This window comes from Perissodus microlepis, chromosome 16 (assembly GCF_051167445.1).
Source record: "Perissodus microlepis isolate ML-2025 ecotype Zambia chromosome 16, ASM5116744v1, whole genome shotgun sequence".
NCBI lineage: Eukaryota > Metazoa > Chordata > Actinopteri > Cichliformes > Cichlidae > Perissodus > Perissodus microlepis.
This window is the reverse complement of record NC_140476.1, coordinates 6,036,551-6,309,192: the sequence shown is the minus strand read 5'-3', so window position 1 is coordinate 6,309,192 and position 272,642 is coordinate 6,036,551. Positions and strand designations below refer to the sequence as shown.

General features: G+C 41.1%; 5 protein-coding genes across 23 annotated transcripts; 4 read left to right on the top strand and 1 right to left on the bottom strand.

Moving 5' to 3' along the window:
* The first annotated feature begins 2,043 nt into the window (after positions 1-2,043).
* plcd4b (phospholipase C, delta 4b) lies at positions 2,044-20,678 on the top strand. Of its 3 annotated transcripts, XM_084908953.1 has the most exons (17): positions 2,044-2,221; positions 4,556-4,609; positions 4,728-4,886; positions 6,997-7,225; positions 7,419-7,548; positions 7,851-8,082; positions 8,283-8,484; positions 8,750-8,894; positions 10,159-10,311; positions 14,116-14,163; positions 15,142-15,291; positions 16,795-16,957; positions 17,135-17,251; positions 19,012-19,190; positions 19,293-19,425; positions 19,528-19,677; positions 20,041-20,678. In XM_084908953.1, the coding sequence occupies exons 2-17, from the start codon at positions 4,591-4,593 to the stop codon at positions 20,130-20,132; spliced, it is 2,301 nt and encodes a 766-aa protein (XP_084765079.1). In that variant the 5' UTR covers positions 2,044-2,221; positions 4,556-4,590; the 3' UTR covers positions 20,133-20,678. The 3 variants fall into 3 exon arrangements, with proteins under 3 accessions (XP_084765079.1, XP_084765080.1, XP_084765081.1); XM_084908954.1 differs by lacking the exon at positions 14,116-14,163; XM_084908955.1 differs by lacking the exons at positions 2,044-2,221; positions 4,556-4,609 and having other exon boundaries at positions 4,774-4,886; positions 7,113-7,225.
* znf142 (zinc finger protein 142) lies at positions 20,239-35,151 on the bottom strand. Of its 2 annotated transcripts, XM_084908951.1 has the most exons (8): positions 35,037-35,151; positions 33,695-34,183; positions 33,444-33,611; positions 27,242-28,057; positions 26,969-27,146; positions 24,022-26,785; positions 22,712-22,817; positions 20,239-22,289 (listed from the first exon to the last, which is right to left on the bottom strand). In XM_084908951.1, exons 2-8 carry the CDS (start codon positions 34,176-34,178, stop codon positions 21,760-21,762), a joined length of 5,046 nt encoding a protein of 1,681 aa, XP_084765077.1. In that variant the 5' UTR covers positions 34,179-34,183; positions 35,037-35,151; the 3' UTR covers positions 20,239-21,759. The 2 variants fall into 2 exon arrangements, with proteins under 2 accessions (XP_084765077.1, XP_084765078.1); XM_084908952.1 differs by lacking the exon at positions 35,037-35,151 and having other exon boundaries at positions 33,695-34,260.
* Positions 35,152-35,849: 698 nt separating this feature from the next.
* On the top strand, positions 35,850-38,888 carry bcs1l (BCS1 ubiquinol-cytochrome c reductase complex chaperone). Its single transcript, XM_084908957.1, has 7 exons — positions 35,850-36,169; positions 36,260-36,399; positions 36,740-36,934; positions 37,286-37,349; positions 37,440-37,612; positions 37,819-37,936; positions 38,581-38,888. Exons 1-7 carry the CDS (start codon positions 35,850-35,852, stop codon positions 38,831-38,833), a joined length of 1,263 nt encoding a protein of 420 aa, XP_084765083.1. The 3' UTR covers positions 38,834-38,888.
* A 262-nt stretch (positions 38,889-39,150) lies between these two features.
* On the top strand, positions 39,151-52,017 carry cyp27a1.1 (cytochrome P450, family 27, subfamily A, polypeptide 1.1). Its single transcript, XM_084908956.1, has 9 exons — positions 39,151-42,129; positions 42,592-42,773; positions 44,240-44,439; positions 44,593-44,790; positions 48,002-48,165; positions 48,342-48,508; positions 48,821-48,902; positions 49,063-49,263; positions 50,055-52,017. Exons 1-9 carry the CDS (start codon positions 41,833-41,835, stop codon positions 50,169-50,171), a joined length of 1,608 nt encoding a protein of 535 aa, XP_084765082.1. The 5' UTR covers positions 39,151-41,832; the 3' UTR covers positions 50,172-52,017.
* A 3,069-nt stretch (positions 52,018-55,086) lies between these two features.
* tns1b (tensin 1b) lies at positions 55,087-248,691 on the top strand. 16 transcript variants are annotated; one of them, XM_084908943.1, is made up of 34 exons: positions 55,094-55,537; positions 120,384-120,498; positions 137,332-137,369; positions 170,252-170,290; positions 184,915-184,956; positions 192,655-192,704; positions 198,243-198,414; positions 200,601-200,651; positions 200,744-200,866; positions 203,070-203,134; positions 204,431-204,514; positions 205,101-205,213; positions 205,328-205,388; positions 206,504-206,579; positions 209,767-209,896; positions 210,111-210,178; positions 210,933-211,062; positions 226,985-228,472; positions 233,441-233,634; positions 233,734-233,872; positions 235,836-235,931; positions 236,263-236,289; positions 236,591-236,774; positions 236,896-237,938; positions 238,384-238,470; positions 240,482-240,610; positions 240,830-240,922; positions 242,673-242,750; positions 242,931-242,999; positions 243,155-243,181; positions 243,520-243,688; positions 244,956-245,024; positions 245,154-245,183; positions 245,931-248,691. In XM_084908943.1, exons 1-34 carry the CDS (start codon positions 55,439-55,441, stop codon positions 246,067-246,069), a joined length of 5,517 nt encoding a protein of 1,838 aa, XP_084765069.1. In that variant the 5' UTR covers positions 55,094-55,438; the 3' UTR covers positions 246,070-248,691. The 16 variants fall into 16 exon arrangements, with proteins under 16 accessions (XP_084765061.1, XP_084765069.1, XP_084765071.1 ...); XM_084908945.1 differs by having other exon boundaries at positions 55,096-55,537; positions 210,111-210,176; positions 210,937-211,062; XM_084908947.1 differs by lacking the exon at positions 55,094-55,537 and adding an exon at positions 91,583-92,212 and having other exon boundaries at positions 210,111-210,176; positions 210,937-211,053.
* The last annotated feature ends 23,951 nt before the right edge of the window (positions 248,692-272,642 follow it).

Below are 272,642 nucleotides of genomic sequence, written 5' to 3'. Positions count from 1 at the left end.
ATAAATGTTAATAAATGATCAGTTTGAGTATCAGCGTCAAAATGTGTAGCTTAGATGACCAGAAGTTTGGTTGTTGCCGTTGTTTCCACATTTGACTGGAGTCAAAGTTTTGAAGTTTGTTTCTTTTTCTGTCCCTTTATGACTCACCTGAATTCCCTTGAGTGATGAGCTCCATCCAACAGCCCTGCATACTTCACTAATGAGCTTTCATTTCCTTTTACCGGTACATTATCAGATCGTTGCCCCCACAGGTTCCATTAACCTCGACGACTGAGATGGACAGCCTGCATCACCTGGTCTCCATTTCAGAGCGTATCCGGTCCCGCGGGGAGATGTTCCTAAGTATGCACTCTGTGATTTTCTCTGTTTACTGTTCATGAGGTAAAGTAGCTACAGTCATTATAAGTGTGCAGCAGGGTGCAACGGGTACATCAGCTGCACTGCGTCAGGAACAGAGATAAGACGTAGCGCGTTAAGCATTACTGTAATCCGATTACTTTTTCAAGTAACGAGTAACGTAAGGTATTACTGTTGCAAAAAAGTAATTAGATTACTGTTACTTTCTCATAAGCATGCTGCGTTACTGTGTTACTAAACCATGATTTTGTTTGTGAGAGTGTCTCATGACGATGACGTACACGTGTGAAATATCTGTGGTAGCAACAGACGTGTGTAGATCAACAATGGATTGATCTACACACTCTACAAACTCGACTATGCAGAGTTTAAGGCTTGGACGTACTGACATTACTTTGAGTTTGATTCCATAAAAAGTGACAAAAATCTTAGCGTTCACTGTACCGTCTGCGTGGAAAGAAAACTTCTCACTACAGCAAAAAAATTAAACTTCAAATCTGAGCAAGCGCCAAGCACTCTGTCATGGAAATGTGAAATTCACAGAGAAACCCCCAGATTCCCCCACTGACATGACCGCTGCGGCACCGGGCAAACCTCCACCAGCCCCTCTCGTGCTAAACAGGTGAAAATATATTTAAGAGCAACAGGACTTAGTGCTGTTAAATCTTTGATTTTATTTATTTTTTGCTGTGTTTTACTTGCACCTATTTGAAAGAGTGAGTGTAAACATAAAAAATATTTAATTTTATATGCTGGAATATGCAGAAAATAGGTTTAAATGTTAAACAAATTTCTTCTGATCAGAGGATGTTGCATATAATTTAATTTTTGCTTGTTGCAATGTGCCTAAAGTTAAAAGATTAAAACTAATATAACGAGTTTTAAAAATAGACTTTTTCATTTGATTCAGTTTTATATGATGGATTATGCAGAAAAAATAGAACTGGGCTGAAAGTTCTATGGCTTTATAATGTATTCAGGTTGTGCATCATGTTTTTAAAAAGCAACTAAATAATAAGTAACTAATTACTTTTGAAAATAAGTAATCAGTAAAGTAATGGGATTACTTTCTTAGAGAAGTAATCAGTAATTAGTAACTGATTACTATTTCCAAGTAACTTGACCAACACTGGTCAGGAACGGGGAAAGTGGTGTTTTCTATTTATGTGTTGCCGTTTGGGTCCAGTCGAGGGTTATACTCTGTATTATAGCGGGAAATCAAGCCTCTGCATTGTGGCATACTGCCAACATATATGGCATTGGACTTTATCAGTCTTTGCTCAGTCTCTTGTAATTGTAATTATCACCAGACTTAGCCAGAGTCATTGTTTTATCAGGAAAAGAGATCCACATTCTGCCATTATATCTACGGAGAACACACGGCATGTTTTTCTCATTGTTTTACGATTTGGCTTCTTTCCACGTGTGACCTTGTTCCCACTATTGTGTTGCCAGTTATCAGTGCTGATACAGAGACCTGTTAGGCTATCCGAGCATCCACAGTGCGAGAGAAGGACAGAGGGACTGAGGAGAGTGACTCTGAGAAGAGAGGTCTGTGGACGGCAGACGGTGAGGGAGTGGCAGGAAAGGAAGGAAGACTGGTCAGGAGGGGCAGGGCGGTGGAGAGGACGGGGAGGGTAAGGAGTGGTGGTGGAGGTGGGAGTGGAGCAGAGCAGTGACCAGGGAATCAGATTTCCTAGCATTAAGGCTGCAGAAAGGGGAGGGGAGAGGCTGGGCCAGTTTTCCCTTCAGACCCTCTCAGACTTTAAAGGAGTTGAGAGCTGAGCTCAGCTGGACTCTGTGAGTTTCTCTTATCCACCTCTGAAAGTCTGACTTCACATCCCTACTGAGGTTTCTCCTTTAGGTAAGTCTCACTCAGATACTAAATCACTTAAATCCGTTTTTGGATGAGTCATGCTTGTTTTCTTTAGCTCAGCTGGCTGCATGACTTTGCCAAAGTGATGCTTTGTAATGTTTCCTATTTCTGCGTCTACTTCTAATTTACTGTACACGATCCTCCCTCCCCCAGCTACACTTTAGATTTAGATATAGTTTTACTGGACTGGAAAGAGCACTGGCAGTGCTTGTTCACTTAAATCTGTTACAGGGTTGTGTGCAGATGTGTGCAGAGTCCTGGGTAAATATCCCCAAAGCTTCTGGGAACATCGAGCATTATGCATTAAATACTTTTAAATTAAAACTACAAATTAGAGGCATTCACAGAGAATAAAGACAGAAGCTGCTGGCTGTCATGATTGGCCTGTTTGTTCTCAACATATCCCCCTGAGTCATGTCCTTGTGTGCTTGTGTGTCTGCATGTGGTCAGCATACTCCCTGATGAAGTGACTGTGTGTGACTCACAGCGCTCAAAATAAAACATAACATGAGCTAAGCGCAGCTTAAAAGTTTGGATTTTGAAAAAGGGTGTGTTAACCTTTCCGCAGAGGAGGTGGAAGGACTCGGATGGAGCATGAAAATGTCTGCAGTGAAAGCACGAAAGCATACATTAGTCAATTGAGCCAATAGCTTTCGAAAATAAGCTCTGCTTTAATGCTCTTGGATTGAGAAGCAACTGCAAATACATTCCTCGCATCACTTCAAGCATACTGTGGTGAGAGCTTAGATAAACTTGCCCTGAGTGGAGGGGAGGTTTGGGAGAGAGCAGCTATAGCAACTTTGAGATGGATTGTTTTGATGCACATTTATCAGTGAACAGCAGAGATAGAAGGAGAATGTCAGCTTTCATTGACACGCAGCAGCCAGTCTGCAGTGCACATCAATAAACTGACACACTGTGTCAGTTTATCTGCTCAGAATGAGACGCTGAAAGCAGCAGATCATTGCTAAAGGTCAAAGTCCCCCCTAAAATCAAATGTACATGTTTTTCCTGTACTGTGTAGTGCTTTCTCTCCACTTACATGTTTATTTGGTGTGAGTTTCACAGCTTTATATCTATCAGCTGCAAAAATGTCTGCTAAATGTTTCTCACCTCGGTGCGCTCAAAGCATCAAATAAAAAAATACATTCAAAAATTCCTTGTTGTGAATAGTTTCACTGGGGAACTATTTTCTTTCTTCTATCCTGTCCTGTCACTGTATAACAAGCAAGCGCCTCTCCTCTCATCATCAATGGACAGGATCTCCCTCCTGGACAGTGATACCTCTCGTGACTGTGGTTTAGTGGAAAGAAAATACTTCCTCAGTGAAACTTCACACAAGATTTGCATTTTGTTTGTTCTCCTTGGACTAACTGATTCCTAGAAAGAGTAATTGCACTTTTTAAACACCGCCCCACACACACACGCACACACACACACTCTCCTACACCCACAAGATGGACAAACAGCACTATAAGCCAGAGGAACAACCTGTACATTTGATTTTACTATATATTATATTATTGTAAAAACTATGATTACATTATGTAATTTAAATATTAGCAGACATATAGGCACCTATGTTTGCAAAATAGAGATTAATTCCAAGAAACTGTTCAAATTGCACTTCCTTTTCCTATACTGAAACATCAATTATCTTATTATCTGGTGTGTTTAAACCTCTTTAGACCGTCAGATAGGGAAGTTTCAAAACTGCCATCTCCTGTATCGTTACACATTGTTTTTGCTGGAGATAGAGTTGCAGAGAGTCAGTGGAGACCTCCCAGAACAAACTCTTCAGTTTAAAGTAACAGTAAAGATTTTTCCTACCATCAGTGGCTCTGAAGATTCATTGTTTATACATTCACCTAACAGGCAAAAGATTTCTGGTTTGATCTTGGGAGGAGAAATAAATCCCTTTGGGGTTACATCAGGAAGGGCATAAAAATCAGCCAAATCAAACACGCAGAGCTGCTCACTGCGGTGATCCTGCGTGAAAAAGAGACCAGCCAAGAGAAGCCCGGTCTTCTCACCATCCAACACACATCACTGCGTCTGGTTGTTTAACTCAATGCCTGGTCGTTATCCAGCACTGCAGCAGGGAAGTGCTGAGTAAGCTAAAGGAAAGAAGTAAAGTGAGTTTGCGTAATGATAAAAATCAGACCCAGAGAACACCTTCTGAACAAACAAAGATGGATATTATACTGTGATTATTTGCCAGCTATTTAGACAACGGGACTGATTGAACTTTTGCAAAATCGGTTTAGTTTGGATTCAGGGGGAAATATTTGGAAACGCTCACTGACATCTGGTTCTTTTTAGAAACACATTTCCACTGGCATGTGTCGAGGGTAGAGATGGATCCTGAAGGTTCACGTGAGTAAAATTCTATTCGCTCACTCTGCGATGCAGAAGCTCTGACCTTTAAGCTGACTGCTAAATTCACCCCGGCTCTGATAGTGCAGTGTGTGAGAGGTTTGTGATCTTTGTGCAGATATCCAAGATGATCCATACATTCAGGTGATGATGGCTGGGTCGACTCTGAGGAAAGTCAAGTCCCGCTCCTGGAAGAAGAATCGTTATTTTCGCCTTCTGGAGGACGGCTTGACGATCTGGTACAAGTCCAGATGGGCGGGGAGAGGCCACTCCACCTGTAAGTGCAGAAGCACACCTGTGTGTAATAACACGTTAGCTCCTTATTCATTTATTATTCATTTGGTAAATATATCATCAAACTGTATTTTATGTTGTGGGGTTAATGAACCAAAAAGAAAAAGAAAAACAAACAAACAAACAAAAAACTCATAAGAGGCTTTAAAGCATATGTCATTTATTGCACATAAAGCTTATGCTCCTGACCGTGCTCATCTGATGGGAGAAGCTTTGTACTGAGAGGGAGACGGTACTGGAGAGGGCTGTTAAGATTATACCTTCTGCAGCATTATGATGCAGACCATATCTACCCCGCTGGCCCTTTCAGGGTCACATAACCCCCCTTTTTTTCTTTGCATGCTCCTTCACTACAATTTAATTTATTTTAGCATTTCCTCCCGAGAAGAAAAGTTGTTGTTAGGATGGATGTTTTTAGGCTGTTTCTTGTGGACAGATCCAGGATAGCTGTTGCCCCTGTTGCTAGTCTTTATGCTAAGCTAAGCTAACCACATTTAGATTTTTATGTACACATTCAGGCCTATTCTCATTCCACACCCTGAGGCCTAATCACTTAAACTAATGTCACCTGGTAAGTAGGGGTTTTTCTGGATAGAGGAATTTTTTTTTCCTGAAGGCTTGCTAATCATGCCAGCATGCAAAGTCCCAACACAAAGACTCATTCTGAGCTAGAAAGAGCTGCTAGAGCTTCTGTTTTTAAGCTTTCGGGCTCACCTGGCAACTCTGTGGTTAACAACACAAGGGTGTAAATTGTGTAACTCCCCAGGCAAAACCACAGACCTACGGCAATGCAAATGAAAGTTTGTGAGGAGGTAGAGCAGGTCCATCTACTAATTGAAGCTTGTGCAAATGGGTGAATGAGGTATATTATATATATATATTATATAGCTTTGAGTGCCATATAAGAATCAGTCCGTTTGCCATTTAAAGCAGTCCTAATCTTCACAGACTTAGCAGGTTGAGTCTGAGTCTGGAACTATGGACATGCCATACATGAGCATGGTGTTACTGTTCTCATCTAACTGTCAGCAACAAAGCAAATAGGCACATTTCCCAAAGAGACTGTGCTGAGCTTACCTCAGCACAGTGGAGTCCTTTATAAACTGATTACCGACAGAGCCAAGCAGGCTCTAAGCAGGCCTGAGTTTTACTACATAAGAATTGATTAACAGCCATGGTGGTATTTCTTATGGCTTCATTTGGCCTATAGTGACAATGCTGTCTGGACAGCACAATTCAGCCACCGGCCCATCGCATATTGGCCAAATGACAGGTGCGCAGTGGTACTAAGGGCCACATCTGCCCTACAGAAGCTTGCTATAATCTATATCAAGCCCACCTCATGACATTTGGACCACATCTGGGCCAAAACTCATAAGAATACAACTCTGCTCAAAACCTTTTTTTGCATGTCCCAATTTTGCAATTAGAAAAAGAAAACTTCATAATTTATTTGTTCAGATTTTTCTTGCTAAACTCAGCATTTCCTGAGTGGTCATCCACACCCCACAGTCTGACTGCTGTAAACTATGTCAAACCACCTGATGACCTTTAGGCTGCATTTTGTGCACATGACATTTTGCAGCATCATATCTAAACCAGGTTGGGTAATTACTTATAAAAAACAAACAAACTAAGAATAAGCCCCACATCTAAATTAAAGAGCTGTTTCCCCCTGATGGATGATACAGTAGAGATACACCATCTGACCTCCCCAATCCAAGTTTAACCATTCCAGCATTCTTTTGTTTTAAGAAGTATATTTGACAACATATAAACATTAGTTTGTAGGTTTTCTTGCTATAGTGTTCTTGCTAAAACATGAGGGGTTTCCAGCAATGTTTCACAAGCTGGGTCGAAGTGCTTGGGCTCAACTAAAAGTGAGAATATTTGTTATAAAAAAAAGCAAAGTCCCAAGAATTGTCAGTGTGGTGAACATCCGTCTGCTTTAGAAACGAGTTATTGTTTGAAACAGAATGACAGGAACTCAGCTCATCGTAGCTCAAGATCCCAAAACACACCTCAAACATATGAAATGCATCAGTGTAAACCTCAAAACACTGAGCTTCCTCCATGTGATGATCATGTTACAGTCTCGGTGACTGACTTGGAAGCGGTGCGTGAAGGACATCAGTCTGAGGTCCTGCTAAGCATTGCAGAGGAGTTCCCTGCTGAACTCTGCTTCACCTTGGTGTTTCACGGCCGCCAGGGAAATCTGGACCTCGTGGCCGAGTCCCCAGATGAGGCCCAGGCCTGGATCCAGGGTGTGCGCATGCTGATTCACAAAACTCAAACAATGGACGAGAAGGAGAGGCTGGACCAGTATCCTTTAACTGTGGTGTTTATTCTGGTGTTGGCTGATATCAGACACACTGGCAGGCGTCTAAACAAAGCTCCAAGTAGTCTGCTTTTAACCTTTTTTTCTTTCCCTCTGCAGTTAGCAGGACATTTTTGAAGTTTAAAAACATTTACTCAGCTATATGTTAGATCTGCGTTTTCCTCAGCATGTCCTCAGGTGGGTCTGGGACTGGTTTCATAAAGCTGACAAAAACAAAGACGGGAAGATGAACTTCAAAGAAGTGAAGAAGCTGCTGAAGATGATGAATGTAGAGATGAATGAGGACCATGCTCTTCATCTCTTCACGGTAAGAGAAAGGAATCAGCAATTAGCCCCGAGCTCTGACTTCAGCTCCCTTAAAAGACTCGTGAAGGATTCAGAGCTTTTCTCCAGCATTTTTAGACCTGAGATGTTGATGGTGAATTTATTATTAGCTGCTGCAGTGTTCGGGTCAAGGAAGGGATTAGAAATTAATATATCATAGGTACAGCTCAGCTCAGTTTGCTGAACTTACAAAATTACAAAACATTATACAAAAATTATGACTATTAGAAGAAAATAAACTCTAAATATACAACAAGTAAGAGACTTTTTCTTTTTTCTCCTCAGATGGCTGATAAGTCAGAGAGCGGCTCTTTGGAAATCGAGCAGTTTGTCTTTTTCTATAAGATGCTGACGCAGAGGGATGAAGTGTGGAAGGTGTTCCAGGACTACTCTGAAGATGGAGAGAAGCTGATGTTGGAGGAGCTGCAGAGCTTCCTGAGTGTGGAGCAGCACGAGGGAGAGCAGAGCGCTCAGCTCGCCCAGGAGCTCATCGAACGCTACGAGCCGTCTGAGACAGGTAACAAGGTGACACACTGCACCCTCATCTAGAGTATGAAATCATAAGAAAATTGATATAAAAAGGAAGCTAATGTTGACACTCTGCTGTTTGCAGATGGGTTTAATGTCACGCTGAGTGCAAACCACAAAGATGCTTCAAACAAGATTTATTCTTGCTTGATTCTGAAGAAAAGTTTCCCTGTCTTTATCTCTGTGCAGCCAAGAAGCAAGGCGCCATGTCCTTAGATGGCTTCCAGATGTACCTGTGCTCCCAGGAGGGCTCCATATTCAAACCCGAGCATCAGGACCTTTACCAGGACATGAGTCAGCCGCTCAGCCACTACTTCATCTCCTCTTCACACAACACCTACTTACTGGAGGACCAGCTACGGGGACAGAGCAGTTTGGAGGCCTACATTCAGTGAGGGCAACCCAGACACACCACAGACACACACAACTTCATACACTTGTCACAAAGTGGTAAATTAGCTAAATAGACCAAAACAGTTTTTCTGTATTAGGCTGTGAACCTTTTTTATTTTTGTTTATTGTAACCTCTTAATGTGGGAACGTGTTGAACCTGACTCATTGCAGCCCTGTTGGCTGTGTGATGATGACAGGTTAAGAGTTAAAAGAACTGAAACAGAAGAATTCAGACGTTGGCGTGTGTGTGTGTGTGTGTGCAGGGCTCTGAAGAGAGGCTGCCGTTGTGTAGAAGTGGACTGCTGGGACGGCTATGATGGGGATCCTGTTGTGTATCACGGTCACACTTTGACTTCAAAAATCCTCTTTAAGGACGTCATTTCAACGCTTAAAGAATACGCCTTCAGGGTGAGCAGCTTATGAAGCACTGCTTCACCTAACTGTACCTGTTTTTTTATTTATCTCTACTTGTTCTGTCCTTATTGTGCGTCCCTTTGCCCAACTTGACAGACAGCTAACGGTTTCAATGAACATTGGAGGCGGAAGTAAGTTTGAGGCTTTTTACTTCGTCAGTAGTTCAATGATTGATATCCTTTTCTTCCCGTAAAACTAAAAACAAACACAAAGTAAATGTCACAAGATGTCTTTTCCTTTTTACACACACTTCTAGGATATGAACTATACTGTTATATAGTATCTGTAATCAACAGCGACTCAATATTGATCACAAAACAACTTAGCGAGTTTAGCTTCCTCAAAGATAAACATAACAGATTAAATAACTGGTTTCTAAACAAATCTCTGTAATAGAAATGCACCAAATAAACTTGTAAACATGTTGTACATTAATACTCACAAGCAATAACTCTCCAAGGCAGAAACGTTTTAAAGAGCAACAACATATTCTGCAGGCTAACAAGCGACCAGCTTCCTGTTTCCTTTACCCACAGGAACACAGAAAAACCCCACCAAAATAAAAGCTGGTGAGTATTCCCATTATGACCAGCAGAGGGTGCTGAAGAGAACGAATACTATGCATGTCATAACACTACTGTTTTTTTTAGCTTTGCAGCCCACTGATCAATAAGCAATTTCCCACTTAATGTTACTATGCTGTACACAAGCCCCTCTTTGCACAATTTCCAGTGAAACTAAGAGATCAGGTTACTGTGCTCTCCTTATTGTCCAGCACATTTGGGAGTCTTTCCTTCTAATGAAGCCATTAATGAACACTAATTAAATCCCACTAACCCCTAATGTATTTGACTGGGCTGTGCGAACCTCAGTCCAACACAAAAACAATTAGATAAATTCAAAACAGTCTCTGCTGGCAGTAATGGAAACAATGTGTTTATTTCTGCAGATATAATTTACAGGACTGTGTTTGTGTGCCCAGAAAAGTGTAAAGCTCACATTCAGTTAGTAACTTTCCCTGCCGCTGGAATCCAATGTTCTCCTGCTGAGTGACCCACATGGAAAACAACCAGGAATTTCTAATGTGTCTCTGCTTGATCCTGCTCAAACTTTCCTACAGAGCTTCATAGGAAGATGTGATGAGGAATCTGTTTTGGAGGAATGTGGAAACTTATGCTCAACAGTGCAAAGACATTTGCCACTTGGCAAAACAGTCTCTTGTTCATTGTAACTATATTGCATCTTATATGTTTGGTAGGCATCCGAGTTCCCTGTCATCCTGTCGATTGAGAATCACTGCAGTGTGGGACAGCAGACGATCATGGCCCAGTACCTGAGACAGATCCTGGGGGACATGCTGCAGACCACCCTGCTGGATGGACAGGTCCCTCAGCAGCTCCCATCTCCACAGGTCAGAATCTGTCAGTTAAACCATGAGAATGTTTATCATTTAATAGTAGGGATGGGTACCGGTATCGGTTCTGACATAAACGGTAGTAACCAGACCGAAAAGCAGCGCACATTTCGGTGCTTTATTTCGGTGCTTTTTTTTCCTGAGCTGTGATACACTTTAGATTCTAGCCAATCATTTTACGTTTCCGAGGATAGTAGGCGGGTCCAGGTACATACGTTCTTTTAGAGCAGAGCTACAGATTAAAAATGCCCAAGGCGAAGCGGTCAAAAGTCTGGCTGTACTTCACAGCAAAATATGCAAACTCAGCAGCCTGCAACAAGTGCTTTAAGCTGATACTGTGATACTGTCAAAGGAGGTAACACCTCAAATCCGATGAAACACCTGGCGACGCATAGCGTTTTTTTAAAAAGCCGATAGCTTGCTGCGAGACCTCACTCCGTGCACATCTACTGCGGGTGGGTTGCCAGTTATCGGACCCGGAGCAACATCCCCCAAAAACCCGAAGAATAGAGTCCTGGCCCCTAGCCCTGCCAGTGTAGCAGAAATGATGACGGATGATGATGGCAGCAGCAGCCGTTCTTCTCTGCGTGAGTAGCTTAATGTTGTTCGTGTGTAATTTACGTTGAGTAGGCTAACCACGTTATTACATTAATGCATGTAAGGTGAACTATCAAACATCATAGTTACATGCGGCTGTCTTCTTGTTTGATGGCAGATGCTCCCTTCACCCTGGCCAAAAAGGCTAAAATGACCAAAGAAAAAGTGGAAAACAGTTAAACATGAGAGGTTTTTGGACAAAGTTTGTGTTTTTTCCATTGTTTAAGCACTGCTTCCAGCCAAGAATGATACCATATATGCCCCATAGCTGCAGAAAAGGCTAACATTGTTATCTTTTTACAAAAAAAACAGCTGAACATGAGAGGTTTTTGGACAAAGTTGGTGTTCTCCATTCTTTAAGCACCGGTTTGAGCACCGTTTAAGCACCGGCACCGTTTCAAAAGTACCGGTTTGGCACCGGTATCGGATAAAACCTAAATGATACCCATCCCTATTTAATAGTCATATTAAACTCAAGGGTTCAATCGTTCAATCATTTACCAGACACGTAAGAGGATAGTTAAACTCTAACATAGTGACCTCTGAGAAAGGAAAGATAAAAATTTGAGGCCAGATTGAAAGAATGAACAAGTCCAGGAATGCAGGATTTGTTTCAGAAGCAATAGATATCGAATTCAAAGCTCGAGGCTCCAAAATCCTGGACCTAGAACTGAACTGGTAATCTTGCATTTATAAAATGTCAAATACTTCTCTGCTTCTTAGATCACATGGTCACAAGTATTTGCAATAATTCTGTTCCAGCTTCATGTTTTTATCTTTGCAGTCTATCAGAGTAGTTTTGCATGATTCACAGTTCAAAAATAATGCATATGTGTCTAACACTGGGCCTCAGTGCCCTCAGCTCTCAGTTCTTCTGTCTGAAAAAAGGTGGATCACCCCCCCCCCCCATCAACCTCTAAAAAAACCCATAAATTTCCATCCTGCCTTTATCTCCACTCGTACTCAGTATAAAGAACTCAAACATTTTAAGGATCCTGTCATGGTCGTTGTAATATTTGTTTCTTTTGTTATGCTCATTTTGCTGTTTCCCTTCACCATCTACATTCCCTGATCTATGTCTTTTAGTTACTTCTTGTTCCATGTTGAAAGATACTTCTGTCTTGTTCTTGCCTTTGTCATTTCCGCTCCTTTCTCGATTGTCTGTTCTGCTATCATCATTTCCACCTCCCAGCCAGTGCTCTTTTAACATTCAGGCTGTGGTTGAATAATCTGTTTTTCTGAGGAGGGTAGGCTGTGAAGTAATGTGGAAAGTACTGGCATGGCAGCCTTTATAAAAGCTGTCAATAGTCCAAATACTCTCGGAGCAACAGTGCTACTAGGGATGGAAATTCATAAGAATTTAGTGATTCCAATTCCATTATCATTACATTATATCGAAATCACTTTTTGATTCTCATTGGCTCTTCTTTGAGAGTCATCATCGCTATTCACTAAGCAGCATATTAAAGAGATTGTGATCATTTTGTGGAACAAAAATAAATGTCCATATCTATGCTGTGGACTGCTCTAGCATTTTCCTCCTCTGGCACATGAACTAAAATCAGCTGATTGTAGTACAAGTACCCACATAGCAAAATTGGTATGGCCTGGATCTGGCCACACAATGTGCTTACACATGGCCCGCATACCGCAAAGAATGACGGCCCAGATCTGGGTTGCCAGAGGTGGCCCACACATGGACCAGCACAAGGCCAGTTGCAGACACACTGGTGTGCTGGCCAAGAACAGTTTCACCTCTGGCCCCAGATGTCAGCCTAATGTGTACCTTAATCAAGCCATGTAATAACAACATGTGCCAGAACATAACAGTGCAAAAGTAACATGATAAAACTCTGTTCAGACAGTGAATGGACTGACTCTTTTATAGCGCTTTTCTTCTCTCCCTCTCACTCAAAGTGCTCTATACCAGCGGTCCCCAACCCCCGGGCCTCGGACCGGTACCGGTCCGTGAGTCGTTTGGTACCGGGCCGCGAGAGTTGAGGCTCAGGTGTGAAATGTATAGTTTTCAGGGTTTTTATCGGTTTTCAGCGTTATTTTGTTATCGTTTTTATCGTTTACTCGGTTTTCCTTGGTCTTTTCACGTGTGTTATGAATAAATTTTATTTTTTTCGGTACCGGTACTAGTTTTATTTTGTTGTATTTATCCGCGACACCTTAAAGGCCGGTCCATGAAAATGTTGTCGGGCATAAACCGGTCCGTGGCGCAAAAAAGGTTGGGGACCGCTGCTCTATACAACATGCCACATTCACCCAATCACACACTTTCTCTAAACTGAGTGCTTCCTAACCAGAGATGGGCTAATCTGATTACTTTTTTCAAGTAACGAGTAAAGTAAGGGATTACTATTGCAAAAACGGTAATTAGATTACCGTTACTTTCCCGTAGGAACACTGCGTTACTAAAACCGTGATTTTTTTGCGAGAATGTCTCATGACAGTGACGTAAGCGAGTGCGACGTTCGTGACAACAGCTGTGTGCAGATCAACAATGGATCATATATCCCGTGCGGGAGAGAGTATGAGCGTGCAGCGTTTAAAGCGTGGAAGTACTGACCTTACTTTGAGTTTGATTCCATAAAAAGTGACAAAAACATTAGTGTCCGTTGTGCGTGGGAAGAAAACTTCTTTTTACGCCGAAAAAAACCCTAAACAAGCTCCGAGTGCGCAACGAGGTAATGGGAACTTCACAGAGAAACTCGCGGATTCTTCCACTGACCGCTGCGCCACACCTGCACCAGGGTAACCCTCCGCCTGCCCAACTCCTGCTTTACAGGTGAAAAAGAGCAACAGGACCGCTAGTCTTTGACTTTATTTATTTTCTGCTGTGTTTTACTTGCATCTATTTGAAAGACTGAGTGTAAACACAAAAAAATTATTTTATTTTATGTGCTGGAATGTGCAGAAAATAGGTTTAAATGTTAAACTAATTTCTTCAAGTCAGAGAATGGTGCATATAATTGAATTTTTGCTTGATGCATAAAGTTAAAAGATTAAAACGGATAAAACAAGTTAAAAAAAAAGAGACTTTTCCATTTGATTACATTTTGTATGATGGATTATGCAGAAAAAGTAGAATTGGGCTGAAAGATCTATCGCTTTATCACCTTTATCACAGTAATTAGTTACTGATTACTTTTTTCAAGTAACTTGACCAACACTGTTCCTAACTACATTCATACACAGACATGCAGACTGGAGGAGCCAGAGATCGAACCACCAAACTTCCAATCAGTAGGTGACTGCTCTACCTCCTGAGCTTCAGCCACCCAGTGGTAAACATGAGTAAACTCTCACTAGGTTTTGGATAAAGTGTACACTCACAAACCTGTCAAACCTGCATTTGAAACGTTGGCTACCATAACAGTATAGTATTGCAACATGGCATTTGGATCTTCTAACTAAAATAGGAAAATAGGAACATAAATATTGCCATCATTTCAGATTGCACTTGAATTTTGAAGGGAATGGGTGAATGAGGCATGTTGTATACAGTGCTTTGAGTACTCCGGGAGAGTAGAAAAGTGCTATATGAGAATCACTCCATAGCTGAAATCACAGGTTTAAAACCACAAGCATTGCTTCTTTTCTTTCTTTCAGCTGTGACTTTTATATTAAGCTAGCATTTTGCATTTTTAAAGGAAAATTTTCAGTTTTGGTGATTTTTTTTTTTTAAACCTTAACTCGTTTAGCAGTTATGCTAAACTTAGCCGAGAGGAATGAAATGTTTTTGGACAACACCCTGATGATTTAACTGGAGGAAAAACCTGATGACTATTAAAAATTCAGTAACTTTTTAAAGATTAATGGTCAGCCTGTGTCTTATTATCCATCCCACACACAGACTGAAAGTACTTCTATAACTCTTCTCCATTAAAGCACTCAGGACAATCAATGCTAACTTAAAGTAATGGCTGTGAAAAATCCCACTGAGCTTTTAGCCACTTAAAAAGGGGCACATTGATGCATTTACAATAAAGAATATGGAACACCTTTATTAGAAGTGTGTGTATGAAAAAAACTGAAATTTAGTCTTCAGTCACTTTGTCCTTTTTATTGTACCCACATTCTAACGGCAGATCCAAGTGGCATCTATGGATATGGCTGTGTAACTATGTTAAAATAAGATAATCATTTAAACACTTCAATTTAAAGAAAAAGACAGAAGGTGAAGTGGATAAGTGGACATGCTCCCATATGTCTTCATTACAGGAACTGAAGGGCAAGATTTTGCTAAAAGCCAAGAAGATTGGTGGCCTAGAAGAATATGTTGATGAAACCTGTACAGATGAAGTGAGTGATGAGGAAGAGATGGCCAACTGTGATGCTGAGATGGCTTCGACAGAAGATTCACCTGACAAGGTAGATGCATGCAGTAACTACTTTCTCTCTGTGTTTCCATAGTTCATATCAAAGTGGGAATTAAAACAGATAGAGAGCAGAAAAAGGGAACCATATAGATAGTAAGACGAGGCAGGATTGGATGGTGCTTGATAGTAAAGGAAGGCAGGAAACTTGGCTGGGATTCAAGAGACACAGAGGCGAGACAAGAGTTGATGGGAGATAGTGAAAGAGAAACAGGAAAGAGATATTTCAGGCCAATACGAGATGCACTTAAGTGAGACACAACTTCCAGTCTTCTCAGCCTGCACTTTGAAGTGAAGGAACTATATTATCTTCAAAGTAGTGCTTAAGATGTGCTAATTTTTACACTTAAAGTTTACTAATGGGTCAACCTTGGAGGCAGTGAGAGAATAACTGGAATTATTTGTGGCTTAAATAAATCCATTAATCCATAAGAGTCAATGAGAAAGACACCAAAATGTAAGAAATCCTAATCATGTTAATCACATTTTTCAAAGCTGATATATTCTGCTCATAGTTTTAAGAGGGAGTTTTTCTTTCTGACTGTAACCAAGTGCTTGCTCATAGGGAATCGCCTGATTGTTGAGGTTTTCTCTCTGTTATTGTAGGGTCTTTACAATATAAAGCATCTTGAGGCAACTGTTGTTCTGATGTGGTGCTATATAAATCGAATAAAATTTCTAGCTCTTTGTTCCTATTTTAGACTCTACAGTCCATCAACTGTCACAAGCATATTGTTTTTGTTCCTTTCCCTTGAAGCCACAAGGAGGTTAGAGCCTTTATTCTGATTGGCTGCCCCTCCTGAGATGATCATTTTAGAAATATCTTGCCTCTCTCTCTGACATCACAAAGGCCAAGAATAGAAAAAAACTATGTGAAACCAAGTCACAGAGTTTACTTACACACACTGAAACAGTGTCCATGTTTAACACGAGCATCCGCATACACATGTTAGATAATAAGAAAAAGCAGTTTATTATTCTGTATCCTCCTGGTCATATAGATGAAAAGCTGGTAAAGAAACGAAACGTAGCTAAACCTATACTCTACATATACTACATATACAACTAAAATAATGTCAAAATAGGGCTGTAAATAAATAGTAGTTAGCCAGTAATTTGTCCAATACCCTCGTGAAATTGAAAAGACTTTATGAAAAGTCTGGGTGTAAATGCAATAAACACTGGACCTACCACATAGAGTCACAAATGCCATGTCTTAAATAAAAATGTATATTTATTTTAAATAAAATTGAAAATTCTTCAGTTTTTAGGCAACCACTTTTTTCTGGCAAACACAAATGGATATTAAATAAATAATTAATATACTTACTGTACTGATTCAAATGCACTAGACTGACTGATAAATATTACATATTACAGATATTAAGGTTAGCTGAATGCAAAAGGTTAGGGGGTCACCTTTAATTACCTGGCATGTTTGAATGTTTAAAGTGATGTTTTGAGCTTTGTTGACTGATTATATATTTTTATGCTGCAGAAGTCTAAAGCAAAATCCAAAATGTCCAGGGAGCTGTCAGACCTGGTGGTTTACTGCAAGAGCGTGCACTTTGACGGCTTTGAGCACGCCCGTTCACACGCCAAATGCTACGAGATCTCCTCATTCTCTGAATCCAAGGCCAAGAAGCTCGCTAAGGAAGCAGGTAGACGAAGGAGTAGTATATTCCTCAGATAATAAATGAGCTGTTAAATGATTGTGACGTGTCATACATGTGTATTACAATATTTGAAACTGTATCTGACTTAAAGGTGGAGAAGTAGGTAGAGTTATCTATGCTGTAGAAATCTATAGCATTTGTTCTCTTCAAACATTTCCTCAGGGACGGACTTTGTGCAGTACAACACACGGCAGCTGAGCAGGACGTACCCCAGCGGCCTCAGGACAGACTCATCCAATTACAACCCCCAGGACATGTGGAGCGTGGGCTGTCAGATAGGTGAGGACAAGCTCTCCCTCTGCTGGTGTAAAATCTGAAATCACCGCCAGTGCAAAACCGGTGTACCGGTGTATCCATTAGGGTTAAGTACGACCTCCTTATTTTACACAGTGTAAGAACGCCTGAATGATATTGATCAGAAATGCTGTTACAAAAAAGCAGTAGCATTATCTGGGTTTTTCTTCCTGTAGGCGAGTATAATATTTGCTAGTCACAATATGTGTGATGTTTTTTTGGTTCAGTGCATCCTGAAAATTGCATTACTGATAGTTTAGAAGTCCAAACAAGAGGAAAGTTTTTGCACTGGTGTCAGCACACGTACTAAAAGTAATTGGTAGGGAGTCATTTCTGTAATGCTTGACCATTCTGTCAAATATTCAGGTTATGTTATTTGTATCTGCAGGTGGATTTGGTAAATGAGTACTAGTTATATATATTTCAAATTTCTGCCAGATGAAAAACTTTGGCTTCCTCGTCACAGTTTCAGGGTTTTCTTTTATCATGCTGGAAATGATGTGTTTAAGGTCTTGATGTATTGTTGAGTTTGAGGCGTGGCGTCTGTCATGCATCCGTCCTATAGTACTCGTCAGAATTTAATCAAAGTTGGATACACACACTGATCACTAATGGGTCTTCAACTAAACTATATTCAAGGTCAGCATCACATTTGTCGTTCTACCGGCAGTAATGTGTGAATTGTGATGAATGGTGAATCGGATGAGCTCGCACATTACCGATGTTCTGGTATTTAAGTTGTTGAATTCTTGTTTTTTGGGGGGAGCTTCAGTTATTATGAGTTCTTCATTTTTTCTTCTTGTGTTTTTAGTTTCTGCTGTGTTTCCCTCTTTTAACATTTGTTATTTAACAAATAAATCTACACTCATCACACGAGCCAACACCTTGACGAACAGGGTCATAGTTCACATGTGGCATGTTTATATATTATCAGGTGTGGAAAGAGAAAACATAATTAACAATGACATATCCTCCTGAGAACCGAAGAGAGAGTACCTTTCAGTTGAACTTTTTTGCGATTTCCTGCCCCTTTGGAGCTAAAGGAAGCCACCCAATCACATGACACATCATTGGAAAGGTCATCCTCTATTGAGCACATCAGGATTGAGTAGGCTAGCTCAAATAAGTCCAACGATATAGACCAAAAACAAATGTAAATTACATAGGACATAAATGAATAGGCTGGTTCTCAGGAGGATATACAGCATGAGTTGTTCTTGTGAATTTGTTCACAAATTCCACTGTATCTTCTGCTAAAGGAAGTAACAAAGGGAAGGACTGGAGTATCTTGCAGCATGTGACACTCGAGGCTATGGAGAGGACCAACACACAGAGACCGACACGCTTTTATGGCAGTTCAATTAGAATCTTTTCTTTCCACTTCATTGTTTGCACACACACTGCTTTTACAGCTCATGCATTTATTATTGTGTAATATTATATTAGGAAGTAATTATCCTTGTGGACATCCTCAGTGCCACCCCATGTTTATTTTTAGATGGGTTAGAGCTAAGAGCTGGGTATCTAACATCATCAAGGTGGCTAAAGAGGCTTGACAGGACAGATGGTTCCTGTCACAAGTGCTCACACTGATGGTATCTGCTTAGGATGAAAGCTCGTCTCCTGTAGCCCTTTTCACATTAACTCTGACAGCTCTACAGACTCTGGGAAATTATCCTAGGTTGCCATTCAGTAAAAAAAAAAAAAAAAAGTTAATCAAATTATTGTCTGCCTCTTTCCCAAAGTGGCTTTGAATTTCCAGACAGCCGGTCTGGAAATGGATCTAAATGATGGGTTGTTCAGGCAGAATGGCTGCTGTGGCTACGTCATAAAGCCCGACTTCATGAGAGATGGGAACACTCAGTTCAGTCCAGATAAACCTGAGGAGCGGGAAGGGTACAAACCACTCCGCCTATCCATACAGGTACAGAGCTCTATGAAAATCTGTTTATTTTACCTCCAGTGTGGAAATCTGAGATGTGGTGTGAGAGGTAAAGTACGCTAAAATGGTTTGCATCTTTATCAGGTGATCAGCGGGCAACAACTGCCAAAGGTGAACCAGAAAGAAGGCTCTATTGTTGACCCGCTGGTGCGAGTGGAGATCTACGGAGTACCACAGGACCAGGCAAAGGATGAGACCAGCCACATTAACAACAATGGTGACTGAGTATTCAACACTTAGACCACTCAGTGGACAAATTTTGGGTATAAAGTCGATCCCAGTTGGTTATATTCACTCCTCTGCTGCCCTCCTCCTGCAGGGTTTAACCCCGTGTGGAATGAAACTCTAGATTTCACCATCCACACCCCTGAGCTGGCGCTGGTTTGCTTTGTGGTGGAAGACTATGACAAAGCATCAAGGAACGACTTCATTGGACAGTACACTCTGCCCTTCATGTGCATCCAACCAGGTGAGCAGAGCATGGAGAGCTCCAGTGTTACCTCTTAGTACAAGAAGACTGCATCACACAAACTAACTAGCCTCGCTCTCCTCATGATATTTCAAACCTTTTGGGGTGTCCCAGGCCATGGGTGATGTCATCATCAACAATAAGCCTGTAAAACTGTAAAAAATAGTCCAAAGTTTAAGCCCTCCTTCTTTGCATTTCATATTTTCCGAAACCACTCAATGCATTGGATTCTTGGTAAGCAGATTCTGGCCCCCACGCCGTGTAATGGACACTGTTGGGCTTTTTGTCTCTAATATTCGGAAGCTCTTTTTCTAGCATTAAAAAGTGCCTTGAGACTTGTTTTGAAATTCTTCTTTTTTCCAGGATATCGTCACATACATCTGCTGTCTAAGGATGGAACAGCTATCCCGCCCTCATCGCTCTTTGTTAACATCAGCATTTCTGAGCTCACATGAAGAACAACGAGAAACCAGATGTGGTCACAAGGACGACATGGAGCAGTACTTCGATCTGCCAACGCTACATAAGACTGTCAAAATGAACCACATGGAACAGATCATCTCAGAAATCAGCATTATTTAATTTGAGTTTTCAACAGTGACAAAGTGGAGTGCATCTCTTTTAAACCAATCTATAATTTTTAACCACGGAATAAGATAAACTAGGCCATGCAGTACTATTTATTTAGGGTTTTAAGTCCAATATATGCAACTTTACATTCCAGAAATTGTAAAAAATATTTTAAATGATGGATGTGAAAGTAAGACAAAAGACTGCAGCATGTAGAGAATGTCAAAATATCTGTAACAGTACTGAAAGGTTAGATGTGGGGAAAAAAGACAAATCTCAGTATTAAAAATCCAGAAATATACTCACAACTTTGCATGAATGACTTATTTCTAATGAATGAATGAATGTTCTACAAGGCCATGTTGTGTATAATGTAAATATGTCTTTGTATGTAATTTTCTGAGTGGTTAAAAACCTGTGCGTGAAATTCAGTTGTTCAGAAACATTTGTGGCTTGTTAATTTTTTTCCCAACCTTGTTTCTAGAAATTTGGGGAACGTCTTAAAATGTAAATTAAACAGAACACAAACACTTGCAAACAGTTGTTTATCCATCCCAGCTGGGACAGGGCGAGAGGTGGGGAACACCCCGGACAGGTTGGCAGTCTGTCACAGGGCTAACACAGAGAGACAGACAACCATTCACACATATGACCTATTCAGAGTCAGCTGTTATCCCAACATACATGTCCTTCAACTCCAGAGTACCCGGAAAGAACTGACATAGGAACCTGAAGTGGATTCAAATTCAGGAGCTAAGTATAAGAAACCCAGCATTTAACATAAAATTGTAATAAGTCAACATGTCGAAACAGAATTTAAAAAAGATTATCTATGCATGCAAAATATTTCAGAGCTAATGGTACAAATGAAAAACGTGTTTAAAAGAAAAAAGGCCAACATCAGCCTGTCCCGTTTAAAAGAAATGCATTTATTGCATTTTTTTTTTGCAATCACCCTGTACGTCTGTGCCAGCACATTTTTCATATTTTTCTATCATTTTCATTAAGCTGCTCTATGCTCGCTCATCCATCCTTATCTCATCCAAAGCAAACCGCAAAAAGCACTCTCTCTCTCTCCTTCATCAGCAGCAGCTTTATTCCTCAGTTGCTTTTTGCTTATTAAGCTAAGAGTTCCTAGCAGTCCTGTTTTCAGCCTTGGCTTCATGAGTTTGTTTTTAAGGAATCTTGGTTTTCTTCTTCTTTTGTTTATTTTTTCCAGGACTTCCATTTCTCTTAGTGTTGAAGTTTTGTAAACAATGTATTTTGCATTATTAAGAGTTTCTGGATTGGCAGCACAGTTGTGGCATCTCATATGGTGATTTTCTCATTAATACAATTATATTCTGATTATAGGAAATTATCACAAGATAGGATATAAAAAACTGTTTATTGTTCAAATAAATGACCCGTCTTTACATTCTCTCTTAATATGTATACTAAGTGTCTTATTAGGCTTGGCAAGACATTAAAATCAACTAATCAAACATCAGTATTTACCAGCTATGTCACCAGTTACTCTCTCTCTTCAGGGTTTAATCCTAGCTCGACCTCTTCAGCAACCTCCTGTACCTCACTGGCTGGTGGAAGCAGCTCATTGGCTGCTTCTTCTGCTCTTTTATCCAGAGTCCCCTCTAGAGCCTCCTTCAGGGTGAGGCCTCCAGCTTCTGAGTCTCTTACCACACCTTCCTCTGCTGGCATGTTTGGATGATGCCTTTGCAGATGCTTGACCACCTGGAACTTCTGCTTGGCTCTGTAGGAGCAGTGGCGACAGCTGAAAGGTTGCTGCTTGGTGTGAGACAGGTAGTGATGTCTGAGACCCGCAGGCCACCTGAAAGCCTTTTGGCACAACCCGCACGTGTATGGCCGGTCGTCGCTGTGCTGGCGCTGGTGGGTCTTCAGTATGAAGCTAGTCTTGAAGGCTTTGCCGCACTTCTCGCAAACATAAGGGCGCACATCACAGTGCTGTGTGTCGCAGTGTGCGCGGAGGGCGTCTGCTCTGTTGGTGCGGTAGTCGCACTCATCACAGGCGTACGGCTTCTCTCCTGCAGATGACAAACATTATTTAAAAATGTAACCAAATCACTTTATAACTTAGACATATTGCAACATTAAATTAGAAGCTTTCACTTTATGTCTTTCTGCAGGAGACATTTGGTTTGTTTTCACCCCTGACCACTAGAAGGAGCTTTTTAACTGATTGTGTGTATATGGGAATTTCTAAAGCTTTCCAGTGGGCTGGACTGATTTTGGCAACCGGGCCTTATGATTGACACTCCTAAATTAGACTGTCCAGTATGCAGTTTGGATACATCAGATAAGCATGTGGACTGTCAGTTTGTGTTTTGTGTTCAGTTTATAACCATCATATCTGCCTGAGCTGTATGGTAAATAAATGTAACGTCTCATTTTCCAACAGCAGCTCTTCAGCTGCATTTTTAGGGGTGAAAACAGCCACCTCTGATACCTGTGTGCTTGGTCATGTGGTATTTCAGCTGAGTCGCCCATTTGCACTTGTAGCCACACTCTGGACAAAGGTACTTCTTCTCTTCTTGGTGAACTCTCATGTGAAGCTATAAAAACATTAAAAATAAAATAAAAGGGACCTGTTATTGCTTTCATTGTGCTCCATTTCATGGAAAGACTCAAAATGAGCCTCAATAAGTAACTACACAACCAGAGACACTGTAAATGCTTCTGCCATCGTTCTTTGTTTTTAACTTTAACTTTTAACATGTTGGTCTCAGCGGTTTTGTTGTCGTCTTACAGATACCCGTTTAGTTTTTACTGCGTTTTGTTCCCATTTACTGCTCTTGGTCCTGTTCCGTGCTATAAAGCTAATTTAACTCATCTGGCTTCTGTGAGCCTAACATCAGAAATCAGGCTCAATAGTTACATGAAATGTTTATCATTTCACTAACTCAAACTATACTAACCCGGATTTATGATTCTAGCTACAAATGATGCCATCTTCCAGGGAACTGACTGGTCAGTAAACCTGCTGATTTCCAATCTCAAACATAACCAGCTCCAGATCACATTATTTCTGCAGCATAAGATGCCACGTTGATGTACGCTGGCATGAAATGAACATCTTCATAATACGGAAAAGCCAAGTTTAACTGTGAAGACACCTGGAGCCTAAATCCTGCTTGAAAGTACACACCACTATTTATAAATTACATTTTTAATTCTTTTGTTTTTATTGAGCTTCCGTTCATGTTTTTATTATTCCTTCTTGTGTTTTTAGTTTCCTCGCCATTTCTGTCTCAACTTTAAGCTACTTTTGTGCTCCACTGCCTCTGTTTAACGTGCCGTGTAATGTCTCTGTATTTGATATTTTAGTTAGTCCTGTTTTGTTTTTCTCTGATGTCTTGCTGTAGTTTCTGTCCTCACCTAGCCTATCATTACTGGCTATTACTTCAATCCAATCCATCCCCAGCCTACATTCAGCTCCTTCCTCCCCTCAGTTTTTGCCCACTTGTGGGTTTGTTCACCCTCCTGTTTTCCAAGCTTGTGTCTTAGTCCAAGTTAACCCTTTAAATTGTATTAACAAACTCTCCAGCCAGCTTTGCTTGTTTGACTTGTTTTTTTTTTAGTAATAAAGTTGCTTTGCATATTTAGCATCCTGCATCTGGGTCCTCTCTCGGACACAGCTGCTGGAACAAATGAGACTGCATTATCTAAAAGCAACGTGTCGATAGAAGTTTTTTCAGTGGACGTGGATACAGATGAACAGAACCAACTGTCTGGGATCTATGGAAGCTTGTTTGGTACCTTCAGCCTCGATGGATCGGTGCAGGTGTAGCTGCACTCCTCACAGCTGTAAGGCTTCTCCCCAGTGTGGATGCGAATGTGCCATGTGATCTTCTGCTTGTTCCGGGTCGAGTACTGGCAGTCGGTGCATTTGTACAAGCGCTTGGTTCCGTGCGAGCGGAGGTGCTGCTCCAGGACCAGCTGATGGTGACAAGCAAACTGGCAGGTGCTGCACCTCAGCGCCTTGTCCTCCGCAGGTCCCTCCTCATGTTCGCTCAAGAGGTGCTGAGCCAGCAGCTGCCTCGTTTTGGTAGCAAAGGGACACACGTGACACTGATGCGCCAGGTGAGCTCTCTGATGAAGCTCGAGGCTTTCCTTAGTTTCAAATGACTCCTGGCAGGTGTTGCATTTCACCTGGGGGTGCTTGCTCTGCTGGTGGGCCCTTAGTGTGATGTCGCTGCTGCAGGTGTAGTCACACTGCTTGCATGAGAAACGCACCTGGAGCTGGTGCACACGCTTGCAGTGGTTTCTCAAAGCGACCTCTGAGCTAAACTGAGCGTCACAGTGGGTGCAAACGTGCTGCAACTCCCCCGTGTGGCATCTGCGGTTGTGGCGTCTCACGTCGTCGAGCGTGTAGCTGCTGAAGTCGCACAGCGAGCAGAAGTGCGTGGGCAGTTTGTCGTGAATGCGTCTCTTGTGTTGGCGCAATTTGGTCACCGCCCCAAATGTTTTGTCACACACGTCACAGTGGTGACGGCCGACACCTGTGTGGAGAGACTCGTGCTCTTCCAAGCGGTAGCGCCGCGTGGTGCTGAAGGGGCAGAAGCGGCAGAGGTGAGGTCGTGCACCTTTGTGTTTGAGTGCAATGTGCTGCGTCATGCAGCGCTGCTGTTTGCAGCTGAAAGTGCAGTGCTGGCAGTGCAAACGTTTGGGTTTGGCAGCACCGAACTTTTCCTTGCCATGACCACATAAACTGTGTCGGGTCAAAGAAACTTTAGATTTGGCTACAAATGAACAGAGAGCGCACTGTACTTCACCGGGCCTCATGCAGCCTTTTCTTTCATGGCTGTCTAAAGCTCTCTTCTGACTGCACTTAAATGCACAGCTTGGACAGCCAAAAATTTGACGTTTCTTAGAAACTTTTACGAGATCTTCGTCGAGTTTCTCCGCCAGCTCTTCTCTTTCTTTGATTGAGTCATTCCCACCTTCATCACCTGCTTCTGAATTGGTCTCATTCTCCCTTTTCCTGAATCTTCTTTTGCAGGTCGAGAGGTGCCGTTTAATTGTTATGAGCCTGACAGATGAGAAGCTGCACAGCTTGCATCTGAATTTCCCACCCTTTTTACTATAAAGGGACTTTTGCTGTTTGTTACTGGAGATCAGTTTCTTGTTACTGGAGATCAGTTTCTTCTGACTTTCGGTTTGCTGGTTTTCGGATGCACTGGATGTAGCATCATCATCATTAACAAAGGTCTTAGAATGAGATGAACACTCAGGATCAGTGGAAATTTTATTTTGCTCTGTCTGATCTGAATTGGATCCCTCCTGATCTACAGTACAGCTCTCCTTTGGAGCAACACATGTTTCTGAAATGCCTACAAATGTCCTTGTTTTCCGTGGCAGGGCTGGGCACTTCTTTTTAAGGTGGCCATCGAGGCCCCGCCTCTGCTTGAACTGCGCACCGCAGGCCTGACACTTGTGGCCCTTCATCCTGCCGTGGCACAGAGCTTGGCAGTGGTGCCTCAAAGCGCTCTCTCTGCAGGTGACATAAGAGCATTTCTCACAGCGGTAAACACCTTCAGCTGGCACCACGAGCATCTGCACCCGTCCCTCTAACACCATGGCTTCTGCTTGGTCCTTGTCATACTTTTTCATAGCATTCAGACGCACCTCAGATTGTAAGGGCTGACTGTGCTCAGGTGGAAAAGTAGGACTGATTGTTTCACAGTTTCTGTCAGGTGTCTGACAATCTCCGGGCTCAACCAGTTCAGCTGTGTTATTTAGAGGCTCGTAGCTATCATGTTCCTCTGATGAGAGGTCTGCTTTTACTTGTGACGCCTCGGGCCTGTTAGAATCTAAAGTAGGAGCCCTTGCAGAGTTTTCAGAGGGGGTTTGAAAGTCAGAGGTGGAGAGTGCAGTTAGAACGAGGGTACAGTATTCCTCAGGACTGCCAATGGGCGAAGGACTTTCTGTAATGGTCTCCTGAGAAACAACATCAAAAACTTCCTCAGGTTGTGAAGCAGGAGACGTTTCTCTGCTGCCATCGTGTTCAGGCAGGACTTGGTCTCTTTGACCTTCAGGAGCACCAGAAGGTGGAGGTCCTTCAGGCAGCTTGTGAGTAACTGAAGGCTTGTTGTAAAAATCCTGCATGAATTCAGCCGAGCTCCTCTCCTTCTCCTTTGCAGCGTAGTTGTCCAGCCACGCTTTGTCCCCGGGCACGTACCCATGTGTTTTCTTCTTGTGAAGGAAAAGGCTGATACTGCTAAAGGAGGAGTAGAAGCAAAGGGCGCAACGAAACTCTTTCAGCTTGGTGTGTTTGCAGTTCTCGTGATTCTGAAGCGCCTGACGGTAGCAGGTGGTGTACATACAGTATTTGCACTTGAACACGGCGGACTGTCTGTCCTTTCCGGAGTGTTTGGCCAACATATGGTTTCGAAGCTCATATTTGCGCTTGCAGGCGTAAGCGCAGATCTCACACATGAGTGATTTGGCTTGGTGCCGTAATTTGTGGCTGTTTAGCTGGTCCATGCGGTGACAGCGATATGGACACAGATCACAGGGATACCTAGGGGAGGAAACAGGAAGTATTGAATCTAGAACCAACAATGCTTCTTCCACCTCCACTGTTCCCCACCTTAAAGACCCACAGCTGTGCATTCTGGTGTTGCGCTCTTAAGAAACTCACTTACACAACAGATCCAAAATTAAAATATAACAAAGATGTGTAAGAAACCTCTTGAGTGCGTACCTGAGGTCCCCTGCATGTTTCCTCATGTGGACGTTAAGGTAGTGCTTCCATTTGGTGACGTATCCACATTCGGCACACATGAAGTTCTTATCATCTGAGTGAGTGAGCATGTGTTTGGACAGGTAGGACTCATCTCGGCACTTGAACTCACACAGGCTGCACTTGTGGGGCCTCTCACCTTAAAGAGGAAAAACAAGTTTAAGAGTTATTGTGTCAAAAGGGAGAAATGCCCAGACTTTAAGGCAGGATTCACGTGACCAAACCCAGCCTCACCACTGTGCATGAGCATGTGCCGCTTCAAACCCCGTTTGTGCGAGGTCACGTAGCTGCACTGAGAGCAGCGGTGGATCTTCTCGTTGGCGTGCAGATGCCCAAGGTGCTGCTCAAACTCCACGGGGTTGAACGTGACAAAGGAGCAGAAGTCGCAACTGAGCTTTTCAGGCCCTGCATGACCGAGCCGCTGGTGCTGTAGGAAGACTGTTTTATTGGAGCAAGAAAAATCGCACTCTGAGCAGTGATAGGCGAGGTGCGTCCGATAATGATCATCCATGTCTGTCTCGCTTTTAAAGAGGGCACCGCAGGCGTGATGACGGCATTCCACTGCTTTGACTCCGTGAGCCTTGGCAGAGTGTCTAATGAGGTCTTTGTGATGAGAACTCTGGAAAGAACAACCCTCCTGAAAGCAGGTCAAGGGTTGGCTGTCAGACAGGATGTTATGTGACTTCATGTGAGCCTTCAATGCGCTGCTCAGGCGAAAGCTTCCCCCACAGGTCGGACAAATGTAGCTGTAACCGTTTTCGCCATCTCCGGCGTGCACGCTGATTAGATGGCGCCGGATTGAGCTCTTCTCCACGGCAGAATACTCGCACAAGTGGCACCGGTGGATCTTTTCGCCGGCCTCTCTGAGCCTGTGAACACGCAGCTTGCTCTTGCTGGTGAAGTAACGCTTGCAGGTGGGACACTGGAGGCTTGGGTCGGGGAAATGCAAACGAAGGTGCTCCTGGAGGTGAGAGCGCATCTTGAAGCAGCGACGACACTTGGGGCAGGTGTGGGTGCGATAGATGTGCTCTGATCCCTCTGCAAGGTACTCTGTTAAATAGAAACAAATTGAAAATGTTTACAAGAATAATGGGTTGTCTTTGTTACAGTTTATATTTTGCATTGTTTACTGTTTTTTCCTTCTATCATTTTGATTAAAGAACAGATCTTTTATGTCATGTTATACAGTAATGAGAGATGTTTTTTTGTAATAAACCACTTGTGATGGGCACCAATCACTCACAACATCTGTCTAATAATGTATAGGTCTCTTTTGTGGCATCAAAAGAGCTCCTAGCTTTCAGGGCATTGATGTGGGACTCCAGCGGGTGTCTGTACTGCGACTTTGCCAACAACTTTGAGATTACAAAATAAGGCCTCTCTGGATCCGAATTGTTCCAGCACATATCAGGAGGATCATTGAGAACAGGATTTAGGACTCTGGAGTTCAGGAAAGCCATGAGCTCTGCAGTTTTTTGTGGTAAGACAAGGGTCACTGTCCTGCTTGGGGGGGTTGCCACCAACAAGATTTTGTCTACTATGAAACTAACTTCTGGTTTGCATTGAGGAGACCACGTCTACTTTTAAGAGTAGGCTTTGGACATTCCTTTCTGATTAACCTTTGAATTAAGGCCATACAGGGTGGACCTGAACCTTTCCTCAATTTTGCAACTAAATGTTTCAATCACATCTTCACTCCTGTGTTTGTGTACTACTATTGCATGTCATTAATGTTTGGCTACTCTACCATAGTTTTGTTTGTTGTCCATCTACTGTACTGTTTCTTCTCATTCTCCTCTTTCCCTTTGCAGTCTGCTGGAGGACCTTTCCTGTTACAGAGTTTTTTCCCCCACTTTTGCCAAATATTGTCTCGTGAGGCATCATTGGCTTTGTCTAGGAAGAATTACAAATCTCTGAGGAAGTGCCATCACGTGACTTGGACTGTGGAGGGTGGAGCATTTCCTTCCTACTTGAATAAGCTTATAACATCCTAGCTTGACCAGTCAACCAGTTATGTGGAGAGAGAGGAACATTAGCACAATTAGGGTATAAACAGTGGTAACAGCACTTTAGGAGGTCATAGAGCAGGAAAGGATATTGAGTCAAATGAAAACTGCAACTGAACAGCATCATTTTTATTATAGAGGCACAGGCCAGTATCAGGCAGAACCTGTCGTACAGGGACAGCAGGATGAAGGTCAACCTGGGTATACACTAATCTCAGAATAGATGATGATGTGGTCTCCTGGAGGGAATTCATAATGGTGGAACCAACAGTGTCAGGGGAGATAACAAAGAACCAACGACTTAGTCTTAGAGACTCAGAGCTTTTTATTGTCATTTTGCAGTTTCTTGCACTGCGAAATTGGGTAGCTGGACCACAAAGGTGCAAAAGTAAAGAAGAGAAAACAATATACAACCCAAAAAAGGTGTTACTTGATGACTTCTACATCTGGCTAAAGCTCCATCTAGTGAAAATGTCTGCAAAGCGTAGGATCATTGACATGTGTATAAAGTGCCAATTGGTTCCCCAATCAGACCAGGAGTGACATGTTTAGCCGCATGTTCTCCTTAAATTGCTGGCTGTCTGAGTGGTGTCCCAGAAACGATGTGGGCTTCATAGATAATTGGCAAACCTTCTGGAGGAAACCTGGTCTTGTTAGGAGAGACGGCATCCATCCCACTTTGGATGGAGCAGCTCTCATTTCTAGAAATATGGACAAATTTATTAAACCCCCCAAAATATGACTATCCAGAGTTGGGACCAGGAAGCAGAGTTGCAGTCTTACACGCCTCTCTGCAGCTTCTCTCCTCCTGCTACCCCCCCAAAAACCCATCTCCATAGAGACTGTGTCAGCTTCCAAAAAGACAAAAAACAAACTAAAAACCAGCAACAAACAACTTAAACATAAACAATCAAAAAGAAAGAACAATACAGTATCCACATCTGAACCAAAGAGTAAAACAGTGAAATGTGGATTATTAAATATTAGGTCTCTCTCCTCCAAGTCTCTGTTAGTACATGACTTAATGATTGATCAACAAATTGATTTACTCTGCCTTACAGAAACCTGGTTGCAGCAGGATGATTATGTTAGTTTAAATGAATCAACACCCCCGAGTCATTCTAACTACCAGAAACCTCGAAGCACAGGCCGAGGGGGCGGTGTGGCAACAATTTTTCACACCAGCCTATTAATTAATGAAAGACCAAGACAGACTTTTAATTCATTTGAAAGCCTGATGCTTAACATTGTCCACCCCAGCTGTGAAACTCAGAAACCAGTCTTACTTGTTATCATCTATCGTCCACCTGGGCCTTACACAGAGTTTCTGTCTGATTTCTCAGACTTTATATCTAATTTAGTTCTGAGCTCAAATAAAATAATTATTGTGGGTGATTTTAACATCCATGTAGATGCTAAAAATGACAGCCTCAACATGGCATTTAGTCTGTTATTAGACTCAATTGGCTTCTCTCAAAATGTAAAAGAACCCACCCACCACTTTAATCACACTCTAGATCTTGTTTTAACATATGGCATAGAAACTGAACATTTAACAGTGTTTCCTGAAAACCCTCTCCTGTCTGATCATTTCCTGATAACATTTACATTTACAATAATTGATTACACAGCGGTGGAGAGTAGATTTTATCAAAGTAGATGTCTTTCTGAAAGCGCTGTAACTAAGTTTAAGAATATAATCCACCCACTGTTATCATCTTCAATGCCCTGTACCAACACAGAGCAGAGCAGCTATCTGAACGCTACCCCAACAGAGGTTGATTATCTTGTTAATAATTTCACCTCCTCACTACGTACGACTCTGGATACTGTAGCTCCAGTGAAAACTAAAGTCTCTAATCAGAAGTACCTGACTCCGTGGTATAATTCTCAAACACGTACCCTAAAGCAGATGACTCGTAATCTGGAGAGGAAATGGCGTGTCACAAATTTAGAGGATCATCATTTAGCCTGGAGAAATAGTTTGCTGCTTTATAAGAAAGCCCTCCGCAAAGCCAGAACATTTTACTATTCATCACTGATTGAAGAAAATAAGAACAACCCCAGGTTTCTCTTCAGCACTGTAGCCAGGCTGACAAAGAGTCAGAGCTCTGTTGAGCCAACCATCCCTTTAACGTTAACTAGTAATGACTTCATGAACTTCTTCACAAATAACATTTTTATCATTAGAGAAAAAATTACCAGTAATCATCCCACAGATGTAATATTATCTACAGCTACTCTTAGTACCATTGATGTTAAGTTAGACTCTTTTTCTCCAATTGATCTTTCTGAGTTAACTTCAATAATTACTTCCTCCAAACCATCAACGTGTCTTTTAGACCCCATTCCTACAAAACTGCTCAAAGAAGTCCTGCCATTGATTAATTCTTCGATCTTAAATATGATCAACCTATCTCTAATGGTCGGCTATGTACCACAGGCCTTCAAGCTGGCTGTGGTTAAACCTTTACTCAAAAAGCCATCTCTAGACCCAGCAGTCTTAGCTAATTATAGGCCAATCTCCAACCTTCCTTTCATATCAAAAATCCTTGAAAGAGTAGTTGTCAAACAGCTAACAGATCATCTGCAGAGGAATGGTTTATTTGAAGAGTTTCAGTCAGGTTTCAGAGCTCATCACAGCACAGAAACAGCTTTAGTGAAGGTTACAAATGATCTTCTTATGGCCTCTGACAGTGGACTCATCTCTGTGCTTGTCCTGCTAGACCTCAGTGCAGCGTTCGATACTGTCGACCATAATATCCTATTAGAGCGATTAGAACATGCTGTAGGTATTACAGGTACTGCACTGCAGTGGTTTGTATCATATCTATCTAATAGACTCCAATTTGTGCATGTAAATGGAGAGTCCTCTTCACACACTGAGGTTAATTATGGAGTTCCACAGGGTTCAGTGCTAGGACCAATTCTGTTTACATTATACATGCTTCCCTTAGGCAGCATCATTAGAAGACATAGCATACATTTTCACTGCTATGCAGATGACACCCAGCTCTATCTGTCCATGAAGCCAGATAACACACACCAATTAGTTAAACTGCAGGAATGTCTTAAAGACATAAAGACCTGGATGGCCGCTAACTTTCTGCTTCTTAATTCAGATAAAACTGAGGTTATTGTACTCGGCCCTGAAAATCTTAGAAATATGGTATCTAACCAGATTCATACTCTGGATGGCATTACCTTGGCCTCCAGTAACGCTGTGAGGAACCTTGGAGTCATTTTTGACCAGGACATGTCCTTCAACGCACATATTAAACAAATATGTAAGACTGCTTTCTTCCATTTGCGCAACATCTCTAAAATTAGAAATATCCTGTCTCAGAGTGACGCTGAAAAACTAGTTCATGCATTTATTACTTCCAGGCTGGACTACTGTAATTCATTATTATTAGGATGTCCAAAAAACTCACTGAAAAGCCTTCAGCTAATCCAAAATGCTGCAGCAAGAGTACTGACAGGGACTAGAAGGAGAGAGCATATTTCTCCTGTTTTGGCTTCCCTTCATTGGCTTCCTGTTAAATCCAGAATTGAATTCAAAATCCTGCTCCTCACATACAAGGTCTTAAATAATCAGGCCCCATCTTATCTTAATGACCTTGTAGTACCATATCACCCTATTAGAGCACTTCGCTCTCGCTCTGCAGGCCTACTTGTTGTTCCTAGAGTATTTAAAAGTAGAATGGGAGGCAGAGCCTTCAGTTTTCAGGCCCCTCTTCTGTGGAACTAGCTTCCAGTTTGGATTCGGGAGACAGAAACTATCTCTACTTTTAAGATTAGGCTTAAAACTTTCCTTTTTGCTAAAGCATATAGTTAGGGCTGGACCAGGTGACCCTGAATCCTCCCTTAGTTATGCTGCAATAGACGTAGGCTGCCGGGGGATTCCCATGATGCATTGAGTTTTTCCTTTCCAGTCACCTTTCTCACTCACTATGTATTAATAGACCTCTCTGCATTGAATCATATCTGTTATTAACCTCTGTCTCTCTTCCACAGCATGTCTTTTATCCTGTCTTCCTTCTCTCACCCCAACCGGTCGCAGCAGATGGCCGCCCCTCCCTGAGCCTGGTTCTGCCGGAGGTTTCTTCCTGTTAAAAGGGAGTTTTTCCTTCCCACTGTCGCCAAAGTGCTTGCTCATAGGGGGTCATATGATTGTTGGGTTTTTCTCTGTATCTATGAAGCGCCTTGAGGCGACTTTTGTTGTGATTTGGCGCTATATAAATAAAATTGAATTGAATTGAATTGGTACTATACAAATCAAATGTATCAGAATTAGGAGATACGTGTAAAAGTGACTTCCACGTGAGTGCCAGGAGCCACGGTGTTCAAGCAGACTGTCAGATTTAATGTTGTAGCTGATTACAGTGGTCACCATAATAATCCGCTAAGCAGATAATAGGTGTTCTTACCTTTGGATGGCACTGATGTAGCATCTCCTGCTAAAGTCGTGTCTTTCATGCCACCTGGCCTCTCAGGTTGTTCCTCTGGCCCACAAGCTGGATTTTTTCTTTGTGACACACTGACCTCAGACAAGCGGCTTTCCTTATAGCCCATCGGTGTTGGCTCCTGCTCATTCCCTAAGAGAAAATAATCATAATTTCCATCTTACAGCTAAGGTTTGAAGGTATGAGAGTTCCACCTCCCTGCAGGGCCCACTTACCTTGAGCATTATTTGGTAGATGTTTGTGTTCCAAGAGGTGGCCATTCAGGGTTTTAGCATTTTGAGAGACAAACTGGCAGTGAAAGCAGCCAAAGGGCATGTGTCCTTTCCGATGGCTTTCCATCTCAGCCTGTGTAAGGAATGACGCTTTACAAGCCCGGTAGGTGCAGGGGACAAGAGTGAGGCCATGTGTAGACATTATATGGGCTTGATACTCGTCACGGTCCGAGACACTGAAGTAGCAGCCTTTCTCAGAGCAGGAGAACGGGCCTGTCAAGTCTGGGTCACTGTGGCTGGTTTTAAAGTGATGTTTAAGAGCAGCTGGTTTGGAAAAGACCTCAGCACACCGAGAACACTTGAATCTGTCCAGCTGCACTTTATAGGATGAAGCGATTTGTCTTTGTGAACAGGGGTGAGAGGCAAACATGCCGCTGTCTGAAAAGCTCTGTCCACATTTTTCACAACGAAAATCCATCGTCTCCATTGTGTCTAAAAAATAAAGAGCAAAGCCTTAAAATTTCACAACAATTTAATATCATGTTAGGGTAAACATGCACAAGTTAAACATCAGACTCTATAACATTCCTGTCCTTTTCCGTCCTTTCTGACTGTATGCATCAGCTCATTTGTTTCACATCTGTGTTTAACGACCAATCACTCCATGTGTGTATAAATAACCCTGTTCGTTCTTGGTGTTGGGCTGTCTGTTCCTTGTCCTTCTCGCACTCTTGTGAATTCCTGTTTTGCTTTTAGTTTTGATATTACACAGAACTTTTATTTTTTTAAATCAAACATTATTAAGGGTTTGCTTTTTCTTTTGTTCCATTTGTCATCTCACTCCTGAACTATGATATGGGATATTAATTCCCAGCATGTGAAAACACAGTAGAACCTGCATCCTCCTCTGTCACACCAACCCTCTGCATGTCCTCCTTCACTACATCCATGAGTCTTGTCTGTGGTCTTCCTCTTTTCCTCCCGCCCAGCAGCTCAGTATTAGACTTTGATATATATTTTGTGCATGTAGATAAAGTCTGGAATAAAGTGGCATCTTAATGGTACTGATATGATCATAGTTGCTGGAAATGCACTGATAATACCCGAACTTTTCAAGCTGAAAACCCACAGACTTCCAAATGTCCCCACTGTTTTATAAATCAAGCATATAACTTACCCTTTAATCAGGGATAATATATAGACAGAATTAATGACATGCAGATATTAATATAACTTTGATAGTACATAGTGGTCTTTCATACTGATGAAGTTATTGCACTCGTGCTAACTGTAATAAGACACATCACAGGTACACGGTTACATGCCCAAAATTGCAGGTGCTTACAGTAGAAAATGAACTTCAGAGTCAGACCTACTGCCCGGGTTTCCACGGTCCTTTGGATCCAAAAAACAAAACATCAACAGCTGTGTTTAACCGCAAGGCTGCACCGTCTGCTTCATTGAATCCACTTTTACTGACTGCCTGTTATAGAAATCCTTAGCTGGCAGTGAGTTACAGCAGCTGAAGTTTTTCTCGCTCTTATTAATAATATAAAGTGATTGAAACACGCCAATAATAACATCGCGTTTAATGTTAGCTGAGCTAACCCTCATTAGCTTCTTGAGACGCTCATCGCAAAGTCTTCGCGTCCCTGTTAGCTTTTCATCGCTGTTGCGGTTCAAGCCGTTTAAACTAAAATTCACAGAGTGCATTAACCACCGTTGCGTAGTTATTCTCTTAACACGTTAGCAAAATTAGGTGAGCATAAAAATGGATTACTAAGGAGGGGGGACCATTGTTTGTGAGCGCCAGTGGAAAGTCGGAACGGTATCCATCAAACACAGGAAGTGTAGTAAAGGTCGCCGTGCAGAAGCATCGTTGCACGCTTGGGGATTTTATGTGGCTGAATGAAGGTTTAAACACGAGAATGAATAAAGTCACCAGTGGCAGCTGTGAGAGATTAAGGCAGGGAAAAAACAACGCAACTGTCGTAATTTAGCCAGTCAGGTAGCCTTAACTGTCGCTAAATGTATTTCCAGCCTACAAGCAGCTGTCAGGATACGAAGAAAGACCGATAACCTTTATTTACTGGACTACGCAGGTCTTCAGATGAGCTCCTTTTGCGGGGGTATCTAAAGTCTCACTGCAGCCATCACCATGCCCCTGACGGATTTTCTGGACGGCTTGAAGGACAACCCGTACTTCGGAGCCGGCTTCGGACTGGTCGGGGTCGGGACAGCTCTGGCGCTTGCCAGGAAAGGGGCTCAGGTGGGGATGATCTTCTTCCGCAGGCACTACATGATCACTCTGGAGGTGCCCAGCAGGGACAAGAGCTACAACTGGCTGCTGAGCTGGATCACCAAGCACGCCAAACACACGCAGCACCTGAGCGTGGAGACCTCCTACCTGGCGCACGAGAGCGGACGGGTTCACACGCAGTTTGACTTTCACCCGAGCCCTGGCAACCACATCATCTGGTATAGCACATACCACTACACCTATAAGACCTGTATTCTAAACTGATTGGCCACTTTCTCTGTGACACTGACTTCCGTTGTGGTCTGCAGGTATGGGAGGAAGTGGATCAGGGTGGAGAGAACCAGGGAGAAGCAGATGGTGGATCTGCACACTGGAACCCCCTGGGAGTCTGTCACTTTCACAGCTTTAGGCAGAGACAGACAGATCTTCTTTAATATCTTACAAGAAGGTAAGTTTAACAACACATAAAGTCAGGTGTGCAAATATTTAGATTTTCACCTGTATTGCAGATGTATTTTCAGAATTATCACATTGAATTTTGAGGCTCATCTACATCCAGATGAACAGTATCAACATTTTGGGATTTGAGGCTCATCCCTCCAAATGTTTGCACCGAGTAACTTCTTGAAGTCTGGATGTTTCCTCCCTTAATTGCTTAATTTCAGTGCACAGTGTGTGGTGTACATGGGCTAAGTTGTGAAGTTTTGTCTAAAATACTTACAGACTTAACTGTACTTGACAAAATACTTGAGTGGGCTTTTAGTTGAGCTTTCATTCCTGTTTTGCAGCAAGAGAACTGGCGCTGAAGCAGGAGGAAGGCAGGACAGTGATGTACACGGCCATGGGTGCAGAGTGGCGGCCCTTCGGCTTTCCTCGGCGGCGCAGACCCCTCAGCTCTGTGGTGCTGGACGTGGGCGTTGCAGAAAGGATTGTAGATGACGTGAAGGACTTCATTGGAAATCCCAAATGGTACACAGATAGAGGTAAAATGTTACAGGACATGACATGAATTATAATCATGATTATAATGTCTTGATCACCACAATTAAAGGAACACAACTGAGTTATTATGAAAATGTTACTCACAGGGTACTTTGCCCATTCTTGGTTGAAGTTGCTGACTTTCTGATCGCTGTATTGTTGAACATCACTTCCGTTAAAGGTTATGCCCTTTGGATTTTTGCTGAAGGTCTGGTCCGACTCCTTACCAGAGTCTGTTCGAGAGTAGGGAAGGTCTCTAGAAAAACCTAATAAGAAAAATGTTACCGAACGTTTTAATTTGTCTACTTTGTAGAAGAATTTCTACAAATTCTTGTTCTTGTTCACCTGTGCAGGTATTCCCTACAGAAGAGGCTACCTGCTGTACGGCCCCCCCGGATGTGGAAAGAGCAGTTTTATGTGAGTATATGCTTTATTCGGGTTTATTTTTCTTGCTGCATACTCGTCATGTAACCTCACCAATGCCTGTGTAACTTGCTGTTTTTTCAGCACGGCGCTGGCTGGTGAGCTGGGCTACAGCATCTGTCTGATGAGTCTGAGTGACCGAACACTTTCAGACGACCGCCTGAATCACCTCCTGAGCGTGGCTCCGCAGCAGAGCATCATTCTCCTGGAGGATGTCGATGCAGCCTTTGTCAGCAGAGACCTGCTTCCCACTGAGAGTGAGCAGCAGAACCGATCAAACATATTTCTTTTTACATGTGTAAAACATCACAGATGTTCATCAGCTCCACTCTGTGGCTTTAAAACAGGCTGATATTCAGTACTGAAGCAACCTGTAAAGCTGTATTTGACCAGATTTGTTACATTCTGGTTTGAAGGTGAATTTTGAAGTCACTGAGCTGTGTTTTCTTCTGTTGCCTCTCAGACCCTCTGGCCTATCAGGGAATGGGACGACTGACCTTCAGCGGACTGCTGAACTCTCTTGACGGAGTGGCTTCATCGGAGGCCCGAATAGTTTTTATGACTACCAACTTCATAGACAGGTACTGTTCGAAGCCAAGAGTGTTTAGTGACATTGTACCAACATGTAAACTGATATATCTGCTTCTAATGTAAAAAGCTGTAGAAAAAAAACAATTGAAGCAGTGAAGAGACTGAAACAGAATTGGAAGAAAATAAAAGACCCCAACAGCAGGTGGCGCTGCATACCAAGTGCTGGTTTTTATTTAAAAAAAAAAGAAAGGGAGAAGTTGAGATATTACTGTGATACAGCAGCCTACCTCAATAAAATAAGTGCAGTACAGGGATTGACATAACCAGTGTCCTGGGGAAAAAGGAGTAGTGCAGTGTGACACAGTATCAGAGTACATAGGTCTGATATGCATGTGCACAGTAGACCGTGTATCCATAGTGACAATTTACATACATTAATAAACTATAACTGATCACATGATCAAATGTTAGATTGACTTTATCTTCAGATCTTAAATTAATCCGTGGACACCTACCTGTCCATCCCTGCCTGTGTGATCATCTTCATCACCTCATCTTCCTCACGTCTCTCTGCTTCCTTAATGAACATTAAAATCTTTTTATGGCTACAGAAACTTGTTCTTTCACTTGTGAAACATAAGAAGTGTTTTCAGTGCCATTAACTGCCAGCGTTGTGTATGATATCTGCACACAGGTTAGACGCAGCGCTCATCCGACCTGGCCGTGTTGATCTGAAGCAGTACATCGGGCATTGCACCCACTGGCAGCTCACCCAGATGTTCCGACGATTTTATCCCGACGAACCGGCCTCTGAGGCAGAACACTTTGCCAAGCACGCTTTAGCCACACACTCTGAAATCAGTGCTGCTCAGGTGCAAGGACACTTTCTGCTGCACAAAATGGACCCTGCAGGATCGATAGACAATGTTGCTCAAATAAAAGGATGACAGGATTGGAAGGGATTTCGATGCTGAAGCCCAAATAAAGGGAAATGGAAAAATATTTTCAGTTTAAGTTTATTAATGAGACAGACACATAAGAGAGTTTATTTTTGTGATTTATGCGACTGCTTAGATGTTGGAAATACAAACACACAAACCTCACCTACATTTACTTATCCAAGCTCTGTCTTATTGGAAAGATTCATTCTCAAAAATTTGCTCTGACCTTGAAAGGTTGTGTTCCAAATGTAGTTATAGTCATAGCTGCACTGGCCATCGACCCACCGGGTGATTTTTCGTTTTTATGGGCCGATGATTTATTTTTTTTCAGTAACGGTATAAACAATGAAAGGTGGTGGATTGGCCAGATGCTGGCAGATGTGTAAAAATAACTCAGTTGTTTGGTGGTGGTGTTCTGGGAATCCATCCTACCTGGAAAAACACCACAGAGGCCAGCAGATGGATGAGGGAAAGGAGAGGCAGGAGGAGGAGAGGTGAACTGAACTTCAGGTAAGAAGTTATGACCTGCAGTCTATCTGGGTCAGATATAAACCAAGTTTAGGTGAAGTTTATTTTCGTTGTGTTGACTTTTTACAGTCAGTTACAATAACTCGTACTGCGTGCTAGGTAGCATGATGAAGTGTCTATACAGCTGGGTGGGTGCTTTGATGTTACTGATAGTGAACTTTATTTTATTCATAAGGTTAATTAGTAAAAAACGTCCCGCATAAAACAGAATCGTCCCGTATTCAGAGAAAATATTACGCGTTTTGTAATTAGCTGAGAAGGAACAGCTGCCTCTTCTCTCATTCTCTCCCCTCTCTCTCCTGTTGCTACTTCAATCATGAAACTGATCAGTGATCAGCTGATCGGCTTTTCTGGCACAAGTCCGGTCTCTCTTGTTTGTTTATTGCCCACTTTGCGCCAGAACGGGAAACCAGCGGATGTCGCGCTAAACAACAGCAGCATGTTTAAGCTTGATCAGCTGTTGTTAGAATTTATTTAATATTAATTTCTAGTATCAGCTGATGTTTGCTGGAGCCACAGCTGTAAAAGCTGCTGGTCATGATATCGGTTTGGATATGTGGTGAGAGGGAAACATGAAGATGAAACCAGGAGATGTCCTTACTGAATCATCAGAGCTGAACAGGTGATGGAGAAACAGGTTTACCTTTTAGGTGACATGAATGAGTTGAAGGGAAGTTATAAACTGTTTCTGAGAGACGAATAACACCAGGATCCTTTTCTACATAGCTGACAGCTGGTAATGGTGCAGGGGCAGGTCTTGCAAAGTTTTGCCAGGGGGCCAGGTAGGGCGTTAACAGGGAAAGGGGCGATCAAAGAAATACTTTTCTTTCTTATTCTCATTTAAAATGTCTCGCTTTTAATAAATAATTATCTGAATCTTACAACCAATGTTTTTATCTGACGTAAAATGTATAGAAAGCATACATATACCAACAAGACTGTATATCACTGTCACAACAGCGTTTGTTTTCATTCAAAGGCTTTATGGCTTTTCCTATAATACCTGGTGGGCCGGTCTCTAGTCAAAATGCCCGGACCGATTTTTTTTGTTCCAGTCCAGCCCTGGTTATAGTTGTAGTTAAAGTTATAGTTTTCACATATAAATCAGCAGCAAGCCTTAAAATGAGGTGAAAAATAAGACACTGCCTATTTACACGATGTGATTTATTTGACAAAAACTGAACTAAAATGCAGAAGCAGCTTCTGAACACCTAAGTGCACCCCATGATAGAACCACATTTAGCAGTGATAACATAATTGTTTTCTATTTATCAGTCTAGCATCCACTTTGTTTTACATTGTTGTTTTAGGCCATTGAGCATTCATTCATTCACAGCTCTTTTGAGGTCACACCACCACATGTCCATCGCCACATGTAACAGAATGCTTTGGTACAATGAGGACCTTATGGTTGACTTGAAGACTGCAAGCTGCCCGAATCATCACCCCTTCACAACCTTGCTTCACTGTTGCTATAATGCGTTTAGTTATCTCCAAACATACTTCTATGCATGCTGATCAAACATCTGGTCGTATGGTCTCATCGGTCCAAAGGACATTGTTCCGCAAGTTTTGCGGTTTGTTCAGATGCAGCTTTTTGAACATAACCTGTGCTGCCCTGCTCTTTTTAGAGTAGAGGATTTCTCCTGGCAACTCTTCCAAACTTGCTCAGTCTTTTTTTAATCGTGCTATCGTGAACTATCATGCTGACTGAGGCCTTCAGAGTTTGAGATGGAGCTCAGGTTTTTTTTTACAGTTTCTCTGAGGGCTGCACGATGCGATCTTGGGTGAATTAATTGGGATGTCCACTTCTGGGAAGATTGTGGCATTATGGTAACCTGCAACTGAATGCTTCAGACCAGAAAACTGCCAAAACGTCTGCTTTTACACAGGCGATTACTCTTACTAATGATCAGTTAATAAAGTGTATTTAATAAGAAGCACGTGGTTGCTACTTTCCCTCTGAAGTCCTTTTGAAGCAACTTTAGAAAAGGAAGCATATACTTTCTGTTTCACATGACTGACTGTACTAGACTGGTCTTTTTTTGTTGTGTATGATTAAAGGGGGTGGAAGTGGAGCTCTATCACCTCTGCTTGCCTTTCTGTATTCACTGTACAGCACAGTAGGAGGGTACTGAGATGAGACACACACAAAAATATAACTTTTGCGGTATCCAAAGCAGGTTTGCTGGAGACTGAAAGTTGTGTTGATCAGATCTCACATCTGTTTCGCTCATCACACAAATGTGTTTTAAATTAAAAGCATTCTTTTGATTCAGTAACTAGAAACAGTCATCGATTTACTTTGACACTATAGTCAGGCTTGCTTAAAAGCAGCCATCTCACTGTTACTGAGCAGAAAAATGTGAGCTTAGGTATTTTTCCATTTGTGGTCCTTTGTGGCTTCTTGTCTTTGTTGATCCTTAAGAGCTGGGCTGGAAGGGTTAAACATTTAGCAAGATGTGGCCCCTCCCTTTATGGCTAGTCTTCTGCATGCAATAGGAGCTCTCTGTATTTTCTATTCTCCCCTCATAATGGCTGCATGGCTGTCCAGTAGACTGGTGAAGAGAAAATGCAGCTCACTGCTGCCGTGCCCTATCTCCCTGGCCCCAATCTGCTCCAGAGGGGTTGCAAGGGTCTCCCCTGCCTCAGGGGCCCTCTCCACCATCCAGAAAAAGCCTCGGACAGTGGAAGATCTCCCACATGTCAGCTTCTTGGAGTTTCTTTGCAGAGTGGTGTTTCAGGGTTTCTACAAACGTATGCATGAGCTTCAGGTAGGCTGCAGTGCATGATCTTTATTATGTTCACTCACAGTGATACGTGCTTGTTTCAGTTCGATGTCAAAGATGTTTTGTGTTTTCCACCTGATGCATTTCAGAAACCCTGGTGACAAATTTGATAATCTGAGAGGTCATGGGTTTACAAGTGACTGCATTTTCCTCCAGTGACAGTACATAATAGAAAATGTTGGGCTGGTTGTATGACTTTTTGGTCCATAGTTACCTTCAGACAGTATCAGCTTGTCTCACAGCTAACTAACACAGAGTCTTGGGCTGCTTTCTCTCTCTGATGAATCACATGCAGCCACTCCAGCACACACTGACCTCTGGCATCTGATTACTGACTGATTAAATATAATGTCTGCTTTTTAAATTACACATTGCAAAAATCCCCAAATGTCTTTATCTTTATTCTATAAGAATGCAGCTCTACCTTTATCACTTTTCCACCGTCAGATCTATGAGAAGCAGCTGTATGGGCCCATTTACAGAGACGGACTCAGATCAATATCCTTGAGCACCCCAGAGCTTTTGGCCGAGCTGCTGAGGAAGGATGAGAAGTTCCCTTGTAGAGGAGACATGAGTGTGTGGAGGGAATATCGTGACATGAGAGGATTCGGCTATGGACCTTTTACAGAGTAAGACTACCAAACAGTGTTGTAAAAAAATTATTTCATTGTGATTGCTTAAATTCTAATACGTAACAGATTTCCAGGGAAAGAGTTTTATTATGAGTGGAAGGGATTGTTTTTGACCTATTTGGGTTAAATAGATTCCTCTCAGGCTGGTATATTCCATAAAGATAGGAAATCAGAAAAATGTTAATGCTCCACAAGTTTTATGAACCGGTGACAATATAAGGGGATTAATTTTAGCTCTGTCAAGCTCAGTGCAGTAGCAGCAGTAAACCTATTTATGTTGCAAAAGTAAAATAAAATTTATATTGCAGATGGTGGTCATTCCTTCACCATCTGCAAAGGCTCAGTTTGAGAACCACCATATTAGGCAATCAAATTAAACTAAAAGGCTGAGCAGATTTTAAACTGTGTTGTTTATCTGAAGACCGTGGGCTCCACACCCAATATCTGTCATATTATTATGAAACGCTGGAAATTACAAGAAAGTTTGAGGATTTTGAGGAAAACACCAGAAGTAATACTCTGGTGTTTTTCTAGGTCAACAGTCAGAGCCACAGTTTAATAAACTCATCACAGGCTTGTTGAAGAAATCTGATGCAGGGAACACTAATAGCAATGTGATATCAGTAAATACTGCATCAGAACGATGCACTAATGGCAAAAAATGTTAAATGATTAAATTTGGCATCAGTGATACTGTCACGGTTCTGGGTCGTTTCGACCCAGCATTTTGAGTTTCTTATATTTTATAAACTAAAACTAACTTATTTTAGTTTTAGTTTATTTTTGCATTTTGGATTGTTTTCTGAGACTCGTGTGCTTGCTGATTATTATTAGAATTCTATGTTTCTGTTTATTCGTGTTTAAGGATTTGTTCTTCGGTTGTGTCTCATGTTTAGCATAGTTTGAGTTCCATGTGTTATATTCTGTCTGCCTCTCAGTGTCGAGTCTGCATCCTTGTGTGATGGTTTCTTGTTTCCTGTTTTATTGTGAAAGTCCGTGTCTTATGTGAGTGTATTCAGTTTGCCTCCCTTGTCTCGTCTTGTCAATTACTTCCAGCTGTGTACTTCCAAAGTAGTCAATGGAGGTCAGGTCTGTCTGTTCTGCTGCACTTTAAACACAAAGGGTTACTCTGTTCACAAGACAAACTGGTTTAAAATAGTGCTCAAAATGAAGGATGCACTCTCTCAATGTTTCTATGCATTTTATATACATATATATATGTGTGTGTGTGTGTGTGTGTGTGTGCGTGTGCGCGCAAGCATAGTAGCAAACACACTGCAGACCACAGCCAGCTTAGATATTTGTGTGAGCTCTTTAGTTTACTGGCTAAAAACTGGTTGAATGGAAAAATGTAGCAGAAAATCAGCCATAATGGATGCATAAGTGTATCATAGTTCAGACTCTTTGTTGTGTTTGCGTTTGGATTTATTTATTTCAGTGCAAACATGTTTCTGTTCCAACAGGGATGGAGAGAGGTGGTACAAGCTGAGGGTGGTGCTTAACAAGCGGATGCTGCATCCGAAGGACTCGGCCCAGTATTCTTGGATTATCAATGATGTGGTTAAAGACTTCACCAAGAAGATGCGCTGTCTGTGCCAGTGCAGCCCAACAGGAGACTTTGTGACCAACATTGCCAATGAGCTTTATCTGTTTTCACTAGAAGGTAGCCTGAAGGTTAAAACTGCAAATGCTGAATGCTGGACTAAATAACATATTAGTTTAATGAATTAAATAAAAAAAATATTAATTTCAAACTAAAGTTAAAAGGACGCTTTGTTGCTAGCTTCATTGCCATTTCTTTTTCTTATCCATTCAGGAATTGCCTCCATATTGTTTGAGACAAGGCTTGGTTGTCTGGAAGAGGAAATTCCTGATGGTACACAAGATTTCATCAGTTCCATAGCCCAGATGTTCTCCTACAACATGATGGTGTTTATTCTTCCCAAGTGGAGCCGGAATCTGCTGCCCTACTGGGGACGTTACATTGCTGGCTGGGAGGGCATCTTCAGCTTTGGTGAGCAGTTTGAACCTCTCAGTCCTGATGTTTTAGTTAAGTTTTAGAGTGTTAGGAAACAATAAACAGTATTATAAAAAAGAAAAAAATAAATCTGTGGGGGGTTTTTGCACAAACTTCCCGTAAGGAGCCACGGCCTTATTCTCTATCAGCTGGTATTTATATAGTGCTTTTTTTTTAAATCATATTGAGGATTCAGAATCCTTTTACAGTTCAAACTACATGTGCACCATTCAGCATCTTTTATCTTTTATCCAGAGATGTAGTGCTATGTAGTGTAATATGGTAAAGAAGCAGAGTGCAGTCAGCAAAGCCGGGCGCGAACTGGCGGTAGTAACCAGCCAGCCCCAAGAACCACCTCACCTCTTTTTTGGTCTTGGGACGCAGACAGGATGCAATGGCTGCTGTTTTGTCCAACTGTGGACGCACCTCCCCGCCCCCCAAGTAGTACTCCAGATACTGTACCTCCCTCTGTCCAACCGCACACTTCTTCGGGTTGGCTGTGAGCCCCGCCCATCTCAGGGACTACAGGATCATGGCCACCCCCTGCATATGCTATGCCTAGGTGTCACTATGGATGATGACATCATCCAGGTAAGTGGCAGTGTATGCAGCTTGCGGACGCAGCACCTGGTCCATGAGATGTTGGAAAATGGCCAGGGCTCCGAACAAGCCAAACGGAAGTAAGTGTGACAAATTGGTACAAACCGTACGGAGTGGAGAAGGCCATTTTTGCCTTGGACTCTGCAGACAAGGGAATCTGCCAGTAGCCCTTGGTCAAATCCAGTATCGTGAAAAATCAAGCAGTACCTAATCGGTCCAGCAGCTCGGGGCATGGGATTAGAATCAAACTGTGACACCTCATTCACCTTGTGATAGTCCACACAGAACCGTATAGACCCACTTCAAAAACTATAAGGGCTACACCTAGCGCAGTGTGACTTTTCTATTATTCCCAGCTTTAACATTTCCGCCAATTTCTTTTTGCACAATTTGTCTTTTGCACTCCGGTAACCTGTAGGGCAATGAACGCACCATCATGCCAGGCTGCGTTTCAAACTGATGCACCATGAGATTTGTTCAGCTGGATAAGGGGGAGAACACATCTGCAAAATGTTGTTGCAATGCAGCAACATCTGCTCAGGGCCTGTGTGAGATGGTCCTTACAATGGAGGGAGGCGGGACTCATGTCTCTCCCTAACAGGGCTCACCGGAGAAGCGGTTTCAGCCTCTCTCCATGCTTTAAGGAGGTTGAGGTGATATAGCCTGCCCCTGTCTGACCATACCACCTTATAGTCCACGTCCCCCACTCACCGTGAGACCACGAATGGTCTTTAACTTTGAGTTAGAACACGGGAGTAACACAAGCACTTTATCTCCCAGTGACAATTGCCTGAGTCTAGCCCCTCTGTTGTACAGGTGCTGCTGACATTTGTGAGCCTGGAGCAAATACTCTCATGACGACCTCCCCAATGTGTGCGACTTTGCTCGCAGGCCCAGGATGTACTGAATCTCATTTATTGCTGAGTTTGAACTTTCCTCCCAGTTTTCTTTAATTAGGTCCAACACCCCCTGTGGTTTCCTGACGAACAGTAATTCAAAGGGAAAAAATGCCGTGGAGGCCTGGGGCACCTTCTGCACTGCGAACAACAGAGGGTCTAACCAGCAATCGAATTGCGTTTATCCTCGTGAATGAACTTCCGAATCATGGACTTTAAAGTCTTAGTCAATCTGAGGGTGGTAGACACTGGTCTTATCATGCCCAATAATTCATAAAACTCTTTTAGTGTGCAAGACATGAACGACATGCCCTGGTCAGTATCTGTTTCGGGATGAACTCGGGAGATGACCTGAAACAGCTCCTGTGCCACACTCTTTGCAGAAGTGGTGCGCAGCAACACTGCTTCTGGATATTGCATTGCATAATCCACCAGAACTAATACAAAGCGATAGCCGTGTGCATACCGGTGAAATGTCCCAATGAGGTCCATGCCGATGCGGTCAAACGGGACCTCCATTAATGGTAGTGGGCGCAATGGCTGGTTGGTTAACCAGCTGACACTCTGGGCAGGACTCGCACCACCGGCGCACATCTGCCCAGCGGTCATACCCCATGTGACCGGCCATTGGGTTGTAATGAGCCGCCTGGAAAATCATTTTCCAATGGATTTTAGGCACCAACAACTGGGTGTGTTCCTCCTGTTTGCGAGTGTCATGGTTCACTCGATACAATCTGTCACTAATCAATACAAACTGGGGACATGTCAGCCTTATGGCGAACTATCTGACCATCAATTTTCTTCAACTGGTCGAAGGCTGAGCATAGGATGTCATCACGAGACTGCTCCAGTGGAAAATCTTCCATGGAGTGAATTACCAGGCTGGTGTTTGGACTCTTTAAAGCCTCCTACACTCCAATGTACACTGCTCATTTGTGGAAGAGCTACAGAGAAGGCAGTATGAGAAAACTCATCGTAGCATATAACAATGGAATGAGATGCCGAGGTGGAGAAGCGCAAGCCAAATGTTTGTTAGTACCTAGTTGTCATGCTGCAGATGTAGAGTTGTAGGTGTACGGTGAAGGACTGCAAACAGTATAACTGTATCTCTGACTGACCCTGCACTAAGTTCAGTTAGGTTTTATTCAAAATTATGGAAACATTGACATTTTAGCCTTTATATAATTGTGTAACGCTATGGAATTAATTTTTTTTATGGGCCCATGTGTGTCTTTAATAAAGTGAAACAAACAAACAGATCAGTTTTCCACTTTGCCTCTATTTTAAATGAGCTTTGTCCCAGAGTAGATGGCAGCATTTCTAGATTATGGTCTTTTGTTGCAGATTGGTGAATAATCTATCTTTACCTCTGTGAAACACTGCCTCTATAAGATGCTCTTTTTTATATCCAGGATATATATGGATATAAAAGGTATAAAAGTACCAGTTACGGTACTGATGGTACTGAACTGTTGCCAGTTTGGTGCAACTGTCACTACGTTTTAAAGATATGTTGTTTCCATCAAATTGAGCCCAAGCTAATATGTTTCATGAAATAATAAAATGTCTCAGTTGATACAGTATATTTCATATATATGTCCTGTTGCTAGTAAAATATGGGTTTATGAGTAAATAACTGCATTCTGTTTTGACTGATATTATACAGTGTTCCAACTATTATTTTTTGCACCATTTTTATGCACCTGTTCTAGCCAAAACATTGATTGACAAGAAGTTGGAGATGATTCAGCAGCGGGTTGACAACAAGCAGGATGTGGAGGGTGAATACCTGACATACCTACTCTCAAACACGCAGATGAGCACTAAAGATGTGTATGGCAGCGTCACTGAGCTCCTCTTAGCTGGAGTGGACACGGTAAATGGAATACCAATACTAGTAATAAAACATCACATGTAAAAAGGCACTCTGCACGGCTCTAATCATCAAAGCTCGCCACTCAGTGTATTCACTTTTCTTTTGCATGTACATGTATGCAAGGCTCAGCATATATTTCTTCAAAAGTTTACTTTCACATTTTTTAAACTCCCAAGACCTCCAACACTCTCACGTGGGCTTTGCACGAGCTTTCCAAGAACCCTGATATCCAGGAAAGACTCTATAAAGAAGTGTCCACTATGGTACCATTAGACCGGATCCCCACCGCTGCTGACATCACTGGCATGCTGTATTTAAAGGCAGTTATCAAAGAGACGCTGAGGTGAGACTGCTGCGATTTAGCTTTAACTGAAGCGATTAATGCAGTAAACAAACATATTTTTAATAGATAGTTTTCACATATATGTAACAGCCAAACTGAAAATCTTTGAAAGTGAAAATAAGCTTCTAGTTTCCTAAAGTTTGTCTATTTAGCAGCCAAAATGGATTTTATTTGAACTCATGGCTCTTAACAGGTTAAATGTAGACTAATTCATCAGTTTTCAAAAATCAATATTCTTATTCACCTGCATAAGAAGCCAGACTATGAACCAGCCTAAAGTAACATGCAAACAAAAAATAACTTGTCTTGCAGGATGTATCCTGTTGTTTCTATGAATGCGAGGATCATTGCAGAAAAGAATGTTTCTATTGGTGGATATGAGTTTCCAAAAAAAGTAGGTCTGCTTTTAACCATTGTTAGATTGTTTGTGAGTGCTTTTTGTATTAACTTAATAAGACATATTTATGATGCCTGGATATAAAAAGGCTATTGTGTTATAAGTGAGGATCAGTATTCCATATTGTGTTGACTTCCAGTTGTTGATTGCTTTACAGACGCCGTTCACCTTTTGTCACTATGCCATCAGCCATGATGAGGACACATTCCCCGACTCGTTCACATTTAAGCCAGAGCGATGGCTCCGAGACGGCCGTGAGAGGCCAAACCCCTTCGGCTCCATCCCGTTTGGCTTTGGAGTAAGAGGCTGTGTCGGTCGCAGGATTGCTGAGCTCGAGATGTATCTGCTCCTGTTTCAAGTAAGTGACAAGAAGGAGAAAAAAACTGCTGAACATCCCAGGGAAACTCCTGGATTTTTTAAATGTGACCCAGGTGTGTCCAACAATAAGTGCGGGGTTTGGGGGGGGGAGAGGTCTCATGGGAAGTGGGAAAAAATCTGACATAAAAACCAAACAAAAGCACTCGAAAGCTAGTTGAAAATTCAGTGTCCTGTAATGGGCAGAGGTTCACCAGTCTCCAAAAACTATGTGTACAAGCTGTGGAATAATTTCAGAATGACGTCCCTGAACATGAAATTGTGAAGACTTCATTAAAATGTTCAGGGAATCTGGAGAAATCTGTTTGCGCAGGGAACCAGGCTGACAGTCAAAACTGGATGCAAGTGATCTTCGGGCCCTTAGGCAGCACTGCATTAAAAACAGGTATAATAGAAATCACTGCATGGGCTCATGTGATCATGGTCTAGAAATGCTGCCATCTTCTCTGGGCCAAAGCTCATTCAAAACATTATCAGATGAATTGAAACCTGAAATAATTTTCGAAAACATTTTCACCACCATTTTCTCCAGACTAAATGAGAGGGAGTGTTCAGCTTTTATTAGCACTTAGCTCAGAAGGTGGAGTCTTTGATGGAGTATTTGGGCATCAGTGCCTACGGAAATCTGGAACGGCTTCATTAATGCTGGAGGGTATATATGTGTCTTATGCATCTCTGTTGTTTGTGATTGTGTGAGATAATACATTTGTCTATATTCAAATCAATTGTCATCCACATTTCAGAGAACTCACTAACTCTATTTTTTTTTCACAGCTTATCAGGCAGTTTGAAATCAAACCCGACCCCACACTGGGAGAGCTGAAATCCATCAGCCGCACAGTTCTGATACCAGACAAACAACTAAATTTGCACTTTGTGGACAGAAGATAAGAAAAGACAGCAGACTGAGTGATGGTGGTTTGTATTAAGTCAGTGAGACGGGAGCAGAGGATTTTAAACCTTTGTAATCACAAATTGAAATGCCTAAACTCATCCAATTTTAAATGTTGTATCATCAAAGTAATGCTATAAGAGTTCAACTTAACACTGTTCCTCTATGTATGTACTGCAGCAGTCAGCTTATAGTTCTGTATATCCATAATCTCTTAGTGTACTTAGTGATATAATAATAATTCTTTATTTAAAACAGACAGTGCAGTTTAACATAGTCCAAGTATAAAACATGAAACTGATGTGCTGCAAATAACATTACAGCTATAGCTAATTTTCAACAATTGTCCCTTGTTGGGCTTACATTCACAATACACAGAGTTAAAACATACATTTTCATGAAACCAAAATACACCATGAATACAGCTACAATTAACAGACAATGTAAAAACAAACAAACAAACCCCACAAAAAAAAGATTAATTGAAATCACTAGAGCTCTGATTTCCCTTTAACTAACTTTTAACCTTTAATGTAAAGAAACTAATATCTGTAATCAGTTTGATATCAGTTGGAAGTGTGTTCCACAGAGGGCAAGCCTTTATGGAAAACGCTGATTGTCCAAATTTAGATCTGCGATATGATATTTTGTAGTTGCCATTCACTATACTCCTAGTAATGCGATTACTATCTTGTCTTTGGATGTATCTATTAAGACACTCTGGGACCAGCCTATTTATACACTTGAAGGGTAATTTAAGAAAATACAAATGATTGAAGCTCCTAAACTAAGTCAATTATATTTCTTTAAAATGTGACAATGATTCCACCGAACAGATTTTTTATCCATTATTTTCAAAGATTGATTATATAAGGATGCTGAAAAAGGAGCAGCATGTGCAGGAAAGTGGGACAAGACAAAAAGAACAAAGTGAGCATGAGAGAGAGACAGAGAAAGAAAAAACACTTTTTAATCTCTATATCACCTTGTACCTAAGCCACATGTCTGAAAGTACTCTGAAAGTATGTTATGAAACCCATGGTACACTCAAAAGACTGAATGAGGTGAACTGTTCAGTTTCTGTTAATTGTTTATCTTCATTTTACTCAAATTATATATCTTTGTTAAGGTAAAATATGTTTTTCTGATAAAGTCTATGTAATTGTGTCTGTTATTATCTGCACAGTGTTAATTTATATGTTACGTGATCAAGCAAGTGAATTAGGATTGCTATATAAGGAAAGTGTTAAGCCTAATCTTAAAAGTAGAGATAGTGTCTGTCTTCTGAATCCAAACTGGAAGCTGGTTCCACAGAAGAGGGGCCTGAAAACTGAAGGCTCTGCCTCCCATTCTACTTTTAAATACTCTAGGAACAACAAGTAAGCCTGCGATGCAAGAGTGAAGTGCTCTAATGGGGCGATATGGTACTACAAGGTAATTAAGGTAAGATGGGGACTGATTATTCAAGAACTTGTGTGTGAGAAGCAGGATTTTAGATTGGATTCTGGATTTAACAGGGAACCAGTGAAGAGAAGCCGGTATGGGAGAAATATGTTCTCTCTTCCTAATCCCTGTCAGGACTCTAGCTGCAGCATGTTGGATCAGCTGAAGGCTTTTCATAGAAAGGCTTTATTATTGAGTCGAAAAACATTGAAAATACTGGTTGAGTTGTAGTGTTAAATGGAAGCAATTAATTGGCTTTTTCTAACAGGGCAATCTGAAGGTATAACATTTTCGGCATTGTTACTGAAGATACAAGAGAAGGTAGGTACAGATTATAAAAAGAAAAAAAGTGTGCTTCTTCTTCTCGTGCATCGATCGGAGTCTCGGTTTTTATTGAAGTGTTGTCAGCTTTGGCTTTATCTGCCACCCTGTCCCTAGCATTCGCCTCTGTCATACCAATCGTCTGAATGTTCTCCATATCTACGCCTCCTGCCACTGACTCCAAACCATACATTGTGGCAGGTCTCCCTACCATGTTGCAAACTTTCCCTTTCACTCATCTCCACCCACTCCACCCTGCCTGCACTCTCTTCTTCACCTCTCCTGTGCATCGCCCGTTGCTTTGGATGGTTGACCCCAGGTACTTAAACTTGTTCACCTTCAGTATTTCTGCTCCTTGCATCCTCACGGTTACATCTTTGGGGTAATCCAGCTCATTTACGTTCAGCGTGGATGCTGTCAAGGTCCTGGACCTCTTATATTTCTGTATGTCCGTCCTCTCATAGTCTATTAGTGTCCTCAGTAATATGTTTTAGTACTTCTGGTAATCTGGTTTTCATGTTGTTGCTTCCTTAGTTTCAGGGTCTAAAACCGCTGTCGGTTCTTATCGAAGTTCACCGAGATTCACCATCTTTCCTGAATATAAATTGATTTCTGTGGCAGCTAAAAGATTCAGGAAAGAGACTGGGTGCAGGAAATAACTGCTTGAAGTTTGTGCGGCTTTCCCATCGTTATTTTCAAGTACATTACGTGACATATACACTTACAAGACAATAAACCGACTTTGAAATGATGTAACAGTCTCACACAGCGTTACACAGGATAGTGTCCAGGAATAGAAGAAAGTTATGGAGGATAGCTGTGCAGCTTTGTAAGTATTTTTGTATCCAATAGAAAGACAGGTTAAAGAAAGGTTAAAAGCGGGCAGCTCTGTTGACTCTGGTCACTACTTTACAAATGATCCAGCAGGGGGAAGCATCATTGCATGAAAAGCCCTTTAACCTCACTTCACTACATACCCCAGAGATTCATTCACTCTGCAAACTCCTCATAACAGGGTTGAAGAACTAAAACTGAAGCGCTTGAAGGATTTTATGGATTTGAGAAATGCAAATCTTTTGTCTCAGTTACAAAGTTACAAATTAAAATACAGCACACTGGAAGATTTTATTGCTTGTTTTGCACCTAGTGTTCAACCAGCAATAAAAAAATCCATATAATGAGCTAAAAAACTAAAACTCAAATTCTGATAGTAAAATTAATATTTCACAGGATTTCTTTTTAACTTTCATTGACTGTCTCCTGATATTTTTTACTCTATTGTGCTACTTAATAGCAGGATAGTATACTCAAAGTAACTAATTTTATACTTAAAGTACATATTGTGCAGAATCATCTACATTTCATAACTGAATGCACAGAGTATCAATTTAATGTTGCAACAGGACATGACTTTGATTACTTCTTTACTGCCAGGTAATTTTAAATAATGCAATTAAATTAAAGCTATAAAGTAAATGGTATGAAGTACAATATCTAATCAGCTACACTACATAATATTTTTAACATAACCTGGAGAAATCTGTGCATAAGGAGGGCTGAAAATCACTATTGGATGCCTCATGGAGCACTGCACTGCATCAAAACAGCCATAAACACTTGCAGAAACCACTGTCCGTGAAAACAGTTCACTACGCCATTCACAAATGCAGGTTAAAGCTCTATCATTCAAAGATGATAGAAAGGTACCACCAATGCTAAAAGGTATGCAGAGCTTTTAGAGGAACATACATTTGGATCCAGACGCATATTTCAATAAGACAATGCTTAATCAAATACTGCAGCTCTTCTAGCAGCATGGCTTCATAGTAGAAGAGTCCAGGTGCTGAACTGACCTGTCTGCAGTTCAGAGCTTTGAACAGCTGTGAACATTTGAAGGATCATGACATGAAACATGTGACAAAGCTGAACCAGGACTGTTGAGCAGCTATGGTCCTCTACCTGACCAGAATGAGACAACATTCATCTCCCAAAAAGTCCTTCAGCTTCTCTCCTCAGTTCCCATATTTTTGCAGACTGTAGTTCAAAAAAGAGGGGATGCTACACGACGGGAAACATGGCGCTGTCCCAACTTTTATGAGATGTGCTGCTTTCTCGGTTTCAACATTTAGTATGTTCTATTGTCAATAAAATATGGGTTTAAGATTCTGTTTTTAATGTACATTTTACACAGTGACTCACAACGTTTTTCAGGAACTGGGGTTGTACTAAATAAAGCACATGTACATTAAAACCGGGTAATTATATTTCAGGGGGTGTGGTACTATCTTATTACAGTGAACTAAAACAGAACTTAAAAGTATGTGTGAAACTTTTCTTTAAATTTAAACTTCCTTAAAAGTACAAATGAAAATAAACAGGAAACTTCCTTAGTTTTTGTCAGTCTGGTCAAATTTTCCAACATAACCAGCCTCAGGAGGCGTTACTGAGACTTTATGAACAGCTGACACACCGTCTTATCAATATTGTTATTCTGCAGTTGTAGTATAATAGATAGTAAGTTAGATACTTTGATCCCACAGGGGAAAGTTTTGTGTTACAGTAGCATGATAAAGAGTAAAAATAGTCTACAATACACAACAATAAACAACAAGGTTAAAATAAAAGTGCCACACACACCCGGTAAGGACCTCATACTATGAGATAGTGCAGGAATTTATGTATTTACAACAGTGATAAAAAAAAACAAGGAAAGTAAAATTGAAGTTAAGTGAAACAGTTAAAGTAAGACTGACATTGTGTAAGAAAGACGTGCAACTTGTATTATTAAATAATATGCATGCTTTAAATCTATAGTGTAAAACAAGCTGCATGACAGTATAATGCTAAAAACATGTCCTGGCAGGTGTGTTCACCTGTCACAGGATGCAGCGTCATCCCTTTTTAAATACACATTAAAGAATATGTCAAACACTGGAACTCATTAAAACAAACAAACAAAAAAAGCAGTAGAATAAGTTTGGGCCTGTACCACCTGATGCCGCCAATCTCTGGACACACCCCTACACATGTTTACCTGGAGGTCAGATAATTACCCCGGGGAAGGCGGAGGGAGAGCATTGGTGTGGATTGTACCTGTTAGGACAAAAATGGACGTGTTTCAGTCTTTACAGTAATGTAACACAGCTAGTGTGTACTGTCCGAATAACTGAAGTGAAGAGAGAGAGCGAGAGAGGGGGGGAGGGAGGAACACCTTCAGTGTTTAAGGCTGCAGGCTACCTGTTCGTCCTCCACAGTCTGCAGTGGGAAGCGCTCAGTCTGCGCGTGCGGGCGAAAACAAGTGCGACAAACTCCTGGAAACTTCTCCGTGCCCCAAACAGCGCACAGTGATGCCGCACAGACTGCGCCGATTCACGATGCATTTAAGCGGAATGAAGCAGTAATTAGTGCGCCTACAGCAGCAGCAGTGGCGTGAGAGAACAAGGGCACCGAGTGCTGGGAGTCTTTGAATGGGTTTGGACGTGTGCGCTCTGGCTTTGCTCGGATGGGATGCTCGGTGAGCTTCATCTGCTGTGAAGAGGACTTTCTGCAAATGCCTGTTTACCACCATGGGGAGGAGAAGAAGAAAGGAAGCCCGAAGAAGGTAAGGAGAACTTGCCAGAAGGGGGGAAACGCGCGGGTGGCCAATGTGCGCAGACACAAGTGGGCGTCCAATTTTAGGAAAAGAGCAGACAGGGCTTGCCTGAGTGTTTGTTCAGGTTGTTTTCGCTGCAGGCTCGGTTTGTTTATTTGCTTACGCGTGTGTGTAGTACATAAGCCAGCTGACTTTCTTTATGTAGGACATCAGATAAGACTTATCGACCTTTGGTTCCGCTTGCTAAAGTCGATTGCAGGCAACATCAGATTCTCTGCAGCAATAAGTCACCCAGTGAGAGCAGGATATATCCAGTGCTCGTTAAATGAACAAGAAACAGCCTGCTCACGAGTATCAATCCAGGTTTAGTGTGCGTCTAATTCCTGCGTTGACATTAGGCATTCAAACACTGCTCCTGGGAGGAAATGAGGTAAACCATTCACTACAATGGATGCCAAGGGCAACTCTGAAAAGTCCAAGTTCAGTCATGCTTTTAGTCCATGACAAAAACACGCATCAAAGGAGCTACCTGTGGTGATGTCATGGAAATAATTTACATTTTCTTTCTCTTACCCTCCGCTGCTGTGTCTGCGGTGGTGGAGCCTTCAGAGTAGCTCAGTAAAGGGTCAAGTTTAAATCACAAGTTAGCGTGGCCGTGACCTGTGCCGCATCAGTTCAACACTTTTACATATGTTTGAGCCAGTCTTTGAGCCGCTCTGAGAAGATAAACTACCCACCTCTCAGCACCTCTCTGACAGGAAAATCAACTTTGAGCTGTAGGCTCTCTTTGAAGATCAGTCCCGATGCCAAACTGCAGCTGTGAACAGCCTCCGGTTGGGTTGGTGTAATTTAGAGGTAATCAGGAAGTTTTCCAAACCCCCCAAAAGTTAATATGGTTTTAGGCTCTCTGCTTACAATGAGCTATAGTGCTGTGCAAAAGTCTTAAGCCACCCATCATTTCTTCTAGGCTTTCTGAAGGTCTTTCAAAGTTTTTCTTTGCACACTGGCTGCGACTCTTTTTCAGTCCAGTCTTTGTACCTGATCATTCTCAGAGTTTTAAAGTCATTCATAAAGTACTGTATGTGTGAAGTTAATCTTGAGTCTAACTTATCAGACTTATAGCGTGATGAAAATAATCTGATCCAGCTTTTGCACTTATGATACATTTTAGTTACTTTCAAGATCACATGCCTGTGTCAGCCTCTTTATTTGCATTTTCTTCCCTTTTCTAACCTTTTTCTGCTGTGATCAGATATTTCTAACCTGTAGCCCTACAGATAAGCTCAAAAGGTGCTTCTTGCTCCAAGGGTGGGAGTTATTTAACAGTCTTTTTCCTCTTTCTTTGTATTTATTCATAAATTTTGCGTTTCTGCAATCAGAATCTGGCAAATCAAGACCTCTGTGCTCCCTTGTGATCACATTGTGATGCGCATTCTTATACCCCTGTGCAGCCTGCAGATGTGTGGATAAATGCATGCTTGTGCCGGTATGATACACACTGCTTCTTTCTCGACCTCCTGAAGCGCTGCTGGCAGCTGTTTACATCGGCCTGTGTTTCTAAAACCTTTGTTGTGGCTAATGTGTCGGGTCTCAACATGAATTGTATGATGTCCTGGATCCACAGAGTGGAGACAAAATTTTAAGTTTATTGAGAAAATCAATTAAAAGGAACAAATAACGTTGCGTGGAGGTATTCTGCTTCTGCAGAGCCTGCTGGCTGAGAGAGATGTTCAAAAGGTCATTTAAGGCTTTGCTAGGTGCCATTGATGGTAAGGAGTAGTTCCAGTTTTGCTGGAAAAACAACCAACTTAGATTTCTTTCCACTCTGGTCCTTAGAGCCTCCCACTCTCTGAGAAGCCTCTGTTTAAATGATGGTGCGAGTTTTGGCTTTAATCTGCCAAGAATATAACACTGCAAGATGACTTGTAAAATTAGTAACTGGGACGCTTGCCGGTCAGTTCAGTACCTATCAATGTGGATTGCCAGCTCAGAGACATGAGTTACTCCCATGGGTCCACTCCTTATTTTCCACTCAGACACCAGTTTTTTGCTTCGGCAAGGACCTAGCCTCAGCTACACTGTATTTGTGGAGACACACAGGTTGAAATAAAATGACAAGCTTTAGGGCATCTTGATTTCTCTGGCACAAACAGCATCTGCAATTCAGATCCTGTGATATTTTCTACTTTAGATGTATATATTTTGATTATGTCCAGTGCACCAGCTTTGGCCCAGTTCCGTTTCGGCTTTTACAATATGTCTAATTTGTTCGCAGTCGTTATCATTACTTTCTTTCTTCTTGGTTTTTATTGCTAAGGTATCTTATGTGCTTTTCAAAAATGTCATGAAAGTTTACAAACCTGAACTTAATTTCCATGAATGCTGTTTCATCAAAGTGAATAATTACGCTCATCTCATACTTGCTGTTGTGTGGCGTTTCCTGAGTATCTGAGAGGATGTTGGGGCCAGACTGGATTTGACGTGTGTATTTCTACGCACTTTTGCTCGAATTAAGCATTCAGATGGAGGTTCCCCAACATTGAGTGCTGTTTAAAGCCAACTAGCTTTAAGTAGAAGTGGCTGATAAGGTCCTCCAGCTCCATGTTTGCTCTGCTGCGTGTTTACTAATCACACTTCGAAGTGAAAGCAGATGTTTCGTGTGCAGGTGCAAGTATCTGTGTGACTTTTTCAGGACTCTCTCAGTAACGGACAATGAAATGTTCTTTGTCGTAATTTTTACTTTTTTTTTACTTTTTTAACAGTGCTTCATCAAGTCTGTGTTATTTCCATTTATTTTCATTCTTTCAAAACAAGGAAGAAGAGAGAAGTGGGATCACAAATTTCCCCACGTGTGGGACTAATAAAGGTTATCTTATCTTATTTTGGAAATCTTGGACAAACACCTGAATTAAACTGAAAAGAAAGAGGCACAGGCTAACTGCAAATCCCTGCGAGGGTGTCCCAAAAGTTGCCACTGTGTTGTAACCTATGCCTTGTAGTTAAGTGCATGTGGCATTCTTCTGTCAAACACTTATTTGTGCTTTTTTTAAATTCAGACTATTCAACAATCTTTCCATCTAACATGCTGCAACTGCAGCCCTGGTGGGGAATCACCAGATGACACCATGTGCATCAGTACTGTGGAAGGAAAATCCTTTAATCTCTTAAATAATAGGCATCTATTGCCCACCATAGCGCAGACACATACTTTATATTAACCAGTGTAATCCTGTGCTGCTTGGAGGTAACACTACAGACACATTTTTAGAGCATCTCGGGTGCCTTTTCCTGGATGTGCTGAGCTGCCAGTGGTGCACACAAGCAGCTGGCACTGAGGCGTTTAGGGCTGTGGGCGCACTAAGAGCTGCGGGAAATGAATGCCCTGACTCTGCCAGCAGAGCTGTGGTTCCAGTAATGAAGTAGTGCCAAAGCGTTTAAAATGGTCACTCAAATGAGGTAGCCAAGTGTCAATCATGCTGAGTGTAAACAATCAGCAGTCGCTTGAAGAAGCGGTGAAGAAGAAGCTCTAAAAGTGTCCATGTGTGAAATTCTGCTGTTCCTTAGTTAGTTTAGCTTGAGTGTTAAAGAGAAACTTGGTTAACAAGCATTTTAAGCTGTAAACTGGACTAAAAGTTGTCGACCTTTGTGTTGAAAACCTTTGCTGCCCAGAGGGTTTTTTGCATACCATTTGTTTTCCTTTTCATGTCTATGTGTGCGTTGGTGGTGTACTCAGGTGCACACAGATTACTTTACGTGTGATGCTTGTGGTTTGTTTTCCTTATGAAGAAGATAGTTTTGGCTACACCTGTCAGCAGTTCTCAGGGAAGCTCAAGGCACCGAACTTTGAAGAGCGATAACGATCGAACAAAATATAAAATCAAGACTTTGATCTAGATGAGGGGGACCTGAGATTGTTTTGCTGCGAGGTGCTGTGATACAGTGGGAACACATGCACCGACAGATGATTGGCAGAGGGATCCATCAAAAACAACATAAACTGTGATTTCTTTAGCTCATTCAATCAAAGGACCGATGAGCTTATTCAGTGGAAGTCTAAGATCTGCAAGAATTGCTACTCCTTCTAGATTATTGGTGAGATTTGACTGAAACTCAGGGAGGGAGGGAGTAGTCATGGTAGGTATTCAACTTATTGGAAAAAAAGCTCTACTTTTAACCCCAGAACAACATCCAAATAACTGCAGCCCTCACTTGCCTCGGTTAAGGTCATTGTTCATGACTCCACCATAAGAAGGAGACTGGGCAAAAATGGCCTGCATGGCAAAGTTCCAAGACGAAAACCACTGCTGAGCTGAAGCAACATAAACATTTTGTTTTGCTAGAAAACATCTTGATGATCCCCAGGAGTTTTGGGAAACTGACGAGACAAAAGTTGAACTTTTTGGAAGGCGTGTGTCCAATTATATCTGGTGTAAAGGTAACACAGCATTTCAGAAAAGGAACGTCAAACCAACAGTAAAACATGGTGGTGGTAGTGTGATGGTCTGTTTTGCTGCCTCAGGAAGTGGAAGACTTGCTGTGGTAAATAGACCATGAATTCTGTTCTCTACCAAAAACATCCTGATGGACAATGTACGGCCATCTGTTTGTGACCTCAACGAAAGTGCACCTGGGTTCTGCAAAAGGACAATGATCCAAAACACACCAGCAAGTCCACTTCTGAATGGCTTAAGAAAAACAAAATGAAGACTCTGGAGTGGCCTACACCTTCATTTATAAATTGTATTTTGTGTTTATTCGTGTTATTTTTGTCTAATATTTAAATTTCTTTGATGATCTGAAACATTTAAGTGTGACAAACATACAAAAAATAGGAACTCAGAAAGGGGTGCAAACATTTTTTCACACAACTGTAAATCCAGCATGATAGCTAAGCTTTTGTCTCCAAAATATACGACATGTTGGTGGTCAAAATACTATAGGCAAAGCGAAAAACATGGTGTTCAGAAACCAAAGGGTGCCTCCATATAGTCTATGGAGCAAACTGTAAAAAGTTCTTGTCCGGTAACGCTAGATATCAAGAGCTGTCTAACAGCTGAATGACCAATCATGGCAGAGCTTTCCAAGCTAGCACCAACCCTTTCAGTTTGACTGACTCCCAGAAGCAAGTGCTAAAGTAACCACATCATATAAAACTTTGGCAAGCTGCCTCCAGCTCAGAATAGCCAATTGAATTCCTGGTGACAAGTGGTGAGCAGCTGATGTTAAAAAAAAAAAAAAAAAAAAAAAAAAAGCAGCTCTACAGCAAAACATTATCTTGCTTTATTCGTTTTTTAACTCTTGAAGAGCTTCTGATATTGAGAAAAGCTGAGAGAACTGAACATATATTACTGTAGTTGAGTGTCCTAAATGTCTTTCTCTTATTTCCTTTCTTTAGTTTCTTCCTCTCCTTTGGCTCCATATGTTCATGAAACAGACTGCACAATGGTCGGTTAACTTGCACAAGTGTCTACACCTCAGCTTAAACTGGAGGAAATCCACATCTATTTGTAGGCTATTTTGTCCTTGTAATTGCCCTGCCTTTTAAAATATGCTTTTTGTGAAGCCAGCCAGGGCACACCCTAAGAGATACTTAGCAGACCAAGCCATGTGGGTATACTAAGAGTGGATTCATCACGTGGAGAGAAACATGACTCCATTGCAAGGTCTATTGCTATGTATGCTGCTTTGTCAAGTGGGTTATTGTTTGGTGGCACGTGCCATGCACACCAGATAAGCTGGCAGTAAATTGAGCATTGCAGTGGTAGATGGCCAAAGAGGCAATTTAAATACTTTGCACTGGAATCAAAATAAAGTTGCTCTGTAAATGAATTCCATGCACAATTGGTGTTTAAAAAAACAACAACAACATACATTGGGTACATACAGCCTGCACATTTGCATGTAAACAAAGTGTGCTTTGTTAGCATGAAAGTTGATACATGTTGCCAAAGGCTGAGCACTGCTAAGATTGGGGTGTTTAAATATAAATTAATGTATTTCTGACGACTAGTGCTGAATGGGGACAGCTGGGTTCATGCTCTTCTTTTTGGCTTAGAGCTGCCTTTAGAGTCTGCTTACCTGTTTTATAAATGCCCAGAATCCACTAATGTCTGGCTTCTGTTAGGTCCACCAACATACTGGAGAAATATCTTGCTTCAGTTGACTTTCTGTGCTGGATCTGCTGTGTACTTTGGCTGCCCAGGCAGGCAGTGAACAGTTTGTTTTAGCTCCTGCCCTCAGAGCAGCTCTGCCTTGCAGTTCTATACAGAAAGGAGCTCTGGTTTGGTTGTGTAGGCCCAGATAACGGGAACAGTTAGTTTAAAGCAGAATAAGAATTGATCTTGGCCATTTCTTAAATTACTGATCAGTTCTGCATTCAGAAGGAAAACATATTGCTCATATAAATTAAACCTCATGCTTTGTTTCTTTTAACTGGTTGTCCCAACCTTGGCAGAACTGTGACAACTGGCAGTGAGTCTCTCTCATCTCTGTGATGGAAATTTGGCTCAGTGTTCTTTGCAGAATTGTTTTAATTCAGCCATGTGGGAGAGTTTTTGAACATGAACGGCTTGTTTAAGGTCATCCCACAGCATCTCGATTGGATTGAGGCCACTCCAAAATCTTTTGAGCCATTCAGAGGTGGACTTGCTGGTGTGTTTGACATCATTGTCCTGTGGCATAACCTCGGGGGGTGAATAACTTTTTCAGACAGGACCCAAGTAGGTTTGGATATAATTTAGGATTGGCAAAGGTGTTTTCTTAAGCTCAGACCATTAGTACTCGTGAGGTTGGGGCATGAACCAATTTTTATTAGGTAGTCCCTATGTACAATGCTGCAGACTAAGAATTTAGTGGGTATTTTTGACCATAAAGCCCATCTCTGGCAAGTTCCTGCCAGTTCACAGCCTAAACTGTAGGATGTGGTAGGAGTTGAGGAGGCCAGCCGTGGAGTCGTGCACCTCTGGAGATCTGCACAGTAGCCATGCAGGGCTGAACCCACCAATCTGTTGAATGACAGAGGAAAGTGGGAGGTCATTGGTGAAAGAAGGGAGGCAACCACAAGAAACTGTTTCAGATTTTTACCTCACAGATGTATTTTACTTCTTCTAAACAGATCTTGTGGACAAAAGTCTCCCTCTGTGTAATGTTGACTAGCTAAAAAATGATGGAGGGATGAAAGTGCACTGAAACCAGCGTTTTCTGAATAACCCAGCAGGCGGTCACTCACTGGCTGTAGTAAAAAGTGTAACGTATAAAACGTCTATTCAAAAAAACACCCTGCTTGTCAATTGATTTATGATCTCATTATCCCATTGCTAGAGAGCAAAGGTCTTACTCTCTAGTTTAAAGTCTAATTTACAACAGCATGATTGTGAGCATGACGTTCATTTGTAAACTGCATGAAAAAGTGGGGTATTTTTTGGTGGCGGAGTTCTTACTGTGCTGACCTGCACAATGTCTCCAGTTTCTCAGTCAAAACAGGGAAAAAAATGAACAAGATTGATGGTTAAAATATACAACTTGATTTATTTTATTTTATTTTTTTGTCCACAAACCAGTGGCTGACATAAGGAATGTGTAAGGAATATCACAAAGCCCACTTGCTAAAGTAGTTAGCCAGGTAATCTTAGCTTGGCTAAGATTACCTGGTAAACCAGTGGTTCTAAATTCTTGGGGTAACGTTGTACTACAGCCCTGTTCTGTGAGCTCTACGGCCGAGCAGGGGCGGCATTGATTACCCGCTGCTCTAGAAGAGTGTGTGGTGGATGTCACTCCCACCCTGCAGGGATAAGGAATGATTTGGAACTAATGATATATTTATTCCTATAAAAGGGAATGGGAAAACAACTGCACACTATTTTAAAAATCTCCAGTCCAGATTCTCATTAAAATGTTGCCTCTGGTAAATGTTTCAAGAAATGCATTTAAATGTATGCAGTAGAGGTGGGAATCACCATACATCCCACGATACGATATTATCACAATACTTAACTCACGATACGATATTATTGCAATTTTTAAAAATATTTTGCGATATTCAGATTCTGTACATAAAGGTAAACTTTATCAATATTCATTTTATCTAATATCAAAGTCTCCCGCTCAGTCTTTCTCTCATTTCAGGCAGTTTTATTGTTGACAAACTGAACGGTTTGTATTACAGTCTAGTCCAACTTAGCTGAATGCAACCATCTGGTACAATTATAGCTATTCTGAACTATGCAATTTATGAAAACTATGCAGCCCATTCAGCAACTGAAGAATTTGAAAGTAAATTAAAACAAAATATAATTTTACATTAAATAAAAAAGTTTTAAACTTAATTAAAATAAAACATGTCTTAAATTAAAATAAGTAAACTGTCATGTTTATTGCTGCCATAAAAACAGTTAAACACATTTGGACAGTGTCAGGATTCTTGCTCAGAAAAACATCAACATGCTCTGAAGTCAGAGCACAAAAACTTTTTTTGTAACAAAATATCGATTTCTGCTGTCCCTGTATCGATACATTATTAGCAAACAAAATATCACGATACTACACAGTATCGATTTTTTCCCCCCACCCCTAGTATGCAGACAATTTTTGCCTATTTTTGTAACTAAATGTTCACATGTTTGTTTGGTTTTTGGTTTTTTTTCCCCTCTGGTTTGTATTGTTGTCTCATATTTTCCTTTAAAGTTTCCCATTATTTGGTTTGATCAGAGTTATGTTAACTTATGAATTACCTGCTGTTTTAAAGAAGGCTTTAACTGGATGTTGGTTGCTGATGCTGTGCCGACACTCTTCATGGTCAGTGCTGCTGTTGTTTTCATGTTAACTGGTTAAGTCAAGGAATGCTGAAAATCTCAGCCCTTGTCTGGCTTTTTTATTCCTCTTAGAATTAGATTAAAGGTGTGGCAATTAAACTGAATTAAAATCAAATTTCAGTGTTGGATTTGACATTTAGCACATTTTCATTCAGATTTTCCTTCTGCATTTAAATCAGTACATTTTTCTGTGAATCCAGACTTGTCTATAGGACTTTCATAAGTACTTTTTAAATGTGTTAGTAGCCAGTCTGACACCAGTAATATGCTGGACTGCTCTTTCCTTAAGAAATGAATCCTCATTTCATTTTGATGCCTGTCAGGTGCTGCTCTCAAACTCCCCTATTTCTGAATTCCCACCAAAGTGTCAGATGGCAGGCGGGGGCTTTCCTGGCATTTGAAGGTTTTCGATAAAGGTATGCGGTGAACTGAGAGTTACCTGCTGCCCCATATTGCATTCCAGTGAATGCATTCGCTTTGGGAAACAGTGTGTCCTCTGTGCCGTGTCTCTGGGGAGGCCTATCATTTCACTCCTACCTGCCGGCACTGACCTGCACATGGGCTACAGAACAAGAACCTCTCTGTGTGTTCCTCTGTGGAGAGGTGCCCACTGTGTACTTGACCGGGGAAAGGGCGTGATGCCTCAGCAAAAGTTAACCCCCATCATTTTCCCTTTTTAATGCCTGTGCACACAGGAATTTAACCTCTTGCAGACATTTTACTCTGATGCTGCAAGCTTTCAATGGAGCATGTGACAATCTGGACTGAATGATTTATTGTCTTTGACTTCAAGTTGTTATGCAAAGGATTTAGATCAGAAGATAACAAAGGCAGTAAGTTTATCCTGATATGTGAAATTCCCGTTTCTGGGACTAAATAAGGCTATCTCATCTCATATAGCGACTCTTGATATAGTGAATCTGTTCCCCTCAAGTGAGGCACTTTTAATGACTCTGTCTTTATCAACAACCCAATAAACTTTGCAACGAATACCAAGAGTCAGGAGTTCTTCGAGTTGATGATCTGTCCCTGGCAACAAATTCATAATGCAAAACTGTCAATGTCAGGAAAGAGTGAGCATGCTACTGGCCGGACTCCTAACCTGATGTGTCACCAAGTTATGTTAATAACTGGTAACAAATTCATAAATTTATATTCTATCAGTGTTTCATGTTACAGTAGATCCTCCATCAGTCTGTCAAAGTGGCGGACAGCCTTGAGTTTTTTTTTGTTTTTTTTTTATTGACAGCAGAAAACATTTGGCTAATGCAATCTCTAGCATCATTTTCAGGCCTGGATTTGTGAACTCGTCCATTGAAAACTGGTGTTTGTTCGTTTGGTTGTATCGGGACACCTGGTTTTTATCGTTATGGTGCTCGACAGGAAGGACAAATTTGAGGTAGTTGGAGAGATGGAAGGAAGTTTTTAAGAACTATAACTGACAGTATAAACATTAAAGAAAATTTATTCAAAATGCAAAATGGCAATAATATTTTGAATAACGTAATAAAATAAATGAACTTTTTAGCTTGCAGGATCTTCTAAAGTGCTCTGCTTCTTTAAATTAGTACAGTTAATTCAATGAGAATGAGTTGCTGTACACCAAAACAAAACCAGGTGCAGTAGATTTATATAACAAAACAGGTTCGCTAGACGGGTGTGTTCTCGTTACTACAATAACAAGATATCAGCCCTTCTCTCTTTTTCACTCTATGATTTTTCTTATAACTGCTTTGATCCTTTGCTTATACCGAGGCTGCTGATTTGTATCTGGCTCTGGTATGATAGCTGTAGCTTTAGCCATTTTGCCTTTGTTAGGTTCTTTAAGATAAACGTCTGATTATGTCCGTTGTTCTGAACGTTTAGAGTTGATAAATGTTAGGATGTGGCTGTGAGTGTGCATGTGACTATTTGCCTGTGTGCATGAATGAAACACACTGGCTTACAGTCAGACATACATGATGGTCATCCATCCCAAAAATTTATGCCCACCTTCATGTTTTCAAAGCTGTCCAGTGGGCCGGATTGGAGTCTTTTCTAGGCTGATTCTGGTCCCCGGGCCTTATGTTTGACACTCCTGGTGTAGAGTGACCATAATTTACAAAATTAAGTTGTATATCCATCTTACATAAACTTTTTGTTAAGATATGAAGCAGAAGGAAAGATTTGCTTTAATAATAGCGAATCATAACTATTTGCCATTAAATATCAAATGTAGTATTAATGCACGCACATCAAAAAGTTTTTATGTCAACAGCAGACGTGTAATTATCCGACTTTTGGCCTTTTCTTTCTTTTGGGAGTCAAACAGCTTTCTACTTTCAAAGCCTTGCAGGCAGAGGATGTGTGAATCCGATGAGCGGATATTTCTTTTCCAAATAGCCTTTCAGGACATTACTGATGCAGCGATGCGTGACGTTTGCCACAAAGCCTCTGGAACGAGAAGATAAAGGGATACAAAATGAGCTTCTTAAAGTGTCTTTAATTCACTTGGCAAAGCACAGTGGATAGAATGACAGTCGAAATAATAGATTAAAGCAGAGAGCAGCTAAATTTTCCCTCCAGAGTCCCAGTTGTTTGCTTCTTTTCTTAGAACGTAAAGCTGAGATCTTACTTCCACCTCGGCCTCGGACCTTGTTGCAGCAGTGCTACATAATACACACTGTTTGGTCTTATACCATCCAGCTTCGATGGCTTTGTGTAGCTGTGAATGTGGCCTTTTTATGCTCCAGTTTTGTTGATATTTCTTTATATGTATGTGTGTGTGTGTGTGTGTGTGTGTGTGTGTGTGTTTGAGGGGGGTGAATTTTCTTGTCTTCGCTCCTAATACTTGGCAAGGCGATGTGGCATTCGCTCTTGGCAACGTCGAAATCCCACAAAGTGTCGCTCTGGGGGCTTTTGTAGCCATTCACAAGGCTTCTGAGTGATGGACAGGCAGCTCGGCTCTCCCAGGTCGCATCCTTTTTGCCTCAAAATGTGTCTTTTGTTGATATTTGTGCCTCCTCTCTTTTCCCGGGGTCTTTTCGCCAAGGTCGGATGCCACAGGGCTCCAAGGGTAATTACTGTGACAGTGGAGCAAAAGTTAGGCTGGGCTGCCCAGGTCGCCCAATCATGTTTTCATCATCAGGAGAATGTTTTTCTTTGGGGGCGTAATAACCCCCCCTTGACATGCTGCATTTACTCTGAATACACACAGGAAGAAAGACCCCAGATTTTTTTCATCTCTCCATTTTGCACTAATGTTTGTAACAAGCTGAGGCAGATCTTTGTTGCCAGTTTGCCTTTACTGTTTTCATTTCTCTTTTTTTTTTCTTTCTTTTTTTTTTTTTTTAAAGGATAGATTTCCTCACTTACACATTCCTCTTAGGAGGAATATCATAGGTATTTGCTCTGGAATGTGGTTTCTAGACTGTAAAAAAACAAAACAAATAAGAAAGCACAATTGGTATGATGAAACGTCACCATAAAGTGTCCAATAAATATAAAAAGTGTTTGTATAGAAAGTATGTAACTCTGTAATTGGACACCAGTCCTGTAACTTCCTCACACTGACGCATCAAGCTGTGTCTTTATCCATATTTCTGTAACTAAAAAAGCGTTGTTTTTTTTTGTTTGTTTGTTTTGTTTGTTTGTTTTGTCTGTTTGTTTTTTTTTACATGTATGGTGGCTTTCAGGGCCCTCAATGTAACAACAGGGGACAACGATAGATTGTTCTGTCGTGAAAGCTTGTGCAGTTATTATTAGTAAAATGCGAGCAGAAACTCAGTAGCCCGCCATTTAAAAGAAAAAAAGAAAAACAAGAGAAAAAAGTTGCATGTTTCACGTTCCTGTCCTGATCCCTGTTAATGAGAGCAGGCGTGTCCCACCCCGTGCACAGGGCAAAGGAATCTTTAATTAAATCACACACTTGGACGCGATGCTGCACATTTGTTACACGCGCCTGAAACCCTACACGACCACGACGACATGCCGCGCATTTATGTCACATAGACCGGCCGGGAGTTTATTTAGGGTGGCTCCAAGGCCGTGTTCACACTGAAGCTGAAAATATAGTGATTCTATTTAGATTCACACGTGTGGGATGATTAAAATGATATCTAGATGATTGGAATGTGTCTGCAGACTTTTTTATGTTTTTAGATCGCTATCCTTGTCATGACTCCAGCTGCATTTGTCTACTGCAGGCAGGGCTGTAAATGGCACTGGGACTAGAGATTTTGGGCATTGGTGTCTTATAAGGCTGCTCGATTATGCAAAAAAACATAATCAAAGTTATTCTGATCAATAGCTGATTATTTGACATGATGATAAACCAGCCTGTTTGCATTTACAGGTGGTTGGATACGGCAGTTTTGTTTCCAGCCATTAAGCACAACTTGTCTGTGCCATGTTGTAGCGGTAACAGATTGCTTGCTTCCCAGTCTTCACATGTGGCTGCAGAAGATCCCCTGTCACAAGTCAGAATATTTTATTTCCAAAAGAGCTGTTTTTAGTGCCTAACCTAACCAACAAGTAAAAGCTAAAGTATGAAATAATTGGTAATTAAACATGCACTATAAAGACAAAAGTACTGGGCACCTACACATTACACCTACAGGAGCTGCTTGGCCATGGAAACCCATGCCATGAAGCTCCCGGCACACAGTTTCTGTGCTGATGTTAATGCCAGATGAGGTCTGCAGTTACTGAGTCAGCAGAGCGTTGGCGACTTTTATGCTCTATGCACCGCAGGACTTGAACAGGCTCTGTAACTCATACATGGGTGAGTTCCTCTGATTCCCAAACGACTCAAAGATTAAGTGACTGTGCATCCCAATACTTTTGTCCGTAAACTTACTCCGTGTATGAAAGTCAAGCGATGCAACTGCAGAGTATAAAGCCTTTAACTGTAACATCTTATGCTTACCCCTGTGATGCTGGCGATATCTGACAGCATGTTGAATAACCCCCTCATATCATCCTAAACAGCGCTGTTGTAAAACTTGCTACTCTTGCTAACCTTTAAAAACATATGAAAGAAAACGTTTATCTAAGAAGAAAACTTACATTTCACAAAGGAAAGCGATGTAATAATGGACAAATCTCAGAATCCTCGGTCTGTTTGACTGAGCCTAGAACAGACTGCTGAAGCCTCATTTATGCTCTGGATGAAGTTTCTAATGCATTTAGGACATAGCATAGAAGAAGGACACTCTTTTATCCTCCATCTCTCACTCTGAAACTCTTTAGAACTGTTCAGTGCCACTCAAGCAACTCCCTTGAAAGGCATTATGGATATTAGGCTACGTTCACACTGCAGGCGAAAGTGCATCAAATCCGATTTTTTTTTTTTGACCCTATGCGACCCATATCCGATCATGCTATGACAGTGTGAACGCCGCAAATCCGATATTTTCAAATCCGATCTGGGTCACTTTCGTATGTGGTACTGAATCTGATACATATCCGATGTTTTAGAAAGCGACTGCTGTTTGAACGGTCAGGTCGCATTAAATCCGTCTTTTATGTCACCGACACAAGACAGACGCCAATTATCAGCGCCAGAGAAGCGCCCGAGAAGACATCGCGAACGCTTCCTGGCCATCCCGTGTACATGTCAGTGAAACTGTTGGGAAGACAACGTTGGAGAAACGTGAACATTTTATTTGTACTGTATAATCTGCAGATTCTGACAGAAATCTGCAACTATCCTTTGAAGCACCGCTCCTCTAAAACAGCAATAAGGATAATTATTAGGTTATCTACATTATTATGTAAATAACAAAATAACTTAAAGCAAAAATTGGGAAACGTAAAGTCCAAACTCTTTATATTAACGGCCATCTGTCAAACAATACTGTTTGCTCTGGGTCTAAACAGAGCGCGTTGTGTGTGAAGTCTTCTTTTGCGCATGCGGGCCGCTTTGAGCGTTCACACTAGAGCGCGTTTGCTGTCGCATTTTATTTGTAGTGTGAACAAGCAGACAAAATCAGATTTGATCAAAAAATCGGAATTGAGCATTAAGACCTGCAGTGTGAACGTAGCCTGAAACTCAGGTTTCCTTTATTTTTAATTAAGTATGACAACAGTATGTATTTAATTGGACGTTTTAGTAACTGAAATATTTATTATTATTATTGGCTAAGTTTCGTTTCTTTGTGCATTGCCTCCTGATTCGTCTTGTTTTTATTTGTATGGGACAAAGACAACTGTGCTTCATCCCACTCATCAAAGCAAAGGAGGAAAAGAATACATATGGCAGTAAATGGCTGTAAAAGCCTAAAAGCATTTGGCTTTAATGCAGGTCTGGTTTCGTTGATTCTTCATGGACTTTCCCAGACTGAAAGAATGACATATTGGATTACCTAAATTGAGGGGTTTTACCCTTTAATCCCACTTCATTTTACATCACGATAGTCACAGGAGTTCTCAGAACATAATCTGCTGCTTGTTTGCCTCCTGCGTGCCTATCTGCCTTGGCAGCTTTGTGGCATGACTCTGAAAATAGCCTGAATACCTCCACCTTATTGTGTTGTAGTGTTAGGTCTGTGTATCAACTCTGACTGGAGGCTAATATTACTCTGGGTATGCAAGTAATATCGTACTTGTTGACATGGGATAATGAGAATGACTCATAGTTGCATAAGAACAGAGTTGTACTAATCTTATACTCGCACTATACTGCCCTGAACTGTTATTCTGCCATTAAATGTGCTTTATTTTGACTGATGTATGTCTGCAGTTGCAGTTGTACCGCAAATGATAATTGTTGCAGCAACGTGACATTGCATCACACTTTTTGGGGTTAAAAAGACAAACTAAATCTGTTAACTTTCTGCACGCCATCTTTCAGGGAAATCTTGGCCTCCTCTTTTCTCAGATAACAATAATGAATTTAACAGTCTAATGTTAGATAAAGTGCCTTTAAATGGTTTTAAATGGCTGCATTATCAGCGAGCGGCTCCCTCCACCGCGACACTGTTACTTATCGCCTCACTGCATAGCATTCCTCTCTCTGCACTTTCACTTTTGTGGCACATTCCTGAGATCCCTTTTGTGCTATTGTCTTATATTACTGCTAAGCTCCACCGTAGCCAAGCCTTTAACACATGTGCATTCTTAAATTTAGACTCTGGGATTAGCTCTCAGCATGTCAGGGTCTTTTATGGAGTAAAAGAGGTGAGCTGCCAAAACTGAGGCCCAGGGCACACAGTCACACCTTTGAAAAAGAAAAGAAAAGACAGTTGAAAATTGTTTTCTAAATCAGGTAATTGTGTTTAATTCTTAAAGGCAGTTTCCTGTGACACATGCTTAAACTTTCTACTATTCATTCATCCATGAAATAATACAACAGAGTGCAATAAGTCAAGCTCAGGCATTTCAGAGAAAGCCTACATTAGTTGATGGTTCACATGATGTCTTCCTCTGCAAGCTGCTTTGGAACCCAAACTCCCCTTTTTTATGCTGTTTCTGAACACAGACTGTCTATAAAGCCTGGAGATAACTTACAGGTTTGAAACCTGCATTCTTTCTACAAAACAAACACAAAAAATGCAAACTTGATGTTCAGCTTGTAAATTATAGTCCCCAGTAAAAGGATTAAGCAAGCATATTTTTTATCCACCTCTCATTTGTCATGTGTGGTTTTAAAACATCAAGGTGGCCAAACGGCCCAAGCTTCACAGTAGGACTTAATCAGTGTTTGATGTCTCAATGGCTGTGTCCAACATTTATACACATTCATTGCTTCACTGTAGAGTCTGTTGTCACTGAATCCTGCTCTGTTCAGTGAGACTGTTTGAGACGCACAACAGAGCCATGCCACTAAAATTAAACCATCAAGCATTGGAAATTGAGTACTAATAATTGAGGTGATGTGCCGGCGTTACTGCTCCATCACAGCAAAGACGTCTGGGTTTGAGGGTTTGAATCTGATCATCAGCTGAAGCCTTTGTGTGTAGTTTGCATGCTCTCCTTGAGTACTCTGGTGTTCTTCCACAGTCCATGGACGTGCATGTTTGGTTAACTGGTGATTTTAAATGAGATGTAGGTGTAAATATGAGCGTGTGTTGTAATCTGTGGCAGCGACCTGTCAATCACAGGGAGAGACCCCGCCTCTCTCCATATGAAAGCTGGGATAGGCTCCAGAAAACAGATGGATGATCCTGACTGAAGTCAGTAGTTCCTTTGACAAGAAGTGAAATTTCTGCAGAAACAGAGATGCCACTTTTATTTCTTAACTGTGAATTTAAATTTTTGGAAAAGCAGGTTCTAGCATAAAAGCTTTTTTTTTTTTTTTTTTAAGTAGATTTTCTAGCTTATTAAATCACTGTTGCATGCCAGGCTACATTAACATGAAAATGTACATTCTGTGAGTTATGAAGAAACATTTTTGGCTATTCCTGCCTCCCAGGAGTGATGAAATTAATGTGAAGATGAATAACAAGAGTGACCCGAGGGCTGTGAGCCTAAATCTCAACAGTCCCTGGTGTTGTTTGGCTGAATTCACAATGTGTTTGACCTGAACAGATCTGGATAAAGAACTCCCGACAGCAGCAGCATGCTCTGCCAGTTAATGAGCAGCCTGAAAAGCAGAACAGGCCTTTCTTCCTGAACTTCCCTGTTGACTCTTTGAATAAATGCGTTTCTTTTGACACAAAATGACTTCTCTGTGCAGTGGGGAAACTTTTGGGCTCTTTATATCCATTTGAGTCAGAGCCAGCGTTATTTGCTGTCTGATGCACATCTAACTGAAATGCCACCGTAGATCACCCTGCAGAATTCAAGTCCATTCATGCCTGCGAGTCTGCATAAATCAAACACATAGAGATGGCAGAAACCTGTTTGCGCTACATTATCTTAGACACTGGCCAAACATTTGGACTTCCACAACCCTTTTATCTGCCAGAGGAAACCATGTGACGCTGTTTGCTTGGCATCTGGGTGGGACATCACGACACTTTGTCCGCAGTCGAAGTGAAAGAAGAAAGGATGAACGCATTCCTTCTTTCAGACAGCGCGTTGTAGTCAAAACAACAGCAGAGTGATGCATTTTATCTGAAGATTTTCAGACCCTTCAAAGTGGAGCTCAGGTCTCCTCGATGTGGGTTTAATGATGCTGTGCTTTTTAACCAGCAGATGGGGACATTACCATTGACTGTTTTTGTACCTTAAACTGAGACTTACTCACGTAATTACACAAAAATGCCCATAGCTTCAAATTGAGGAATAATTACCACAAATGAAAGTGTTACTTAAGGTGTGTTGATTGTATTTAATTTATTTTTTTTGGCACTCAATTTGTGACATTCCTCTACGTCTATTAACCTAAAAACAAGGCTAATTTATGTGGCTGTGGTTTAGTCAGATTTGATTTATTTTATGTTGCTAAATGTTGATTGATGCGCAGGAACATGTGACGACAGTTAGGCTAAGCGAGCCCCACCCACTGTAAACCAGTGAGAGGAGCAGAGACAAAAATGTCCTGTGAAACAACAATAAATTCTTCTGACTTTGGCAGAAAATAGTTTGTTCATGCAGGAATGCATTTCTAAAGCCAGCACGCTGATTGAGGAAAAAAGTTTCAGGAGCTTAAATTACCTTTTTTTTTTCTTTTTTTTTTTTTTTTTTAAGTAGATTTTCTAGCTTATTAAATCACTGTTGCATGCCAGGCTACATTAACATGAAAATGTACATTCTGTGAGTTATGAAGAAACATTTTTGGCTATTCCTGCCTCCCAGGAGTGATGAAATTAATGTGAAGATGAATAACAAGAGTGACCCGAGGGCTGTGAGCCTAAATCTCAACAGTCCCTGGTGTTGTTTGGCTGAATTCACAATGTGTTTGACCTGAACAGATCTGGATAAAGAACTCCCGACAGCAGCAGCATGCTCTGCCAGTTAATGAGCAGCCTGAAAAGCAGAACAGGCCTTTCTTCCTGAACTTCCCTGTTGACTCTTTGAATAAATGCGTTTCTTTTGACACAAAATGACTTCTCTGTGCAGTGGGGAAACTTTTGGGCTCTTTATATCCATTTGAGTCAGAGCCAGCGTTATTTGCTGTCTGATGCACATCTAACTGAAATGCCACCGTAGATCACCCTGCAGAATTCAAGTCCATTCATGCCTGCGAGTCTGCATAAATCAAACACATAGAGATGGCAGAAACCTGTTTGCGCTACATTATCTTAGACACTGGCCAAACATTTGGACTTCCACAACCCTTTTATCTGCCAGAGGAAACCATGTGACGCTGTTTGCTTGGCATCTGGGTGGGACATCACGACACTTTGTCCGCAGTCGAAGTGAAAGAAGAAAGGATGAACGCATTCCTTCTTTCAGACAGCGCGTTGTAGTCAAAACAACAGCAGAGTGATGCATTTTATCTGAAGATTTTCAGACCCTTCAAAGTGGAGCTCAGGTCTCCTCGATGTGGGTTTAATGATGCTGTGCTTTTTAACCAGCAGATGGGGACATTACCATTGACTGTTTTTGTACCTTAAACTGAGACTTACTCACGTAATTACACAAAAATGCCCATAGCTTCAAATTGAGGAATAATTACCACAAATGAAAGTGTTACTTAAGGTGTGTTGATTGTATTTAATTTATTTTTTTTGGCACTCAATTTGTGACATTCCTCTACGTCTATTAACCTAAAAACAAGGCTAATTTATGTGGCTGTGGTTTAGTCAGATTTGATTTATTTTATGTTGCTAAATGTTGATTGATGCGCAGGAACATGTGACGACAGTTAGGCTAAGCGAGCCCCACCCACTGTAAACCAGTGAGAGGAGCAGAGACAAAAATGTCCTGTGAAACAACAATAAATTCTTCTGACTTTGGCAGAAAATAGTTTGTTCATGCAGGAATGCATTTCTAAAGCCAGCACGCTGATTGAGGAAAAAAGTTTCAGGAGCTTAAATTACCTTTTTTTTTTCTTTTTTTTTTTTTTTCTTTCCAAGCAAGATGGTGCTGACGATGCATTTGTGACTTTGTGACGCTTTGTGACTGTGACAAATGTGTCACGTAGCTCTTAAAAATAAGAATTATCAAGTTATAAAATGAAGTAAATGAGACCCCCCCCCACCTCCTTTCCTTCAGAAGAATTAAATGATTCCAGTATAAACACAGTTAAAAGCTCCCGTGCCGGGTTGATGGCTATGCTACGTCCCATCGCTCTCCTGCAAAGGTCTGTTTCTGAGAAGTTAATTCAATTAAAGCAGACAAAAAGACCACTGGCACCAATAAAGTTTGGGTGAAATGTGAAGCCATGCGATGGACACACACACAGTCTTGTGGCCAGTCAAGCGTGATTTACATTTGCATAATGCCTGGCTGCTGGGCAGGCTCGCATCGCCATGGGTTACAGTGGGTGCTGCGAAGAAATGCAGCTCCATGTTCAGAGGGTGTATCACATCTAAGGCTGACAGGCAGGGTGTCCTTGCCACAACCACCACACACAGACAAATGCACATAAACTTTTTTTTTTTTACTTCTATAAGGTCTGCTGGTAATCTTAGCCTCATTTTTATACAGTGCAGTAACTGAAATCAATTTTTCAGTGTCATCAGTGTATAAATCTTAAGGCTAAAGGGTGGAGGCTGCAAACACTCTTGCATTTATGACTTTCTGGAAGTGTGACAGCACGTGCAAGGGAAACAAATGGCGTCAATGAAAATAAGATCTGAATTTAAACTGGAACTCTAAGGAATAATATATTGTTATTATAGTATCATTTCTTTATAGATGGAGTATAAAATTGCACTGTGTAAAATTTCACCGCTAGCTGTCAGTCAACAGTTCTGCTTTCTTAAGTCCCCAGCATACCTGCTGCGTTTGGTGTCTTCGCGTACCTGGTAACATCTTTGACATCCACTTCTGTGAAGGCAGAGGTAGTTGCTGTAGTATTACTGTGACCGATTGCAGAGTAATCTATTTTAGCCCTCTACTGCACGTTTGAGAGAATTTGTTTTTAAATGTTTGTCTATTTTGACTGAAAAACTGGTGATGGTGTAAATGGTGTCCAGAAGTGGAGTCACACAGGACTAGAAACGAGTCAGTGACCACCTGACCTCTCACTAGGGAAAAGTGTGTAATCCATGACTGGCTGGTGAATGGATGTTGGCTGTCGGTAGGAGAAATTGGTTGCATACAGGTGTATATCGTGCTGCATTGAGAACGTCTATGTGAATGCTTTCCTTGCTAGAAGGTTGTTGTGATTATCAACCTTCGAAGATGTCAGGTTCTCTGCAATCGCTTGCAAGCTGCTTGATCAGCGTAATTAAAGCTGTGAAACGCAAACCTAAAACAAAGTTGCCCATTTTGAAATGTTTTGGTAGAAATGGTAAGACAGAGCTTTTACTTTGAAGCTGAACGTTATCTGTTTTTGGTTTGTGCTGCACTTTCTCCAGATTCCCCACAGCTTGGAGTATAAGTGGTGAGTGTTTGCAGAAAACGCACCATCTTTCATGCCCTTTATGTTGAACTATGGCAGCCTAATAGCAATTAAAGCAATTACAAAAAGGTTTTTAGTTCAGCACCCTCTTTGACAGATTTCCTCCAGCAACAACTAGCCAACCAGTCGGGGAATACACATTGTCCCCTAGTGACCGGTGGTTACTGTGTTCTGTTTAACACACTTTTAATTTTGATTGTGTAGAATAATTTAAGCACTCACAGTGAAGGTTAACATCTTATTGGTTGAAAATGGTGAAAAATGCAGAAACAGAAACTTTACAGAGGTTTGGAATTTGACCCAAAAGTCTCAGGTTGGTGCCTGGTGTCATTCTTTTTTTGTTTTATTTGTTTTGTTTTACCATCTTCATATTTTGTTGTTCTGCGGTTATATTTGGCCGTGAAATAGGGCACAGTAATAGAAATGGTCTTCTAGTGTTTATTTGAAGCAGCATTGCTATGTTTACAGTCTGAGCCTCTAACCATGTGGCTTCCTAACATTTGCATAGAGAGCAACATGTTCATGATTTCCACCACTAAGTCAGAAACTTCTCTTTCCTTAAACAATTCCTCCATTTGGTGACTGTGGAGAAAAGAGGCCAGCAGGGGGCAGTCAGTGTTGTATTTTGTTATCTATATTAAAGCAAGAGCTGGCTTTTATGTGGGGTTCGTGTGGTTTAATCAGACATGACAAATGTGAGGTCATGCAACATGCACGTCCAATTTAAAGCCAGGCCTTCTGCCTTATCCGCAGCACACATGGCAGGGAGGACTACAAACATTTCAGACACTCCTCTTGGCAGCAGCATTCACCACACAGGCCTCACTCATGGCTTAGCACTTTCAGGGACAATAACAGCCGGCCAGAAAAGTAACCTCCCTGCGTCACAAACCAAGCCCACAACACAGGCTTTGATCCAGCGGTGGGGGGGTGGGGGGTTAGAAAGGCTTTAGGAAGAATGAATCCTATATGGTTTAAGCTCAGAGCTTCACTGTGTTTACAACACAGACAGGATCCCTCCATCTACTACAACATGCACAGACAGAAACACATTCTCATGCTTTAAGCTGTCAGTCTTTGTGTTTTATAGTTGTTTACTGCTGCTACACTGTTATGAAAATTGTATTTAAGCTAGATGTGTGGGTATATAGATGTGGGAAGTTGATGGTCTACGAAAACAAAGTGGAACTTTGTTTTTTCTTTCAATACCATCACAAAAACAGACTTTGAGACTTTTCGGAAATGTTTTTCAAACACATTCATTTTTACTTTGTTCTGTTTATAGGAAAAACCTTTTGAATGTGAAGGATGGACCATGAAATCACTCAGTGGTATTTGTTTGGAGGAGGGGGTGAAGTGTAATGGTTATAAATGAATGCTAGCTTTTTGGTTATCAAGCATGCGTAGTTCCTCAAACTATATGGATGCAAGGCCAAGCCCAGCCTAGCCAGCTTAATTTATAAAACACTTCAAACCCAGCAACCACTGACCAAAGTGCTGAAAGCAATCCACACAAACAGTCAAGAAATCCAGCTCAGTGTCTTGAACCTGTGGTGGTGACACCTGTCAGTCATACTGGCCATGCCTTTAACTCTGCTAACTCTGGTCTTCAGATGGATAAGTTAACAAGTACATAAATATATATAAAATACAAATGAAGGGGGAAACCAGAAGACAGTATAATAATGGACGTAGCTTCTGGGTTGAAAAAAAATAAACCCAATACCGAAGTTCCTAAAAAGTTATGTTCTATCTGAAGGCCACCAGATGGCGATAGCTGTGTTTTGGGGGAAAAAGCTTTCTGGCCTTGTAGAAGTCTGTGGGAAAACTGCTTTCTGACCTGACCTCTGTAAACACTCTCCTGCTGATTTCATGGGCTCAGTCACTTGTTTTGGTTCAAGTTGAATTTAATTTAAAAAAAAAAAAAAAAGTTTTAAAAAGGAGGACAATTGTTGTCAATCCCAAGTCTTTTGAGCATGCGATTTAACAGACCAACCCTTCCTCGGTAAGATGTACACCTCGTTAGCTTTTTTGCAACCAAAGTGGTGGAAACATTCTTGTTGAGGCTTAAGAATTGGATCTCAGAAATCAGTGGGCGACATCACCAGAGCTGGATCCATCCTTTATAGCAATGGTGTCCAAACCCAGGGCTCGAGGGCCGGTGTCCTGCAGGTTTTAGATGCGTCCTTCTTCTTTCATGTTTAACGGCAGCTTGCATCCAAAGACGTTGCACTACTGCCATCTCCTGACTTTTCTTCTTACTTCATTTCCGATTCCTCAGATCCTCTGGATTAAACCAGTATTCCTCAACAAACGAAAAGCCAACCCTTTCCCATCACCATACTTAACTGATTAACCACTTTTCCAAAGGTCAGTTCCATTTCACCACTCAGTTCAACCCTCATCACCCTCCTGTGACTGGCATACTTCCTACAATTAAGAAGCACGTGTTCAACCGTCTCCATAGCATTACACCAATCACACAAGCCAGTCGGATGTTTCCCCATCCTAAAAAGAGTACCATTTAGAAAGCAATGACCTGTTCGTATTCTACTTACAATAACCAATTCCTTTCTATTTGATCCACTACTCTTCTTAACTTCTATCGTGTTTTGTACACTATATAAATGTCTTCCTTTTGTTTCATTATCCCACGCCATTTGCCAGAAGTTCTTACTTTCTGTCCAAACTATACTTTTCCCTTCAGTTTTCGACAATGGTATCTGTACATCTATATCTACTTTTTTAACAGCTGCTTTAGCCAACCTATCTGCCCTTTCATTACCTACATGAGCCAGAGTCCACATTATTACTATATGTTTATTTTGTTCAGACAATCTATGATGAGCAAGAAGACCGTCATGCAAAATTTGCTGATGGGTACTCGTGTTTTAGATGTGTCTTTGATCCATCACAGCTGATTCAAATGGCTAAATATCCTCCTTAACATGTCTTGAAGTTCTCCAGAGGCCTAGGAATGACCTAATCATTTGATTCAGGTGTGTTGAACCAGGGTGATACCTAAAACTTGCAGGACTCTTGATGTTCCCACTTCCAAAACCATTTAAAAGCAATAAAAACATTGTTAAGTACCTTCCACTAAGTGTGGAAGGAATTTGCAGCAGACCCAGCAAGTTTTTTTTTTCTTTTTGGCTGTCTACATCTTCAATGAATGAATCTGGCATCCTTTTTTTTCTGGGTCCCCCAGCAAAGTTAATTTCCCTTCCTTCTTCAAAAGCTTGTAAAAGTCATGTGGAGAAGAGAAAAGCAAACTGGAGGGAGATGTTAATGTTCCATGCCACTCAGGCTGCTCACAGTCTGCATGCTCTGCTTTCTAAGAGTCCCCTCCTAACTCACGGACAAGTGGCAATGAATCTGTCAGGCCTGAGGTGGTTTCCATTAAGGGTCTGTTTTAAAAAACAAAAGAGAAGGCTGTTTAGTCTGGAGTTAGTTCTTTAAGAAAAGACTCTGTCGCAAAGGGCCGACCTCTTCACCTCGGCCAGCACATTAGTGCTTTAATTTATCTGTTTAGAAGAGTTTCCTACCTCCTGTAACACGAAAAAAAGGGAAAAAGGCAGCATAATGTTATAGACAGTACCCACAGAGAATTGCACTTCTCAGCTTTGCACTTTCCTCTGTTAGCCCTTTTTAAAAAATTCTTATATTCATCAAACTTGCCAGATTCACAAAAATCTCTCCATCTATAAGAAGAAGGAGATCTCAAAAAGATTTAGCCCTACAGAGCTCACCTCTGATTTTAAGCCCATTAAATCTAAATAAGAACTGTGTTCTCCAAACTCTGTTAGATGGCGGAGCAATGCTTAGGCCTGTTATCGCTCCTTCTCTGTGGATTTTGCATGTTCTCAGAGAAAAGCATGTTAGGTTAATTGTTGATGTGTTTTAGAATTTGTGTGAAGGGGCGAAGCTGGCTTTTAGTTAAAAGCAAGAGTGCTGGACTTTGCACAAAAGTATCAAACAGTAGGAGAGCTGTTTCAAAGGTAAATGTATCACTGACGTCTTGAATGAGATTTTCTGTTTAGTGAAGTTTATTGTTATCTTAAATTTTCTGACCAACATGTTTTAAGCTTCATATAAAGTGCCTTAAATCTTCAGACTTTCTAATGCCAGCAGTGGGTGACAACTCTGGTTGAAAAATGAAGCCTGGTTGAGTTTAAGTCTTGATTTATGGTCTTAGTAGTTTAGTATACTGGTTTGAAGCCTCAGTAGAATGTTGTTAAAGTCAAAAACCTGATGTAAATTTGGATATTTTGAATGGGAGTATTACTGTTGAAGATAATGCAATTAACTTTTTGTTTGTCATCCAATGCTTAAGTGCCTTGAACCTGCATGTTTTTTCTAATGGCCAACAGGGGACAACTGTTGGCTGCAAAAGAAGTCTGAACTGTATGAAAATATATGAGAAAATGACCCCACTGCTTTCTTAATTAATGAATTCAGTAATAGTTTTCCTGATTTGCTGATGCTATCTCTGATTTCATCAGCAAATCTGATTTCAAGTTTTAGTTGCTACAGTTAATTTTGTAATTTATGGTCCCATTTTGAGTAAAATACAAGATAACTTCATGGTATACAGTAAGACTCAGAAACATTGTGGTTTATGTCTCCACTGTAGAACCATAAGGTCCTTGGTTTCTCACCTTCTTGTGATGGTGACAAAAATGCTCATCTTTATAGTCAGGGAGGTCATAGTGACTACATCTTTGACATACAGGTTTTTGTCTGTGGGAATGTAGAGATTGTTTGCTAGCTTTGTCTTTAAGTTAGTAGTTAGTTATACTTTCTGCCCCCCCCCCCCCCCCCCCCCCCCCCCCAAAAAAAAAAATAATAATAATGATGAGTCTTAAGTAACAAATCAGAAATTGAACTTTTTATGATTTTTTTTTAAGCTTTTTTTTTTTCTGAAATAAAATTTTTAGTTTTTATAATTTGCTGGATTTGAAACGTGGTAGCATCTGTCAAAGTTCTAGATTCTAACAGATTATTAGAGAGCAACTCTGGCTGTTTTTATCTTAACCTCTGACCTTGGCAAAATTACAAGAAACGCAAAAAAAAAATATCAGAACAAACAATAGCTCCTGGTATTCTCACTTTCCATGTTATGATCTCTTGTCACTGGCTTTCCACGGTGCGCGTTTCCTCTCCCTGCACTAACAATACAGCTCAGGAAGTACGTCAGGATAAGGGCAGACTGTCAGGCTCTTTTTTTTGGTATGTGCATCCAACTTTGTGGGGGACTAACAGAGCCGTGTTAATCCCAGAAAAGCTAGCTTGGTGTTCAATAAGCTACGGATCTGTTAAAGGGAATTACTGCCCAGGTGTCTTCAAAGTGAACTGCGATGTCCCTCTGGCTGGTAAGTGCTGTTGCAACATGTCATTTTAAACTGTGGGTGATCAGGGTGTTGCTCCTGGTGTTGAGGTCAGCCCTAGCATGCACAGCACCAAGGCTGTTGGTTTTTTCTGCTTTTTTTTGTCAGGTTACTGTTTCAACCACTTTCCAATGTTCCAAACTCTGATTGTTGCGACATTTTTTTGGCCTCTTTGATTTCTGTTGTCGGTTTTCCCCTTTGTGTAAGTGAGCTAACAAAAAACAATTTTCACATGTGGTATTACATCTTGGTTAAGTTTGTAAACATTTTTATTGAGTGAAAAAGTAGGATGACTCATGCTGATCCAAAATGTCCATGCAGGACTTTAAAACTGAAAGGTTTAATCATTATCCTGCTTTTGGCTGGAGTCGTGGCTTTTGTTTCTCATGGAATGTTAGAGGTTGTAAAATTGTTGTTAACAGGGTCCTTCTTTCCACTTGTAAAGCAGATAACTGTAAAAAGTTCAGTTTAGTCTGATTTGCTGTCAAGGTTAATTACATACAGCTGATTTCTGTGCTGCAGATGATGTCATTATTAAAGCGGAAAGTGACCGCTAGTGTTGTTTCAGCTGCTCTTCCTATTGTTTTATGCACTGCTTTCTGCTTTAGAAATAAAAAGAGACAGACAAGACACTGTCTGACTGTCACAGTGCTTATATTGTTTCCATTTGTCTCAGGCTCAGTATTGCTTGGACTTGTAAGAGGTGAAAAGTGTTGTATTTATGAGCTTTGTTTGAAACATGGTTCGGCTGTGTTAAAATATATAAAAGTCATTCGAAAATAACCTCAATATTAAAATGTAAGAAGTAATAGACAAGGATCCAAGTATATTTTTGTTAAAATAAATGAATTACATTGGATGGCAGACAACCTGGACTCGCATCACTAATCTTTTGAACGTGAAATAAATGGGGAAAAAAGAGAATACAAAATGTCTATATTTAGAAGTTGGAGAGGTTGGAGCTGTAGCGATTTGTGTTACTGATCATGCTAGAGGCCAAAGTTTGAAGCCAAAGATTTTTACACATCATTTTAAAATATATTATTAGAAATATTATTACTGGTTGGGCATTAAAATTACTGGGTTAGGTTTGGAAAAAGATCATGGATTGATTACAAACACAAGGTTTGCCACACTTTTTAAAGCTTTTCTTTGTTGGTTGCCATGGTGAAGTCTCCCTGCTTTCACTATAGAAATATGTCCTTGTGACTCAAAATTCCTTTTGAAATGCATTACTTCCACATTCGTGTTCACCGACCGGAAAATGTGATCATTTCTGCAGATGAATATAAAAAGTAGATACATTTTTCTGTTTCACGTTTAGTTGTGAGACTGGGCTGCAGTTGAAAGGTGGTTTCTGCCCTTTTGATTTGTGTCCACTTAAAAAAAGTCGACATCGTTATGAAGTACTTTGTTCCTGTACTTTAACCTGATAAAATGTTTTTTATGACAAACACTTTGCCTTGTGCCGTCTGTCTGTTTTTTGACCTCGCTTAGAGACGGTCTGTGCTTCGTCCATTTCTTTCGTCCTGTCCTCTGATGTGGAGGTGTCCGCAGAGGTAATTGCTTTATGGCTTCACAGACCGTAATAACTTTCACACTGAGGACTGTTTTACATAGGGCTGTGAGGTGGACTAACATCTGTCGTGAACTGGTCAGCTGATTGGACAGAGTTCTTTAAATGACCATCGGTTAATCCATAATGGCTAAATGTAAATCCTAAAATAATGCATATGTAGTCAGGGTTATGTATACTTAGAAGTACCTACAGTTTCAAAGTGAGGTATGACAGAGCTGTCTCTCTAAAAATGGATGTTCACCGCTTTCATCACCTTGGCCTACAGCTTGTCCATTTCAGCCTCGTCTGGGCTTTTATGAGACAGCTGATGATTGGTCGGTGGCAGACTGATAGTTCCTCCAAAGGTGAAGTGGTGACTTTGTGTACTTTATGTGTGGTGGCTGCTCGTGTAGATGATAAGTAAAGGTTAACTATCTCACCCTTTCCTTTTTGGAATTCATAATTTACTCCCCTACAAAGGATTGAAGTTGCTAGAGAGTCCTTCCTGTACACTGTAAACCCGAACAAGTTGACTGAACTTAAAACTTTTGTGGAAACTGATTACCTCAAAAGATTTAAGTACACAAACTCATCTCTTCTAAGTATGGGGGTACTCAAAATTTGTATTTATTGTTAACCTAAAAATTTAAAATTATATTTTATTAATTGAGCTTTACTCAAAGACTGTATACTTTAATTTCAATATTTTTGTGTTTCTTGTAGTTTATTATTTTGATGCAACACAATGCAATTATATTACAACCTAAACTCAAATTATCTGATTATTAATTAAAAGATATTTATGTTTCAATGTTTGAGTGTAGACTACTAAAAAAAAAAAAAAAAAAGTACGGAAATTCAGTTACTTTACATTTTGTTTATTTAACATTTTTTCATGAAAATTTAAAAACATCACAAATGTTTTTTATAAAACCACTAACATGGACATCGGCACCATAAAGTGAGCATTATAAATTCTGTGTAGAACATTTATCTTTTTATAAAATCACAAAGGACGACATCAGTCCTAATTGCATCTTTCTCAAAATACACAAAAATGCAAAACAAAAAGTCAAATACTAATCACTTTTTTTTTAAATAGAAATGAAAAACAATTTTTTAAAATGGGTACAAAGACGATCAGCTTCCAAATAACCAGATAAGGCAGTCAAGTATAGGAAAATTAGGTAAACTGATGGAGTTAAATCCACCCAAAGCCTGTAGTAAACTTAAAGTGCTTCAAACAAAGTGCTCAGTAACAGAGTGCATGCCCTAACAAACATTGCCTTATAGTCCTTAAGAGCATGTAGGCAGGGGTTTCAGGGGTTTGCCGTCATCAAGCCCCATGAAGATATTTTGGACAAAGGCAAATGTGTGAACCAGCTTCCTGGGGTAGTCTAAATGCAGAGCATAGATCAAGCCAAACAATAAAGCAAATGCATCTGCAAATCTGGGAATATCACGCATCACCTAGTCGCCTTTCACCACAACAGCCATGCTTGAGGAAGTAAAATGGACTGGACTGGGAAGCGCTGTCGGTAACCACTGTGAGAAGGGCAACTGGAGTGTCAATGAGGGTCGACTCATCCAATGCGTCCGCCTGGAATAGACACAGTATCAATGGTAAATGGCCTGTATTTGTATAGCGCTTTACACATTCAGTCATCCACACATTCACACACTGGTGATGGCAGCTACATTGTAGCCACAGCCACCCTGGGGCGAACTGACAGAGGCGAGGCTGCCGGACACTGGCACCAGCGGGCCCTCTGACCACCACCAGTAGGCAACGGGTGAAGTGTCTTGCCCAAGGACACAACGACCGAGACTGTCGGAGCCAGGGCTCGAACCGGCAACCTTCTGATTACAAGACAAACTGCCAACTCTTGAGCCACGATCGCCCCAATTAAATAAGTAAGGTTGGTTTGAGAGAATGTGACAAGCATGACCTGTAATCTAGCAAAACATTCAGCAGTGTAGTGGGTTACTTTGTAACGAGTTAGGGTACTCTACTTTTTTGAAAAATGTACATTAACGTGTTAGCTTCTTGCATTACATAATTTGTATTTTTGTTATTTTTCTAAAAAAAAAAGTAATTTTTTATTTCATGACTTTATCTCAAAAAGAAACTAAATCTTGACTTCAGCCTGGTTTTTGGGCCACCTGCAGCGTAGCCATAGTGCTGTGATATGCCTGTGCCCTGCTCCTGACCTGTGTGTGTTTGTGTGTGAGGGTTTTCTAAAGAGAGGGTATTTTGTTTGTACAATTTGGTAGCTGCTAGGGTATTAAATTGTATTTAAAAAAAAAATCCATAGCATTTTATCTTACTGGCAGAATTTAAGTAATGCAAAAATACACTTACATTACATGTCTAAAAGAATTCTGGGTCCTCCTCCCGCAGGTATACAGAGAATACATGTTTATGAAACTGCATGACATCAGACTCTACTAAATTTTGGAGACTTTTCTTTTAAGATACAACCTTTCTGTCTCTTGTGACAGAGAGTCTGTTTCTTAATCATTTGACAAAAACCCTACACAGTATTTTAAAATAGTGTTCTTCAGATCAGAGCTGTAATCTATATAGAACATGGGGTTCAAAGCAAGGAAAAATTGTGTGTTTATCAGTGAAACTTTTAATTTGTGTTAATTTTATCATTATCAATATATGAAATCTTCACCTTAAGGGACTTAATGAATGGTTTCTTCTAAATATTAGAAATGATTGAGTCATTTCACATCATATGAAAATATTAATTTTTAATACAAATTTGGCCCTATAAAAATGGAAACTCAGTAACAAAGATAATGGAGATTCTCTAAACACGAGTGAATATCACAGTAAAATTGTTGATTGTGATTTACACATTGGATGTATCCTCAGTGATTTGGTACAATTATACAACATTTTATAAGAACTGAACAACTGATGAAACAACTTACTTATGAGACCACATATGAAGTGTTATAACTTACCACAAAAGGTGAACTGTGCCACTGACCCTTGGTAGATCTGCACATGATTTAAAAAAAAAAAAAAAATGCATTATAAATACTAACACAGCTATTAATAATTAAACTGGTGGGGTACATTTAAGATGTTAATGTCACAAAATAAAATAGACTGGTAGAAAGAAGTACAAGGAAATGGTAATGGGGGGAGCCATGAAAATATCTTTTCAACATGATTCAGTGTGACAAAGCCGGGGCATGATTTAAAAAAAACAGGTCTTTTAACCTAAAAATGTTTTAATGGCCATGAAGAAAGGACTCTTCAATAGATCTTTCAACTCACCTGTATTTTTAAAACGGTCTCCACCTGAAATTAATTGCAGTCTGAATTTTTTTTTCTTCTGTCTTTTTGTCGTCGGTCTTCAGCCTTGGAAGGAAAAAATAAAAATATTGAAAACCTTATCAGCACACTAATTATACAAAACCTTGCTATATTTCAATTGTTTTAGATAGAAGTTGCCACTGCTAGCTAAGTCACTTTTGAACGATGCTAATGAGAAGAAAAAAAAAAACCTGCCGAACAACGAGGCTGCTGTTGTAAAAACGCCAACTTTCTTGCGTTGGCAAGGGGTCGTTAAAATATCACTAAGACCCTTTCTTTATGTGTGATTCTTAGTAAAACTGTGTTTTAATCGGTTAAAACTGACAACATAATCTATGTTTGAAAAAGAGCGCGAACAACAGCGAACAACTATTCACCACCTGGGTCTGTGCTTTTTAACACAACAGCGCATTCGAAAAGAAGTTCTTGCCTGCAACATATTAATATACTTGCTTTTTTACGGAAAAAATAAACATAACAAAGGTTCCGTTTTACTTACAAGTTTCTCCAAATGTGCTCTCCAGTCGCTCGAGAAGGGCAGCCATATTGAACAGAATTTTCTGTCAACGTCGTTCAGGTTAGAGAGAAAACGTCATGACGTAGTTGACGTACACATGCGGAGCTCGGAAAAAAAACATTTACTCAAAAATCATAATTAAGAAAGCAGTATTTACTCTTAACTTCTAAGCCATGTACAATTATAACTGTTTGAATCTTTAACAGAACAGAAAAGTTTTAAGTTGTTTCAACTTTGTGAGGAATTTCAATTGTTATATCCACAAACTTTATAAGTCAGGTAGACTGTTGGGGTTTACAGTGTACACTTATGATTTATTAGCTTCGTAGCTGCTGTATGCATCTAAAATAATGTAGGAAAAATGGGATAAATTCTGACGAATTTCATTGTAAACCCTAAACCTACCAGTAAATTTGGACCTCCGTAAACCAAATCCCTAAAAAAACAACCAAAAACAACCCATAGCTGACATTTTTTTTTCCAAACAAATTACCTTTAAAGTGTTATGGAATAAAATATTCCATAAAACAATAACATTTTTCCAAATTTCATCTCGTACACAGATTCAGATTTGTAGTATCAGTTGGCTGCAGGTAAAAACTAAAATCTTTCTTCCACCTAAAGAAGCTTTGGGTTAGCAGCTGGGATTATAGCTTTTCTCAAACCAGCATCTTTCATGTGCTTTCCATTCTGTCACCAATCCACACATGAATTTTCCATGATTGCTAATTTGCCAAAACTGCTCCCATCTGCCGACTTAAGATAGAGGAGTGTTTCTGTGCTATGTCAAAAGATGAAATGAGCTTAGCTTTCACTTAATTCCCTCATGGCTTTCTGCCATGTGCTTAAAGCCGCCAAGCTCTCAATCCCAAAAACGCCTTAGATCAATAATGGGAGGGGCAGGAGGTAATTGCAGCATCAATCACAACCACTTTGTTGGGGGCAGAAATATGAAGTGGAATATTTAAACAAATGGGTCTCCAGTGCAAATGGTATTATTGGCTATTAGTTAACTTCATTGTAGATTTGTTCTGCCTTCTAGTGATGCAGTGATTGCTAACAAATCCTGGGCGTATTTACAGGAATAACGGTCTCTTACTGCAGTCATGTGCATACTGGGTATAACCAGCAAGGCCTTCATGATTTAGTGAAGGCTTGGGCACAGACTGGCACTCACTACTGACAGCTGAAATGTATGTAAAATATTGAATAAAGATGAAAGAGTCTGCAGTGCAGCGCAGCGTCTGCACTTAATAAGTCTCATGAGAAGGCTGCGACTAACTGGCGATGCCTATTGAATATAAAACGCTACATTTTCAATTTTGAGTTCATATGCTAGACGTTATTTTGTTGCCCCGCAGCATTGTTAGATTTGATGTTCTGGGAAAATGGGATGATGTAATTCCTGAGTGGTAGAAAAAAGTATAACCCAGATGGCATTAAAACAGTTTTTCTTTATCAGTGCTTTTAGAAATCCACTGCATTTTACTGATACACAATATCAAATTAAAGTGACAAATGGATGCCACCAGCTGTGAGTAAAACATCCCAGTGAACCCTCCCACATTAAGACCATGACCGGCCACTTCCCCTCTTATTCTCCCAGAAACAATGACCCTTCACTCCCTCACCTCTTGTCTGGTTTCCTAGAATGGACAACAGAGCTGACGTTGCCAGATTGAGACGTGAAACCAGCCCATTGTTTGTCCTGCAGAGAGGCAGGAAGTGTGCACAGTGTTGTCCCTGCGCCTTCTCTGGAACTTCTCTCCCTTTGCCAGTATTGTGTAAGCTTAAAGCTCTTGATAGGTTGGTGTAATGGTGAGACCTTTCCTTCACTTGAGAACTTACAGTAGCTTCACTCTCAAAGTGTCTGCAAGAATAACATATCTGCTAAATGCTCTGGAAACTGTGCAGTATTGCTCTTATTGGAAACCTCTGGTTATATTCTTTTTCTTTGATACATAAATTGTCCCTTTTGTGTTTCAGTAACTGAAATGTTAAAATTTGTAGAAATCTGCAAGTGTTTTCAGAACAAGCACGCTGCTTGTGCAGCAAAGTAAACTGGAATCTTATTTGTGCTTTGTTTGCATTTTTATTCATATGCTTAGAATTTATATTCTCGCTTCTACACCCTGAGTCTTAGGCTGCATAAACATGAATGTAATTGCTCGTCACACATCATATCACCATTTTTGCAGTGAGGTCTTGTAGTTTCCCCAGGCAGTTTTGTTTTCTCTATAATACACAAAGCATCTGTCCATATATCAGGACATTTATGTTTAAAAGGAATGCTTGTCAGAAATGCTTGAGGAAGTAAGCTAAATGTGTCCAAGTCGCCTTTAGCTATGGGAAGTTGGGAAAGTGGAGATGGATGAGTAAACTAGGGAAACAAATCATTAAATTTGATCTCCTGGAGCATAAAATCCTGAAAGTTTTACCTCTCGAGGTGTTGAAAATTTTTGCAGGGAGTTGTAGGGTTATATCAATCAAACCCTTAAACTCTTAATCTGTTGAAAAAATAAATAAATGGGGGGAAAAGGTAGCTAACTTGCTAATGGATAGTTGAGCTAGGATACTTATCACATAAGTCTTCAAGGGTCCGCATGAGTGACATTTCATCATTAGGTGATGAATTCGAGGGTCCATGCGTATGTCCACACGCCTGCTGCTCCTGCTAAGAACTTGCTTTAGACCAACAACGCATTCACCCCAGGCAATAGACTTTAAGCCAACTTAAATGGAGTGCATCTGGAACACCTACTGGGCCATCGGGTCAGCAGCAAAGTACAATCAAGGCTTGAACTGATTAGTTAGACTTAGTTAGGTTGGTATTGAACAATTTCTTTTTTCAGCAGGTTTGATGGAAATCATTTATGTGGGTAAGTTAAATAATTACCTGCTATCAAACTGATAAGAGTCCACCTTAATTATTAAGCTTTACTTAAATACATCTGACAGCTTAACAACAACATTAACTGGTAATTTGCTAAATATTTGCCATGTTTCACTCTCGTTTTTTGCATTCATTTATATACATGTAAAGTTATCTTGATACAATGCAAAATTATTTTGATTGTAAGAAGTCACTCTTAATTTGTACATGTACAAATGTTTGTTGCTTCCTGGGGTTGTTCATTGTAGTGTAAAAAGTTTGCTATTGTGTAAGTGTATTTTTTAGGATAAACTCCTTGAATACGTACAGTCTCATTTACTTAGGGTTATTTTTTGTTAACAATTGGGATTTATGGACTAAAGTCATACCAGATGGGCACACCAGATATCAAAGTGTAACCATCTTCACATTTTCCAACATCTTTTTGACATTTTAAAAAAAATCTGTGGCAGGCTATGGAAAAGGCTGATTGTAAGAAACCACAGAGCGGGAACAAAAAGCTAAGAATATACCCAAATTGGACTTAACGGCCTATCTTATGGCCTTTTCACCAAAGAGTCACAGTCTTTCTTTTCTGAGTTCTCTGAGGGGAAGCAATGAAAGTGAGCTGCTGTTGGGCGGTTTTCCAAATAAAGAGCCAACTATTCCATTTTCTGAATTCTTTAAATGGTAAATTGTCTCATGATCAGCGATTAAATTGGGTGAAATTGCAAATTTAATGCAGAGAATTTGGATAATCACATAATAAGCCTCCTTTTGTAATTGCACACACTTTCTTGCTCTTCCTCAAATGTAAAGCAAGTTAGGAGCCATTGATTTCAATTGCCTTCCACTTTATCCAATAAGGAAAGCTAGGCACCCAACTAATCACTCAAGATGCAAACGGGTTCAGAGGCTCCATGCACCATTTATGATTGGTCAGAATCTGCCAGTCTTCATTAAAACCTCCCCCTGAAAGCTCCAAATGCACCAGCATCCTCCACTGAGTCCAAATACTGCATTCATTTTATTCTTTTTAGGTTCTTTCACTGCAAACCTCAAACATGAAGCGCTTGAATTATCAGCTGGAGCATACCAGCTTTGTAGTATACATCATTATTTAAACTGTGATGACGGACTGCTTGTCCACTCAACACATTTCTGATTTATTGTTCTTTCTCTCTTCAAGCCATCCCCCCACTGTTCTACATTAAATTTAAGACCCCCCCCTCCTTTTTCCATCACTATAAGTGCCTCATTCTTAACCAGACGGCTCTGCCTGACCCATCCCACCACCGCCCACTTCTGAGTTCCCCTCTCCTAATCTTTTTCCTCCTCATGCTTTGAATGGCAGATCCTGCAGCATCCACAGAAAGATGGAGGGATGCTGTAGGGATGCTAGACAAGAGAGCGAAGAAGGCATTTACGAGTAATGTGCACTTTATGGGAATCTCCAGTTTTTTAAAACACTAGAAAAAGGTACCTTTTCTTGGATTGGACAAAAAGCCATTCCGGGATTCTCTCCAGGACACACTGCTAGAGTCTTTGCACCTCTGGACACGGCTCTTGAAGGGAAGGCTAGAGAGGGAGGGGAGACAAAGCAAGGAGATACAGGATACGGTAGAGGACGCGAGGAGGTTTTTGTTTTTTTTGTTTTTCCACGAGAGAATGGGCGGACTAGGCTGGTGTCTCGCCACCGTCTTCAGTTGGGCAAAATTTTTCTTCTATTGCATCTTTCCTTTCTGGAAGCCAGGGAAAAGCAAAAACAAGGTACAGCTGGTATTTTAGATGTATTTACCTTCAATAAAATATAATTTTGATGTCTTATTTTGTTAATTTAAGAGGCAGGAACCTTTATATTGAAGTTGACCTTTTTTTTGGTGTCTCTAGCTGCTGCCTATAGCTCAGTGCTGAGGTGGGCTGGGTTAAGACCATACTTTAGTGGTGTAGCAGTGTCACTTTGTCAGTCTGTTAGTTTGGTTCAAAATGAAATGTCTATCTGCTGAAATTCAACTCATGGTTTCAAGAAAGTGCAGGTTAATGATACTGGTGCCCCTCTTGAATTTCCTCTTGCACCACAGCGAGGTTTACATTTGCGGTTTTGACTGAAATGCTTGGATAGTATTGGAATGATTATAATATGAACTGAGACAGATATTCCAAAATATTCAAGTCAAGGTATACAGGCTTTAGAAAGCTGCCAGTTTGTCACCTTTACAGTATGTTCAAGGTGGCAGGTTGTGGACCAGGTCATTGCATTATAAAGACAGAGCTGGCATTTCCAACTTTTCAGCGTGCAAGGTCCAATGTAGGAGGGGGCATGTGTAACCCTCGCCACAATCTTTTCATAACCTAAGTAGTTTTTCTTTTTTCTTTCTTTATTTTATTTTTTATTTTTTTGCCAAACCAAGCAGTTTTTTTTGTGCCTTAGCTGCACCAGTTAGGGTTTTTTGTCTTTAACCTAATGTCTAAACATGGCCAGCAGATAAAAGCAAAATAATATTAAAAAGCAAACACACTGAAAACAAATGGGGGGGGGGGGGGGATAAAACTCGTTAAACTAATGTGATGAACATGGCAAAAATCATGCATTCTAAACAATAGTGCATTGTCTTTGTTGTTATTATTATGAGCACGCTTTGCAGGAAGGAAAACTTGCCACAGATTTAGATGCAGCTTTAGCTCATCTATAGAGAACACTGGGTGTGATCGCTGATGAAACTTAATGAATTACAGCCTTTGACGGAAGATGTATGAGAAGTTATTTGTTATTCTCGTGATTAAGATCTGCAGTTGCCAAATGACAAAGGAAATTTAATATTTGTGTGATCCTCAGCAGCCTGGCATGGTATGATGAGCTGGAGAGATAAGCGCGTTGGCACAGACACGTCAAAACAGCAGGATATTAGCAGATTGACTTGACATGGCACTTTTTCTGATTGTAGGTCCTGTGTTGATGAATAGAACCATTAATCCTGTAAAAGCAGCTGCTCAGTGTGTTAGTTCACACATCCTCATATGACACAGCCACTTGCTACACTCAGCCCTGTGTTGCATTTGAAACATTCATTTGAATATTGTACTCACACTGTTTATTTTATTAGTTTTTGATTTAGGTGACTTTCTTATTTGATGTCAAAATTATCTGTCAGCCAGAATCTTTAAATTGCGGATGTGCTTATTGGACAATCTGATATCCTCGTGTTGGTGTTGTTCCCTCGTCATCATAAATAATGTTGTTCCAGGTTCAACATTGCAAGTGACCAATCACCTTCTCCTGACGTCATCCGCGACCTTGAAAAAAACAAACGCCTTCAAAAAATCTACTTCAATTGCGAGAAAAGAAACCGCCTCTGTAAGGACAATATGTATAATGCTTACCGTTTATTAAAGAAAAGTATCCTGAAATTCAAAGAATTCAAGTTCCTGGATCGGCGGACAGAAGCAGTTTCTCTTCTCGCAAGTGAAGTAGATTTTTTTTAAGGCGGTATTTTTTCAAAGGCAGAAAAGGGGGACGTCACAACAATGTGATTGGTCACTTGCAATGTTGAACCTGGAACAACATTTATTATGATGATGTGGGAACAACACCGACGCGAGGATATCAGATCATCCAACCTTATTATGAACAGAATATATCCTGTAATATATCTTATCTCATTCTGGTCAGAAGTATAAAACAAATTTCTTATCGTGACAAGATTTTTTTTTTTTTGTGTGTGTGAATTTGAACAGTTTGTTTGCTGTGCTTGCTACTTATTTCCCCTGGAGGATATTAAAGGCTCTAATAGGAAGATCAGATCCTCATGGCTTTGCTTTGGTTGGTTTCTTTTCAAAGAGATTGCAAGTATTAGGAATGCAGAGAGAGAGTTGTAGAAATAAGTTTACCGTGCATTTGGGTGAATCTGTGTAGGTGGAGAGGATATTTGGATAACCAATGCCAATGCATTTTATTATTTATGTGATAACTGCTTAAAAAGAGCATTAAATCTGGCCTTAACGTGCCCAGACCTGACCACTCACAGGCGAGGTGAATAACGCTGACACCTTTTAGTGGGTGGGACATATCAGAAAGAAAGTGAACAACTGGTCCTCAGAGCTGATGTGTTAGAAAGTGGAAAAACAAGCAAGTGTTATTTGTTATTAGTATTGCTATGTAATAAGGGACATAACAGATGGAGTCACCTGTGTCATCTATGGCTTTAAAGGGCCTTTTCACTTATGAACCTTAGAGTCTTTTAAAGAATAGGCCTGACCACCCTGAAATGCCTCACATTGTGTACTGCAGCCGTGTTATTGTTGCTTTCATGGGTCAGTGTGTTCTGGTGTTGGGCGGACGGTCCTTCCTCTCAGCAGAAAGAACAGAGGAAAAACGTGCACACACATGTGAGCGTTCTCACAGGGAGGGCGGCGGGCCTGCATTGTTTGCAACAGATGGGAGTCACAGGGGTGTGTGTGTGTGTGTGTGTGTGTGTGTGTGTCTGTGTGAGGCCTGCTGGAGTGTGTTCTTCCTCTGTCTGTCAACAAGTGAACTCCCCTTCATGTAGCACGTCAGGACATCGGCCAAGATCACAGAACACACCCCTCTGCTGTTTGCACATTCACTCTCCCTTTATCCGCCTGCTTATCTACTATCTTCATCTATCTATGTGATCACTGACTACAGACCCCTGTTTTTTTCAGGGTTTTTTTGTTTCTCCCGCCCTCTTTTTCATCCATGTCTGATAGCCTTTGCTTATTTTTTCTTCTTTTATCAGTTCAGTCTTTTTTTTTTCTTCTGTCTCTTGTTTTGAGCCCGTTGTAACAGGCTGGGCAGCTTTGATCTCACTCAGCTGTTTATCCGTCTTTACATGGTTCAAGGACAGTGATCCGACAGCAGTTAATCTTCTTAATTGTCTCGCTGTCCGCTCTTGGCTCTGGTTTTACAAAAGAAACCGAAATGGTCAAGGTTAAAGATGTACTAAAACAAATTATTTGAGTGATCTGATTAGTCGTAGAAATTTGCCCTTCTTTCCTTTCCTGCATTACAATCCCTCAGTCTCTGTAGTCCCTCTTTATAATTTATTGCCGGGCTACACCAAACAGCCACAACATTATAACCACTAACAGGTGAAATGAGTAATATAATTCATCCTGTTACATAAAGCTGCCATTCTTCTGGATGTTACTTTGATATTCAATTCAATTCAATTTTATTTATATAGCGCCAAATCACAACAAAAGTCGCCTCAAGGCGCTTCATAGATACAGAGAAAAACCCAACAATCATATGACCCCCTATGAGCAAGCACTTTGGCGACAGTGGGAAGGAAAAACTCCCTTTTAACGGGAAGAAACCTTCGGCAGAACCAGGCTCAGGGAGGGGCGGGGCCATCTGCTGTGACCGGTTGGGATGAGAGAAGGAAGACAGGATAAAAGACATGCTGTGGAAGAGACAGGTTAATAACAGATATGATTCAATGCAGAGAGGTCTATCTAGGATATCTGTGCAGCACTTCCAGCAGGACAGGGCATCCAGCCACACCGCAAACCTGCTCATGAACCCGAGCTGACCTGACTTCAAACTCCCCAGATCAAACTGAACATCTGTGGGATGCACCACAACAAGCCCGATCCACGTAGGGTCCAACCACTGGAAACAAAGCAGTGTCAGATACCCCCAATGACGTCCACACCCCAACAGGTTAGAGCTGTTTTAGTGGCAAAAGGGGAACCTGGACAATAGTTGGGCGTTGGTTTTAATTGTTTTGGCCGATCGCCGTTTGAACAAATACTTGATAAGAAATCAGGGATGCAGTTTGTTCAAAAACCACCAGTGGGTGCTGCTGCTGCACTTAGTTTCTGTTTGATTTTTGGTGGTCTTATAGTGAAATAATGTGACTGGGGTAAAAAAGACTTTGAGTATCTTGTAGAAATTCATTAACTTGATACAGTTTCCTCTGTTACTGTATATAGAAGGCGTTATGACTATCAAAAAATTAATTATGCATCATGCACTGTTACATGAGAGTGTGTTGACAGATAATGTGGAGGATGACTTTATGCAAGAACATAGTGTGCAGTGCTGTGACTGCTTTTATTTCAGCACAGCTAAGCTCTGCTGGACAACTCTTCAGTGCTCTGTCATTCACTGACAGTTATGATTGGGAAGGGCATTGGATTGATTTCACACATGGGGGGCAAGAAGAAAGAAGTAAACAAACAAAGCTTCCTGTCCTGTCATTTCTCAGATGGTAATCAAGCTGCTGACCATGTGGTCAAAAAGCCAATGTCTTGCCACCTACAGCTCTGCCACAGTATAATTTAAGAGGCTAAGGTAGTAATTTCTATCTTTTTTTAGAATGTAGAAAAACAGTGGGGTGTTAAATGACGTCCAAAAACAAATTGATTTCCAGCAACATGTCAGCTGTGCTCTCCATCAACATGTGTGCCAGACAGTGTAAAGTCTCACAGGACTGTTGATGTTCAAGTGCTGAATGTTAAGTTGCAGTTAGTTTGTATTTGGTCCTTTTTTTTTTTTTGTGCAAGTTTGACAGGATAAGCATTGCTGCTGGAGCTGCGTTTCATTAAAGCAAAGGCTTCTCAATGAGAGATTTGAGATGTCTGCTTCTATTAACTATGAAAAGATACTACAGTATTTAAAATAAATAAATAAATAGAATGAAAAAGCAGGGAAAAACAAGGAGTCTTAATATTTAAATTCTCCACATTTGATGTTTCCCTGGCTTCTTTCTCGTAATGTGTTTGACTGGGACCAGCAGTGCAGAGGTTGGCACCATCTCCTTAGACCTAGAAGGTCCTGGGTTAGAATCCACTCGATGGCTGAAGTTTGTATCCCTATAATCTGCACAGTCTGATTTACGCCTACAGTCCAGAGACATACATATTGGCTAAATTGACGTTTCTAAATTGGCCGTAGGTGTAAATGTGAGCATGAATAGTTATGTCTCTGTGTTAACCCTGCAACAGACTGATCACCTGTCCATGGTGTACACTGGTTCTTGCCCCGTGACAGCTGGGATAAACTTCAGCCCCCCCACCCTGAACTGCAAAGGTGGAAGTAGATTTATGTACTGGATGGCAATGAGCGACGAGGGATTATCATAATCCGTGACTTCACTGGACTGTGTGATAGGGCTTTAGCTGCCTCTAAGTGGCCAAAACTCAATAACACAAAATCTTAATTAAAATGTCTAAAACTTACAAACTTTTGAAAACTTTTGAAAACTCTGTGTCATTGGTAATAATTCACTGACCACTAAACCATCCAACTCTTCTTAAATGCTATCATTTAATGAATGAAAGCACCATTAGCTGATGCAATTATAAACTCATTTAGGACTCACCCGTGCTGATGACAGGTGGTCCTCTTGAAGAGCAGTTTTTAATCTGAAAGTGTGAATTGAAGCCATGCGTACTATATAACTTCTTGTTGTGTCAGGCTTTGCATCCTTGTGTGTGTCCGTGTGTTTTTCGTTTTGTCTGTAACCTCGTCTCCTTTAGCGAATGTCTGTGTAGGTGGTGGCCTGTAAGAAATACTGGGCCACTAATCCTCTGTGCCAAAGGGTGAGTATGCATGACTGTTTCTGTGTGTGGGTGGGTTTGTGTATTTACACACCATGTGAGAAAATTGTGAAGATGTGCGCGAGAGGGTGGAGAAGGAAAAGGTGGTTATTGGTGGATGTTTGTGTATATGAATGTGGTGAACTTGATAGTTTAAATGACGTGTATTTATGTTTTGAGGAAATTGTGGGCTGGGATTTTTCTGAGTGTTTTTGTTTATCTCTGATGGGAAATGATGGGTTTGAGTGCACACGTGGGTAGGCTCGAGTAGTATGGAGGATTGTGTGTGCATTTGTGTGTGTGCGCGCATGTGCATGAAAAACCTGCAGAAAGGGATAAAGAGTCATGGGGCTAACATGGTCATTGATGAGCAGTGAGAACTTAATGAGGCAGCTTTTACTTCCTGGCCCCTGTGTTCTTTCTCCCTTTTGTAAAGTGTGAAGAGGTAGTGGGGTCTGTTTAAAGCCACCTACTGTCACTAACCAAGCATGTTGTTTTTGTTTTTTGTTTTTAAACATTTGTATTTCTGCACATAAGGGGATATATGTCAGTCAAATTCCATGTACTGATCGAGCACCAAAACTGCAGTTCCTGGAATGACCACCAGAGGCTGTCCCCATAGACTACCATGTTAAAATGACCAACTTTAAAGTAGAAACAAACATGACCCTGAGACTGGTTGGCGCCTCACTGGCAATCGCATGTCGCTATTTAATCGTTTAATGAAATTGGTCATTCCTTCATTCATTATTGCAGTGATGTCTTGTGCCATTTCACACTCCTTGTGTTAGTTAGGTTGCAGCTGATGGTGCGGGGCATAACAAGCAGATACTGTTTTAGAGCAGCGTGATCACGGTTAGGATTGCAAAGAGGCATGTTGTGCTGCTCTGAAAACTTCTTTGCAATTGCTTTGGTTGTGAGCAGGTTGCCATGGGAGCTCTGTAGATTGCATGGAAGACACAGCTTGTCTGCAAGCACTTGCCAACTTGTCGCTGAGGGGTGGCAAAACTGAGAACTGCAATGCAAACTGGAAAGGCAGCCTGCTTGCCTTCAAAGTAAAGGTTTTGTGCCTTATGGCTACAACCAACACATTTCAAAAGGAGCAACTTTTACTTTTAAGGCAAACTGTCTACCACTTGTAAGTAAGGTTTGCACTTGTTTAGACAAGATGGTATTTTCTATGCAAACCATGAAAGTGGCAACTCAACTTTTTTTTTTTTTCTTATTTACATTTTTAAATCTAAATATTTAGGAAAGCAGGTACCAAAGGAGTTGGTGCAAATTTCCCTTGAGAAAAGACTAGAAAAAAATAAATTGCATGTGCCTATTTTTGATTTCCAGAGTGATTGAAAGTTGCATTTTTTGATGTCAGGAGAAATGTCAGTGAAGATTTACCTCAAAGGTAGGTAGGTAAAAGCAGGCGGCGTGGAGTTTATGAAATATTAAAATGGGCTTAATACAGAAATGCACAAGGAAAGCGTGCAGGAGAGAGGGGTAGAAGGTGGGAGGGAGGTGAAGTGCCATGGATGCTGTGGGGGGACGAGCAGGGAGGGGTGGGATCAAGGGATGAATGAAATTAAAAGTGGTGAGGCTTAGAGGGCTAAGGAGGGAGGGAGACATGGGATGAGAGAGAGGGAGAGGAGGCGCAAAAGAGATGGATAATAAGTGGACTATACCCCCTCCCCCTTTGCTCCCGTGGAGAGGTAGGGGCAGCCTGACCCCCCTCAGTTAAAAAAAAACAAAAAAAAAACCTTTGTGAACCTTTCCCCGGCAGAGAGAACGGGAGGCAGACCGAGCGCAGAGCAGAGGAGAGGCAGTAAGGATCCAATTTAGAGCAGACACATAGAGGGAAAACAGCAAGCCGGACACTGAGGAAGAGGCAGAAAGAAGAAGCTGTATTTATGTCCAGGATGGTCATGGCTTTGCAGTGCTGGGCTACTCTTCTTCTTCTTGGATTAAACTTAAGGAAGCCCACTGGTCTGTAGCAGCAGCAGCCCCAGCAGCAGCCCCAGCAGCAGCATCACTCCTGTCCATCACCATGCCGTCTGTCTCCCTCAGCTTGCCCACAGCTCTGGCTGGACCTGCACGCACTTGGGTCTGCCTGTCTTGCATGTTCTGGGTGAGAAAAGTTTCCAGTCAGATATTTTTAGGAGTTCACAGGATGTCTGACAGCAGAAATGTTAGCACAATTTCTCTGCAGCTCTAATATGTCAGAGTGAAATCATGTGTATAAGTCAGTGGGCTGACTCACGTGGGACATAGTGTGACGATGCAGTGGGCATGATATTTTCTGTAAAAAAAAAAAAAGGTTTATGCTTCAGATTATTTGGGATCCCTGCTCAGGGGATCTATTGGGTGGTCTGCTTTCGGGGGTTGGGTGGAGGGTTGGGACCCCGGCTGTGGGGGGGCCTTGGCACGGTGACACATTTGAATGTGGGAGATATTATGAAGGAGAACGGGAGGGCGTGCAAACGCGAGACAAACCTCTGCATTGTCTGCTTCGTTTCAGTAACATGTTCTTGTGTTTTCTTTGCTCCGTGTGCACGCCGAAAACTTTTCTGCTCCGACTTTGAGTTGAATTAAATGCTCTCCTTTCTCACCCGTTCCCACTCCCTCACTCCCCCTGTGTCCCGCTCTGTTTCGCACTAGGTGGTTGGGACACACAGCTATTTTTTGCTTTCTCTTGTATAATTCAATCTGCCGCGCATTCCCGCTCACAGTGAGGGGTTGTTTGTGCACTTGTGTGCCCTCTGGTCAGTGTTTGTGTGTGTGTGAGTGTCCATCCTAAATGTGCTGTGACTACGGTCTCGACATGTCTTAAAACACTGTGAGTGCTTTTCCTAATTTGTGCTGATATGAAAGAACATTCCTGTCTCAAATATACGACATTGCTTGCTGCTCTCCACTTTTTTTTTTTTTTTTTAGCTGAATAGAGGATGAAAGAGGAGACTGGTTTGAATAGACCATTGAGATCCATCCTTCCCCATTCTGCAGTGGTCCTTTGGGACATGACTGCACACCACTGGCAGAGCTGCAGCTCTTGGCGTGAGGACTGGATAATCTTACAGAGCTCTTCATCAGTTAATTACCATTCTTTCTTTTGAGGAGCGGGAGGCGAGGTGAAGGGGGGGGGGGTTGTAAAAGAATCTCAATGCCCCCCAGCTAAGCTCTGGGTCACTGATTGACTGCATCAGAGCGGTGTATGACAAAGCGAGCTCACTTAAGGGGGCGGGATTCAATCTGAGCTCCAGTGTTAATAGCAGATCTTTGTTTGGTGCTAAAATGGCCCTAATTTGGGCACACCTTATTCCAGCAGCCTGGTGTTGTGGGTTATACGAGCTTTGCACCCTTCTGACCTGTTTGCTGGACAGACTAATCCTTTATCAAGTTGTTGTTTTGTTTTTTTTTGGGGGGGGGGGGGGGGGGGGGTGGTTATGGTGAAAGAGAAGGTGTCCGTGCATGATCATTTCTGAAATTTCCTAAAACGGACAGTGCCACTTTAAGGCTAGATCGATCCGAAGAAATGCTGAGGAGAGAAAAGAGCTGAATATTAAGCTCCAATCACTTTGCTCTTCCTGAAGTGACTGAAAATGTGTAGCTTTCTCCCCTCTCTGTGATGACTTTCTGACCTTTTGAAGGATTTCCTAAAGCTATAAATTTAGAAACTTTGTTGAATGAGATATCTTAAAAATGTGTAGCTCTGGAAGACACCCAATGGCAACTTCCAGAGCTGAAATATAAACCCATCATCCAGTCTGTGTAGCTTCCCAGTCATCTAGGTCATGGTCATTTTAAGCATTTGCAATGAAGGTAGCTGGACTTCTTTTTGGTTCATGAAGACCTGAAGATTCGTGAAGTTTCATCTCATTTAAGAAGCATCTTCAGTTCCAGCTACAGAGTTATTAAAACCCCTTCAAGGGTTAAATGCCTGGGACTCTCCATCAGTATTTAGAACTGAAGAAGCCTCTCAGATGACACGTGAAATGTCTTCCTGAAGTCGAGCTCCCTTCATTGCAAGTGCTTAATAATAAGCAGCAGTTCCTCTAGTGTCAACTTGATGTTCGCTTGAAAGAGCGAGTCAGCCCTGGTATTAAAATGCCAAACTTTAAACCACAAAGAAATATGTTTAAAAGGCTGTTTTCATCTCTAAACCTAATTGTGGCTTTTATGCCAGCTGTAAAGGTTGTAAAGTTTTATATAACTGATCTATTTAAATTAAATTAAGGCTTAAATCTCATCATTTAGGGGCATTGGCACTTTAAGGGACTGTGGGTGCCAACAAAGCCACTATAGATGCTGTTTACTAATTTAAAGGGCTGGCATCTGTGCAGCACTATCAAAATATGCATAACAGCTGATCTCTGGGCTACTTTCGTATTTATGCTATTGTTGGTTCTTTAGTTTTAACCCCTGTCACAGGGAACATAGAAGTCATCATAGATAAAGAACTTGATTATAGTGAGGGGAAGCGAGTGTTAAAAACAGTAAAATCTGTCCACTGCAACCATTTTCCCCACTGAGCTCATATTCATGCTCCTGTCTCTGCTTTTGCTGACTTTTCTGTTTAATTAACTCTTCAACAAATCAGCATTCTGCCAGTCAGCGTTGGGCTTTGCACTAACTCTTGGTGAACCAAAAGCAAGCACGTCTGGACTGGGCTGGTTGCATACCCAAAATCTTTGACTCTGCCAAAGACGTGAGGAGACACAAATGTCTTAACATAAATTTAAAACATAGGCTTTTTTCAGCCTATGATTTACTCAAATTTATCTTTAAGGAATGTGTTTTACATTGCAGAGACGAGGCGACCCATTGCCACAAATTTCTTTTCCAAGATGAAGCATAAAAACAGAAAAGGGACTGTCCATTTGAAGATGAAGTCTGCATACTGTAGACGTCCTCCTTGAGCAGATGGGAAAGTGAGTACAGCTGCAAAAGCTGTTATGAAGAGACTGGTCTGTAGAATAGAATGATACAAAGTGGGAGACTGGGCACGTGACAGCGAGTAAGTTCAGGTTCAGGAAACAGACTGGCTTCTGGAACTAGACGAGATCTGTTCCTTAGCCTCCAGTGGGGAGGGCTTCCTCTTGTCAGAGCAGGATAAAGGAAGATTTTTCCAGCATGGAAAGCTGTAAGAAATGCTTAGAGAAATATAGGAAACGGCAGGAGCGACTTGAAGGACGCAGGAAATGAATAGAAGATGCTGCGGGCGAAACGGGAGGGCAAAGTATTTACGGATGATGAGAAAGGCCTTGAAAGAAGACCTTCAGTAGAGTGCTGACCCTCCACCAGACACTTTGAATAATTAATGAATGCCAAAAAGGGTTTTAGGGATTTTTTTCAATTTTTTTTTTTTTAATCAGGTTTCTCTGTAGGGGCCTGGAAAAGCAATGAAATGCCCTTTACCAGCCCACAGCCTATAAAGTTTAAAAGCCATGCAAATCCTGTTGACATTCAGGAGCAGTAGGTTATTAACACACCCACTTACTTTGGCCTTTAGACCAAACAGGCAAGTTGATAGGATATGTGCCGGAGTGTTGGTAGCAGTGACCAGGTGCCTCTGATCTAACTATAACCACAGTCTCACATATTGGCCTCACACTTCTGTCGGAGCAAATATTGATGTCGGCTGAACCTTCACAGTTTCGAGGGATCAAAGAACTCCTCCGTTTGATCGATATCCATTAACGTACAGACGCTGTAGTGTCAGAGTTGGGTCTCAAAAGGATCGTTCTGGGAATTTGTGTCATCTGAAGAATGTTAGGTTGGTGGTCTTTAGTTGTCTTGACTTGAAAATCAAGACATGCTGCAAGCCTGTTGTTACTACTCCAGCCTCCATGCCTTTATGCAAGATGCATGGTCTCATGGTAGTGCCCATTTGTGTAGTCCTTGACTATGCAGACAGAGGGATTTTGGGAGTTCTACAAATGCATGCAGTCTTCCAAAAAGCCATCACAGTTATGTATTAATCGAAAGCTGAGTTGTTGAAAAGTTGGCTCTAACAGGAAAGGAAGCCACTTACCGAAAAAAAGATTAAATGGCAATAAAACATGGATAAGAAGCCCAAAAACTTCACAGCTGCAACACATAGAAGTGGGTTAGCATATCTCTGTGTAGTACCTACTGTCATCCTGGATATTGTCTACTTTTGGCCGTTTTCCGACACGCTCTCTGAGCTCATCTCCTTTTCCACTCTCCCTTTTCTGTCTCTCTCTGTTCGTAGTTAGCTTCTGCCTCAATCCCATTGCCTGAGATTACCTCTGATTGGGGAAAAGTGCTCCGCATGTGTGGCCCCCTTTGAAATACATCACCACTCCTAACCGTAACATCTGCGTTTATGTTACCCCAAATATTTTTTCTCTCCCTTGAGTGAGTTTGCCTCACAGTTACATTCTGGGTTTGATGCTGACCCACTTGTTGACATGTTGGGGAGTTTTGTCATCTTTATCTTTGTGTGGCTTCTTCTCACAGTCGTGACTTAGATGAAAAATCATGAACAACAAAAGGGGACGTTTAACTCTTGCTCATTGATTTACAAGAGATGTTGAGCTTTGTGTAATACCCCCACCCGCCCCTTTTGGTCCTGGGGGACCCCCTCAGCTTTGTCCATGCTTCACTGGGCGCATTGGTCCTAAACCTCCCATGGTATTCTGGTTTTCTGTGACAGGAAGTTTGGAATTCAGAAACGTAATTAGATTGCCTCATTTTACTCGGCCTAATCCAGGGATACTGGCTTCTAGACTGCTGTAAAGTTAGTTTATCTACATTTTCATTGGTGACATTAGACACCATGCTCATTAAACATTTGTGTCCACTTTAGTAGAAATATTACTTTCTCTGAAGAGCTTAGCCCACCTGGCCTCTTAGAAAGTTTAATACTTGTCCTTTAAACCTCTGCTTATCCCCATGTCGTGTCTATCACATGGTTTGTTTGAGTCTGGCGAATCCATGACTTTTTGCTTTTGTTACTTTATGATTAAAATGACCTTTAACCAAATATACTGGAGTCTTTGACTTGTTTCATGGTTTTTATCTTAGTTTTTGACTGTTAAGAAACACTTTGTTATATTTTTTAGGTACCATCTTGTTTAAATAAAGTATATTCTTCACTCTTCCTCAACAACAGCTTTCTACCTTTTGTCTCCCTCTCTGGATTCTGCTTTTGTGCTGGACAATAATTTAATACAGGTGACCTCACTCAAGGAAATGCCTTAGACTTTTGAGAACAAGGAGGGTCAAAGGTGAACATTTGAGAAGTAGAACAACAATGTGGACTGGCTGTAGAGTATGCTCTTGAGTGTGTGTAGGTGTTTGAACCTGGTAATAATTAAGGCAGCTAACAGGAAGCGCACTGTGGTACCTGGGGCCACGTTTATTGCAAAACTAATCTGCAATTTTGTAATGCAGTCACCAGTGATGTACAGATTTTAACAAATTAAAGCTGTACCTGCACCAGAAAAGAAGTATAGAAACAACATTTTTTAGAGGTTTAAGCTAGAAAATTAGGTCAGTTGATCATCAGCAGTTCAGTGGATTCATGTAACGCTATTTTAGGCTTTTCTGTTTACATTAATCAGTTTAAGTTACAACTATCGCCAAGTATTCCTTGTTGCTGCTGACTGGTAAATCTGCCGTGGATTTTCACCTCTGCTCTCTGATTATTAGAGGCTCATGCCTTCATTGTTGGGCTTTAGTTTGACTTCACAAACATTTTCTTTGGAGGAGATGAAAAAGAAGCAGGGAAAAAAGTGCTCACTTGATTATGATTGGATTATGAAGAAATAACAAACTCTGGTATTCTGATGTATTTCCATCTCACTACTTACCTGAACTTTAAACATTACAGTACATCTCATTTAAGAATTGTTACACCCTTGCTAATTAAAGAGACGTACATTCGAACCCTTTCTGCTCACAGTAGGAAGGTGATTGAGAGAAAAATGTCAAAGATTCAAACGTTTACTGTGTTGTTGTTCGACCCCATGTTTAGTGCTGAAAGTCACCTTATATGGATATGCTTCATATCTCATGTGTGCAGTAGACTAATTGCAAGCCAAAACATTCCTTGCATGTACACGTAGACTCAAATTTTTAAGCGCCTTCAGTGCCAGAGCACAACTTAGCAGCCAAGTTAAACTTCTGTAATTTTTTAAAAAATACAGCAACAAAGCACAAACACGGTTTAAAGCCAGGAAACATGTCACCTTTTTTAATCTGATTCCAGAAATCGAGCACATTTGTTTGAGAGCCTGACATCATGATAAAGCACTCTGTGGAGATTAAGAGAAAGGGCGAGGAGCTTTCTCCTTAACGTTGGGCTTTACTTCTCCTGTTTACTAGCCGTCCACTTGCTTGATTTGTCCCAATGAGAGTCACAGAGCTTCTTAATGCCATGATAACCTACTACTTTGGACTTGATCTGAGACCTCCTGTGGTTACCTATGCATTCAAGAGTGAGGCCAAACAACGCTCATTGGAAGCGGCGCTGACAGCATCATGCTGCGCTGCCCGTGCATTTATCCAAAGGGGATTGGGGGGGCTTTGAGATTCTTTAATTATTTGAATTCATGCTCAGGTGGTTGGCTTGGTTTAGTTTTTCCGGTGCCATGAATAATTTTCTGCACTTTTTAGATTTTCTTTATATTTTTTTGTATTTTTAGATAAGATTTAGGTTGGGAAAAGCAGAAGAAGCTCTCATCAGGAAATAATAAGATCTAATCATAAGAACAAAATCCCCCAAAACATGTCATCCCCATTCTTCCTTCATCTGGGGTTATGGTTTTAGTTTCACTCGTCCCATCCAAGAGCGTCTGCCTCTGCGAACCCAGCACGATATGGAGCACATGCTGTTTCCCTCAGCAGTTTCCTCCTATGATGAACTTTGGCTGTCTTTGATTAAACCCATTTTTATCCTTCTGAATCTAAACTTTTGGCAGGCACTGTCTGCTTTTTTATTTGGAGCTTGTAGCTCTCTATGTTCCACATGTATAATTTATTTTCATACGCTGCTATATGACAACGCTGCGAGGGAAAGTTCAGAAGGTTCAACTGTTTTCTTTAGACAGAAAGTTTATCTCAGGCGATTTTGAGATTTTCTGTAAAAACAAATGAAGCTGAAATCTTATCACTTGCTTAATACGGATTTGCTGTAACATTTCGAAACAGATACCTGAGTCCAAGCCAGGAAACGATACTGTAATTGTGTTACAGCAGTAATAAAGAATTTCTTTTGAGGTTGCAGACAGAAGAAAAGAGCAGCTCTTTAAAGTTGAATAAGTAAAAACAAGAATAAGCAAAGTGGGATCAACATATTGACAATTAATGCGTTTCCTGTTACGTGATTAAATTGATGAGTATACAGCATTTTCTGTTTGATAAATAAAGTTTTTGTTTTTAAATTATCTCATTAGTATGAAAAAAATATCACAGCCACCGATTATAGTTTGTTTTGCATCTATAATATCATTTTAGATGTCATCTGCAGCTCTTTCTAGGACCTAACTGATTTCAATGTAAAAATGCAAATGTGCAATGTGATTGGATTGAACCTGGTAAAGCCCTTGTGTGGTTTGTAATAAACCTCATCAAGGTTGAAACATCAAGGTTATAACATAAGAGAGCTGACAGACCTATTGTGTTGCTGATATGGGGTTAATCACACATGTGCTAATGTTAATTTGATATGATGTTCCAAAACCATTTTAGCATGCTAACATTTGCTAATTGGCAATAAACAAAGTTATAGAACAGCTGTGATCTGAAATTAGACCTGACTGTAGCAGAGTGTCTAAGGGATCAGTGAAGATGGTTAAACTCCAGTGTGATGCCAATACTGGAGAAAAAGTACTTAATCTAAGTTACGTACTCCTGAGTGACACTGAATAACTGCTAGGCTGGTTGCTGATTGGTCAAACTTGAAACAAATGCCTTTACAAAAAAAATTATTATATTTTTTTTTAAAATTCAGCAACCTAGTGAAAGCAAGAGGAAGAATAGTACGCTGCTCCTCTTAAAGAAAGCTATCAACAATGTAAAATTAGATATAGAAACTAAAAACAGATAACACAGCAGCACCTCCCTGCATACTTTCTGTCTACTTGCACCATCAATACTGACGTCATGGTTGAAGCTGTTGTAGAAATATTTCATTACCGCGTGTGTCTATTCGTTTCTACATTGCAATAGAGACCATGCTAAAAGGGTTAGTTAGGGTGCATGCGTCCTAACTAGCTCCTAACCGGAGCTTCGGTCCAACCACAGAAATCTCTATCTACCTGTGCAGTGTTTTCCGAAAACACACCAGCCTTCTCGATCCTGTTTGCATAAAGAACACACACATGCATGTTGTCTGTGAAAAGGGAGGTAAATATGTATTTAGTGGGTTGCAGATAGAGATTATTTCTGAAAATGGAGGTTAAATGGATGTAGACTAAGCCTCCAGGGCCGGTGTCCTGCAGGTTTTAGATGTATCCTTGATTCATCACAGCTGATTTAAATGGCTACATTGAACTAAAATGAACTAATCATTTGATCCAGGTGTTTAGACCCAGTGTGATATCTAAAACCTGCACGACACCGGTCCTCGAGGCCTGCCGTTGGCCGAGCCTGTCATAGGGGATTGTCAATGAAGAACCTTGAGATACTGGTTGGTGTGGTGTTCTGCGTTAAAATTCAGGACCTAACATAAAAAGTCACAGATTGTGTCTTTGTTGTGTTTCGGTAGGAGGGCTGACCACTTCTATTGTCTCCCTACCTTTCTCCATTGCTTCCTATGCTACTCACAAAGTTGAATGAGTACCAGATTGTGACAACTTAGAAAAGATGACCGCTGTGCGTTATTCTAATGCTCTGTGAAAAAGAAGGGATTTTTCCCCCCCTCTCTTTACTTCTGGATGACTGAGTAATTTCCTCCTTGAGATCCACCTCACTGAAATGAAATGCCTGTATAGTCAGAGGAAGTAAAGTGGAGGAAAGAGAGACTGGACTGGAATGCCTGGGGTGCATTTTTCCCCCCTAAATGAAAAGCAGGTGACTGTTCATTGTAAGACTATTTGGTTAGTGGGAACCAGAGAGCGGAAGGAAAGCTTTGGGGGAGCTCTCTTCTTTCTGGTATTTAGCTGTGAATTGTTGCTCACTGCACTTGTTCTGTAGTGGGCTGCTGACAATTAGGGGATTCAGAGAAACTCCCTTCTTAAACTGCTGAATGTCTTGTAACATGCCATTCAGAGCAAGGCAGTTAATTGGAGCCAGGCTTGTTTTATATGCTCTCACTTTCTCCTCGAGAGTTGACCAAGAAGTCATTACAAAGGTATCTGGATGAGCTTTGTGGAAATATTTTGTAAAGTTACTGTTCTGTCATTAGCCTATGAAAATATCAACAATGCGCTGGTGGTAACAGAAAATTAAGCCTCTGGTTGGCATGCAGCTTGAGGCTGGAAGTGTTTTTCTGTCTGACTGAAGCTGAATAATAGTCATAACAAATTAGTTTTGTTGAGGTTCAGTTAAAGACGGAATAACACTGCTACAAACAAACAAGGCCCGTGCACATAATTGCTAATTGGCATCGCATGTGAAAGGAGTCAAAGGCTAAACAGAAATGTGAGAATCAGCTGAAAATGGTGTTGTAGGAGTTTGTGAAAGGAAGAAGAACACTCACTGTTGTTGTGTAAGCTCATGTTTCTCATTCTCCTAACTTCATCCTTACTGTTTTGTGCATGCGAATAGGCTAGATGCATTTTTGTAAATCTACATTAATTCAATTGGTTGCCTGTTTATTTTGAAAATATCCCTTAAAAATTGCCCAGAAGTTAAAATGTTCTTTTTTTTTTTTTTTTTTTTTTTTTGTCTAAACAGCAGCCTAAAAGTATTCAGCTTTGTTTGCTAGATATAAACAATAATCAGCAAATTTTGACATTCATAAGACTAGAAATTGTGAACTTATTGCTGTTATTATATTCATTTTATACAAAAAATTACAAGGCAAATCCGATAGACCTTTTGATGGCAGTACCACAAAGAGTTGCAGGATGGGCGACGCAGTCGTAATACTTGATGCCTGACGTATTTTGTATGCAAAACAATATCTGGATAATCTAGAGCTGTTTTAGATACAAGTCATGCTGAAAGACAAGGTGTAAATTGAGCTGTTTCGACACCGTTGCCAAAGGCGTGTGTATGTTTGCACAGGGGTGGCCAAACTTTTGCATGCAACTGTCAACTCTGCCTTTAAGAATCACAAAGTCTTCAGTGTTATATTGTGTTGGATCATTTAAAGACATGTTAAGCCCCTCTTTATTTTCTATCAAATCTACTGTTACCATGGAGAATGTTCATATTAAATAATAATGAGGTCAGAGTAGATGCAACTAATCCCTGGGAGACTAAGCACAGGCCTTGTTAGGCAAAATGCTCGGTTTCAGGCAATTTTTTTTTTCTACTTTTGCATCACAGCTTGGGTTGAGCCCCTCCCACCTACTCTTCAAGCTGTTTGCAAGTGGCAGCCAATCCAGAGAAAGTGGACTTAAAACTAGATAAGCTAATATGGCTCGTTTCAAACTTAGGGCCTCCACCAAAGCCCGGTGTGGGATAAATGAGGATTATTTTCAACTGTGACTCTAGCAGAGCTACTCGAGTCCATGATTACATAAGTCCTGGAGATGTTACAGCTGTAGCATTGACATATTTGAACAGGTTTATACAGGCCGTTAAGCATCAGATTACTGGTAACATTAGCAGTCTTGCCTCATTAGTTCAAAGACAGCAATTATCTGTATCTTTCATCACTGGTTAAGATGGAGCATTACAAAGTTTAGCACCACTTTACAGGTAGCATTTGCATCTTTCAGTAACTCGTCCTTTGATTTCTCAACTGAAGTTTAAGTGCTGTTTAAATTATTCGGGGGGTTTGGCTTTGGATGGCTAGTGTCAAAGCTGGAATCAATTTTTTAATGACCCCCATTTTAAACCCACTGTTATAGTCATGCCTGATTCTGATAGGCTGTACAGTTTAGGTACCATTGAAAATGATCTAATATACTTTGTGAAGTTTGTAAAGTTTCCAAGGAGAGAGCCTCTTTTTTTCTGATTATACCCCCCAACTATTTGAGTTGTTTATAGTCACATGATATCATGAGTTTAGATGGAAAGAGAATAGAGGTTAAGATTGTTTTGGATTTTTAGCTGGTGATGGGGAAAGACTTGAATCGATGAAGGTAGTGCGTGGAGGAAAGAGGTCAGGTCGTGGGGAAGAGGAGATAGGTTAGAGGTTAGAGGTCAGTTGTCCTTTGCCAGCTGAAATGAAGAATAGCAGCCTTTTGTGAAAAGGGACCGTCCTCTGGAGGATGGGAGGGGGGGTCGTCACAAAAGTAGAAAAAGCTTTTGAGAAATCTTTCAGAAATTCTGTTTGCGGTCATCTGAAATTAGTTTTGCTTGCACACTCATTGAGTCAGTGAGCGTTACATGTGTATGCACAAAAACACAGATGGAGACATGCAGTGATCACTCCAATGCATCTTGTTAAAATGTCTATCCATGCATATGGTGTCCCATATGAGAGACTGTAGTGTGCTAGCTGGCTCATTAACCCAGCTGACTGCAGAGGTCTCGGTTAGTCTTCTGGCCTCAGCGGGAAGAACAATAGTGTTTGATTGGTGGGGGTCAATAATGAAGCACTATATTGTGTGTATGTGTGTATATGCTATTCACTGCCTCCATTCACGCTGTAGGAAATCGACACAGAAGGGGAGGACGGACGGCTGGTGCTTGCCCGTCTCTTCTGTTGTGGCAGCTTCTTTCTCACCTCTTCTCACTACAGCTGAAAAATCACAAAACACTTACTTTTTTTCTGCATGAAACCTGGTGAAAAGTTCAATTTTCTTATCAATATGAAGACAAAATATCTTTGTTTTTGTTTTTTTTGTTTGGTTGGGTTCTTTTTGGTCATGGGGAGTGGTGTCATTGTTAGTTTCTAGGACCAGTTTAAGTGGAGAACAAGCAATTACTGTGGACTGTTCCAGCAACACTTGTTAGGCCAGGAATTTCAGGGTAAGATAGTAGGGTAGTAGTAGTAGCTACATCTTTTGTTTCTTGACATTTTAAATTCGGATGCTGTGCCACCAAATGGTGGTTTTGGAGAAATGTTACACCCCGGCCGTCTAGCCAGCTGTAACTAATGTAACAGATGTAACTTTTTTCCTCTAACACATATAAATTGAATTGTGGTGCACCATATTAATTGCCAGTATCATCGTGTGAATGGGGTCATCTCAGATTCTCTAACTTTTAATTTTTTATCCTCATTTTTTTATGTAATTTTTGTCATGTGATGGCACTTTTCTCTGCTGATTGAGCATTAGCCTACTTATCTTTAGGTGACATCTAGCTAGTTAACTCCTATCTTCTTACTCTTAGCCTTGTTATTTTGTTTTCCATGGATGCCTGGATGCTACACTTGACTATGAGCACGTTATCAGGATTATAAAAATATTTTACTCTTTAACTGTCAGTGGTATGTCTGTTTCTTTGTCTTGTTTTTAGGGACAGTGAACATTTGAACCTGGAACTGGCTGATATGAAATTAAACTTAAGAAATACATTTTGTTCTTAACTCCCATTGACTGTGATAATGCCTCGTGTGGCCTTCTAGTACAACACTAGCTAATTGTTTTCTTTTACTGACTTGTCCTAGAACAAGTCCTGATGATTTTACTGGTGTGCTGAAATAACCATTTTAGCCATATCACACTGAAAGCAAAATTCATAATTACTAAATTTTGATTTTGTCAGAAAACTACTGTTAGATGCACATGGATTTGAAAAATTTGTATCAGATATTGTAAAGACAGTTTAAAAATAAACTTTACTTTGCTCACACATTCCTACTTCATGTCTTTGATCCTTTAATATTTTGTGTTGTGTGTATGGTATACGTTTTTTTTTTTTTTTTTTTATCGTCTGTTTATTATTAAAAGGAACCAAATTTTGTTTGCAATTCTATTTTTTTCTGTACTTATTTTTTTTTAAACTTTACTTTTACAGCTTTTACAGCTGACAGACTGAATTGAGCAGTATGGCCAAGTGTCAGAGGCGTTTGTACCCATACAAACATGGTTCTGTGTGTATATGAGGTAATGCATCAAGTGCCAGTGTAATCAGAGGGGAAATCAGTGTGTGTAAATACATAGGTCTCTGCATGAGTCACATGTGGGAAGCAGTCGAGGGAATAGTTTTGAATTCTAAACTTGAGGAGAAAAACAGCCTCTTGGTTACCTTATTCAGCTGGAATGTCTGTCGCCAAGCAGAGTCTGGAAGGGTTTATCTCCATACTATAACATTACCTAATACATGCTGAAGCTGTATGAACAGTATGATTCTAAAACTTTATATCCATTGCAAGAAAAACAGTGCTATCTGAAATCTAAAACTCAGCCTTGGACAAATGTGTTTCAGATGTTTGTTTTGTTTTTTTTAAAAAAATCTCAAATTTGAGTTTAATTTTTCTGCCATTAATCAAATTATGGCGGTTTTTCGCTACGTGACGAGATCATGTTTCTGTAATTGTGCATTTTGAGTTCTTGGACAACACTGTTTCCCCTGCTATTGCCTTTGGGAGGTACCCCATGCCCCCAGTTTGACCCATAATCCTCCCATGAAGCCAAAGAGAAGAACAAAAAAACAAAATGATGAATAAAATTGCCCATCATTTAATGTCTACTTGTAGTAGTCAATTAAATAAACACAGTTTTGTGTTTTAGGTTGTAATTACCAGTGTTCTAATATATGTATACACAAGACATTTGATATGAGAGGACAGTGCATGGAGGATCTGCTGTGGAGGAATGGCTGAGTGCAGCCTGCAGCTGTGCAGAGGTTTTTGGTTGTAGCTGCCTCTGATGGACACCTTGACCCAGCGTAGGAGATATATTGGGCCTAAATGCTGGCCAAACAAGTGGTGGCACTGATGATAATACTGTCCACACACTGGTTTTTGTGTTCTGAAGCCACTAGCTTGAAAATGTAGTAATTCATTAGTGTTCATCAAACAAATAACTAATCCTATCACTGACAAAATATATCAACCAGAACTACAAAGTAATCAGAAACCACTACATCCACTACATGTAAACGTAAGCAAACAGTTGTTAAAATGCGTCATTTGAAAATGATGAACTCGACCACACGTGTGTTTTATCCCTCCAGCACAATGTTGTCAAGACTCTTTACAGGCAATGTGTCAGTTTAGCGATCAAGAAAATCCAAATCTGTAAAGTGAAAAAAAGAGAATTTTTGTCAAGGAACAGAAAAAAGTAAAACTTAAAGATTTAATGTCATCACTTAACAAGAAATGCCTCTGGACTGATGTGGGTGTTACTGACAGTGCAATCAATGCCCCCAAAACAAAGGGGAACGATGACAAAACCAAAGATCGTTTTTTGTTTTTTAGACTGCAGATATTAAAGCCCAGTGTGCATCAGGCTAGAATCTTGCAAAAGTGGTGGATGTAAAACTTCTGCTGCTGATGGCTGGACAGCTGGTGCTGGTGAAAGCATGAGCAGCTCTCATGCTGAGCCCCGTCAACCACAACAGTCCATGGAGCCCAATACAGATAAAAATAACAGATCTTTTAACCTTAAATTTTAACAACACAGTATTGATTAACATCTAAACCTATTGTTCCATTAAAGAGGAAAAAATCTGGTTTAAACTTTTTGATGTCAGCCCTTTTGTTACCGTTCCAGGCTGTGCCTAAAACTAAACTGGGAAAAGTGGAAAGGTAGCAGCTGCTAAGTGAAGACCTTCCTCTTCTTTTTACAACTTTTAGGAATGAAAAGTGTAAAATGAGGGTGGAATTTGTGAGTGATGGTCAGTTATTTCTGCACATATGTGTATGAATGTGTGATGTAGGAGGTCTGTTCATCTGTGTGTACGTATTTGCACATCTTTATGCACGAGAGCGCCTGTTTTGCCCATGCGTGCTAATGAGTGTTAGGCAGGAGATTATGTGTGCGTCTCTAAGGGAACGGGAGTCTGTTCCCAGGAGCTGCAGTGCCCGAGTTGACGAGGGGGGGTATTTGTACACCCTGACCCCAGCTTTCGGGGGTCCCGGGTGGTTGTCTGAAACCATTTCCTTTCTTTGTGGTCCATTTGAGAGCCTGAAGTGTGACGCAAATGTGAGGGACAGAGTCCATTTGCATGGGCCGCTACAGGTTGAAACAAAAAATGATCAGCTTGGGCTTCATATCCCGTGAACGCACTCAGAGGGACGTCTTTAATTCTGCAGATCTGTGCTCCCCACCCCCATAGGTCTCCTCATCATCCTCAGTCGAATCCCCCATATACTCCAACCCCGAAACAATAAACAAACTCTGAGAGCCCCGGGTGCATCGCTAATGATCGGAAACAATTAAGGGCTGACAAAAGGGAGCGTCCTGCTATATTGCTGCGCGCCGTATTTACATTTTGGGGTTAAACGACTGAAGCGCAGATTTCTGGTGAGGGCAAGCGGACTCAAACAGACAGACGTGTTGAGGAGTTCTTTCTTTTGTGTGGCTGTGTGAAGGAGGATGTCTTGGACTACTTGGCACTCGAGTGATACTGCAAATTTAAACCTCTCAAAGTCAAAAGAATTTCAGCTCGAGTATCCTCTATGCACATTACACTCCTCCAGCCTCATTTTAACCGCTCTACCCACAGAAGTCAAAGAATAAAAATGTACAAACAAGACAAGTGGCATAACAGTGGACGACTGTACCCTCCAACCCCCACCACCGCCACCACCACCCCCCCACCCTGGCTGTCTGACTGGTTAAGTCCTGGTGTGTGAATGGATAGAGGGCTGGGAGAGTGTGAGAAGGCTCAGGAGTGGTCAAAGAGGCCGCTGAATAGACTCCTGGATTGAGACATCCTGCCTGTTTAACACAGTGCAGCGTAGTGTAGAGGTGTGTGTGTGTGTGTGTGTGAGTGTGAGAGAGAGGGGGAGAGAGAGAGAGAGAGAGAGAGAGGGTGGGAGAAGGGGTGGGAGAAAGGTGAAGTTTGTTATAGACAAGAAATTACAAAACATTGTCTCATTACTAAAGAGAGAAGAAAAATACCTATACCTATAAAATACCTCTACTTATGACAGGAAACAGATTTAGACTAGATTTGTTTTTATAGTTTAATGACTATTCGTAACCATCATGACCATGCCTAGTTCATGATTATAGCTCCGCAGGAACTCCCAAATTTATTAAAATGAATTTCCTTGTGCATGGAGAAGGCATCTACTTTTAAAGGAGTCCAAACTTCTCTATTCCACTGCAGACGGTACTCAGGTCATCATTGGTGTGTGAAGCCAACGTGACATGAAGGTAGTATAAACAGAAATGATGGATGATAAAACAAGGATGGCTTTTTTGGTGGGAGGTTGTATGCCACAGCAAAGAGATGAACTCTGGTTTTAGAAAAGGAAGCCAGCGAGTTTGATGTTCTGTGTCTGCAGGATTTTCATGTCACCCTTTAGCTTTGGCTCCGCTGTAGAACTTTTGCTGATGAGAAAACAAACAAACAAAAATAAAAAACTGAGTGGTGTTCTTTTGTGTCGTGTAATGTTGAAGCTGTGGAGATGTGCATCAAAATCTGAGTGAAAACAGGACACAAAGACCTGTAGCCCTGAGTGGAAATGATGGGCTTCTCATTGAGGATAACCATGTGATGGGATTTCACTTGTGGGGAGAATTAGGATGATCACATCCCCCCAGCAACTGACACCTGGGTTTGTAGTATGTTACATTTAATTTTCCATTTATTTTTACGTTACCTGCTTTACTTTATGTTAACGTTTTGATACTCTGGCTTGTTTTAAAAACAGATTCCTGTAATTTTTTCATATTTTTTTTATTTCACTAGAGACATCTGGGAGCTTTCTTTTACTGTTAGCTTAATTTACTGTATTGTTATGATGCAATGTATAATTTTTTTTTTTTTAAATGAAATTTAAAATGTACCAGTGGAAGCAGAGTACATGAGAGTTCACTAAAGAGCGCACTACTGCCTCACATCCTTTCCCAAGTATCATTGTGGTAATTGCATCCAAAACAGGTGATGTCATTGTAGCCCCCACAGGACTTAATGACTGTTTTTGATTGTGTGGTTTGAGAATAGACATTTGACAAAAAGCAATTTAAAGGCAGGTGTTCCTCCAGCCACCTGCCTGCTGATAGTATAGACTCTTTATGTTGACAGTTGATTCCCCAACAGGCGTAATCTGCGCCCTGCCTCATTCCAGCAGTATCAGTGTCCATTAAATTTGGTGTAATTTGGCAAAGCTTAGACATGCTTGAATTACTGTGACCGAGCATACGATTAAACTCACATATCACGCTTTTCCAACCTCTCAAAGTCTAAATCCATATCCAAAGTCTTAAACCAGCAGGTGCCAGCCAGGGCCTTGGTAAGATACATATGAGTGCCAACCAGGGACCTTCACTCCTCCTCAGAAAAGCCCCCTTGCCAACATGGTGCATCCTGCACAGCCATGGTCATTATTTCAGTCTAACTAGATTAAGCTAATCACATTATGTTGTGGCAAGGCGTAGTCGGGAGATGGAATGAAGGGTCGGCTGTCCTGCTGTTGCCATGCGGCTCTGAAAAACAAACAGTGAAGTTCTGCATAGAGCTGTTGGAGTATGTTTAAGTTGCTAAACCTCTGGATAAGCACGTGAATCAGAGAAACCATCAATTCTGAGAAAGTGTAATGCATCATAAAGCTGTAAAGCCTTATTCACAGTGCCAGCCTTTTGAATGTTATTTTTTAAGACCTCTGGAGAGAGATGTCTGCTACCAGAACATACTGACACTACGATCTTGCTAAACTTCTTTTAATATGGTGGATCTTTGCTTCAACACTATGTGGAAGTTGACAGGATGGATAATCATGTATTTCTGTAGAGTTCCCAAGACTTGAGATGAGTGTTTTCATCACTGACATCTTAGCGTTTTGAACCCAGATGTGCGTGCAAGTGTGGATGTTTCTGTGAAGCTGTATGATTTGTAAATCACAAATTCTTGAGCATATCCTGGATGATGTTCTTGTCTGATGCCTAGGATGACCAATATTTGCAAAAAGGACTCTATTAATATGACAAGAAGTTATTGATTGGTGTCATAAACTCTTCAGGAAAGTGTTTAAGGGTCAAGGCTGAAGGCTGTTTTCCGACTTCTGTCGGACAATAGATGTTTCTGCCACCCCTGATGCCTGTTATAAATGCAGGCTTCATGCAGTTCTGCACTGGCTTCAGGTTTCACACCCAAAAAATTGCATCTGTCTTTGTGCCAGTCAGCCATATTTAATGGATGATATTATTGAGCCTGTATGACAGGAAATGCTGATAAATCGTAAAAAAACTACATCAACAAGTTTCGACATTCCTCCCCGAGTCCATGGAAGTGCAAGGATAACAGCTTTTGCCCTTTAAAGGAAATGTTGTAGGCCTGTCATACCTAAACACTGACCCCGGTTTTAAATCTTTGTCAAGTCTTGTTGAGTCATTTTAGCGTTTGCATTGTTGAACTCAATGTTATATTAGAGAGTAACCTGAAATATTACCTGCTTGTGTTTTAACTGCTTCCCAGATGACATTGCATTGAGGAAATCCAGGCTCAGACAGCGCAAATCACTAATATAAATCAAGTTCCAAGAAAGCTTAATCATACAATTCCCATGATGCCTTTGATGTTGCCTATTAGTTGTACAAAACAGACCAGAACAAATCTAGAAAAGACTGTTAAAAACCAAACCATGTAAATCCAAACCTCTCTGGAATTACATATCTAACAGTGCAAAGAAATTACAGCTATTGTTGTTACAGGGAGTGTAGCACTTTGATGACCAGTTAGCTTTACTGTAGAGCAGTTAAATGGGAAGACAGACTACACACTTAGTCCAACAGATACTTAGTTTGATTTATAATTGAAGCGTTATTCCTGTGCTGTCATTTCTCACTCCGCTGCCTTCCAACAAGATTCCTGCTTGGACTGAGGAGAATGAACACGGAGGGGGCATTATTGGTTTTAAGGTTGTGATGGTTGGTGGTCTGGCAGCTCTTTCAGAGAGGGAACTACTTGAGTTTCCTTCTAACATGCTCAATATGTCTCTGTGGTCTTCCAGTTTGAGAATTCCTGTACAAGAAGTCCCCCAATATGCCAACCACATGGTCACTTTTAGTCCTGTCCGGCATGTGCGCACACACACACACACACACACACACACACACACACACACACACACACACACACACACACACACTCTTAATGGAAGCCTCATGGCTGAACGCCATGCTAACGGGCACTTCCTGTGTTGAAAACACATCCATTTTCTCTCTTTCATCCCAGAACTGAAGGTATGTGGAGTTGAGGCACTTAGATGCATGAAAAAATCCTACACATGCATGGAGACGTTTACAGAGAAAAATTCAGTAGGCTTGCAGAGGTATTACATGGTGCTATACTGTCAGTGTTGTGTAAGTTTGTTTTGCAGTTCTTGCCCAACGCATTTCAGCCTTTTCTAATTAAATATAAAAGTGTCTTTAACAGTATAATCCGTTAAGCTGTTATTCCCTTAAGACACAAACTGAGACCAGCTGAGCAAATAAACAACAAAAATTATGTCACGTTTCCCATGATTGAACATTTTTGGAGAGGGGGGGGACTTATGGAAATATGACGCACGTTTCTCATAAAGACCCTGCAGGAGTCGGTCTCACTTTTGTGTTTGGTGTGTGTCACGGCCTTAAACTGCGTTTACAAAGCCGACAGGAAAAGGGCTGGACGCTGGATGGTACACGGTGAAGGAAAAACAGCAGGCTGCAGACAGACACTCGGGGATGTTTAACAGGCCTGGGAGATAAAGTTTCTCCAGAGTTGTGTAACACACCTGCAAAGGAGGGCAAAGAGATGACAGGTCAAATGTGGGGAGGAGAAAGGAGTAGGAGGTGGTTGAAAGAAAGAAAAACAGGAGATAAGACAGTGTTTTCTTTTTTTTTTTTTTTGTTTGCTTCTGACAGCTTAAACCCCCACAGCTTTACTTCCTGGGAGGACTTTAGAGGACTTTGAAGCACAGTTTTTAAGCACAAATAACTTAGTTGTAATGATTTGCCTCTGGAGGAGGGGTTTCTCCTGAGATGAATGTAAGGATTGATATATGATTTACAGTTTGACTTTATAGATTCAGTATTGTCTAGCTTATAAAATGATTTCATTTGTGTTTTGAATGATCTTCTGGGCACAAAAATCCCGCTCAATAAAATGACTCACGCCACCTGGACTCAGTGAAGCTTGCAACATTTTTTTTAAACTAACATTCCTCCTCTTTTGTCTTTTGTTGTTGTTTTCCTGACTGCAGCCAGAGGAGTTGGAGGCTCTTCATTCCCACACGTTCCGGGTGAAGACTTTCAAGAAGGCAAAGCACTGCAGCGTCTGCAAACAAACCATCATCCAAGACGGATTCATCTGCCGAGGTCAGTCACCTGTCCTGAAGCTCCCACATCAGGACTCACCCCAGCAGCTCTCCTCGTGATGATGACAGAATTCAAGCAGAGTTATGCTCGGTTAACGGTTTTTGTTGATGAGCCTACCTTTAGTATCTTTCTTTTTTTTTAATTTAACCTTTATTTATACAGGTAATCCCATTGAGACTCAGTCTCATTTAAAAGAGACCTATTTTAGACAGCATAATAACGTTAAAGCAATAAAAACAAAACAATGAAATTGTAAAAATTGTCTAATATTTGTACTCATTACCACTTAGCTAGAAAGCATTTCAAAGAGTTTCAGTTTGTTGCCTATGTGAGCCGAGCCAAGCATTGTTTTGTAGTTAAAAGCCGGTAAGATATAAGATCTTATCTTAATCCTCCTTTTTTGTGGTTAAGATAATATTTTCAGGGTCCAAGGTTCATATACAGTCTGACCTACCATTTCTGGAAGAGTTGACGAACAAAAATTTGTTCAGCTCACTTTGATTGGTCAGACTTACATACTTTGATTTTCAGACAAGGAAGCAGATCTTGTTATCCATACTAGTGTGCATTTTGTCCAGAAGTCCTCATACTAAACAGTTGAGTTGATTCCCTGCTTCTACAGTCTGAACCATGTTACCATTTCTGAAACTACATATACGACGAACACCTGAAGGAGCGTTTCCACTTTTAGGTCCCAAGAAGTGTCATATTCGAAGCAGGCAGGCACGACTACAGAGGCATAAACACACCTGACTTTGGGGGGAAACTCCTTGGAAAGTTTTTGCTTTCACTTGTTTGTTACGGTTTTGAGCAAAAGCTACTGAGTTATAGTTAAAATACACCCATTTACGATGTGTAATACGCACCTTACAAAGCCCCCACCAGCACATGTTATACATCTACTTCTTCACAACAGTTGTAATAGGTCGCTTAGCTTCAAGCACTAATAAGAATTTACGCAAATTATCAATCCAGACAGTTTTAATTAGAATTCAGCAGCAAACTGTGTTCACTGATGATGGGTTCCAGAGGTGTTGCTGAGTCCTTGTCGTGATTTCCACTTTAGAAATACGTCTGTTTTTAATAAAATACCACCTGAGTCCACTCAGCGCTGGCTTTCAGACTCGTCCCTAAATTCTTTACCGTTTCAGGCTTTCAATTTTCAAATAGAAAATGAGCATACATTTTTGCCACTTGCATGCATTTTTTTCATTAAACTATAGCATTAAAATGATTTACAAATGATTGCATTATGTTTTTTGGAAACAGGCTGCAAAACACTTTCGTTAGACTCCTAATCTAAACTCTGTTTGATCACTTAAATCTCCCCGAGCTAGAGTTAAGAGGCACACAGGGATGGTAATAATAACTGCTGCAGTCAGGAAAACATTGAAGGCAATATCTGTTACACATCCGTCAGTGGTCTAAATGAGAGGTCATCCAAGGTTACTTGGGGTCGCCTTTGTGCAGGGATTTTGTCAGTTAAGTGACAGAGGATGGCAGAAGAAGCTCCAGGAGGGTTAAAGGTTAACAGCTTCTCAATTTCCTTAATGGTGTTTACTGAAGAGACAATGTGGTTGACTGACGGCTGATTGATTTGCATCGTTCCATCGGTGCAGTCATTATTAATAGAATAAAGATGGAGGCATGTTTTCTCATTTAAAAATATACACTGCAGGGTGTCTCGGTGTTAAATGGATATACTAACATAGCCAGGACCGGAGCCCTTCTGAGGTTATTTTTATGTTTTTACAGTTTTTTTAAAACCTGAAACTACTGCGATAGGCTTATAACATAAAATGTCAAACAATCGCAGGAAAGAAGCTGAGACGGAGTAACCGACGTTAATGTGGTCACCGTTTTCTGACCATTTCGACGCAGTAAATCTTTTCGGTCCAGTGTGCAGAGCAGGATAAAAACAAAAACGGAAGAATGTATGACCTCGGCCTGCTTGGCACATCGTGCTGTAGTGGAAATGCCTGTTTTCACTCCGATAACGCCAAATGAATCCATGCGGAAAAGGCTGGATGTGTGGGTTGGCACACAGTGGGGGGGGATATTTAGTTTGCATCTTCCCAAAACTGACACAGTCTGGGTTGATGTAGCTTAGAAAAACATGAACATTACTTGTTTGTTGGTATCTTATCAGCTCCTCAAAGGCAGTCTGACATATTATTGTGCAATGCTCATGTTAAAAAAGTGCCAAAAGCTCAGGATACTGTAAGGTGTGGTTATATCTGCTATTACATAACAAATAGAGCAGAAGAAGAGCACAATCTTTTCCTCAGTTGCGATACTAGAGCAGGTCTTTAGGTGACTGTGTCTACTGCAAGTATAAAGCAAAATGATGCAGGAGCAGATTATGCTGGCACAGTAAAGTCTTCTTTTCCGGGATCATAAAAGGCTTAGAAAATAATTGAACTTCAACACCTGCTTTATCCTCTGATCTAACTTGTGCTTCCAGGTGTTCTGAATGTGTTTGGTGGGATAATTTATGTAATTAAATCTTCACATTAGCCTTCATGTTCCGCATAGGATGCTGTATTTCACAGGAGCAAACTTGCATCTGCTGCTTATGCAACAATAACAACACGTACTGTTCAAAAAAATGTTTCTGGGCTACATTTACAAGCCTGAACACTGCTGTTGGATGAGAGGGTGGAAGGCTAAGTTAGCTAATTCTACAAATCTTAGTAAGCAAACTACATGTGTATGGGCAATATACATAGATTATTGCTAATAAGTGCTAATTAACAGACAAGTAAAATACTCAAAAAAACCCAAAAAAAACTGATGTAGAAGCCTTCTTGAATGAACCGTCTCCTGTAGCAAACCTTGTTATTAGCCAAATAATTCCATTAAAATGCCACAAAGATCTCCATTGGTGCACTTTGCAGTGATCAGCAAATGATAAGTCATTCCCCAAAAAGATTTATTTCTATGTGACACACACTCACTGCTGCTGTCAGTCTGTTCTGGTTAAACAGCATACACTTGTGTGTGGAGACAGCCCTTAAGTGTTCTCATAAACTGACACAGGACAGCACCTGGGACCACCGCCTGTAAGATATGATTTATTAGAGGACTAAACCATCATGGCAAGGCTTCACTGGACTCTATTTTGATTTAATTTACCTCAGTATAATTCTCTTCCCCTACTTGTATCTGGCTTTGGTCGTGTGTGTGTGTGTGTGTGTGTGTGTGAGAGACAGATTTACGATGACAACACAAAGTGAACAGGAGACAGCTGTCTGCTCAGACAGCAGACGTCTAGCAGTCTCCGTTTTTCCTCTTCCTTCGTTTGTCTCCATGTCATATGATTCATTAAATTCCCATTTTGCCAAAACTAGAAGCAACGAGACAAGGATGCAGAATATGGTACCCAGATACATTTAAAGTATTTAGACTTAAAGAAGCACTCAGATGATTTTAAGAGAGCTAAGAGCTCGGGCTTTGGAAACACTTGAAAAGTGTATTCTCAGTGTGTAAAATCTAAATACATAATCTGTTGATTTCATTAGGGTAAGCTTAGTTTCAAGGTATGCATTTGCTGTAGGGCTTAAATCTGCGACTCTCCACCATTTGACCTTAGAATTGAAGGCGCTTCTCAGATGAGAGGTCTTTCTTCCAAGCTCCTTAGACTATATTGACCTGGATGACTGAGAACCTTCACAGACATAATACAGTGGGACAGTATCAGGTTTAAAGATGATAAAAAGTGAGACTGAGCTGCTACAGAAAACAAAGCTGCTGTTATAACCTATGGTTTCTTTTTGAAATGACCTTTATTGGCAGAATGATTGTTGTCTCGTTCAGAAGACGTACAGCTCAGCACATAAAATTTCCATCTATCCATTGGAAGTGTCAGGTATTGCTTTTGAGGAGTCTGATAGCTTGACAATAAAAGCTGTCCTTTAATCTGGTAGTCCACGCAGCCATCCCTCTATGTCGTCTGCCCGACGGCAATAAAGAGAATACCTAGCTATGATTCTCCTGAACACAGACACTGTTTGGAGGAAGCTCATTTCTGCCACTTGTATCTGTGATCTCATTCCTTTTTGTGCAAAAACAGAGCACACCATTCTGTAAATCGTTCCCACATAGTTTTAAAATGCGTCTTGTGGCAGTAAAAGTCTAAACAACCACCATATTTAATGAAAATGTTTAATTTTGTCCTTATGCAGCACTGACGAGCACCTAACAGGAAAGCATGTTGCTAATGCAGGACGTGGCGGTCCAGCAGTCTTATTGTGCTGCACCCAAACCACAAATGACTTTGTCCTTCTAATGTCAGCAGCTTAAAAACCTACGCATGTGTTTTTAGTTCTAGAAACATCTCGTGCTCTTTGCTAAAGAAATCTGTCTTTTGATCCTTTGACCTTCAATCAGAATTGATGAGCATAGTGCTGAAATTTGAACAAAAGTAGTCAGCTGGAGACCTTGTGGACACAAAATAGACAAATGTAAGTGTCAGTGTGTCTCGTAACGCCGCTTCAGTGTAAAGAGGTTTTTGGGCAAACGGTAATGAGCTTTAGGTGCTGATTGTGCACATTTTGCTGCATTTTGATGGAGGCGGGCCAGCTGCTTCCTCCCTGCTTCCTGTGTTTCTGCACATGTAACCAAACAGACATGAGGATTGTTTTCGGTGTTCTCATCGGACTCTCTTCCAGATCGTGAATAAGCCGATTACCCAACATGTGTTAAATGGTTGTTCAAAACAAAACCTCCACTCCCATCGCCCTGCAGTACCTCCCTCCCTGTTTCTGCTCTTGTTTACCAACACTCTCCAGTCACGTGGTCGCGTAATGGCAGGAGCACCTCCACTTCCTCTCTCTTCAGCAGTTGCTAAGATACAAGGTGTTAGTTACTTCGACAATAGCATGTTGACGCAGGTCAGGGCTGAAATTTTCCAGTTAAAAAACAAAACAAAAGAAAAAAAGGCCCTCTGTTTTGGTGGGCCTGCAGGCAGGAACTGGCTTTTATATTCTTTCACAGAGATGTTCGTGTGTAGTACATTAGAGCTGCTATTGTGCCCTTAAAAGGTAAAATCCAACTGAGAATTTGGCAGAAGAGTCATAGGCACTTAATAAAACTTCTGCAGCTCCAAAATATTTTTTAGAAAATGGTGAAGGTTTGATAAGAAGCACTTTTCTGCAAAGAGTCCAGCTCTGCGACTCCTTTGTGACTGCACAGGGGTCCCCTCCACAGACCAGAGAAAATCTACTATAGCAGGTGCATGTGTGTGTTTGTTACCAAGGGAGAGTGAAGGTTATCGTTGCTCTGTTCTTGACTGCTTAGCTCACACAGCTGGTATGTAGCAAACCCCAGTGAAGGTAAACACACGCACACACGTCTCACACATCAAGTATGCACACTTATCACACATCAAGCAAACATGCGCACATGCACGCACAACTAGAACTGCCTGCACGTGGAGCTGTACACTGATGCTAAGAAATTCTTAGGCTGTGAAAACATGTGTTACAGCATCGTGTCAAAATGGGCTCATTACTCACCAGCAGAGTAACATCTTACTTCAGTTTGTGCAGCAAGTGCCCAAGTTCACATCAGATGTACGCACGCATACAAACCGTACGAAGCTGTGATGCCGTGCTTTGACAGAAGTCATTGGCTTAACGAGGAGAGCAGATTGATGAAGATGATGGAAAGCAACCGTCTCCCTGTCAGATGTCGTTATACTAATCTGCTAAACTGATGGGACAATGATTTTCAGTGAGCAGTGATCAGGCACATGGGCTCTCTGCGCTGTCAGAAAGAACGGGGTTGATTTTGTTCAGATTTAGTTTCTTCTTCTGAAACCTTCACACTCTGTAACACTCACACCTGCTCTCTGATTAGCTTCTTGTCAGTTCTAAGAAATCTGCGCACATTGCTTGTTGTTCAAATAGACAAGGAAACAAACCACTCTACGAATCAGTTCATGCAGTCAGGGAGCCACCAGCTGGATTGATGGAAACATTACAACCGTATCTGATGCTGTTCAGTTGAATGTAATCTGTCCCTGACATACTGACATTCTTTATGTTAGCCAGCAGGGGGCGAGCCCGGCTGTAAAAAGAGGTAAAAGAATCCCTGATGAGTTTATGCTGTTTTAAATTTAACTGAATAGAACGTGATACGTGATACACTTTTCATTATTTACACTACTGCGCTAAAGTCTTCAGATGCCCATTATTTCCTTATGTTACGTGTTAAGGCAAAAACAGGGTTTAGACAATTCTAACAAGCTTGAAAGTCAATATTTAGTATGAGCACCTTGATTTTTCAGCACAGCCTGAACCCTTCGAGGCATCTTATTGTAATTTCAAATAGTCTTCAGGAATAGTTCTCCAGACTTCTTGAAAGACATTCAAAGCTCTTCTTTGGATGTTTCTGCGTTTTTGTTCTGTTCTCTGTCAAGATGATCTCAAGCTGCGTCAATAATGTTGACTGATAGTGTTCCAGTGTGTGTTTTTTCTATCCAGGTGTGCTTTTACTGCACTGGCAGCGTGTTTGGGGTCATTGCTGTGCTGAAAAATGAAGCTGTTGCCAATCAGATGCTTTCCAGATGGTATTGCATGGTGGATCAAAATCTGATGGTGTGATGTTCACAATTTTATCAGTGTTAACGAATGATGATTCCACAATTTTAACCACAAATTTCAAATTTGGACACATCACTCCGACAGACCAGACCTGTTGCCACTAATGTGTAATTTGGCATACCCCACCCTTTCTCCCCGTTTCCCTTAGCTTAATGAAGTGAACTTAGCTTAACAATTGCTTCTTGACAGCCGTCCTTTCACTGAGACACTTCTGATGAAGCTTCAGTGAACATCAAACGGATCAACTGAAGATCCAGAAGACTCTTTCAGGTCCTGTGTCATGTCTTTCCTGGATTTTTTTCCTCTTCTTTTTCCTCTTTCTTAAGAACATGACTTTCAGATACTGTTCATTTGCTGTAGATAGTTTTTTTTATTATTTAGGTCTCCCACACTCCACACCATACTGAGATATGCGAGTTTTCAGCTTTGTAGATGCAACCAAAGAAATGTGAACATGTCATGTGTTTTGTGACAGGCTGCTACTAACAAAGCCTTAAGATGCAATTTAAAATTGATTCTTTGCTAACTTGTCTGTTATGTGTAGCCTTAACAGTGGTTCATCCCTCGACTTAGGTGCCAAATTTATGCCTGACTGATTCTTAAGTCTTAACCAACAAAGGATCATTCCTCTGAAAATAATCAGGTGCAAAACTGGACTGAAAATTGGAGAAAAAGCAGCCATTGTCCAAAGAAAACCTTTGAAAGTCCTTCAGAAAGCCTGGAGCACTGCTGCTCAGGACCACTTTAGAAAATTCCAACAAACTGTGGCTCCTTGGGTCATGATTAGGGTAACCAGCTCCCAACAAACTGAAGAGCAAAGAGTTTGTGTTCATCTGTGGGGTTTCAGAAGGGATGCACAGATCAGCACGTCACTTTTTGAGGCACACATTTCTTACCAGATGTTCACTTTTGTAAACCAGAGGCAATGAAAATGTGAGACAATTGATAAAAGCGCCGTGCAGTCCGACAAAAAGTTGGACACCTCCCTAATCATGAGCCGCCATTAAAAAAACCCCTCAACGTTTTGAAAAACATGGCAGATTCAGGGACTTTAGCAACCACCAGGTGGCAGCAGAGATCTTTGTTTCACACTACATCTGCTGCAGACAGTAAAATTCCAGAATTCTTCTACAGAAACTTAAATCCTGAGTGTTTTCCTGTGTTGTTTCTCCATAGCTGCACATTGTTTTAGGGAAACAGCTGTTTCAACAAAACAAAGTCAGACTAATACTCACAGTGAAACACACACAACCAGACACAAGAGTAAACAAACAGAAGTCCTGTTTTGTCAGGAAGAAGCAAACTCATGACACAGATCTGAGTCCATGGGAACTCTTGCTCAGGATTTATCCAACTCCCCTGCAATGTTTGTGGGGATCTCCCAAGTTAAGAAACCCTGAGCAGCTGAATGAAGGTGGGGCTTTACCCGCAGAAACCCAGCACAGGCAGGGATTTTAGCTCGGGAAAACATGTGGGCTGAATGATGACACCCTGTGTGAGTCAAAAGATGGATAGAGGTGGCTGGGTGCCGATAATTACTGACATTAATGCTACGGTACACAGAAAATGCAGCAAGTGCACTGCAGGTTGGTGCAAGCAGAGTGCATGTGTAGACACATTCATAGCATTCTTTGCACCACGCAACAGGGATCAGGTGGTGAAATTACGAAATTTACCGCAGGTTTTCAAGCGTCTGGAACAATAGAAGATTTAACGCTGTCGTCTGTGGAGTCACTTTTGTGACAAGATAATTGTTTTGTCTACAATATTCAGTTTTTAAGACAAACTCCAAAATGAGTGGTTGGCTTATGGATGATTCTGTTTATTTAATGCAGTTAATTATGCAACACAGCATGTATTGTTACTTTTGCTATTTTATTGCTATTTCGATGACATTGCTTGGAAAAAAAATTTCAAACTAACAGCGAGATTCAGCAGTTTTTCTCCACAAAATGCACATAATTACATGGAAAATATATATTTTTAAGCAGGTTAAATGTTATATATCCCACCTGCATTTGCTAGACATCTTCATCATAAACACTGAAAGTCACATCTCTTCAGTGTTTACAGGGAAAAAAAAACATTACAGCATGTGTGGGTTTTGAACCACTGAGTAGACATTCTTTCAAGTAAAAACACCCAGAGATGCCAATTCAAACACACTTGCTGTTTACAACCTATAAATGGAGTTGAAGCTGGGGTAGAAAACATGTTTGGTTTTTTTTTGTTTTGTTTTTTGAGTGGTGGGGGGAGGGTATTTAAATGTCTTTGGCCAAAGAAAAAAACAATTAAAAAATCCATAATTATGTTTGAGTGGTCTGAGGGGGAACCCAATCTCCTGAGCCTACTTTGGGCTCTCTTTTCAAGCTTCAGAATTTGTGTCTCTGTGATACTCTCCTCTCATGAAGTAAGGAAGTATAAAGAGTGACAAACCCCACAGAAGATGCAGTGGTGCAATTTTAATTTTACCTGATATAAAAAAGTAAAAGGTGTAATGTTGTGGGAGACCTTTCTTTTTAAACACTGCAGCTTTAAAAGTGTGTTTGTTCATGAATATTTTATGTAAATACAAAACACCTAACTGAGATTCCAAGATTCTTTTTTTTCATGAAGCTTTCAAAATGATTATTTTGTCCCCAAAAGTTTCTTGTCACTGTGAGACTTTCCTGCACACAGTGCTGCTATTTTTGTCCCCCTGGCACGTTGGGATCAGGCCGTGTGTTAAGGCCGTGTTAATGCATCACAAGGCTGTTTACTGACCTCCAAGCAGTGAGATTCACGATGAATGGCTCGTGACTCATGTTTGGTTAAAATAGGACCTGGAAATGCCTACCAGTCCAAAATGTTTCAAACTTGGGCAAGTAGAGTGTCATTTAGCATGACAAAGACATTCTTGTTTTTACTTTAATAAACCCACCCATCCATCCACCTTCACGTTTTATCTTGTAGCTTCGCTTACAGTGTAAAAAGAGGTGTAAAACTGATGAAAAAAAACATTTAAGGAATCGTGATTTCAGGGATTTGTTGTGTGTACACACACGAGTGATGTAGAGTGTATGTTAACGCATCATATGTACATGTGTTGGTGCTCACGTGTTTGTGCATGGGAAGCAAATGAAAAAAGGAAGGATGGAGAGAGTGAGAGTGAGGAGGGTGGAGGAAGAGGAAATTCTCCAACCCCTGCCCCTCTGATTGTGTTGTAAAGGGGTCCAGCCCAGCCCTGTGGGACTGTACGCTCATTCCAAGGGACCAGGGGAAGGAAATCACCCGCCTCTTTATAACCCTTCTCTCCCCCTCCCTCCGATGTCGTAAAGCATACCACAGACCCAGAGTCAGATAGCAGCCGGCGTTCCACACTCGTCATCATCTCCTCATTTTGATCGACTTCCATCCCTGCTGTCCTCTCATCTTCTCAATGATTGATATGAGCAGTTGTTGCACCCCCTCGCTCTATTACTCATCCTCTGCACAGATGTCTTTTTTCTCCAGTATCTTCTCTCTCCTCATCTTCCATCCCTCCTCATCACTGTGCTGCTTTCCTCCTCTCCCTCCTCTCCTCCCTCCAGCAGGAACATTTCTGCTCTGTTTATTCTCCAAAGCACCGACTTCCTAACAAGGTAAAGCCCAGCCTGAGCACTCCGGGCTCCACGCTTTCACACCCAATATGGAAGTCTTACTTCTTCCCACGTGGCCCAGGAGAGTTGTTTACGGGGGACGGTGCTGGACATCGTCCTGATGGACAAGCACATGGCTTTTATGCTTATCAAGCAAAGTGTGTTTGGTTTCCACACATATGAGAACATTCCACGCGACTTGTGTCACAGCTCATCACATGTGCAGCGCTGAAACACGAGTCTACAGAGCGTTAAAGGGATCCTGCTGTGCTTTTCTTATTTTCTGTCACATATATGCTCTTACAGTGCGGGATGCAAGTATTAAACATGGTCAAAATTTTAAATGATGCCACCTGTGACCTAACGCTCAAGCTTCGCACTGCTCTAAAGACTTTGATTCTGACAGCTTTTTGTAATCCTGGCTCTTTATGTCGTCATTGTGATTGGATATCCCTGTTATGAGCATGTCAGGCACACAGCCTCTGCTATAGGCACAGAACTCGCACCTGTTGTTCAAACCTTCTGCTCTAATCAGGAGAACGCTGGTTTAAATGGAGGTGTTCAGGGCACTAAAACATCTGCACCACGGTCCAATATAATGAAAAGGATTATTTTGAACTGCAAATACTGCAAAACTGCTCAAAAACAAAATATGTATAATAAATCAGTTTTAAATGATGAAGGTGAGTTATGACTAGCAACTTCCTTCCCAGCTTAGCTAGAAGGGACTCCAGTTAGCTCCAAACTTTGTCAGACCAGTAGTATAGGACTCAACATTGACCATATAAGGGCAGATCCCAACAGCACCACATTTGCTAGTCATACTAATGAGTGAAGCTTGGCCTTAAAGGGAGTAGAGCTTGTTTGAGTCAGTGTAAGGACAAGGAGAAGGTTAAATCAAGATTACTTTATGACTGTTAATCATGGAGAGCTACTTTAGTGGAGTCTAAGAGTTAAAAAAACAAAAAACACAATAGGTCCACTCTGAATTGTTTTTCCACCAATAATTAGCTAAATCATTGTTTAAGCTATTTATCAAATATTTACTGGTTAAACTTTTCTTCTTACTTTCTTACTGTGGCTTTGGGAAGAGCGCCCGATCCATTTAGAAGCCATCATGGATCTCTCCAGTTGTATATGGACATGAGCTTTCTTATCCAATGAGCATTCCCGTTTGTCATGAGATTACACAGATGCACGTTTCTGAACATCGAGGATTCTCATCTGCTATACGTCACCATAAAAGGCTGATGCTGAAAAACACTTAAGCTGATGAAGAAGCTTACGTGATTGGGCAGAAAGCTCCGACCCAGCTGCAGGGCCTCACTGTGATGACATTTTTGTTATTTCCAAAGTCAAAAATCGATTGTCAGTCTGCACTTTTAAGCCAGTGTAGCCTGCTCAGAAAACACGAACATCTAAGAGTCCATGACAAATCGGCGAGATTATACAGCATGATTTAAAACTGCAGAGCCTCTGTTAAATGGGCTTTGTGGGCAAATTGTGTCAGCAATTGAGATTTTAGTACTTTGCTCTGTTTTACATCATTGTATGGGCAGTTATGGCGGATTTTGCTGTGGTTTAGATGGAAAAAACAATAAATTATAAGAAAATAATGATTCATAGCAATTTTGATCATGAAAGTAAACATGACAAAAGCCAAGCAGAAGGTTTACAAGCTCCCACGTGAGTTAAGAAAACAGTCTTTGCGGGAATCAACAGTCATCTAAATGAATGTGTTTCATTATTTTTGTCTGGAGTCGATCTCGGTGCTCCCTGACAGATTATGTGAGTCATGCTGTAGAAGCAAACCTTTCCAGTTTCACTCTGGGAACTTTCTGGGATGCGCTGTGCATCCCGGTAGGATTTCATGGTGCCTCCCAGATTTGAAGGCCTCTAATTAAGAAGTCAAAAAAGCCCCCCACGTGTGCAAATATAGTCCAGCGAGCGCTTAAATAGAAACTAAATGCCTCTGCATGATGTAAGTACACTTTTTGGATCTAAAAAGGAAGCGTCTCACTTTCTCAGGTTTCAGTTTGTAGACATACTCTTGTAGCACACTGAAATACCAGTGAACACATATTTTATCTTACATTTATCATCTTGCAGCTCACATTCAACTGTGTTGTGCACCTGATGTAAATAATGTTAATAAAGTTCTCGTATGTTAATTTAACCCTAGATTGATTTCAAAACTGATAAGTAACCACTCCTAAACCCCTAACTTTTCTCTCATTCCAAAGAATATAGGGTTAGATGTGAAAGAAAAACTGAAGTCTCCTGAAAAGCCTTGTAGGTTGTAGCTTAATCCTTACAGTTGCTGCTCAGAGAACATGACCTCTGATCAAAGTAAAAGTAAAGAGTTTTGCGTAGCTTCTCCGCATCCAGGCCATTTTTCATTGCTAAAGGCAATAGGACTTCTATTTGATTCATGAAGACATTTCAGCTCTCATCCACGAGGCTTCTTCAGTTCCAAAACTGATGGAGAGTCTCAGGTTTCAACCCCTTATGATGTTGGCCTGTTTTTAGGTGGTCCTGAGAGTTGTTCAGTCACTTTGGTCTGCCACGACCACAACAACCGGTCGCGGTAGATGGCCGCCCCTCCCTGAGCCTCGTTTTGCCAGAGGTTTCTTCCTGTTAAAAGGGAGTTTTTCCTTCTCACTGTCACTCAAGTGCTTGTATATGATTGTTGGGGTTTTCTCTGTTTCCTCTCTATTATTGTAGGGTCTTTACCTTACAATATAAAGCACCTTGAGGCAACTCTTGTCGTGATTTGGCACTATATAAATTGAATTGTGTTTGGGGGTTTGTCCCCTGGATGTGTGGCCTTTATTGACTCACATAATTACAGGGTGGTTCATCATCTTTCAGGACCACATCCAGGGTGACACCTCCACTAAACTGTGACTCTCCATCAGGTTTTAGAACTGAAGAAGCCTGCACCAAAGGCAGCTGTCATCTTTTAAAGCATTTAAGACTAAAGGTAAAACATCAGGTGTTCTTGGCCTTGATGACTTGAGCCTCTCAGCAAATAACCATTGGCTTTACTGTCAGTGTCCGATGTTTGGCTGTAGTGCCACATCATGTCTTAAAAATAAGATTCCTTGAAAACAATGTTGAATAATCACTGACAGAACATTTACTGAAAAGCTGTGCGGGCGGCCATGATGCTGTTCCTCAGTATCCTTCTTGAACTTCTCATATTCTTTTTCATTGATCATTTTTGAGAACAAAATGAAATGAACAAAAAACAAATGTCATTTTTGGGTGTATAAAACATCAAATGTAATTCACCATGAGGGAGACTCAGACTCATGAGATCGCAGTCTGGATACCAGATGTTTTCCTACTGAGCTAACTGACCAACACACACACTCAGCCACACCATGACTGCTGACATCAGAGAGGCCACAGCAGTCCCAATAAGAGCACCATGTGTCACAGGATGAGATAGAAGATCATTTGCATGTATTTACGTGTAATTTACACATTGGAAACTTGATATTTAAACAAGAAAACGGCATCTGCTAATAACAGTCTTTAAAAAATAAACGTTGTGTGACAGTTTGATCAAAACCATTTCATAACCAAATAAGTTTCAGTCAAATTAACTCTTAAAAAGAGACGTGTGCATTAACCTTCTTAAATGCACTGGTTCTCAAACTTATCCTGGCATTTTACAAGCCGGAAAAGAGTTCACACCCCTGCATTTTTATCCAACATTAAAGATACCTGCTGCAAATTTAGCAGTATGTCATTGTTTTAGCGTAACCTGCTTTAGAACCGACATTCGATTTTGTTCATGCACGTTTGAAATAGATTTTTATATTGAAATTAAAAGATGACTTCTAACTAAACTAAGTGTGTTTGTTTAAAAGACAAAATGCTCAGTCTGAGCTTTTCTGGCAACCAGAGTAAGTCAGCTGTGAAGAATGGTACGCAATAGGCGCCACTGCACCAACAAAGTCTTGTTTATCTCCTTAAATTCATAGTTTCCACAAGCTTATCTGCTGGAAAACAGTAGTTTTCTCCCAATATGTTGGGGGAGAAGCTGCCCCTGAGTTCAAGTATCTTGGGATTTTATTCACGATGATGGAAAGGAGCTGGGCCAGTGGGTTGGTGCAGCATCTTCAGGAATGAAGATGTTGTAGCAGACTGTCATGGTGAAAAGTGGGATAAGTCAAAAGGCAAAGCTTTTCCAGCTACCAGATCTATGTTCCAACCCTCACCTGTGGTCATGAGCTCTGGGTAATAACCAATAAGGCAAGGCTGCGAATACTAGCTGCCTCCTTTTAGAGGTTTTTCTGGGTTCATCCAACAGGTTCTTCCCTCAGTCTCACCTTCCACCTCTGGTCTTTTTACCTTTTATGTTGCAGATTTGTTTAAGCCTGTGCAAGTGCAAAACCATTCACTAGTTGAACTTGGCCAAGAAATGTCAAGATATGTCTTTCACACAAGCCTGGGAGAATTAGCATTGTATCAAGTCTTTCTGTGTTGTCTGTATGTACTAAACTGCTGGCCCCAGTGGAACACTGACTTGACATTCATAGAGTGCAGCTTATAAGAAGGAGGGTCGCGCAGAGAAAACTCCACGTGGTTTTAGAGCTAAAGGAGTGTTTCAGGGATATCCTGTATGATTAATCTGTATACATCAGAGAGAACATAGTGTTTAGGAAGCAAGAGTAGAGGAAGTATAGGGTTCAGGAAAACACTGCACTGCCACCATAACATAATACAAAACACACAATCTGACTCTCACACAATGTCAGGACTGGCCACCTCCCAGTTTCATATCAATGACTTGACAACTATTCACAACAGATATTACAACTGCTTTGAAGAATGTGGCTCGAGACAGGAAGAAAAACTCATTACATAAGGCGTAGAGCGTTCCAGTAAAAGCATACAGCCTTCTCCTTTATTTGGAAAGCCTACACCTCGGCACGCTGAGCTGTGTTTTGGTTTTCTGTCCTTCGAGGGAAGCTGAGAATTTATGAGCCGCTGGTCCAGGTGCTCTCTCTTGTTGACCCTTATTGGTGGCCCAGTGGGAGTCCACAGAGAGGCCTTGAGGACAGAAGGGGAGCTGTGAAAACTGTGCAGAAATTCTATAGTTAAACAACTTCTTTAATCTTTGATGAAATTTTCGAGATCTGCTTTAACCATATACTGTACTGGTGCAGTGGCTATTTGAAGAGAGTGCAACTGAGGTTCATTTTTTTTATAGCTGCAATTTACTGATATCACCTGAATACATCTCATGCAATCAGTCATGTTTTAGAAAATGTTTAGAAAAGATGACATCTTGCTAAAAAAAACACACATGACTGATTTCGACGCTCTTGTGTGACACAAAAGATAACGGCTGTTTCATTCAGTATTCTGAATAAAGTTTGAGAGGCTTTAAAAAAATCCCAGAAGGTTCCTAGGAGAAAGAGCAAGGCTTATCTCTAGAAGGTGGTCTTAAAATCCAGGAGTAACCCAGGAAAAATTGGGGTGTTGGTTGGAATGAAGCAGACAGACGTGGATTTTTATTGTAGCAAAAAAGGTGAGAGAATTAAAATGTTCAAGAGGTGGAAAGTTTCCAAAAACAGGAGGAAAATCTGTCCCTGATCTTTAAAACGGTGCCTCAGATTAATATTCTGGAGAAAGAAATTCAGGAAAACTGAGTAATTACTCCAAAAAGCTGATTCTGTTAATCTGGACGTAGCGTTTTCAGTGGGAGAAACGTTTCGTCACTCATCCAGGTGACTTCTTCAGTTCAGCTGACTGCAGGTTTCCCCAACCGTATAAACAGTACATTTGCACAATGACTGAAAATAGCACCACTGAAGCTGGGACTGAAGAAGTCATTGGATGAGTGACGAAACGTCTCTCCCACTGGAAACGCTGCGTCCAGATGAACAGAATCAACTTTTTGGGATTTCCTTACTTGGATAATTGAGCATGCATCAAGACTGATCATTTGTTGTTTGGGACTAATGAGTAACCTAATATTTTCCAGCTGCAGACCTCGAGATAAATCAGATCTTTTAACTTCTTGTGACAGTCGTGTGGTCAGTGTAGGACTCGATAACTGGAGGGTGGCCTGTCGCACAAATGCACAGACGGCTGAAACATCCTGACTCATTCATTGCACTGAAAGCTGTTTAGTCTGGGAGACGATGAGTACCGCAGCCCAAACTCTCACAGTGGTTTCTTTATTATGTGCGGCTGAGTTTGTTTTGATGTGTATCTGTAGATTTTGAGATGCTTCAGTAAAAAGGTCATCGCACTGGTGATGATTTCACTTTAAAAAGTTCATTTAACCGATGACACAGAGATGAGATCTCTCACTGTGCGTTATCCTTCACAGCAGTGAATTCTAAGCCTTTGCTGGGAGTGTGAGCTGCTGTGGCAGTATCAGCCTGCTAACAGCAGATACTGTTTGACTTTGACCACAGTACAAACATTGTGGAATTTGAATATACCTCTTGCTTTTTCATGTCTTCTTGACAGCTGCTCAGCGTCATCACTCATAATGCAACACGCAGTCTGAATTTCTCCATAATGTTCAAAAGCTTTTTATGATCTGTGGAGTTAATTGGTTTTTCTCTCCTTTTCTCTTTTTCCAGTGTGCCGAATCGCATGCCACAAGAAATGTGAAGTCAAGGTAAGAGTCCTAAACAATTTGCACACATAAAAAACCCCAAAAAGGAAGGCAATGTCATGTTTGCTGATATTTGAATGTTATATTTAGTAATACCTTCATGCATCAAGTGAATATTGCTTTCCACATGAAGGAACATGCGAAGGGCTGAATGTTCTGTTTATTTGGAGCCATCTACTCTTTAAGATGTGCGTATGTGCACATATACATGCAGATGTTGAGATAGGTGGGGTTTGGGGGGAGTTTATGTTCTGCAGAAGAATCTTAAGAATGTCTAAACAAGGACTCTTTGTACCAGAATCTGTTTATGTTGGATGAGCTCTTGCGTCTTGGAGATCGTCCCCGTGTTCTAAAAATAAAAGACCTCTTGGTGGAGCTGGAGCTCGATTAATCATGTTGTGCGAAAGCAAAGAGCAAGAAAATGGGAGGGAAAACAAAGAGAAGCTGGAGTTTGTGCTGGATAATTAGAAAGGTACAGCATTCATTTAGGGTTTAGGGCAGGATTTGCACACATACAGCACATACCTAAACACACACCCTTCATCTGGTATCCATTATTGGAAATGGGTGCTAGTTGCCAGCGTTGCCCACTCTGTTTTACACACAGGAAATGCCAGGGGCGCAGGGCAGGCGAGCCACGCTGAATAAGAGGCGGTGGGTTTGGTGAACCATGTGAGGGAGGTCTCCAGTGGAACATTATTAAACAAAATGGCTGAAATTATAAGACCTGCGTGTGATTCCTGTCTCACTGGTGACTGCGTTTCAATATTATAACCTTTACAAATGAGAGTGCCAGTTTCTTAGGATGGTTTAAAGTTTTAGTTCACCAAAGCTAGTGAGAGAGCAGGTGCAAGGGTTCAGGTTTAATTCCACAGCTCTAAACAACCTTTAAAATATAACACATCCACCATCACCCAATAGATAATGTAGCCAGTGACCTCTATGGAATAGTCTCACTGCTGTTTGAAAGAATGTGTGACCTTTATCAGTTTTTTGATTAATATAATAATAAATTTAGGATCGTCAGAGAAAAATTCTCCCACTCCTACAGCTTCCTCGTGTTTATTAAGCGTCACAGACGGTCCAATCTAATGTCTCTTATTCCTCCGTCATTAGTAATAGACTGCTTTGCTCAAGAAAGTTATTTAGTCTTTTAGCTCATGTTGTTGTGCTACATTTATTTGCGCTCAGAGTGCTTCTGTGTAAAATCAGTTTTACTCTGGGCTGATATGAAGTTGGGGAAATGGGTGCATATGGGAATATGTGGCAATTTCAGAGCTGATTCTAATTCTGACAATAATTTGTCATGCACTCAAACCTCTTCATGAATGACTTAGACTTTTTTTTAGTGGGTTTAAAGAAGCAATTTACTACAAATATGTCCAGTTAGGATCTGAGCCTCTTGTAGGGGGAAGTTAAAAACCTTTTGTGTGATTCTCTCTTAACCTTGGGTTAATAACGGTAGATGAGAGTAGTGTGTGGGTCTGAAAAGTGAAGCATCACAGAAGAGTCTTAATGCATCCTGTTTAATAGCCAGTAGGGAGTAATGCTTGTGGTTAAAAATGACTTGCAGTTATATCAAAGTCTATGGGAAGCAGACCTTTCTCTGTTGTTTCATGGTGTCAGGCAATACTTTCAGGTCATATTAAACAGGCCGTTAAGTTTTATAAATTCTGGCTATTCTATAAGAAGATTTTCCAGAATATGCTCATGAGCATGTGGTTTCAAAGTCAGATCCACCCTTCATTCGACACATCCAAGTTGCTAATCTTGAAGCTTCAAAATGACACTTTACAAACCTGTGAGTGACACCAGTCCCTCTGTCCAGCTTTCCATTTATTCTGCTGTGTGCGCCTGTTAGCAATCATTAAATTAATCAATCTTTAGCATCTACAGGTAGCTGTCTAACTGACAGCTAGGTAGGTAGCTGGGGTGATGGTAGGGTTTCAGCAAGGTTACTGTAAACCTAAATTTCATGAAACCTGGTGGAGAGCTGGAGCTTCAGGGGAAAAAAACAATGTTACTAAAGGGAAAAAGAATAACATTAAATTCTGCTGTGGATCCAGAGCTCTCACTTTAATGTTGGTAAAGCATTGGTGTTGGTTAGCGATGAGCTTCTGACTTCCCTCATAATATGTACTTTGATCCAGAGTAATTTGAAAGGGCCTTGTTGAGAAGAAATGTGTCGCTGAAACCTGCAGAAATTACGTCTTTTTCTCCTTTGTTTTCCCTGCAGATCGTGCAATTTTTTAAGTGTGATGAATGGAAGTACACACTACACGATAACGCTTGAATTTCAGGAAGCCAGAGGTCAAATTTGTTGGAGAAGCCTAGCAAACTGCCACTGTCTATATATACAAACCTGCAACTTTCCATCTCCAAAAATCACAGCAGCATTTCCTTTTCTAAACATTTCAGCTAAAAATGTCAAGGCTTTGGCAGGAAGCAATTTGCTAAAAAGCCTGAGATGAAAAACAAGGGAGTGACCGCGACAGGGTCAAGCATGATAACTATCGGCACTCAGTCAGGCCTGCGAGACCACTGGCTACATTTTTATGACTTTTTTTTTATGACATTTTTATGATTTATTTTAAAATCCAGCTAAAGCTCTTTTCTGCGACCTGTCAGCCATATATGATCTGAAATGTTAGGAATCTGAGCGCTCGAAAATAACTCAGAGGTAGGACAGTTCTTGTAAGTAGACGTTACAATTATAAATCTCCATCTGGAGATAAGAATAATATACAGCCCATATTTAACCGGGCAGCAAACAAATGGTCACAAAATGCCTCCCCACCTTCATGCCTGTTTACTCACAGCTGGATGTGAAAAATGTGTTAAATCTTGTCAGTAAAATTTTGCTTCTGGGTGATGACAGGAAAGAGCCAAAAACATCACATAGGTTGATCCTGAAAGTGAACATGAATATGTTTGCATGAAGTGATGGTATCTTTCCATTTTTCAGGCTAATTTACAAGTCTCCCTTCTTTATGCATAGTCTCCTTTGTATATATAATATATATATACTTCCTTACAAAAACAGAGAGGCTGGATTTCTGGGACTTTCGGGCCAACTTGCTGTGAAAGCGCTGAGGAAAGGTAAAACCTCAAACTGCTTAAGCACTAATTTCAGTCTAAAGGCATGGCTTGTATGCCTTCCACCCTGCCCAGCAGTTAAATAACAACATGAGTGCATTCAGACTTCAGTTCTAATTAAAATATATTTATTTTTCCCTTTTACTTAACCTTACAGGGTATTGTGCCAAGAAAACACTGCTGAAAATCAGTTCAGGACACCATCTTTCCAAAAAGACTTCATCCTAGTAAGGACTACTTTCTGCTGGGGTTTAATACACGTGACGTTGAAGGTGTGAAGTTAGAAAGAATTTAACCTCAACTAGAGTTATCAAGATCAAATTCAGGGCTGTCAGTCTTCATTTACCTGAATCAAGGTAGTTATTAAAATATTGGTTTGTTTGCCCAGTGTTTACTCCTCAGGAGATTACACATTGATGTGAAAGAGGTAGTGTTGATACCATATAGCCATCCGCAAGCACGGACAGGTCTAGAGCAACAGATTTCTCCCAAGAGCAAACTGTAACCCTAAATAAATGTGAGGAAAATAAAAATAGCGGTCAAATCCAAGAAGGATGTTGGTTAAAAACATAAATGTTAAGAATAGGCTAATAAGGACAGTAGCCTTATCATTGCCTAGCCCTAATTACAATCAATATTTAATTAACTTTGAGTTTATTTAACACCAATTCACAATAACAGTTTGCTCAAAGTGCTTTACATTGTAAGATAAACTCAACAAACAGAGAAAGAGAAGCCCAGCATTTCCCCAAGTCCCCTCTGATCAAGGACTTGGAAAAAAGTGGTGAGGAAGAACTCCCTTTTAACAGGAAGAGACCTCCAGCAGACCCAGGTTTGGGAAGGAGCAGCCACCTGCAAATCCTATATAAATACAGGAAGAGATTCGCTCACTGTGCATTATTTTGTCACTAATGGTTGGTTGCTAGTAGACAATCTACTAGTGTAATTACTACTCCTTTGTGCTATATGTCAATCAACAGCATTCTTCACTTTCATTGGTAGTTGCTTTAATTTTTTGACTTTTTTTGAGTTGAGACAATATTAACTCCTGACCTGCCAGTACTTTCTTTGCTTTGGGTGGTCTCTTGTTGTTGGGACATCACCAGCAGTCACTATCTGTGTGGACGCCCCTTAAGGCTGCTTTATGATCAGTCTACAAAGGTCTATAGAAAGGAAGTCAAGCAAGGAATGGAATTGCTTTCACTAAAAATCTGTATCTCTATTGACAATAGTCACTAAAAGGCAAAGATCCTCTATGTACACCAAACATTGTGCTGTTTCCTTACCTTTTGAACATACCTGAGCTAAAATGATTTAGTAGTGCGGGGTAATTCTGAAGCTACGCTTAAAATCATGAAGTTACTTCTATTAAGGGGCTACTTCACTTTATAGTACAGAAATAAACTGCAGTGTCCTTGCTCATAGTAATAAAGGAACCTGCCATTCTGTGTATTTGTGTGGCTTCAAATATAGTATTTGGTGTATGTTGTGTTATACAGCTGAGCTGTCCACTCGAAGTTATTTGGTTTCTCTGATCCTTGCATGTCAAGCGTGTTTTGAGAAGGAAACCACCGTGTTCCACCATTAATCAGGAGCAACGTGGAAGAGCGTATCATCTCTCCGTCTCTCTGTCTGCTGGTGTTTTCGTTCCGCTTCTCTGAAATGATGAAGCACTTGTTTTGTCAGCTCCTGAAATTCTCAGAGCGCATGCTTTGAAACTGTGGAGAGAACTCGTACGTTTCTTTGTGCTGGCTCGCTTCCACTTTGTGCTTTTGTTATTTCAGATTTGTTGTTTGTTACCCTTTTAGTTCCTTTCACTGAGCACATCATGTTGCAGTTTGAGCTCTGTTGTTGCTGCTTGGAGCTTCCTGATGGATGTGCCCTTATTCGGCTCATCAGGTTTGCCAAGTGAAAAGCTGCAAATTGCCCTTTGTTTCATGAAAGTTGCAACATTATTACTAACACTTGATTCCTTTCCCATTCATCAAGCTTAAATTGTGTTACTGAGCATTTCAGAGTATAAATCGATTGAAATAATAGTCAATGATAATAAAACCAGTAGGTTCACTTGCAGCATTGAGCCTCTTACATAAATATTCTCCTTTCCAGGAAGTTTCTGGATCTTACTACATACCACTGAGTTCAACAGTCATTCTGGCACCGTCTGCCTGTCAGTAGCTACTGTTTCCCAACATTTTTAACATTTCTGAGCGATCACCTGGAGATATAAAGTTCTTGGTGCAGCTACAAATAAGACAAACAGTCTACCTTGTATTATTTATCGCCTCCAAATCTTTGACACATCCAAACACCTGTATCCACACATGTGAGGTGCATTTTTGAGAGAGATCGTCAGATCTGCAGCTGGCCTTCTCCTCACCTGGAGAACAATGTTTGCATCGATAACTGTGAAATGCTGGAGCAGTTATCTGGTTAGCAGCTATCTGGGCACTTGTTTCAGCGGTAAAACCTGGATTCATATTCAATAGCTTGTTCTGTTGTTGACCTCTTTTTCTGTTTTTTAGATGATTTTGAGATTATTGTTATTTTGATTATGCGGTTGGTTGTTTAATGAATCCTCAGAGCCCACACCCAATAAATCAAAACAAATCTGTTCTATATGGATATGGATGAACTGTTTTCAACCATGAATCCAGGTAATGAGGTCTGCATGTTGTACAGATCTGATTCTCTGGACGTTGTCCAGATGTGGCCTTTCACATATGAGGCAGACAGCTGGAGATTGATGGTCATGAGGTGGCGCCTGTGCCAATCAAGCAGGAGGCAGGACACGACGCACGTCAGCACACACTCGTTGTCTGTTAATTGTCTGAATGTATGAATCAGTGAAAGGTCAGGGCTGCAGTGCATGTGTGAAATGGCTAAGGTGTGATGGTCCAACACTTGGGTTCAAGGCGAAAACTCTGTTAACTGTAGAAACATCTGGCATGAAGTTGACGCTCCCCAGAGGGTTGATCCTACCTACTCTGGTTAGTGAGTATCATTTGGTTCAAAGCACCACTATGTCCTATCCATCCATCTTTTAGAGGAGAGGTGGGGTAAATCCTGGACAGGGTCATCACAGGGTTCACATATAGTTAGACACCTACAGCCAATTCAGACTCACCTATTACCCAACACACATTTGAACTGTTGGAGGCATACCTGGATCCATCTTTCATACTGTCTACTTCAGGAAGAAGTTGACCAAAGGAGAAAACCAGCAGTGCCTTTACATACAAATTTATTTAAAGTCACTGATTCATTTTGTTTCCCCAGCCCAGTGTATCCATGATTTAAACTTTGGAGATTATTCCACACTGTGCCAGAAGACAGAAAGAAGAAGATTCATCCCAGAATGACCCACTGCTTCCATGTGTCTTTGCAGCCAGTTTCTATTGACACACAAGCCTTCTTTTAGTTTGCATTTTTTCCCTCTTGCCCTCGAGCCTCATCCTCTCTCGTGTAGCGCTTGCTTCAGCAGTCGCAGCAGCTGTCAGGATCATTTGGCTTGATTAACCTTGACTACTGTTCCAGTTACTTCCTGTAGATACCACACATTGCCACAGCGCTGATTTATCACACAGGCAGAAACTGTGATGTGTCACCACAACTGAGCCCCAGCAAAGGTTTTTCATATTCAAAGACTGTAACACAGTCTCTGTAGCAGTTTCACTTTTAATTTCTCTTATAAATTCATGTTTCTGTTAAGACACATAGTATAACAGGTTCTTTGATCATTTAAATAAATTGAGTCATCATCAGGAAATTTATATTACTTATGGTGCTCAACCTCCTCGATGTAGAAAAGGCCTTTATGCTCTTAGTTCTGCATTGCTTTCGTTCTAATGGATAAACAAGGCATTCAAAGAAAGGGGGGAAAAAATACATATTGTGCTGTTGCTGTAAGACATTACATAAGTCCAAGTTTGGGGAGGTTTCAAAGCATTGCATTGAACCCCTTTGACAACATTAACAGCTTCCTTCATTTTGCATGTTGTGTTGGCCGTGTAGAGAGTGAGAAATGGAAGTTAAAGTAGGAGAGGGGCTGACTCTCTGTTAAGAAAACAAACGGAAGAGGCCGTGTCAGAGTTGTATAATTGTTACACACTTAGCACGCCAACCAGTTAGAGCAAACACACAATGGTGGGCTCATGACCAAAATATTCCTGCATTGGTCATGGTATCTGCACCTACTTTTAAAAAAAACAACAAAAAGAAAACAACAGCTCCTCGTCTGATCAAATGCAGAGCCAGCCAGCAGCTCTGAGGCTAATTGAATTAGCAGTCACAGGACAGAACACATGCTCGCTACTCTGTTCTCCTCCTTATGACCGCAAACGTTTGCAGGAACACAACAACAGCTCAATCATGGGATAAATCATATGGCTTCTAATTTGAGTGCATTTTTTGTATAAGGAGCGATGTTTTCTGGGTTTAATTTCATTGAGATTTCGACTTTATTTTCATCCTCGTGATATAAAATTATCAACTAAGTAAACATTTTTACTACAATTCAGTATTTTTTCAAGACATATTGAACTTTAGCAAGTATGCAGTTTCTGATTGCTCCCACGTGAAAATATTTAAGGCAATTGTCTGAAATTTTATGCAAAGTGAGTGTCGTCCTTGCTACATGTGCTACCTCCTGCTGTGTGCTAAAGATGTGGACAGAATTATTAGAGCTTCTGTGAAATTTAAAGGCTTTGTCATTATTTATAAGTAAGTGCTTTTCTGACACAGCATTTCTAAAATAGTTTTCTTTAGAAAGCAAAAATAATTTTTGTTTGCACATAATAACAGAATTATTTTAGAAATAAAACTATCAGGGTTAATATAATTAGCCCCCTGAAAATGGACTTTATTATTGAATAATAGCACAAACCACTGATGTGCAGTGATGTGATTTAACTTTGTAATGCTCAAGGCTTATAAAATTGAGTTAAAACCGAGGATTATCTTCTAATTTGCACACAGTATAAAAACTTCAGAGAGGGTTTGGGCTGTCACATGAAAAAGCATCATGCCAAGAACGAAATTAATCAGTTTAGACTTGAGAAAAATAATGTTTGATGCTCTCAAAGCAGGAGATGGATATAAGTTGTCAAAGCATTTCCAAGTGTCAAGAACTGAAATGAGACGTATCATCGATAAGAGAGCCGCACAGTACAGACAAGCCTTGCAGGTGGGAAAATAAAATTTTAAAGACTGTAAAAGGAAAACTAGTGAGTGATGTGTTAAAAGACCCCAAAACAACGGCCAACATACTAGTCAATGACTCAGCCAAGTCAGCTAAGCTATTTAGATGATCCTTTATACAGTATTTTTTATACAGTAAGTTTCATCCAGATAGATAAACACATGTAGGAAGACCTACAAACATACGCTGCAGTCATTATAGTAAGATGAAAAAAATAAATATGCGACTTTAACTTTGACTGTCAAACAAAAGAAATAAAAATGGACCTACAGTCACAATCATCCGTCATTTCTCCTTGTTCATGTGCATAAACTAACGGCTTACACAAGGACCATGGGCTTACGGCCATGTATTTAGTAAGCGCATGTTAGCGACATGTGCATAGATACAGCAGAGAAAACAAACAGGAACGCCCAGCTTTAGCATGATGGAGTAATCAAGAGCTGTGGGAAAGAATGTCAACAACGTGCCAAGTGCACGAAGGAGACGCGGATGGAAGAAGTGAGTGAGAAGGATGAATGTGCTTAAGATCAATTAGAAAAAAAATTCCACACTTTCATTTCATTGCCCTTCTTGTACAGAGGAAGAACTGCTGAGCATGCACCATCTCTCCCGGAGTTTCTAATAGTCTCTGAGTGCTACAACAGCTGTGAGTGTTGAGGTTTTTTTTCGGAGGAGCCTTCTTTATTACGTGCTCAAGGAGTTTGGAGACTTTGTTCTGTTCAAGTTCCCCACCCTTACATCTGCAGCCTGTCCTTTGGTTCAAGGCAACAGCTTTTCCATCCCATGTCAGCTCCTGCTGCCTAATCATGACCATCCAGTAGAAAAATCCATGTTAAATCTGGTCTGTAAGCTGCGAGGGCGTTGCCGAAGCGTTCCACCGGGCGCTGGGGGACCGAGAGCCTGACGCTCGCTCCTGACGTTGCTTGGGAAAGCCTGAGTCAGACTCATGAAACTGGACCTCACCCAGAGTGTTCTCTCCTGCACTGTGTTCCTCTCTGTAGCCCTCCTGTGTACTATTTTGTTTTTTCTTTTCTACGTTTTTCTTTCTCTATCCTCCTCTTTTTCTTCTCCCATCATTCACTGAGGAAGGCACTAATTCCCCCCCATTGTTGCTCCTTTGCTTATCAGTCGGTGTGAGGACCACACATGGTGAAAAAGTGATTGGTGCGTTCATTCTTTCACAATCATTCGTGTACAGAAGAATTTGTTCCCTCCCAATAATAAACATTAAAGGAGCATAGGGCCTACTTAGTGAAACTGATGTAGCAATCTTTTTTTTTTTTTCCCCCTCTCGCATAGACACTCACAGCCACTTCATTAGGAACACCTGTCTATTTGCGTTTTAACACAAATATGTAGTCAGTCACTTGGCAGCAAGTCGATGCTTTTAGACGTGTGGACAGGATCAAGACAACCTCCTAAAGTTCAAACTGAGCATCAGAATGGGGAAGAAAAGGAATTTAAGTGCCTTTGTGAGCGTGGAAAGACCTTTGCTGTTGGCTGCACCATCTACCTTGTCTAGGATTTACAGAGAATGGTTTGTAAAGGCAAAATATCCAGTGAGCGGCAGATCTCTGGGGAAAAAATGTCTATATCAGAGGTTAGTGGACAATGGCCAGACTTCTTCAAGACTACAGTAACTCAAATAACCACTTGTTACACCGGCTGCCAAGCCTGACAGAAAAACTGAGGCTACAGTTCACACGGGCTCACCAAAATTGGACAATAGCCGATTGTAAAAATGTTTCCTGGTCTGACGAGTCTCAATTTTTGCTGCAACATTCAAATTAGGTGTAAAGAACATAAAAGCAGTTCAGGCTGATTTGGGTGGTATAATGATGTGGGAAAAATGTTTTTTTGCACACTTTGGACCTCTTAGTACCAAATGACCATCATTTAAATAGCACAACCTCCCTGAGTGTTGCTGGTGACCATGACCGTGCCTTTATGACTGCAGCGTACACATCTTCACAGCTTCCAGCAGGACAAGGCATCATGTCACAAAGCTCAGATTGGTTTGAACATGGCAATGAGTTTTCTCCACAATCACCAGATCTCAGTCCAGTGGACCACTTTTAGGATGTGGTGAAGTGAAGATTCTCATCGAGCATGTGCTGCAGACATACACTGTTGAATCAATGCCATGAAGAATTAAGAGAGTTCTAAGGATGTCTCCAAAAGGGCATCCAACTCAGTCCTATCAAGGGGTAACTAATGAACTGCCTGGTTAATGTAAGTTATGAGTTCTGATCTCTGAGCTGCTGCAGAGCAGGTTGAAGAAGCCAGAAGGAACATGATGAAGGAGGAGGTCTGACTGAAAGCCAAGCTGAGAGTGTTGTTTGCTTAAGCTAATGTAACTGTTTTTGATCAGTCTGAAAAACATCGCTGAGATGCGCACGATTCCACATTTAAACATGCAGAAAGTTTTGCACATGAGCTTTAATATATCTGAGCTATTAAGCCCATGGCTTTATTAAGTGCTTTATAAACAGATAACACATTGTTATGCTGTGACTCACACATTTTGGAAATCTTGCCTACATGTGCGTGGATTTAGCAGGGAAAATACTGGGCGATAAAAGTAAATTAGTTGAAAGTAAGTCTGATTATTGTGCTTTTCTTTATATGGGAAAAAAGATGGTGCCATCATAAAGTAATGCAGAAAATGTAGAAAATTCAATAGAAATGTAAGGATTTTGTTCCTGTGGTGGATTCCCAGACCCTCCTGTTAATGTTGTGTCCCATTAACCCTTTAAAGCCGGTTGGAGCGGACACGCTCCATTTTGCGTAACTATTTTTAAATCCCGGTAGCACTGCAACCACGTAAGCTAGCGCAATAATTTTTTTTGCATATGAAACCGGAGGAGTTGTACTTACATCTTGTGCCATCAGCTTGTCCTAGGTCACAGTTTCCTTCCACATATAGCTTTGCAAAAACTGCATAAAAAGCACTTGCAGCAACAAAAACATAATATTCCAGAAACAGCTTTGCCGATCCGATCAGCTGTTAGTTCACGCTGATGGACGTAGGAAGTGTTACAATCGCATGTCCGGCATGACCTGCCCGAAACCGGAAGTGACGTCATTTTGCGGAAATGTAGTTTTTTACCATTGTGGCCTTATGAGCCTATACTTGTGGTTTTAAAAGTTATGTTTGACTTCATGACTTTCTGTGTCGTTTCTGGGATGCTGAGGACTCATATTGCACTGCTGGAAATATTTTATTTTGATGAATATGCTGTTATTTTGCAAATTTGCACTATAATATATTTTTTCGTTTTTCCTGCAGTATATGAAAATTGGTGTATCTCAAAAATAAAACTATGAAGACACTTAAAATAAATTTCCTTTGGTGGGAAACTAGTTTGTGCAACTTTTTTTGTATTTACAGTTTTGAGGGATAAGCCTCTTAAATTTCTCTAACTAGAAATATATGTTAAAAGAACAAAAACGATTTTAAATTTTTTTGTAGTTTATTGCACTTTTTTGGAATTTATGTAATTACTATGCACTTAATGCAGACATATTATTAAAATTTGGGCTATAATGGTTGTATTGATGTATAGCAACTTGAAATGCTCCAAAAAATGGCTCCACAGCATGTAAAAATATACTATAAGCTCTGGCGGACTTGGTTCTATGGTAGGTCTTAAAGGGTTAAAATGAGTTAAAAAGAGACTGAGAGATTTCAGTTCCTACAAAAATGAGCAGTAAGAGTAAAAAAAAAAAAAAGAATTGGCGTGGCTGTGCGATAGTTGTTTCTGGCAGTGCCGGTGTGATTACAGACAGCAGCCACGGGATTATGAAGGTAATAAAAGCCAGGACGCAGGAAATAGCCCAGACTAAGAGAAACATATCAGCCTCAAACACAGACAGATAACTTCCCCACGCTTTGCACTTCCCGACATACACGGATGAAACTGGTGGTCTGCACCACTGCATTGTGGTGAGCGGTGAAACACAAAGCTCGACTCAGAGCCGCACAGGCAAACACAGACACTAGGAACAGGGAATTCCCGCTCCCCACAGTTTAAAACCCTGTCCCTCCGCTGAAGGTGACTATCTCACATAAACAAGCATGTTGTTTTGTTGCCGTGAACCACATGTCTGCTCTTTGGCAGCACTCCCTTCCTTCCTGGGCCTTGTCATTAATAGTGAATTAAATAACGCTTACAGAGCTGACATCTGGTGAACACGACTTCAAGCTAGAGGTGTTGCTCTTCGGAGCCGCCTTCCATGTAATTACCTCCAAGCAGCATCAAAGACGGTGGCCATTCTTTCCATGTTGAGACATAATCCTTAATGTGCTACAAATTTGTACCATGCATTCTTCAGTAAAGCCTCTTTGTCTGCTACTGGATAATAGCCAGCGACGTTGTGGGAGCACATTAAAACGGCACGCTTACTGTAAGGCTGCGAGTAGTGCTATAACCTAGGCTGCTTGGATGACTTGAGGTGAGATTAAAGCCATCCAGTTTAATGTCATTTACTGGATAGTTGAGTCTGATGTGGTCCAAATGTGCCAATCGGTTGACAGCTGCTAACAAAATCTATAGTACTGCATACAAACACACTTCCACCAATGCTTTCATGCAGTGGCTGAATCGCACCAACCAGGTTATCACCTGTTGGCCATTAAACTGACATTAATGATAATTTAAGACTAGATTCAATTAAAAAAAGTCTAATTTTCACTCAGTAATTTTGTTCATATCCATTCTCTTCACCACTTTATACTGGTGACATGTCCACGGAGTATCCCCCAGCCCTCATCCTGTGACAGCTGGGATACGCTCAAGCATCCCCATCACCCTGTATTATTTTTAATGCATAACTAATTGAATTTAGGGTTTGAAATGAACAACTAATCTGTTAGGTTAGTTTAAAATACAGTGGTTGCCTCATCTTTCAAAGCTCAGTTTCCTGTCAGGTAAAAAGTGACGATTCATCCCCGTTAACAAGTGACTATTTCATATTTTTCACATTAGACAGAGCTGGAAGACGACGTGTTGGTTTTACTGGTGGTGTCTGATGCATCAGTCTAGGATGAGCTCTGGTGACTGTGAAGGCCACAGCGAGTGACTCCCATATTCTTATTATTCTTAGACCTTTTCTGTAAGCACTTCTGCTTTGTGGATTGGAACAAACCTCTCCTGCCAGAATAGACATATTTCATCACTGGATGAAGGTGATCACTCGGAACAGCTTTGGTTTGATTTGTGGACCTAACAGGACCCACTAGATCACCCAACTTAAGGGGTCAAGAGCTTTTGATCTTTCTCCAAGTTATTGCTATTTAAGTTACTTGATTCTACTTTTTTGCCAGCTTAAAACTTGTAGTTTTCAAAGCCAAGGTGATACATTTAAAGGAAAGACATTTAAAATGTGAAAGGCTGATAGTCAGTGAAAGCAATCTTCTGACTACTATCACTCTAGAGTGATGTTCTAAATCTTTATAATAGCATGTAAGGACAGGGTTTAACTCTTGGAATCAAAGCCATAGTATTTCATAGCTTTGTGAGCTGGTGACTGGTCAGCATGTAGCTCCTTGCTGCTGTTTACACTGTCTGACTTTGCCTTGAAGTCAATGGATTCATTCATGGTACTTTCCCTCTCGTGGGCAGCCGTAGAGTGAGTGTGTAGGAGTGAGCTTGTGGGGAAGGGGGGGCAGAAAAGGCGGGTGGAGGTCTGCCGACGACTCATATTTAACCTGTAACTTGAGAAGCTGATAACAAGGAGAGAATGAAGAATGAGCTCGTGATGAAGGAGTGTGTGTGAGAAAGTGAGAAAAAGACGGTGAAAGAAAAGAGCCGTGCTTTTGTTCCCCCCGATCTCACGTCCCCTTCTTCCCTCCCGATCTCCCTGGGAAATTTGACTTGAGTATTTTTCTCCTCCTTTCTCGTTACTCATGTGTCTCCCCGTTTGGGAGGAGGGTGAAAATGGTCTGAACAAGAGGGAGGAGAAAATAAACCCAGGGAGTGAAAGAGAGGGGAAATAGCTGTAGCCCGTAGCCAGACTTTGCCTGCTTATTCAGCGCCGAGTGCTGCACTGCGCCGTCTCTAGTTGTGGGATGTTAAGATCTGCCTTTGGCTGCACTTCGCCCCACTCGCGCGCTCACATTAAGACTCTTTAGACATCTTTATGCTCATTTTCTTGGAGGAGGAGTGAGTGAGGGAGAGGCTAACCAGACCTATTAGCCTGAAGCCTGAAACACACACACACACACACACACACACACAAACTCTCTCTCGTTCTCGCTCTCTGACACACACACACACACACACACACACACACACACACACTCTCTCTCGCTCTCTCGTTCTTGCTCTCTGACACACACACTCACACACACACTCCTCCAGTCCTGCGCTGCACCAAGGTAACAGTGAGTGGATTTAGCTTTTAGCCATCTGGTTGGAGCACAGAGGAAAAACCTCTCTGCTGCACACGGTGGGGGGGCAGAGGAAGAAAAGCCAAAGGACGATGCAGCACTAAAACCAGACAGAGAAAACCAAAGAGTGAAAGAGAGAGAGAGAACGACACACACAAAAAAAGACACTCACTCTGAGACAGGATGGCCACCGCAGTGTTTCAGGTAAGAAGCGTGGTTGGGTAAGGAGGGTAAAGTACTGCTGTCTGTCTGATGTTCGAGCTCCTGGCTTTTTGTGTGTGTGTGTCAGTTTTCTGCATTGTGGATTTGCTTCACTGTTACAGAGAAACAAAGTTATCGCGGGATGTGTGTGACCTGACATAGGTGTGATACTCATGTGCGTTATGCTGCACTGGAGCAGTGCTGTCTTCAGTAGGTGAACAGTGATAAAGAGTGAATTCAGACACATATTGCGTGTTTCCACAGCAGAGTGCATCGAGCTGCTTCTGATGTGGATTGCAGGATTTTATATTAACGAGCATGTAATATACACAAGCTCATGTTGTATCAGTGTAGTATTTAAATGTGTTTATGTCAGGTAATGTAAAGCACTGCTTGCTTCTGTAGTGCTTGTGTATGTGTGTGGTCTCCTTGGCTAACCATGTTTGTGGTTGGTGGCCCATGGTCATAGCTGGAAAGATGGTGGCAGCTTCTCTTCTCTTCTCTTCTCTTCCACTTACCAAGAGTGAGAATGAAAATGTGTTTGCTGTCATGCTTTCAGTGGTGCTCTGTATAAAGTATGTTTGTGCGTGTGTGTGTGTGTTTGTGTCGACTGCTGCAGTTGTTTCACAATAAGACCTTGCAAAAGTTGTTCCACAGATATAATCGCCCCAGGCGTGAGAAAACCCAACAGCACTTGGGGAATTTTTGGCACGTATAGCAGGAGTTACAGTTGCCTCCAGTTTGCTTCAAACTGGGGAGAAGAATAAAGACGTAATGTGAAAACACAGAGCGTATTCTTAAACAGATTTGCAAGGTCACGCTGGTCACTGACAGCTGTGATTTTTCTCTGTCCCATCCACCCTCGCTGTGTGGGTGTTTGGATTTTTAACAGATTCTGGTTCTTTCAGCAGGATATAATGTGAGTAAGAGGTTAAATTGTCTTCACATAGTTAGAAGACAGTGGGTTCCCATAAATACATTTTGTAGTGTAGTTGGAGCTGTTGGAACACAATACTAGCCTATAATGTAATGTATCGCTGCTGCTGGTAATGTATGCTAGAGACAGCTGAACGAGTCCAGTAATACTTATCTTTCAGCATGGAGCTGGTGTTGATGACTGCCCCTTCTAGCCTTTGTGCTTTTTAAAAACTGGCCCTCGTTTTGACAGATTTGAGAACCAATGGTGTTATTAGCAGACATTGGGGTAATTTCAGTAGGATTTCATTTTGGACTCAATATGTGGGCACCGTCTGCCAGTCACTGGTGAATTCATTATTGTAACCCTTCCTTTAACCACTGACATCAGAGGTTCCAACTTTGGGTCTGGCACTTTTGTAGTGCCAGTGCTAGCCTTACAACATTTTTTTTAAAAAGATGGTGGAAATGTGTGAAATTGAGCGCCAGCTACGCACTGATGGAAAAGTTATGTGTCCACAAAAATGTCTAAATTTGACCCCTGTGCACCCCCAGCTTTCTACACATTGTGTTTGTGCACAGTCACTTCCAGATGTTATACAGTGGGGTACATTTTGTCAGCATGGTTTCCAGTACAGGGAGATGTGACTGTAAATCAGTCCAAAGTTGTTGAGAGTAATCACCTTTATGCTCTGAGGAAACATTTCTGTCCTGATGTGAGCTGTATCGTCCAGGATTGCAGTGCTTCTATCCACAGTAGGACTGGTTTAACCTCTGTGACATTTTGGACCAATGTGTATGAGAGCACTTTCCACCACCCAACACCTTTAATTTTCATTGTACATTTCAGCTTCATTATAACCACAGAGACCCAGAAGTCTTTCAGCACTTGTAGTTTTGGGGACTCATTTATGAAAACGCACCATATAAGCAAACTATAATAAGTTATGTCTTAATATATATTTAAGCAACATTGTGAAAGAGGTCTTGGAGTGGTAACCATTTGGAATGGAAAGAATAAACAAGAAACAGTAACTAAATCTAAAAGCCTGGTGAATTTCCAGAAGCAATTCCATTTAAAAGCAGCATTATGTGATCAGCTAATCTAAGGAAAAACAATAGGTTGCATGCATAACACTGTTGTAAAGTGATCGGAGATGAGAAATGGGACGATATTAGCATTTGTCTGTCCAACTGACCAACTCCTGAGGGCAGCTTCTTTCATTTTAGCTGCTAATTTTTCATAGTCACCGGATAGTCTTCTTCTAAAAGCAGAAGAAAGGAAGGGAAAACCAAAACAATTAAAGAAGCTAAAAAGAATTTAAATTACTCAAGAGATTAAAGGGAATGCAGATTCCTGTGTCGCACAGACCTTTAAACCAATACTACGGGCAAAATACTGATTACAAATAATTTGCTGGAATGAGCGGTTTCTGACATCACAATTGGTAATAACTTGTAGGACGTGTAACCCACACATTCCTTGGCTGGTGTATGTGTAACACGGCATTGTCTTGCCTGAAGAACGGCATTACCCGTGACGCCTGGCTGTGTGGGAATGGCGAACATCCACTGGCATGAAGCCTGTGCCGGACTGGATTTCAGAAGAGGCATTTTTCATCATTACTGTCTGCCAGTCTGCCAAAGCCTCCCTCAACCCACTCTTACAGGCAACTCTAACCACAGTTACATACTAACCACACATTCAGCCATAAGATCGGGACAGAGGAAGGGCTGGCCAGTTTGTGAAGGTGTGTTTGTTCACTTACTGTGTGTGTGTGTGTGTGTTTCTAGGATTAGGGATAAGGCAGTGCTTCATGAACCATAAAAAACCACCAGTGTGAATTCTCATGCTCTTCAGCTGATGTAATCTTTCTTCTTCTGTGTGTATGTCTCAGTTCTTGCAGACACGGCCTCAGCTAAGACATTACGTTTATTGTAACAAACCATTTTGTTTCTTGTGTTTACTATTTTCTCACGGACTCACATTGTGACTGTGCACAACTCTAGAAGAGTGAGAGAACTTGGCTTTAGCCCTTTATTCAAGGGCACAAAGGTGCATTGTAATGTAAGCCAGGAGACACTTTTGATTTTGCTCAATGTTACACTCAAGTACAGTACAAAGTTTGCATATCCAGCATAGGCTGAATCGATACATTGCATAATACATGTACTGTATTATAATAGAACTAATGCACTCTCACTTATGTTCACAAAATGCTGTGCTGAACTGTAATGTGTGCACACAGCAATATATTTATTCCCTGGGTCCTCAGGGCTCAATGTTGGCACATACTGCAAACCTGCAATACATTAGCAACATAAATTATCCATAGCCATGCCAAGGCATCATGCCTTATTGTTGGGCTTTTAGTATAATTAATAGCTTCCACTGAGAGCAAGTAAAAGCTTCACATTTATCAAGGGTGTCATATAATGTTTCACTTATTGTCGTTGCTTAGCAGGTCGTCTGGCATATATGAGAAACTGCTGTCTTAGGCCCACAGGAAGGTGTTTTAAGAGCGTTTCAAAGAGCATATCCGGAGACTAATGTTGCAGTTAAAATGAACAGCGAACCCCCTTCAAAATTTACTGCTTCGGATGCTCGAACAACTCGGGACCATCAGCCCACCAGCTTGGATGAACACACACTGTTTTCAAGCTTTCTTTTGAGGTATTTAAGTTGTGCATTATCATTGGGTGATGTGTTGAAATTTGACACGGCCATGAACATTCATAAACTGTACGAGTTCATCCCATAGATACAGATACATACCTGTTAATTATGGCTTTCTTCTTATAACATTACAAAACAAAGCTGGAGCACAGTCGCTTTGATGGGTTTTACTCTGCATTATTTGACAACAATTCCAAAAAGCACCAACACCACAAACACGCTCGGGTAGCGGAAGTGAGGCCTGGCTGGCGGCAAACGTGCTTTTTTTCTGCTGTAGAATTTCGCATGTTAATATGGGAGTTTATGGGAATTGAGCAGTTTCTTGGAGCCAGCCTCAAATACACTGAAGGCCTGCAGTTTTTGGTACTCCTATATCTTCTTCGGTTTTCAGCTTCCAAGGTTGTCGGCTGGTTGTGACTTACTGGTAGGTTTGGGGCTTCTGGTATCTTTTTATTGGAGAAACTTGTCCAAAATGGGAATGTAGACTTCCACACTGATGTTTTTGTTCTCCAGGACTGAACGTCTTCACAACACTTCATCTGTTGGTCTCACATTATGGAAATCTCTGGCAGTGATTGAACACAACTCTACACAGTAGCTTAACGCAAGAAAAAAAAAGATAGCACCACCTTGAGAGAAGAAATAAATTAAAATATGAATTGGACTTGTTCCATTGCAGATAGGTAAAATAGTTATACAGCTCCTCCAGCTGGCCTTTTGTGCATCATGTACAGTTTGTAAAATATTTGTATTAATTTATTTTTGGCTAAAAACCTCAGTGGGTACAATGGCTTGTTTTATGTTTTGCTGTCAAGAATTTGCCCGCAGTCTTTTTTTCTTTCCATGTTTCTTGACTGGTAACTGGAGCCAGCAGTCTTTAGACTTCCCGAGGACCCTCACAGATTACTACTCTTTAAATAGAGGGGCTCCTTATAATACCCCCAAAAAGTGGAACATTTAATGACAGCTAATCTGTTCAATGACTCCATGCAATCAAGCTGGAGGCCTGGTATAATGGCCCTTTCTTGAATAGCATTGGTAGTTTCATAGTCAAGGAACATATTGAGAAAGGAGGGGGGTTTCATTTTCCCAGCCTCTTTTTGGGAGGTTTATTTTGGCACGCAACTTCAGGGTTTTTTTGATTACCAAATGACACCGTTCCCCATTTTCCAGGATGGCAACCTTATCAGTAGACCAGTAATACTTTGTATCAAGGGTATCCAATCAATGTCCTCAACGTACCCTTGCAGGGCACCATCTCACAAACATTGACTTGTTTTGGCTTTAAAGCAGCTTGATGATTATTGAACGTGGCTCCTCCAGGGGAACTGAGCCACATGTAGAGTCTTGAAAGATGTATTTACCTTTTGTTATCCCGGTGCCCTTACATGCACACGTTAGTTGGGATGGTTTGGCTCTTTTTAAGCCTTTATGCCCCTCCTACACCATTCGTGCCAGTTTTGCCCAAAGGTCAACAAAAAACACAGTTTCTGCTTTGTTATGCTTTCCCTGAAGGTATTCACTCAGTTCTTCTAGTTTCCGAGGGTTTGTATAAGATGTAAACATTTTGATTTTCTGATGTCATAGCTTGACTGCGATCAGGATGGTTTGTTTTTGATCTCATTATTGCTGAACCTGCACCACTGAGTTGAAACTTTTTTTTAAACATCTTTCAGATTGTTTGCACAGTAGATATGAGAGAAGACTGATGAGGTCATGTCTCAGGATTTGATTTCCAGGTCTTCTTATAAGTTTGCTTTGGACTTAGTTCTTGAGTTTGACGTGTAATGGCCTTCGACAAGATGCCGTAGCTTTGAACTTCTGTGGCCATTTATTTCATCACTGATTCTTTTAAGATTTCCTCCAGATTTGGTGAACCAGCTCCTGATTAGATGAGGCCAGCATGGTGGTGTAGTGGTAAGCACTCCTGCCTTCCAGCAAGAAAGCTACTTTTAACCCGGCGGGTTGGATTGGGCCTTTCTGTATGGAGTTTGTGTTCTCTGAGGTGTGTCCAAAGTGTGTATCCTGCTTCTCATCCAGTGTCAGCTAGGATAGGCTCCAAGCGCACCATGAGCCTGTTTGGATAAGGAATTAAGAAAATCGATGGATGGATAAAGTTTATGACATTTAGACTTGAGCAAAGTCTAAATGTCACAAATGTTTGGTTCAAAAACAGTTTGAAAGATGCATCTTATCCCATCATTGCATTTTGAGTTTTTTTTAACATGATATATATGGAAAACATAAAAACAATGCAAACTTTATGTCACTTTATTCTCTGGGTAAGAAGGTAAATTATCCCGTTAAATCAATGTGAGATGTGAAAGCAATTTAGTGTCCACATGACTGAGCATCCATGTGAACACCATGCGAGGTATGTTCATGTGTGTGTGCCAGAAGTCCACGAGGAGGGCGGGAGGTTGTTTTCTTTTCCTTTTTTCTCCTTCTTTGTTATCAAGCCTCCATGTCTCTGTGAGGAATGTTTATAGAAAGCAGACCTGTTTCCTCGCTTTTACCAGAAACCTTCATATTGTTGTTTGCTTTTCATGACTGATTGGTGTCGAGCGGGGCTTATAGTACTGACCAGAAAGGCAGGAAACATCAGTGCCAGGTTCCTGATTTTTCACCAAGCTGCTAGGACTCACTTGAAGGCTGGAGAGCTAAAAGATGGGAGAAAGGCTTGTCTGGGCCTGAGTACAAATATGCCTTTAATCTTTTTTATAAAACATAAAATATAGTTTCTCAGCTTTGTGGAGCGTTTTTAAAGCTTGCCAGGAAGTATATAGGAGTGTAACTGCTAGACATCAGATTTTAATGGCCAGGATAGTTTTGACCAACTTGTTCATGACCTGTTAATGGCAGTGGTGAGTTTGCTTTCTTATGCGTATTATTAATAGCTCTATTTAGGATATTAATATTTGTGCTGGAAACACAGTGCGGCAGGGATTAATGCTCGGCTGAGTCAAGTTATGCAGATCTGTGAATGGATCTGTGTTTTCTCTGCAGATTTTTTTTGTTTCATACTGATCGAATGTCAGAAATGAGTGATTGTGCGCAAAGCAAAATGGAGCAAATAGAAATTCTTATGTAATCCTAAGAAACGTCCCATGTTTAACAGCTGATGAGTGCATGATGAACATCAGTTTTGTTTAAAAAAAAAAAAAAAAAAAAAAACGGGACTTGAAGGAGAAGCAGATAAAGGAGGGAGATGCTTTAGTGGGATTAAATGTGAAACCCAAACCCACCCATCCATCTGTCGTTAGAAAACAGCTAAATGTGTAGGCGTGCAGGTGACTTAGTGCTGCAGTTAAATGAATGATATCCTTCCCTTTGTGGGGTTTTTCTTTCCTTTTCTTTTTCATTGAGGTTATAACATAACAGCTGTGCACAGTTTGACTGCACAGGCTCGTCTCAGCTTGTCCAGTTTTCTCCCCTGACATCAACCTGTTGCTTTCCAAGATCTCGATGCTTCTCGTGCAAATGCAATCTAATGTTGGGATAACAGTTCCCCTCCAAAATACGCAAATATGAATAAAAAAATGTTCTGTTGATTTTAATCACATCATGTGTTCGTAATCAGTAAATGGGGCATAATTGTAGAAATGGAAATTTAAAATGGAGCTATTATGCTTCTCCTTCTCTTCTCTTTTTGTATATACTATTACAATGGTGGATGCTTAAATTAAACATGGCCAAATGTGACCTTGCGAGTCCAAAGCTCAGGCTTCACACCGCTCTAACACCCTGTTTTGAACCATTTTGTCTATTCCTAGCTCTGTGTGATGTCATTGAGAGTGGGTATACCTAATAAGGTCATCTTACTGTAGGAACATTGCTCTGGCTGTGAATATAAAAGCTCCGCCCACTTGCTGTTCAAAGCTCAACATCAGGTGGGGGGCAGCCAATCAGGAGAAAGTTATCTTAAAGGGAGCAAAGGATGATTTGAGTGGCTCCACCAAAGCTCAGCGTAAGATAAATAAAGATTATTTTGAACTGTGAATCATGCAGAGTTACTGCTACTCTAAACTAGTAATAAAAATATGGAGTCGGAGGTTGACATAATAGATCTCCTTTAACGTTTACTCCATTAGACAGTTTTATCGTTCATTTGCTAATATATAATATCATATTGTGTGGTTATTTTTCTTGTAGCTTTAGGGTCTCATTCCCAGGGTGTCAAAAGATCTCATGGATACTAGAAAGGTCTCCTTTGGCATGATTCACTGGGTTTAACGGAGAAATGCTTGTCATACTCTTTAGTTGTTGCATTTGGACACTTAGCTTTACGTTTAAATGCTCACCCACAGCATTTAAATGTAAAGCACCAAGTGCCTTATGGTTCTCTGTTCACACCACTGATTTGTGCACAAGTCAAAGCTGAGCTGGCTTCAACATTTCTTCAGTGGTGCAGTCATGCGTGAAGCTCAACCAGTCATTTAGTTTCATGTTTAGGAACACGCAGATGCCAAGGGATGATGTGGACAAGCACTAGAGCAGCACTTGATGACTGACTGAGACTTTGAGTCTAGCTGCTCGTTCTTGCTGATTTTGTAAGTTTGTCACTCGTTCTGATAAACTAATTTGCTATTAACAAAGCAGCCAGTGAAAAGAATCAGAAGAATATGAGAAAACGCTTCCAAACACAACACTAACCCCAGTCCTTGACTCGTGACTTACACCACCTCCATCTACACGTCCTCGTTCTGTGGCGTCCAATATGCTAGGTGTGTCAAACCACCGACCCCAGAAGATGCCACAAAATGGCAGTATGTGACACTCTGGGATGGGAATGCCTTAGTTTCATATATCTAAAACGTCCAGCTATGCTTAAAATGTTTGTGAACTGCTTCTTTGAGCATATTTGATATTTACTGTTGCAGAAAAATGCATGTGCAGAGTTGGACACATTAAAAGTGTTTTAACATTACTGCTCTGTGTTCACCTCAACTCTGAATGCAAGTCTTTTGTAATCAAATCATATTCCAGGATGCAAACATATGTCATCATAAAGACTGAGACATGAATCAAAGAAATTAAAGGTTTTATTACCAAATTGTTATTCTGTATTAAGCATTCATTTCTGGTTTTATGACTTTGACCCACTATTTCTGTCTGTTCTGGCTTGTTCCATTTGTTTGCATGTTTTAAGGGCCGTTCCTACAGTAACATCTCCTGCAAGTGAGCAGATGTCCAATGACGACATGTGGAAAAATGTCTTCATGTGAACATGTGTCACTGAGATATAAAATGGGGAGATGCTGAAAGACTTCTGACAGAAGCTGAAGTTTCCCTCTGCTCGCTGTCTTTCAGCGAAGCTTGGCAAAATTCCTTGCAAAGGTTTATCCATACTGTAAGCACAGCAGTGAAATTGGTATTGATCTTTGCATCTGACTGTGGCTGAGGGAGCAAACACAAGCACGATGCCCAAAATGTCAAAGGAAAAATGGCACAGAAGATGGCAAGCTTGCCAACTCACCAGAGGACATAAACCACCCTCTGAACCCTGATTCTTCATGGCTGCCTTCTTCTTAACCCCCTCTTCTCGTCCTCAGCCGCTTGGCCTGGTGCCAGAAAGTGAGAGCCATGCTAAATGTGTAAATCAGCGTGCTGGTAAATACCAGCTCTTAGCTGAAAGACCCTGGGAAGGGAACGTGACCCCCGCTGTAACTTTAGAACAAAAGAAACAAGCCGCAGCTTCTCCCCTCACCACGCTGTCAGCCCCGTCCAACAAAGACAGGGGTGAGAATGAGCAGGCGCTCCGGTCGGCTGAAGGCCACTTTGAGCTGCAGCCGTGGAGAAGAAGCATGGCAGGGACATGCAAAGGCTGTCTGATCCCTCGGGGGTTCAATTTGCTCCTACACAGGCAAAGAAACAAACTGTGTGCTCTTTATGATGGTTTTACGTTTCAAAAATCTTTTGACATCTATCTGTATCTCTTTATCATCACTGTGGCAGTGAATAAAGTTAGCGTTAGCTAATCTTTGCTAGGTAGTGTGATGGACTTAGCTGTGGCTTTCTTTTATAGTGCACACATACAGGATCAGAACTGAGATGAGATGTGTGGTTGACACCTACAGACCCAAAGTTAATCTTAATAGACTGACACAAATTAACTCAAACCAGCAACATGTTTTTTACCGAATGCTGTCGCACATGTTTTGCGTCTCACTATTTCTGAAGGGTTAGGGTTGGACAGAGCCTCTCAGAATTACCACTAACAATGCAGTCCAAACTTCTATTTATAATTGCTTTGCAAAAGGTTTGCAAAAAGAAAGAAATACAAGGCTGAAATTCCTGAGGCGGCAATTGCACGTGCAATTTTAAAATGGTTGCATAACCTCTTAATTGTAAAATAAGGTGGGTAATTTGTGGTGGAATGTTTTTATATTGGAAATTATGGACATGGTTGATTCACACCTCTGCAATTATTGCAAATCATGAGTGATCCAGAGTAATACTAGCCCAGGGGTGGGCAATCTCAGTCCACGAGGGCCGGTGTCCTGCAGGTTTTAGATCTCACCTTGGGTCAACACACCTGAATCACATGATTAGTTCGTTACCAGGCCTCTGGAGAACTTCAGGACATGTTGAGGAGCTAATTTAGCCATTTAAATCTGCTGTGTTGGTTCGAGGACACATCAAAAAACCTGCAGGGACACCAGCCCTCGTGGACTGAGATTGCCCACCCCTGTACTAGCCCCATGCAAACAGGGCTTTAGACTGTCTGTGAAGGTTCTCAGTCATCCAGGTCATCGTAGTCCAGACCTTCCCAAAGTGTGGGGCCCGCCCCCTAGGGGGTAAAACCTGAAGATAGAGACAAAATACTGTTAATCTGACTATCTGCCATTTTGCAATTCATCTCATGTAAACAATAACATGGCGCACAGCGTGACGTGAAAAAAGACACATACCTTTGACGTTGCGTGACGAACTCTGTATTCCTCGTCCACACGTAAACGCAAAAAAGGAGTTTTAAAAAATCTCCGTGTTCGGTGATTCGAAACGCAGTTTACGTGTGGACGAAACGGCTGCGTTTTCAAAAATACCCGTGTAGGTGTGGACGCAGCGTAAAAAAGTTAGTAGTTTATTTTCTTACTAACTGTAATTTATTGCAGATTACTTGTATTTGCTTAATTGTTTACTAAATGTCTGAGGTGTGAAATAAGCCGCAATGGAGCAAAATATGGGTGTGTGTGGTTGGAGGACGTGGGTTAGGGTTACATTTTTCTTGTAAAACAAAGGGGGGCCTAGCAAAAAAAGTTTGGGAACCACTGTAGTCTAAGAAGCTTGGAAAGAAAAGCGTCTGGACTTCTTTAAGTTGCTTGAAGACGTTTCACCTCTCATCTGAGATGTTTCTTCAGTTCTTCAGTGATTAGGTAGAGGTTCATTAGGAGGTCCATTGTCCCTCTTGGGAGAACACTCCCACAGGGCTTAAATCTGGGATTCTCCACCATTTGACCCTAGAACTGACGAAGCTTCTCGGATAAGAGGTGAAACGTCTTCAAGCAACTTAAAGAAGTCCAGACGCTTTTATAGTAATACAAAGACAGATGATAAAAAGCCTTTCTAGAAAAGATGGATTTTTTTTGTGCAAAAGTCCCCAATGTGGTGAATAATTAATTGATGTCCTAATTGTTTTTGCTATAAGATACTATACTGTATACACCCAAATACTGTATAGTACAGTATAATAATCCCAGACGTGTACTTAAATATGCTGACAAAAGAAAAACAGACACAACCGTGCGTACATGCCTCTTCATTCCTGAAGTGCTTCTCATTCTGTGACACATAAATCAGCAGCGCCGAGATGAGGACCAGTGTTTGGAGACAGCGGCTCAGTTGTGTACACGTCCTGCAGTCCAATCTGCTAATAAATCTGAGATTTTCCACAACTTTCCCTTGAGGGAAACAAAGAGGCCATAACTTTCACACAGACTGAGACAGACAAGAAAGAAAAATATGTGGATGTAAAGCAGCAGAAGTGTACATTAGGAAAAAAGAAAAATACATCGGGCAAAGAATGAGGTTTAAGGAATTCCTATCCCGCATAGATGCATCAGAATTCTAATAAAATAATGAATATGGATTGAGAAGGAGAAAAAAGCAAAGTGATAGGGCATAGTTGCTTGGACCAAAGCTCTCCCATCATTCCTTTGTGCTTTGATAATATCCCAATAAGTCCATACGAAGCCGCACTCTGGCACACTCGACCAGCACGGACGCAGAAAAGCCTTCTGTTACTCGTTACGCCTCGCAAATTGAATTTGCACAGTGAATATTTCGGCCGGGACATGCCAGATGCAAAGATCTGGATAAACATAAAAGCACACAGGGAAGCCGTGTGTTTATATGCCAGTGCAGAGAGCTGGAGAAAGTTTTCTAGCGCACGCCCTCCCACGCTCTTTTCCACGGTGGAGAGCGAGCTAACCTGCATGGAAATCGGTTTGCTGCTTGAAGTAAAGCTGGAACGTCCACCTCTGTGTTTGATTTTCTTCCGTGAAGGTTGAGATTTGTAGAAATAGGCATAGCGGAATTTGTTTACCCAAATAATGAATCGATTCATTTTTTCTCCGTGCCGCACTGGTGGGGTCGTTGGTGGGGTTATTAACATATTCAGATCTGGGAGAATGACATCGGTTACATAACGTGTCAGTGTCTGGAGTGTGTCAGCGGCTAGCAGGAAGCTTACTGCATGTGAACGCCGTCATATGAGCCAGGGATATCTGACATGGACTTTTGTCTGCAGGAAATGGGCCCTTGTTTAATGCAGTTAACAGAAGCATGTATGGAATGCAACAACACAATTATCCTTTATTATATTACACTCATTTGAATACTGCCGATAGCATCAACACACACTCTCACCAGGCTTCCTCCCCACGCACCGCAGAGCCCGGACAAAGGCTTTGTGTAGGTTTTCATCTAAATTCAGACATTATTCAGAAGCCATGGTTACACTGGACCCATTGCATTTCGTTCTATGGGCTGTTTGCACGTTTGATTCTGGTCAACAATATACCTTATGTGTGGGTCTATAGTACTGAGCTTATCTTGCAGTAGTGTAAAATATCCTTTCATTTTCCATGGGGGTGTTTAGATACACTTACAGAAATCTGACTTCTTAAAGCATGAAATCTACAATGTACAGCTGAGGTTGACACAGCAGCTGTGGGTACTTCTGGCTTTTCTTCCAATAGATGCTGAAATATTCTATGTTTATATATATATTTTTATTTTTTGAGTGCGGGTCCCAACTTTCTTTTCTCTAAAAATGCATGTGGTGAGATGGAAAAACACACAAACTTGTCCATTTGTACAAAATGAAATAGCTGGTAATAGACAGACACGATGTTACTGATGGTTACATCCTCATGCAATAAAGAGGATATATGTTGTATCACAAGACAGCTGAAGGTGCAGAGGGTATAGCAAACATTTGTCTTGAAACTGTCATTGCTGCTTTTAATAGAAGATAAGAATTTTAGGTGTGAAAATCATGCTTCCTTAGTTTTTAACTAAAGAGTATTCTGTATCATAAATACAGTTTTGAGATTTTTAAAGTAACAAACCTGCTTTAAAGTATGTTGAAACATCAGTAACTTGATTAATTTGATTGTGTGCAGTTCTCTGCCTGCATTGGTATGTATGCATTAGGAGCCATGGTTCCCCCGTGCAATATGAAAGCCACATAGATTTGATATTAGAGCAGTATTTCCATAGATGGCAATGATCATTGCAGCATTTACATAAATATATGTATCTGTAATTCAAAACACATGCAGTGTTTCAACAGGAAAAATGAGGAGAGGACCAAAATAAGAGTTTAATGTCTAGGTACCAAAGTTTAGAGTTCTTTAGATATTTAATTCTGGACCAACATGGCGGACTCGACTGACGACTATCCTGAAACGTTTTAATGCTCACGCTTCTATTGAAAAGTAAATTAATGCACTTTTAGTTTTGCCCATGCAGACTTCTCGTGTTGGATATATTTGTTTCATTCAGTGGTTTCCTGCTTTTTGACCTGTGGCTATCCCATTGCTAAGTGCTCACCTGCTTTTAGATAAATATTTGCTGTGGTTTCTGGTGGACCCTGACTCTGACTGCAACAGTACAATGGCACCAAGTCCCAGTGAAGCAGCTACTTAGCACGAGGGAGAATGTGAGCTATTCTAATGTGGGCAGACTACCTACAGTCTCAATCTGAACTTCTAATCAGCGGTTACATTACAGTGGCGCCATTCGCTAATTTGTCATTGATATTGCATCAAACATAATTTAATTGCAAATAAAATGAATGAATTTTATTGGTCATGACAACTGAGTTGCAATAACTAAATAAATGTTTTGGGGCCTTCATGAACTTGCTCTCTATGTTCTGTTCTGCCATTTTGGCCGCTGTCTTCGAAATGACGCATTTAATGATTACATTTCCACTTATTCTGTACAGTGCATCAGACCTAATAACTGTTTATCTGATGGCTGATTCTTCGAATGAAATGCAGCCCAGTCAAAGTAGTGTTCATTGTTTTGGGGCTCACCAAACAAGACCCTTCATGGCTATTTCTGCTCCTTCCTGACAGAACAGTACAACCCTTAAGTCACATATCAGCACTAATGTTCTCCTCTCTGTTAATATCTTTTTCCCCCCCTTGTGTTTTACTTACTTTCTTATATTCTTAATTTGCTAGTGTGCTTATCCTGCTGCATGACCCAGTTTGAGCTAAGCTTTAGCTGTCAGACAGAAGGCCTCACATTTGACTCTAGAATACTTAAGAGTACTTTGGTATACACAGGAGTATCAACTCAATAACTACAAAGCACCCAGGTATTCTGGCTTCAAAATAAGCCAAAATCATCACCCTTCCTTCATTGTGCTGACATTTGGTATGATGTGTTTGTCGTAATATGTTCTTTACATGCAACTTTGCAAACCTAAGCCATGCATCAGTCCATAAACTTTAGTATTTAAAATGCTAACTGAGCTCTTGGCTTGTTACGGTTTCTTACCTGGCACAATGCTCGAGCTGACTTGGGGTGAATTTGTTTGAATGTCCACTCCTGGGATTATTGTGGCATTGTATGCCTGCATGCCCCGGATCAGCAAACTGCCAAAACTTCTGCCTTCATAGAGTTGCTAACGCTTGCTGATGATCAGTTACTCAGGTGCGTTTGAATAGGAGCAACTGGCTGCTACTTGCTCCTTTAACTTTTGTGGAGGAAGCAAGGATGTACTTAGTTTTTCACAGAACTGCCTCTCTGTCTATTGCATTTGCTTATTACTTTAGTAGAAGTTGAGCAGAGCTCTGGTGGGAATAAGATGAGGTCACTGAAACTCCATGCACTAATAGACAAGTTTACCCCCACAGGCACACGAGAAGTAACAGCAGAGTAAGAAAGATGTCAATCAATCACTGTCTGCACATGCCCACACAGCCCTGAGAAGATTAGACAATATAAGTGAAAACACCTGTGTGCGCAGCTATGGACCGTCGAGCGTAGCATATAGGCTTTTATTGCAAATTAACTTTAAAGAAATGGTAGTTTTAAACACACTGTTCTGTTTGGTATTACTTTAGCTATCTTTCTGAGCTTATAACAGATAATGAAAGGGCCTAAACATGGTTTACAGTCAAGATAAAAGCATGCTCTTGTTCAAGTATGCAGACTAGATATTGCAAAAACTTGATCACTTGAAATTCCGTGCATGTGAACACTCTGGGTGATGACTGACTGCAGGTGGATGAGCTGTCAACAGCATGGGGCAGGGGCAGGGGCAGCGTCAGGTGAGAACACTGACCAGGCCCAAGGAGCCTGGGCCCCCGAAGGAACAGGGAGAGAAGAACGGTGTGCTGTTGAGCGCGAGTGATAAGGATGGGAGGGCTAGAATAACTTGTAACTGAGGTTGATTTAAGGCAGACGTAAATACTGTATCCTGTCATCTCCAGGCACACTTCACCATGTAAGACAAAATTCTCTAACCTCCTAGGACCTGGCGTCCACATATGTGGATTTTGGGTTATTTAGACCAAAATTCTCAATTTTGCTCTACAAGGGCCTGATATCCACTTACGAGGACATTATACCGCTACTGTTCTATCGTAATTTTAAACGAATATCCTCATATGTGGCTCTCGTTTTTCTTAGAAACAAAAATTAGGTAAAAAAAAAAAAATCTGGTAGTTCTTTGGTTTTACATTCATCAGGTCCCAATCAGCACAAATATCAGAGAAATTAAAAATGCATGCCGTGGAAGAGTTCGGGTCTTAGGAGGTTAGAGGTTAGAGGAGCTTAGAATATATTAGGACGGTGGTGACTGTGACAGACAGCATGAAATCAGTGAAAAAAGTGTTGCTCTTACCTCATGTGACACTAATTGGAACAGACTGTATCACGGTCGAGATATTGCATTTCACAACTAACAAGCATTCATGGAAGGGTTCCATTGAAGTAGTAACAGCCACTGTGTTGGAGCCTGTCTTAAATTTAGGCACTGTCTTTTTGCATATCAGCTGCTTCCATTGCTAAAGGGACTAGAATCATGTAATCTGATTAAGGTCATTTCCTGTTTAGAGTTAACATTCCTGTATTCCAGATGGGGTAACAGCTATAAAAGAGACTGTAATGACCCAAGGTGACTCACACATCCTCAACCTTGTGAATCTAATCAGCCGTCCAACATCCCAGTGGCAGTTATCCAGTGACCCTTTTAAGTTTGGTTTTGAGAACTGGCAGATAGTCAAACATACTTTGTTTCAAAAGTACAGTGGGTTGTTTATACAAGTACATAGTGCTAGCTAATTTGGGTCTTTTAAATTCAAATTGTTAAGGCTGGGACTGGAAATTGGCCAATGAATCCGGTCACCCGATCTAATAAATATTTGATTATTTTGTATCCATATCCATATGAGTATACAGCCCAACAATAAGCAAGAAAATCCACCGGTGGTTGAGCTCCAGCTGGGATTTTCATAACCACTAAATCATAGTGAGACTTCATCAATCGCAAAAACTCTGGCACTGAACCTGCCAACATTTACACATAGTTTGAAGGGTCAAAAACAGTGAAGCGAAGTCTGCGATACATGACACGAGCAATTCTTTGGCCAATATCTGCCCAACAACACTGCGCTAAGCTGCATGAAAGGCCTAATGAGACCGCACTTTTTGAAAGGCTGTTTTTTATTTTATTATTGCGGGCAGAGGAAGAATGTGCTACAGTAACACAAAGCAGACCCCAACATCGCAGAAATCCAGTCTTTAAGCAATGACTCAATGAGTCTCGGATAAGGAGAGAGGTGGAGCGGTAGCAAAGATGAAAGGTGCTCTTAGAGGTTAACAGCAGTGATAACCTCGAGGCCTAATCGTTCAAAGCTAAAACGGACGGAGCATAGCAATGAAATTCGAATATAGGAAAAGAGCAATGACAAAAGCCCTCTAGAATCATAAAGCTGCCCCGTGCTATCACCGGTCAGTCGGTTATGTAAGAGATGAAGGTACTAACTGGTGAAAATCCAAATGAGAAATGTCAGAAGAATGATACGAAACACTAACCAAGGATGAGAAGACTGGCATGCACAGGAAGGAAACAACCACCACGTTGACATCCTGTTTGTATTCATGCTCATCAAGCGGGCATCTTTTTCTAGGCGCACATCATTCGAATCTTCTGCTAGACGCCATTATCATTATACTCTTCCTGTTTATCAGCCTCATGCCCTCACGCTGAGCTCACAGAATGATTATGGAAACTGTTGGATGGTAATCGGATTAGTCCGAGCACTTGACAGATCATGAGTTCTGTTGGAGCGGTCCCACCGCTTTGTTCTTCTGTCTAGTTTAATAAGGTCTTACGGTACGAGGGGTCGGACGTGAACATGTACAACAACAGTCTGTCGTTACCTTGTCTTTTAAACTCAGTAGCTCCGAATCAGCACCTGCTAAACACTGTCCATACAGTTCTTGAATTATCAGCCTTATTTAAAGATGCATCCATTGTTTTTTGGCCATTTGGGGGTCACAAAAATACTTTTTTCAATTCAACATCATGCACAAAAGTTGCCATAAAGCCAAAACAGTGAGCTGAACGAAGTTAAAACAGTAAAGCAGAGGCGACTTTTAGATATTATTTTACATTAGTTTGTTTCCAAAGGGGATTCTCCTTTGGCTCTTTCTGGTAGCTCTAATTCTGTAGAAGCTTGTCCTTTGCTTGTTGTATATTCTACAGTGGAGATGGAGAAACACATGGGTGCTAACTTAAAGCATCTGGGGTTCATGTCGAAAATATGAAGCCATAATTTGTAATCTAAATATAGCTGCCAGTGTGCTTGTTGTTTACAGTGTTTCTCTAACTCCAAAGTAGCATCCACATAACTCACTGCTTGTCTTTCTGTTTTCAGGTGTCCTCATCATGTGTTCCAGCAACAAACTATGAGTTGGTAAGCAACAGTGTTTTCTTTTCTTTTTTCTTTTTTGTTTTGGTAATTGCTTCCATGCTGTACTTATTACAGTGTCCGTCTTGGTGCAGAATTGTTGCAAATAAGGTTGGAAAGTAACATGCTCTATCAGCTACACTAACACAGCAGTCACTATAGCAGATAATGGTCCATTATCTGGAGGCCCCCAGAGACAAACTTGTGATTTGGGGCTATATAAATAAACCTGACATTGCTCGACTTAACCGTTGTTTGGCAGCTCGTTTTCTGTTCTGATAAGGTTATAAAGGTTATAGCTTTTGGAATAAAAGTTTAAAAAAAAATCTTCTGGATAAGAAAGGTAAATAAAAAGCTGTGCTATTGAATCTGCTATATCATGATGACGACTTTTGGTCTTTGAAATAACACTGAGCAAAGTGGGACGTATTCTGGGTATGAAAAGATTCTGCAAGAGCCATAAAATATTCGCTTGCTCGGTTGCCTTATATGGTATTGACATACGAGGCTGTGTTAGACTTGGATATGATTCGCTTGCTCGCTTCATCAAATGTTGTGTGTTTAAATGGTTTTGGGCGCTTGACAAACCAAAGCAAATATCCCCTGCACTTTTCTGTGCTCACACAGAAAATATTTCTTGAAATTGTCTTATTTTGTTTTTAAAAGCAGCAGTAATTAAGAAAGAACATGTTATTATCCTTGCAGTTGCCTTGGCACTAGATGCCTTCTCCATGAAGACATCTGTTTGAGATGTGCAGAGGCATGAGGCTAAGCTCTCTGGGCATTGTTAAAGGCATGTGTTTGAGTTCATTGCTTTCTGAAACACCTTTGGGATGCAGAGGGCAAGACTTCACCGCTATCTGTTGGCCTCTATCAGTTTTCCCCCACCTTTTTCATCTGACGCACTCCTGCAGCCGTCACATGGACTGGGTTCAAGTTTCACCAATTTAGGTGTTGATCCAGGGTTTTAAGTAGTTTATTAGTAGTATAGTAGTATTTTAATAGTCAACGGTAAGGAAGAAAAAACAATTTATCCGCTAGACATATGTGCGTCATGTCAAAAATACACATATAAATAATATTGAAAATTTTAAAAAATATACATTTTTTTAATGCATTTGTACAGTTGTGTAACAGACACTGTATTCATTATCATTCATGATGTTTTTCATACCCACATTTTTCAAGCAGTGCGGAGGACACTTTGTTAGTAGTATTGAAATACAGATTAAAAAAATATTATAATATCTTAATTGGTTGTGTATTGCTGAAGAAAGCAGAGGCAAACAGTAACTGCAGGGCAAATCTCGACAATCTATCTCTTGAGCTTGCCAAAAGGCGTCTCCCTCGAGGCTTTTATGCCTGCATTAAAGGTGCTGATTGCCTCCATAAACACGGACGGGCTGAGGTGTAAAACACTGGTTGACGTGTCTTTACTGTACTGCTGAGGAGAGAGGAAGAAACACAGAAGTGTTAAAGCTGAGGGAAACAATGGATTTCAACACAAACAATGGCACTTTTTTTTAATTTTCTAAAAATACAACTGCAGATACTGAAGAGGAAATAGGAAGCATGAAAAATAAACACAATGGTGGACACCTGCTTTTATGCACCTGAAGTTTTCCAAAGACTTGTGGGGTTAAGTTTTGTTGGTGAGCTTTGCTGTGTTTGGTTTTTAAAGTGCAGTATGTATTACAGAAATGAGTAAGTTATTGTGTTTGTGCGTCACCTCTCTGGTGTGTGACAGGAAACTGGATGGTGTGTGTGTGTGTGTGTGTGGACGTGAGAGTGTGCATGCCTGCGAGGCCTGAGGTGTGCTCTCAGTCAGCTCTCCTCAGCCCTTGTTTGGTGAATTCCTTTGCTCACAGCCAAAGGCGACGTGATTTACTGCCCTGCATCAGGTACACTCTGATTGACCATATATTAACTCAGTTGGAGAAAAATGCTGAAAAAAAAATAGAAAGGTTTTTGTTTTTTTTTTAATCCAGACATTCCAGTAAGATTGACGAGCTACAACTGGAAGAAATTCAACTTTATTACCAGATGATCGCGCTCCTTATGTAATGAATCTCATGCAGCTGCTACTCGGCTACAGATGAAAATAAGCAGTGCTTAATGAGTTTACTATTTTATTTGAATTTGGATTTTTTTTTTTTTCATTTTTATTCCTTACATGTCCAAACAAAACTTAAAAAAAGTAAAATTTGGAAGCAACAAAATTGGTTCACAGCAAATGCATCTTGTTTTTGGCTTTTCATTAAACCACATCATCACGACTGCAATGAGGTGTTTAGTAGGTACTGCGGGAGCTTTTGAAATCTTTGATCTTCCTCAGCAGGTGGAGTTGAAATTGCAGATGTTCAAAGCCTTTTTTTCAGAGCATTTGAAGTGGAGTTTATTATGTATAAAAACTCAATTTCAAAAGTTTTTTGAGGTTTTCTCTATTCTTGGATCCTGGCTGTCACCAAGAGTGCCTATCCATAATGCCCTTACTAGGTATGCAGAGGCCCTATTGTCCTGCTGTTCAAACCTTTTTTGAGGGGGAATGGCCAGTCAGAAGAAACTTCGCTGAATGTCAGGGTGGCCTTTAAGTGTGAGGACCTAAAACCGGTTGGTTTTAAACAGTATAAAAGATGTGCAATGTAGCTACCCTGATGTCATGTACTGGTTTGTGAACTTCTCGCATAAAGTCTTAAGCTGACTGCTTTCTCGTAATCAGGTTGGTGTTTTGAAATTGGATATAATGAGTGAAGGGGTCAGCTGACAGTCAAAAACCGCATGTTCATTGGTTAACAACCATCACATCCTGTATAATTCTCCTTTCAGACTCAAATAATGGCAATAATTCGCAAAATGAACGTAATCGTTTGTTGAATGTGACCCCAAAGTAGTGACTGAGCCTTAAAAAAATTATCAGGATAATGTCTACAAAGGTCAGGGCCGAGGGCTATTTTCACCATATTCTACAGGAGCGAAGTCATTTTGCAACTACAGCAAACTGCCCCCTGGTGGTCATTTAATAGACTGCAGGTTTAAGGCAATTCTGCGAATCAGAGGGCCCTATAAAGGCCCAGTATAAGATGGAAAAATTATTATTTTGAACTTTAAATGGCGCAGACCTACTCTAGGAGATACCAAGAATAAAAGTAGGGAGCTGTACTGTAAATGAGCATAACTGATCCCCTTTGAAGGACCTGTTATCACAACAGCTGGGAGTAAAAGTTTGTTCTTGATACTGGTGTTGCTTTTGATTTAATCAAATATCATTAAAAAAAGAGTGCAGATTTATCACCATTATTTAAGTGTTAAGAGAATCGACTTTTCTCATTGCTTAAGGTAAATCTGTCTCCATAGCAACTGGTTTAAGGGCACAGCACAAAGCTAGTCCAACAGTGTGCAGGGCACTGTGTGAACTAAGCTGGATAGATGCAGCTTTTAAATGTACTTATTTTTATTCTGGTCTCAATCAAACTGTGGATGATAAAGCTAGATGAATGGTTGGAGTAATAATTTAGTAGATATGAATAAAACTTAACAGCACCAGCATTAAGTCAATGATACTGTGAAATTAGTGCTTAATGATTTTAGTATGTTGTAGCAATATACTGGTGACTACCTCTGGAGTGAATTTGAAATGATTCAGCCCACGACTGGAAGGTGATGCCAACATTTACTGTAAGTGATGATGTGCGTTTCAGATATCTTCAACTGTTGAAGATGACAGCAACTGCCTCCAACTAGCCCCCTCTTGGGTGAGGGGTGCACAGAGTGCCGTGGAGCATGCTGGGAGCATTCCTCAGATATTCCCTCATGTTGAGCTCATGTTGCCAGGAATCAGTTTTATTTTGCACAGCCCTTAGATGAGGGTACGTGGGCTGTCGTGGAGATGTTAGGTGTTCTCACCGGTGAGATAGGCTGCACATTTGTTCTCGCAAGTAAAGATATGCACACACTCAGAGAACCATAAACCACTAACACCTACGTCATCCACCATTTTTTTTAATATAGGTCTTGTGTAGTCAGGGAACAGGGCCAGGACATCGCTGAGTAATGAGTAACTGCAGGGCAAAGATGGTGTAGATGTGGTCCAATTAGTGCTGTGTTTAGAACCACACATATTTCCCCGATGTGCCCTGTGTTACGCTGTGTATACAAGCAGCAACCAGGGATCCGGTTACAAATTACAGAATGTTCGCAGAGCCCTGGGAAAGTAGGAACTAAAACATAAAATAGGCATGTTTAACATTGGACTGAGAGCCAACTAAAGCATAATGCATTGGTGTTTATCTTGTGCACAGCACAATAATCCTACATTATCAAGTGTTTGAAGTGGATATTACATAAAGATGCTGTGTGAAAGTTTGGACATCATGGTCAAGTTTTTCCTCTTCCGGCACTTTGGTTTAGACAGTAAAAAGAATTAGTTACATACTGCTCAGAGTGACTTCCCTAAGGAGATGGTTGTTAAACAACTAGGAGAAAGTAACTTTCATGCTTTTTCTATCCAGTTCCATAGAATTCCAATCCAAATGCAGTGTGCATGTTCTTCTAGAGATTCAGTTCTTTTTTGTGAACATATAACATTTTAAAGCTCATACAAGTTTGGTTGCTTTGCATCAAATTGCAAAGCAAAATGTATAATGCACCAAAAGTATATACCAGTATACTTGTAACTGATACACTGAAAATAACTGAGCCTTTTGGTTTACAATGGTGAATTGCAATTGAACAGTGGCTTATAAATTGCAGTTTTATGAAGTCATCCCACAAACTTAGTAGCTGCAGCCCAAGTATTTCCAGCTCTGTTCACTCTGACCTGATTACCAGAATGGACTTTTTTTGGACTTTTTTTTGCACGCTAAGCAGTTATTTATTTTTACCAGTGTTAGAAAACACAGTATGAAGACTGTCAGTTTAGATTGTGGTCACTCAGTAACTGCAAGGTATAAGATGCCAATATATCCCTCAGAAAATCTATGGTTTTTTATGACTGCTTTAGTTTTGTTGCTATTAATAATCAGCATGTTTGATGGCTAAAACCAAAATAGACCATCTTTACTTGAAAAATCCTGACAGTTATCCCTCAATAGTTTTACACAAACAATGCCATACTTAGTAGGGAGTCTGGTTGGGTGATTTGTGTTAACACAGTAAGACTGCCACAGTTAGCTTCTCTTCACAAGCAGTCAGCATTGGTTTCCTTTTCCCCTGACCATAGTCTTAACAAGCTAACAAGCTGTTTTTAGCCACGCCTACATCTTGTTCCCTCACATGTTGAGTAATAAATAATTTGGTGAGAACACAACTTTTTTCCTAGTGATGTTTTAATCTTTTCAGTAAGTGGAGTTGTAACAAAATGCCTAAATAGCAGAATAAGCTGTATTAGCATGATAACATTCTATTATCATTTTATTATCTATTATTCAATTATCAAAGAAACATTCTAGGGTAAGCATATTGTGGACACTTATATGGGCAGCTACTTTGAAGAATGTATAAATTAACTTAAATTTCAGTGATCAACGGGATGTAAAAACTAAATCAGATAAAATCTGGTTATAAAGTTTGCTCACTTTACCTAAAAACAGACCTATCTGGGAGTGATGCTTCTAACCAACATCGTGTCTTTGACCTGGACCTCATGTCTTTTATACAGCAGCAATTTCTGTTGAAATAATAAAAGAAGTTTGATTTTTTTCACATAACAATTACTGTGAAAAACACCACAATCACACAGGGCCACAAACTGGCCTGCAACCCCCTTGCAACTACATGCAGTTAGAGAAGAATGTGTATTCCGATTGCTAATTGGTTAGGGAACTGATTCCAACAGTTGCAGTTTGCACCCTCTTTGTGCCCAATTGCCAATCACTTGGGGAATACACATTTTTCCCTAGCAACCAGAGGTCACCAATTGGTCTCTAAGCTTGTATGACTGATACCTCAGAAGGTAAAAGCCTGCTTTGCATTAAATATATATTGTTTATCCACCAGTGACAGAGCAACATGATGATCTGGAAATCCACTGCAACCTCAAGCACCTCCAGAGGGACACATCTGGCTTTTAGCTGTTAATTCTTCCTCTGTTCGTCACCACCTTGCTTCTGTCTCAGTCTCCTTTTTTTTGTATAACATAACATAATATAAATATGGTTTATAAGAGCTTTCTTTCTGCTGAACACAGCTGCCTCCTGTAGCTGAAAATGACATTATGAGAGCGATGACTGAACCAAAATAGTACAGCTAAACAATGAGCTCAGAGTTGCTATAAATCTTAGTAAAGCAGAGCAGAGTCGTAGGTTCAGTTGATAACACATCACTATGAAAGACTAATTAAACATCGTTTTCACATTTTAATTTCATAATTTCTGTAATTTGCTGTCTAAACCAAATCCTTCGTATTTTTTTGGAAAATAAATAAAAACCATATGTACTACAACATTTGAATCCTGATGAGACATGCTTACCAATGAAACATATCATTGTTTTTATGGAATTTTTGCGCTCTTACCATACTAGCACGTACTAGAGCACAAAAGAAGAAGCAGCTTGTTTAATAGGTGTGTCTTTGTTTGTGTCCATGACAGCGTGACTTATTAGACTCTCGTTGCACATACACGTTAGAAGTAAAAATAGTTGGCGGATGCTTTTGCATACTCCCCCCCTCTCGCACATGTTAGAAAAGGCTTGTGGTTACATAACGGAGCGAGCGGCCAGGTCCGTATCAGTAGGAGCAGGGACGGGCGGGGGGTGAGGAAACAGAGCGATGTCAGGGGTGGTTTAGGGTCACGGCCGACTCAAGGGTTTTTCCCACAGCAAGGACCGGCCACTCTGTTTTACCCCGGGTCCTCAGGGATCCCTGGCATGTTAGGGCCTAACCCCAAAGGGGGAGGAACTGAGAACAAGCATACACACTCCAACCTTAACCCCAACCTTGGATGCACACAGGCCCTGCCTCCTCAGCAATGTGTTTACATTTCTGGGACGTGGCTATGTGAACGCTGCAGATGAAGGAGCATGGAGCATGAGAGAGGCACAGCTGTGTGTCTGTGTGTGTGCTGTTGTTGATAAAGTAGGAGAGCTTGGCTATAAGTCTGTATTACCGTTTTTAACTTTCAGCGGTGCCATGTTGTTGTTGTTGTTTGTTGTATTTCGATTCTGTGCAATTCTCCTATGAACAAAAAATAAAAAATAACAGAAAATGACTCATTGCAGGTTGTTTTGCACCATCATACAAAGTTGGAATCAGGTTTGTTTTTGCTTTGATGATATGTTTTTGTATGCAAAAAGGCCTCTTATTAATAAGGTACTGATTGGGGAGTTACTGGCCCTTAATGTGCTGCTATCCTATGCAGATGTGTGTATATTTTACATGTCTGTATGCATAATGGGTGATTTTTACTGAAAACATAGGGAACCAACATCAGGAGATGCACCACTGGAGCACGATTGCCTTTTTTAGGTTATTGTCAAACATCAACTTGATCATAACTTGCATTAGCACCTGGAAGTAGGGGGAAACGCTGACCGTAAATGTACATTTATTTAGAAATATGTGTATAAATGCAGATTTAACACATGTAACTTTTCGTAACTGTACAACAGCATCAGGTGAGCCACCATCGTTGTGTCCAGATCTACAGTTTGTGCTTATCGCCACTAGAAGGCACTGTTGCACAAGACACTTTACAGGTGTTTGGTGTCATATCAGACAGTCTGTGTCACTCATAGTGCTGAAGCCTTTATGACATTGGAGGAGAGCAATTAAACATATTCAGTTTTTATTGACTTTTCAAACTGAGACTGATATATCCTGATGGTGCCAACACCTGGTTTCCAACAACTGAATTTATTTTCAAATTGAATGTAATTTGAGACCGTAAGTGGCCACTCTAAAGCATCAAGCAATCATGGTGTAGTATTTTATCTGATCTGTTCTAGATAGCATTCATCAGTCTTACTAATGAGGTTTTTTGGTTGCTTTGGAATGCATTTCCTCCTCTGCAAATTAGGTCCTTTGACGGTACATTTTAGTGTAATGTGGATAGTTTCAGATCATGCATTTAACGTTTCATCTCGCTGCCAAGGAATGCTGCTGCATAGCTTCTCATCAAAGTAAAATGAGTTTTTTGTATCATTCAGCAGCTTAGCTGAAACACAGGGACATCTAAGGCCGCTAAGCTCTGTGTGGGATGTAGTCCAAAATGCAGTGTAAACACAGGGAGCAGCGCGGGTGCCTAGCTACGGCACAGCCAATGCATGTGGTGTGTGTTCTTCAAGGTTTCCAAAGAAAGCAAGTCCTGAAAAAAGGCTGTCCAGTCAGAGAGAAAAGGGCGACAGGATGAGGGGCACTCCCTGAGCCTGACTCATATATATATATATATATATATATATATATATATATATATATATATATATATATATATATATATATATATATATATATATATATATATATATATATATATATATATATATATATATATATATATATATATATAACACAAGGATTAACTCTGTGAGATCAGAGGCATTGTGTCATTCTAGTGTAATTATTTCTATGTATATTTATTATTAATGTATTTCAGTTTATTCGATGCTCAGTCTGCTGACTGAATGTAAACACTGAAGCCGTCCAGTGCTCACAGAAACAGTCTGTTTCCTTTCAGAGGCCAAAACTCCGTCCCTCTCTCGTTGTGTCTCACACCCACACTCACACACCCAAAGTGGTGATCTTAACCACTCTTCTGTCCACAGTAAGCCGCCTGGGCCGGGCTAAATGGGCTGTGTCTCGAGCTCCAAAGATGCATAGCTGTATATTTAGCCCTGGGTCATTTGCCCGACAGGCTCTCGCTCACTGTCTACGTTCTTCCCCGCCGCTTATGGGAGGAAACTCCCAGCGTGCTCGCTACCTCTGCTCTCCTTAAAGCAGCGGGCTATAATTTGGTAAATTGGTCAAAGGAGCCACTGTGTTCATGTGAAAAAGAGCACATGGCACAGTGGCGGAGCAGATAGAGCTCTGGGTGACGGTGTGCTGCGCTCAGAGGAGACAAACACGTGGCTGAGTCGATGGTCTCTTATCATCTGTGTGTTTTCGCGTGACACTTTTTACAAGGACAGACGAACGGGAGTAACTAAGTTAAAAGACTCCTTCACTCAGAATTTGTTAGTGAATAAGCAGAGTATTGTGTTCTGAAAGTGATTTGCAATGTCAAATGGCATTAACGTTTGATGACAAAAACATGATGCTAACTTCTACTTGAGCCAAAACATCAGCAGTCAGTGTTCCAATATGAAAAGAGAAGTCGGTGTGTCAGTTAAATTTGTGTTCTTTCTGCTAGCCAGCAGGGGGCGACTCTAGCTGTATAGAAATCTGTGGGAAAATTGGCTCCCTAGATTTACAACCTCATTAAAAACTTTACTGATGAGTTTATAATTTCAATCTTTATTTTCAAGTCTTCTAACATTGGAAGATGATATTCATTTTCTAAATGATGGTCACTGTTAGAGTCAAAAAGGAAGATAAAGTGGAACATACTTTATGGTGTAACTATTTTGTGATTGACAAGTTGCTCAATCAAATGTTTGTTGTATCCCTGCAATTCTATTTGGCAGATTTGGCTTCCAAACAACAAAATACTCAGCTCAAGGTTTCACAGTGACACCTAGCCAACCATGTGGTGATGTCAAAGTAGCTACATCCATCTTCTATATACAGTCTGTGCTGTAAACATTGCAGAGAACAGAAAGACTTTCTGCCTTAACTCTGGCCTAATGTTTCCGTTCAGTTCTCCTCTGCACTGAGATTCATTTCAGGTATAATAACTTTTACTTATACCACCGAAACAAAGCCGTTACGAGCCGTGAGGCAGTGAGCCTCCACCACAGATGATCTGATATTAAATGGGGAGAACAGATGATTCAGAAACAGAATATATGTAATTATATAACATTAGAAAGCATTTTATTATGATTCCTTTAATTTGGCTCTGCCCATCTGTGCTGCATCAAACCTTTCTTTCTCTAACTATTTAAAGCAACACAGATTTGAAACTAAATTAGATCACTTCTCCAACATGTAGTTAGTGGCCGCAGATTTTATAACAATGCTTCTTTTCCCATAGCAGCTACCGTTGCTCCGCAATGTCAGTAAAGCAGGAGGAGGAAGGGGAGGTCTGAGGTCTAAATTGACTGTTGTAATATACAAACACCTGACTTACTTTGAGCCTACAGCCTGTCTTTCATTTTGGTTGCGATGCTTGATAGAAACCATCTGGACCACAAGAACCGTGTCAGTATAAAAGGACCTTGGATGAAACAACAGTTTAATCACGCCGAGCTTTCTACTTTTTTGTCAGCTGTCGGCATTCTGGCAAAAGCTGCCAAATCTTTGGTTTAGTGTTATAGGTGATGCACAAGTATTCTAAACTAACATGGACAATTCAATGTAATGTGATGAGTAGAAAAGTGACACAGGTTGTTCAATTTGGAGACATGTAGATCAATGAATGTTGACAGAATGCAGCTGTTAGCAGCTCTGGAACTAATCTTTATCATTATTATTAACCAAAGACACTCGGAAACCTCCCAGATATCCTCACTCTGAAACCAGGCATACTGAATTTGTTTTCCTTTTAAGCCAAAGCTGTAATATTTTGTAGATCTGTGGGAGAGCAACGGCCTGCATTTAGCCCCTCTCATGAGCCTCAGCTGACTTTGTTCATGATGATGACATAGCTCTGAGCAAGAGATGCGCAAAGGAGGCACAAAATCTGAATATCTATGATGAAAATGATTTCAAGTTCAAAGGCTCACTCTCAGACTAATAGTTGTATGGAAATGGCACATGAGGCACAATTAGAAGGGCACACTAACATACTTGTGAGGTTTGTGTTTACGCTGGCCTCGCAGGTGCTGCAAAGCTCTTCGCCACAGAGGAGTGTTTGTTTTGCTCTCGTCTTTATTCTCGCATCTGTTGTAATTATGTTTAATCACGATTATATTTGAAGAGTTTTTTGCAGTCTGCCCTGCGGTTGTGTGCTGTCAGGCCACAGCACATTCATTCGGTGTGCACAGGGAGGCCAGCTAAGAGTTAAAATTCTGCAAGTTTGCACCCCTGTCACATGGGCCAATGTGATTCTCGACCAAAATGAGAAACACAACTGTCTCGCTATAAAGTAGATTCAGGATTCTGGTATGCATTACTATCCTCCGCAGCTTCTTGCTTTAATCTCATCATTACGAGATCCTGAAGTTTTAAATTGTAGCTTCAAATAAATAAAATTATTACATCTGCTTTGTACTTGATTTAGAAAAGAAACGATACGAACACGTCTCGAATGAGAGCTTCAGATCAACTTGTTGCTTGGCTTGATTCAGCAGAGGCTCCCGCTGACAGACATGTGGCAGAACGACACAGCATGATGCACTAAAGCTGCAGCCTTAAGTGCTTGCTATGTCATCATAAGGACTGCAAATAAAACTAGTATAGTGCCAAATCACAACAACAGTCACCTCAAAGCGTTTCACAGCATTGTAAAGTAAAGGCCCTACAGTAATATAGAGAACCCCCCCCAACAACCAGACCCCAACAAGATGAGTCCTGGACTGGGAGCTGGTTCCACAGAACACGGGCCTGAAAGCTTAATGTTTTGCCCATTTCCTAATTCTGCTTTTAAATACCCAGGAACCACAGGTAAACATCTAGTCTTAAAGAAGATAGTGATTGGCCTTTCCTTCACTGTGAATACGTACACAGTCCTGGGCTTGAAGACTTGACCTCTTGATCTTGAATCTGAAATTCCGAGCTGGGACAGATAATTTAGGTTTAATTTAAAGCATTTAATCATTTGGGTCTTGGAGTTTCTGAAAGCTTGGTCTGTTTCTTGTTTCAGAATTGTGACATTTATTGTGCACAGCCTGCAAGAATTGCCCTGATTTAAGAAAAAAAAAATTGGTAATGCCCGTATCAAAGCCCCTCTTCAAATGCTTCTTTTGAAGATTACTGACACAAACTGCAAACACTTCCTCTGTCGGCTGTTTTGCTGATACAAAACTTCCCAGGCTTTCTCGTGCTCTCTGAATTATTTGCATCTCTAAGCGACGACGTGCACATGGATGCAAAACAGCCATCTGGCTGCAATCTTGCAAAGCGGAAATGCACATGTTCGAATATATCATTGTGAGAATTGTTTGTGTCTCTGTGTGTTTTTCTGGGTTTACACACAATGGCCTCCATTTGTGTGAAAATGCCTGCGGCTGCAAATTTTGGCCTTGCAGTGAAATCCACAGTCTGCATTTAGAATCTCAAACATTAGCCTGCTGTTTCCTTGTCCTTCATTCTTAGAAACAACATCTGTCTGCATGTACAACAGAGAGAAATGTAGTCACGATGCTGATAATTTAATCCCTTTCAGTCATAAATGCTGCAGTTTGGAGCAGACTCCAGTGACTGTAGGTCTCTCGTGCTCTCCCTGCTTGGCGGTTTAGTCTGAGTGTTTGGAGTCTGTATTCTAGGGCCTGCACACTCAGACTGTAATTAACAGTTTACATTTGCTGTTTATGTTCCACTGAAAGTTTCTACAGAAGCAGATCGTCCTGGGTGTCGCAGCCCAGCTCTCTGTGTGGGACTCTGCAGTGATCACTACCAAGCAGGATTAAAGAATGAAGCGCTGCAATCAGATGTTTTCTCATCAGTGTATTTGAAGGGTGACGTGCTGTTACTTTACTATGCTTCTTGCATTGTCGTCGAATTCCCAAGCTAACGGTGATCCACTACGTGGCACTAATGAAGTGTGTGTAACCACAACCCGATGTTCGTTTCTTTGTGTCTTGGCTACGTTGTTGGTCAGCAGTGATAAAGACCACCTCAGTGAGCCACACTGCTCAACTTTGACTCACATTTGATATCTTCGGTGATGAATAATCAATTCACAAAAATAGATTTTTTGTGGAGATGCCCAGCTGTGTCAGCATGCTCTTCATGTCTGTTTGGTCTTTGTCCAGCTAAAGGTTCTAAAATTGTCATGAACAGCTGAACGACTTCCTTATATTTATAGGAAAGATTCTTTGTTTCCCAGGAAATAAAGGGGAAAAAATAGCAAAAATAACAAAATAAAAAGACTGACAAAAATATATTATGTTATACACATAATGGCATCGCACAACTTAACCTCCTTCCAAGGTGCATGAAGAAGACAAAGATCTGATGACGTGAAGACTCCAGCAACACTTAAAGTAAAGGGAACAGCTTTATTAGGTGACTAACGCGCTTCGGCCTTCAACTTGAACCCTGACGAAAACCACAAGCAAAAACGTGTTGTTTACCTAATAAAGCTGTTCCCTATTTTAAACTTTGGGCCAGAATTTCACAATTTAATTTTTACAATAGTTAAAAAAATATAAAAATTAAAAAAATATAATTTAAATGAAACTGAAGGCAAACTTTAATGTTACAGAACTTGAGTGTCTTCGGTGTGATGAAGAGAATCTATATCTGTGCACGAGGCAGACAAAGATGGATTTTTGGACTTTTTATTGTAATTCACTGAGAATTAGTCGTATTTTTCCTCGTTCTTGACTTTTAATGGCATTTACAGAGAGGAGATTGCTTTTTGTTCTCTGGTATCAGCTCTGTTACCAAAAACAGGACTAATGTGTGGGTGTTTTTTAGGTTATTTCCATGGTTTTGAGAATTTAAAAAGATATTTTTCCATACTTAGAGTGAAGAGAAAGAGGACATTTAGGGATTGAGAGATGCAGAATGATATGCAGCAACTGGTACTGCCAGTATTTAAAGTTCAGATCTTCCTGCTATTTACCGTAATGCTGTCTAAAGTCCGAACAGGCTCATGATCTCCAGAACATGAAAAAACGTGAAAAAATTAGCAAACCCAACTTTCAGTGCAGAGTATTGAAACTTTGGACTCGTCTTTTTTTTTTTTTTTTTTTATTGGTTTTGAAACGGTCAGGTAATGAACATCTCTGCATAAAAATCCACAGCAGCGTGGATCTTCAAATGCTATGATGCATTTTAGGCCTCATTTAGTTCCATGCGCATGTGTGTGTTAGTCTGAGGTTAGTGGAGCCCACACAAGCTCATGACGTCACAGATTGCTCTGTTTTCTTCTTCTCCTCTCTGCCATCTTTTCCTCTCTGTACCCCAAATCCTGTTTCTTCATCTGTCTGATTGTTCCTGTGTTTTTTTTTTTGTTTTTTTTTCTTAGCATGTCCATCAACCCCTTCCCACCACTTTCTTGTGGTTTCTTGTCCCATGGTGCCCCTTTTTTCCTCTCCTTTGTCTTTCCTGACACACTCTCTCTCTCTCTCTCTCTCTCTCCATAGCTGTATATGGTGTTGAAAAAGTGAGTTCCTCGGCTGGACTCTCTGGTCTTGGCTAATGGAAGCAGACCTGTCTCTTTGTGTAAATATTTGCACAGAAGGATTATAGATGGTCCCACACATTCAAGGTGGAGTTCTACTCCAGTCCAGGCCACATTAGGGCAAGGAATGGCTCTGAGCGTAGCATAAACACCCGATGACACAACATAACATCTCACGAAGTCAACTGTTTGAAGCGTATCGGCAGGTGTTGATCTCACTGTCTGTCTCTTTTTGTCGTTTCTGAACAGGCGCCGAGCAGTGACCTCCCTCTCAAACATGTAGACACCATGGTGAGTTTCACTTTTTTTTTTTTTTTAAGTTTACCTGCTGATTTTTCGCAGGTCCATTCTTCTTGCTTGGTTAGACTAATGAAGGAGCTGATGGATCTGCCTCTGCAGCCTTGGCTGAGAGGTCAGACATACTTGAAGTAGAAAAGGTATAAAGTATGAGTGGATGGTTTCCCAGCTGCCATGAAGGACATTATAATAAATACTTCAGAAAAGCCAGATTAAGTCTACACTACACAGCATGGCCTGTTGAGATCAAAATCCCACTCATTCATGAGATATTTTTAAACAATATCTCACATCCATCGTCCACAACAAAAACACATATTTGCGCCAGATGATATCACGTTATCTTTTCAGAACACACACATTAAATCATATCAAACAGGAAGTTCTTTGCTAGGCATCAAGCCACATTACTGTACCAAACAGCTAAGTGGACTCTTGGTTGCTTTTGGTCGTCTTTGATTCATCAAAACAGAAACATTAAATAATACCCAGTTGAAATCTATCAGCGAACCCCGTAACACCAAAGATGGTGTCTGTATGACACATCCTTAGACCCTACATCCAAGTAGTCCTTATTTTCTTTAAAAGAATATATTCAGACAGTTTAGCTGCTGGACTGACACAAGTACATCTGGAGTAGAACAAAAAACTGCATAGAGCGGTTACCTGCAAGGCCGTTGATTGGCAACCTGTGCCAAGAAGCACTTTGGTCAAGCTAATGTGACCAGTGCAGTGTGCTGGAATGCAAAGTCTGTTTGCACCTTCTCCTGTGCACCTGGAGCGTAGCAGGCATGCATTTTTTGAGGCTCATGCAGAGGCCTATGGCCCCTTAAGAAAAAGTCTTAATTCTACTGAATGGTACAAGTTTGAGCTTCAAATTGTACTTGAAGTACGTAAAGTAAAAGTACTTTCTTCTGACTCACGTCCGTGCTTTTATTGAATCATAGTTCCTGATTTAATAATGTGTTTAATCAATTTAATGTTGAAGCTGTAGATGATTTTAATTACTTAATATATCACGTTGTTGCTTTATCGATAATACTGCACCATTGAACATTAGTCGATTTATATTAAAATATATGATGCAGGTTGCAAAGTTCAGTATTTGCATCGGAAATATTCTGGAGTAAAGCTAGATGGTAACATAACATGGAAATATTTTTGGGGAAAATTGTGGCTGTGTTTAGTGAAAAGACAAGTGTCTGTGGCACGTGAATTCTGGCATCCTTCATCTCCACTACGACATCTGAGTGATGTTCAGCTTACGCAGCGTGAGCGAGATAAGCCCAGCACAGGCAGCCGCATGGCCCGCTAACTATTTTTAAAACGGTTTTGTCTGTTTACTGTAGTATAAACTCTTTTAAAATGTAACTGAAGCATCTGCAGCTAAAGTGAGTTTATAAAATGAGTTGTGGATCAGATAAATATTATTATCTGTTTAATAAATTGTGTTGAGTATCAAGTGTGGAGCTGTAGCTTGCATTGTTTTATGCAAGGTGCTGGCATGGTTCATTTACACATGAGATGTTAGACTCTGGGTTACCGGGTTAATGAGATGAACGGTCACAACTTAACAACAAAAGTGTGACTTATGCCTCCTTCACCACCTCTAAGCTCTAAATATGAATCAGTAAGGACATGTGTGAAACAAGGAGACCCTCAATTTTCATTGCATACACTGTTTGACACAAACCTCCAGTCTGGGGGCTCAGTGTGTGGACTGGATGAAAGTTTTGAGGCGTGACCATCTAATGTCTATGCATTCATGCAACACTGGGCTCAGTGCTGCAGCTACATTAGCAGATATGAACAACTTCCAGTATTTTTAAACCTTGCGTTTTTGTCTGTGACTGCTGGAGTATTTGGACATGCTGGTTTTCAGCCCAGACTCCACAGGTAGCATTGGGTAGTAATGTATTTTAAACACATTTTTTTTTTGTTATTGTTAGAGTTTCAGAAGAGTTGATATGATTGTTGGTTCTTTTTGCCAACTCCTTGAGAACAATAAATTTCGATGTTCTGACAAAGCACTCAAAAATAAGGGCGGTACATGTTTGCTTTGGACTCACTGGGCACTATTTGTCTCCAACACGACTTCCTGCGAGTTGTATTTTGTCTGAGAAAGGAAGGATCGAGTAACCAATTTAGAGTTGCCACCCAAAGCCGAGTGCCCGCTTTCCCCACAAGGACCAAAAATACACACAAACAGAGCTGTGTGCCTTTTTGGGAATGGTGTGTGTGGCTGCTTATATTGGCGTTTCCCATGTTATCCTTCAGGTTTTTTTCTGCAGCACAGTCACTTGAGACAGTCTTTTAAAAGTCTTGTGAGTTTTTCCCAGTCCGGCACAGTTTGGTCAGCACCTTAAACGAGGGCCAAAGTCTGAATCACACCCTCAGCGTAAGTGTGTGATTAGATGAGTTGGTGTTTTATCCTTACTGTATGATCACATGTCTGTACAGAGTGGACTGTATGTGCTCGAGTGTCTGTTTGTGTGCAAGTGCAGCTGCTGCTGTCTTGTCATGGGCATTTGCTGTGTGGTTACACAGTGACGTGTGGCGGATGTTTGGCCACGCCTCATCGCCTTGGAGCATCACAGAGATTTATCTTGTGACTACAAGACCTGCATCAGTTTCTGCTTGAGCTTTGTTTTTCTTTTCTGCTATGAACATTTTGGCTGTTTTTCTTTAATCAGTATTAATTTTTAAGCTGCATCATTTTACTTCTTTTTCTGATTTCACTTCCCCGACAGATCCCCCTGCCTTCGATCCTCAGCTTCTCGTGTGAGAAAGTTGATAAGATGACACAAAAAAAAGGCACGTGGTTACATTTGTACGGTTATGACTTAGGACGTGCAGCAGTGAGCAGCTCCACTCAGCTGACTTGTGTGTGTTTATGTCTACAAACATGCATCAGTTACCACATGTTTGGCTAAAGAGACGGAAAGGCTTAGCAATTTAGATCCATGCAAAGATGAGAAAGAGACATGGGAGCGAGCGAGGGAGGGAAAAGTTGAATGCGGGGGGGAGAGAGAGATAACGTGGTGGGAGGCGGAGGGGGGAGGGTGGCCAATGGCAGAGAAAGAGAGGGAAGGGAGAGCACACAGAGGACAGAAGGAACGGGACGAGGAGCTCTGTGGAGGAGTCTGCCCCGACCTCGAGCATGTAGTGGGCCGCTGCAGGCTACGGCCCAAAATAGAGCCCTTTTTTTTCTGCTTTCCTTCTTCTTCTTCTGCTCCTCTGCTGTCAGAGAAAAGGGAGAGGTTTCTTAGAGGGAAGTTCACTGCCGGACACAGAGCAGGGAGAGGCAGCGGGAGCTCTCCAGAGATGAACCGAGGAGGGTCTTTTAGGAGGCGGCTCTCCTCTCTGAGGGGGGCATGGCGATGGAGTACGGGCTACCTTTTCAGGAAGGTAGGATGCGATGGATGATGGATTTGGCTAAAAGCGGCTCTTGTTGCTTCTTCTCTTTCCACGCTCAATGTTTTTTTTCTTCTTTGTCATAGAAAAAGTTTTTTGTCTCCTTCGCAGACTTTTACAAGCCCCCAACGTCTTTTCCCTCCCTCCCCCCCTTCCTCCCTTACTGCCTCACTCTTTCTCAGATGGTTAATTTGTATGGCCTGCTTGTAAAGTCAACCTCCCCAGATGTTTTTCATCTGGAAACAGGGCCTGGAGGACCCCCCACTCTAATTCCCACCTCCTCCTCCTCCTCTTTACCCACTACCTTGCTTCTTCCCCCTCCTCCCTGATGGAAGTTCCCAAAGGAGATGGGATGCGGATTGTGTCGTGTTTAGGAGCTTAATGTCTTTAACTTTGGGAAACTGTTGCTTGTTAAGATTATTTTCTTCTTTCATTCTGTTAAGCTACTCCAATGTGCTCCTGCAGACCCTCCATTCATGAACTCGTCACACATCATGATGTCTTTGAGTTTTTCAGAGGCAGAAACATCAATGTGACCACGGTGAAAGTTATTGTCTTATTGCTGACCCTGGCTTCAATGCAGCGCCTTTATTCTCCCAGATGGTTGCAGTTTAACTTAAATCTCGTGGCTCATAAAATCCTCTGCACAACAATTCAGACTAATTTGAAGCAAAAACTATGAATTAACCGCCGTCTTTGCAGCACAATATAAACGACAGCTCTCTGGCAGTCTCTAATTAAGACTTTTTCGCTTGCATGCTGGTGGCTCCATGTCCCGTGTTGGCGTCCCTTTACCTCAAGAAACGCTTGGGCTTTTCCTGACCCTGATGCGCGGTAACTCCCTCAGCACCGCTCGGCACAAACACTCAGCCCTCTTCACGCTCTGCGTTTGTCTTTGAACCCTCTCTTTTGGGTTGTTTCTCGCTCATTCATCTCTGTCCTCCTCTGGTGACTCGCTGCGCTTTGGAGCCCCTTGCAACATGTTGAAGCACTTAGTCCAAAGTGCAGACAGAGTGGGGGGTGGATTTGCTTTGTGTCACCTCAGTTGGGCAACTGACTCATGTGAACATTTGGGCTGTAGAATCGAGGGGAGGGAAGCGAAGCATTTATCAAAACAAACGGGCCGTTCTGGGAAAATACCCCATCGTCTGATACGTTTGTGTTTGTGCCAATGTATGCGTACGCATTCACGGCCCCCCAGGAAATGTCACAATTAATACAGATATTTGTTAGAATCGCCAGATTCACCAAATAATGGTTAAACTCTGTCTTGGGGTGTCGAATAATGCTGTTTTGTCAAAGCTGTTTGTCCTTTTAGTGTTGGTGATGTAACACACCAGGTTGTAGCAACATAGAGACAGTGCATCACATCTGGATGCTCGTAAAGGTTGTCATGTTAAAACAAACTGGGTAAGCATAATTTTTTAAGGACGCTGCAGAGGCGTGTCTTTGCTTTCAAAGGGGACTTTTTCCCTTTGTGTGTAATATTGCTGCAGCTGGTATATTCAAGCTCGAAGGATGCTAGCCACTTCTGGCAGAACGTTGGTATTTGATGCTGTGGGATGTTGAAATGCCAGATAATAACTGTAACTGTAAAGTTTGACTTTTATTTCCCAAGAATTTAGGAGGTTTTAACGTTGGACCAGAGTTAAGTAACCTCCCCACAGCTGCTTTAATGTCATTTATCACCAGTTGGTCTAGTGAAAGCCTTCCACAGTGATAAAAATCCAATTTCCCGGTTAAATGCTCTGGTACGGGGACGTGGAAGCTGCTATTAGGGGAACCAGGATCTCTGAAAGTGAAGCTTTCTGTTGTGTTCAGTTTTTCTACCCTTGATCTTATTTAGTCCTACTTTTTATTTTTCTTAAATGTGTATTTTTATGAACCTGTTGTTTTTAATTCTACTGGTGTGTAGTATTTGTGCATCAGCAGAAGGTGTAGTAATGGGAAAATGGAGCAAAAGGTCATGCTTAGCCCTGACTATTGACATATCTGTTTTGGTGGCTCAGTGGTTAGCTGTCGCCTTATAGATGGCCGCCAACCCTGAGCCTGATCCTGCTGGAGGTTTCTTCCTGTTAAAAGGGAGTTTTTCCTTCCCACTGTCAGCAAAGTGCTTGCTCATAGGCAGTCTTTTGATTGTTGGGATTTCTTTGTATTATTGTGGGGTCTTACCTTACAATGTAAAGCACCTTGAGGTGACTGTTGTTGTGATTTGGCGCTGTATAAATAAAACTTAATCGAACAGAGTAGAAAGAAGGTCCTCTGTCTGGAGCTTCCATCTGTTTCCTGTACCATCATGGCCCAGGATACTTTTGCATAAAGATTTTCTAAAACAAATCATAAACAGACAAGCACAATCTCCACCTGAGTCTCCCTTTTAGAAACCTTTTAGACTATTATGTGAAACATGAGAAAAGGTTTCACATTTCTAACAGTGTCAGTTCTTCACTCAGCGACAGTCGGCTGTTAGGAGAGCAGAGCAGACTAATGCTCATACAGGAAGGTCAGTGGTGCTCTTGACACTGATGGTTAGCCAGCCAATCTGATATAATGGATGATGACGGATAACAGCCCCTTCCTGTGTACATGTGACCCAAACATCACAGGAGAGTGAATAAGTCCACGTGCCCTCTGACCCCCCTCCTCAAGCTGGTCTGAGTGGGGGGGGCGAGGCGGGCCAGGCTTAGTGGAGCCAAACACAGCCGGTCACTTTCAGCCACACTTCCTCTGCTTTGCTCTGTGAAGGTGCCATGTGAAGCCGTTCTCACATGGCGCTACACAGCTTCATATAAGAGACTTCCCCCTCCTTCCCTTCCTAAGGTATAATACACACTCTGCAGCAGTGATCAGATCTTTGTCTTTCAGAGTGTTTATTTTCTAAAGGGATGAAAACAATTTCAAACTCTAACTGCCTGTTAGGCAGTATAACATCACAGGACTGGAGACAGCTGGCTCGAGCACGCGTTTACAGTCTCATTTGAGCAGTAAGAAGATCTGCCGTGTCGAGGTGAAGGTCGTCAGAGTTTTCTGTTAGTATCATTACCTCAGCTACTCCACAGATTGAAGCCTGATTGGCTGATTCTGAATTTTCAGGATTGTTTTCTTTAAAGATCTACATGCGGTATGTTGAAATTATAGTAAAAGGGGAAGTGATGCAGTCATTCTTTCCTCGGTTTCCACAAATAGTTGTGTTGCTGCTCCTATTACATGCGCTGCGGACAGCGCTGAGGGGAGTGCAAATGATGCCATAACACATCTCTAAATTACATCGAGCATCAATTTTCTTTTAAATAATAAAGAAATAAAGTCCAGATATCACACAACATATATCTCAGTACTGATATGTGTGAGAGGCACACAGTGTCTCTAAATATAAGATATTTGTGCTTGCAAATCAAATGTTTGGTTATATAAAAGTGTACAGGAAAATTATGCTCGACTCTTTTGCTGGGGCGATCGTGGCTCAAGAGTTGGGACTTCGCCTTGTAATCGGAAGGTTGCCGGTTTGAGCCCTGGCTTGAACAGTCTCGTCGTTGTGTCCTTGGGCAAGACACTTCACCCGTTGCCTACTGGTGGTGGTCAGAGGGTCCGGTGGCGCTGGTGTCCGGCAGCCTCGCCTCTGTCAGTGCGCCCCAGGGTGGCTACAATGTAGCTTACCATCACCAGTGTGTGAATGTGTGTGTGAATGGGTGGATGACTGGATGTGTAAAGCGCTTTGGGGTCCTTAGGGACTAGTGAAGTGCTATACAAATACAGGCCATTTACCATTTTGATTGCTGACTACAGTAAACACTTTACTGATGAGTTTATGACCTCAACCACTAGTTTCAAGTCTTACTCAGTACACCATAATGCTTATTTTGTAAATTATGGTCTCTATTAGAGGAAAATAAGAGGGTAAAGTAGGTAGTGCTTTAGTTAGTGATTGACAAGTTGTTGTGTGTGCAGCATTCTTCTGTTTCTCACTGGGATGCATCCCAGGGACCTCCCTAACCAGTCTGTGATTTTGCTACAGCTACAATAATTATGATTAACATTTATGCTCTGCTGTAATCTGTAAAATCAAAGGCTGCATTATTTTCCAAATTTCAGAAGATTCAAATTTACCAGCAAGGCTGAGCTGGTTACATGGAAGACTGTGAAGCAGTCATTTTAATAATTCGAACGTCTCTTTAACTGATTTCCTTATTTGGTGTATGAATGTTTTTAACAGCTTGTTGAGAAACATCTTTGTGTGCATGCAAAGAATACTAATAAAGTTTTTCTTTGTGATTGCAGGGCTCAACAAAATCCTCAAAGAGCATGGAGTCACGGCGCAGGCCATCGAGGTAGCTTCCCTTCTTTCTTGTCTCCTGTCCTCCTCATCAGTTTTGAGTTTTCCTACTTTTCCTCTCCTCTTCCCTGCCGTTTCCTCCCTTCTCTCCACGTTTCCCATAAAAGGCTTCATTTGGATTATCGGGCTGCTTTTGTTTAATTATTTTAGAAAACGATCTCCCCTGCTTCCAGCAAAAGTGCAGATTTATAATGAGGGGGGTGAAATAAATATCAGGCTTAGCTCTGTGCATTCTCTGCATCCTGCTTGATAATGTGAGGAATCTGAAAATGAAAAGTTTAGATGTAACGTGATATTGGCCGATTTTTACCAGGGGACACTGTAAAAGCAACATGCCCCGCTGTTGAACTGGACCGCTCGGTGTGTTGTTGGACATAAAGATATCTGGTGTCAGCCTCGGTCCTCAGGGAGTCACACACGTTGTCAGTTGTGTAATTAATGTGTCAGACTTGATGGCACAACACAACTGTGTGCTGTGCGAAGCTTGAATGACAGTTTGGCTCCCTCGCAGCAATTCACCTAGATGATATGAGGTAATAAAAACAGTTCAACATCTGGAACATCAGCATGTTTAACAGCTCATGCAGAGAACGTGTGAGTTCATTTACTGAGAGGATTACACCTGATTTCCATCCATATAAAGGAAAACATTTTTAAGTGCCTAACATCAGAATCATTGACAGTTGTCTGATGTAATCCTCCCGCTAAATTAACTAATCCAGTCAAACTCTGGGTTCAGACAGGTTTGGTACATTCCTATGATCACACTTTTTATTTGCGTGGAGGTTTGTGTTGCTACGTCATCCTCTAAGCCTACAAATAAAAGTGTTTGGGTAATACTAACTACCTACTTAGTTTAAATAACTAGTAGTGTAGACAACATGTTTAGTATTATTTTTTTATTATTTTTTATCAAAGCTAAAGAAAACCACAATTCTCACTTGTGGTAAACATAACATATCATAACACATCTGCAGTGACAGGTTGATTTGACAGCTGTGGTCATGCAACATTGCAGATATTATTACATAGGTTCTCTGATTCTGAAATGTGGTGCACAGATCTTTCAACTGAAGACTTTTAGACATGCTACTTGCAAAAAAGAAGCACTGAGTTTGTTTTCTTTTGCTCTCATTCGAAGCAAATGTTCAAACCACCTAACTTTAAGATAGTTTGTCTTGATCCATGCTGAATCACCCCGGTAAGGATAAATCCGGTAAATCCCAAAAAGTTGATTCTGTTCATCTGGACGTAGCGTTTTGAGTGGGATAAATGATTCGTCACTCATCCAAGTGAATTCTTCAGGGACTGACGACCCTACGTCCAGAATCAACTTTTTGGGATTTACGATGGTTTATCGTATAGGTATACAAATGTAACCATTTTCAGGTGTATTTTTGTCTTCATCACCTTCTAGGGAAGCACTGAAATATTTAACTGGTAAAAAGGATATTTATTACTTTTATCTGTTTACTGTTTGGTGCTGGAAAGGGAATATACAATAAGTCTCTCCCGAAAACAGTTGCCTGTTGCTGGAAAACCAAAACAAGCTAAAGTGGGCTTAAATCCCTGGGAGCTTGGCGGTCTTATATTACAATTTGTCAATGTGAACTATTCCTTCTGCATCACGTTTATATAATATTTAGCATATAGAGGTGAAAAGCATCTGTAACTAATGCAGAGAAAAAATGAATAGCGCATGGTGTTAAGTCGTTTGCTTAAGAAACTCAAAATATTAATAATAGAAAAGGTCAAATCAGTCTAAGTAGCGAGTTTAACTTGGACGAGCCAATTGACCTTTTGGGTCATGAGAAAATATGTGGTAATATGTTTATACCCATCAGGAAGTATGACAAGTATGATTATAAGCTGAAGTCAAGTAGGGTGCTCCGTATTTTGAATGGAAGAAACCATGGAAATCCTGCTTGTTGACTTTTATTGCAGATATCTTGGGGGATTTTTTTTAAACAGTTAAATGTCTAAGGTTTCTGGATTTAGGAAAAAAAGGATTCAGTGTTTGTCTGAATTGACAAACGAGATCAGTGCAGCACTGAAATTGAGCATGCAGAGATAATGCGTCATTCGTCAAATGCGGTATGCAGAAAAGGAGCAATCGCTTAATCTCTTCAGCTGATGAGAAGCAGGTTGGCACTCAGCCGGTCAACACATGCTGGTGAATCTGGAATGGGACCAAACCACAGGTCTACAGTATATTGGCTTTGACTGCACTCAGAGGTGAGAGGCATACACAAGGAGATGCAAGAGAGTGAAAAGGAAATGGTGGGAAAGAGGAGATGAAGGTTTAAAGAAATATTTTCAAAAACTTGATAAGACTTCTGTCTCAGCACAGTAGAGACATGTGCGACATATCAATTTCTTTTATCTGAAGTGATGAATAATTTCCAGTAAGCATGTTTTGAGTGGCTCCAGATGTACAGAAAAGAGCAGGTTACAGTATTTGAACAGTAAAGCTGGAGCGATCCCCTCTCCCAGACATATGAGCAATTTCCTCAGGGGCTACTCACAGCTGACAAATGTGGGAAATATGCTGCAGTCTGGCTCCAGACACCTCTCGTGCAACCTCTTCAACTCACTCCCCACCTTCACTTCACTTCTTTATGGCCTCTTTATGGTTGATATTTTTCTGCAAAGGCAAAAGTCGGAAAGAGGCTTGATCAGTTGAGGTCTGTTTATTGCTAGTGAGACGGCGAGTCGCAGAGGACGCCTGTACGGCTCTACATCTCAGCCTGCAAAATGACTTCAGCCCATATAACTAAACCAAATCCAGACATCTGCAAGGAAATTAGAAAAAATGTAACTTGCGTATATTCACAGCAATATTGCATAAATCTTGCATGTGATGATCCTTCTAATAAAAACCCACAAAACCTGATCAACAATATTTTTGGCAAATATTTGGCAATACAACAGAATATATCAATTAACAAATTTCAGATCAACTCTGACTGCAATGTGTTGGCGATCTGTTTAATAATTAGATGGCAGTTAATTGCAAACCTTTGCAAATTTGTCTGAGAGTGAATACAGTGATTGTTTGCAGACAGATTGCCTCCCACCGTGCAACCTGTGCAATCACGTCACAAATGAAAGTGGTCCCCTAGAGCAGCGGTCCCCAACCCCCGGGCCTCGGACCAGTACCGGTCCGTGAGTCGTTTGGTACCGGGCCGCAAGAGTTGAGGCTCAGGTGTGAAATGTATGGTTTTCAGGGTTTTTATCTGTTTTCAGCGTTATTTTGTTATTGTTTTTATCGTTAACCCGGTTTTCCTGGGTCTTTTCACGTGTGTTATGAATAAATCTTCTTTTTTTCGGTACCAGTACTTGTTTTATTTTGTTGTATTTATCCGCGACACCTTAAAGGCCGGTCCGTGAAAATATTGTCAGGCATAAACCGGTCCATGGCGCAAAAAAGGTTGGGGACCGCTGCCCTAGAGTTAAGGGGTGTGGCATATTGTTGGTCACTGCAAGTATTGAGTGCAAAGTCACCAGACAACTGTGTTTTTCTCCCATCCACCCTCCTTTTTCAGTTTTTTTTTTTTTCTGTTAAGGTGTTTTCTTGTATACGTCCTTTTTATGTGTCAGTTTTAGATTTATGACATCTGATTGCTAACTTTTATCTGCATGTCATTCATGGACTCCTCTAGGGACTGCAGATGAATATCTGGTACAGTACATTGTACATTGTTCCGGTGTCTCTAATTGTTTTTGTTTTTTAATTTCCAAGAGAGATTTCAGTAATTATGTGCAAATGGTGGGAGAAACGCGCACGCACACACACACACACACACACACACACACACACACAGAACTAAACTAAACTAAACATTAAAAAGTGTGCTTGCACTTACCTCACAATGCTCGTTGCAACAGCTCTTTGGCACGTAAACAGGGCTACAAGAGTGATATGTAAAAGTGAGTTTGACAGAAAAATGTCACAAATCAATAAAGACAAGAAATTTTTTCAAGTACGTCTTCAGAGCAATATCAGTGAGAAATGTAAAAGTAACGATGAAATATATTTTACAGTCTAAAGACTATAAACACACTGTGGGCAGCACATTTGGGGACAAGCCCCAGACGTCCATTGGTACCATGCAGTATCATACTATCCCAAAATTATTTAGTAAAAATTTTAAAAACAGACGCAGAAGAAACAAAGTGCTGTACACAAAAATAATTACAAGGATGCTGTTTCTGGGGTAAATCTGATCAGTCCTGACCTTTAAAAAGAAGGATTTGTAAAGTAAAAGTCATCTTTTAGCAAACATTGAAAAGAGGGATTAAAAAAAGAATAAATGTGATTCAAAAGTGAGTAAACCATCCACTAATTAATGAAAATGACATTTCATTTGGTTGAGAGCCACTCCAGCCATGCAGATAACTTATTTTAAGGACCTTTCTTTCATGTAAGCACGACTCATTGAGTGCTGCATGTTGGCAAATGGACTTTTCTCCAATATTTAGCTGTAAAAGCACATCTTTTTCTGCTAATCTCCTCAGATTACTGAAAAAATAGCTTTTTTGCTCCTTCGCTTTTTAACCAAATCTCTGTGTTGTTTAGACATCTGGAAAAGTCAAAGAGCAACACCTGCTCTCATTTTCTCAAGAGCCTGAGAGTAAATTACGGATCAATCAGGGAATTCTGACATCCCTTTCATCTGGGCTTCCTTAATCTCTCCCTTTTAGATTTAATCTGACCAAATGAGGGGAAAAAAAAGACTCAGCAGAACAACAACCAAAACTCTTTTGCTCATCACTGATCATCAGTTTGCGTGGTCCACATATCCCGCAGCCCCCTGGTGTGTTCATCGGATGCGTCACCTTCTCCTCGCTCGCTTTTCTTTGCAGACAGTCTAAGAACATGACTTGTGTTTAATGCAGCAGGGAGAGCATGAACCCCGCTGAGATTTAGTGATGTCATTGTGGATTTGGTATTTATATGGTGTATTGCCTTCTCCATATTAGGATATTTGTTCCATGTTGACTTGAAGAAAGAATGTTGTGTTCTAGTAATTCTGAAATGTTGTTTGCAACACTGCGGACATTCAGTTTACAGATGACGTATGAAGCCACATCATTTTTTTTGTTGCCTTGGGCTCCAAATATGTGACTCTGAAGATGTGAAGTTAAAGTACAAACTTGAAATTACATCAGAAGAAGACGTGTCTTGTGACATTTCTCTGTAAGAAATGACTGTGTCCATAATAATGTTATTGCCTAAAACAAACTGGGACTGCTACCATCTTTAGTAAAGCAGCCCTCTCTGCCCATATAACATGAACTGGACAGATGTGTATCCAGTATCTGTATAAATTAAACAAAAACTGCTACCTAATTAAAATTGACCAGCTTTCATCCTTTTGGCAGTCTTCGGTTAAAGCCATTCAGCTGCAGTGTATAAATCACATGTGCTGCATTACTTCGGGGTATTAAAGCTATCTTTTGCAGTCCGATGACCTGCATTGGTTTTTCTATCAGCTGATACTCAGAATTACTTCTTGTCTTTTTTCTGCAGGAGTGCGAGTCTGCTGCAGGCCCTGGAGGAGAGCTACGAGCTGGACCTGATCTACATCACAGAGCGGATCATCTCTGTCTCCTTCCCCAGCAATGTGGAGGAGCAGAGCTACGCTGCCAACCTGAGGGAGGTGGCCTCCATGCTGCGATCAAAACACGGGAACAACTACCTGGTAGGGTTTCAGAAAAACCGAATAGTTATAAAAAGTCATTATCAGCTCATTTAGCTAAGGTGTAACCACAAACCACAACAGAGTGGTTATATAACATCTGCATCTGTATACTTTATATTACATGTGATACCTGCCTCACCCTTCGTTGTTCAAAGCATCGCTCCTGTTGCTTTTTGTTGGGCCGAAAAGTGGTTGCCTGCATTTAAACTGTTGTAAATGATTTGTTGTCCTATTATCTGCCAAACAGATCTTAATTATATCTCTCATAAAAGTTATTTTGAGCCAGAAAGAACATTCCTGTCAGAAGTTAGAGGCAGTTCTTGGCAAAAAGTCTCATTGAGGTTAAAAAAAATTTATTTTTCAAGCAGGATCTGGCCAAGAGGGCAGCAAAATTACAATAAATAAATAAATAACATAACATAACAGTATAAAGATATTTTAGGTGGCCGAAAAAGTCCTGGATTGATTATATTTGCGGCAGAATAACACATAAAGATAGTATCATACACAAAACCCCCCCATGAAAAACATGTTATTTCTTCAGTTACTGGTAAATCCTTTTTACAAAGTTCTAATTACCAATATAAAGCAAAGATATTAGACATAGAAAACACCCCAAAACTGTGACTTCCTGTATCTGTTAGCAGTGTAGGATATAACCCATGCTGGGCAGCGGGGACACACCCTCAGTCAATGTGTGCATTTAATCTTTTGCTAAACTTAAACAACTCCAACTTGACACTGCTGTTATCTATTAAGAGTCAATCGTATCTTTAAAGTAAGTCTTTCTTACTGCATTTGCAAATCCAAACACACATGGGTGAAAGGGAGGAAATGGATACACTTTTAGTCACCAAAACTAGCACAAGCAGCCAGTTAATAGAGAAGTTTCCCAGCAAGGGCAACAGTTAGTTCATTGACAGCTAACTACATTATTGAGTTACAGGTTGAGTTACAAGAAACTCTGTTCAGGACTGACTCATTCATGATGTGTTGGCTAATTTAACACCACCGCTAGATACTAAAAATGGCTTGGTTCGAGTTTGGGTGATGTTAAAAGCACATGATTTTTATTCACTGAACCACGATGACCCTGCTAAATGTAGTCGTCTTTTCTCTGAAGTTTAGTGAAGCATGACTTTGGAATCAAAAACATTAAAGCACAAAGCTAACATTATGTTGCACTGTAACATATAGAAGTAGCTAGCTCTGTCCTGTTTGACAACAATTAGTTTAATCCCATATTTCCTCCATGGTAGTATTGTTAATATGATTTAGACTATAAAGATGCTTTGATGCTTTCTTATTTAGCTTGGAATGTTTTAAAGTCAGCCAGAAATGGAGTTTTCTACCAATTTCTCTCTCTACTTTGTTAGTTATCTATCATAGCTAATAAAACCGGTCAATGAGAGTTGTCATTTCTACTGCAAATGATGAGACAGCGTTTGTCTGAAGTTTTAAATCCCAAATCCCTAAACACTTTAATCCTTGTTACTTGACTATGTGCATGTAGCATGCCTCAAGCCTTGACATTTGGTTGCCATCTTGGTCCCGCCTCTTGACAATATTTTGATAGAAGCCCGAAAATAAAATGGGAAGAGAGCCATAGCATTAATTTCAGTGGTCTTTTGAATTGAATTAATAAGGTGCCACCATTGCAACAAGTCAGCTTATGGAGTTTTTTCTTACTGCTAAATATTCCTTAATCTGTTTTAAACTTTATTATTGCCAAGTGGAAGCGTTTAGGAATCAGCAACTCACACACAAGGTGCATAATGCCTAAAAGCTGCCAACTGCCAATAACTACAGAGCTCCAAACCTCCTCTAGGATGAACATCAGCACAGAAGCTGTGCACCAGGAGCTTCATGGCACGGGTTTCCATGGCCCTGTAGCTGTAATGTGTGGTGTATCATTCCCTCTGGCTCATCCCACAAACACACTGAACAAACATGATTCTAACTCAGATTATAGGCAAATAAAAACATATGTACCCTTACCTTTACAGTGATAACCAAAGACCGAGGTGATAATGAGTACATCTCATATCATGAACCCCCATGTTTGGTTCAGTTGCTTACTGGCTTGGCTGTACGAATTCTCTAATATTTTCGTATTCAGGAATCCCAGAGTGCCCTGCCTCTCTCATTTAATATCTTGTGTAATATTTATTTGTACTTTTCTTTAGCTCTTCAACCTCAGTGAGAAGCGCTATGACATCAGCCAACTCAATCCAAAGGTACAACTGCCTGCTTAACATCTCCTCTCTTTGTCTTTGTTACTGTATGACCACCGGTATGAACAGCAACCTTTCTTCTCCTCCTCTCTCAGGTTCTGGACTTTGGCTGGCCCGACCACCACGCTCCAGCCTTGGACAAAATCTGCAGCATCTGTAAGGCCATGGACACGTGGCTGAGTGCGGACAGCCACAATGTTGTGGTTATACACAATAAGGTAAGAGTGAAAAACGAGAAGATGCTGTAAAAACAGTCAATGACTGCAGGCAGTAGAGGGTGCTCTCAGGCTCTTTTCACGACCCCTGCTTACCTCAGAGGCTGCAGCTGTTTGTGCATGTGTGCTTCTAATGATGTTCCATCTGAGTGAAACACTGACACTGAGTGCGTCTCTTTGTGTGCTTGTTGGGGCTGGATGATGGTTAGGAAAACACAAATTAAGGCTGTAAGGCATGCCAGTCATCATGGCTACTTAGGTTTATTTACCCCTTTTACCCTTAACAATACCATAAAAACTAAAGTGACCGATATTTTCCTGTTGTTGCCTAAACTTACTTGCATCACATTATGCGCTTGTGGGAAGCCTCAGTGTGCTGACACACACCATAAAGAGTATATCCAATACAGCTACTAGGCTGCCGTCCCAAATGTAATACCTAATCATTTTCACGTTAACCCCGCTCTGTTCCTGATTGTGTTTTGCAACATAGGAATTAACCATGGGATCCTAAAACATTCCCACAGGGAGGCTACTAACAAGTCGGCTGCTGTAGCAACCGCTGTTGTTTTTTTGTTTTTTTCCTGCCAGTTGAGTAACGACAGTTTGGTCACTAAGGAAGCTGACCGTGCTGGTTTCCACAAATCATTTCCACTGGGCTCCACGCTGTTAAAGCTGCCGCGATATTTATAATGTGGAACTCACTCATTCGCCACCACGAGCTTTATTTTAAAGGCGGATAGATGGGTTAAAATGAACGCCGTCTCTGTTGACATAGTATCACGTGCCTGGACACATATACACGCTCAAATATGCAGACATTTTTTACAACCAGACGTGGGCCACTTCACCAGTTTTACACAAAACGGTCCGTTTACTGGTCATGCGGAGGGCTCAGCTTGTGAAAATAGCTGTATAATGTTTTCTGTGGCTCTGGAGAGTCCCAATGTTCGCGGCTGATGCCTGGAGACTTATCCAAGGAATCTACCATGACAGAAATTTTTTTTTGCCGTTTTTGAATCTCTGCATTCCTGACAGCATTTTTTAAAGAAGGCCATAGTTTAATGACTTTGTATAAGTCAAACATAATATGATAGATTATTTTAAATACAGTGTCATTTGGAGCCTGATTCCAAATAAGAACTTTCTATTGGAAAATTTTGACATTTAATATGCATAAAGTTGATGTGTTCTGAGGTTACGTATACCTGCATAAAGCAGCTTTTAACATTCTGTATCAACTTTTCAATTAGCCTACATCAAACATCGTGGCTCAAGAGTTGGGCGTTCGTCTTGTAATCGGAAGATTGCCAGTTCGAGCCCCGGCTCCGACGGTCTCGGTCGTTGTGTCCTTGGGCAAGACACTTCACCCGTTGCCTACTGGTGGTGGTCAGAGGGCCCGGTGGCGCCAGTGTCCGGCAGCCTCGCCTCTGTCAGTGCGCCCCAGGGCGGCTGTGGCTACAATGTAGCTTGCCATCACCAGTGTGTGAATGTGTGTGTGAATGGGTGGATGATTGTGTATAGTGTGAAGCGCTTTGGGGTCCTTAGGACCAAGTAAAGCGCTATACAAATACACACCATTTACCATTTTACCAAACATAATTGTCTGATTGCAACAGTGCATAAATCATACTTTGTATGTGCACAACTTCAGCTTTAATTCAAGGTGTCTAACAAAAGTATTGCACAAGTATTTAGGAATTTCAGACGTTTTAACACACAGTCACACCCAAATTTCCAAAACTACAACAAATTTTCTTTCTTCAAGTACTTCTGGACCTCAGTGTAAGTGGAGCACCCTGTGGTGGAACTGAACTGCAAATAAGGACATGCCCTTCTTGAAATTTAACAAAAATAAAATTAATTTTAAAAAGAGAACAACCCTATCTAACGTGATACTAAATAATGTTGCAGTTCCTGTAAAAATAAGGGTCATCTGGTCCTTATTGTGTAAATTTGATGGCTATCATTAACCTGGGAATGATATCTGTACCTCTTTGCTTCTTTTGAACTTTGAATTATTTTTATGTCTTTTGTTATATTCTACATGACTAAAATAACCATTAAACATATTTGGACATTACACAGTTAGTGCCTGAAATACCTAGAGAAGAAATCCATAACAATATTGTTTTCTGCATGCTTGACCATCATGAGATGAAGATAAAATGCTTAGCTTACTTGTGCTTGACTGATGTCTTTTCAGGGCAATCGAGGCAGAACAGGAGTGGTGGTGGCGGCTTACATGCATTACAGCAACATATCTGCCAGGTAGGTCTCTGATCCCAGCTGCAGCTGGAGCTAAAGTCACATGTCCCGGCCACTTAAAAAGTGGAGCGAAAGTCAGAAAGAGAAGGCGTGAAGATGAAATCTGGCATTTTTGGAAAACAAGGGGGAGGGGGGGTTACATGAGGACAGGCTTAAGAGGAAAAACTCGATAAGCCTGCATTGTTCACAGGTTTGAAGCCCACATCTGAAGTACAGTTAAAGATGTGATGAGGCGGAAGGAGGGGGGTTAGAACATGAGACTGAAGACCACCAGTTTAATTCTGGTAAATCAAAAGAACAGTTCCTGATGTCATAATTATAAAAGTGAGCTAAAGTGAGTTAAGTTCTAAGAGACACCGCATCATGCGACTCAGATTATAAGTGAGCTGCTTTTCATTTTCTGTGTTGACTTTGTTTCTTAGATAGGACCAGTAACAGAATGACCTCCTGGTAAAGAAACAACCAGACGAGCACAAATCAACGTTGTTTTTAAAATGACACCGATTGGTCATAAAAAAAAAACCCCAAAACGTCATACTTTCCTGCACAGCTGTCAGGTTCCTTTGTTATTCCATTATCCTGCAGGCTAAGGTAAAGGAGCTTCAAACAGAAAACAACTGTGAAATTGTGATGTGCCAGATGTGCAGGGAAAAGTTGATTTATGGTCAAAGCTTTTGATTGACTCTTTGCATTGAGGTTAAGTAGAACAGCTGTCATTAGTTTCTTGTGGGACGTATAGCATAGTACACTGTCATTAAAACATTTTTCTTGTTTTTTTCCTTCATTCTTTTATTTGTTGTCTTACTTATTCTAAGGTATCCACATTTCCAACAGCTGCACATTGTTCTGATCTCTAACAAATCATGAATAGACCTACTGTGGTTACTTCTGCTTTTCTCTCCTCTAGTTATCAAGTTAATACTCTACAGGGGTCATTTATGTGGCATATTTTCTTTTTTTCTAATTTATTCAAATCATGACTTGTAGGAATTTAAAAAAAAAGTTTATTCATAGAAAACCAATAGTTAACTAGTAACTTTCTAAGCTGAACTTTGTGTTGCATTCACTGCTTATTTTGATCTTCTCCATTTTTTTTTACTCATGTCTGTTTTTGTTATTTTCAACTTTCTAATTTTTGCAACCTTACGGCTGCCTTTTTTTTCCCTGAGAGTTTTTTATATCAAAGGAATTCCCAGTTAAATAAAGGGGAAAAAACATTAAAAAAAAAACATTCCAGAAATACTGAAATGGAAATGGACTAGAAAATGTTCTCTAACAAAACTTTATTTCGAAATGCAGTGCCGACCAGGCTCTGGACAGGTTTGCCATGAAACGCTTCTATGAAGACAAAGTGCTTCCTGTGGGTCAGCCATCTCAGAAAAGGTCAGTCTTCCCTCCAATGTTGTTTCAAGTTTGACCCCTGAGTGAACTCTCTCGCTTGTGTCACTTCACTACATTTTTAAAGCCGCATTAATTGATTTTAATGGCCTCCGGGGGGCAGTAGAAGGAACCGCAAACAAAGTGTGAACTTTCAAGAATCGTAGACGTTCAGCAGTCAACGTTAAGATTCATTTTCATTTGGAGTTGCATTTCTGCCCTGTTATGAATTTTGGTCAGTCTTATTCGCCACTAATTTTTAAAGAAAGGGTTTTTAGCTGCTATAAGATCCTCTGTGGTGGATTCATAGTTGTGTTCGTTGGTTGGCAGATAACCAAAATCAAAGATTCATAATTGGCTGAACATGCAGAGTTGGGTGGCAGTTGTCTTTGGATCTGTCTCAGTAAATATAGTTTGTGATTAGTGCCACTTTAAACCATTTGATGCATAAAGTTTTTTAGCTCCTTTGACATGACTGACAAGCTAAAGGTCAAAGTGAAAGCTTGTGTCTTGGATTACATGTTCATCCTTTAGTGGTCAAACACTGGGCATCACTTTAATCCCCGCTGCTTCTCTCCCTCTGTTCACTCAGGTATGTGGAGTACTTTAGCGGCTTGCTGTCCGGACACATTAAGATCAACAACAAGCCGCTGTTCCTCCATCACGTCATCATGCACGGCATCCCCAACTTTGAGTCCAAGGGAGGCGAGTATCTCTCACACACACACACACACACACACACACACACACACACACACACATATACCACGCATAATTTAGCTTTGAGCCCCTTTCTTAAATGCATTTTTTATGTTGCAGGTTGTCGTCCTTTTCTCAAAATCTACCAGGCCATGCAGCCCATCTACACATCTGGGATCTAGTAAGTCTTAAAAAGCAGTCACACTCAACTGCTTTTACAAGATTCCAGGGATAGCGAGCTCGTAATGGCTCAATAATAAAAACGCTGATTTTCCTTTATTGCCTCTACTCTTACTCCCCCCGATATACACCCACAGCACCCCTCTCTCCAGTTTAGAGTTCTCACTCGGCCCACATTATTGTATTTAGCTAGCCTCCCCAGCTGCAGGTTCTTGTTTCCCCACTTTAGATCCCGTAATCACGTCTAGTGTTATTGGTGACTGGAGAACCAATGAAAGAGGCAGACAGGCATCCGTGTGGACGCCTGCAGGGTTTTCATGCCACAGGACCCTGTTGGTTCCCAGGGCCAGACAGGAAACAAAGGATTCTGTGGCTCTCTGTTGTTGTTTTTGGAAAGAGGGGAGGTTAGGAAAAAGGCAGGGAAAGCTGTACTGTCCTCTGAGAGGTGAGGCAGGCACACATTCTGCATTTACACCTTGTTTGGAAACATTATTATTTAGGACTTTCAACTTTGAATCAAAGGTTGAGCAAAAGTATTGAATTAAGGTTGTTTAGGAATAACAACCATTACATCACCTTGTAAAATGACAGCAACTATGATTAATCAATATATATTCTGACTCAATGATCTCCTCATCTGAAATGGTCATTGGATCCAATATTTCTTAGTTCAGTTTTAAACTCGTCGGTCTTTTCACTGTTACTGCTCTTCTTATTCTAAACAACAAAGCCTGGTGATGGTTGCACAATGACGCTACATTTCCTGTGAAACAATCAGTGCAGACACATTTCCGTACTCTTTAAAGCTTTGGTGAAATCACATTCCTCTTCACTTTCTCTCACACGCTCCCTTTTGGCACTCTCCTCCCTTTGATCCTTCTTTCCCAACAATACAATCAGACAGGCACTAATACCCCAAAACACCACGGGCTACGCTCTGTGAAGGCCACTGTTAAATGGGAAAAAAAGGGTGATTGTTGTTGGCACATGGTTTTATTCAGGAAAGTAGCATCAGAAACAAAAGCTGATGCAGTGGACTTGCTGTCATGATTTCCACAGCAGGAATGATAAAAGCGGGCCTGTCATGTGACATGTTGTGTTTTTATTTCTCTGCAGTAATGTCCAGGGTGACAGCCAGACCAGCATCTGCATCACCATTGAACCTGGCCTCCTTCTGAAGGGGGACATCCTGGTAAGAACAGCACAGACATACCCCAGAAGCTAGTGCTGTACAATATAGACTGATAAAAACCCTCAGTAATCTTTCAGCTGTTTGTAAAATTTAAATCATTTGGCTTCCGTGGATTTTAACTGCAAAAGAAAGAAACCGAATCAAACATTTTATCACTGGCTAAGCTCAGTGTGTGAAGCTAGTAACACTGAATGTTTATTGTTTTACCTCTGCCAGAAGAAAAGGGAAAAATATATGGATACCAAATGACGATAAGGGTAAAATACATGCAGGATATTCAGATTTTTTTATTTATTTTTTATTGGATAATAATAATGAGGGAATCCTGTGTGTGTTTCCAATTGAATGTTGGCTTAATGCACTGAATGCATGTGCTGCAGCAGTTTATAGTAGCCATTTACAGATGAAATGGGGCTGTAAAAACTTGGGGAAAGACAGTTGGACTGAGTCCTATACCTCGGTTTATAGGCCCTCATTAGCACACAATATGTTGCTGGAAACTATGACGTGAAAAAGGCCGTGTACTTCCTTTAAAACAGCATTTAAGGATACATGAGGTATCGCTATAACAGGACATAATCATTTCAAACAAAGTCTCATGTGAGACCTATCCCTGCAACTCTCTCAGGGAGATTCAGGGAATTTTTATGAAATCATTCCTGAAAGATCCTCAGTTTAGCAGCACCTGTGAGAGTTTTCTTGTGCCTATAGAAAAACTCCACACATCAGCAACGTTTCTGCTTCTGCTGTCAATTGAGCCATAATGTTATCTATGGGATGTTCTCGGGGCTCATAATGTCAGCATGAAGAATTAGAAAGTAAGCACTTAGTTTGTACCCGAGGCTGTTTTGGCCTTCAAAGCTGAACTCATATCTCATCCTTTATTTAACACAGACTAATGGATTCTGTTGAATGCACCGTCAGGCTGAGACACTGCTTGCTGATGCTTGTTATTTTTCAAATAACAGGGAAAATTTGAACTGCTGCCTGAGGGGACATTAGCACAGAGTGCTCCTGCATTTTTTAACTGTGATGGTTTTGTATATCTAATTGGTCAGATTAAAGATAATTGCAGAGAAGAACCTCGCATTGGTCAGTTAATTGTTTTAATGATCTTTTTAAAGTTTGCATTTGGGTTTATAATGAAACTTTGAACCTAAAAGACCATAACAAGTTAGGCCATTTCAACATTTTGGGAAAATCTTTAGTGGCTTTCTTGGAGAATGGAGAAGATGGAAGCCACTCTTTAATGAGCAGCAGATGGTTACATTAACATAAACTGCATTAGTAAAAAAGTGTCTGCCTTAGTGTAACACAATCCACCTCTTGGCACTGCTAAAGGTCATTGACATGTACAGTAAATTTTAACAGGACTAATATCACTGCTTCCATCTGAATTAAGAAGGTAACTAACAGCCAGCTGCACATTTGATTAACTGATCATCAGCCAATATGACCACTTTTTCAAAAGCAGACGTATTGCCAGAACTTTAGTGTTCTGGAGCATGTGTGTTGAAAGCCCAACTCAGCATGTCTGCACAACACCTCTCATACATTCCTCATACTGTCAGCATGGTGGTGGCGGGGTGATGATTTGGCTTGTTTTGTAACCACAGGACCTGGACACTTTGCAGTGGCAATCTGAGGCCATCTGTTCGGTAGCCAAAAGTTGACTGAAAATGGGTCATGCAACAGGACAATGATCTCAAGCACAGTAGCAAATCTATAACAGAATTGCTGAAAGAGAAAAGAATCAGGCAATGCATAAAGTCCAGACCACCTTCATAGAGCTGTGCATAAACAAATGCTTTCAAACCATAATGAACTGAAGCAATGCTGTAAAGTAGATTTCCTCCACAACCCTGTGAGAGAAGTTATGCAGAAAACCATAACTTCAAGTTATTGCTATTAACAGTGGTTCTGCAAACCTGCAAGGTGTTCATAGGCCTGCAGAGTGTCATGAGGGTACAGGAACAAAACTAAATGTAAAAAACGTTTGCTTTTAGAAAAAGTTTGCTAGTCTCTGTGTACAGAGACTTTTCAGTGCAAATATGAGCCTTTTATACACATGAAAGAAGAAATACAGTCATTATGATAAAAAATTTCTTGAGTTTTAATATTGATTATTATATATGGCTTTTTTAACCCTCAGAAAGAACTAAGCTAACCCTCCCTGTTTTTATGCTAGGCTAAGCTAACCATCTCCTGGCACTAGCTGATCCCTTTGCCTCTCTCACTATCAGCAAGAAAGCAAATAAGCCAATTTCCCAAAATGTCAAACTCTTTGACATTTTGGGAAATAGCACATTAAAAATAACCTTTTCACAAATGAGGGAAGAACAATTTTGGGATGTTTAAAGCCTCTACCTAAAAATGAAAATTGGTCGAGCCCTGAAGGCATGTTAGCATAAAATTAGCAGAATAATATTTTGTAATTAAACTTGGCTCAGCAGCGGTAATGGACCACTCAGCAGGACCTTTACGATATCCCAAAAAGTTGCACAAAACCAGAGGATATCTTACTTTTATTCCTCAGTCCTAAACGTTTTGGTTTTATGGTTAACCCCACAGTCAGAAAGTCGAGTCAGTCAGTCCTTTAGCAAAAATCGTTAATTTTAGCTGCAGCTGAATTCTTTTTAATTTCTTTGTCTATATGCAATAATCTGTTTGTCAGTTTTATTATTCTTTACATCCACAGTAAGGAATGATGACAGTTCTTTGGTTTCTTTCAGTGAATGTAAAAATGAGGCCTTGTTTTAAAAAAGGCCGCCAGTCAGGAAACAGCAGGAGGGAGAGAGCCGATTTTCCTCAGTGTGGTTTTAACATTACTCTTAAAGCTGCTGTATTTGGAAAACCAGTTTGGATAATAATGTTTGTGGATGGTCCTTCCATTACAAGGGAAACAGATAAAAAAATAAAATAAACATAGAGCTACAAAAAAAACAGAGTAAACCTGAGCCAGCAGGGAATCAGGCTGCTGTGTCTCTTTGCTTGCACTCAGTTAAAATCCTGTGAATTGAATCCTGTGAAACAGTATTTTTATATATTATAAAAATATTATTTTATTATAAATTATTAATAAAGAAGCATTACTTTTGCTTGTTTGGTATGACACCCAGTTATGATCTGCTAAAAGAGATTTATGTACTTGCAAATTAGCCTTTTTTCTTTTTTAATCGCCCTGCAGCTTAAGTGCTACCACAAACGCTACCGCAGCCCATGCCGAGACGTGATCTTCCGGGTACAATTCCACACCTGCGCTGTTCACGACCTGGGGATTGTCTTTGGGAAAGATGAGCTAGATGACACATTCAAAGGTAAAAGACTTGCAACTCTGAAATACTACTGACAACAGCATTATAATGCTCCTGCAAACAATGAACTTATACCTAGTAGTAAGTAAAACCTGAACATCTGAATGGGCGTATAATCTTTAAAAACTGCATGTGTTTTCTAGTGTAACAATATATGCATCTTTAGCTATAAAGAGAAAACTCTCTCTATTTATTTTTTTTATTTTTTTCTTTGCAGATGATAGATTTCCAGAATATGGAAAAGTGGAGTTTATTTTCTCCTTTGGACCAGAGAAAATACATGGTAAGGATCAATGTGTTGGGTCTTATGGCCATACTAAGCATTTTCCATAACCATACTACACTCTTATACATAATTGGCATGACTGAGAAAATTAGCTCACTCTTATACGCCCCATACAACAGTGACTCCACTGAACTGTAAATGGAACCATCCATCTCTCTTCTAGTGCTTATCTAAGTCTGGGTTGCGTTGGGGCTGGTGCCTATTCCACCTGTCAAAGGGTGCAACGTGGGGTACAATTCGGACAGGTTGCCAGACTGTTGTTAGTCCAGCTCAGCTCAGCAGAGTTTTACTTATATTGTCTTAATTTACAATAACTGTCACCTTGCCTCAAGATGCAGATCCTTGAGTGTTAGAGAGAAAACTCCAACAACATGATGATCCTTGAGGAACAGTAACTTGGTGACAGTGGGAAGAAAACAAATCCCTGGTAACAGGAAGAAACCTCCAGCAGAAACAGGCTCACCAAAGAGCAACCACCAGACCAGTCCATCTTCCATGTGTAGTTTACCGTTTCAGGTAGAAAAGTGAGACAGGATAATAGCATGCAGCAAAAGAATCCAGCCAGGTTTAAAAAAAAAAAAAAAGCTTGTCAGTTTAGCGCAGGGTCTTGAATGTAATCGAATAGGGAAAACAATTATCTCAATATAAATTCTGAATCTCAATTTTTTTCCTTGATTCTGATAAAAGTAGCTTTTCCCTTTTCCGGATGTAAAGACATTCACATTTTCTGCTATGCCTCTTTGTACTTCTGGTCAAGGTGTGGACCACCTGGAGAACGGGCCGAGTGTCTCAGTCGACTACAACACTCAAGATCCCCTGATCCGCTGGGACTCCTACGAAAACTTCAATCAGAACTGCGAGGACACCACAGAAGGTGAAAATGGTAGGAATGCTTATTCAAACTTTACCGTGTAGAATTCAGGTGTTACAATGTGTCAGATCCACTGACTCTTTATAGATGTGCCATATGATAGTTCTCAGTCAGATTTCATGTAAGATTTATAGAATAATTTTCTTACACAAATTTTCTAATTTATTTTTAACTGTGTGGATTATTCAAGTCATGGACTAAATCATGTGCCGAACCCACCATACAGATACAGAGGACACATTCAGATCTTTTCCATTCAGACATTTTGCCCTACAAATACCAAAAATAACCCCAAAATTGCATTACCAAGTTTTTAGGTTGTAAATGTAAATGTTGGATTGTATTTTGAAAGGAAGGAGAGTCATCGCTACCGCTGAGTTCATTTGTGGTGAAATTATCACCACAGAGAAACCGAGGGCCCCTTGGGACCGAACTCAACCGCTTTCCAGAGCACAGTGTGAGACATTCCTTGGTTCAGCCACAGGCATGGACAGAAGCTTCCTTTTGAGGGAGCCGTGGTCACTCTGTGACCAAAGTGCTGCTTTCTATGCCACCCAAAAAAAGAAGCAATGTTATGCCCTTAGAAACAGCACCGTACGTTAGATGGGTTTGTCTCGGATTTAACAAACAACAAAAACCCCCCAAGAACGCCAAGTCCTTCAAAGAGACGAGGAACCATCCAGCTTGTTATCTGTTGGGGTCCCAGTTAAAGCAGAACGATGTGGAGCAACATATGCTTCCATGCATGTGGTGTCTTTTTCAAAGAAGCCCTTGCATACTTCAGCAAGACAATACCAAATCACTTTCTGCATGTTTTAAATAGCAGGGCTCAGCTGTAAGCAATATTATTCCAATGTGGAAGCGTTTAAGAGACATAGCAACTTAACCAGGAAGCGGAAGACCATGTAAAGTTAGAGTGAAGTCGCCACATGCCGAGGAACATCATCGTGTGTAAAAGTCACCAACATTCTGCTGACTCAGAATGTAGGTTAGTAGTTCAAAATCTTCTCTTTCATTAATATCAGCATAAAAACTGTTTCCGGGAGCTTCGTGGCAGCTCCTGTAGGTGTACTGCGTAGGCGGGCCAGGACGTCTGTCCATGTAGTGTGTAACAAAAGCAGGTCCTGGACTGCTGAACAGCCACAATCCAATCTTGAGCAATAATAGCAGAGCATTTGGCTGTCAGAACTACAGCACATGGTCTCCACAGTTCTAAAACTCTAACTTAGTGTGGTTAAAAGAAGAAACATGTTGCTGGAATCAAATTCAAAATTACCATATATATTTAAAAAATCCTAAAAAAAAGATCTTTTTCTTTTAACAAACATTTTATACAACATTCCAGCATTTTTTTATTAGCTGCCCAAATAGTTAAAGGTCAGAGGTCAATTGGCTTCCTTCTATCACTGCTCATAAAGTGTCTACCCAACACTTGGCGGCAGCTTGAAATAGGCCCTACTAAAATAGAACAGGTGTAAGTCTCCGCTCACTCTGTTTCAGTGAAGGTGTGTGTGTGTGTGTGTGTAAATTATCTGTGTGTCCAGACCAGTCCTGTCCAAGCCGTCTGTCTCATCTTGCCTTCTGTCATCTGATGATGATACTGTGGTCAAATCTGAATTAGAATTTAATGAGATCACAGACTCGCGCGCATGATATAAGTAAGCATCTGCACATGTGGAACACACACACACACACACACACCCACACACCCACACACGTTGTTTTTTTAGCCACTCGAGTTTGAAGTAGTCGATAAGACTTCAAAGGTGATCCCTTAATAGCCTTTTGTGCTGTGACTACTCGGCCAGCACCGTCAGACTGATGCACGGTTTCAAATGGGCTCAGTGTGGAAATAGCTTTTAAATTAAAGAAAAAAAATAATTCGCAGACTAGATAGGAAAAAGTGTTTCCAATAAATCAAAGTGTTTCCACTGTTTTTTGGCTTCACACTTGTTGGTGCTGAAAAGGCAATTAACTCCTTTGAAAGAGTGACTTTTAGAGCCGAAGGGAAAAATAGCTCTGGATTTACATCTCCACGAGTCTTAGAAAGAAAAAGAGTTGTTGTTGGGTTTGCACGCTGTCGGGATCACTGCTGGGAAAGCACAAGGCTACTTGCATGAACCCTTAGCTTATTAGGGCACTACATAAAGCTTCAAATTATAGGGCTGATGTTTTGTTGGGATCAACTTTGGGTAAGTGGTGTCTCTGTGGCTGTTAGTTTCCAAAGATTGATGTTGACTTTTATTATGTTTATTGCATAAAAACAGTTTCAGCTGCTGTGGGTTAGTTTTAGCTCAGGGATTCTTGTCATGCCTGCACCTTGCATCAGCACAACAAGCAACATCCAAAACAACACTTACACAACTGACTATACACAACTATAACATTACATGCACTCAAAAGCCCGATTTAGACATGAGTAGTATTACCTGTGGACCTTTAATACTTTGTAATAAAGTCAACGGTCATCTGTGGTATTACTCCCATGCAAATTCCTGTGCTAGCCTACAGCACTGTGACTTCAGTTTTTCCTTCTTTCGTTATTTATTCCCTTAGTTATGCAGTGTTATAGAGGTGTGTGGTAAATGAGAGTTTGGACAGGACACAGTTTGTGTTGCTTCATAGCCTAGTAAAAAAGTATGGTCAAATATTAGAAAGGCAGTCTCTCATCGGATGATGAGTTTGGACAGCATGCATGTCAATAACTAAGGTACATTTTGCCTTCTTTCAGTGGTTCCTCCCATGCAAATCAGGAAGTCAAATTTCAGTCATGGTGGAATAAGGTCTGAGTCTCCTGGTTATATTTCTTGAATTATTCTCATTTACAGCCCCATATTTTATTCCTGGAACCTGCTAAAGTGGCTTTGAATAATTCAAATGCACCCTCAGTTTATCTTTGCTCTACAGCAAGCCATTTAAACTCCTCTCCTTTGCACGACACATTCCTTTGAGCCAGCTTCCTTTCGATTGGCTGCTCCTTGCAAAACAGAAGGTTTTAACAGCAGATGGGTGGAGCTGCTGTGCATGCAGAGCTACGATGACCACGCTGGGGTTTATCTATTCTCAGCCATCGCTAAGATCCAAGAAAAAGATGAGAAAAACTTTTAATCTTACACTTTGACCCCTTCATTCAGGTCATCATGAGCTCTCAGCCACAGCTTTGTTTGTGTGGATGTCTCCAGATGTATCCTGGTGTTCACGATTAGGTAAAATATAGTCAGAGAAGTCAAACAGCGCAACCTAAATCAGACTGAGAGACGGTGCATTGCAGGGCATGTCAGAAGTGACTTTTTTTTAGCTGCATCACAATGATTCATTAGCTCATTCATTAGCTGTCTGGCTACCATATCACGAGTATTGTCTAACCCAGGGAGACTTGATACTTTACTTTTTTGATTTTTTTCCTCATTGCTTGAATTCTTTGCGAGCTTGTTGCTCTGCAACGGTCTCGTTACTTCAAGAATCTGTGTGAGGAGCCGATGTGCAGCACAGCCTGAACTCTCAGCTTCAGTGAAGGGTGGATTGTATTGTTTATTTATTTTTGTACTGAGAATCCTTTGCGGTGTGACGGACGTTGTGTGTTTTTTTTTTTTTTTTTTTTTGTTTACTCTTAAGTACTCATCTCCTCAGTTGGCCAACCCTGCTATATTTCTGAAATAACTGGAAAGAGAAGGAGGGAGAGATGACTGATAAGGAGAAAAAGAAATCGTGAGAGATGTATCTAGAGAAAAAAATTGCACAAGGCTGAAGAGAGATATTTTTTTATGAGACAGTTAAAAAAACAGTTTATTAAGTAAAGTGTTGGATGAAAAGTTAAATAGAGGGATTCCAGTGTGATTAGGGTTTGCCTCAGAAAAATGTTTTGCATATATTCCGCTAGGCTTGTGAGCCGCAGTTCAGTCATTTGGTCCAAACTTTGGCCCTTTTAGTCTTCACTTTCTCTCTCCCCCCGTGTCCTCTGAGGAGTTAAGGGCAGGACTCTTCAGCTCAACTGTGAAGCTCTTTTGTGCACACATTCACAGGAGGAGGAGTGACAGAGAATGTCAGTGTGGGTTTGTGCACGCTGCTGCTCAGCAGAGAGACTTTCTAAGAGTTACACAGTGAATTTGTGTCCGGTGCTTCTTCAATTTCCCTTCACCGTGACGCCTTTTTTCAAGCGTTGATAGCTGTTGAAGAGTTCAGCCGCGAACCTGTGTGCAGTTTGCTCTTCGGGTGACTCCGGAGTGAAACGTTGTCACTAATTCAGCAGTTTGACGTCTCTCACATGTGAGTAACGTGGAAATTTGAAGGCAATCACAGATTTGATTTTCACAGTTCCTGACGATACTTATTGCCCTCAGGTTATATATTATCCAAACACTTGACCATGTGACCTATTTGTTAATGTTTCTTAGTTCTTCAGCTTCACAAGGAAACGTTTTGATGTTTAATCTTTTACAAATGCTTTTATTCCACAACAATAGAAAGTTGTGTGTTTTTTGGCTCTCCATTTATGGAATTTATGAATGATTCCTACTGGGAGAAATCATCATGGAACTTAAAAGAGGGGGAGATGAGCATCCTTGAAACAGATTTTCTCATTCCTCTCTGGTCAGTTACATTGTAGCGTTCCCACATCTCAGCAAAACTGTATGAGTGCAATAATGTCTCAAGATGAAGGGTGACAGTACATGTTTTGCCTGGAAGCTTTGAGACACTATAGCAAATTCTAGAAACAAGAGGACTCAAGTGTCCTTGATTTGTCTGCAGAAGCGTGTTTTTCTGATGCTGTAATGTTGCACTTTATCCAGTGCCCAAATAAGCATTTCCCTGTATGCTTTGTACTTTCTCTGCTGGAGGTTAATGCTTCCTCCTTGATCCCATGCGCATTAGTCACAGGGAGAGACGTGTGTTCCCGGACCAACAGCTCGGAGTCCAGCAGAGGTGGATCGTGCCTGCCCTGTGGGCACAGACGATTTGTTAGTAACTTCTTATAGCAATAGAGAGGGCTTTATAGTTAAGTCTGTATTTGTGAGCCACAGACTGGGGCGGGGTGGGATTGGGAGAGTTACATAAGTCTGGTGGAAATGGAAGTTGATGCAACAGCATGATATCACTGCTATGAGACTATGTTTGGGCTCATACGGATGACTGGGATTCAAATGGTGTGTTGGCCAGGTGAGCAATAAATTAGCCCAGACTGTGACATGCAGCCGTTACTTGTTCTAAAAGAATGCAGTTTCTTCTTTTGTTTTGTGGATAAATCAGAAAATAGAAAAGGACACTTCAAATTCCATTCACATCTATTTTTTCAGTTTCTCTCAGCTCAAAGAAATACCTAAATATTAAAGGGACACTTCATCGCCAAAACAAATGAACAATTTCCCCCTCCCTTCATCCTACAGTGCCGTTTATCCGTCTAGAATATTTTGTTCTGAATTGTTCCTTGAAATGTAAAAAAGGAACTTTTCTTTATGTCATGTACATCCAGCTACAAAAAGAATCATACAGCAAGCTACCAGCACTGCCCCGCACAGGGGGACACCATTAATGTCGGGCTAAAAAGCCTCCAGTCACAGGCTGGCACACGGTTCCTCCCGCAAAGTGTAAAGGTTGACAGGTGTAGTCAGCAGAAAAAAAGTAGTTTCTGTGTGAATCTGTGGAATTTGTTTGGACAAACTGGATGTTTTCTGGTGGCTAAGAAATTAACTTAAAACAAATTTCTTTTCTTGTCACTTCGATGACGGAAATTGCTGTTTAGTTCCACTGCACATTAAGAGTACGGCATATATTGAAAACAGATATCTGCAGAACTGGATAATTCACACTAAAATGATCAATTGTCCCTTTAATTCAAAAACTCAAATATCGGTGTCACAATTTTTCTTGCTTTTTTATTCTTTGGAATCACACGTGATATTGCTGAAACCTTTATTAATCCTTGAACAGTTCTGGTCCTTGGTCCTTCAGAAGCTCTAGATACTTTCTAACATTGTGGCCCATATTTCCACCGGGTTGTATTCCCAAGTTTTCTTTCCTGCAGATGTTCTTATGGAAGCCAGGTTTTTCCAGATGAATTGTATTAAAACTAAATGGAAATGAGACTAATGTGTACACGTCTTTGTAAAGTGTCCTAAATGCGATTGGTCTCAACAGCAGCTGTCCACCTCTTCTCATATCACTTGGCCTGAACATCTGCTTATGCCACATTTTAGCCACTCTAATGACCGTTTCCCTGATGCAAAATAAATAAATAAATCCAACTTCCTCCATAAAAAAATGTGATCTCATTCGAAGCACAGAGACAGTGTCAAACTGTGCAGAGGTCAAATCTCTGGCCTTTTGTGTTGGCAACAGGCTTCCATGCTATCAATCCCTCAGTCTGGTCCAAGGCTTTGGGCGGATTAGGCTGCTTTGACTCCAAACTTTGCACAGCTCCTATTGCGTAACAGCCAAGACAGAAAAATAAAGGCCTCTCTAGTTAAGACTGCACGGCACACAAAGAGAGAACAAGTGCCTTGTGTTGTAGAGTGTCCCAGTTTGGACCCTGGCTACAGGGGCACAGGGACAGGGACGTCTGCTAGGTGACAGAGAGAGCATCGTGAGCTTAGGGTTTAGTTAAGATTTTTAGAATGTTTTATGTGCACTTGACTTAGAGGCTGAATCCCCACAGGAAAACCTCAGTTTATGTACTCTACGGCTATCCTGAGAGAGTGGATGCTGGTTTTCCATAATGTGTGGGAATGAATGACTGGTTTGTTAAGTCCGTATGGACACAGATTTAGTCCAGCTGTGGCCGGACACTCCTGTTCTCTCTCCATCTCCATCTTTACACAGCTGATCTGGCTAAAAGTGCCACTGAAGGGTCATGACATAATTAATCATGATCACTTTCCATAGACTCTTCTCACAGGGCCCTCTTTGTATCTCTCTTTTATCTGCTGTTGAGGTCTTTGCACTGTAAGTGGACACGCAGTAACATCTCATCTTGGACATCTTGGACTCTTGTGGATGTCACATTTGAAATAGCTAATGTCGTGTCTAGAAGACTCCCCTCGTTCCCCAATGAACGTCGAATGCCCAGACCTGACATAGGTGATGGAATACCTGCTGCACACTCACAATGGTTCTATGTTCATCTCAAAGCAAACCTTTCTTTTAATCCAGTTCAGGAGAAAATAGGCGGAGCAGCACAAAATGTTTTCTTCTTTGATGCCACCTTCTTATTTACTGCATTACTTGCCTGGCACACTCTCCTGTGGGTCATGCTTTTCTCTTCTTTTGAGCCACAGAGGTGTAAAAGCACAGGAGATCTCACTTTCATTTCAGTTCCACTGGGAATAATTGGCCTCTACTCTGCCTTATTATTTGATGCCTAAAGACAAGTCTATTCACTGACTTTTCCTGGTCTTTGTCAGAACACAATATTTTTCACTTCACCGGGGGGAAAAAGTGTTATATTAACATCAAGGAACTTCCACTCTTCTCATCTGAGTGCTATCAATAGTTTAGGATTCCTGAGGGGCAGATCTTGGCACAATCACTGTCTAGATTCATTCCCTGATAGCAGTAGCTCAGATTTATGAGTTTTTACCAAAACAAAGCCAGAAAGGGAAGGAGCCAGTGAGGGACTGTGGCTTTGTTGCTGCTGCACTAAAGAATGGTTGTGTAGGTTGCCGACTGGCACGGATAGGAATGGCATCGGGGCGCCACCGGGGGTGGGGGGCACTTTACAAGACTGTCCTATGTTGGTAATAATTTTAATAAACATGAGCACAAAACAGAGGAGGATACCATATAATGAGTTGAAACATGAACTTATTATTTATTCCTGCATATACAATTTGTACGTCCCTCACAATTTCCTGTTGTCCCACCGAGATAATTTTGGCCAAAAATTCTGGAGGCTGAATAGCAGTAACTACTTCTGCCATCCTGGATAGATCCAGAGAAGTGGCTAGTGACACAACGTGGAGGCCAAAATAATGGATTATGATGTAATTACAGGGTTATTTGTAAATCAAAATCGGTGAAAAAATTGAAAACTGGTATTTTTGCTGGGTAGTATGCTACAGAAATACCACCAAAATAAAAAAGGTCATAATTTTATGGTAATTTTTTTTTTATTTAGGTGCCCTGCTTTTTCTCTTCTTGTCTCATGTCTTAAAAAGTAAAGAGCAACAGCAGTCACTTGGGACACTGTCACTATCACAATAAACTGAGTTTTTTTTTTTTGGCCTGAACATATTTGAGAGTTTAACCCAATGTAAAATCATATTGACACAGCTCTAATAGCAGGAAGTATCAGTTAGGAGCAAGACCGGTCTCTGTCTGAAGCATTTATGAGGATGTTGACTAAAACAAGAGCCTACAAGAGACGCTTTGAGGAAGATCTGCATAAACTATCAAGGCTTTAAGGCAAATATTGCGGTTCTGTCTTTGTAGTAAGTCCAGACCATGGGTATGAAGAGTTAGCTCATCAAAGCTTCTCTTCACCTCTGGAGTAAGATAGCTGCAGCCAGCTCATCAGACACTCTCCTCATTTGGCCCTCAAGATTTTTCCTTTTGCAGCCCTACTGCTAACGACCGTTGATGACTTTTCCTGAGACACAGCCTCATCCAGGATGAAACATAATGCTCTGCGAGGATGAGCTGTTGGGCTGATTTATAGCTTGTGGCGTGCGTAGGTTATGGCTGTGCCTTTGGGTTTGTTTTTAGTAGTATTTGTGCTAAATATAGTTACTATGTGACCAACATTGGCTACAGGTTACCGCACACCTGGATAGGGTTAGATAAAATGAATATTTTTTGATGCTAATGTACTTTATGTTTATCTTTGAAGTTTATTTTTGGAATACAAACATTAGTACCTGTAATCAGGACAGTGTTTGCCAGTCTGAAGTGATCGATAGGTTTTTCCTGACTACTCGAAAAGACCATCCATTACCGTGCTCTTTGTTTCCCCAACTCAGAGAATCTGCACTTACGCAGATTGATTCACAGTGATCTTTAATGTATATTTAATGAGCTACAAGCTGCAAGTGTTCATTTAGCAAGAACAAGTTCCTGTAGTTACATTTGACTGGCAACTGTGAGTGTTGGTATTAGCCAAACTGTGCTTACATGTGCATCCAAAATCTTCATAATAATAATAATAATAATAACAACAATTCTTCCACCATGACAAGCACTATGCTGTTTTGTTTTTGTCCCAGGTCAGCTTTATTAACTTGTACTGACTCTTTTTAGTCTTCACAAGTCCAATTAATCCACCCTAGGACATCTAAAATCCTCTTGAGTGTAGATCATTTACGAGACCGCAGTATTACTTTAATCTGTGTCCTTGAGCCCAGTCATACAATAAAAGTAGACTTTGTTGCCAAATCAATAGTTAAGCCATTAACTTTGACCAAAAACGGCACCAGGCTATACTAATATACAGGGAGTGCAGAATTATTAGGCAAATGAGTATTTTGTCCACACCATCCTCTTCATGCATGTTGTCTTACTCCAAGCTGTATAGGCTCGAAAGCCTACTACCAATTAAGCATATTAGGTGATGTGCATCTCTGTAATGAGAAGGGGTGTGGTCTAATGACATCAACACCCTATATCAGGTGTGCATAATTATAAGGCAAATTCCTTTCCTTTGGCAAAATGGGTCAAAAGAAGGACTTGACAGGCTCAGAAAAGTCAAAAATAGTGAGATATCTTGCAGAGGGATGCAGCAGTCTCAAAATTGCAAAGCTTCTGAAGCGTGATCATCGAACAATCAAGCGTTTCATTCAAAATAGTCAACAGGGTCGCAAGAAGCGTGTGGAAAAACCAAGGCGCAAAATAACTGCCCATGAACTGAGAAAAGTCAAGCGTGCAGCTGCCAAGATGCCACTTGCCACCAGTTTGGCCATATTTCAGAGCTGCAACATCACTGGAGTGCCCAAAAGCACAAGGTGTGCAATACTCAGAGACATGGCCAAGGTAAGAAAGGCTGAAAGACGACCACCACTGAACAAGACACACAAGCTGAAACGTCAAGACTGGGCCAAGAAATATCTCAAGACTGATTTTTCTAAGGTTTTATGGACTGATGACATGAGAGTGAGTCTTGATGGGCCAGATGGATGGGCCCGTGGCTGGATTGGTAAAGGGCAGAGAGCTCCAGTCCGACTCAGACGCCAGCAAGGTGGAGGTGGAGTACTGGTTTGGGCTGGTATTATCAAAGATGAGCTTGTGGGGCCTTTTCGGGTTGAGGATGGAGTCAAGCTCAACTCCCAGTCTTACTGCCAGTTTCTGGAAGACACCTTCTTCAAGCAGTGGTACAGCAAGAAGTCTGCATCCTTCAAGAAAAACATGATTTTCATGCAGGACAATGCTCCATCACACGCGTCCAAGTACTCCACAGCGTGGCTGGCAAGAAAGGGTATAAAAGAAGAAAAACTAATGACATGGCCTCCTTGTTCACCTGATCTGAACCCCATTGAGAACCTGTGGTCCATCATCAAATGTGAGATTTACAAGGAGGGAAAACAGTACACCTCTCTGAACAGTGTCTGGGAGGCTGTGGTTGCTGCTGCACGCAATGTTGATGGTGAACAGATCAAAACACTGACAGAATCCATGGATGGCAGGCTTTTGAGTGTCCTTGCAAAGAAAGGTGGCTATATTGGTCGCTGATTTGTTTTTGTTTTGTTTTTGAATGTCAGAAATGTATATTTGTGAATGTGGAGATGTTATATTGGTTTCACTGGTAAAAATAAATAATTGAAATGGGTATATATTTGTTTTTTGTTAAGTTGCCTAATAATTATGCACAGTAATAGTCACCTGCACACACAGATATCCCCCTAAAATAGCTAAAACTAAAAACAAACTAAAAACTACTTCCAAAAACATTCAGCTTTGATATTAATGAGTTTTTTGGGTTCATTGAGAACATGGTTGTTGTTCAATAATAAAATCATTCCTCAAAAATACAACTTGCCTAATAATTCTGCACTCCCTGTATTGTCAAATCGTTTTGTCATTGCTTTTTATTAGTGCAACCTTTAGGGTCAGAAAACATGGACTCCCCCATCCTGACTGGTTTAGGCAGCAGCGCCCACACACACACGCTTTTTTTTTCTCTCAAGACGGCCACATGTATGTTTATACTTGTAAGCTTGAGGAGAAACATGCTGTAAGAGGGAGGGTCAATTGCCACAAAGGTCATAGCTCAGAGTTCAGAGATTAGGAGGTCACACAGTTGCACCATCTGGCCCACAGAACCTCAAAATATCTGGCACCATTTTCTAGCTACAAGTCTTCTCAGTTTCTTTTATCCATTTATCTGTTTTTATATGGTACTGTAAAAAATATTGAGCTACTTTCGTATCAGAAGAAAGTGGAGAAAAAGATAAAGCAATGTACTGAAATGTGCAAACATACATGGGAATACTGTATCTAAGGCAAAAACAGATTTTGTACAGGTCTAACAGGGGTGAAAGTCAATTCTTCAAGACAACCTGAACTCTCTTAGACAGCTTTCTTGTATTTTCTGTGAGTAGTCCCCAGGAATTCTTCTTGAGGCTTCTTGAAGGACATTTGGAGCTCTTTTTTTTGATGTTGGCCATCTTTTGATCTCAAACTGCTTCAATAATTTTGAGGTTCGGGCTCTGGGGAGGCCAGTCCATAACTGATAGTGTTTTGCTGTGTGCCTTCCTATCCAGGAATGCTTTTACTGCATTGGCAATGTGTTTGGAATCATTGTCATTCTGAAAGATGAAACTGTTGCCAAGCTGTTTTCTTCCTGTTTCCCTTCTTTAAGAATGACTTCTTCACAGCCACTGAGACCACTTCTGATGAGGCTTCATTGGATCAGCCTATTTCTTAGAAACACAATTTTCAGATACTTTTCATCTGCTTTAGATTTCTTACAGACACACTGCACATCATCCCGAGATGTGCTACAATTTTGGCTCTTTCTGAATTACCTTGTTGGCGCAAACATACAATTTTATACCCGTCAAACTGTGTTATCTTTTCAGCATTTTTCATATACTCAAGATTGGGAACAATGTCCAAAGAAAAACTTTGAAAGATCATCCAAAATCCTGGACAACTATCAGTATTACTACTACTATTACTATTAAGATCATTAAAAATGACAAGAATGTCTAGCTTCTTAGAAGCAAAACATGAAGAAAAGAGGACAGGCCTAAGACATTTGCACAGTACTATACATCGTAGACTCTACTGTATCTCTTGGTGATGGCGTTTTTGTTGTGTTTGGTCTGGTTGCTGGCCTCCTGCTTTTTCCTAAAGCATTACATGATAAAGTGTTTGTCACACTCAGTCTTGTCACTAATGGAGCGGATGTAGACTAATTGGTCATTCCACACTGGTAACACTTGGTCCAGTCTCTCCTGCTGCGTTACAATTAGTTAAAGCTACGAGGTCTGGATTGCAGATATTCTCCTCCAAGTACTGTGTTCGGGATCACTGAGCAAGTATTTACCTCCTAGGGATTATATAAAAACACACCAGCGTGGACACACACAGTGTGGAGCGTCATACGTACACATGCCCTTTCTTAGCAAATGAAGGAGCCCTGTCAAAGGTTATTTGTAGAGGCTCACATTGGTTCATTTCAACCAAAAGAAAACAGCAGACATAACAGCACACACAGAAGCAGCCTCAACATAAATAGTCCTGCTCCGCTAAGAAAAGTCTCACAAGTGTAAAGTGACAGATTAGATTTCCTGTAGTACAAATCATGCCGATCAGTCACGTCGTGTCTAAAGTGAAGACACAAGCCAAGGGATGACTATGCTGGGCTTTTACTGGATGTGACAGTGGAACAGCTGGAGTCATTGCAATCATCAACATTACTCAAAGAACAGACCAGAAGGAAGGATATGAGGAAGGAAGATGGGAACTGGTGACAACCTGCCACTCAAAGTAGTCCAACTTCCACTGAATAGCCCTAAAATGTGAATATATAACGTTTTTATTTTCAGTCAGAGTGACACATGTGTTTTTTGTCCATTATTGTGGATTATGTTGTGGAATAATAAAGTGGTTGTCCAGCATGCTAATAAATACAAATGGCTAGGTGATATGCACCACACACTTTTCCCATGTTGGGGTTAGAAGATATAACAAACAGCTACTGTGACTCATCTGCGTCACTCTTTATCTGTTGTTTTAGCTGGACAATAACTGCATAAATCAGATCAGCATTTGCTCTTCTGTGTTTTTTTGTTTTTACCCACTACCCTTTTCTGTTTTCTCCATCTGCCTGCACCAGGGTGGAGTTTGCTCCCTGCTTCCTAGCTTTGAGAGTGCTTGTTAAATGACTGTTGGACGATGTAGCTCTTTCCATTACACGAGTGTTTTCAACACTGATGGACTGAGGGATGGGCATCTGTGTGTGCATGAATATGGCTTATTTCTACGTATATTACTGGATGTTTGAATATGTTATTCAGCTTGTCTCTTCTATTTATAACATTAACTGGCATGGACAAGTGTCATATATTATGTATTAGAATATAAATGCCCATAACTCATAACAAGCCATACATTTCAGAGAGAACCTAAAGGGACTGATGTCATTTGATCAAACGCTATGCAGTGGAATTCAGTGGCCCCTTACCCTCCACCTCTCACATAAACCGTCAGACAGCCTGTTGTGATAGACCTCCCACATGCGCACACATAGCAGAGGCAGCCTTTAGACTAGTGCGCGCCACCGAGCAGCCAGCAACAGCAGCAGTCGCTCTCCATGCAGACAGCGAGGTATTCAGGAAAGAGAGGAGGAGCAGGAACAGTAGCCAAAACCAACTCCCCCAACTCCTGCTGTAATCCTTCATGTCCCACCCCGGGGGCAACTCTGCAGGGCTTTTCCCAGCTTAGTTTGGACTCTCATCCTCTGCTCACACAGGTAGGGGAACCACCTCCTGCTAAGGTCTTTCCGCCGTTTCCTTTGACAAGGCTGTGACTTAACTTTGAGTTAGCTTGTTAAAGTGGTGTAGCTGAGGCAGGGAGGATGTCAAATTAGCTGTGCTGGCATCACATTTGGCTACTGGGCAGGTGATTATAAAGGCACTGAAATGGAGAAAGTGAGGAGGGCTCTTCTTTCATGACTTATGTCTATGTTTATCGGCATGACTGATGCATTAAAAGTATGTGTGTGTGTGTATGTGTGTGTGTGTGTGTGTATATATATATATATATATATATATATATATACACACACACGTGTGTATGTGTGCGTGCGCTCATGTCAGTGGAAATAGGTTGATACCCACTTGATACCCAAGTAGTTTCATGGGCTACATAAATGTGTCATGATGACTTGATTTGGAGTGTCCTGTTTTACTAGTGAACTTTTCAGTAGAGACTTACGGGAATAATACAGAATAACAACCACCAGAAGTCTGAACACTTATTCTAATTGGTATGTACTGTGCGTAGTAACTGCTGCTACTGTATACATCAAATATAAGCCTCCAAATGCCGTAAATCTGCAGCGGGCCATATCAGAAGCGCTATAACAGTGGTTACCATAATGTCTTTCTCTCTGCAAGTGCCCCAAAAATCTACTGAACTTGTTAGCGGCTCAGTAGGAGTAAACCTATGTTTTTGTGACCAGGAGCCACCAGATTTGTTTCCACCAGCAGCCTGACAGTGTGCCATTCCCTTGGCAAGTTGCCTCTGGCCAGTCAAGGAGACCTTGCAGTACTTGGCTTGTGTACACCCACTGAGCTCCATTACAGAGCCCCGTATTCACTAAAGCTGAGATGGAGATCTCTATAAGGTACCGAGATACAGACAGCGTCTTTGTGCAACTTCTTTTCCAGCTGTAAAATCTGATTTTGTTATCAGGGCGTGCCTATTCATGCATTATGAGTGAGGAACTTTCATAGACAGTGGAAGAGGAATTGTTTGAGAAGGTACCGTTTTTCCTCTTTACTCTCCTGAAGCCTGTTTAGCTGTCGGTAAATGGTGTTACAGGATGTCGGTCGTGATTTTTGTTGGCATTACATTCTTGAAGATTGGATTCCTGTTACGGATCACATGAAAATGTTGCTAATTCAGTTGGCATTGGGCTACTGAGTTGGCTGGATGAGAGAGGGGAAAAAGCGAGCATGTAAGCTCATGTGAATAAATACACGTGTGTTTTCAGCCTTTTTTTTTGTTGTTTTGCTTTCAGTTGCATAGGCCAGAAAAAGCCTGCAGGACTTCCTTACTCAGTGAGGCAGATTTTTCCAGTGATGACTAAAATTTTCTGTTTAGGGCACCCTACTTCCTCTTCATTAGACTTGTGGCTGAGTGTGGATCTACAATATAATGTGTCAGTGTGTGTGTGCGCACGTGTTTTTGCTTGTTTGCTACGGCACTTCAATCTTGGCTTATGCAGAAACAACTCAGCAGGTTACATCTGCCGTGTATAGAGATCTATTTATTTTATATGAGACCATCATGTTTGCGGTTTTGGGGATCATAAAAAAACAAGTTAACCACCAGTTCATCTGCTGATATGCCAGCATTTCTCAGGTGACACATTTAATGCAATTGGCTTGAGAAAGTGCAAGGCAGACCCTCGTGATTTCATCGTTTTTTCCACAGCACATGCCACAGACCCGGCTCATTTCCTGAAGCTGGTAGAATAGGTGGACATGAGCCAGTGTTTAATTTTACTGCAGCTGCTTTGGCTATACCCACAGAACCTCTTGATATCCAGCATCTCTCTGATAGTTCCTCACACTTTTTTCTTCTTCTTAATGTCTTGATGAATCCCATGTGTTTATATTTTGAAGATTAACAATTACAGAAATAAATGTGCAAATTGCTGTGGCTCTAAAAATACTTGGGTAACAGAAAATTGAAGGTTTGTGGAAAATGTAGGCATCTTTAATAGTTGTATTTGGCTTAATGTGATTCTAATTATGCTTTTTCATACTTTTGTTTTTAGAAGTCATTCATACCCAAGGACCCCTGGATGGCAGCCTCTATGCCAAAGTACGCAAAAAAGAATCTGTTGACGGAGCAGTCACATCGAACGGCCTTCCACCCTCTGCTATTGAACATGCTTTACCTGCGGTTGACCATGCCTTGTCTGTGAGCAGCGACTCAGGAAACTCTACTGCCTCTATCAAAACCGACCGAACTGATGAAGCAACAGCAGCCCCTCCGGCTTCCACAGTGAACCAGACACAAATTCCTGTGGGTGAGGAGTTACCCTCGGTCCATCAACACGCTCCACCTGCCCAACAGTCTATCAGTCCGCAAGAGAAAAAGGAACTAGAGCAGCTACTGAGTGGCTTGGAGGGGCCCATGCACAGACAGGCCTACCTATCAGCTCCGGCATCCGCTGTTGGAGGGATGCTTCACCTGGTGCCCGCACAGGTCCATGTTAATGGGCATGGTAACATTGACCGTGAGACCGACATTCTAGATGATGAGATTCCTACCAGTCAAGAGGGCAACAGTGTTGACAGCCTTGGGACGTTCTCTTCCACAGATGGGCGGGCTACACCAGCTGATCTCTACTATCAGTCTGAGTCCATTATCAATGGTCAGGACCACGTGCCATATCTGGAGCGCAACGTCCCAGAAAAGCCTCTGGAAACCGTCCAACCACAGCTTGGCATATCTGGCAAGTCTGTCACGTTGCCCCACAGTGATTCTACCCCATTCTCTGGTAGTTACATGCCTACTCAGAATGGCAGTCTGTACCGCTCTCAGTCTTTTGGTGCAGAGTTAAAGTCAATGCCACAAGCTCCCACTCGCACCACTAGTAGCAGGGATGCCGTCCAGCGTGGTCTCAATGTTTGGCAGCGGTTCGGAGTGCCAGAAGAGCCAGTAACTGAAGGCCTCACTTTTAGTCCGCCTCCCACTGTTGCAACCATGCCCAGCCACCACAGCCTGCCACAGTTCCCTCATCGCCACAGCGCTTCGCAACAAGAGATTGAGCAATCAATTGAAACTCTTAATCTCCTTATGTTGGACCTGGAGCCAGGCCGTTCGCTGGTGACAAAGTCCCAAAGTGCTCCATTGCGCGAAAACACTGCTGTAGTGACCACACAGCCATCCTTTTCTCAGAACCAAACCAGGCCCTCCTACCTGCCTGATTCCACCATTCACACCCATTTTTCAGGCCCCGTGTCCAGCCACTCATCACCACCTGTGAAGCCTAGTACATCAGAATCTGCACCTGTCCAACGATCTCTGAGTTACACCTCTGGAACAGCTTCAACAAGTACTTCCTCACAAGCCTCCCCCACTGTAAGTTGCCAGATCAAGACAGTCAGCACTTACCCACCAACAACGCTGCCCCAGTCTGCAGAGGCCTCTGAACCCCAGAAAAGCCCTAGTGCATCTTCAGCATCACCCCAGCCAAGAGACAGTGAGCCTGATGAGGTCTTTAACATTGAAGGTCTCGTGGCCCAAAGAGTGGCTGGTAAGATCACACAGTTTATTTTATGCTGACCCTTATATATGTATAGATTTTAAAACTTATGATAATGCTGCAGGTTGTATCTTCAAAGGTATTTGCTGTATATGATCTGACAGCTTTCTGTATTCTTTCTGGCATGTTAAAAAAAACCCCCCGTTAAAATCCATTTTTACTACAGATTGATTTATGGGCACTGAACTTGACCTACAGTACATTCAACTATGTGTGTCTATAATACTTACTTTCTATTTTTGTTCAGCCATGATAACCACGAAGTAGTCAATTTGATATGACATTCAACAAAAACTAAATTGCTTGAAGTGGCACAGTCTGTGGAGGTTTATACTCCAATACTTCCAATTTAGCAAACTGTTGATGTCTTTGAAAGTAAAAAATAAGATGAGCTTTCTGTCTAAAAAGCGTTACTTTATTTTCTACTATGTGTCATAAAGCTCTTTAACTAGTGTTTTATATACAGCTGACAGATACCGTTTCTAAAATGTAGAGACTGTTTTACTAAAGAGTTCAGCAGCTGACATTGTCTCTTTCTACAAAATTGTCCAAATTTCTACCATGACGACTGGCACAGAACTGACTAGGCCAAGCTCTCTTACTACAGCCCCCCATTACAGTCATGTGAAAAGTTTTTACAGGACACTTTGCAGTCCTAAATAAATGCACCCTTACTGCTTCCAGAGGGTAGAGGGTAGAACATCACGGCATGCTGTGATTTTACAAAAGTTGCATCTAAACAAACAACAAGACTTCTAGCACAATGTCCTTTGGACGGATGTTTGGCCATGATGCACGGCAGCGTGTCGAGCAAAAACCAACAAAAGCTTCATAACATTTATGAAGCACAGTGGGAGAGGGCGGATGACTTTGGCTTGTTTTGCACCCACAGAACCTTGGAATCTTGATTGAAATCCTGTAGTGAGACCTTAAGAGGGCTGTGCAAGAATGAATTCCTGCAAACATCAATGAACTAAAGCAACATTATAAAGAAAAGTAGGCCAAAATTCCTCCACAATGAAGTGTGAGACTAATAAACTCACACAGTAAATAATTACTTAAACCTATTGCTGCTAAAGGTGGGTCTAGATACTACTTAATCGCAGGCTGTAGTTAGTTTTTTACAGGACATCAAGGAGTCTGATGGAAACTCATTCACATGACCGTCACTGTACATTTAGTTCATAATTGGCAGCAAATGTAGAATAATGTAGTGATGAGTAGAGTTGATGCCATCATCTGTGCACTGTATACACATCTCTCTTGGAAAACACTGTTCAGCCCTTATCTCATTTCCTGCATGTCACATCATCAGTCCCCATCACTCAGGCTCAAACAGGAAGGGTTCTCTCCAGTCCAGCAGGTTGACTATCCCTAGATAAGCCTGGGAGACATCCTGCAGAATGGCAAGAAATTGAACAAAGTCAACATGACGAAGTGCGATAGCCATGACCTCAGATGAGGCTTTCCAGAATCAACAATACTTCATTCTGCTGCCATTTGAATGTAGAACACTTTTTACATTAAGGAGCACAAAATGCTAGTTTTTGTTCTTGTAACATCAGGAGTTAGAAATACACTTATGTAATTTGTTTGGGGACTGTGAAGGCAACATTGTGTAACTTCTGGGTTTTTTTAATGTGTGTATGTAATTCACTCTTGTTTTCGGGAAAAAGCATCTTTTATACGAACAGAAAATGTCTGTTATCTCCTCGTTCTGCTGTTCTTATCAGACCCCTCATTCCCCCCCCCCCCATCTCCTTTTTTCAGTTTCCTCATCATTCTTCTTTCTTTCATCATTCATCTGTTTACCCAGAGTACTCGGCTCGTGTCCAAAGTGTCATCCCCAGCATGACCTCTTCTCAGTCTGAGCACCGCCGTTCTCACTCCCTCTCGGGTTGGTTCTCCCATCCTGCCTGAAGGAACACTTCAAAAAAAGGAAAAAGAAAGAAAGAAAAGGAGATCCCCTCTTCTTCTTTTTTTTGCAAGTGTTGCTTCAAACCGAGTCTGTATCTGCTTTGCCTTTGACTGATGTGGGCTTTGGTTTGCATTTTTAACCATTTTTCTTGTTTAATACTAGACTGCCCCCATCTGCTCATTTTGTCTTTTTATTCCACTTCCTCCCTTTTATACGTTTCTCTGTCATCATCAGGTTTGAGGTGCATCATCATCAAACTAACCACTGATTCCTTTCTTCGTACACGCTCACACTTCATCTATGTTTGTTCTGAGCTGCTGAGCTGTTTTCTTCTTCAAGGTTAGGGAATCGCCCCAACTGTGGTGTAAAAAGAAGGGGAAAAAACCCTCAATTGGATAATGTTAAAGTTTCACAAGAACGACACAGGGGAAGCACAAAGGAGGCTCTGTCCCTTGCCAGGAGAGTGCATGTCACAAGATCCGTTTTGCCAAACTTGGGAAACAATACCGAGGCCAGGATACACTGGGCTCATTCAAGGCTGAGTTTTTTCTCTTGTGCTACTTTCAAGATTTACAAAGCCAGACAAAAGACACCGAATGTAAAAGAGGGACCACAGTCCTAGTTGGAAACATCACTAAAGTGCTATATGTCCCCTGAGAACTAGTGACCACAATGCAGACAGGATTGTTCTGTGTAAGGGGTCAGTCTGGCCTCTCCACCACAGACAGTAATATCCTTTGCAGTGATGCAACACATCACAGTTAAATGTTAAAATGATCTAGGATAGAACTGGAATAATCTCTGAGATCATATTTACAGCCATGACATTTATATACAACAAACTCCCAGAACTATTCACGCAAATGTCACGCAAAAGTGCAGATCATTAAGACGGCTCAGTTCTCTTATTGATCTGAACACTTTCCCAGTAATACAGTCTGCTCAGTCTGGCCTTAAATGCCCTTTCTTAGTTGCAGGTGTGCACATATGGAAACGGCGTTTTTCACTTTAAAAGAAAAGAAAAAGCACGCACAGGATCACCGATCAAGTTTATGTTTTTCGAATCAATGCCATGATATAGTTGGACTTTCAAAAGCTCAGAAATAGGAGATGAGAGAAAAAAAAAATCAGTTCAAGGGATTACCAGCAGCCCCAGCTGGAAACTATTAGCTGTCGCTAAGGCAACGGCATGGTGTTTGACAGTGCTCCGCTGTAGAGCAGTGTATCATGGGTACATCTGGTTGTCAGTTTCCAGGCTCGGTGTGATGGTGTGTTTCTGTTCGGGGGGTGTAGACTGCATACTTTTAAAGCTGTCTGGATGAAGATTTTGGCCAGTGCTGAAATATCTGAGGCTTTCCACCTACGCCGGCACCGATTTCTGCCCTTTAAAAATGATGAATGACTTAGATACATAAATTAATAACAGGAAAATGAAACACATGCATTTGGAAAGTTCTATTCAGTTTTGGTGATAACTCACAGGAAATTCTTTTTAACATCTCAGGTTTTGGTAAAAGCAGTGCCTGATAACTTTAATCCCGACTGTTTGACTGCTACATTTTTATAGCTGCTATCTCCAACTTTTCTCCTAAGATATTTGGCCAAGTCTTTTTTGTCTCACTTCAAAGTGGAGCCGAGTGAAGGAAATATCAATATTTTTAGGTTTCCACAACAGTCAGGCTTTCAAGATGTCCACAAAATCATCTGCCAGTGTTAGGATGAGAGAAGCGCTCGGTCACACCAGCGTTTCCTACAGAATCTGCAGCAGGGTGGTGCACGCTTTCTTATAACAATTAAGGAATTCTATATGCTGTATATATACAGTCATTATTTTCTGTTGCAGCTTTTTGAGTGGACAGAGTCCAACTCCACCGTCTTGAATGACAGCTGGTAGTTTTTGTTTTGCGTTGCAGTCTCTGTGAACCTGTTGTACACCTGCTGCAGGTTCTGGGTTCTGGTTAGCTCACACCCGATCTCCAGAGCAGAAGACGATCTGCCAGCAGCTGCAGTGTATAATGGTCCAGAAAAGGATGGCTCCAGTGGCTGATAGAACATGTACATAGGCTGCGAATAGTTGGGGCTCGCTGGTTAGTGCTGACTTTAAAAACGTACCCAAAAAAAGGGACTAAACTTTATCTCCCTGTAAGGATATTCCACCTGTACATATATTCCATCTTTTCATTTAGGTCTGAATTAGAGGCACAAATAAACATAAAGGTAGAAGCAGGAGAACAGTTGGTGACAAAATTTGAAACAAGATACTTGTTAAAAAGTGTAAACAGGCGCCTGAGAACAAGCACCATCACAGCATTTATAATCCGCCCACTCCCCTCTTTGTTTCTTAATGTTTTTTTCCTTCTTTTCACTTCCTCCCATTAACCTCCATCTAGTTTCAAAGCACTGGGCAGCCAGTGCTAATCTTTGGCATTGGCTTTTTCTGCTTTGGCCAGCATTTCAGGTATTGCTCCCTCAATCCTTTGAGTCAATGCTGCTGAATATTAGCATACAAAAAGCCTCTTTACTCCAATCCTGTTTGTTTTATGCTGCTAGCTTTTCTCTCTGCCTCTCAGTTCAAATGAGATTAGGAAAAATCAGCTTATTGGCTGCTCTGAAGTTCAGCCAAAACATTCAGTTTGCACCAGCACATCAAAGAGTTTGTAACAGAACATTTTGTCCTAGTATTAAAGAATTGTTGCATAGAAGACGGGAGTATCATTCTGTGTGCCACATTTCCAACATGGTGTGGGTTTCTTCTGAATAACGCTGTTGACCTTCAGGCTTCTTCTTCTGATGAGCAGCTAATCCATTCTTAACTTTTTTTTTGTATGTGCATGTTAAATTTGAAAGGACCACGGGCTCCTGCCAATGCTTTGCCTGGTTTGATTGTCTGCAAAACACACACAGTGGCCTGTGCATTGAGCACTAGTGATAGCTGACAACCATTAATATCCGGTGGCGGTGATGGAAGTGATGGAGTGAAGGCGGATAAAAGAGAAGCAGCAAGCTTTTGCCAAGTTGTAACACTCACTTGCTTTTCTTAGGCGTCCAGGCCCGTGTGTCATCCTTGGATGAGCCCACAGCTGCTCCCCGCCGTCGCATCACCAGTGAAGGCCAGAACCAGAACGGACCAGATGACAATACGTCTCCTGATGTCCCACTTCGCTCTCCTATTCGGTGTGTTTCACCAGAGTTTGTCAACGCCATAGCGATGAACCCCGGTGGACGGCCAAAGGAGGTAGAAAATGCACATTTTAGAACTGCTTTTCACATTTTCTCTGCACCAGCGATGGCAGTTTCTGTTTTTCTTCTCATCTCATCTCTTTTCCTACTCCAGAAAAATATGCACAGCTATCGAGAGGCCTTTGAGGAGCTGGAAGGAGGTCACATCAGTCCTACACCCACAGTTGGTGGTGAGGTGTTTCCCCAAACCCCTGCCTTCCCCGTCTCACCGCAAACCCCTTACTTCAACCTATGTAAGTCCCCCCTCCGGCTGACAGAGGGCACTGTGGAGCTCAGGTGTAATTACTTTTTCAAGATTTATATCCTGGAATTTAACAAATTATTATTTTTAGCCTGTTTTGATCCAGCACTGAACCTGCATTCTTTCTGATGGCCAGCAGATGGCGACTCTCCTGGTCGCAAAATGAACATATAGAATTCTGTGAGAGGATAACCCAACTTAACACTTGATCTATGACCTCAGTTAACACTGGATTGGTTTATCTTCCCCACCAACTGTTTCAAATCAAATTCAGTAGGACACGAGGTTTGTTTAGCAAAGTATGCTCTCCAGTTAGAGTAAAAAAGATAATAAAACAGGATAAGCTTTATTAGTGTTGACAAATGAGTTTGTGACTTGGACAACAGAGTTTTTGACAAGAACTATGTAGACAAACCAGCATATAAGTTTGGAAGCATATCCACATACATCCATCTACCCCCTCTTGGTCTCTCACACACCCAACAAAAAAGGTCATGCATTACATAACAGTGTCTTAGCCAGCTCTGCCAATTACCTCATCCAGTTCTCTTGCGTATCTCCCCTTTGGGCACTCCCATAAAAGTTAGTTATAAAATGCAGACACTGTATTTTTAACACTTATTTTGTGGCCGAAGATATTTCCTCCCACTTAAACTAGGAACACTGCTCAGGAACACTTCTGAGTCACACGGAGCTGCACATTTTTTTTCACAAAGCAAACCTAAATGTTTGCGAAACAGGGAGAAAAAAAAATAGTTGGACTGGGTTTAAAAACATGAAGATGGGCCAGAAAACCTTTTTTTTTTTTTCTCCAGCTGTGCACAAACTGGAGTTAACTGGTAACCAGTTAACAGTTTTGCAAGTCCTTTGCAAAACCGGTTGAAAGCGCATGGTTGGCTAAATGATGAGCGCACGTGACATCGGATTTATTTCCCACCAAGCTGTCTTCTGGGTAGTGTGTCTTCAAATCACCTGTCCCTCCCTCGCTCTAAAGACACACACACACCAAAACCACTGATTAAAGGTGACACATCAGGGTCTCAAGTACAAAGAATTGATTAGGATTCTTTGGTAAGTGGAGGATGCACGGCTCTACCGGAGTTCCACTGTCCCACAACGTCAGCCATAATGACCCCCTCGCCCCCATTACCCGCCATGTACTACAATCCTGCACCGCTTTGGCATGAGAACCACACGAGAGCAGCACCTACAGTAAAAACTCTACAGATTAGGACATGCAGACTCAAACACACACACAGCACAGCCATTATCATGAACTTTTACACTCTCTAGAGCTGCTGCTCTCAGTGTATATTGTTGTCATTCGTGTTTGGGGTCATGTTGCTGCCTTATTTCACTGCATTGCCTCCCTTCCCCTGTCAGTCTTACCCAGCTAGAGTGTCCTGATCTGATAATTCTGTTATCTTGATTTTATTTTAATTTGGGCTGGAGGGGAAAAAAGAGAAGTGGGCATTGAAAAAACAAAAAAAAAAAACAGATGTAAGATAGGTAATGTTTTGGAAAGAGTCAACAGGAGTATTACATATTTGTTGCTAGAGTAACACAGGTCTAATGGCTAAAGCCTCAGAAGTAACATATTCCTCTTCTTATCTTTCCCTCCAGTGTCAGTACAGCAGAGACTGTCTAAGCTCGTGTTTTACCCCATTACTGGTCACATGCATGTTTTGCCCCTCCATCAGAGCATGAGGCATGGGCACATCCTTTTAAACACTGCACTCGTGTGTGCTAATTGATGGAAATGCAATACTGTGTCTTGACAGCTTTTCACCTGTTAATTTAACATTAATAGGTTTAAACATTAAGATAATTAGATTGCCTCATAATTTTCTAAAACCAGTGATGAGTTAGTGTTAAACTGTGTGAGCAGGTAGCAGCTGTCAAGAGGTCTGTAATGTACCATGGTGCGCGGTGATAAATGTCTGGTATCTCTTCAGGTCGCTCCCCTCCTGGTCTTGCCAAGACTCCACTGTCAGCCCTGGGTTTGAAGCCCCACAACCCAGCAGAAATCCTCCTCAATCAAACAGGCTCAGGTTGGTTGCAACACTTTCCAGATTCTGGTGATGCAAACACCTTTGGTTATCGATAAATGAGAGTCAAGTTGCCACTCCTTTCTAATGACGTATATAAATACAACTGAAGATCATTATAAGCATACATTTTAGTTCAGATGAGCTGAGAAACAGAAATAAAAGGAGTTTGGTTAAAAATGACAAGACAACATTTAACTGCTGCTAATATTTCTTTCCCTAAAGACACCAAACACTAAAGTTTCCAACCCCCTTGATACAACGTCTTGTTTTTTTTTTTGTTTTTTTTTTTACAACATTTTGTTCTTTGGTTTATCCCAATGATGCTTCACAGATGATGAAAGCAGTGAGGGTGAGGAAGGTAAGAGCTCCAGTATAATGCCACATATCATCATTCACTTTAACCCTCTCCACCCCATTTTTCTCAACATATTTAGTCTTTTTCCGTTCACGTGTCACGTTCAGCAAAGCCATTCCCATTTTTAGTTGCCATCAGAGTTAAGTAATAGTGTATGCTGCTTTTCGGAGTGGTCTTAAGTACCACTTTAGTGCTACTATTTGCATTTTATCACCCTTATGGACAATAATGAGGCACCCCACCCTGGAAAATCAGAAACCCAGTATAGAGCTTTTATTTATTTAGGCGTGTCTTTCATATACAGCACCAAGAAGCTATGTGGAGTCTGTCGCCAAGTCAGCAGTGGCAGGAGGAGAGCCATGCACATCACATAGAAGCCTTACTCCGCTGGGAGATGCTACAGCCAAGCAGAGAAGTCCAAGTCCCACCACCACTCACACACTGAACCCACCTTTGTCCAGCAGCAGTCCCATACAGAGCTCACCGGGGTAAGATGGGCCTGTCTTATAAAGTCATGTTCAGCCTTCTCCTTGAGTACTCGTACTCCTCCGTGAGAAGCTATACTGCATTATTACGCACGCTTATTTACTTCTCTCGCTTCTCTTTCAGCGATCACCCTGTAGCAGAGAGCAGCGTTAGCACTCCGTCCCAACCCACTACTGATTCCGGGTTCCGCTCCCAGCCTACAGAGAGTGCCTACCCCACTCCTACTCCATCATATCAAGCCTTGAATACCCCCACTTCATCCTACCTGGATTCTAGCTCTCCAACCTCCTCCTACCTTGGCACTGCAACACCCACACCACCTTACCTGGGTCCCAGCACCTTGTTAGGAAGCTATGCATCCTCAGATCCCAACCCGCCCAGTTCAGAACCAGTTCAGACCACACTCGGCCATGGAAGCCCCAGTAAACAGATCCAGACCAACATCATTGGCTCTACTAGCAATCCCGTCCTCCAGCAGCGCCCCAGTAGTAATCAGGAAGTTCCCGTCATGAGCCAGCAGACATCACCAGCTAATGGCTTTGAAGTGGGCATGTCGGGTCTCAGCGGCAGTCCCGTCCTCGGTCATTGTCCATCTCAGGGAGCGCAGAGCAGTCCAGTCCTCAACAGGCAGGCTGCTATGGGGCCAGGGCCCCAGCAGAGCCCAGTCCTCAGCAGACAGCCGTCCCTCGGTCAGCCTATTCAGAGCAGCCCTGTGCTCAGCCGACAGCCATCGATCACACACGCTCAAGGAAGTCCGGTGTTGGGCCGTCACCCCTCCATTTCTCAGATGTCCCAGAGAAGCCCCAGTTTAGACCGTCACCCCATGCACAGTGGTTACACGACACCAGATGAACGACATGGGAACCTGTCACGACAGAGCAGTTCTTCGGGCTACCAGGGACCACCAACTCCCTCATTCCCCATCTCACCTGCAGGCTACCAAGATGGAGGGATGATGGGGATGGGTTTAGGGTTCAGGCAGGGCAGTCCAGCCCCTGGATTCCAGCCCCAGCTTCCAGAGAAGAGGCGCATGTCAAGCGGCGATAGACCAAACGGAGCGCTGTCCTATGGCACGATGAACGGGAAGATGATGCCCACAATGAGTGGAGGAGGCAATCCCAGCTACTTCCACACCCTTTCTGACTTTTCAAGGTTCACTATGACTGGTAAGTAAATACAATTTATGGATTCTTAAGGGGTTCAATTCCATACACTGTATATAGAAGTGCGGTGGAAAAGTTTCCAGACTCTGACCAGAAAAATGAAAATGACAAACCGGATTTAAACTGATCAACTGTCAACTGTGCAAAATTAGCATCCAAGGTAAAATCTCAGTAAACTATGGATTTGCTTGCTTGTTTGATCTTGCTGGCAAGCTAGCCAGCTAACTCTAGAATTAAACAATTAGTACAGTTTCAAAGCACCACTATGGTGAAGTCAGGGTTTCAAAAACAGCAGTCCACAAATCAGCATTGATGTTTTGTTTTTTTAAATGAGTTTCGAGTGTTTGGGGTGACATCCGTTTTATATCTTGGCCGATCCAGTTCACAGTCAAGGCAAAGAGGATATATTTTTGTGATTTCCTGTTACATCTTTGGATTTTTGTTGCAGATGGAAGCCCCGACAGCAGGCTGAACGTCAAGTTTGTTCAAGACACGTCCAAGTTCTGGTACAAACCTGACATTTCCAGAGAGCAAGGTAGAAAGTCAAAAGACCTCATTTAATATATTAATCAAATATAGATCCATCCAAGTGGGTGGATTTATGTCATACTTTTAAACATTTAGACAAACATTAAGGAACAGAAGCAGCTGTCATCATTAGCAGCGTAACATATCAGCTGTGTTGTGAGCAGTACTTTTGCAAACGTTATTGTGGTGAACATACAGAGCACATTATAGAAATGACTTGGGCTGCATGGTTTAATTGAGTATTACTCTGAATCCTTTGAGTTGGACTAAAAGGAGTCTTTGTTGAAACTCAAGTCATTGTTCTGAATGTCAGTGATGTAAGTCACTGGACCCGGCAACGTCATCACTTTTGATAAATGCACGTACACATATGCACAATACTGACGATGCATGCAGCAGCATACACAAAACATTTCTGTCCTCATGTGTTTTAGCTGTGAGGTCAGCAGCTAGTGACTGGCCTGTAATGGATTATATCATGTTAAACATAAGCACATGCTCAACTGCGATGACATCAGACACACAGAGAGTTTATACTTAGTGCAGTGCACTCCCAGAAAGAAAGCCACACCATATGCAGAGAATTAGGGAACATCTGCATGTGTTGCTCATCTCATCCATCTTCCTTGCTTAAACTGTCACATGTGGACAGGCCTGGGCATTGAACTAAACAGTGAAGTTAAAGCTCTAAAGCTCCTCTCTGTGAACAATGGAGTGTCTGAAGCAAAGTGTCATGTTAGAAGTTGTAGTTCTAATAAAATGCAGACCAACAGCAGTTTTTTTTGTAACAAAGGGTCAAGACTCATTTCATCCTACTCTTACTCATGCTTCACTTTTGACTTCATGCCACCTTCTTCCTTGGCTTACCTTCATTCTTTAATGACTTTTCCGACCTCCAAATTACATCACCAAAATTTAGCTGGTGGAATAATAAAGAGGTTTTTCATTGTGGACATATTGTCCAGTTTTTCTTTCCCTCAAATGCATTTCTTTTTGTTAAGTACTTATTGTAACAAATAAAGCTTCTAACCATAATTGTGTAACATGTGGTTTGTATACTGTAGTATGCAGTTTCTCCATGTTTTAACAACAACCTGCCAGTGACCTGCACATTGACAATGTAATCTAATACTGAGCTTTGTTACAATTTATTGACATAACACAGAGGAAAGTGCATGTAATAGATAAATAACAAGACTAATGCCAGGTTCACTTAGTTCTGTATGACACTTAGGACTTTAAGATGGTCACCGTGTGGTATGAGGTGACTGTAGGCTCAAAGATTCTTGCTGACTTTGGCCAGGATACATACATTTCTACATAAACACAGACCAGATCTGGCTTTGCTGCCTTTTGCCCCTATTTGATATAATCAGGAAGGAGGTGCCAGAGAATTACAACTAAAGACAAGAATTTAAACAAACACTAGATGATACTAAGAGGACAGATCTGGACTGCTTGTCCTTTGGCCGATGTATCACTTGATGCATTACACTGTATCCAAGACTACTAGCTTTTACTGATAGATGGCAACTGTTGATGGCCTCTCTTATCCATTATAGCCTAAATCTTTGGATTGGTGCTGCTTTACATCTTTGTTGTGTCATCTGAACCCAGCAAAAGTAAAGAGCGACTGTTATTTCATCTGTGAGGCCATAATGAAGCACAGGCGAGTCGTTCTGTGGGCTGCTAGCAACAGCATGCTATCAGAAACGGACGGCCGAGGAGTTTTTACATTGGAGTTTTGGTTGTTGAGAAAGGCAGAAATGAAATGTGGCTTGTTGATGATGTCAGATTAACAGTCAGTAGATGTTAGTCCCACACATGGGAAATTTGTTTAAAGATTTGTTAAAAGATCTTAATTTATCTTGAGGTGAGTGTTGGAACATCAATCCATCTAAGTCGGTCCATAAACCGACTCAGCAGCCCTGCTGCACCTGTGACTTTTCATGTGGGTTATTGTATCACCTCCCAGATTCCTGATGTTCTAAAGTAAGTCAATGTTCTCTGTGTTCCAGCCATCGGCCTGCTGAAGGACAGGGAGCCCGGAGCCTTTGTTATCCGGGACAGTCACTCCTTCAAAGGAGCTTATGGCCTAGCCATGAAGGTGGCGTCTCCTCCACCCACTGTGCATCCGAACAAGAAAGGTAGGGGGAGGACGGTGGGCAGTACATCAAAGCAATTACAAATGTGCCAAATATTCAGTACACACACTACTTCTGTGTTTAGTGCAGCCCTTCTTGTTTTGTTGGAGGCAGCATGAATGTTAGTACCTTAATACCAAAGATATGAGGCGATGTCTGAATGTGATTCAGCTGGTGTATTACCCGCCTGGACTCACGCACTGCTTGGCTCTTTTGTTGCAGGTGACATCACCAATGAACTGGTGAGGCATTTCCTGATCGAGAGCAGCCCTAAAGGAGTGAAGCTGAAAGGTTGCCCCAATGAGCCTTACTTTGGTTAGTGGAAGCACTCTTGCTGCTGTCTTTCATTTCTAAAACATACACTAACAGCTTAGCAGTGACATAACGAGTCTATAGGAAATGTCAAGCACGAGCGCTTTCTCTCTTTTGTGTGTCAGTTGAAAATCTGAGCCCCTTTCCAAGTTTGAAAACGTCTAATCCTGCTGTAATTATAGTATTGAGTGACGTGATCTCTCTCGTGTTCTCCCTACTAATTACACTACACGGCTGTGTGTGCGTGCGTGTGTGTCTGCATGCACTAAAGGGGCAGGCCAACTTCTATGAACTTTTGCCTCCACGCTCCTCGTTTCTTCTCTTCCACTCTTGTCTTCAGCTTGTAACTCACTTTATCGCTCTTATTCTTTAGTGGAGTTTTTGCTTGTATTTCTTTAATTACAACTAACACAAAAGCACAAAACTTGTTTTTCCTGTCATCTTTTTTTAAAAAAAAAAAAATTTACTTCAGTGTGACATTACAGCCAACAATGAATGGTGGGGTTCAAGAACCTTTTATTGAATACATCTAACAATTAAACCTGAGTCCTTTGAATCCCTCTTTCAGAGCTCGTAAAGTTTATCCATAATCCTCCACCATTTTAAAAAAAAGTAACATTAATAACTCCAATTAAAAGATTCAGCTGTCATTGTGTAAGAAGTCAGGCGTACTACAGATTTAGTTAACGAGGGATCCATTGTGATTAATTTAAAATCTAAATTTGTATTCTTCGACACTAATAGAGTAGTTTTCAGTAATCCTTGGCCATGATGCAGCCCCTCAGTTCATACACTCCCTAAAAGAAGCCTTTTAACTCCCTTCACCTCCCTTTAAGTTAGCTTTCATCAGATTGGCTGCCCAATGGAAACAGAAGGTTTGAAAAGCAGGTAAATAGGGCTTATCTATTGTAGAAAACCTACAAGAAAAAGTCACTATAAGAGTCAAAAGCTCATGCTTCAGACTGGTCAAAATGCTCAGGGGGGATTACCTGCACATACATTTACCTCTTTATTTATAATTTTAATATGGGTCTCCATAATAAAAGCCTAATGGCAGCAATCTTGTTAAACAATTAACCAGCTACAGGTCATGTATACCACGTGTCAAGATGGTCGTTATAACTGAAGAAAGCAACACTCCCAAACTGGAAGCTTCTGTGGAACCAGCTCCCAGTTTGGATTCAGGAGACAGATTCTCTCTCTACTTTTAAGATTAGGCTTAAAATGTTCCTTTTGATAAAGCATAGAGTTAGGGCTGGATCAGATGATGTTGAATCCTCCCTTAGTCACGCTGCAATAGGCTTAGGCTGCTGGGGGGCTTCCCATGATGCACTGCAGTGGTTCTTCTTTACTCACTATGTGTTTATACACCTCTAGTTATTATTGATCTCTGCCTCTCTTCCACCTGTCTTCCCCCCATCACTTTCAACCAGACGCAGCAGATGGCTCCCCCCCCGCCCCCCGGTTCTGAGGTTTCTTCCTGTTAAAAGGGAGTTTTTCTCTTCCCACTGTCAACAAGTGTTTCCTCTAAGTGGGTCATTTGATTGTTGGGGTTTTCGTTCCATTGTTGTAGTTCTTTACCTTGCAATATAAAACACCCTGGGCCGACTGTTGTTGTGATTTGGCACTCTAAGAAGAAAACTACCAAGCGGCAGAATTGATCCAGTTATTTGAGAAAAAAAAATCCACAAACTTTCTCATGGCAACTCAAAACTCCCTTTAAGTAATGCTGAACATTGTTTCTCTTTGACAGGTTGCCTGTCTGCATTGGTCTACCAACATGCTATAACACCACTGGCCCTCCCATGCAAACTAGTCATCCCCACCACAGGTATGTGCAATAAGTGTTCTGTGTAACATGTATTCCATTTAAAAGTGTTTCTGTGTTACTCTTAAGCAAATCTTTACAGTTAAAAAAAAAAAAGAAAAGTAATATGAACTGAAAATCTGACCCTTGATGGAGTCCTCGTGCCAAAACTGTAAACTTTAAACTTTCTCTCCTGTAAATCAGAGCTTACTGAGGAAGTACCGGAGGTCACAACAGCAAACCCGATGGCTGAAAGGCTGAAACAAGGAGCAGGTAAAACCTCCTCCTCAGTATTAAAAGTCATTAGGTTATTTAAGTTTAACATTCCAAGACAGTCAGCCAAGTTTTGAGGTTCTTGGACATAATTGTCAGCGTCATTAGTGTGTTTTGTCACTCATTCTGACAACGTGACGTTCTTGTTGTCCCAGTGCTGAGGGCCCCTGCTGATTCCCATGGTAAACCCTGTGCACTTTCATTTGGAAACCTACAACTGGAATGTGCATCGTGTCTGTGTGTTGTCTGTCCGTGTATGCGCCACAAATGAAGACGAATAAATAACAGTCCTGTGTGACAGATTTCCCCAGAACATGTCTTTTAACACTAGCGTCCAGCTTGCCCTCCATAACAGACAGAATGTTTTATGTGGAATGATCTGTTTGGTTTCTAAAACCCCAGCCTTGTTGCAGAAAGCATGCACTCTAATGAGGACAATGTCAACATTATTGCATGAACAGATTGTTCACGATTGGGTTTGACACCATTTATCCAGCTGGGATGTCTGCTCTCTTTGCAGCATGCAATGTTCTCTACATCAACTCAGTGGAGATGGAATCACTGACAGGGCCTCAGGCTGTCGCTAAGGCCATATCTGAGACACTGGCTGCTGCTTCTCCACCTACTGCCACCATTGTGCACTTCAAGGTGTCCTCACAAGGCATCACACTCACTGACAACCAGAGGAAGTAAGTCTAAACCATGCCGTGTTTGATGTCTCACAAGTGTAGACGTTGCATGTCATATGGAGATGTTGTTGCAGACATATTTTTGACGAGCCTTTGACATCCCAGCGTATTTTAAGATATAAACGAATATGAGCAACTGAACACAATCACAAAACAATAGAGAAAATTAAAGTATTAGAATTTTTATACACTATATTATTAACTATTTCACAGCTTTCCCTATTATTACATCTGCATATCATCATTACATTTGGGTGCTGAGCTTTGCAAGGGTGTTAGAGAACAGTGAAGCAGACGTACTGGCCTGTTATAGAAAGATAGAGCTAAGCCAGAAGACCAAGGTTTTGACTACCCAGTGGCTCTGTGTCCCAGTCATCAATGATGGTCACGAGCTCTGGGTAGCGACAGAAAGAATGACACTGCTGATACAAGCGACCAAAATGAGTTTCCTTTGTTGAGTGGCTGTGCTCACCCTTAGAGATACTGTGAGGAGCACAGTGTCAAAAGTGTGTCAAAATGGGCTAGCTGAGGTGATCTGAGCATCTTATCAGGATGTATCCTGGATACCTCCCTTTTGAGGTTTTTAGGGCACACCCAGCTGGGACGGGAGCCCACAGTAGAATTTGTTGGAACGATTATATATCTCAACATTCCCTGGGAGGAGATGGAAAAAGATCTTGGGGAGAAAGGAAGTCTTACTCTCCTTTAGCCTGTGGCCATACCAAAAGCACTTTAGATAAGCAGAAGAAAAAGGGTGGACATGTGCATCATATGTTTCAGTTTTTATTTATGTAGTGGTAGTTTTCTCAAAGCAACCCTAAACTCCAACTTTGTGATCAAGCACTTGGTGACGGCAGAGAAGAAGAACTCATTTTTAACAGGAAGAGTGATTTTAAGCATTCAAGTTCACTACTCGAATGCTTGAAAACATGAACTTTCAGCATTATCATAGAAGCTCAGCTTCCACAAGTTTTACATTAATGTTTTTAAATGCACAGCTGTCAGGAAAAGCATGCTAGCATTGACAAAGAGAGATAGCTTACTGGTACTGATGGAATGAACAATTTAGAACCAGTCCGATGTGCAGTGATACACAAGAAAAAGTAGAGCCCTTGCATAACTGGGACAGTTTAAAGTTCATATTGACCAAATCAGTTTAAATCATCAATGGTTGCTCTGTTTAAAAGCTATATAAAAGTATATGACATGCACTCCACAGAATGGACGTTTCACTTTTTAAGTTTTGTGTCATTTACATCTTTTTTAGGCTTTTCTTCCGACGCCATTACCCTACCAACACTGTCACGTTCTGTGATATAGACCCTCAGGACAGAAAGTGAGTACAGAGAGCCATTAAAATACTTAGAACAATATTAGCGACTTGTTTTCAGTTCCTCAAGTGTGTTTAAAGCCCGTGATTTCGTTTAATTAAGACCTTAAACAAAATACTTTTAAATCATTTCAGATGGAACAAGCCTGAGGGAGGAACAGCCAAGTAAGTAAACTTTCCTTTCAGTCAACATTTGATACTTGAAAGCACTCTTTTTAAGAGCCTGACCGATGCTGATGTTTCGTTTCTGTCAGACACACCCATAACAGTTGCTTCGTGTAGTAATTTGAGTCCTTACTAAGATGATATGGCATTGAAGTTTGAAAAGAAACTGTTTGTTTTACTCTTCCAACCTGCTGATTATTCGTTCACACTCTGCTTGTGTTTGTAGTGTTTCAAACACATTGCAAACAGAGAAGTTACACAGTGCCCTCTGGTGGATTGTGTAACATCAACACAATGGTCGGTCTTACTTCCATCTCTTCCTTCCTTTTTAAACTTTGATTAGTTGGCTGTTACAACCACATAAGGATATATCATCAAAGATACTATCCGCTGTTATGTCAGTGGGGTTCTAATGTGAACTACTTAAAAGGTAATTTTTGTAATAACGCTCTGGTAACTGGTAAAAACCTCACCTCCATGGGAAGCAGGAACAAACATTTTCAGTTTCACTTAGTACTAAGGGTACTATTGGTATTATAATGATGTACATCCTGGCAATAGTTCAGGTAATGTATTTTCAAAAACTACTTCCTGTCGATGGCTTCAGTTCGGAAGAGATTAAACTAAATAAACAAAACCAAACACACATTTACAAAAATACCTTGAAGTGTCTGTAAATCTGCTTTAAGTCGTTGATGAATGAAAATGGCAGCCCTAATGACGAAATCTCCAATATTGATGTTTCAGGCTGTTTGGGTTTGTGGCGCGTAAGCAGGGAAGCACAACAGACAACGTCAGCCACCTCTTCGCCGAGCTGGACCCTGACCAACCTGCCAGCGCCATCGTCAACTTCGTCTCGAAGATGATCACCTCGCAGAAACGATGAGCGCTGTCAGCAAAAACCCCTCACGCTTTTTTTCAAAATAACTTTGGTTATTTTCCTTCTTTTTCTTTTAAACCTCACAGACGCTCTCGGCTTTCAGTTTTACGTATCGCTTTATTTTTCCTGCTCTTTCACATTTAAGCCAACGCGTGTGTAGTTGTGAAAGAATGAGTGCGCGTGTTTGTTGAGAGTGTGTTCGTGTGTGCGCGGCTTGCATGCGTTTGCTTATAATCTTGGATGGACTCCAGAATGGACCAGAGGAAGTGCAGGATGAGGCGTGGCTGTGTGTGACAATGGGCAAGGGAGGCGACTTTAACCTCCCGGGCAGGGTTAACTCATGAACAGGAATAGGGAATGACATTGTGTGCAAATGTTATTTTTTTAGCAACTGTTTCATTTTTTGTTTTTTAAAAAAGAAGAAGTCAAGTAGTGTGATGTAAAAGGTGGATTGTGAATCTATCAGGCTTTTTTGACTGGTCAACCAAAGATTTTAAAAAAGCAGTCAGGGCGGGTATAGCGTGCCACTGACTATGAGGGTCGGAAGTATTCTTTTGTAAAACAAATATGGCTGCTTAAACAAAAAATACTGTTTCTTTCTGTATGTACTGATACTGTAGGTCAATTCTGCACCGTTGCCATCTTGCAAAAAAGAAAAAAAAAAAGATTTTTTGCAGCTGGTAAGGGTTGTGTAAATACTCTAGATTGCTTTTTTTGAGTAGGACTGTTCTAGATAACATTTGGTGCCTGACTTTCTTAACTAAATGCAGAGCTTTTAAAGAAAAAAAAGAAGAACCTAAAACATATCCACGCCATCTTAATATATGCAAATAGCCAAAATACCACAGGTCCTTCCCTGTTCGTAGTGTAGCTAAAGATGCGACTGATGTGCAGCTTGAGCCTGAAGAGATCAGCTGAACCTTGCATTCAGTGAGACCACAGAAAAAACATTATAGAACAGGCCACTGAATCACTGCATCCACAAGGCATTGATTGTATCAGAGAAGCGTGGAGGAGGAGGGTTTGCTTCCCGTCTGCCGCCATCCTCTGTTCAGCCTCCGCAGCCACACCGTTCACTCATGATTGAAGGGCCGAGGGCAGTTTTTTTGAGGACGATCTTTATTTTAAAGAAAAAAGATTTAGTCCTCCAAATCTGCTCTGCACTTTTCTCTGCTCAAAGTTTCCATCGATGAAAGAAGCTCTCACCCTACCCAAAAGTAAGCTATACATATAAATATACATATATAGATATAAATATATATATATAAACTTCCAAACAGTGACTTAAGATATTTATTTTTGTTGCTTTGTTGCTCTATATTATCTTGTATACATGTATTATAAAGTATACATCAAGATTACTGAAAGCAAGAAGAAAAGATTGCTTTTATTTTGGCTAAAGTCAAGTGCATTGACGTATATAAAGGTGTAAAGTGTGTGCATTTTAAAAGGGGTATCACTGTTGTTTTTGAATTTTTTTTTTCACAGCATTATTTTCTTTTGTTAACATTCTTGATGTTGTTGTTGTTTTCTTGGGGGAAATATTTTGTATGAAAAATGGTTGTTACTAAAGTCCAAATTGGAGCTATCCTAAAGTGATGCCAACGCCGCTGTTTTATTAACTTAAAACCTGCCGAGAAAATACGTTGTCCAAGTTGAGAGCACTTAAAATGTTAAAGTATTATCCGTGTTTTTGTTGTCAACCGAGTGGAGGGGAGCTGTTGACAGACCTGTGTCATGTCCCTGCGTGTATTCAGGCAGACTATCGGGGGTCCTTACGTTCACACCGCCTCACAGCAGGTCTGAGGCTTTTAACAGCCAAACCAAGTCAGTTTAGTAAGTAGCTGCTTCCCCCGTGTGGCGCAAAAGGATCACTACAAAGGAGCCACTTTTAATTTAATACAGTGTTTTAGCTGTGAAATATTGAGTTAACATAATTTGATCACTGACAAAACTTAAATGATTTTGTAGTTTTCTTGACAAACAAAATTATTTTGCTTTTTCAATTTTAATTAAAGGAATGAGCGGCAATGAAAGCTCCCACCTATGGCAGCATGATGCAACATAAGTATGGGTTAGTTTGGGGGCCTATATGGACTCAAACCTACGTCTCCAAAAAGGAAAAAAGCAATGGAGCCCTTCCAGGAGTTTTATACCTGACTAGAATGTTCCATTATTTATTAGCAGGAGCTTGCATGCTCGACTCAAATTGTAACCTTCGGCCTGTTGACTAATCTGTGCACAGCATCTTCATGTCTCATTTAAACCAGCCTTTCCACAGAGAAGCCCATAGGAAGATATCAGTGCGAGTTTCACGTGACGACTGCCTCTCGGCTCAGTTTATAAGACAAATAAGCTTTTTTTTGCCTACAAACTCCTTCTTGAGGGGAAAAAAAGATAAAAGACTTCCTAACCATGAAACTGAATGTCAGTCATTTGTTTGCCAAGATGGACACTCCAGTGGCGTCTGCCCACTCTAGACAGATCAGTCTGGACCCAAGAATGTGTGTGAATGAGCTACTATTCCTGTATAGAGCTTTGTCATGTTGTTTTGGTTTGCTACATTGTATGGCTTTTACTATTTCTGATGGAAAAAAAAAACACATTAAAAAGCAGTACAAATCAAAACCGCCTAAGTTTGTTCTTTCACAAAACAGGCAGGTTGGCTTTGTTGTGCAAAAACTGAAGATTTGAGGTTAATTTAGCATAAAATATTACAATTTTGCATTTTGGGGGGTTTAACATTTTTAAACCGATTACCAAATTGATGGGTGGATTGTGGTAACTAATGAGTGAATAAGGAGTACTGAGAGAGGGGAGGAGTAAGGTTTGTGAATCGGGAAGTGTAGAGGATGAGTAAAGACAGGACAGCTATGAAGAGCAGAAAGGCTCAGATGAGATTCCCATGGAGATATAGAGATGTCTACGAGAGAAGGCTTTTTAAATCAGACTGTTTAACACAGTCTTGTGTAGAGTGACACGATGCTTGAGAAATGGAGACGTGTACAGGTTCTGATTTTCAAGAATAAAGGTGATCTGCAGAGCTGTGGTAACTACACGGATACAGCTGATAACTATACAATAAAGATGTTAGAATGAGTTGTTTGGTTAAGAAGAGTGGTGATGATCAGTGAGCAGCAGGGAAACTTTAAATTAAGAAATAGCTTTACAGATGTGACGTTTGCTTTGAGAGCGTTGATGGAGTACAGAGGAGGTCAGAATGAGTTTCACTGAAACAGTCAGTCACTAGCTCATCTGCTCTACCACCTGAGCCACAGCCAGCGTTGGCGAGGTGTGCGGCAGGGGTCACATCTCTGGTGAGAAGAGGAATGACAATCAGTAGAAGAATAAAAGAAAGAATACATGTGTGTGAGTGAGAGGGAGACAGGTGGAAACATGAAGGTGCAAAGAGCAGAGGGAGTGAAGGTGGAGGAGTTCAGTTGCCTGGGGTCAACCATCGAAAGCCACAGACGGTGCACCAGAGAGGTGAAGGAGAGAGTGCAGGCAGGATGGAGTGGGTGGAGACAAGTGTCAGGGGTGGTTTGTGAAAGAAGGATGGCGGCAAACATGAAAGATAAGGTTTACAAGATGGTAGTAAGACCTGCTCTGATGTATCTATTGGAGACTGTGGCACTGACAAAAGACAGGAGGCTGAGCTGACAGAAGATTTTCACTGGGAGTGACCAGGATGAACCAAGATGTCGAGCAGTTTGAAAAGAGACAAGGCTGCTATAGTCTGGATACATGCAGAGGGAGTGTGGGCATACTGAACAAAGATGTGGAATATGGAGACCACAAAGAAGATTCATGGATGTAGTGAAGGAGAACATGCAGAGCGCTGGTGTGACAGAGTGGGATGATGGTGTTTAGGGGGGGATAAAGGGAGGAGTCCAAAAAAAAAAAAAGTGGATTATGATTGTTATTAAAGGATTGTTCATATGAAATTTGAGAGGATGTAAAGAATGTCTGTAAAGTCAGACTCTTGCAATAAAACAGGTTTATTTATCCTCCTGGTTGGGTAACTTTAAAGTGAGACACATGTTCGGCTCGACGTGCAAAGATGTGGTTCTGATCTGTGCACATTTACACTTTATTGTTTTTTACATTATAATTTAATCAAATCTAGCACTCAGGCAGACTGTAGTCAGGTCCATTCTGTTTGCTTTCATGATGCATAGGAGGGTTTTTATTTTTTGGAGTACACAAATCACACCCATAGATGCGTCCCTCATCTTTTCAGAACACTTTCTTGACCTTGAGGGAAAAAGGAAACAACGTGAAGAAGAAGAAGAATGTGAAAAGACCACAGGGCAACGGAGATTACACAGAAGGACTCAAGCACTTATGTGCAGCAATAAATATAGATGCTCCAGTAGTACAAGTTGCTGCAAGGTACTGCAGCAAATTGAGCTTTGAAGCGTCTGTTGTACGCTGTAAAAAAGATGTATTGTAACTGAATATGTGATGTAATTGAATAACCGAGTAACTTGTGAAAAATTTAAGTGAAGAGTGATTTAAAGAAGAAAAAAAAAAAAAAAACAAAGTCCAAAGAGCCTGGCCTCAAACTCACGCCACACAAGTCCATTGTTTTAAGACTGAAACGCTGCTTTAATATTTCTATTTAACAAGGGCGACAACCGCCACTGAATGATTTGAAATCCGCCTGTTAGCAGGTCTGGGATTGATAAGAGCTGATAACAGCCATTTAGCCAGTTGATATCAATGGAGAGCACACACCCATGTACATAAGGTCTCACAGTTCACATTGCCTAAAACTGAAAGCACTGCTCATAACAGACCTGTTGTTACAAACTATCCTTTAAAGGAAAATGTGAGCGTGCCAAAAAAAACTTCAAAACAAAACAGCACTTTAGACCAAACTATACTGTGGTGAAAACCAGACACTGCTTCTCACCAACTGATGCTACAGTGAGGATACTTCGAAGTTGCAAAGTGTGGAAAGTTAAGCCAACTCAGAAATGCCAAAACTGCAGTTCTGCTCATTTCCACTTCAGTCTGCCTCGTGTCAATCTTTATAGTCTGTCATGTTGAAATGCTCAAATAAATGACATTGGTTCTGTGATGAGAAGTAAGATTAATAACAGATGTATTATCTTACGGGAGCAAAACTGGCCTTATCTGTTGCTTCCAAGACTCTAATCGGGGCTGCAGACAGACGAAAGCGTGTCCGTCTTCCTGTGAGGTGGACAGTAACCAGTTACAGGAAAATGAACAATCCTATATAGACTGTGTCAAGGTGCTATGACATATATCCACACAACCAAAGCAATGTACAACCACATTTTACACAGGTATGTGGACAATAGCCTGCAGAAAGTAAGACTACTGGTGCTAGCACTGCTAACATTAGCCATACTGAATAAAACTAATTTGACACTCAGTGAAATTTGAAACAATCAAATTGCTTCATATGAGATCATGTCCATTGTTTAATTTTGGATGTTTTTTTCTGCCTTTAGACTTTTGGACTAGTCTTAGACTTCAAAATGTCTAAAATCAATGTGTGGTATTATGGTGGCCGCGCTCATCTTTTGAATAAATTACAGCTTATGGCTGCTTCACAGTGGCAAAGGCAGAGATACTCTTCAAAACAGAAGGAAGACTGAAAGCAGGCAAATACAGCTAAGATCAACAGCTAAGACAAAGATGTGCATTACATCTTGATGCATTCTCAATCATCCAGGAAAGTAAATCTCCAAAAGTTGATTTACTCAGGCCCTTCTTGATGTGCTGTTCTTCTGCCTCCCTGGCTGCTGTGTCAGTGGGGATGGTGTTTGCTCTGTGTTGTAGCGTCCTGATGACCAGTGGATGATGAGAGTCAAACCTTAGATACTGATCCGTATGTGTAGGTTTACGGTACACGTCAGCTTTCAGATGTCCCCCATTACTGATGGAAATCTCACAGTCTAAGAAGGCTAACCTGCCACTTTTCATATCCTCCCTGGTGAATTTGATGTGTCGGTCCACCGAGTTAATGTGATCCGTGAATTGTGGTACGTCCTGAGATTTGATTTTCACCCAGGTGTCATCCACATATCTGAACCAATGGCTTGGTGGTGTTCCAGGGTAGGATAGCAAAGCCCTCTTTTCCTCTTCTCCCACAAAACGCTACGTCCAGATGAACAGAATCAACTTTTGGAGATTTACATTACATGTACAAAAGCACTGGGTCAGCTACACATTACCGTTACATTGCATCAATTGCTCAGACATGGAAACCCTGAAGCTCCTGGTGGAAAGTCTGATGTTAATGCCAGAGCAGGTCTGGTACTACAAACCTCAGCACTTGGCGACCCTGTTCTGTAACTTTACATGGCCTGCTGTGGTGGCTGGATTGCTATGGTACCTAAATGCTTCCACTTTGCAACAAGTCAGAAATGTCTTTCCTCCAAGACATTCCACCATCAACTGTAACAGAGATAATTACAGTATGACATTCAATTTCAGTCAACCTGTTCTCTCACAAACATTTGCAAAGGCAGACTGCATCCATAGGGGCTTGATTTTTTATAAACTTGCGGTAATGGGACTGTAAACACCCGAATTCAAAGATTAAGGGGTGTGGCTCAATATTTTTGCTCACACAATATCGCAGAGCGATTCCAGCTCAAACTGTCAGAATTTCCCAGCCATGCCCAGACTTAAACCCCTCAGAACCCTGCTTTGAGAGAGCTGATGTTCACAGATGCTTCTCATGCCGTGTGATGAAGCTTTGACAGGAAGAATTGGATCAACCCGCTCAAATCCAGGAAACCCAACGTTTATCCACGAATACTCAAAACTGTAATTACCGCAAAAGGGACTGTTAAAGAACGCTGACAATACTTTTGTAAATGACAGACTTAAATTCAACACTTTTAACAAATTTGCCAAAATTAAAAGCGTTATTGGATGTAGACTGGTGGGAAAATAGCATCTTTAATCAACTTGAATGCTGAATAAGTGTGTAAAAAAAGTGGTTAAAGCATTAAAAATCCTAGTTATTCAAAACTCTTTTTGCCTCAAACTCCATGGACTTGTCTTCAAAAACAAAGACTTTATATTTTTTACAAAGAAAGTGAAAGTTCAAACTACTTTACCCGACTACTAAAAACCAAGTGGCTGCAGCTCACGTGGCTGGGTTGGTTATCAGGTCAGGGCTGGTGTTTCAATTTAAAGCACACTATTACACGTGGCCATAAAGAGCTCTGAAGATGATCCCTAAAATTTTGAATTGGATCCTAAACCCAGTGTAAAGAGGACACAGCTGGGGGACCGTTCTGGGCACTTTGTAGGCGAAGATTTGCTTAGACAAAAGAATAATCAATTACATCATTCGAATAATCGCAAAATAAAATCACGTGTGATCATTTCCACTTCAGATTGACACACTGCGAACCAAACACTTGATCAAATGTAACTTCCAGATTTCTGAAATAACCATGGCTTATTTATTACAAGTGTGTCATCTTAGGATGACACAGTTCTTGGTCTTATTGCTCACACGCATGATTTACAACATAACGGCGACAAATGGCTTTTCCATTAAAATCCACAGCCAAGTCTAGCTGCACCTATTGGGATTATTTGTAGGGCAATCTCATGACATCATTGCTTTAGTCTATTAAATTCTCCAATTGTTATAATAAAGTTTTACAGACAGCAATTTTCTGTCGCCTTACTAGCCTAATAAAATTATGAAAAAATGCACACAGTTAATATGAGCAGGGTAAAGGAACGTCACAGTATAAAAAAACTTTGCAATTAATGTCATTTGTGTTATTTCAATGATGTCACGAGTCTACAGTTTCTCCAGGCCTGAGAACACCAAACTCAAAAAGCAAATAAAACACATGGTTTAGAAAGAGGCTTCACAAAGGTCTCTAACAAATACTAAATGAAAAAGCTGGAGAGTAAATCAAACTTCAGAATGAGATGACAAGGAGTCCTTATAGAATAGAATAGATTATGCTGATGCTGCAAAACCTCCAGAGGGGAGCAGGAAGAACAGCGTCGGCTGGAGTTGGGCGGAGTCTTTGATGATGATGCGGGCTCTGCTGAGATGGCATCTGTGCATGGGACATTGAGAAGTCCCAATGATCTTCTCAGCAGTCCTCACCAAAGTCCAGCAGCTAGTTACACATGGGGGGGGGGGCTGATGGGGGGTGCAAACTGACCCCCCTGCTGATACCCAGGGAGGTCAGTTTGCTCACCAGCTGCTGCGAGATCATCGTTTCGAATGCATAGCTGAAGTCAACAAACAGCATTGGTACGTGAATGTTCTTCTCCTCCAGGCGTGCCAAGCTGAGATGGAGAGCAGAGGAAATGGCATCCTCTGTAGAGCGGTTTGGCCAGTAAGCAAACTGGAATGGGTCAAATATGGGGGTCAGTGAAGAGTGGCACATCACTCCATATATACATATAGAGGAGTACATTTGCGTGTTTTAGTTGCGAAGTCAAAGGCTCAAGAAAAAGTGACATACCAAATTCTTATAGTGGGGAAATACACACACACACACACACACACACACACACACACACACACACACACACACACACACACACACACACTCTCATCTATAGATGCACAAACATAAAGTTTTCATATATTTTGATTTACAAGGTTACAAAACTGAGTTCACAGCTACGCAGTCTGATTTACAAGTACAAAATATTTATGACCAGAATTTGAGCCCATACGATTGTCACCAAAATTAAATCAGCTCGAGGTATTATTCATACACAAAACTTACACATGAAAGCTTGAGAACTATGGACACTAGACTGCTAACAAACAGACAAACAAACAGAACAAACACATACTCCATCTCTTCACGAGGAGAATAATGAGCAATATTTCTGGATCCTAAAACATGTTCTATCAAATCTTGGCCATCTGGGAAAACGGCAAAAGGCAGAAAATGTGCGTGCCAAGTTCTGCTTTTGACATCTAAGCGCTGGCTAAAAGTCATATATGACATGTGACAGCAAGGAAGCAGAAGGGAAGAATTTACAGATTCTAATAAGATTTGACTGACATGTCTGAACTCACACAAACAGTGTGAACACAGTCCGACCAGTCTGCAGTGTAATGTTTTTGTCATTCATGCAAGAAGACATTTTTAAAGTGACACCACTAAATCTGTTTCAACATACATAGATGAAGGTTCTGATCAACACAAAATATTTAGTATAGCAACAATAATAAGAGCACTAATAGTTACACATTTACTAAATAACAAAAGGAGTTTTATTATGATAATATTTGGTATTTATTTTTTAAATCATATTTTAAAATCATTTGCGTCTCTGAGTTTCTCTGAGGGATCAAATGTACAGACAAAATGGCTTAAAGACAAATCCATCAATAGTACAGATTTTTTTGATCCAATAAGCAACACTGACTTCTCAGTTTAATGTGGTATGACTTGCGGTTGCAGCAGTGGTCTGTAATAATGTGTCGGCCCACTTGATGGCAGTGTTTCCTTTCCAGACAGATGTTTGTCCAGAGCTACTCACATTTGTATTGTGCACAATATTTCCATCTCACCACAGTGAACTGAACGTAAGCTGTACATTGTGTTTCTATGGATTCCACTCGTACATGTAGATCTATTTCTCATACCAACATTAAATTGTTATGGCTTTAAAAAATTAGAACATTTGTTGTTGTGTGGGTCATATTCAGAGAAGGAATGGTGCATTTTTTTCTTTTTAAGCAGGCCAGTGATTGTGCATAAAACTCCTTCTATCATCATCTCACATTAAAGCTCAAGTTTGTCTTTCAGAGTTAAAGCAACATCCCTCCTCAGCATTCTCTCTAAATGCATTCTTACCACAGAGTTCAACCTTCACTTTACGGGAAAGATTTATCACCACTCTGCGAGTCGTGCATAGAGGATTCATGAGCAGAATTCCAATCGTTTCATCTCCTTCATGCCAGAGCTGCGACTCTGGAAGTGGTAAGTCGCTTCGCCGCATGGCGTCCAGATGACACGACGAGAGCATCAGGTGTTGATTTGACGGTGGATAATACTTCTAATCTGCGTTTGCTTCTGTTTAGCCTTCTCGCCTGCTAGTTTCTCTCCTCTGTGGCTCTGATTTGGACACCTTTGTCATACTCAGACATATAATCTTGGCTTTGTGGAGAGACAACTGCTGTACAATTATGGGCCAATTAGCTCGGGCTCGCCAAACCAAATACTGATTTTGATCACCTGATTGCGAGGCCCCTCCGGTGCCTCCTATTTGCCTGTTTATCCACGGACTGGGTTGGTTTGGTTGGTTTGTAGCCAGAAGTCTAACCTTACCTGACTCCATTCTTGTCCGATAGGTATCATTATGCCATGCAAACAATGACATCACTTACCCAAACTATATGCATGAGCTTCCCATAACCACAAGTAGTTTAAGTCACCCAAACATAACTACACACAAACCACAGGGCATAACAAATGACCACTTTTGTTGTGACGTAAGAGTTGGGGCAGACGCTACTTTCACTAGTATTATACATAAGATGGCTGCCCGCTTACAGCAGCTCAGGACTGAGAGCTTTAATCACAACTGAAATCTGAATGGGAGCCAATTTTAATAACTACTTTCAGCAACTGACCAGTGAATGCAGGGCTTCGCTCCAGCAGTCACTCTGAAAACCTAATGCCCAAATCTGCTTCACAGAGCAGCAGTTTTACACTGGTTTACTAAACATCACCACACCTACACCTACTAACAGCTAAGCACTGGAGATTTTCTTTTTAAATTTACAGTTATTTATTTAAGAGAAGTTACTTTTTAAGTTACAAATTTACATTTCTGCAACATAAAAAACAGCCCGAGTTACAGAGCGTGAGCATTTAGTAGCCAGCTCAACTGAATCAAAGATGGCTGCAGATCAGACTAACGACCTCATCGGGAGGTCGTTGGGTCGTTCTACCTGTCTGTGTGTCAAAGTGCCCCGAAGTAATACACTGAACCCTAAATTCTAAGTGTCTATACGAGAGTTAGAAATCACTTAAAAGCCCAGAATAGTCCTGTGGGAGTGGGTGAATCCTCAGTTTGAATCCATTTACCAAAACAAGAAGAATAAATGTTGATTTAACCATCAGAGTACCTATTCCAACCATTTTTCATCTTTTGGAAAGTGCAACCATGCTATTTAATGGGAGGGAAAATGTGAAAATCAATATTACGTCTGCTTGGCAAAGCGCGGTAATCTGACCAGAGCAACAGGTGTCTTGTTTCTTGCTAAAGCCTGCTGCCCGTCGTCACACATGGAAACATGTCACCATTTGGAGTGAGAAATGAGTGTCAGGCCTCCTGGCTCCAACTGGATGCGCAGAGAAGTTCACACTCTGCCAGATGGCGTGCAAACCTTAAAAGCAGAACTAAAATACATACATGCATGATAATGTATTTGCTCCAATCGTGTAAATTACGCCACATCTCCAGATCTGGCGAGGATTCAGTCACAAACAGGAGGACATCTAATTTGTCCTTTCATCTTGACAATTGTGACTGAGATGCCAGACATGTTTTACAGCAGCGGTCCCCAACCCCCGGGCCTCGGACCGGTACCGGTCCGTGAGTCGTTTGGTACCGGGCCGCGAGAGTTGAGGCTCAGGTGTGAAATGTATAGTTTTCAGGGTTTTTATCGGTTTTCAGCGTTATTTTGTTATCGTTTTTATCGTTTACTCGGTTTTCCTGGGTCTTTTCACGTGTGTTATGAATAAATCTTCTGTTTTTCGTTACCGGTACTAGTTTTATTTTGTTGTATTTATCCGCGACACCTTAAAGGCCGGTCCGTGAAAATAATGTCAGGCACAAACCGGTCCGTGGCGCAAAAAAGGTTGGGGACCGCTGTTTTACAGGATGTTTGCGGCTGCTGGAGTTCACTGGTGTACAGAAAGGACAAACATGTAATAGAAATACAGTATGCATCCTGTGTGTGTACACAAAAGTTGTGTATATGTGTGAGTGATTTCTGGACTCGTGACTGACTGTCCATCCTGTGACCGGTGTGTGTGACTCACTCCTATTCCAAATGTTTCCATCTTGGCGCCTCAAAGGCAAAACCATCAAGTGCTGTCACCATCTGGATGGTAAGGGCCCTCCTGGGCTGCCCGCCTCACGTCCCTGACTCAAAGACTTCAGCTAAAAATACAACCTTCAGGATGTTATTGCAAAGGCACCGATACATGACTGCCTTGGATTTCTTTTCTGAATCTGGCACTTGATGTCTCTGTCTTCTCTCCATAAATAACAAAGGTTAAACTGCTCACACACATCAGTCAGAGTAATAATGCAGTCTAATAAGCATGTGATGGCTCTGACGACAGGCAGTTCCTGAAGAAGTTACTATGGTGGATTTTTCATGGGGTTTTCATGTAGTGACCAACCTGCTTAGATTATTGCTGACCACTGCAGCTCTATGAAGCCTTTTTTCCATTATAAAGCTCTGTGGTTTTCAGCCAGCCAATCCCTTCTTATCGACCTGCAACTGACAGTTTTCAGCGACAAGCACCAACCCTTACAGTTGGAGTCTATGCATTCAGTATATGCTCTCACAATAAATATCTATACCAAATTTGGAACCCCAGATAGTCTGTTTATGACTGTTTAGCATATATAAACATGTCACAAATAAATGTGACATGTTTATATATAAATTTCAGGAAGAGCAGGTTTGCAAGTTTTCACTGGGAATCATTCCCAGTGCAAGATAACCCTCATTCACCTGTGTCAGCTCTACCTGGCAGATTTGTTTTTTACTAGACTTTATTTTTGTTTCTATTTGATGGCTGTGGCTGTGTCTTGGCTTTGCATGTTTCTTCTGTTTGATAAAATGTGTGTGCCGGACTAGAAGCTAGCATTGTGCTCTTTTCTGTTGTTTATTTTATTGGTGGTCAGCAAACTGTTTCTGGCTGCCACAGTCTGACAGTAGAGATGTATTACACACACCAAACACCAGTAAAGACAAAGGTAAATATAAATTTTAGCATCTTGCGCTTTTTTCCCCTCCTTTACTCACAAGTGGAAAATAAGCAAAGTGGATCAAAGGCTGGCCCGTGTGCTCCGGTCATAGATGAGCTACTGTAGTTCAAATTGCAGAAATATTTAAAGCTGGTTCTAATAGAAAGGTGTCTCAGTGCATCCCAGTCAGGGGGTCCACGCTGACCCCGTCCACCACCGAAAGCTCCAACAATGGACACGTGAGCATCAAAACTGGACCACTAAGCAATGGAAGATGGTGCTTGGTGCCTGGCACCAGGATGCCAGGTGTTCCCCAGGTAGCTCGATGCTACTACAGGAAGCTGGACTTGAGCTGTGCTGTGGTATTTGGCGTCAAGATGTTACCAACAATACCAAGTGCTTTCTAACACTCTCACACAGCTACATCATGAGCAGTTTGGGATTCTGTACGTTTCCCAAAGATATTTCGACACGTGGAATTGAGGACCAATCCAAACGCCCAACAAGAGCTGCCCAGCGATAGTAAAATGATTGAGAGTGATACTGTTCTTTCACATAAAAATAAATAAATGGTAAAAACAGCAGCCAAGTATACTTGACTATCATTAATGTACCTGGGAGGCCAAACAAGTAAAACCTGTGTGTGGAAAACATTGTATTTGATGCATTCCTTTCCACTGTACCATTGCAAACTATAACGGCTGTATATGATTACAGGCTACGTAAACAGTCATTGATGACTTTGAATACTGTATTACAGCTTAAACACATCACAGCAAAGGCCAGAAAAATGCCTCCCTCCACCTGGCCTCTGGTACATGTGAAGCATGTGCCAGTAAAAACAGCCCTGGGGAAATGTGGTAAAGGACAAACCTTAGTACTTACACTACTACAGTTTAAAAAAAAAAAAAAAAAAAAAAAAGAGGACAGAAAGTGGGCAGCCAGAAAAAGGCATCAGGTGGTTGATGTCTCCAGCAGTGGGAGAGTTAGCTGCATAACAGAGCAGACCCACCTGTTCCATGGCTGTTTCATTTTACATGCTGTTTCTTTCACTCTCAGCAGGTAGACTAAAAAGTTTCCAGCTTTTAAGTTGGAAAAAAAAGTTGATTGCCTTGCTCACAATTTTGGTTTAAACAGATTCTTCTGGTTTCTGTTTTTCTGGCAGAAAGCTCCAGATCACAACAACCATCTCAAATCTCAATTGTTAACAAACAAATAGCTGGACTGAAAAACCAGACTCAACACAGCCACATTTGGACAAACATACGTTTTTAAGGGAACTACTTTAGAAGCTTATTTATCCTAGTCAGTATGCATTCCAGCCACAGGAAAGAATACACAGCAAAACCTCTACAATATAGAATATAAGAAAACGTGACCCATACACAAGATAGTACATAAGTTGTTTTGTTTTTTTCTTTAATAAACAGATATGAACAACAAAACAAACGGATCTTGAAAAAGACCATTTCATTATTACTGGCCAACTGCTTGTTTGTAGCAAGAGCTATAGTGGGAAGCCCTCCTTCGAGTGTTTTTGAGCAGCGCTGATGGCGGCCGTGTAGAAAGGCTGTGCAGGACACTGTAACATGACCCAGCACTGTATACCAAGCTGCTGAAAAAGTCTCATCCTTAACAAAAGGCACCATTGCAATGCTTTGAGATATGTTACGGCCTTTGTGTGTGCCAAAATAAATACAGAGTACTGTTATTACAAGGTGTCACTTTGAACCCCACAATGCTTTGTGTACAAATTCCCTTGAACCTCGTAGTTCTCAATCACCAATGAAGGAGGCCCAATTCCTACTGGTGCCCCTTTGTTTACCCCACGCCCTCCATCCACTCAACACATCTCAGATCCTTCTAACAGATGGCTCCAGAGGTCACCAGGGGAGCAGTGGGGTATGGTGGAGGTGGGCAAAGGTTAAGCCAGGGTGCAGGGGTGTTTGTCAGATGGCCTGTGTGCCTGTCAGTGTGCAGGTGGATGAGTAGCATGTGGCCTCCAATCCCCCTCCTCAACCCCATACTTTCCCAAAGCCAGGGCTTTGATTACAGGTCAAGAAGTCAGGATGGAGAGATTCAGTGGTCATCCCAGACTGAGGCACAAGAATTTACGTGTTTGGCTTACTCAGCACCCCCTTGCATCTGCTTTGGAAAGGTACAGGGCTAAGTCGAGAAGGGGGGATGGCCACAATAAACACAAGAGCACAAGGAAGGACTTGAACCTGGACAGCATGGTGCTCTGATTAATCTGTGCTCTTTAACCCTAAAAGACCCCTGACCCTTCTTGGTCTATTTAAGATTGATGTTCATGCTTAATCACGAAGCACACGAGTATGTAACTGTGGCTCACTTACATTGTGTGGAAAGTTTCATAAAGTTTTGAGTTTATAAGATAAGAAAGTTAAATATTTAGCCAACACTAGCAAACAATAAACCTTTTTTTAAAAGGTGGATGTAGCTCAGGAAGTAGGACAGGTCATCTACTAGTTCAATCACTGGCTGCTCCAGTCTGCATGCCAAAGTATCCTTAGGCAAGGATGCAGTTCTGATGAACCAGCAGTGTGAATGTGTGTGAATAAATATAATGGGTGAATGAGATAAGTTATATAGAGAGCTTTGAGTGCTCCAGTACAGTAGAAAAGTGCTAAATAAGAACCAATCCATAAAATCACGATTATTCATACTTGAGTAAAAGCAGAACAGCAGCCTCATTGCAAACTATAAAAAAAAAAAAAAAAAATGGTGGTTGATCAGTAATTACACTCAATCTTTTTGCAAGTACTAACAGATTGCAAGAAGTTGCAGTGACCAGCTGGGTGACCAATTTGGATTACAAGGAAATTGCACAGGTTTCCTAGTATGATTCAGCCCGTCTCCGAAAAACTGGTCTGAATCAGACCGACTGGCAAAGGTTTGCAAATAACTGTAACCTAATTTATAAATGCAGACAGATTCCCAACATGTTGCACTCAATCTGAGTCAGTTTGCACCACTGAGCAATGACTCTCCTGCAACAGGGGACTTGAATCAGCTGGCTGCCAACTGATTGTATTCTAGTTCTCATCCTATGTAAAGGCAAGGTTGTCATACACATTTTTACACAGAGTTTACCAACTCTGTCACTATTTGTGGAGCCTAAACATACAGCAAAAGTTGTCGTGGGATTATTCTGATAAGAAGTGAACCACCAGAAAATCCTGCTTTGTACAGACCTCTGGTCCCCGTCTTTGAAGCAACCATTTCAAAGGCAATGAGACCACAAGCTAATTGCACATTATCAGTTACTTTGTTTGTACCACAGTCTCCAATTATTGTTGTCATTAGCGTGATTACTCCATAAACTTCTCTCAATTTGATGCCATTGGTGAGAACTCAAAGGGAAAAAACTGAACTTTGGTGATCGCGTTAAAAATTCAGGAGGAAGAGAAGCCAGACAGTGGCCTAAAATATATACACTGCACGATTTCCAGGTGGAAATGTGTTTTACATTTTTGTCTGTAGTGATAATTTCTTAAGCTGAAAATTCAAATTAAGCTCGAATTTCTTCTTCTCCCCAAATCTATTTTTCCTTGTTTAAAGTTTTATCCTGCTTTAGTACAGGATTTCCACAAATGAAGTAGCCTGCACTGTCACAGTAATCACCTCACAGATTAGGAAAACATTTTTCCCAATTGGATAATATTATTATGCGATTAGTAGTTTTCATAAAATTAGACATTTGCATTGAGGCCAAAACAGCCTTGGGTCCATATGCAGATTTAGCGACCGAAAGTGCAAATTGTTTTGTTAGACTCAGAGGTGAGGAGAACGAGAGAGAAAAAGGGGGTGAAAAAGTGAAGGAACACGAGCCGGCAATATCATTTTCTGAGCTGGAAAGCAAACACCCGGCCTCTCGTCTTCCCTACAAGGCGTCTAGACTCCGATCACCGCCCGGTCTACAAACTGAGTGTGAACCCTTATACCCACAGGGGCAGTCACCCTCCTGTCTGTCCATCATTAAAACACACCAGACCCAGACTATGTGCCATGATATGACATAAAATAAAGCTATGTGAGAAGCCTGCACTATAAAGAATTTGTGTCTTAGTGGGGAAACTTCGGGGTTCATCACCATGACAACTTTTCTGTTGAGTCCAAGCAATTTTAAAACAATTTTGTTTCTTTATAAGCCATCAAAAAGTGATATACAATCCTAAAATAAAACGCCTAAGAGTTGTACTTGCTGACCTTACATAAATCAACCAAGGAGGTTAAGTACACTGAATTTTCTTTTTATATTCTGCTTATGTTCTTTACACGCTCTCAGGGCTCCGACTGAATGAACGAGACTAAAACTGTCTTGGGCACATTTAAACATCAGATTAATTTAGCGAAATAGGAAACCGTAATCATATGTTTGCTCTTCCTGTGTCTTAATGATAGAGCTGCGATACTGAAAACTATTAACTTATGTCAACTGTGATTGACGATGTTGAGCGGAGCCGAATAAGGAAAAGATATCCTGGGTATGCTGAACTTGCTCCTTAGTACAGGGCCCTGGGGTCTGTTATTTTCTAATCTCTTAACAGAGTCTGTATTTGTAGGCAAGGGACACTTTTTCTCACAAGAACCTTGCTAGTTTTTGGCTTCCTAAATGCATGTGTGAATAATTACCCTATGTGTTAAGTTTAAAAGAAGAAGAAAAAAAAAACAAACAACTGATGGAAACTGAAATCCTGATCCAACACCCACTGGCTACTGAAAGCCCCACAAAATTGGACTTTATCCCTAGAAGTCAATTCACAATAACCTATTGCTCCTCAGCTAGGTCTCACAGGCCTATATAGCAAGCCCTAGCGGTAATTTGTGTATTCTCTGACCAGTTGGCAAATAGTTGTTGGCCGTTTCTGGGGGAAATTGATCACAAAGAGGGTACTGCACTGAAACCCTTACTGTTTTCCTGTAGTTTTCATGAAATATGTTTAGTTCAAACACCAACTACTCACCACGCAGTCATGAAGCTTGGAAAGCTGCTGGAACCCAAAATAAAAATGAATAAAAAGTATATAAAAGTTATGCCTTTTTGCGGCATCCAACATGTATTCAAAGGAGCAACTCTGAAGGCAGTCTTTATTTCTGGTACTTTTTCAGTTTCACTGGAGCTCAATGAATCACTGGCGAGCATCTTCCGTGCAAACTACCAGCCACCGTGGCAACCAGTCAAGTAAACTCATTGCAACAGTTCTGTCACAATGTAACTCCTCGTCAATGGGTTTAAGAATATACATTTTCTCTAGCACCTGGTGGTTGACAGGGGTTGCTGACTCTTCTCTAGGCCTCCTCGACTGAGGTTTCCAACTGACAGACACAAAACAGACTGAATACAACAAATGTTCACAGATCTCAATGATGCATACTTGAGACACAGATACAAATAATCATGTTATGTAGTTGTTTATGTCTTGACCTTCACATTGTAAAGGAAGGGTACGGCCAGAATCTATGATTCACTGTTGGCTCCCTGGGGATCGGCTGATAATATAAACAGGCAATCCAGCAAAAACAATGAAACCTGACGGTGACTGACATGACATCAGAGTGTGTGTGTGTGTGTGTGTGTGTGTGTGTGTGTGTGTGTGAGTGAGTGAAACTATAAGTGCGTTTGCTCACATATGTACGTCACTGATATCTCTGGGAAAGTGTTCTCTCTCTCAGGCCGGATCTTCGCTGGCAGATGCATTTGCCTGGTGGGACCGTCGGGATGTGTGCGTCTGTGTGGGGAAGGGGTGGGCAACTGTAAACAGTTACTGGTATTTAGTTCTTCCTTCTTCCCACTTTCGCTGTCCACTTCCCAGTTTTGTTGCATGCCAGCGCATGTGTCTGTCTATGTCCGTCACCAGCTGAGAGTATAGTCCAGATATTTCTTGTAACAGCACTGCGTGCGCACGGGCGCCTGTGATGTGAGACCCGAGTACAATTTGGTTATATTAGTTTGGCTCACACTGGAGTGAAAGGTCAGGAAAAACACAATCAGTCTCAGGGCTTTAAACTAAACAGAGGCCAACAAATAATAAATTGTTGAATTAACATCAACACTCAAAAGGCGGCGTAAAGCCCCGCACACCCAGACGTGTGCAGTAACAGAAACGTCGGTCTCCAAAAGAGATGTTGCTTAAAAATGAAAAAACAATGATCCTGTCAACAAATGTCCTGGAAAATATTCAGTGTTTTACATAACATCACATACTGTAATGGGCAGTCCAATAGCTGATTGCAACAATTCCCATAATAAGTAATTTGAGGCAGAAGACTGCCGCTCACAGTGCAAGCTGGCATCATTGTCACGTTTGCACTTATGCTGTGAGAGACGAGACCCTGATGTGACCCGAGACCACTCGCTGGCTCGGTTTCTGGATCCCACCGCAGTGAAACAACAACTGACCCTGTTAGGGTTTCATTATGTTAACAAGCTCCATGTCTTTGCCTCCCCTCTCATTTTTCTAAACAGCTACATACTGCACCCTTTCATCCAAATATTAAATAACACATCAAGTTTAAAGTTGTCGCTCTAGCCGAGGATAGACTGATGTCTCGCTTCTGAAAAGCCCCCCCCCCCGTGGACAGAATAAAGTTACGTTGAAACCAAGCACACCATTGTTTTTCTTCTGACATTACCACTAAGTTCGATGTGTCACATGGCCCTCTTCCTATTGAAAAAACAAAAGTTGTATCCAAGATGGCCGACTTCTAAATGGCCACCATGGTCACCACCCATCTTGAGGAGTTTGCCCCCTCACATATACTAATGTGCCACAAACAGGACTTTAATATCACCAACCATTCCCATGTTATTATGGTGTATCCATATAAATGGCCCACCCTGTACTCCCCAACTGGTTTCTGGACACTTGCTTTTTTCTAGCAACAAGTGGTTACCAGAGGGGCAACAGCCCAGTCACTAGGCCTGCATGAGTGTGGATTTAGCAATTAATATTAGAGTTACTGCCAGCAACTCCCACCAACCACTCGAAACTGGCCTGGGTATATCAAATTTCCCTCACAACCAGTGGTGGCCAGACCCTAGGCCTGTGTGTCTGGGGCCTGTAAGGTCACAGACGGGATGTCCATAATAATCCCATCATCACCTTCATCATAACCGATCACTTTCCCCATTTCAATCACTTGTTTCCTGGGGTACTAATGTCTGCATGTTATCTTGTTCAGCCTTAACGCTTAATGCAAAAAGTGTGTTTAAGCAGTTCATTCATGCAGGTAACCCTTTACCTGCATGAGAAATCACTGGGATAGAAATACAGGTCATAATTCTACTCAGCAGGTGGCTGTGAGTGGTTTAAGCCCAGTCTGAGTTTCACAGGGTGGAGCGAGTAAACGGCCTAATCAAGCTGCTGTTATCCATACGAGGTTGCGACAGAGAGTCCCATCTGTTGCCTGTCCTTGACCCCTGTGTCGAATCACCCTCAGCTGTGAGCGAGTGTGTTGATATATATATATATATATATATATATATATACACACACACACATACATATATATATATATACACACACACACACGCAATACTGGTGCTGCTACACTACCCCGAAGGGCCTAAGGGTCACGGGGTTGGCAAGTGCTGCTGCGGAGACGAGGAGGAGGGGAGGTGATGACCTTTGACTTGCTCTTCGTTTCTGTGGACTTGTGTCACAGCCGCAGCTGCACTGTCCGGCAGGTGTGGCGACTTGATTTCAGCTTAGAGCTGCAATTCTGAAGGCTGCAGAGGCACTGAGAGTACGAGCATGTGGAATATCAGGCACTGTGTGCTCCAAAACACTGCAGGATGATGAGCCTCCTGGAAATGAATATAAACAACTGCTACCTGTCCAGCAGGATGTCCTTATTAAATACACTTTAATGCACTTAATCACCAAGTAGGCAATTACACATTATTACATAAACATTTAAAAAGTACATTTTCTAGCTGAAATAAACTGCTTTATACACAGGATAAAGTTTCGTGTAATGGACAAGATATGCTATCCCCTGTACGGAGTTTAATCTGACATTTATACTCCACGGCATCTGAGCACAACATGTGGCTCCATTAGCGGACAGCTCCAATTTGTAAAACTAAGTATGCCTACTAAGACACATGCTCATACCACATAAAGACCAACTAGATAGGAAAAATAGATTTTAACTTCTGCAGGCATTTAAAATTGTAAACAGATTGGATTTTAGTCTGTGCGAATGACCCAATAACTGGAACTGTGTCCAGGAAACACAGCGGCATCGGCCGCACAACACCCATAATTAAAAGAATTGCTCATATTGATGCATGCACTGAAGCATCCACTCTGAGTGCTATACTGGCAGCTGGTGGGGGCAGTCCACCCTGATGGCGGTCTTGCGGGGGCTAGAAAAGATTCTCTCCAAAAACGAACAGTGTGTGTGTGTGTGTGTTTCACGGGATGTGCCAATATGCATACTTTCTACATGGACAAGTGGCCCACTCATGCAACAGTGTAAACCTGCCTTTGCCATGCAGTGTTTTGATGTGTGGCAGATGGGCACGCTGTGTGCCAAGCCTCGCCAGGGAGCTGTGCCGTGACCAGAGTCCCAGTCGGGCCCTGGGCTACAGTCTCACAGCAAAGCAGCCTGGCAGGCAGCGCTGGCTTTTGGCTGACCTCTGCCTCCACCGGGCCGCCCTCACTCACTCACCTCATTAGCTTGACAGGAGCAACCAAACAAATTGAGGGCATCATGGAGCTCGCAGCACTTCCATGGGAACATTCCCCCCCTCCTCCTCCTCCTCTTTCTTTAGTCAGTGTGGTGTATGAGCTCTGCACAAACACACGCCCACATAAACACTGACATCTACTTAAGAGGGTGTTAGAGTTTGTGTTTGAACAGACTCAGGCATGCACATCTGACCCTGCGATGCACATGCAGGGACACAGTCACATTAATCTCTGTTCACGCTCGTAAGTCGAGACCAGTTACTGTACGAGGCCATGCTATACTTCAACGTCACCTTTTAAGTTTCCACGAGACAAAACCAACTTTTCATGCAAAGCCTTTCTTATTTATGTGAAGCACAAACTATTGCAATCAAACACATGGCTACCAACACAGACACATTTATAAACACGTAAATCATTCTGTAGAGGAGGAGTGATGTTGCTGTGCAAAGGAAGAATGATACTTTCTCCTGGCTGACACTCACTTGTTTGTCTCTGAATTACAATTAATCACTTCATTGCAATGGGTCCCAGCATTAAGGTGGCTGTTACTATGACAAGTTACTTAAATTTAACACTTAAACATCATCAAAGATAAAGTACACTAGAGTGGTGCACCCACTCCTATCTGTACACAACATGTGAACATGCCACATAAAACTTCTCACAAATGGCTCAGGGAACTCAATAAATAACCCAGTGTGTCAGTGAATGCACAAGAGGACTTGCACAATAGTTAGTATTTGATTTTATTATCCCACAAAGCATGTAAAAGGACACTGACCAATGCAAAGTAAGGTAGGATGTTTGTTCTGGGTGATACTGAAAAATGTGTATTGTATGAAACATTGATGCAGTCACTAGACTCTGCATTTTTAAGCGCTTTGAATGCCATTGCGGATTTTGTTTTATGTTTTTTAAGCCAGAAGTTAACTTGGTTAGCAAGCTACATAAGACAGACACATCATTAGCTAATTAGTGACACTTTATTTTCCACTCATCAAACCCTGAGCACAGACATTGGGATGGTTTATACCTCAGAGGAAGCCATATTATTGGTCGGATAACCCATTAAAAATGGCCCTAAAAGCACCAGCAGCATACACAGTAAAGAGGTCCAATAACACAACATGAAGTAGTGATGAGGCCAAGAAGATGCTTATGAAGACACCTGCCAATCATCCTGGCCACACCCCAAACTCATTATCCAAGTGGATGAGTTATAAAATAATTCATCCTCCATTTATCACAATTGCGAGTTGTTATAAAGGGGCTAATGCTGTATATTTTTAACAGGGGAGTCTATGGGGACTGAGCCAGCCTCAAATGACACTTGGAGGAACTGCAGTTTTTGTCACTTCTGCCTTGGCTTAATTTTTCATCTCCACAGGGTACCCGACACTCCTTTTATTCTAAATCTAGTAAATAAAGCATATTTACACTGACAGGTCCAGTTTATGTGAAGCAAGGCAGTAGCCTTGGATTCGAGTTTGAGGAAATCAAATCTAAGTCAGGGCCATTTTGGATAGTTGAATACACATGTGAGCATCATTCTTGATCACGAAAGATTGCATATGTGATGTCATTTATTGATTTTGGACTGCACATTCTGAAGACTCATCGTTTCCAGTTTGGCCACCAAAGTGGTAACAATGGGTTTTTGAGATGGAGATGACCATGTTTGGATGGGAAGGTGAAGTGCTGAGTTATAAGGTAGTCTGGCTACAGATAGCTGCCAATCAGACAGACCAAGCCACTCAAAGATGCTAGGATTTCACTTTACAAAGGAAAATAAAGAAGCACAAACCTCACAATGGCCCAAATTATGTCTTTCCCCAAAGATTCTCCAAGAGGCACCAACACCCCACACACAGTGGACAGATTCCCATTCTTTGGCCTGAACCCCCATAGAGGCCCAGAGGTAATCATTGTACCAGGATGTAGAAGCTCTCACTGGTTCTGCCAAATTGGACATTTTTACATGGGGAGAGGAAGGCTCAAGAGGCCGTTAGAAACAGCAGTTTTTGGCAACTTATTAAAATTACCTTATGGATAAAATAGTTAGTGTTAAAGTTAATTAATCAGCATTTTCAAAAATAAGTTTTTACCAACAAAAACAAACCATGTTTCCACTGCATGAAGTTACTGACACTTTTTAGCAAACCATTTTTTAAAAATCTCATAAAAATACCGGGGATCCCATTATGTACATATTTGAAATAGCAGGGAATGGTGATGGTGCATCCCCTCCAATATATATTAAGATGTGAAGTGTGTTGTGAGGACTCACTGTTAGGCTACACTCCTAATAGTTGGTTACTCTGAGTGAATGCTCTTTTGGCCACATAGAGGATGTAGGATGTTATATGTCTTCAGTGTCATCACCAATAATAGCAATGACACTGGCTAATAGCTAGCTAAGAGCAGCAAAGGTTTAGCAGGAATTTAAGTGCATTAGTGATGTGATTACATGTCTCATGAGGGGGGGGGGGGGGGGGGGGGGTGTTGAGTCTGTGTGTGTCTTAAATTGATGTGGTAACTGTTAACTTCAAATATTCACCATGTCACTCTGCACGCCCTCAAAAACGACACACCTTGTACACAGCTGTCAAATGAACTTGTAGATTATAAACCCATTTGTTTTCACAGCGATTCAGAAAAATGAGATATACGCAGATGAACAAATGTAATGGAAAAACCTTTCCGTCATCTCCCTTAATTTCCAAATAAACACATTCATCCCAACTCTTGGATATACAACAAAACCAATGACAGTAACATAACATATTCCACTGCCTTTTTACTGAGTCACATACAGGTTTGTCTGTGAATTAACTACAGTTTTATATCTGCTTAATATCAACCAGTGATTTTAAGACAGTATCCTGGCGGCATCATTTAAATTTATCCGAGAGTTTTCCAATGATGGTTAGATTGTTTTTCCACATAAAAAGTTGGCAGTCAATAAAAATCCACTGCAACTTCCATGAAGTAAAGCTGACCACACTCAATGTTAATAGAGGTGGCAGACGTTTTGTTTTCAAAAGATGTGCAAGCAACACTTTAACTCAACTGTGGAAGACGAATCCAATCCTTTCTATGGTTGTTACATTACCTTAGTGTTCAGCACTGAACCTCATGGATCTCCATCCTCCATCAGAAGGTTTGACCCAAACTAACAGCCCATTAAGTGAGAGGCCAGGGAGAGAGTGGTTAAAACTGGGGCAGAGCTGCTGGTGAGAGAGTCACAGGTGGTGTTAAAGAGGTGTTAAAGAGATGGCAGCTAGGAGGGGGACAGGAAGATGGATGTGCTTTGGTGCTTCACAGCCAAGAGGGAGAAGAGGGAGAGGTGATGGAGGAGTTTTAAAGCCCATCATTGACTTAAACTCCCATTGCACCTGACAACAGTTATACAAAATGCAACCTTGTTTCAAATTAAACTGATGAAGCATTTAACGTGCATTTTCTCCATCTGACTTCCTGCACATGTAACCCTGGATCTGTACACTGCTTTTAGCTCATTGTTTTGGCTACACGGCCTGCACATAGACTATATTGTTCATTCTCGCCAGTCTCATCAGCTCCACCAAATACCAGCATAGACAGCTGTCAAATGGTTTTCCAAAGCAAATGAGCGGTCGGTGCAGTAGAACATCAGTCTGAGGAGACATTTTTTCCTCACAAGCTGGAGGAACACGAGTCCATGCTGGACCTATCAAATGGCCAGAAGCATAAAGAGATTTAAGACCTCGTAGTTGTCCCCAATCATTTGCTCAACAACCACTTAAAGCAATTTCACTCACGCCCCAATTATTTCTGTTACATATTCATCACAAAAAGTTCCTTAATCAGTTCCAATTTTTGTATGTAATTGTTTAATTGAGCAAGATTGCAGATTTAAAGCTTGTCCGTGTCTAAAATTATTGGCATCTTTTTGTCAAGTTTTTGACCAATTACTGTGCGCCAGCTCTAACACTGCAAGAATGGCGAAAGTTTGTCTTTTTCCCCTCACATGCAAATACTGAAATGCCAAATGCTTGCCTGGTTGTGGGTAACACAGGGTTTCTCACAGACTAAAAGGATTTTTTAAATATATCTGTCTAAGAGAAGGAAAACATCCATGATCAGTTTGCTGGTGGCCAACTATAATTTCTTCTTATAAAAGTTCAGTTGATGCTAACCACCTAGCCCTGTCCCTTCCCTTCTCATGTTGGAGAGGTTGGCATTTTTGTACTCCAGCGTTCTTGGACTGCAGCTGCCATTGGCTGGTCCACCTTCTGCTCTGGAGCTGGAGGGCCATCATACGCAGAAACCTGCACTATGCACGCATAACAACTCTTTGGATCTGAACTTGACGACAGGTAGTAAAGGACGTTTTAAGCTGTCCCCAGGTGATGGTAGATTGATTCATCAGCCATGGCAATATTGAATCCCGAAAATATTACAGCTTCCTATTTAAAAGAGCATTAAAAGTCCATATAGGGAGGCAAGAGAAGTGGTTATGGCATAAATCAGAAGCGAGTCAACGGTTTGTGTCCTCTGTGGGAGTTTTGATTCGTTTTCAGTATGTGTGTAGTTTTGCTGTCACAGACTCTTTGGTTAGGTTGAGTCACTAATGCTTGGATATCTCAGTTTCACTCTCAACATTAACCATGCTCGTCAAAAGGCTTAATACCATAAACTATCCAGTGTGTTCAAATATGTTGCTAGTGGTTTGTTAGAAGTATCTTTATGTAACACGTTAGACTCAAGACCTGGCTCAGGACCAGGCTCATTTTCAGTCTGCCAGCACAGAAGGTGAAAAGTTATTTTAAACTAGTTACTGACAAACAGGTCTTCAGAGTCTTTTTCTTTGCATTTTTTCCAGTCTCCGTCTCATCGCTTGCT

Bases quoted from the DNA above. Each gene is read 5' to 3' on its own strand.
- cyp27a1.1 (XM_084908956.1), top strand. From the start codon at position 41,833: ATGGCTAGTCTTCTGCATGCAATAGGAGCTCTCTGTATTTTCTATTCT. The intron at 42,774-44,239 runs GTAAGACTACCA...CTGTTCCAACAG, and splicing joins GGCTATGGACCTTTTACAGA to GGATGGAGAGAGGTGGTACA. The intron at 44,791-48,001 runs GTGAGCAGTTTG...CACCTGTTCTAG, and splicing joins GGAGGGCATCTTCAGCTTTG to CCAAAACATTGATTGACAAG.
- tns1b (XM_084908933.1), top strand. From the start codon at position 92,111: ATGGGCGGACTAGGCTGGTGTCTCGCCACCGTCTTCAGTTGGGCAAAA. The intron at 233,635-233,733 runs GTAGAAAATGCA...TTCCTACTCCAG, and splicing joins CCGGTGGACGGCCAAAGGAG to AAAAATATGCACAGCTATCG. The intron at 245,184-245,930 runs GTAAGTAAACTT...TTGATGTTTCAG, and splicing joins CCTGAGGGAGGAACAGCCAA to GCTGTTTGGGTTTGTGGCGC.
- plcd4b (XM_084908953.1), top strand. The intron at 19,191-19,292 runs GTACAGAGCTCT...CATCTTTATCAG, and splicing joins CACTCCGCCTATCCATACAG to GTGATCAGCGGGCAACAACT. The intron at 19,678-20,040 runs GTGAGCAGAGCA...TCTTTTTTCCAG, and splicing joins CTTCATGTGCATCCAACCAG to GATATCGTCACATACATCTG.
- bcs1l (XM_084908957.1), top strand. From the start codon at position 35,850: ATGCCCCTGACGGATTTTCTGGACGGCTTGAAGGACAACCCGTACTTC. The intron at 36,170-36,259 runs GTATAGCACATA...TGTGGTCTGCAG, and splicing joins CCTGGCAACCACATCATCTG to GTATGGGAGGAAGTGGATCA. The intron at 36,935-37,285 runs GTAAAATGTTAC...TCACCTGTGCAG, and splicing joins CAAATGGTACACAGATAGAG to GTATTCCCTACAGAAGAGGC.
- znf142 (XM_084908951.1), bottom strand. From the start codon at position 34,178: ATGGAGACGATGGATTTTCGTTGTGAAAAATGTGGACAGAGCTTTTCA. The intron at 28,058-33,443 runs GTAAGAACACCT...TCTATTTAACAG, and splicing joins TACATCAGTGCCATCCAAAG to AGTACCTTGCAGAGGGATCA. The intron at 22,818-24,021 runs GTACCAAACAAG...ATGTTTTTATAG, and splicing joins CCGATCCATCGAGGCTGAAG to CTTCACATGAGAGTTCACCA.